Source organism: Hyperolius riggenbachi, chromosome 7 (assembly GCF_040937935.1).
Source record: "Hyperolius riggenbachi isolate aHypRig1 chromosome 7, aHypRig1.pri, whole genome shotgun sequence".
Classification (NCBI taxonomy): Eukaryota; Metazoa; Chordata; class Amphibia; order Anura; family Hyperoliidae; genus Hyperolius; species Hyperolius riggenbachi.
In genome coordinates this window covers 12,879,016-13,119,801 of record NC_090652.1, presented here as the reverse complement: position 1 = coordinate 13,119,801, position 240,786 = coordinate 12,879,016, and the positions used below count along the sequence as shown (strand labels likewise).

General features: G+C 47.7%; 5 protein-coding genes across 7 annotated transcripts; 2 read left to right on the top strand and 3 right to left on the bottom strand.

The window, feature by feature from the left end:
• Positions 1–13,114: 13,114 nt before the first annotated feature.
• On the top strand, positions 13,115–61,084 carry LOC137524096 (elongation factor Tu, mitochondrial-like). Of its 2 annotated transcripts, none has more exons than XM_068243597.1 (11): positions 13,115–13,213; positions 18,576–18,613; positions 21,688–21,847; positions 24,673–24,839; positions 27,817–27,921; positions 38,556–38,720; positions 40,292–40,424; positions 41,901–42,005; positions 56,768–56,919; positions 57,642–57,761; positions 60,607–61,084. In XM_068243597.1, the coding sequence occupies exons 1-11, from the start codon at positions 13,174–13,176 to the stop codon at positions 60,775–60,777; spliced, it is 1,356 nt and encodes a 451-aa protein (XP_068099698.1). In that variant the 5' UTR covers positions 13,115–13,173; the 3' UTR covers positions 60,778–61,084. The 2 variants fall into 2 exon arrangements, with proteins under 2 accessions (XP_068099698.1, XP_068099697.1); XM_068243596.1 differs by having other exon boundaries at positions 13,116–13,213; positions 21,685–21,847.
• A 94-nt stretch (positions 61,085–61,178) lies between these two features.
• Positions 61,179–114,782, top strand: LOC137524097 (elongation factor Tu, mitochondrial-like). The gene is made up of 11 exons (XM_068243598.1): positions 61,179–61,648; positions 83,121–83,285; positions 86,553–86,652; positions 88,348–88,514; positions 88,801–88,905; positions 90,575–90,739; positions 93,710–93,842; positions 95,117–95,221; positions 105,472–105,623; positions 109,670–109,789; positions 114,567–114,782. The coding sequence occupies exons 2-11, from the start codon at positions 83,280–83,282 to the stop codon at positions 114,708–114,710; spliced, it is 1,197 nt and encodes a 398-aa protein (XP_068099699.1). The 5' UTR covers positions 61,179–61,648; positions 83,121–83,279; the 3' UTR covers positions 114,711–114,782.
• On the bottom strand, positions 71,374–73,595 carry LOC137525340 (fibroin heavy chain-like). The gene is made up of 2 exons (XM_068246393.1): positions 73,586–73,595; positions 71,374–73,529 (listed from the first exon to the last, which is right to left on the bottom strand). The coding sequence occupies exons 1-2, from the start codon at positions 73,593–73,595 to the stop codon at positions 71,374–71,376; spliced, it is 2,166 nt and encodes a 721-aa protein (XP_068102494.1).
• A 1,834-nt stretch (positions 114,783–116,616) lies between the features above and the next one.
• On the bottom strand, positions 116,617–180,020 carry CDKL4 (cyclin dependent kinase like 4). The gene is made up of 10 exons (XM_068246462.1): positions 179,716–180,020; positions 151,986–152,177; positions 150,297–150,418; positions 135,852–135,924; positions 135,070–135,160; positions 132,566–132,766; positions 132,356–132,444; positions 129,500–129,556; positions 120,257–120,379; positions 116,617–117,382 (listed from the first exon to the last, which is right to left on the bottom strand). The coding sequence occupies exons 2-10, from the start codon at positions 152,151–152,153 to the stop codon at positions 117,281–117,283; spliced, it is 1,026 nt and encodes a 341-aa protein (XP_068102563.1). The 5' UTR covers positions 152,154–152,177; positions 179,716–180,020; the 3' UTR covers positions 116,617–117,280.
• Positions 180,021–184,027: 4,007 nt separating this feature from the next.
• On the bottom strand, positions 184,028–229,689 carry HMOX2 (heme oxygenase 2). Of its 2 annotated transcripts, none has more exons than XM_068243593.1 (6): positions 229,569–229,689; positions 208,849–208,956; positions 203,153–203,270; positions 199,094–199,585; positions 194,633–194,753; positions 184,028–192,569 (listed from the first exon to the last, which is right to left on the bottom strand). In XM_068243593.1, the coding sequence occupies exons 2-6, from the start codon at positions 208,941–208,943 to the stop codon at positions 192,442–192,444; spliced, it is 954 nt and encodes a 317-aa protein (XP_068099694.1). In that variant the 5' UTR covers positions 208,944–208,956; positions 229,569–229,689; the 3' UTR covers positions 184,028–192,441. The 2 variants fall into 2 exon arrangements, with proteins under 2 accessions (XP_068099694.1, XP_068099696.1); XM_068243595.1 differs by lacking the exon at positions 229,569–229,689 and adding an exon at positions 211,115–211,218.
• Between the last annotated feature and the right edge of the window lie 11,097 nt (positions 229,690–240,786).

The following is a 240,786-nucleotide window of genomic DNA, read 5'->3' as shown; positions in this document are numbered from 1 at the left end:
ACACTACACCACTGTACTGCCCAGTACATGTAAGCCCCATACCTGGAAAGTCTATACACTACACCACTGTACTGCCCTGTACATGTAAGCCCTGTACCTGGAAAGTCTATACACTACACCACTGTATTGCCCTGTACATGTAAGCCCCATACCTGGAAAGTCTATACATACACTACACCACTGTACTGCCCAGTACATGTAAGCCCTGTACCTGGAAAGTCTATACACTACACCACTGTACTGCCCAGTACATGTAAGCCCCATACCTGGAAAGTCTATACACTACACCACTGTACTGCCCAGTACATGTAAGCCCCATACCTGGAAAGTCTATACACTACACCACTGTACCGCCCAGTACATGTAAGCCCCATACCTGGAAAGTCTATACACTACACCACTGTACTGCCCAGTACATGTAAGCCCTGTACCTGGAAAGTCTATACACTACACCACTGTACTGCCCAGTACATGTAAGCCCCATACCTGGAAAGTCTATACACTACACCACTGTACTGCCCAGTACATGTAAGCCCCATACCTGGAAAGTCTATACACTACACCACTGTACTGCCCAGTACATGTAAGCCCTGTACCTGGAAAGTCTATACACTACACCACTGTACTGCCCAGTACATGTAAGCCCCATACCTGGAAAGTCTATACACTACACCACTGTACTGCCCTGTACATGTAAGCCCTGTACCTGGAAAGTCTATACACTACACCACTGTACTGCCCAGTACATGTAAGCCCCATACCTGGAAAGTCTATACACTACACCACTGTACCTGGAAAGTCTATACACTACACCACTGTACTGCCCTGTACATGTAAGACCTGTACCTTGAAAGTCTATACACTACACCACTGTACTGCCCTGTACATGTAAGCCCCATACCTGGAAAGTCTATACACTACACCACTGTACCGCCCAGTACATGTAAGCCCCATACCTGGAAAGTCTATACACTACACCACTGTACCGCCCAGTACATGTAAGCCCTGTACCTGGAAAGTCTATACACTACACCACTGTACTGCCCAGTACATGTAAGCCCCATACCTGGAAAGTCTATACATACACTACACCACTGTGCTGCCCAGTACATGTAAGCCCCATACCTGGAAAGTCTATACACTACACCACTGTACTGCCCTGTACATGTAAGCCCTGTACCTGGAAAGTCTATACACTACACCACTGTACTGCCCTGTACATGTAAGACCTGTACCTGGAAAGTCTATACACTACACCACTGTACTGCCCTGTACATGTAAGCCCCATACCTGGAAAGTCTATACACTACACCACTGTACCGCCCAGTACATGTAAGCCCTGTACCTGGAAAGTCTATACACTACACCACTGTACCGCCCAGTACATGTAAGCCCTGTACCTGGAAAGTCTATACACTACACCACTGTACTGCCCTGTACATGTAAGCCCCATACCTGGAAAGTCTATACATACACTACACCACTGTACTGCCCAGTACATGTAAGCCCTGTACCTGGAAAGTCTATACACTACACCACTGTACTGCCCAGTACATGTAAGCCCCATACCTGGAAAGTCTATACACTACACCACTGTACTGCCCAGTACATGTAAGCCCCATACCTGGAAAGTCTATACACTACACCACTGTACTGCCCAGTACATGTAAGCCCCATACCTGGAAAGTCTATACACTACACCACTGTACTGCCCAGTACATGTAAGCCCTGTACCTGGAAAGTCTATACACTACACCACTGTACTGCCCAGTACATGTAAGCCCCATACCTGGAAAGTCTATACACTACACCACTGTACTGCCCAGTACATGTAAGCCCCATACCTGGAAAGTCTATACACTACACCACTGTACTGCCCAGTACATGTAAGCCCTGTACCTGGAAAGTCTATACACTACACCACTGTACTGCCCTGTACATGTAAGCCCCCATATCTGGAAAGTCTATACACTACACCACTGTACTGCCCTGTACATGTAAGCCCCATACCTGGAAAGTCTATACATACACTACACCACTGTACTGCCCAGTACATGTAAGCCCTGTACCTGGAAAGTCTATACACTACACCACTGTACTGCCCAGTACATGTAAGCCCCATACCTGGAAAGTCTATACACTACACCACTGTACTGCCCAGTACATGTAAGCCCCATACCTGGAAAGTCTATACACTACACCACTGTACTGCCCTGTACATGTAAGCCCTGTACCTGGAAAGTCTATACACTACACCACTGTACCGCCCAGTACATGTAAGCCCCCATATCTGGAAAGTCTATACACTACACCACTGTACTGCCCTGTACGTGTAAGCCCCATACCTGGAAAGTCTATACATACACTACACCACTGTACTGCCCAGTACATGTAAGCCCTGTACCTGGAAAGTCTATACACTACACCACTGTACTGCCCAGTACATGTAAGCCCCATACCTGGAAAGTCTATACACTACACCACTGTACTGCCCAGTACATGTAAGCCCCATACCTGGAAAGTCTATACACTACACCACTGTACCGCCCAGTACATGTAAGCCCCATATCTGGAAAGTCTATACACTACACCACTGTACTGCCCTGTACATGTAAGCCCCATACCTGGAAAGTCTATACATACACTACACCACTGTACTGCCCAGTACATGTAAGCCCTGTACCTGGAAAGTCTATACACTACACCACTGTACTGCCCTGTACATGTAAGCCCCATACCTGGAAAGTCTATACATACACTACACCACTGTACTGCCCAGTACATGTAAGCCCCATACCTGGAAAGTCTATACACTACACCACTGTACTGCCCAGTACATGTAAGCCCCATACCTGGAAAGTCTATACACTACACCACTGTACTGCCCAGTACATGTAAGCCCCATACCTGGAAAGTCTATACACTACACCACTGTACTGCCCTGTACATGTAAGCCCCATACCTGGAAAGTCTATACACTACACCACTATACTGCCCTGTACATGTAAGCCCTGTACCTGGAAAGTCTATACACTACACCACTGTACTGCCCAGTACATGTAAGCCCCATACCTGGAAAGTCTATACACTACACCACTGTACCGCCCTGTACATGTAAGCCCCATACCTGGAAAGTCTATACACTACACCACTGTACTGCCCAGTACATGTAAGCCCCATACCTGGAAAGTCTATACACTACACCACTGTACTGCCCAGTACATGTAAGCCCTGTACCTGGAAAGTCTATACACTACACCACTGTACTGCCCAGTACATGTAAGCCCCATACCTGGAAAGTCTATACACTACACCACTGTACTGCCCAGTACATGTAAGCCCTGTACCTGGAAAGTCTATACACTACACCACTGTACTGCCCTGTACATGTAAGCCCCATACCTGGAAAGTCTATAAACTACACCACTGAACTGCCCTGTACATGTAAGCCCCATACCTGGAAAGTCTATACACTACACCACTGTACTGCCCTGTACATGTAAGCCCTGTACCTGGAAAGTCTATACACTACACCACTGCACTGCCCTGTACATGTAAGCCCCAAACCTGGAAAGTCTATAAACTACACCACTGTACTGCCTTGTACATGTAAGCCCCATACCTGGAAAGTCTATACACTACACCACTGTACTGCCCTGTACATGTAAGCCCTGTACCTGGAAAGTCTATACACTACACCACTGCACTGCCCAGTACATGTAAGCCCCATACCTGGAAAGTCTATACACTACACTGTACTGCCCTGTACATGTAAGCCCCGTACCTGGAAAGTCTATACACTACACCACTGCACTGCCCAGTACATGTAAGCCCCATACCTGGAAAGTCTATACACTACACTGTACTGCCCTGTACATGTAAGCCCCGTACCTGGAAAGTCTATACACTACACCACTGTACTGCCCTGTACATGTAAGTCCCATACCTGGAAAGTCTATACACTACACCACTGTGCTGCCCTGTACATGTAAGCCCTGTACCTGGAAAGTCTATACACTACACCACTGTACCGCCCTGTACATGTAAGCCCTGTACCTGGAAAGTCTATACACTACACCACTGTACTGCCCTGTACATGTAAGTCCCATACCTGGAAAGTCTATACACTACACCACTGTACTGCCCTGTACATGTAAGCCCCATATCTGGAAAGTCTATACATACACTACACCACTGTACTGCCCAGTACATGTAAGCCCTGTACCTGGAAAGTCTATACACTACACCACTGTACTGCCCAGTACATGTAAGCCCCATACCTGGAAAGTCTATACACTACACCACTGTGCTGCCCTGTACATGTAAGCCCTGTACCTGGAAAGTCTATACACTACACCACTGTACTGCCCTGTACATGTAAGCCCTGTACCTGGAAAGTCTATACACTACACCACTGTACTGCCCTGTACATGTAAGTCCCATACCTGGAAAGTCTATACACTACACCACTGTACTGCCCAGTACATGTAAGCCCCATACCTGGAAAGTCTATACACTACACCACTGTACTGCCCTGTACATGTAAGCCCCATACCTGGAAAGTCTATACACTACACCACTGTACTGCCCTGTACATGTAAGACCTGTACCTGGAAAGTCTATACACTACACCACTGTACTGCCCTGTACATGTAAGCCCCATACCTGGAAAGTCTATACACTACACCACTGTACTGCTCAGTACATGTAAGCCCCATACCTGGAAAGTCTATACACTACACCACTGTACCGCCCAGTACATGTAAGCCCTGTACCTGGAAAGTCTATACACTACACCACTGTACTGCCCAGTACATGTAAGCCCCATACCTGGAAAGTCTATACATACACTACACCACTGTGCTGCCCAGTACATGTAAGCCCCATACCTGGAAAGTCTATACACTACACCACTGTACTGCCCTGTACATGTAAGCCCTGTACCTGGAAAGTCTATACACTACACCACTGTACTGCCCTGTACATGTAGACCTGTACCTGGAAAGTCTATACACTACACCACTGTACTGCCCTGTACATGTAAGCCCCATACCTGGAAAGTCTATACACTACACCACTGTACCGCCCAGTACATGTAAGCCCTGTACCTGGAAAGTCTATACACTACACCACTGTACCGCCCAGTACATGTAAGCCCTGTACCTGGAAAGTCTATACACTACACCACTGTACTGCCCTGTACATGTGAGCCCCATACCTGGAAAGTCTATACACTACACCACTGTACTGCCCTGTACATGTAAGCCCCATACCTGGAAAGTCTATACACTACACCACTGTACTGCCCAGTACATGTAAGCCCCATACCTGGAAAGTCTATACACTACACCACTGTACTGCCCTGTACATGTAAGCCCTGTACCTGGAAAGTCTATACACTACACCACTGTATTGCCCTGTACATGTAAGCCCTATACCTGGAAAGTCTATACATACACTACACCACTGTACTGCCCAGTACATGTAAGCCCTGTACCTGGAAAGTCTATACACTACACCACTGTACTGCCCAGTACATGTAAGCCCCATACCTGGAAAGTCTATACACTACACCACTGTACTGCCCAGTACATGTAAGCCCCATACCTGGAAAGTCTATACACTACACCACTGTACCGCCCAGTACATGTAAGCCCCATACCTGGAAAGTCTATACACTACACCACTGTACTGCCCAGTACATGTAAGCCCTGTACCTGGAAAGTCTATACACTACACCACTGTACTGCCCAGTACATGTAAGCCCCATACCTGGAAAGTCTATACACTACACCACTGTACTGCCCAGTACATGTAAGCCCCATACCTGGAAAGTCTATACACTACACCACTGTACTGCCCAGTACATGTAAGCCCTGTACCTGGAAAGTCTATACACTACACCACTGTACTGCCCAGTACATGTAAGCCCCATACCTGGAAAGTCTATACACTACACCACTGTACTGCCCAGTACATGTAAGCCCTGTACCTGGAAAGTCTATACACTACACCACTGTACTGCCCAGTACATGTAAGCCCCATACCTGGAAAGTCTATACACTACACCACTGTACTGCCCTGTACATGTAAGCCCTGTACCTGGAAAGTCTATACACTACACCACTGTACTGCCCAGTACATGTAAGCCCCATACCTGGAAAGTCTATACACTACACCACTGTACCTGGAAAGTCTATACACTACACCACTGTACTGCCCTGTACATGTAAGACCTGTACCTGGAAAGTCTATACACTACACCACTGTACTGCCCTGTACATGTAAGCCCCATACCTGGAATGTCTATACACTACACCACTGTACCGCCCAGTACATGTAAGCCCCATACCTGGAAAGTCTATACACTACACCACTGTACCGCCCAGTACATGTAAGCCCTGTACCTGGAAAGTCTATACACTACACCACTGTACTGCCCAGTACATGTAAGCCCCATACCTGGAAAGTCTATACATACACTACACCACTGTGCTGCCCAGTACATGTAAGCCCCATACCTGGAAAGTCTATACACTACACCACTGTACTGCCCTGTACATGTAAGCCCTGTACCTGGAAAGTCTATACACTACACCACTGTACTGCCCTGTACATGTAAGACCTGTACCTGGAAAGTCTATACACTACACCACTGTACTGCCCTGTACATGTAAGCCCCATACCTGGAAAGTCTATACACTACACCACTGTACCGCCCAGTACATGTAAGCCCTGTACCTGGAAAGTCTATACACTACACCACTGTACCGCCCAGTACATGTAAGCCCTGTACCTGGAAAGTCTATACACTACACCACTGTACTGCCCTGTACATGTAAGCCCTGTACCTGGAAAGTCTATACACTACACCACTGTACTGCCCTGTACATGTAAGACCTGTACCTGGAAAGTCTATACACTACACCACTGTACTGCCCTGTACATGTAAGCCCCATACCTGGAAAGTCTATACACTACACCACTGTACCGCCCAGTACATGTAAGCCCTGTACCTGGAAAGTCTATACACTACACCACTGTACTGCCCAGTACATGTAAGCCCCATACCTGGAAAGTCTATACACTACACCACTGTACTGCCCAGTACATGTAAGCCCCATACCTGGAAAGTCTATACACTACACCACTGTACTGCCCAGTACATGTAAGCCCCATACCTGGAAAGTCTATACACTACACCACTGTACTGCCCAGTACATGTAAGCCCTGTACCTGGAAAGTCTATACACTACACCACTGTACTGCCCAGTACATGTAAGCCCCATACCTGGAAAGTCTATACACTACACCACTGTACTGCCCAGTACATGTAAGCCCCATACCTGGAAAGTCTATACACTACACCACTGTACTGCCCAGTACATGTAAGCCCTGTACCTGGAAAGTCTATACACTACACCACTGTACTGCCCTGTACATGTAAGCCCCCATATCTGGAAAGTCTATACACTACACCACTGTACTGCCCTGTACATGTAAGCCCCATACCTGGAAAGTCTATACATACACTACACCACTGTACTGCCCAGTACATGTAAGCCCTGTACCTGGAAAGTCTATACACTACACCACTGTACTGCCCAGTACATGTAAGCCCCATACCTGGAAAGTCTATACACTACACCACTGTACTGCCCAGTACATGTAAGCCCCATACCTGGAAAGTCTATACACTACACCACTGTACTGCCCTGTACATGTAAGCCCTGTACCTGGAAAGTCTATACACTACACCACTGTACCGCCCAGTACATGTAAGCCCCCATATCTGGAAAGTCTATACACTACACCACTGTACTGCCCTGTACGTGTAAGCCCCATACCTGGAAAGTCTATACATACACTACACCACTGTACTGCCCAGTACATGTAAGCCCTGTACCTGGAAAGTCTATACACTACACCACTGTACTGCCCAGTACATGTAAGCCCCATACCTGGAAAGTCTATACACTACACCACTGTACTGCCCAGTACATGTAAGCCCCATACCTGGAAAGTCTATACACTACACCACTGTACCGCCCAGTACATGTAAGCCCCATATCTGGAAAGTCTATACACTACACCACTGTACTGCCCTGTACATGTAAGCCCCATACCTGGAAAGTCTATACATACACTACACCACTGTACTGCCCAGTACATGTAAGCCCTGTACCTGGAAAGTCTATACACTACACCACTGTACTGCCCTGTACATGTAAGCCCCATACCTGGAAAGTCTATACATACACTACACCACTGTACTGCCCAGTACATGTAAGCCCCATACCTGGAAAGTCTATACACTACACCACTGTACTGCCCAGTACATGTAAGCCCCATACCTGGAAAGTCTATACACTACACCACTGTACTGCCCAGTACATGTAAGCCCCATACCTGGAAAGTCTATACACTACACCACTGTACCGCCCAGTACATGTAAGCCCCATACCTGGAAAGTCTATACACTACACCACTGTACTGCCCAGTACATGTAAGCCCCATACCTGGAAAGTCTATACACTACACCACTGTACTGCCCTGTACATGTAAGCCCCATACCTGGAAAGTCTATACACTACACCACTATACTGCCCTGTACATGTAAGCCCTGTACCTGGAAAGTCTATACACTACACCACTGTACTGCCCAGTACATGTAAGCCCCATACCTGGAAAGTCTATACACTACACCACTGTACCGCCCTGTACATGTAAGCCCCATACCTGGAAAGTCTATACACTACACCACTGTACTGCCCAGTACATGTAAGCCCCATACCTGGAAAGTCTATACACTACACCACTGTACTGCCCAGTACATGTAAGCCCTGTACCTGGAAAGTCTATACACTACACCACTGTACTGCCCAGTACATGTAAGCCCCATACCTGGAAAGTCTATACACTACACCACTGTACTGCCCAGTACATGTAAGCCCTGTACCTGGAAAGTCTATACACTACACCACTGTACTGCCCTGTACATGTAAGCCCCATACCTGGAAAGTCTATAAACTACACCACTGAACTGCCCTGTACATGTAAGCCCCATACCTGGAAAGTCTATACACTACACCACTGTACTGCCCTGTACATGTAAGCCCTGTACCTGGAAAGTCTATACACTACACCACTGCACTGCCCTGTACATGTAAGCCCCAAACCTGGAAAGTCTATAAACTACACCACTGTACTGCCTTGTACATGTAAGCCCCATACCTGGAAAGTCTATACACTACACCACTGTACTGCCCTGTACATGTAAGCCCTGTACCTGGAAAGTCTATACACTACACCACTGCACTGCCCAGTACATGTAAGCCCCATACCTGGAAAGTCTATACACTACACTGTACTGCCCTGTACATGTAAGCCCCGTACCTGGAAAGTCTATACACTACACCACTGCACTGCCCAGTACATGTAAGCCCCATACCTGGAAAGTCTATACACTACACTGTACTGCCCTGTACATGTAAGCCCCGTACCTGGAAAGTCTATACACTACACCACTGTACTGCCCTGTACATGTAAGTCCCATACCTGGAAAGTCTATACACTACACCACTGTGCTGCCCTGTACATGTAAGCCCTGTACCTGGAAAGTCTATACACTACACCACTGTACCGCCCTGTACATGTAAGCCCTGTACCTGGAAAGTCTATACACTACACCACTGTACTGCCCTGTACATGTAAGTCCCATACCTGGAAAGTCTATACACTACACCACTGTACTGCCCTGTACATGTAAGCCCCATATCTGGAAAGTCTATACATACACTACACCACTGTACTGCCCAGTACATGTAAGCCCTGTACCTGGAAAGTCTATACACTACACCACTGTACTGCCCAGTACATGTAAGCCCCATACCTGGAAAGTCTATACACTACACCACTGTGCTGCCCTGTACATGTAAGCCCTGTACCTGGAAAGTCTATACACTACACCACTGTACCGCCCTGTACATGTAAGCCCTGTACCTGGAAAGTCTATACACTACACCACTGTACTGCCCTGTACATGTAAGTCCCATACCTGGAAAGTCTATACACTACACCACTGTACTGCCCTGTACATGTAAGCCCCATATCTGGAAAGTCTATACACTACACCACTGTACTGCCCTGTACATGTAAGCCCCATACCTGGAAAGTCTATACACTACACCACTGTACCGCCCTGTACATGTAAGCCCCATACCTGGAAAGTCTATACACTACACCACTGTACTGCCCTGTACATGTAAGCCCTGTACCTGGAAAGTCTATACACTACACCACTGTACTGCCCAGTACATGTAAGCCCCATACCTGGAAAGTCTATACACTACACCACTGTACTGCCCAGTACATGTGAGCCCCATACCTGAAAAGTCTATACACTGCACCACTGTACTGCCCTGTACATGTAAGCCCCGTACCTGGAAAATCTCCAGAACTCTGAAAAGATGAAAATCCTGAGTGTGTACAGGCTGAGTGATCTTAATCTGGACATTGAGTCTGGGAGACACAAACAGGCATACAAACCCAGGGAGGAGAGATTATGCTAACACTGTGAGCAGGAGCCCCTTCAGGATGAAGACCACTTCGTGCTGCACTACCCCATATATACTGCAACCAGGGACACTTACTTTTAAGTGGTTCTGTTGCCCTTTAAAAAAAAAAAAAAAAAAAAAACAGGTGCAGTACGAAATTTTCCTGTACTGTACCTGCGCAGTAAGATCCCGCTAACGCTCGTGGGACTGAGTGCGCAGCCGCACTTCTATTCGTCTAGTTAGACGAATAATTACACCGGTGCCGGCAGCGAGGAACGGCGCATCAGATGAGGACGGCATGGGACATTCCAGCTGCTGGGGGCTGATAGAAGCCCCAGGTAAGTGGCAGTTTTTTTTGTTTTTTTTAAAGGGAAAAAGAACCCTTTTAAGAAATTGATGGAACAATTCCCAGATTTCCTCTTATTAGAGGGGAGAAAAACATACATCTTACTTGGAGAGAATCCACAGTGACAATCGCACACTGTCATAGCATGCTACTGAGAGAAGGAATACACAGTGACAATTGCTGCACACTGTCACAGCATGCCACAGACCGAGGAAGAATCCACAGTGACAATTGCTGCACACTACATCACTGCATGCCATGGACTGAGAGGAGGAATCCACAGTGACAATTGCTGCACACTATGTCACAGCATGCCACGGACTGAGGGGAGGAATCCATTGACTTGCTGTACATTGTCACAGCATGCCGCAGACCGAGGAAGAATCCACAGTGACAATCACTGCACACATCACCGCATGCCACGGACTGAGAGGCGGAATCCACAGTGACAATCGCTGCACATTGGCTATCATTAATAAACAGGGATGCTCATTCGGATCTCGGGTATCCGAATTAACCCGGGTATCCGACCTTTTTCTATTATCCGGATCGGATCCAGATTCCAGATAGTTTTGCAGATATCCGGATTGCTATCTGCAGATAGTTTAACCACCGATCCGGATATCCGTATTACCCGGACTACCCGAATCACAGATTAAAAATATAGAGAGAGAGAGTTTAACCTTTAAAACGATTGTTTAAGGTTTTCAGTACGGGTATCCGAATCCGGGCGGATAACACAGATAATAGCGTCGGGTATCCAAATTCTGTTCGGGTAGAAAAAAATTTCAAAATCGGATCCGAATAACTGGGTACCCGGATCCGGATTCGGGCGGGTAGTAAAATGTACTACCCGAGCATCCCTGTTCATAAAGCATTTACGCATGCGGAAATGCTGAAAACAGCTCACTTTACCGACCTCTTAGCAAAGTCTCCATTCATAAAGGCTCTTTCCGCATGCGAAGCTGACATTTCCGAGCAGAGCGATAAATCACTGCCTTGTGTGGTGATTATCATAAAAAAAATGTAACAAACTGTCAGTTCATAAAGATTACTGCAAGCGGTATGAGGACGGGAAATACCGCCCCCTCTGATGTGGCGATAACAATGTTAAGTTAATGGAGACACAGACCTCCCAGGCAGCTGCAGTAGAGCGGAACACAGAGAAATTTATCAACTCCGCAGCTTCTCCTGTTTCCGCAAGCCTACCGCCAGCCTAGTTCGGGAAATCTCCGCACTCCTATCGCAACTGTATCCTTTTCTATGAATGCCCACACAGAAGTCTAAAATACCGGCAGCGGTGTTTTTCCGCACTGAGTCTCATTACCGACAACACCTTTATGAATGATACCCATTATGTCACAGCATGCCACAGACTGAGAGGAGGAATCCACAGTGACAATCGCTGCACAACAAGCATGCCACGGACTGAGAGGAGGAATCTACAGTGATAATCGATGCACACTATGCCACAGACTGAGAGGAATCCACAGTGACAATCACACCACACTAAGCCACAGCATGTGAGGAGGAATCCACAGTGACAATAACTGCACACTATGTCACAGCATGCCACAGACAGGAAGAATCCACAGTGACAATAGCTGCACACTACATCACAGCATGCCACAGACTGAGAGAAGGAAGAATCCACAGTGACAATCGCTGCACACTATGTCACAGCATGCCACAGCCTGAGAGGAGGAGGAGGAATCCACAGTGACAATCGCTGCACACTATGTCACAGCATGCCACAGCCTGAGAGGAACATAAATGAACTGGAAACCTAAAAAAGTCCGCAGACTGCTTAGCCATTAAATCCCATCCCCCCTTCCATGCCCCCCTTTCCCCCTTGCATTGGAAATGCCTGTATTAATATTGGTCATACCAATAAAGCTATTTTGGATTTGTAAGCATTCCTCATTGCAACACAGATAGGAAGGAATACCCACATAGTAAAGGGGCACCCAGAACCACCTGGAAGGTACAAAGGCCTAAATAGACCAAAAAGCCCTCTTACCTAACAGCAATGCTAAATTGCTATCCTGGCTGCAGCCAGCAGGGGGCGCAGAGCACAGGCTGAATAGACGGGACTGCACCTGTTGCCCATGACAACCAGCGCAGAGGCCTGACAGCTGAGCACGAGGCTGAGAGGGGGCGTGGCCCGCGGTGCCTCCAGTAAGATGGCAGCTCGCGCGCAGGCGTCGTACTGCTGGCGGTGTCTGCTGCTTACTGCTACTTCCTGTGTCGTCACTTCCGCGGTATAGCAAGATGGCGGGGCTCGTGGTGCTGTCAGCATGCCGCACAGCCGGTGAGGAGATGGCGGGAGGGGAAGCCGGGGAGTGCGGGCATCAGTGTGGGGGTGCAGGCTGGAGGGGGAGGGGCCACACAGAGGGGGCGGGGGGAGCTCGGGGGTGCTGTGAAGGTCATTCTGCGAGGAAGGTCACTTCAAGAACCTCACATGGCAGCCTGGAGTGACCCTGTGCTGACCCCGCCCCGTGACCTGTCACCCCCTGTCATGTCTGTGACCCCCCCCAGTGTGTGACTGCACCCCAATACCCCCTCTCCATCCTCCCTCACACTACATGTCTGCTCCCCTCTGTGACCTGTCCCCCTCCCCCAGTGTGTGACTGCACCCCAATACCCCCTCTATCCTCCCTCACACTACGTCAGCTCCCCTATGTGACCTGTCCCCCTCCCCCCAGTGTGTGACTGCACCCCAATACCCCCTCTCCATCCTCCCTCACACTACATGTCTGCTCCCCTCTGTGACCTGTCCCCCTCCCCCAGTGTGTGACTGCACCCCAATACCCCCTCTATCCTCCCTCACACTACGTCAGCTCCCCTCTGTGACCTGTCCCCCTCCCCCCAGTGTGTGACTGCACCCCAATACCCCCTCTCCATCCTCCCTCACACTACATGTCTGCTCCCCTCTGTGACCTGTCCCCCCTCCCCCAGTGTGTGACTGCACCCCAATACCCCCTCTATCCTCCCTCACACTACGTCAGCACCCCTCTGTGACCTGTCCCCCTCCCCCAGTGTGTGACTGCACCCCATTATACCTCACACTCAATGTCTGCACCCTGGAGCCCCCCTCCCCCGATCTAGCCACCTTCCTTCAGTGTGGTTGCATCCTAATACCTCTAACACTCACACTCCCCTCTGACTGTACCCCCCCACCCCTTGTGTGACTATCCCATCACCCCCACCCTCCCTCACACTACATGTGTGCACTCTGACACCCTTCTGTGACCTAACCCTGCCCCCCCCCCCAGTTTGTGACTGCACCCCAATACCCCACCCCTTATTACTACTCACCCTACGTTTTGTTTTATACTTCATTACTTGTGTTACTGGGCCTACCTAACCAGTCCAAAATAGCATGATTGTGTATCATGTACTGTTGTCTAATATACTGTTGTATAACTGTATAACTTTTGTCCTTTGTTATATAACCTTGTTACATTATATCTGGCATCCTTTGTATCATTGTATGTATTTATTGTCCAGCGCTGTGTACTATGCTGGCACTTTATGGAGACCCAAGCCCGTTTAAAAAAGGGCTCTAGGTCTGTGTTTTCACCCGGCCGCCTGCTCGCTCGCACGCCCGCCTCCTTGGCACCGTCCCTGTGTGAGGCTGGGTCCGTGCTGTGCACATGCGCAGTAGCAAAAAGCACGGACCCAGCTACACAGACAACTGTCCCTGCTGTACGCAGGGACAGTTGCTTATTATTATATAGGATGATATATAATTTTATTTTTTATTCGGCTGTGCGTCCATCACTTGAAGACGCCTTGATAGATTTCAGTGAGACTTGGTATACAGATCTCTTACTACCTGGGATGATATGTTCTGGGGGCTTGGCACCCCCCATTTCACACCTGGACAGAACCACAAACCGCGAATCCTCCAGCCTTCCTCGCGCTACATGTCTGCATCCTCCAGCCTTCCTCGCGCTACATGTCTGCATCCTCCAGCCTTCCTCGCGCTACATGTCTGCATCCTCCAGCCTTCCTCGCGCTACATGTCTGCATCCTCCAGCCTTCCTCGCGCTACATGTCTGCATCCTCCAGCCTTCCTCGCGCTACATGTCTGCATCCTCCAGCCTTCCTCGCGCTACATGTCTGCATCCTCCAGCCTTCCTCGCGCCACATGTCTGCATCCTCCAGCCTTCCTCGCGCCACATGTCTGCATCCTCCAGCCTTCCTCGCGCCACATGTCTGCATCCTCCAGCCTTCCTCGCGCCACATGTCTGCATCCTCCAGCCTTCCTCGCGCCACATGTCTGCATCCTCCAGCCTTCCTCGCGCCACATGTCTGCATCCTCCAGCCTTCCTCGCGCCACATGTCTGCATCCTCCAGCCTTCCTCGCGCCACATGTCTGCATCCTCCAGCCTTCCTCGCGCCACATGTCTGCATCCTCCATCCTTCCTCGCGCCACATGTCTGCATCCTCCAGCCTTCCTCGCGCCACATGTCTGCATCCTCCAGCCTTCCTCGCGCCACATGTCTGCATCCTCCAGCCTTCCTCGCGCCACATGTCTGCATCCTCCAGCCTTCCTCACGCCACATGTCTGCATCCTCCAGCCTTCCTCACGCCACATGTCTGCATCCTCCAGCCTTCCTCACGCCACATGTCTGCATCCTCCAGCCTTCCTCACGCCACATGTCTGCATCCTCCAGCCTTCCTCACGCCACATGTCTGCATCCTCCAGCCTTCCTCACGCCACATGTCTGCATCCTCCAGCCTTCCTCACGCCACGTGTCTGCATCCTCCAGCCTTCCTCACGCCACGTGTCTGCATCCTCCAGCCTTCCTCACGCCACGTGTCTGCATCCTCCAGCCTTCCTCACGCCACGTGTCTGCATCCTCCAGCCTTCCTCACGCCACGTGTCTGCATCCTCCAGCCTTCCTCACGCCACGTGTCTGCATCCTCCAGCCTTCCTCACGCCACGTGTCTGCATCCTCCAGCCTTCCTCACGCCACGTGTCTGCATCCTCCAGCCTTCCTCGCGCCACGTGTCTGCATCCTCCAGCCTTCCTCGCGCCACGTGTCTGCATCCTCCAGCCTTCCTCGCGCCACGTGTCTGCATCCTCCAGCCTTCCTCGCGCCACGTGTCTGCATCCTCCAGCCTTCCTCGCGCCACGTGTCTGCATCCTCCAGCCTTCCTCGCGCCACGTGTCTGCATCCTCCAGCCTTCCTCGCGCCACGTGTCTGCATCCTCCAGCCTTCCTCGCGCCACGTGTCTGCATCCTCCAGCCTTCCTCGCGCCACGTGTCTGCATCCTCCAGCCTTCCTCGCGCCACGTGTCTGCTTCCTCCAGCCTTCCTCGCGCCACGTGTCTGCATCCTCCAGCCTTCCTCGCGCCACGTGTCTGCATCCTCCAGCCTTCCTCGCGCCACGTGTCTGCATCCTCCAGCCTTCCTCGCGCCACGTGTCTGCATCCTCCAGCCTTCCTCGCGCCACGTGTCTGCATCCTCCAGCCTTCCTCGCGCCACGTGTCTGCATCCTCCAGCCTTCCTCGCGCCACGTGTCTGCATCCTCCAGCCTTCCTCGCGCCACGTGTCTGCATCCTCCAGCCTTCCTCGCGCCACGTGTCTGCATCCTCCAGCCTTCCTCGCGCCACGTGTCTGCATCCTCCAGCCTTCCTCGCGCCACGTGTCTGCATCCTCCAGCCTTCCTCGCGCCACGTGTCTGCATCCTCCAGCCTTCCTCGCGCCACGTGTCTGCATCCTCCAGCCTTCCTCGCGCCACGTGCCTGCATCCTCCAGCCTTCCTCGCGCCACGTGCCTGCATCCTCCAGCCTTCCTCGCGCCACGTGCCTGCATCCTCCAGCCTTCCTCGCGCCACGTGCCTGCATCCTCCAGCCTTCCTCGCGCCACGTGCCTGCATCCTCCAGCCTTCCTCGCGCCACGTGCCTGCATCCTCCAGCCTTCCTCGCGCCACGTGCCTGCATCCTCCAGCCTTCCTCGCGCCACGTGCCTGCATCCTCCAGCCTTCCTCGCGCCACGTGCCTGCATCCTCCAGCCTTCCTCGCGCCACGTGCCTGCATCCTCCAGCCTTCCTCGCGCCACGTGCCTGCATCCTCCAGCCTTCCTCGCGCCACGTGCCTGCATCCTCCAGCCTTCCTCGCGCCACGTGCCTGCATCCTCCAGCCTTCCTCGCGCCACGTGCCTGCATCCTCCAGCCTTCCTCGCGCCACGTGCCTGCATCCTCCAATCCCTCCTCGCGCCACGTGCCTGCATCCTCCAGCCTTCCTCGCGCCACGTGCCTGCATCCTCCAGCCTTCCTCGCGCCACGTGCCTGCATCCTCCAGCCTTCCTCGCGCCACGTGCCTGCATCCTCCAGCCTTCCTCGCGCCACGTGCCTGCATCCTCCAGCCTTCCTCGCGCCACGTGCCTGCATCCTCCAATCCCTCCTCGCGCCACGTGCCTGCGTCCTCCAGCCTTCCTCGCGCCACGTGCCTGCGTCCTCCAATCCCTCCTCGCGCCACGTGCCTGCGTCCTCCAATCCCTCCTCGCGCCACGTGCCTGCGTCCTCCAATCCCTCCTCGCGCCACGTGCCTGCGTCCTCCCATCCCTCCTCGCGCCACGTGCCTGCGTCCTCCCATCCCTCCTCGCGCCACGTGCCTGCGTCCTCCCATCCCTCCTCGCGCCACGTGCCTGCGTCCTCCCATCCCTCCTCGCGCCACGTGCCTGCGTCCTCCCATCCCTCCTCGCGCCACGTGCCTGCGTCCTCCCATCCCTCCTCGCGCCACGTGCCTGCGTCCTCCCATCCCTCCTCGCGCCACGTGCCTGCGTCCTCCCATCCCTCCTCGCGCCACGTGCCTGCGTCCTCCCATCCCTCCTCGCGCCACGTGCCTGCGTCCTCCCATCCCTCCTCGCGCCACGTGCCTGCGTCCTCCCATCCCTCCTCGCGCCACGTGCCTGCGTCCTCCCATCCCTCCTCGCGCCACGTGCCTGCGTCCTCCCATCCCTCCTCGCGCCACGTGCCTGCGTCCTCCCATCCCTCCTCGCGCCACGTGCCTGCGTCCTCCCATCCCTCCTCGCGCCACGTGCCTGCGTCCTCCCATCCCTCCTCGCGCCACGTGCCTGCGTCCTCCCATCCCTCCTCGCGCCACGTGCCTGCGTCCTCCCATCCCTCCTCGCGCCACGTGCCTGCGTCCTCCCATCCCTCCTCGCGCCACGTGCCTGCGTCCTCCCATCCCTCCTCGCGCCACGTGCCTGCGTCCTCCCATCCCTCCTCGCGCCACGTGCCTGCGTCCTCCCATCCCTCCTCGCGCCACGTGCCTGCGTCCTCCCATCCCTCCTCACACTACACTGTTACTTGCAGCTGGTACTGGTGGCTGCTCTCTTGCATAAAAATGTTGTATTCAGTTCAGTCTGTAAGCACCGCCCTGATGTTTTTAGACAGCAATGCTGCACACAGTAGCTTTTTTCAAGGTTTGTCTCCAGCATTCAGAGATAAAATAATTTGTTTGACTGACAAGGCCATGGGAGAAAATGAAGCTGAATATGTTAACCCTTTCTGGCATGCAAAACAGGGGGTTTGATTTCAGATTTTAGAATGGCATTTCTATTGTCAGCAGAGCGGATGTTTTGACTGTAATGTCTCTGCATCGGTGTTATATTTCTGTGATGGGGTTCATTTTCTGCTCTTGTTTTTGTATTGCAGTGCTCAGCAGGGTCCCGACTCACAGCCTGCGAGTTGCAGTAAGTATTCTGAGTGTCTTGGGTGCGTTCCCTGTTGTTGTGTCAGTCACTCAACGGACACCTGAAGTGAGAGGTACTGTATATGGACATATAGGGAGGCTGCCATATTTATTTCCTGTTACGTAATACCAGTTGCCTGACAGTCCTGCTGGTCTATTTGGCTACAGTAGTGTCTGAATAACACCAGAAACAAGCATGCAGCTTATCTTGTCAGATCTAATAATAATGTCAAACACCCGATCTGCTGCATACTCATTCAGGGGCTATGGCTAAAAGTATTAGCAGATGACAAGCGGGACAGCCAGGCAACTGGTATTGCTTAAAGGGAACCTAAACTGAGAGGGATATGGATGTTGCCTTTTAAACAATACCAGTTACTTGGCAGTCCTGCTGATCTCTTTGGCTGCAGTAGTGGCTGAATCACACACCTGAAACAAGCATGCAGCTAATCCAGTCTGACCTCAGTCAGAGCACCTGATCTGCATGCTTGTTGAGGGGCTGTGGCTGAAAACATTAGAGACACAGGATCAGCAGGAGAGTCAGGCAACTGGTTTTATTTTAAAAGGAAACATGCATATCCTTCTCAGTTTAGGTTCCCTTTAAAATGAAATAAATATGGCAGCCCCAATATCCCTCTCACTACAGTTGTCATTTAAAGTCCTGCTGATATTCTGCCTCTAAATCAAATAGCTGTAGGCCATGAACAAGCATGCAGATCCGATGTTCCTGAGAAACCTCTTACAAGATTAGCTGCATGCTTGTGTCAGGTGATCCACACAATACTGATGCTGGAATGATCTGCAGAACAGCCTGGTAGCTGGTATAGGACAACTGAAGCTACAGGTATAGGGCCAATGCCATTTCCTTTTAACAATACTAGTTGACTGGCTGCTCTGCTGCTTCTCTGCCTCTAATACTTTTAGCCATAGCCCCTGAACAAGCATGCAGTACATCAGGGGTTTCTGACATTATTGTAAAATCTGACAAGATTAGCTCCATGCTTGTCGCTAGTGCGATTCAGATACTACTGCAGCCAAATAGACCAGCAAGGCTGCCAGGCAACCGGACTTGCTTAAAAGACAACTGTAGCGAGAGAGATTTGGAGGCTGCCATATTGATTTCCTTTTGAGCAATACCAGTTGCCTGGCAGTCCTGCTGATCCTCTGTCTCTAATACTTTCAGCCATAGCCCCTGAACAAGCATGCAGCAGATCTGGTGTTTTTGACATTATTGTCAGATCTGACACGATTAGCTGCATGCCTGTTCCTGGTGTGATTCAGCCATTACTGCAGCCAAATAGATGAGCAGGACTGCCAGGCAACTGGTATTGTTTAACAGGAAATAAATATGGCAGCCTCCACAGTCCTCGTTCTGCAGTTGTCCTTTAAAGCGGACCTGAAGAGTGACTTCCCCTCTGCTCTAAAAGATAAGTAGCAGCATACTAACCTTTACAGAAAAACATTTCTTTGTTACATCTGATACAAATCCTGCAATAAATATGCAGTCTGTCTACTTCCTGCTTTCTTGGAAGCAGACCTATTGTTAACATCCTGTGCTTTCCAATGAGCTTATCTGCCATGGCAGTCAGGTGACACGGGGAGAGAGCAAATTACAACTTCTGATTGGACACAAATAAGGGGGAAGTAGACAGGCTAAACTCTCTACATACATGCAGGGTGTACTTCACATATTTTCCCCTTCTGTCCTGTGCAAGAGTTCAGGTCCACTTTAAAAGGAAATACATATGGCAGCCTCTATGTACTTCTCACAACAGATGTCCTTTAAGACAACACCTGAAGTGAGAGGGATATAGAGGCTGCCATATTTGTTTCCTTTTAAACTATGCCAGTTGCATGGCTTTCTTGCTGATGTTTTGGCTGCAGTAGTGTCTGAATCACACACCTGAAACAAGCATGCAGCTAATCCAGTCTGACTTCAGTCAGAGCACCCTGATCTGCATGCTTGTTCAGGGGCTGTGGCTAAAAGTATTCGAGACAGATGATCAGAAGGACTGCCAGGAAACTGTTGTTGTTTAAAAGGAAACTATTATGGCAGCCTCCATATCCTTCTCACCTGAGGTTCCCTTTAAATTGGCATACAAGCATTAACCACCTAAGTCTATCTGGACGGATATATCCGTACAGATAGACTGTGCAGCTGCCGCTGCCTGAAGCACGCGATCACGCACGCTCCCGCGCGCGCTCCCGCTGCCTGCCGGTACACACCATACCCACCTACTGTTCCCATTCACCGATCTAAGTCCCCCGCAGAAAAACCGACACACTCTAATCAGAGACCGCAGCATTTCTGCAAAAAAAAAAGGTTCACAGCCTCGTAGTTCCTGGTAGCGTGATCGTACGCTCCAGGACTTTTTTGACTGTCGCCATCTTGTTGCCAAATAGTAAACTACACCCACATACATTTTTTTTTTACATTATTTTACATTTAAAATTATCGGTTTCCCTCCCACACCAAAAATTACCTAAATAAATGTTTTAATAAAAAATAAAAATTACAATAAAAAACAACAACAAATAGTTACCTAAGGGTCTAAACTTTTTAAATATGCATGTCAAGAGAGTATCTTATTATATTTAAAATTTATAAGCTTGTAAATAGTGATTGCTGCAAATTGAAAAAATGCACCTTTATTTCTAAATAAAATATCGGCGCCATAAATTGTGATAGGGACATAATTTAAACGTTGTAATAACTGGGACAAATGGGCAAATAAAATACATGAGTTTTTAATTATGGTAGCATGTATTAATTTTAAACTATAATGGCCAAAAACTGAGGAATAATGATTTTTTTTTCCATTTCTTTCTTAATCTTCCTGTTAAAACGGATTTAGAAAAAAATAATTCTTAGCAAAATTTACTACCCAAAGAAAGCCTAAATGGTGGCGGAAAAAACAAGATATAGATCAATTAATTGTGATAAGTAGCGATAAAGTTATTGGTGAATGAATGGGAGGTGAACGTTGCTCGGCTGCATGAGGTGAAACGACACTGTAGGCTAATTTATTTGCATCTCAGTGAGTATAGATTGTATCTTCTCTCCACTTCCAGCAGGCCTGGCCCAGCCACACTGCCCGCTTCTGCCCCCTGCTGTACAGAAATTACGCTGTAGAAGCCAAAAAGACCTACACACGAGAGAAGCCACATGTCAACATTGGCACTATTGGGCATGTAGACCACGGCAAGACTACGCTGACTGCCGCCATTACCAAAAGTGAGTGATGCCAACACTGTTATGTATATAGCACTGCCATCTTCTGCAGCACCTTACAGAGTACATAGTCATGTCACTGACTGTCCTCAGAGGAGCTCACACTCTAATCCTACCATAGTCATAGTCTAATGTCCTACCATATTATTATTATGTATTTATATAGCACTGACATCTTCTGCAGCACATTAGAGTACATAGTCATGTCACTGACTGTCCTCAGAGGAGCTCACACTCTAATCCTACCATAGTCATAGTCTAATGTCCTACCATATTATTATTATGTATTTATATATCACTGACATCTTCTGCAGCACATTACAGAGTACATAGTCATGTCACTGACTGTCCTCAGAGGAGCTCACACTCTAATCCTACCATAGTCATAGTCTAATGTCCTACCATATTATTATTATGTATTTATATATCACTGACATCTTCTGCAGCACATTACAGAGTACATAGTCATGTCACTGACTGTCCTCAGAGGAGCTCACAATCTAATTCTACCATATTATTATTATTTAATTTGTTACTTAAAGGATTATTAGGAACACCTGTTAAATTTCCCATTAATGCTATTATCAAATCAACCAATCACATGGCAGTTGCTTCAATGCATTTAGGGGTGTGGTGCTGGTCAAGACAATCTCCTGAACTCTAAACTGAATGTCAGAATGGGAAAGAAAGGTAATTTAAGCAATTTTGAGCGTGGCATGGTTGTTGGTGCCAGACGGGCCGGTCTGAGTATTTCACAATCCGCTCAGTTACTGGGATTTTCATGCACAACCATTTCTAGGGTTTACAAAGAATGGTGTAAAAAGGGAAAAACATCCAGTATACGGCAGTCCTGTGGGCGAAAATGCCTTGTTGATGCTAGAGGTCAGAGAAGAATGGGCCGACTGATTCAAGCTAATAGAAGAGCAACGTTGACTGAAATAACCACTCGTTACAACCGAGGTATGCAGCAAAAGCATTGGTGAAGCCACAACTCGCACAACCTTGATGCGGATGGGCTACAGCAGCAGAAGACCCCACCGGGTACCACTCATCTCCGCTACAAATAGGAAAAAGAGGATACATTTTGCACGAGCTCACCAAAATTGGACAGTTGAAGACTGCATAAATGTTACCTGGTCTGATGAGTCTCGATAGAGTCAGAATTTGGCGTAAACAGAATGAGAACATGGATCCATAATGCCTTGTTACCACTGTGCAGACTGGTGGTGATGGTGTGCGGGATGTTTTCTTGGCACACTTTAGACCCCTTAGTGCAGGGGTCTCAAACTCGTGGCCCGCGGGCCATTTGCAGCCCTCGATACAATATTTTGTGGCCCTCGCTGGCAAAAGCTTCCTTATAGTTCGCTTCAGTGCTCCCAAGTAATCCGCCGCATCTCTGCTGCTAAACGAAGGCTGCAGAGCCCCCTAATCGCCCGGGGGGCAATCCGCCGGCATTTCCTGGAAGGAGCAGAGCTTTCAGCTTCAGCTCTGCCCCTCCTGACGTCAATCGCCGCACGGATCGCCACCTCTCCCCGCCCCTCTTTGTGAAGGAAGAGTGAGAGGGGCGGGCAGAGGCGGCGATGCTCCGCGATTGTGAAATTCCTTATGCGGCCCAGCCTCATCCTGACTTTGCCTCTTGCGGCCCCCCAGGTAAATTGAGTCTGAGACCCCTGCCTTAGTGCCATTGTGCATCGTTAAAATGCCACGGGCTACCTGAGCATTGTTTCTGACCATCTCCATCCCTTCATGACCACCATGTACCCATCCTCTGATGGCTACTTCCTGCAGGATAATGCACCATGTCACAAAGCTCAAATCATTTCAAATTGGTTTCTTGAACATGACAATGAGTTCACTGTACTAAAATGGCCCCCACAGTCACCAGATCTCACCCCAATAGAGCATCTTTGGGATGTGATGGAATGAGAGCTTCATGCCCTGGATGTGCATCCCACAAATCTCCATCAACTGCAAGATGCTATCCTATCAATATGGGCCAACATTTCTAAAGAATGCTTTCAGCACCTTGTTGAATCAATGCCACGTAGAATTAAGGCAGTTCTGAAGGCGAAAGGGGGTCAAACACTGTGTTAGTATGGTGTTCCTAATAATCCTTTACATGAGTGTATATAGCGCTGACATCTTCTGCAGCACTTTACAGAGTACAATAGTCATGTCACTGACAGTCCTCAGGAGCCACAGTCTAATCCTTACCATAGTCATAGTCTGTCCTACCATATTATTATTTATTTATATAGTACTGACATCTTCTGCAGCACTTCACAGCGTACATAGTCATGTCACTGACTGTCCTCAGAGGAGCTCACACTCTAATCCTCCCATAGTCATAGTCTAATGTCCTACCATATAATTATTATTATGTATTTATATAGCACTGACATCTTCTGCAGCACATTAGAGTACATAGTCATGTCACTGACTGTCCTCAGAGGAGTTTGCAGTGCTAGGGGTCTTTAGCCCATGCACCAGCTGGTGCTTTTCTGGTAATCCACATTACCCAGAGTAGCATGCAAGCTACAGGTGGCTGCCAGCCGACCAGGGCTCATGGCACTATAGCCTAATACAAAATACCGCAGTGGCCGAAAAACAGGTTCACTATAACAGAAGTTCTATTATATCCAAGTTTACTCTATCAGGACTCTATTAGTCCCATATACTTATAATGGTGCTTGGCTGGGACATGGACATTTAGTTTACTACAGTATATCTGAAGTGCTGATCTCTTCCAGTTCACTATAAGGAGATTATACTGTGCTATGCACTGTAAAGAGTACCTGTGAGTTTCTCAAACCTTTCTGTCCTTTCAGTTCTGTCGGAGGCGGGAGGTGCTCAGTTTAAGAAATACGAGGAAATTGACAACGCCCCCGAGGAGAAAGCTCGCGGCATCACCATCAACGCCTCCCATGTGGAATACACCACCTCTAACCGACATTATGCGCACACCGACTGCCCGGGACATGCTGATTACGTGAAGGTGAGTATGCCTATACTATGAATAGCTCCTCCTCCATAACTGGGGAGAGCAGGCTGGCGGGGGAGGTGAAGCACCGCTCGGCGGGGGCGCACGAGACTTCTTGAACAAATAATAGCTGCGCAACGTTTCCTGTGTGCTGCTCTGCAAGCTTGGAATAGGATTTGTCGGTTTCTTTGTCACTCTCCACCTCACCCTTGAGCACCTCTTTAAAGTGGATCCGAGATAAACTTTTACTCATTACATAATTGTGTTCCTTTCATATAGTTTATAGGGCATTCCTCAAGCCAAATACTTTTTTTGTTTTAATAATCTAATTCCCCATAAACTACACAAGCCTCGCCCACAGCTTTTCAGAGAGCCTTGGCACTGTAGCAAGGGCTTATGGGAGCTCGGTCTGGGCAGGAGGAGGAGTAGGTTACTAGCCAGAGATTTCAGAGGCAGAGGGGAGGAGGAGAGGGGAGTGAATTTACACACAGGCAAGCTGATAGCATCTCCAACCCTCAGCCTGTGACAGTGTGACAAACAGAACATGGCTGCCCTCATCGTATCACAGGAATAAATAATCATAAACTTTTGAAGCAGTTGCAGCTAAGCTAGATAACTATCTAAACTGTAGATAAGATGACAAGTTACGTGTTAGTTTTTCATCTCGGATCTGCTTTAATAATATTTGATTTTGTAATAATTTTTACTAGTACCTCCCAGGCAAAAAAGTGTTTAGAATTAGGCCAGGCTTACACGATCTCTATCAATGTTATAACACAAATGTTATTTATAGCAATGTCAGAGGTGTTTTTCAGCTTTTTTTGTGTGTTTTAATTTTAGATTCACTTTTAGTGTGTCTCATTTTTCAATATTTGTAGTATGTTTTCTATGTCCTTAAAGAGAAACTCCAACCTAGAATTGAGCTTTATCCCAATCAGTAGCTGATACCCACTTTTACATGAGAAATATAATGCTTTTCACAAACAGACCATCAGGGGGCGCTGTATGACTGATTTTGTGCTGAAACCCCTCCCACAAGAAGCTCTGAGTACTGCAGTACTCTGGGCAAACTGCCACAATGTAACAATGTTCACAGACAGGAATTAGCTGTTTACAGCTGTCTCTAACAGCCAAAACAGTTAGGAGCAGCTACATAACCTGCCCACAGTAACAATGTCACCATGTGATAAATGTCAGAATGTAAATCGGGGAGAGGAAAGAGTTTACAATGAGCAAACACTGACTAAATCATTTATACATAATTATGGTAAAAAATTAAGCACTTTTTTTAATACATTATTTTCACTGGAGTTCCTCTTTAAGTCTGGCGGTATCAGTAAGTTACATTGTATCTCTTTTTATACCATAAGCCTTTAGTTACCTCCGCAGTTGTTTATTTTGCATGCAGGTGTAATGTCAGAATGGGCAGCCCCGAGAGCAGCCCAGCACGCTGAAGGGAAACGTCATCACGTACTAGGGCTACACGTCATCAGAACGTGACAATGTGGTACGCATGCCCGTGTTTCTGCTGCCTTCGCCCACCAACAGCACTGTCATCAGCATAATGGCCTCCTACTGCCCTCACCGATATCCTCCACATCATTTTCTGCATTGCATTAGAGAGGTGCTGATTGTGTGTTATCCTTGTATTGCCTGATAGACGATGGTGGGAGGGGGGATGTGCTGTTGCTGCGCTCAACCAACTATTTTCATTCGGTGGCGAGGGGCGGAGCAGAGCAGCACTAAAATTATACTCTTTACCTAAGTTCCTTCACGCTGCAGCGAGGGGGGATGACGCAGCATCCGCATACACGGAACCAACAGAGCTGCCCAATCTGCGGGGCTGCCCATTCTGACGTTACACAGGCCTTGTATTTTGTATGTTGTTACAATATAGAGTTATATTTTTTTTATGCTACTATGTTTGGGGAGGCCAGATGCTACTTTACAGAATGTGTAGCTCTCTTTTCGAGTAGACTCCTTAGAGCCGGTTATGTTGCTATGCTTGTATACTAGCTGTAGTTGATGTAACATTGTATAGCTTTGCATATCTTATGTACTAGCTGATGACCCGGCGTTGCCCGGGTATGTATTTGGCTGATGCTGGCTCCGCCCAGTTTTTCTAACCCTAAAGGTCCGTACACACGCCGGACTGGAGGCAACGACGAGTCCGTCGTCACCTCCCGCTGGGTGGGCGTTCCAGCGACAGTCTGGCGTGTGTACAGTCTGTCTGCAGACTGATACGGCTGTTTCCGCTGCGCTGATCGCTCAAACTACCGTATCAGTCCGCCGACCGACTGTACACACGTCGAACTGTCGCTGGAATGCCCACCCAGCGGGAGGTGACGACGGACCCGTCGTTGCCTCCAGTCCGGCGTGTGTACGGACCTTAACACAATTACTCAATAACCAAGTTTGTGAGCTTTGCGGTCTTTGGCATCAATAATTTGCATTGAAATGAAAAAAATCTGATTGGCTGCTTGTGCCTCCACCCCCTTTTCTGAAATTGAACCCCAATCACCTAATGACCAATTGTATCAGGTTTGAGGCTTGTTCCATTAACAGTGCAAGAATAGCAGCAGTTTAAATATTCCATTTGAAAATCAATAGGCGAATTTTGATTAGCTTTTTTGGGCTCCACCCACCTTCCCGAATATGAATCCCAGTCACCCAGTGACCAATTTTGCAAAGTTTGAGAACCCTGCCATTAAAAGTGTAAATGATTTTCCCAGTGAAATTTGTATTTGTCTCCGCCCACTTTTTGTCACCTTGACACACAGTATGTCAATGACCAAGTTTGTAAGCTTTTATGTGTGTGCCAAATTTCGTTCAAATCCGTTCAGCCATTGTTGTGTGATTGAGTAATAAACATCCAAACTTCCAAACTTTTGTATTTATAATGTGTGTGAGATGTTAAGACTTTCAATAAAACATTTTTTGAGTAAAAAATAAAAAATTTGATAAGCATTAATAATTCCCCTTCTTTGTACAGAATATGATCACAGGCACCTCCCAGATGGACGGCTGTATCCTGGTGGTGGCAGGAACCGATGGACAGATGCCACAGACAAGAGAGCACTTGCTTCTGGCCAAACAGGTGAGGAGGTTGTCTGGACTGAGAGCGCTCACCACTTGCTTTCCTCCAGCAGGTGGCGCTGTAGTAGAGACCTCATCCACGTACCAGCAAGGCATCTGTCAGTAGTTGCTCTGTCATTGGTCTGTGGACAGCAGTAAGGGGCAAGTCAGGGAGCTGTGGTGTTGCGAGCAAGGGGAGGCCCTAGACTGGGAGGTAATTGAGTGGACAGAGAAGGATTTGTTATATAGGAAATGTACTCCTCGGCAGCTTGTGCTATCTGCACTGAAGCAGCAATCTCTGGTGTGCATAAAACCCCAGAGGTACTCTTATGCTTTAATGTTAGTGTCCCAGCACATTGTCTAATAAGATTAGCCTGCTCTTTTTCTGCAAGGTGGAGGGACTACACACTGGAACCCGGCGGATATGGGGCTCCGGTGACACTTATTATACAGACAACATGCTGGGGCATTCACTTTGGCAATGACTGGCCTGGATGGCTGACAGGGTAGAGTGTTAGTTTCCTGGCCAGGATATTTTTGTTCCTTAAAGCTACTTACACACCAAGACGTTGCGTTTTAGGGGACGTTATGGTCGCATAACGTGCCCCTAACGCAACGCATGGTGGTGCGGGAGAGGACGGTAGAGTGAGCCGCGTTAGGTGGCTCTATCCGCATAAGGTCTCCCAGGGTGGCGCTGATTGGCCGGCGGCACCACGTGATGCGGAGCGAGACACTCCGCATCACGTGGTCCCGCCGGCCAATCAGCGGCCGCCAGTGCAGTGAATATTAAGTAGCCATGTGCGCGGCTACTGTAGCGGCATCTCCCCGCCTCCTCTCTGCCCTCCACTGAGCATGTGCAAACAGTCTAACGCGGCTAAAGACGCTAGAACGCACAGCATGCTGCACTTTCACTACAACGTGCAGCGTTACATGTAACGCAGCGTGGGCTATGTGAACAGCCCACTTGTGTTACATTGCTGTGCGTTGGGGGAGCGTTACAGGCGCACTAACGTGCGCCTGTAACGTCCCTGTGTGGCAGCCTAAAGCTATATGAAGGTGGCTTCATATAGCTTTAACATTCCTAGCCTTCAGCAGTGATGAGATGCCTTTTATGTTACAAACTTACAATAAAAAAATATTGTTATAAGCAAATTATTCTGAGCTGGTAGATTCCTAAACTGAGTTGGAGTGGGATCATTTTTGTACAGACTCCACAGCCCTGCAATAACCTAAACCTCAGTGACTGATTACAGCCATTAAACTATTTCCTGGGAGAGAACAGCTTCTGCATGCCAGGGGATAGATTTAATAAGAGGTAAATCCTTCATAGATTGGACAGCACGGTGGCGTAGTGGTTAGCGCGCTCGTCTTACAGCGCTGGGCCCCCGGTTCGAATCCCAGCCAGGACACTATCTGTACGGAGTTTGTATGTTCCTCCCTGTGTCTGTGTGGGTTTCCTCTGTGCACTCAGGTTTCCTCCCACATCCCAAAAAACATACAGATGAATTCAATGGCTTCCCCCTAAATTGGCCCTAGACTACAATGAATATGATTATGGTAGAGATTAGATTGTGAGCTCCTCTGAGGGACCGTCGGTGACAAGACTTTATATGTGAAGCGCTGCAGCAGATAATAGTGCTATATAAATACAAAACAAAATGAGAATACAATAAGATTGTGGCTCTTATCGGTTTCAGACTGCAAGAAAGACTGGATCATTCATCTGAGACAATGGCCTCGATTCATAAAGCATTCCAGTGTTCTCCCCAGAATTTTTTTCCAGCCGGGTGGCATGAAATAGTAGCCGGGTGGCAGGAAAAAGTAGCCGGGTGGGGCGAGTTGAAAATGCAGGGCAACTGTGCTTACAGCATAGGAGGAGTTGAGGAGGTGAGCCGATGACAGCCGGGTGGTCACGAAATCCAGCCGGGTGGAGCACCCGGCTAAAAGAGCCTGGGGAGAACCCTGCATTCCCGCATGCGGAAATGCTGAAAACAGCTCACTTTACCGACCACATAGCAAAATCTGTATTCAAAAAGGCTTTTTCGGGGCGCATGCGTGGCGCTGGGCAAGATGGCCGCTTAGCCTGAGAGCTCCGCCGCTCGGCTGACACAAATGGGATCTACAACGGCTACAGATTGGAAAAACCTTCGCCCATATTGCATGAGCGTACTCCCCGTCAATTGCTGACTCTTATGGGACCGAAGAGAAGAGGCAAGGCAGCTTCCAGGCGAAACTTCGAAGCATATTTCTCGCGGCCTACAAAACCGCCACCTCCTTCCAAGATGGCGTCGCCTAAAGAACAACGTGGCGTAGAGCAATCCGATGCTCCGGAATACATCACCAGGCAAGTTTTAGAAGCCTGTCTTGCCGAACTACATCAGAAAATCTCCTGCTCAATCAAGAAAGCTGTTCCCTCGGCATTGGAGGGACTCCGGACGGACATAGAGACTACTCTCTCCCGTACAGCGGCACTCGAGAAGGCGGTAACGGCCCTAGAGCAGCGCTGCACATATCTAGAGGAGGAAAACGATAAGTTGACAGATACTGTGGGGGAACTTCAACGCTCCATTGAGGACCACGAAAACCGTGATCGGAGATCAAATTTGCGGGTAAGAGGGGTGCCGGACGTTGTCAAGCCCCCTGATATAAAGCAATATCTGACTGATTTGTTCTCTGAGATTGCCCCCGGTACATCGCAAGATATGTGGCGGTTCGACAGAGCTCATAGGGCAATAGGGCCGCGCCCTGAAGGAGCACCACTGCTGAGGGACATAATCGTTCGGTTTCACTACTACGAAGCAAAGGAAGTGGTGGCTATGGCGGTAAGAAATGTGAACTCTTACAAATTCCGGGATCATGAAGTGCAAATATTTAATGACATTTCCCCTATTACTTTAGCTAAACGCCGCAAACTCAAACCAGTCACAGCCTTATTGCGAGAGAAGGGCATCCAATACCGGTGGGGTTATCCCTTTAAGCTGATTGCTGTAAAAGATGGGGCCTACCACGCTATCTCCGCACCAGAGGATGCTTCGGATCTGCTTAAAGGTCTGGGACTTAGTATGCCGGGGAAAATACAACATCCTAACACTCCCTCTAAGATCCAGGATCAGAACAGATCACCTCCTTGTCTCTCACCAGAGGTCCCAGTATCTGAAGACAATAAGGATTAAAATGCTTTATTCTACTATACTTCGGGGGGAAAAAATCGTTAAAGTTAAGGTTGATTATGTTATATAGGTTATGTAGTAGTAAAATTATAACAGTAATGGTCAGCTGATCGAGTTGGACGTCGGGCGATTCGGCCTGCTGAGCGTCAGTATGTCTTCCCTCTATGGGTGTGCAGTGGGGCGCACCCACACAGGGGTTCACACCACCCCTGTTATGCTAGGTCATCTACTGAAAACACTGCAGTTAGTGCAGTGCTTATTGTTTGTTACAGGTTTGCAGCTCAGCTCTCCAGGAGCTGAGGTCTCCTTACTTTTTCTTATTTCTTCTCTTATCTTTTCTTTACTGCTGCTAAATCTTCCTCCTATACTTTCTTACCTCTTTATACTTATCCTGCCAGCCATTTTTGTTCGTAGAGTCATATTTAACAAACCCTGGGTCCACTGTGTACCTGATTTACGCAATTTTAACCTTCCATAATGGTGAAATTTGTTACTTTAAATGTTAAAGGGCTTAACTCAGTGAGAAAACGATATCTAGCTTTAAGAGATCTGGAACGAATTGGGGCGGATTTTGTTTTTTTGCAAGAGACACGATTCTCTTCAAAACGACCGGGATATCTAAAAAGTAAATGTTACCCACAATCGTTCTTAGCTAGTGCGCCAGTTAAAAAAGCAGGAGTAGCCTTACTCATACATAATAGATGCCCATTTCAGGTAAAAAAGGAATACAGTGACCCCAGGGGGCGGTACATTATACTGCAGGGTTCTTTGCATGGTCTAGAAATTGTATTGGCGGCTGTATATGTGCCAAATGTCCACCAAATACAATTTTTAGAAAAGGTCTTAAAAAAGATAGAACAGCTCAATTGTTCTAATGTGATATTGGGAGGTGACTTCAACATGATATGTTTTCCTACCAGGGATCGTAAGTCAGTAGAAACCCCATCCAATTTTTCCTCTATCTGCAAACTTTCTAAAAGTTTTAGACAGCTGCAAAAGCAATTTGGGTTGTGGGATTCCTGGAGAGCTCTACATGCAGGGGAAATGGATTACACATTTTACTCTCATTCATCTTCCACCTATACTAGAATCGACCATTTCTTCATATCACCCTCATTATTAAATTCCTTGATTTCCTCAGAAATAGGCCCAATATCATAGTCCGACCATGCCCCCCTGGAATTAACACTCAATTTAGTTAACAATCCTAGGCTGCCTTCAGTTTGGAAACTAAACGACAACTTTATTACTAGATGAGGAGATAAATCAGGATATATTGGAAAATTTAGATACCTTCTTTAAGTTAAATACAGGGTCAGTTACACATTTCTCAACAGTATGGGAAACACATAAAGCCTGTATCAGGGGCAAATTTATAGCAATAGCTAGCAGAAGGAAAAGAGAAGCCATACATAAAGTAAATGGTTTACTCCAGCAGATAGCGGAGCTGGAGGAGTCACATAAAAAGCTACCTTCTAAACATACCTATCATAAGTTGGAAGCACTGCGTAAACAATTGCTTGACCTGCAATATGTCTCCGTAGAAAGATCTTTGTTTTTTACCAGACAGCTATTTTATGAAAGGGGTAATAGAGCCCATACCATGTTAGCTAAGAAACTACGAGATATGAAAACCCGCAATGTGGTCTATGCTTTAAAAGATAAGCAAGGAGTCCTACATCATGACCTACGCCGCATATCCCAACTATTTAGGGAATATTTTTCCGATATTTATAACCTTCAAGAAAGAGAGGGACACTCCAACCCCCCTAGAAAAGAGATGAATGAGTACTTAAGATCATGCGACCTTCCGACCCTGCTTCCCCATCAATTAAACATATTAAATGGCACGATTGAGATAGAGGAGATATCCGAGGTCCTTAAACATGCAAAGCCTCATAAGGCCCCTGGCCCTGACGGATTTACTATGGCCTATTATAAAAAATATCGAGACATGCTGGTCACTTTATTTAACAGCTTCTGGGGACTGGATCCCATACCAACTACAATGCTAAAATCACATATGGTAGTGATCCCAAAACCAGATAGAGACCCATTAGATCCCAAAAATTACAGACCGATCTCGTTGCTTAACACCGATTTAAAAATATTCACTAAGGTACTTGCAAATCGATTATCTATGCTGATGCCCTCTCTGGTGGATTCAGATCAGGTAGGATTCATTTCGGGACGCTATGCGGGAGATAACATCAGGAGGTCAATTAATTTGATAGACCACATTAATGATAATAAACTACCCTCAATACTAATGAGTCTTGATGCAGAAAAAGCTTTCGATAGGCTTAGTTGGCCCTTTCTTTTTCAAACATTACGGGCAATGGGTTTTGAGGGGGCTTTTTTAAATATTTTATTCAAATTATACTCAACCCCCCAGGTAGCATTAAAAATTCCGTTTACCGACCCAAACCAGTTTTTCTCAATTTCAAATGGTACTCGTCAGGGTTGCCCCTTGTCCCCATTACTTTTTGCTTTATCTATTGAGCCTCTGGCTGCAAGGATAAGGGGCAACCCTGACATCTCTGGGATACATATTGGGAGCACAACCTTTAAAATTTCACTTTTTGCTGATGATGTGTTAATATCAGTAACCAATCCATACATATCTCTCCCTAATATGCATGTGGAGCTCTCCAGGTTTGGTTTCTTCTCAAATTATAAAATAAACGATAGCAAAACAGAGGCACTTTCATTCTACCTCCCAACACAAACTGAAAGGGATATGAGGTTGCGGTTTCCGTATAGATGGCAACCAGATACTCTTAAATACCTGGGGGTCTCTCTACCAAGAGACACCGGGAATTTAATACATTATAATGTGTCTCCCCTAATCTCCAGAATCATAAAAGATTTAACTAAGTGGAAGAATTATAGTATATCTTGGTTTGGCCGTATGACGGCCTTCAAGATGAATTCTCTACCCAAACTGGTATATGTATTTTCCACAATCCCTATGTGGATACCGCAGTCTATCTTGATCCCTCTCCAGAAGGCACTGACAAGGTTTATTTGGCAAGGAAAAACACCCAGGATTTCTAGATCTATACTCACTCTTCAAAAGCAATATGGGGGCCTTTCAGCCCCTAATATCTACAATTACTATGTGGCTAGCCAATTTAGGCAGATGGTGGCATGGTTTGAAAAAAAACCACATGCAAAATGGGCAAGGATAGAATTTGAGGCCTATAATCCATACCACCCTAGTGCTTTCCTATGGAAAAATGTTACACCTCCTGTGGAGGCTCTAAGGATCTACTCCTCTCTACGGTCCAACCTAAAATTATGGTCGGTCATGGGGAGACGTATGACCCTACTGCCGCAAACCTCCTCAATGATTCCAATTTTTGGCAATCCTAAATTTATACCAGGTCTTGGGCGCACAACCACTTCAATATGGGCCCAAAAGGATATAAGGTTTATTGGTGATTTACTTAACCCCTTTACAGGTAAAATGTATTCCTATGAAGATCTTAAGGACCGTATTGCACTTACAAATGCTAATTATTTACAGTATATGCAGATCCGTCATTTCATACTTACCATTTCTTCTACTCTGGAATTTGCTCACAAATCTGAATTAGAAGCAATCATGGATGCTGGCCCCACGCAAAAAGGACTCATATCCTCTTTTTACACGTGGCTCAACTCACCTTTACGCTCTGCACCAGATTATAAGCATAAATATATGAGATACTGGGACCAAGAATTGAACTCAGACACCACTTTGGACACATGGTTAAAAATATGGACGAATGCAGCCAAAACGTCTATTTGTGTAACAACGAAAGAAAATATCTACAAGATTATGTTTCTCTGGTACCAAACCCCAGTTAGACTTCATAAATGGAATCCATTAATACCCCCGACATGCTGGAGAAACTGTAAGCTACCAGGAACTATCTACCATCTGTTCTGGTCGTGTTCTGGAATACAGACTTTCTGGACAGAAGTGATACACCTGATAAAACGACTCACTGATATCACAGTACTCTTAGACCCCTGGATCTGCATATTGGCAAAGCCACTACCTAAACTGAAGTCTCATAGACAGCGGTTACTAAACCATTTTTTAACTGCAGCTAGGTGTGTCATATCAAAACACTGGAGAGATCCTCTTCCACCCAATGTTAAAGAGGTACTCAACAGAGTGAAATACATATATAAATTAGAGCACTTGACAGCTGTTATCCAAGATAAAAAGCATTTATTCGACAAAACATGGGGTGAGATTATCCTGTAATTATATATGTAAAGATATGACCATTACAAAAAAAAAAAAAAACAAGTATCTGATGCTGGCAGGACTCTTCTCTTCTTCTTTCCTCTTCTTTTCTTCTCCTTTTCTTTCTTCCTTCTGCTATCTCTGCTCTTCTTTCCACTCTACCAAAGAATCCGTGGATGTCTGGTCTGTGGGGGTACGTGGAGGGCTAAAATAATAGCTGTAACACAATCCGACTCCTTGAGTCTATGGGAGGTCCAGAACGTGCCCACACGGACTAGGGGTTCACTCGGATTAAAACAACCTCATCCGACTATAATTCAATAAGCTAGAGATACACATTATCTTATAGCTAGGATTGTATCTATATCTCCATTGTAATATGCTATTAATAACTGTTATATATGTAAACAAAGCTAAAATGAAAGAGGATTGTTATACCATGTGTTTGAAAAATTTGAAAATAAAAAACTTTAAATACAAAAAAAAAAAAGGCTTTTTCCGCATGAAAAGCCGACATTAGCGAGCAGAGTGATAAATCACCGCCTTGCGCGGTGATTATCTTAACAAAAGTAACAAATGTCAATTCATAAAGATTAGAGGAAGCGGTATGCAGACGGGTATTACCGCTACCTCTGATGTGGCGAGAAGCGTGCGGAATACAGTGCAGTGAATGGGACAGACCTCCCAAGCAGCAGCAGAGAGAACACCGCACGGAGGGACTCGGCCAGCTTCTCCTGTTTCCGCATGCGTACGACAGCCTAACGCCTGCCTACAGCGGGATATCTCCGCACTCCTATCACAACTAGAAACATTTTTATAAATGACGACCCAGAAGGCTGAAATACCAACAGCGGTGTTTCCCTGCTCGAATTTACCTTACCGACAGCACTTTTATGAATCGAGGCCAATAAAACCTTAAAAGTCACATTTTAGGAGTAGGAGAATAGACTCAATTGTTAATCTACTCAGTTTATTTTCAATTCAGGTTTGCTCTAATGCTAGTTACACCCCACCATACAATTTCCTGTTATGCTGGGAATACACGCTCGATAGATAATATCTGACCTGTTCGATCTCCGGCCCGATCCTTTCCCCGCTCGATTTCGCATTGAGGGCAATGGAAAAAGCTAAGAAAAACGAATGGAAGATAAGAAAATCACCCGTAGAATCGAGCGTGGAAAACGATCAGGCGCGGAATTGAGCGGCAAAATCGACCCGTGTATTCCCAGCATTAGATTTTCTGTAAGATTTACCCTGCCAGATAATTTCCAACATGTTGGAAATTATCTATCTAAAGGTGGCCATACATGGTACAATTTATTTTTTTTTTCGCTTAGATAATTTAGTTCGGTTATTCCGTTTAGATCGAATATAAAGATTTTTCCAGCATGACCGATCAGATTTTCCCCCCCAAAAAAACGGGATAGTCATTCGAATTTCTTGATAAAAAATGTTTATATCTCTCTCTCTCTCTCTCTCTCTATCTATCTATCTATCTATCTATCTATCTATCTATCTATATATATATATATATATATATATATATATATATATATATCTATATATTCAACTTTCATTCAATCGCTTAGATCGAATAAACGTTTTTATTGCACAGTGTATGGCCGCCATAACAATCGTTCTGCCGAGCAATTAGGCATTGTTCTACTCAGCAGGAGATAACCTGAAGACAATGCACCAGAGATGATGACCATTCTCCACCAGTACTTTATAGAACATATTCTAATTACAGAAACAGAAAATCTAACAGAAAGTTGTATGGTGTGTATTAGGCATTAGGTGACACTTAGCAGCGCTTACCTGGTGATGATGGATTATTACTACACAGAGCTGAGATGAGGGAGACGTTATGACATTAAACAATGTTACACAGGTGCATTCAGCAATGGTACACAAAATAGTGATGTGAATTAGGGATGGTCATCGAGTTGCAAGTCCTTTTGAGTTGATGCAGCATTGTGCACGTTTTGTATACAATTTTTTTGCAACTTTAAAATAAACTAATCAGATCCTGCTGAGGTAACATTCAATTGGTCCATTTTCAAGCTGAATGAAATGTCATAAAAAATTTGCATAATCCTGCATCAGCTCAAAATCCTTTGTCTCATCTACCATTCCTAATGTAAATCTAGGGATAAATATGGCTGACGAGTCACTGAGTCCATATGGTGACGGAGAGGAGCACAGGGGGAGGAGGGGCCTGTCGCATCTGATGGCAGCAGTGTTTTATTCTCCTTGGCGGTTATCACGAGTCCAGCTCGGGGTGGGAAAAAACATGCCAGGAGCGGTATCCTCGAGCTGAACTCGTGGTAGCTGCCGGGAGGTTTGTGCAGAGCAATGTGAGCAGCGGACGTTTTTACTCACCTCCCGGGGGATCCCGACGTCGGCCGTTATTCTTCTTCCTCTCCTCCGAGGCTCTGCTTCCCCCTGGTGAAATCGCTGTCTTGTCGTCAAGACAGCCGGCAATCTCACTATGGGGTTACAGCGCCACCCGAAGGACGGAGGGAAAAATGCAGTGCTGGATCTCAGGGAGGTGAGTGATTGCTGGGGCTGCTGCAGATCTCTGCGGTATGATATATATTTTTTTTTCCTAGGCTTTCGGGTCTGAAAGCATGCTAATAAAAATGCACTGGAAAGAATCAGACCGCCAAGGGGGGTTAAAGTGAACCTCCGGACTAAACATCGACTCAGCAGCACTGAAAAGGCTTTGTGTTTCTTTAACAGTTTCACACCATCAGAACTTTGTTTCTCTTATACAAGCCTCATTTTTAGCTGCACAGAAGAAAACTGCCCGGGCTTTTTTCCCCTGATGCTGTGCAAAGCATGATGGGATTTCTGATTTTGTTCTCGTTCTGCTGTTTTGGTGCAATTTTCTTTTTTTTTACACTTTGAATTTGACATTTGAAGCCTAGTGTGTGCAGCTGGGAGGGGTAATCAGGACACAGGACAGTTGGAACTGTGTCTCCTGCTCCCTGTCACCTCCTTTCAACCAAAAACATGGCTGCCCCATGACAAAGATGGCAGCCCCCATGAATCACAAACATTTGCCTGTTCTTTTAAAACAGTGTGGGTAAGAGATTATATTACCTATCTATTCTAATTAACATAACTAATGTAACTTGATGACAGTATGTTTAGGCTGAAGTTCCCCTTTAAAGCCAATGTCCTGTGCGTAGGTTTGGCATTTTAGTAGGTCGCCTATAAAATATCCTCTTCTCCCTCCCGCAGATCGGGGTGAAGCATATCGTGGTGTACATCAACAAGGCGGACGCGGTGGATGACAAGGAGATGCTGGATCTGGTGGAGCTGGAGATCAGGGAGCTGCTGACAGAATTCGGCTATGATGGAGACAACACGCCTGTTGTGACGGGATCTGCGCTCTGCGCCCTGGAGGTAAATACAGCACAGGAAAAAAAACATACTTACCTTAACAGCTTTTGTTTTGTTTTTTTCTTTTGGGTTTACTTTAACCTCTTGACGACCAGCTAACGCCGATTGGTGTAAACTGGTCGTCTGCGGGTTACCATGGAAACGGTTGCTCGATCAAGCGGCCTTTCCATGTCAGTTCACGGAGGGTGTCTCCGTGAACAGCCGGAGAGCCGCCGATCGCGGCTCGCCGGCAAAATGTAAACACGCGGGGAAGAAATCCCCGCTGTTTACATCACACGGCGCTGCTGCGCAGCAGCGCCGTGACGTAGATCGGCGATCCCCGGCCTCTGATTAGCCGGGGATCTCCGGCATCTGATAGGCAGAAGCCTATCCTATCAGGCGCAGGACGGAATTCCGTCCTGCGCCGCTCACAGGGGGAGGGAGAGGGAGGGAAGGGGAATGAGGCCAGGAAGCGCTGCGGAGGAGGGGTTTGAAGAGCCCCCCCCCGCAAGCGCAAGCAGCCGGCGGCGATCAGACCCCCCCCCCCCCAGCAGGACATCCCCCTAGTGGGGAAAAAAGGGGGGTAGTCTGATCGCCCTGGCTGCCAGCTGATCGGTGCTGCGGGCTGGAGAGCCCACGCAGCACCGATCACTGAAAATTACCCTGGTCGTCAAGTGGTTAAAATAAAAAAATAAAAAAAAATACATGCATTTAGTAAAATGTTGTTTTAACTTTTCCATGACCAGCTGTAGTTTTAAAAAATTGGAAAATCATCTGCTACATCAGTTCATAGATCCTCATGTCCTGCGAGACCTTCAGCTACCTGCTGTTCCCACTCCCAGTCTGAGACTTGTATGTGGTTGAGTTTGTCTGCATTAGTCTGAAACACACCCTCCTAGTCACATGGGGGGGAGGGAGAAGGATGATTGCTCTGTCTGCCCGAAGCCACACCTCCCTGCGGACTGACAACCTATCACAGATCATTAGTGTCAAGTCGTGAGGTGTGACTTTAAAAGTGGGTGCGGAGTACAGTGTGCAGTCATCTGGAGGTTGCTGAGGTGGAGATAAGACCCTTCCAGGGAAAAGTAACTGAAACCGGTATGATGAGTCAGGCTGAAGCTCTGGAGACCACGTAAAATGGCAAGAAGGGCCACATTCGGCCCACGGGTCTTGTTTGACTCCTGTGCTCTAGAGTGTAAGCTCACAAGGGCAGGGACCTCCTCCTAGTGTTTATTCTGCTGTAATTTATCATATGAACACGTACCAGTATTAGTGATGTTTTATACAACTATGTTTCTATTTGTGTTACTGGATGTCCTGATTGGACAGAGTTCTGAACTTCTCACGTATCTACACTCCTCCACTATGTGTTCTGTACCATGTACAGCGCTATGGAAGATGTTGGCGCTATATAAACAAAAATAATAAAAAGGGGCTGTACTTGTCTTAGAAGCTCCTCCTCTTGTTACCAGTTCTCCATGTTGGCAGTGCTGGGGTGTGTCAGACACCTGCGACACGCTGGCAGGCTGCCGTGGGCGGGCTGCATCTCACTTTTTTTCTTCTATTAAAGCGCCCCCTTGTGTTTTATGTCACAGAACAGGAACCCGGACATTGGCCTGAGCTCTGTGATGAAGCTGCTAGACACGATAGACGCCTACATTCCCGTCCCCGAGCGAGAGCTGGATAAGCCCTTCCTGCTGCCAGTGGAGACTGTCTATTCCATTCCAGGTAAGCGCCCTCTGTTGCCTACAGGATGTAGCTGCAGAAATTGTCAGTGAGGCGCAAACAGTTTGTGGGCTGCGGCATGGGGCATTGTTAGAGCAGGTGTGGCTAGCCTTCATCTTTGCCACTCTGCCATTCTTAAAGAGAACCCGAGGTGGGTTTGAAGAATATTATCTGCATACAGAGGCTGGATCTGCCTATACAGCCCAGCCTCTGTTGCTATCCCAAACCCCCCTAAGGTCCCCCTGCACTCTGCAATCCCTCATAAATCACAGCCACGCTGCTGACAAACAGCTTGTCAGAGCTGGCTGTGTTTATCTCTATAGTGTCAGTCTGCTGCTCTCCCCACCTCCTGCAGAACTCCAGTCCCTGCCTGCATCCCTTCCCTCCCTGCTGATTGGAGGTAAGGGACGGGGGCAGGGCCCGGAGCTATGCAGGAGGCGGGGGAGCAGCTGAGACTGACACTACAGATATAAACACAGCCTCACAGCACGGCTGTGATTTATGAGGGATTGCAGAGGGATTGCAGAGTGCTTAGTGGGGTTTGGGATAGCAACAGAGGCTGGGCTGTATAGGCAGATCCAGCCTCTGTATGCAGATAACATTCTTTAAACACACCTCGGGTTCTCTTTAAAGTGACATTATGAGACGCGTGTATGTACAATGCCAAGCGTACAAATAGCTAAGCTGTGTTCCTTGTCTTCTGCCTGAAAGGGCTAAACATTCAGGGTTGCAAGTGATCGGTTTCTCTCCTAGTCAAACTATAGTGTAGCTCTCACTGATAGAGTTACAGCCATAAAACTCTTTTCTGGCAGAGAACAGCTTCTGAGAGAAGGGGATAGATAAAAAAAGGTCAACCGGTCATATATTTTAGCTTCTGGGACACGGAATACTGTATCAGTGATCTGAAACAGTACATCATTAAACCTTTTTTTAATACTAAAGACTCAGTTCTGACTGTAAGAGGGTAGAACTCCTTAAAGTGGAGTTGAACTCTTGCATAGTACAGAAGGAAACAGAGAAATTCACCCTGTATGTATTTAGAGAGTTTAGCCTGTCTTATCCCCCACACACACACACCATCTGTGACTAATCACAAGTCGTAATTTGCTCTCTCATCTGTGTCAGCTGACTGCCATGGTGAAGCAGCTAGTTTGTAAAAACAGGATGTTAACCCTATGTCTGCTTCCATGAAAGCAGGAAGTAGACACGCTGCAGCTTTATTGCAGGATTTGTAACAGCTGCAACAAAATGTTTTTTCTGTAAAAGTAGTTATGCTGTTGCTTATCTTTTAGAGCAGAGAGGAAGTTCTGAGATCAGATCTGCTGTAAGAGGCGTTTTATACCTAGCAGACCTCGCGGGGGGGGGGGGGGGGGGGGGATGCTGAAGTAGCTGTCGGCTATAGATTGCTCTCCTGTTGATGAGTTGTAGCCCATCTCTCTACTCCCCCCTGTAATCTCTTTACCTGCGTTTCCCTTGCAGGCCGCGGCACCGTGGTGACCGGAACACTGGAGCGGGGGACTATCAAGAAAGGAGACGATTGTGAATTTGTCGGCCGCAGAAGACAGATCAAAACTGTTGTGACAGGTAAGATGCCAGATGACCTCATTTTTCAGCACGTCAGAGGCAGTGTGACGTCAGCGCAGAGAATGGTGGGAGGGGCCTGGCTATCCTTGTGCACCTCTGTATGGGAGAGAATGTTTGTCTCTGACCTCCCCAGCTGACTGTGTTACGTCAGTGCAGTGTGACGTCAGCGCAGAGAATGGTGGGAGGGGCCTGGCTATCCTTGTGCACCTCTATATGGGAGAGAATATTTGTCTCTGACCTCCCCAGTGGACTGTGTTGATCAGGTTTCTGTAGGTGCAATTGTTATGTACAGGTAGTCCCCGGTTAACGAACGAGGTAAGGACTGTAGGTTTGTTCTTAACCTGAATCTGTTCTTAAGTCGGAAAACTATGCCATCTCTGTCCCCTGTACCTCTTCAGTGTCCCCCTCTGTGTCACCTCTGCCCTCTGTACCTGCTTATACAAGTTTAGAAGCCATTTTTTCTTTTTTTTTTTTTTTAAATCGATTTTCTCAAAAACAAGAAGTCCAATTTGAATTTTTTTTTTACTTGTTCCCATGGAAACACAGAATCCATGCCGTTCATATCGGTGGGTTGTTTGTAAGCCGGGGACTACCTGTATAGGAATTTATTGTGCTGTTGTGCAAAACTGCATTACCACACATGGCCACTAGAGGTTATTACAAGACAAATTACATTCTTATAATGTCAGCTAACTGGCAGCTACTCTGTGCTGTGAAATCTGTCCAGCAAAAATCTGTGCAAAGTGGTCCATTGCATAAAGTAAAGAATGAACTCAGCAGCAATAGCATCTGAAAAGCAACAAACACTCCTGTGTGGAACACAGCAATAACCACCAAATGTCCCCGTCTCGCACCACCCGGCTACTTTCATGCCACCCGGATGGAGAAAAATTCTGGGGAGAACACTGGTACAAAATACAGAACTGGTGATTACAATAGCAGATTTAACTGACTAAAATGTATAAATGTCTAACAGAGTGCGAGCAATTAAATGAATAACATTCTATGACACAAAAGGGTGAGAGCCCTGCCCTTGCGAGCTTAAAATCTAAACCAGGGGTCAGGAACCTTAAGCCATAAACGCCACATATTTTAAAATGTATTTTCCTGAAAGCCATACAATATATTTCAAACTGGGACAGTGTGCATGCGCAGCAGAGGGCTTACGTCCCTGTTGCCATGGTGATGTGTATACAGTTGATCCTCCCGGCAGCGGAAGTGTCAGACACGTCTTCAGCTTCTCTTGGGTTTCAGCAACATCAGCATTTCCCAGACAGGAGAAATACAGACTAACAGCTTGTACAATTAGCTTGCTGACTTGGGGGTTGATTCACTTTGTAGGACGAGATCCGCGCAAGTGACAGGCAGCTTATTGAGCCAATCAAAATGTGAGGATCTCGTCCTACAAAGTCACTGGACCTGACGGGTACAGGGTGGGACAATTGGAGCGGCTGTTAGTTTTGGGGCAGCACGGGTAAGTTAGTAGTGCGTGCTACAGCAGTAGTGTGCCTACTTTGTAAATGTTAATTGCGCTGTCATACTACGTGGCGCTGCTTGAGCAGTGTACCTTAGTGAATCAACCTCTAACTGATTTGTCTGTGAGCCAGATGCAGCCATCAAAAGAGCCACATCTGGCTCCAGAGCCATGGGTTCCCTATCGCTGATCTAAAGGAATGGGGTGGAAACAAGAGGTGGGGGAAGTATACAGTACATGTACAGGCAGTGCGTAATTGGGTTATTTAGTAAGGAGTTAATGTAGATGAGAGGTTGAAGGGTGCATGGCCATGCAAATAATCTTTGTTGTCCCTGTAAGCTAGCCACACCTCAAGAACTGCTGGAATGCAGTGATGTGTCAGCTAGTTAATATTACAGAGCCCTAATAACCCAACATGCATGCAGACTGTTTGGGAGGGATTGATCCTCATCAGTGCATAGTAGGCCTGAACGATTTTAGGAAAAAATTGAATTGAGCGATTTCTGTCTGAAATTGCGATTTCGATTCACGATTTCCTTCAAATCAAGCTTTGTTCCCCCTCTTTGCCTGGTTGTTCCCTCATCTGTCTCTCTTTGTGCCCCCTTTGCCTCTTTATGCCTCCTCTGGGTCTCTCTCTTGCCCCCTTTGTGTCTCTGTGCCCGCTGTCTCTCTGTGCCTCCTCTGTCCCCCAAGCTGCATCAGTTCTGGACATAGCTTCTAATGCACGGAATACTTCCTGTATGTCATGTCCATACAGGAACCCGGAGTTTTGCCAAGCACACTTCTTCAAACTTCCCCCATGTGGAAATGACATGATTGCGATAATTGCCGCTTTGACAAATCCAAAATTGTGATCTTGGTGATCGCAATTTCGATTTAAATTCGATTTATCTTTCAGGCCTAGTGCATAGCATGGATTTCAGCAGTTCTGCAGGTACGTTTAGCTATCGGGGACAACAAAGGGATAAATTGCATATTCAGCAGTGATTCATTGTGGGACACCTCATAATTCCATTCTACCAACCTGAATAATCGCAAATACTTTGTTTTAAGAAGGCAAACTCACCGTGAGCTTGCTGTGCCTGTACGGATAGCAGTCTAGCTGCAGTGTGTACTGCCCATGAGTCTGCTGGGCAGTCTGTGCCTGTACTGATAGCAGCCTAGCTGTAGTGTGTGCTGACCATGAGTCTGCTGGGCAGTCTGTGCCTGTACTGATAGCAGCCTAGCTGCAGTGTGTGCTGACCATGAGTCTGCTGGGCAGTCTGTGCCTGTACTGATAGCAGCCTAGCTGCAGTGTGTGCTGACCATGAGTCTGCTGGGCAGTCTGTGCCTGTACGGATAGCAGTCTAGCTGCAGTGTGTACTGCCCATGAGTCTGCTGGGCAGTCTGTGCCTGTACTGATAGCAGCCTAGCTGCAGTGTGTGCTGATCTGTACTTTGAAAACATGTGCTTGTCAAATGTTCCCTGTACTTTTGAAGGTCTTTGCTCCTTTTTACATTGTAAATATTCTTTCTCCTGCATATCATGCCTGTGCAGATTTATTTCTGCACTGGCACACACTGTTTAGAGTATGAGTCATTTTAGGGACTGGTTTTGTTTTTCCTTTTGTAAACCATGACCGTATTTTAGAACCGTAGTAAAATGTCATTTAACCACTTGAGGACCGCAGTGTTAAACCCCTCTAAAGACCAGGCCATTTTTTTCTGTTAATTGGCCACTGCAGCTTTAAGGCCTAGCTGCAGGGCCGTGCAACTCAGCACACAAGTGATCTTCCACCAGAAACACCCCCCCCCCTTTTTCTCCCCACCAACCAGGATGTTTAATTTTTTTTTATATACAATTTTTTTTTTTTTAACCAGTTCACCCCCAAGGGTTTTTACCCTAACGGACCAGAGCAATTTTCACCTTTCAGCGCTCCTCCCTTTCATTCACCAATAACTTTTTCACTACATATCACAGCAAATTGATCAATACCTTGTTTTTATTGCCGCTAAATAGGCTTTTTGGAGGCGATATTTATTTTCAGTAATACCTTTTCTTTTTATGCATTTTAAAGGGAAAAACAAGGTAAAAATGAGAAAATGCACGATTTCTCAATTTTCATCCCCTATAGTTTTAAAATAAACACTGCTAATGTGCATAAAACGCACACATTTTATCTGCCTATTTGTCCTGGTTATCACAATATGTAAATTATGTCCCTAGTGCAAAGTATGGTGACAATATATTATTTGGAAATAAAGGTGTATTTTTCCTATGTTGTGTTTTTTGTTTTCTCATTGCATACTACCAATGAATTCAAGCCCTTATTTGCAAATATAACAGTAGTTCACCCTCATAGCATACATATTTTAAAAGCTGAGTCCCTAAGGTAACTATTTATGCATTCGGTTTTCAATTCTGTCACTTTTGGTGTTTTTTACAAGTGTTTTATTTTGGTACAGAGTATATGGAAATAACAGTTTTATTGCTTCTCATTCAGTTTGCCAAAAAATCAAAATCAAATGACATATGCATAATCTCTCAAACACCCCAAATTATCTTCTCTTGCTTGTCACGGTTAAAATGATACCCTATACACATCATGAGATAATGTTTTGGCCACATAATACACTGTTAATCATGAGCAGCGCCAATGTATTTTTCAAGGCCATTTTTTGCACCAGAAACAATACAGTCATACTTTCCTAGCAAAACCCCTGGTGTCTCAGAACATTGGATATAGGTCATAAATTATACCATTCTGAAAACTAGAGAACCAGACCTACCCAAATATACATATTTTGTAACATTTGCACTTTTGCGGTTTTGCTGAAATTGCACCGTAACTTAGAAAATTGTATTTTTTTACAGTTTTTTTTACTTTGGCACAAAAAAACAATTCAAATGACATATGCATAATCTCTCAAACACCCCAAATTCTCTTCTCTTGCTTGTCACGGTTAAAATGATACCCTATACACATCATCAGATAATGTTTTGGCCACATAATACACTGTTAATCATGAGCAACGCCAATGTATTTTTTAAGGCCCTTTTTTACCAAATGCAGCAATGTAATTCTTTCTTCTCAAAGCCCCAGGAGTGTAAGGCCCCGTTCACACTGCACGCGTTTCCAGCCGCGTTTTGGAAACGCGTGCAGGTAGCCGACACGCACGACATCAGACATTGCATACAGTGCAATGTCTGATGTTCACACTGCATGCGTTCCAGGCCTGTGCGGTCCGGGAACGCATGCTGCACGCATTTTTTGTAAAAACGCATGGCTGTCCCATTCACTTTTCAGTGATGGGATCAGCCACGCAACGCACACAAACGCGGATGGCGTGCGTTCGTACGCGTTGCGGTCCGCACGCGTTCCGCGCGCATGGCCATCCGCGTTTGTGATGTGAACCATTCAATAAAAGACACTTAGACCATTCAATAAAAGACACAAATGTTACCATTCTGAAAACTAGAGACTCAGGCCTACTCAGTTGCAAATTGAATAATTTAAGTGAGGCCTAAATCACTATCCATAACATGAATGACAGATACATTGGAACTCACCATTGCAGGTCTAGCAGGATGGAGAAAGGCCAGAGGTCATACGCCAAGGAAAGCCAGTGGTCAGAAGATGGGGGGGTGGTCTGCAGAGTAAAGTCTTGTGGCGAACACTCTCGCCTTGCAGCAGCAAGTCCAAATGGGAAAAAAACTATTTGCAGGTTGTAGGAGTCTTGGGTTTCCTCTAAGCTTCTGGGTTTCCTCCCACACCCCCAAAAAAGGTGGTAATGTTAACTAGTGGTAATTGTGAGTTCCTTTGAGGGACAGTAAGTGGCAAATAAAAGTAGAGCGGAAAAAGTCCAGTGAAAATTTAGGGTAATGAAGAAGAAAAAAGAAAAAAAAAAGGAAAAGTCTAATAGCTGCTGAGGGTATGGTATGCCTCAAAGCAGCCGGCAAGGCAGAGTCCCGGCTGTGAGGGGCACTTTGGGCAGTGGTATCTGCTGTCACTCCGCCTCTTGTGCTTGGTGCACACCCGGCATCGCTTCTGTGGCTTCGCCTTAATTGGGTCCGGGGGGATCAGGGCAGGAAAATGTTTTCCCCTTAGGCGAACTGCGCCATCCAGTTGCATTGGATTGAATTCCTCCATAAGGTTTACGCTTTCATTGATCAGCGATCTCAAAGCTTGTCGCATAAACGGGAGGTAGCTGTCACTGTGGCATTTCTTTTTATAAAGCACAAATGCGTTGTGCATGGCCATCTGCAGGAGGTTAAAAAAAAACTTTTTTGTACCAGGCCCTCTTTTAAAAAAAAAAAGTAGTAGGAGAGCATTTGGTCCGCAAGATCCACCGCACCTATATTTTTTGTGTAGTCGACCAATGCCATTGGCTTCTCGATCCGCTCTCTGGAGGTTGTGACAGGAACCACTTCTTCATTATGAATTGAAGTCAGGACCATGACGTCTCTCTTGTCCCTGAATTTTATAGCCAGGAGCTCACCACTTCTGAGACTGTGTGTTCCCCTTTGGATAATTTTTTATTAACCACCTGTGGTGGGAGGCCTTTGCGGTTTGGCCTCACTGTCCCACAGGCACCAGTCTCTGCAGAATATAAAAATTTGAAAAGGGGAATGCTGGTGTAGAAGTTATCCACGTACACATGATAGCCTTGGTGGAGGAGTGGGTTGGCTAGTTCCACCACAATTTTCCCACTGGTTGGCATGTATGGTGGGCACCCAGCTGGTTGCAAATGGCTATCTTTGCCCTCATACAGAAAAAAAGAATAGGTGTAGCCAGTGCTGCTCTCACAAAGTTTATAAAATTTTATCCCATACTTGGCAGCCTTACTTGGAATGTATTGTTTTATCCCTAATCTGCCATGGAAGGGTAGGAGGGATTCATCCACTGCAACCTCTCTCTCTGGGGTGTACACCTCGCTAAATTTTGTACTGAGGTGGGTGAGGATGGGCCTCAGCTTAAAAAGCTTGTCATGGGCAGAATCACCTTTGGGGACATTGTCCGAATTGTCGGCAAAGTTCAGGCACTTCATAAGAGCCTCATAGCGCTGCCTGCTCATGGAAGCTGGAAACAGGGGTGTTGCGTGCATAAAGTCCATAGACCAGTACAGTCTTATTTCTGGCTGTTGGAGTATGCCCATGTGTAGTGTTAGGGCCAGAAACACCTTTAGCTCAGGTATGGTGGTGGGCTCCCATTTCTCAGCCAAATAGCAGGTGGGCTTCTGGGCAATATACTGCTGTGCAAACAAATTGGTTTGCTCCACAATGTGCTGCAGCAAATCATCACCCACAAAGAGCTGGAAGAAGTCAGCAGGCCCGAAGTTGTCAGTGGGCACTAATATTTCGCTTGCCCCTGTTGGGTGCTACAAGGTTAGCGGGTGACCAGGTGCCCCGAATTATGTCCTCAGGTACCGGTGGGCGTACCTGCCTTTGCCTGGCTCCCTTTCGGCCTCTGCTGCTAGCTGCAGCTGTGCTACCCACTGAGCCCCCTGCGGTGGCATCTGAAGGGCCCTAGACAGTGGTTCCCCTCTGGCCTGTGCTGCTAGCTGCAGCTGTGCTACCCACCGAGCCCCCTGCGGTGGATTCTGAAGGGCCCTGAACAGTGGAGTCATCATCCCTCCTGAAGCGGCGAGACGGCTGCCCAACGCTCTCTGAACTGTCAGAATCTGACTCAGAGCTGCTGCTCGTTGGGTGCCATTCGCTCCCTGAATCGTCCCCACTGCTGCTGCTCTGCTGGAGGTAGACGGCTGCCTCCTCAACAGAATACAGTCTCCTCGCCATAGTAAGCAAAGGGGATAGATAGATAGATAGAGAGAGATAGATAGATAGATAGATAGATAGATAGATAGATAGATAGATAGGATGGGATAGACAGACAGATCGATCGATCAACCAAGCGATTGATCAGTAACAGAAAGATTTTTTTTTTTTTTTTTTTATGAAGATGAAAAGAAAGAATATAGTTAGAAAGTATAGAAAGAAATATCAGAGTAAGGGTAAAAGAGGGGCGAAAAAGTACAGAAAAGTACTAAGAAGTACTAAAATAAAACAGAAAACCAGTAAATGGCAAAGTAGGGGGAGGATAAGGGGTTAATAAAAAAGTATGGGGATAAAATTGTATTTAAAAATATAAAAATCCTACCACAATCGCAGTCTTTCTCCCTCACAGCTCCTGTCACCTCTGAATGCTGATTGACAGCAGTCTGAGGTGACAGATGAGCTGGGAGGGAGAAAGCAACTTTGTTTACTGACACTACAAGGCAGATCATTGTTACTGGCTTGTAACAATGATCTGCCTTGTTACTGGCACTTGATTGGCCCAGGGACCATGTGATTCCCTGGTCCAATCACCAAGCCGCGGGACCCGACGTGCGCGCGCAGCGGGAGCGCGCCCGCTCGCACACAGCAGCAGAGTTACAATGTAACTCATTAAAACGTCCTGTTGCCATTAATGGCGGCGAACATGACGTTTTAATGCGTTACATTGTCCCTAAATGGTTAAATAAATTTCCTAGCTGTGACATCACTGGGAGGGCGGTGCTACATAGCAATGTACAGCAATATTTAGCTATAGGAAGTTTTTCCTGATGCTTAAACCAGGGAAATTACCGTAAAGAGTGGGGATCCTAAATAATTTACTGTATGCTATTACTTCACTATTCTCTTACTATAGTAGAATCTTGTTATAGTAAACTTTGATATAGTAAACTCTGTCGTCTGGTCCCAGCAAATGCATCTGTATAAATATACAATGAGTACATCAAAACAAGCCGGGCAACTGTCACTTTTTTCCACTTTAATTCGTCTTCATGCAAGGTAAGAAACATACATAATTGCAGCTCTTGGAGGTATCAAACCTGTTCCAGGTGTATGTGCTGAGGTGTGTTGGGGTTCGGTGACCAGGGTGGAGGGACTGCACTACGCCGTTTCGCGCCCGACTGGCGCTTGTTCACGTGCTTGTGTCCGTAGCCATGAGCGCGCTGTGCGGCTTCCTGTATATAGTTTAGAAGCCGCACCCTCGGCGCTCATGGTTGGTGCGTGGAGTGATGTCATAGGGGTCGGGGGTGAGGGGGCGGGGCCACGCCTTTTCATCGGCGAGAGTGATAGTACGCCGCATATGCTAGACACAGCAAGCGTATGCGGCGATTCCGGTTGCTATGGCAACATATTCTTTTGGTGCTGAAAGTGACAAGCAATACAACATGCTGCATTCATCCGTAAAACCATTTCAATTGCGCATACTGTGCCAAAATTCTGAACATTAAAACATTTAAACACGTGTAAAAAGTGACTAGTGCTTAACCCAATCTTTGTGCATAGTTCCGTGTACATTAATACTTAGTGAGTTTTGTATGTACGTCCATAGTGGCATGAAGTGATACTCTTTTTCTATCCTGCTGCCCATTTTATTAAAGGAACCTCTTTTTATTATTATAATAATAAAATCCCCATATAAACCCAATCCCCTACTTAAAAAAGACTGGGGGTAAAACTGCCAATCTTAAAGGGGACCTCGGAGATACATTATCCCCTATATAGTTCCAGCTGCTACCCACCTCTCAAAGTTTCCCAGAGGGGCCATTTAATTTGCCTCTTTTTTAGGGTCTTTGGGTCGTTTACCCTATATTACAGAAGAAGAGGAAGGAAATGCAAAAAGCATAAGCAAAAGGTAAGTATGCAGAAAATAGGTAAATATGCAGAACAGGGTCACCATCTGATACTCAGACATGGTACATTATCTTCAGTTGTAACACTCCTGTTACCCCCTCCATCACATAAGGAAGAAGGGGGGGGGGGGGGGAGGAAGAAAAAAGTAACCAAAAGTGAGAATACGTTGCAGACTGAAGCCCAGATTGATTTGCCGGAAGTGCAGACTGGGCATCTACCATGGGCTCAAAACTCAAGCAGAGGGCAAATCTGCCCTCTCATGGTTCGACCCCAGTGTGTACAGGGGGTGATCCATTTATTAATGGATCACAGTGCATAATGCACTTTAATGCTCTGACACGGTAATTTCCAGGTCCTGTGCACCAGGACCACCTTTAGGTCCCGTGCACCAGGGCCCTATTTCATGGGTGCCCCAAACAAACACCCCAGCATTATCATCTGGAAACATAAGAGGGAAAGGAAAAGGGGAAGGAGACCCAAGCAAACCAATAAAAGTGCAGGCCGCATCCAATGCGGTCAAAGATCTAAAAAGTCCAGGGCCCAAAAGAAGGGGGGAGGAGAAGAAGGGGATAAGAAGGAAGAGCACCAACCACCAAGTTCACACCGAGGATCTCATTGTGCTGGGGTATGGAGAGGGTAAAAGTGCGGACCTCCACATTACATTAGGGGAACCCCTGGTTACGTAAACAAAATCTCTATCTAGCACTTCTGGTGTCCCAGGCCCATCGAGCCCAGGGGAGTTAGGGAGCAAGAAAGCAAGCCAAATCTAGCCTATCATTGAGACCTATTGGTCCCATTGCCTCTGTGCGTAAAATTACCCGTGACTCTCGTCAGGTCAACTCGCGATCGCGGTCGCCCCCTCTCCTGGAGGCACTAACATGCAGGAGGCCTGCGAACTTTAGGCACCTGGCATTGCCTTCATGTACTTCCCTTACGTGCTCGATGAGCCGGGGGCAGCCCCTGCCCGATTTTATGGATTTGAAATGTTCGCCCACTCTTTCCTTTAGGGGTCTGGTGGTTTTGCCGACATAATAAAAGTCGCAAGGACAAAATACCACATAGGACACAAACTCTGTTTGACATGTGATGAAAGCCCGCACCTCCCATTGTACCCCTCCCAGGCGGTAGTTGATACCTTCCCGCATATACGGGCAATATTTGCATTTACCACATTTGTGGTTACCCCTAGGTCGATTGATGCTTAACCAATTCGTGACCGGGCATGAGCGATATTCACTCCGAGTCAAAATGTCACCCAGGGTGGGGGCCCTTCTATAAGCTATTCTGGGGGGGTCCGGGAACACTCTCCGGAGTGCGGGGTCCCTTGCTACCAATGACCAATTTTTCCTAACAATCTGTGTTATTTTCTTAGCCATGGGGGTGTAGTCAAATGTCAAGGTGAATGGACCTTTTTCTTTGCTCTTAGGGGTCCTGGAGAGGAGAGAAGACGTATCTCTATCCCTGGCTCTGTCTCTGGCCTTCGCAAGTAGTTCTCTATCATATTTTCTTGCCTCCAATCGTGCGGTTAACTCCTGCGATTGTGCCTCAAATGTTTCTAAACCTCGGAGATCGGGGATAAATCCATCAGTTTTCTAGATTTAAAGATCAAACCAGATGGAGGCAGATTGGTATGTGAGGGATACAGGAAGGCGACGGCTGTAAACTCTCTGCTGCACAAAAACCGTTTCCATCCAGAACATGTTAAAACCTCCCTGCCATACGGCCAATATTTACGCCTAAGACGAAACAACACCAGTTTAGAAACATTTGAGGCACAATCGCAGGAGTTAACCGCACGATTGGAGGCAAGAAAATATGATAGAGAACTACTTGCGAAGGCCAGAGACAGAGCCAGGGATAGAGATAGGTCTTCTCTCCTCTCCAGGACCCCTAAGAGCAAAGAAAAAGGTCCATTCACCTTGACATTTGACTACACCCCCATGGCTAAGAAAATAACACAGATTGTTAGGAAAAATTGGTCATTGGTAGCAAGGGACCCCGCACTCCGGAGAGTGTTCCCGGACCCCCCCAGAATAGCTTATAGAAGGGCCCCCACCCTGGGTGACATTTTGACTCGGAGTGAATATCGCTCATGCCCGGTCACGAATTGGTTAAGCATCAATCGACCTAGGGGTAACCACAAATGTGGTAAATGCAAATATTGCCCGTATATGCGGGAAGGTATCAACTACCGCCTGGGAGGGGTACAATGGGAGGTGCGGGCTTTCATCACATGTCAAACAGAGTTTGTGTCCTATGTGGTATTTTGTCCTTGCGACTTTTATTATGTCGGCAAAACCACCAGACCCCTAAAGGAAAGAGTGGGCGAACATTTCAAATCCATAAAATCGGGCAGGGGCTGCCCCCGGCTCATCGAGCACGTAAGGGAAGTACATGAAGGCAATGCCAGGTGCCTAAAGTTCGCAGGCCTCCTGCATGTTAGTGCCTCCAGGAGAGGGGGCGACCGCGATCGCGAGTTGACCTGACGAGAGTCACGGGTAATTTTACGCACAGAGGCAATGGGACCAATAGGTCTCAATGATGGGCTAGATTTGGCTTGCTTTCTTGCTCCCTAACTCCCCTGGGCTCGATGGGCCTGGGACACCAGAAGTGCTAGATAGAGATTTTGTTTACGTAACCAGGGGTTCCCCTAATGTAATGTGGAGGTCCGCACTTTTACCCTCTCCATACCCCAGCACAATGAGATCCTCGGTGTGAACTTGGTGGTTGGTGCTCTTCCTTCTTATCCCCTTCTTCTCCTCCCCCCTTCTTTTGGGCCCTGGACTTTTTAGATCTTTGACCGCATTGGATGCGGCCTGCACTTTTATTGGTTTGCTTGGGTCTCCTTCCCCTTTTCCTTTCCCTCTTATGTTTCCAGATGATAATGCTGGGGTGTTTGTTTGGGGCACCCATGAAATAGGGCCCTGGTGCACGGGACCTAAAGGTGGTCCTGGTGCACAGGACCTGGAAATTACCGTGTCAGAGCATTAAAGTGCATTATGCACTGTGATCCATTAATAAATGGATCACCCCCTGTACACACTGGGGTCGAACCATGAGAGGGCAGATTTGCCCTCTGCTTGAGTTTTGAGCCCATGGTAGATGCCCAGTCTGCACTTCCGGCAAATCAATCTGGGCTTCAGTCTGCAACGTATTCTCACTTTTGGTTACTTTTTTCTTCCTCCCCCCCCCCCCCCCCCCCCTTCTTCCTTATGTGATGGAGGGGGTAACAGGAGTGTTACAACTGAAGATAATGTACCATGTCTGAGTATCAGATGGTGACCCTGTTCTGCATATTTACCTATTTTCTGCATACTTACCTTTTGCTTATGCTTTTTGCATTTCCTTCCTCTTCTTCTGTAATATAGGGTAAACGACCCAAAGACCCTAAAAAAGAGGCAAATTAAATGGCCCCTCTGGGAAACTTTGAGAGGTGGGTAGCAGCTGGAACTATATAGGGGATAATGTATCTCCGAGGTCCCCTTTAAGATTGGCAGTTTTACCCCCAGTCTTTTTTAAGTAGGGGATTGGGTTTATATGGGGATTTTATTATTATAATAATAAAAAGAGGTTCCTTTAATAAAATGGGCAGCAGGATAGAAAAAGAGTATCACTTCATGCCACTATGGACGTACATACAAAACTCACTAAGTATTAATGTACACGGAACTATGCACAAAGATTGGGTTAAGCACTAGTCACTTTTTACACGTGTTTAAATGTTTTAATGTTCAGAATTTTGGCACAGTATGCGCAATTGAAATGGTTTTACGGATGAATGCAGCATGTTGTATTGCTTGTCACTTTCAGCACCAAAAGAATATGTTGCCATAGCAACCGGAATCGCCTCATACGCTTGCTGTGTCTAGCATATGCGGCGTACTATCACTCTCGCCGATGAAAAGGCGTGGCCCCGCCCCCTCACCCCCGACCCCTATGACATCACTCCACGCACCAACCATGAGCGCCGAGGGTGCGGCTTCTAAACTATATACAGGAAGCCGCACAGCGCGCTCATGGCTACGGACACAAGCACGTGAACAAGCGCCAGTCGGGCGCGAAACGGCGTAGTGCAGTCCCTCCACCCTGGTCACCGAACCCCAACACACCTCAGCACATACACCTGGAACAGGTTTGATACCTCCAAGAGCTGCAATTATGTATGTTTCTTACCTTGCATGAAGACGAATTAAAGTGGAAAAAAGTGACAGTTGCCCGGCTTGTTTTGATGTACTCGTTATAGGATGACTTTTCTCTAAGTAGCCTGCACCGGTTGCACGTCCTTTGGCTCTGATTCACATGCTACTATACAGGGGGTGCTTTGAGGTGTAGTTTTGACCAGTCAAGAGATACGTGTGCAGACCACTTCCATTATTCCATCCCCCCAAGATATATGTGCTGAGTGCCGAGTGGTGTGATTTTCTATTGTGTACATAAATATACAATGTATGACCAATTCTGATATAGTAAACTACTTTTCCTGGTCCCTTGGAGTTTACTATAAAGGGATGCTACAGTATATGACACTTCAGGGCCTCTTTAACCCTTTAGATGTCAATTTATAGATTTGCTAGTCGGTCAGGCCAATTTAATTTAGCACTTTTTAAACATTTCTTATTTGTTACATTTCCCTGCTTCTAATTAGTCCTGCTGTAATGAGTATTTATGCTCCCTGCCACTAGGGGGCAGTGTGAGACAATAATACTGTATATTCCGGTGTATAAGCCGACCCCCCCCCCCCCCCCCCCAACTTTTCCAGTTAAAATAAAGAATTTGGCATATACTCGCCGTATAAGACTACCCTTTTTCACAACATGCCTCCTCCATCCTCCTGGCCCACCCCTGAATACACCTTTGCAAATTACTGCGTGCCGCAGTCATCCAGGGGAGGGAGAAGAGAGCAGGGAGTCAGTATTGTAATAGGCAGAGCTTACTGGGTGTAGCAGCCTTGGCGGAAAGGTCCACTCATGTCCTCAGTCCTTCTATGTCCTCCACTGTCCCCCTGCATCATTTATGTCCATGTCCCCTGTGTTTGAAAATTCAAAGCTGCAATACCATAGCAACTTGCGTAACACGGCAGCTTCCTGATTCTGGGTCACCTGACTGGTGACGTGCATAGGAAGAGACGCTGAATTGTGGAGCGCACGTCACCAGTCAGATGACCCAGAATCGGGAAGCTGCCATGTTACCCCCGCGAGCGGCTGCTCGCAAGATGCTATGGTGTTGCAGCTTTGAATTTTCAAACAGCGGGGTCGTGGACATAAATGATGCAGGGGGACAGTGGAGGACATAGGACCGAGGACACGAGCGGACCTTTCCACCAAGGCTGATACACCTGGTAAGCTCTGCCTACCATAATACTGACACCCCGCACCTGACACCCGACGTATAAGACGACCCCCCACTTTGCAAAGATTTTCAGGGTTCAAAAAGTCATCTTATACGCCGGAATATACGGACTTCCGCTTTCAGTTTCTATATTTTCTGCTGGTAAAGAGAAGATCGAAGCATTCCAAGAATTTATAGCACCAGTTCTGCTGACTGAGGTCAAAAAGCAGACCACTTATCTCAAACAAGATAACTCTATTGAAGCTGCTGATGGGTAAAGTTGCTGTTGTTTCTGCAGGTATTGAGATGTTTCACAAGAGCCTGGACCGGGCTGAGGCTGGGGACAACCTTGGGGCACTGGTCAGAGGGTTAAAGCGAGAAGATGTCCGCAGAGGAATGGTCATGTGTAAGCCCGGTTCCATTAAACCACATCAGAAGGTCCAGGCCCAGGTATGGTTCAGGATACGCCTCCTGCACAGAAGAGCCTCTCTAAATCACAGCGTTGCCCTGTTTCCCCAAAATTAAGACATCCCCCCCGAAAGTTATCCCCAGCAGGAATGTCGAGCATGCTCAAAATATAAGCCCTAGCGGCAGTAAGAGGAAGGAGTACAGCCACTTGTGTTTATTACTGGAGCCAATGGCTTCACGGGCGGGACTATGGCTGTCATTGGGCCAATCATTGCACTAGCTGATACTTGGCGAGTGCAGTGATTGGCCCTATAACAGAGCCATGGTCCTACCTGCAAGACCATCGCCTCCAGTAGAAACACAAGTTGCCGAACTACTTCCCCATAGGCTGAAGCTTGGGGACACGGCAGCATGGAGCTAGGGGTAAGAGGAAGCAGCAGGGGGGGCTTCAGAGGACACGAGGAACAGCAGAAGACACAGCGATAGACGTGGGGACTTGGAGGAGGTCAGGATAGAGGGGGACAATTGGCACAGGGGGACACAGGAGCACACAAGAGGTGGATCCAACAGAGGTAGAGGCGGCACAGTGAGAAAGGCAGTAGGACACACAGCACAGGAACTTGTATGTTCATAGAAATATGACATCCCCTGGAAACCAGTCCTAGCACAATTTTTGGGGCAAAAATTAATGACCGTCTTACTTTTGGGGAAACTCGGGGCGTAGAAATCTGCTACTGTAACGGAGGCAATTTATGTGTTTACAGGTTTACATCCTCAGCAAGGAAGAAGGAGGCCGCCACACGCCCTTCGTCACCAATTTCTTACCCGTCATGTTCTCACTGACCTGGGACATGGCCGCCCGCGTCACGCTGCCCCAGGGGAAGGTATGTCACACCTTTACTACCGGTCTATAGCGCTAGAGGGGGTCATGTTGTCCCTCCACTCAACTCAAGGATTATACGACAGACAAAGGTACATGATCTGCATATGGAGAGAAATACTTTTTGCCATCCATTTAGAAAGGGGTGCTTCACAGTGAGAGTGGTTAGAATCTGGAATATCTTACCTCAGGAAGTAGTTATGGCAAACTCTACATCTGCATGTAAAAGGGGGCTTGGATGCTTTCCTTGCATTGAAGGGCATCCATGGCTGTAATTACCAGGTAATTCCTGGAAGAGTTGATCCAGGGATTTATCTGACTGCCACCTGGAGTCGAGAAGGAATTTTCCCCTTTTAAAGTGAATGGGAACCGCATTTTTTTAAAAATGAAGCAAATACTTAAGTAGAGGGAAGGCTCTGGGCTGTATAGAGCCTTCCGTCTCCTCTCTCGGTGCTCTCTATCCTGTGCTGGCTCCCAAAGTTTCAATCCCCCACTGAAAGGGTATTTGGAAGTCTTCGGGAGCCGTGTCCTCCCGAAGACTTGCGGCTCCATACTGCACAGGCGTGAGCTTGCAAGAGAGCGTGCTTGCGCAGGCGCAGTACAGGGCCGCCCTTCTTCAGGAGCACTCAGGCTCCCTGAAGACTTCTGAAGCCTCCTTCGGCCGGGTAAAGCAAGATTTGACTAAATTAGTCAAATACTTCTACCGGGCGAGCCAGCACTGGAACGAGGGGACCAGTAGAGGAGCCGGAAGGCTCTATAGGATCCAGAGCCTTCCCTCCCCTTGGGTAAGTATCTATCTCATTTTTTTAAATGTGGTTCCCATTCACTTTAAGGCTAACTGGCTCAGGCCCTGTAAGATTTTTCACCTTCCTCTGGATCAACTAGGATATGTGCAAGCTCAGGATAGTGTTTATTTTTTTTTATTATTTTATTTATTTATCTGTTTGGACGTAACCTCCATGCCGGTTATCCCGAGCTCAGCTCAGGGTAACCCACCGCGGAGGATTGCTCTGGCCCTGCTGGGCCGATTTGCATAATTTATTTTTTGTTACATGCAGCTAGCACTTTGCTAGCTGCGTGTAACATCTGATTGCCGTTGTGCCGCGCCCCCCCCCCCTCCAGACCCCTTGCGCAGCCTGGCCAATTAGTGCCAGGCAGCGCTGAGGGGTGGATCGGGACTCCATCTAACGTCACGACATCGATGACGTCAGTCCGATCGTCGCCATGGCGACGGGAGAAGCCCATACAGGAAATCCCGTTCAGAACGGGATTTCCTGTTGGGATTATGCGCCGGAGAAGATTGGAAGGGCTGGGCGGACACCGCAGGGAGGGGGGAAGCATGTAGCTAGCACTAGGCTAGCTACATGCGGAAAAAAAAACAAAACTCCCACTGCCGTGCACAGGATATAATTAGAACGACAAGGAGGTTAATGGACGAGTGTTTTTTTTGTTTTTGTTTTTTTCAACCAAACTATGCAAGTCAGAGGATTTGTCCAGAGCGTCCAGTCACTTTTCCCATGCTGAATAGGGATGGTCAGTGAGGCATTAATAATTCAGTGTAGATGTAGAGCTTATGCAGCTTCCCTGTATTTGGTTGGTCCTTTTTCAAACTGCCTTCATTTGCGTAAAACCTGCTTCAACTCGGAACTATTTAGCAAGTCCTTGACCGTCCCTGTTGCCAATACAAAGGTTTCTAGTGTCAAGTGACACTGACGCGAGAAAAAACAACCCTTATGATATAATTGTATGTGTAGTACGGATAATGAAGAGAACATTAGTAGCAAAGAAAATAGTCTCATTTTTATTTTCAGTTCTATAGCTTTTTGTTCATAGCATTGCATCATTTTCTAATATTTGCAGTTTAATATAGAGTATAGTTTGTAAACTATGAAACAGAGCAGAGCTAATGACCCTTTGAACTTCTCTGCAGTAAAACCGTAACCTCCCTGGCGGCGGTATAATAATTTCCAGATTTTAGGGTCTTTTCTAAATGTTTCAGACACTAAAATCAGGAAAAATCATGCCACCAGAATGCTTGCATCAGCCCCAGCACTCACTCACTTCCCTGGGCTCCAGTGCTGCAATTTTACCACATCCTCCCGGATGCACTGTAACTCTGGTGAGATCGTGGTGAATTATCTCACTACAGAGTGATTCAGAGCCTCCGGGGAGAGGAAGTAGAATGGCTGCCTGCATCTGGATCCCCCAGAAGGTGAGTAAAAACGCCCGCTGCGCTCCATTGCTCTGCCTTGAGCTCCTGGCAGCTAGGGAGGTCAAACAAACGATGAGACAGGTTGCGATAAGTGCTTCAGAAAACAGCACTATTGCGGACCCAAGTGGGCTCGAGAGTTTAGAGGAGTTCTTTTGCAGAGATAACTGAAGTTTCTTAACTTTCTGCACTGGAAACAAACTCTTTTCTTTGCTACCAATGTTATATTTCTTAGCTGTTCTACACATGCAATTTATTATCTTATAAGTTGATTTTAACTTCAGATTCGCTTTCAGTACTCGAGTGTCGGGATCCTCCCATATTTTTTAGCACAGCTCTAATTAACAAGTGGGAGTGAATTTGGGGGTAGAGCGACCAGATTGCGGATACTATTGCATATAAAGTCCACAAGGCAGTTGGACATTTTCCCCATTTGTTTTTGGAAGGGGGGGGGGGGGGAGCATCATATGGAGCAAAAAATACAGTATTGAGCCTGCTGACTTAGTTGAGAACATTTTCTTTCCGGGTGTCTGTAGACATATGATTTCCAAGGTAACGATGGCCTTTGTGCGCATGCAGCGAGCGCCCAGCCGCCCCATAATTCCCCTCTCTGACCTCCGTGTAACTCCTTTTCTTGCAGGAGATGGTGATGCCCGGAGAAGACACCAGCCTGATAATGACCCTCCGGCAGCCCATGGTCCTGGAAGTGGGTCAGCGCTTCACCCTGAGAGATGGAAACAAGACCATCGGGACAGGCATTGTAACCGGTACCCTGGACATGAAGCCAGAAGACGAGCAAGGGTGGTCCTAAACGTCCCCCAGTATATGAACTCATCCCACCGGGGTCAAAGGGCAACAGAGGGAAAGCCTAACGACAAACACAGCACTGTAAACTCAACCCTCTCCCCCCACTTACCCCGCCTCCTTTGTAATATGTTCCCTGCCCTCCATAAATCATGTGCTGCCCCCAACTCGCCGTCAGAGGATCACTCTTCAGCTGATCATATAGGAGTCTGCTGTACCAGGAGCTCCTTTGCTTACATTGTGCTGACCCTGCAGATATTTTTGTCATTTAGCTGCATCTAGAATAAATGACCACTATTGCAAAACATTGTAAAGTTTGTAAGCAGAAATCCTTTCTGCTGTGGGTCCTGTCCAGTAAAAGGCAACGCCATTGTAAGGAGTCCCGCTATCTGGTTTTCTGCAGGAAGCGAGAGAGTATGAAGTTTCGTTTAAAGGCAGTCTTGAGTGTTTTTTTTGTTTTACTTTTCATAATAAACTTTCTGAATTGTAATTTTTTGTTTTCTGATAATGCATTTGTATGCAGTATAATCTCCTTATAGTTAACTCTTGATATAGTAGAACTTCGGGTATAGTAAACTACATGCCCAGGTCCCAGCGACACCCCATTATACGTATATGGGAGCAACACCTGGTATGGTAAACTCTGCTATAAAACAACTTCAGTTATAGTGAACCTTTTTTTTTTTTTGGCCCCCTGCAGTATTCTGTATCTGGCTTCAGTGGAAAGTGGGCGGGTGCAGACGTGCACATTCTTCATATGTCAAGTCGCAGACCCATGATCTGTGGTCGGTGGGCAGGCTGGCTGGCAGCCACATGTATCTGCTCGCTATCTGCACACTACTCGAGGCCTGTGTGGATGACCTCAAAAGCACCAGCTGGTGAGACTTGTGCTTCCTGTGTGAGCTACTGCTTGATCACAGAGTAAATTGCCTGTCATCTGTGACTTGCTTGTGCATGGCTGCAATGCTACAGCATCCTCCAGACTGCACAGAAATGCAGACACTACAGAAGCAAACTATAGGTACCTTTAGGACAACTGTAAAGAGAGGTATATGGAGGCTGCCATATTTATTTCCTTTTAAACAATACCAGTTGCCTGGCTATCCTGCTGATCCTCTGCCTCTAATAGCCGCATGCTTGTTTCTGGTGTGATTCAGACACTACTGCAGCCAAATAGACCAGCAGGGCTGCCAGGAAACTAGTATTGTTTAAAAGGGAATAAATATGGCAGCCTCCATGTTGTTCTCATTTCAGTTGTCTTTTGACTGGTGAGACCTATACATCCTGTGCTTGTGCATGGCTGCAACGCTGCAGCATCCTCCAGGCTGCACAGAAATGTGATCAGAGGAGCACACTATCAGTACTGTACCTGCATTCACTGGTGAGACCTATACATCCTGTGCTTGTGCATGGCTGCAACGCTGCAGCATCCTCCAGGCTGCACAGAAATGTGATCAGAGGAGCACACTATCAGTACTGTACCTGCATTCACTGGTGAGACCTATGCTTCCTGTGCACTCTGTTGTGTGGTGATTAAGCTTAGACCCCTGTCTGTGCTCGCTTGCTGAAGCACTGCAATGAATAAATTACTCCCAATCATTCACTGAATTAAGATACAGGACTACAGTATAGTTGGTGCATGAGTATGACAATCCCTCGCATAGTAAACTTCTTGGCCAAGTTCCTTGGAGTTTACTATAAAGGCATTCTATTGTACATCCATTATCCTCTGTGGTTCTTGTACTACGGAGCTGGTAGCAGGAGGGGTCGCAGGTCGCAGCATAAGAGAAGAGCGTGGCCGCAGATCGGTGGGGAGGATATTCTCCCCCCTCACCTCGGGCTCTCCTCTCAGCGCTCCCCAATCATTGGTGGCAGCGGCGGCAGGCTGAATACATTACCTGCTCTTCCGTTCTCTAAGAGCAACTTCCTGTTTACACAGGAAGTTGCATGAAGCTCTTAGAGAACGGAAGACCTCCGGTGAGAAGGAGGTCATGTATTCAGCCTGCCGCCGCTGCCACCAATGATTGGGGAGCGCTGAGAGGAGAGCACGAGGGGGGGGGGGAATGTACCCCCTCCCCACCGATCAGCGGCCACTCTCCTCTTATGCTGCGACCCCTCCTGCCCCACAAAAGTCCCTGAGCGGGCCCTAGGGAGGTGGGGGGGCCCGGATTTTTATTTTATTTTTTTTTGCAGGGGGGCCTGGGGATTTCTAGGTATGTCCCTGACAGAATTCATGTCATAGTGACGAATACAGATACAAACAAAACATGCAGCATTAGCATTGCTAGCACCGAAGATCAGTGACCTGTGCCCCGGATCTATTCTGGGGTGCCCCTGATGTCCCTCAGGCAGAGTCAGGCAGCTGTACTTGCCTCCGTCCGCTTGGTCTCCAGATTCTGCAGACATATCCTCTTTCGGGCTTCTTTCCTTTCTCCACCACAACACCCAGCATGACCAATAGAGGCACCACTGCACCCAGCATGGCACCACACGGCATCTATGTGGTGCTGTAGTGCCATGCTGGGTGCTGTGACGCCTTTATGGGGGTATGTAGGGAGCGGTGGTTCTACTATGGGGGCATGCTGGGAGTTGTGGTGCTTCAATGGGAGGCCCGTGGGAGCATGGGAGGGGGTCCACTTGAAGGTCAGGGAATGCTATGGGGGGAACTGGCAGCAGGACAGCCCGCACCAGCAGAAAGCCAGACCAGCCAGCACAGAAGCCAGGTAACTCTGCCTAGTTATGTCTAAGTGACTCTACCTATTTATGTGATGTGCTGCATTTTTTTTTTTTTTTTGTATTAATGGAGAGGAGGCTTCATCCAACATTTTGCTGGGCAGGCCTACTTAGACTGCTGTTAAGTTCATGTAAATTTGGCTTCACCCATGGCCACACCCACATTCTGGTGCGTGGCCACCAGGGCTGTGGAGTTGGAGTCGGGCATTTTTGGGTGCCTGGAGTCGGGGAAAAATTCACCGACTCAGACTCCTAATGAATTTGTAACTGTAATTAAAATAGAAAATATGATAAAATGTTCTATTTCTCAGATAATAGTCATTAAAAATAATGTATATATACAGTAATAGCTGTGCTTAGTCCACAAAAATGAAATAAACCAATCAAAATTAGTTACTTGTGCTGCTTCAATAAAGCAGTCCCCGTATTTTTAAGGTCAGATATACACATCTGATAGTGACTGTATATATGATGTGTACACAGGAATCTCTTATAGATATGAAATAACATCTATGCTGTAAGAATAAAGCCTGATGTGTAGCCGTGTCACTAATAGAGATGGTCAATGAGATGGAAATAATTCTGCATTGATGCTGATTTATGCAAATGTATGAAATCAAATGCTGATCAAATGCTCTTTGCTGATGAAATCAAATAATTTGATATGTTGTTAAAATTTGGTTTGGTGACTACAAATTAAAGGGTACCTGAGACGGATGAAAAGTAAAGTTTTATATATACCTGGGGCTTCCTCCAGCCCCCTTCAGGCTAATCAGTACCTCGCTGTCCTCCACCACCCGGATCTTCTGCTATGAGTCCTGGTAATTCAGCCAGTCAGCGCTGTCCGGCCGCATGCCGCTCCCACAGCCAGGAACATTCTGCACCTGCGCAATAGTGCTGCACAGGTGTAGTATGCTCCTGGCGGCGGAGTGTGTGCATGCGCACTACGCCCGACTGGCTCAAGTACCTGGACTCATAGCAGAAGATCCAGGTGGTGGAGGAGGACAATGAGGGACTGATTATCCTGAAGGCAGCTGGAGGAAGCCCCAGGTATGTATAAAACTTTAATTTCATCTGTCTCAGGTTTACTTTGTTACACAGTAGTACTATACTCTACATATGCACTCCCCACAAAGCTGCAGGGAATCCACTGAGAATGCTGTGTACATTGAACACAGCGGTGTTGTCTGTCACCCATAAACCTTGTTCAGATTGTGCATGAATAATGTGTAATAGAGGAAGAATCGCCTCATTCCCCTGCAGAGTACCTGCACATCATTCTTACATGTACCCACAGTCACATTGCCTAGGGCCTGATAGATGTTCTTTGTTCCGGTCTGTACTTTTTACAAGTACTCTTACCAAGGACTAGTTTTAGTCTAAAGGGAATAAATATAGTAGTCTAAATATCCTTCTCACTTCAGTTGTCTTGTAAAATTCCTAAGCGTTGGCAGTTAAGAGACGAATTTCGTGTTGCATACTTTTAATCAACAAAATTGTAATATGCAAATTAGAGGAGTCGGAGTCGAGGAGTCTGAGTCGGTGGAATCCTAAACTGAGGAGTCTGAGTCGGTGGATTTTTGGACCGACTCCACAGCCCTGGTGGCCACACCCATTTTCCGGCTGAAGTGCCCAGGATCTCTTAGGATCCTAGCAATGGCCCTGTGCAGCAATTCCACAAAACAATGTGGAGGAGTCTTTCCCCCTGCAAGCTAAAAGGTATAAGGAGGCAAGTAAGCTGTACATCCAGATCTTGGACATCACCTGAAAGGAATGGCCTAGAAACCGGCGAGTTGTAAGGGTGTATTTCAAGGGTGGGAGAGTGTACAATGTGTTTTGGGAAGGAATTCTTCCACTCGGGAGAAGTCCTACGTACACAAATGTGAGGTGTGATTCGAGTGGTTTACAGTTTGGGGTGTCTTCTGGAAATTGGTGACGCTTGTAGAGAAGATTGTTCAGTGCTTTGTAAAGCTGGACACACACCATGCAATTTTTATTTCCACGATTCTATGCAAACGATTGATCAGATCAATATTCAGATCTGACATTGATCGGATATAGAAGATCGAAAGGACATGCACACAACTATAGCCACACTTTCCAACTGTTATTTTTTAGTCTGCCTGATTTAGAAAGTCGGTCACGGGCAATTCAGTAGGCTGTACAGGGTCTTTGTGCGCAATCTTTTTTTGTCGATTGGAAATAAAGGTATCCATACATCATGCAACTTGGCGGCCGATCGACCATCCAATTCGATTATTATAATCAAATTGGATGAAAATCTGTACCGCCAAGTGCATGCCCGACCGACAAAGCGACCAATTTTGGGACGCATTCTCGAACGCGCAATGCTGCAAGGTGTTGCACGATTGGGTGCGCGGTGGTTACGGCATGCAATTTCCTGGCGATCAAACACTACGAAACCCCCGGCGCTCTGTCTGCGCTAATGTAAATGATGCATTACCTGTCCGTGGCCTGCGCATTTCCCTCCTCTGTCTCCGGGTGCATTCACCTCTCCATACACACGCTTCATGGTTTCCTAGTAAGGGCGCGCGTGTGGCGCGTGAATGGAGAGGAGATATCCCCGAGGCAGCAAGGGACAAGCGCAGGCTGCGGACAGGTAATGTATCCTTTACACAGGGCACTGGGGGGATAATTTACATTAGGGCGGGCATAGCGTCTGGGCGGCGCACAAGGCCGATTCTAAAGTGATTTTCAGCATGAAATTGATCGGGAATCTGCCTGTGGTGTATGGGAAGCCTACAGATCTCTCATCAGATTGCTTGAGAGATTTTTCTCTTGGTTGAATCTGCCCATACATCGTTAGATGTATGGCTACCTGAAGAGTCTTAAAGAGACTCCGTAACAAAAATTGCATCCTGTTTTTTATCATCCTACAAGTTCCAAAAGCTATTCTAATGTGTTCTGGCTTACTGCAGCGCGTTCTACTATCACAGTCTCTGTAATAAATCAACTTATCTCTCTCTTGTCAGACTTGTCAGCCTGTGTCTGGAAGGCTGCCAAGTTCTTCATTGTTGTGGTTCTGTGATGCATCTCCCCTTTCCTGGCCGCTCTATGCACACTGCCTGTGTATAATGATCTCTTGAGATACAAAAGGAAGGCTGTATACAGCCTGCTTGTGTATGGATGTATTTTCTATGTGTGGACATACTGTACATCAACCTACTTCCTGTTTTGGTGGCCATTTTGTTTGTTTATAAACAAACTTTTTAAAACTGTTTTTAACCACTTTTAATGCGGCGAGGAGCGGCGAAATTGTGACAGAGGGTAATAGGAGATGTCCCCTAACGCACTGGTATGTTTACTTTTGTGCGATTTTAACAATACAGATTCTCTTTAAAGAGGAGCTGTTAGGTATAAGGTCTCAGAGACAAAAAACACATATATCAGTAGCTAAATACTGGCTGTACTTACATTACATATGCATTTCACTGTCCACGTTTGGATTTCACAGAATTTTTATATAGTATATGCAGAGAATGATGCTCCTGACAGCTCATGGCAGGTTCCATGTTTATTGTCTTGTCTGAAGCCAATTGTGATGTCATATCCTCCCTTACCCTGCTTCCTGATTAATTATACATTAGCCCTCCCAAGTCCCAGCCCTCAGACACTCCTACCAGTCTCGGTACACAAGATGCGTTTTCCCGCTCGATCCGCGGGTCAATCGGGATCGATTCGATTATTTCCAACATGTACATTATGCCAAATCGACGGCAGGAACGATCGAAATCTGATTCGAGCATGTTGGAAATAATCTAATCGACCCGCGGATCGAGCGGGAAGATGCATTTTGTGTATTAGGCACTCAGCGGGGAGCGATCAGGTCTGGGTTGCGTGCGATCTCGCTGTCAGTTGGGGTGGGGGGAGCTGTGCGAGCGATTGCGTTGTCAGTTGCGGGGGGCTGCGGATGATTGCGATGTCATTCAATTTGCGGGCGGTTGCGATGTTGGTTGTTTTGCTTGCAATTGCGATGTCGGTCATTTTGCGGCCGATTGCGATGTCAGTCGTTTTGCGGACGATTGCGAAGTCAGTCGTTTTGCGAGCGATTGCGATGTCTGTCGTTTTGCTTGAGATTGCGATGTTGGTGGTTTTGCTTGCGATTGCGATGTCTGTCGTTTTGCTTGCGATTGCGATGTTGGTTGTTTTGCTTGCAATTGCGATGTCAGTCGTTTTGCGAGCGATTGCGATGTCGGTCGTTTTGCTTGCGATTGCGATGTCGGTCGTTTTGCTTGCGATGTCGGTCCTTTGCTTGCCGATTGCGATGTCAGTCGTTTTGCGGACGATTGCGAAGTCAGTCGTTTTGCGAGCGATTGCGATGTCTGTCGTTTTGCTTGAGATTGCGATGTCTGTCGTTTTGCTTGCGATTGCGATGTTGGTTGTTTTGCTTGCGATTGCGATGTCAGTCGTTTTGCGAGCGATTGCGATGTCGGTCGTTTTGCTTGCAATTGCGATGTCGGTCATTTTGCGGCCGATTGCGATGTCAGTCGTTTTGCGGACGATTGCGAAGTCAGTCGTTTTGCGAGCGATTGCGATGTCTGTCGTTTTGTTTGCGATTGCGATGTCGGTCGTTTTGCTTGCGATTGCGAAGTCAGTCGTTTTGCGAGCGATTGCGATATCGATCGTTTTGCTTACGATGTCGATTGTTTTGTTTGCGATTGCGATGTCGGTCGTTTTGCGAGCGATTGCGATGTCGGTCGTTTTGCGAGCGATTGCGATGTCGGTCGTTTTGCTTGCGATTGCGAAGTCGGTCGTTTTGCGGGCGATTGTGATGTCGGTCGTTTTGCGGGGGGTTGCGATGTCGGTCGTTTTGCTTGCGATTGCGAAGTCGGTCGTTTTGCTTGCGATTGCGATGTCAGTCGTTTTGCGGGCGATTGCGATGTCGGTCGTTTTGCTTGCGATTGCGATGTCGGTCGTTTTGCGGGCGATTGCTATGTCGGTCTGTTTGCGGGCGATTGCGATGTCGGTCGGTTTGCGGGCGATTGTTTTGCGGGTGTCACTCGCGGGGGGGGGTGTTTGGGGTGCCGACGATCGCGGGTGTCACTCGCGGGGGGGGGGGCTATTGCGATGTCGGTCGTTTTGCTTGCGATTGCGATGTCGGTCGTTTTGCTTGCGATGTCGGTCGTTTTGCTTGCGATGTCAGTCGTTTTGCTTGCGATTGCGATGTCAGTCGTTTTGCGAGCGATTGCGATGTCTGTCGTTTTGCTTGCGATGTCGGTCGTTTTGCTTGCGATTGCAAAGTCGGTCGTTTTGCGGCCGATTGCGAAGTCAGTCGTTTTGCGTCCGATTGCGAAGTCAGTCGTTTTGCGAGCGATTGCAATGTCTGTCGTTTTGCTTGCGATTGCGATGTCGGTCGTTTTGCTTGCGATTGCGGTCCTTTGCTTGCGATTGCAATGTTGGTCGTTTTGTTTGCGATTGCGATGTCAGTCGTTTTGCGAGCGATTGCGATGTCTGTCGTTTTGCTTGCGATGTCGATCGTTTTGCTTGCGTTTGCGATGTCTGTTGTTTTGTTTGCGATTGCGATGTCGGCTGATTTGCGGGCGATTGCGATGTCGGTCGTTTTGTTTGCGATTGCGATGTCTGTCGTTTTGCGAGCGATTGCGATGTTGGTCGATTTGCTTGCGATTGCAAAGTCGGTCGTTTTGCGGCCGATTGCGAAGTCAGTCGTTTTGCGGCCGATTGCGAAGTCAGTCGTTTTTGCGAGCGATTGCGATATCGATCGTTTTGCTTGCGATTGCGATGTCGGTCGTTTTGTTTGCGATTGCGATGTCGGTCGTTTTGTTTGCGATTGCGATGTCGGTCGTTTTGTTTGCGATTGCGATGTCGGACGTTTTGCGGGCGATTGCGAAGTCGGTCGTTTTGCGGGCGGTTGTGATGTTGGTCGTTTTGCGGGGGGTTGCGATGTCTGTTGGTTTGCAGTTGATGGCGATGTCGGTCGTTTTGCGGGCGATTGCGATGTTGGTCGGTTTGCAGGTGATTGTGATGCCGGTCGTTTTGCGGGCGATTGCGATGTCGGTCGTTTTGCTTGCAATTGCGATGTCGGTCGTTTTGCGGGCGATTGTGATGTCGGTCGTTTTGCGGGCGATTGCGATGTTGGTCGGTTTGCAGGTGATTGTGATGCCGGTCGTTTTGCGGGCGATTGCGATGTCGGTCGTTTTGCTTGCAATTGCGATGTCGGTCGTTTTGCGGGCGATTGTGATGTCGATCGTTTTGCGGGCGATTGCGATGTCGGTCGGTTTGCTTGCGATTGCAATGTCAGTCGTTTTGCGAGCGATTGCGATGTCGGTCGTTTTGCTTGCAATTGCGATGTCGGTCGTTTTGCGTGCGATTGCGATGTCGGTCGTTTTGCGTGCGATTGCGATGTCAGTCGGTTTGCGGGCGATTGCGATGTCGGTCGGTTTGCGGGCGATTGTTTTGCGGGTGTCACTCGCGGGGGGCTATTGCAATGTTGGTCGTTTTGTTTGCGATTGCGATGTCAGTCGTTTTGCGAGCGATTGCGATGTCTGTCGTTTTGCTTGCGATGTCGATCGTTTTGCTTGCGATTGCGATGTCGGTCGTTTTGCGGGCGATTGCGATGTCGGTCGGTTTGCTTGCGATTGCAATGTCAGTCGTTTTGCGAGCGATTGCGATGTCGGTCGTTTTGCTTGCAATTGCGAAGTCGGTCATTTTGCGGGCGATTGCGATGTCGGCCGTTTTGCGGGCGATTGCGATGTCGGCCGTTTTGCGGGCGATTGCGATGTCGGTCGTTTTGCGGGCGATTGCGATGTCGGTCGGTTTGCAGTTGATGGCGATGTTGGTCGTTTTGCGGGCGATTGCGATGTCGGTCGGTTTGCAGGTGATTGCGATGTCGGTCGGTTTGCAGGTGATTGCGATGTCGGTCGTTTTGCGGGCGATTGTTTTGCGGGTGTCACTCGCGGGGGGTGGGGGGGGGGGGGGGGGTTGGGGGGGGGGGTTAGCCTGCTGCTGTCACTCAGGGTTTCTGGATGGGGAGGGAAGGAGTCGAGAGGGACCAGCCAATGAGGCTGCAGCAGGGCTGGATAGGGAAATGAAGGGGTGGTGCAGGGAGGGCAGTAGAGAGAAAGTAAGACGTTCCCATACTGCTTTGCAGGCTGACTGCGGCTTTTGCAGGCTGATGCGGCCTCCTAAACAGCCTGGAGATAAGGAAGGCTGCTATTCAGCCCACAATAAAGTAAGAGAGTTTTTTTACTTCAGTATTGATATTTGGCTTCCTACCACACTGTTTAACACAGGGGAACATAGATAAAAATTGCTTGTTTTTGCCTGACAGTTACACAAGGTGTGTACCCGGCAAAACAAAAATTCTCTCACCAATACTGCTTCATGTGCTTTCAAAAAATATCAAATTACGTGACAGTTTCCACAATACAAAAAAAAAAAGTTGTTGCTCTTGACCTATTTTTGTATTGTGGAAACTGTCACATAATAAAAATTTTATATTTTTTGAAAGCACATGAAGCAGTACTGGTGAGAGAATTTTGGTTTTGCTGGATTGACCAAGCATTACCAGTGCAGCTCCTCATTTTGAGTAGTGCAATAATCAAACAGGGTAGGGCGCTCATACTTTTTTTTCTGTCTGCCAATGGTGTGTACCCACCATAAGTTAATTTAATTGGCAACTGGTGGAGAGTTTGGCAGACTAGAGGAAAGATGGGCAAGTTGCAGTATGGAGTAGAGAGATGCTGGCTTTTTTTTTTAGCTGTTTTGTTACAGAGGAGGATGTGGAAGTAACTAAAGGTTCACACACACACACACACACACACACACAATATTAAACTCGACCACTAAAGACCACCTCACACGAGAGTCTCTAGTGTGTATGAATTCTGGATTATCTCGCCTGATCATAAACCAAAGTTAGTGGTATTGAGTGAGCCACAGAGGCTGAGCCCCGACACCCTAATAAAGTGTCAGTCTCTTGAGCTGTCTCTTGAGCTGCAGCTGATTTCCCATACCCTGATCCATATTGAGCTGCAGATGACTTCCCATACCCTGATCCATCTTGAGCTGCAGATGACTTCCCATACCCTGATCCATCTTGAGTTGCAAATAATTTCCAATACCCTGATCCATCTTGAGCTGCAGATGATTTCCCATACCCTGATCCATCTTGAGCTGCAGATGATTTCCCATACCCTGATCCATCTTGAGCAGCAGATGATTTCCCATGCCCTGATCCATCTTGAGCTGCAGATGGTTTCCCATACCCTGATCCATCTTGAGCTGCAATGATTTTCCCATACCCTGATCCATCTTGAGCTGCAGATGATTTCCCATGCCCTGATCCATCTTGAGCTGCAGATGATTTCCCATGCCCTGATCCATCTTGAGCTGCAGATGATTTCCCGTACCCTGATCCATCTTGAGTTGCAGATAATTTCCCATTACCTGATCCATCTTGAGCTACAGATGGTTTCCCATACCTTGATCCATCTTGAGTTGCAAATAATTTCCAATACCCTGATCCATCTTGAGCTGCAGATGATTTCCCATGCCCTGATCCATCTTGAGCTGCAGATGATTTCCCATGCCCTGATCCATCTTGAGCTGCAGATGATTTCCCGTACCCTGATCCATCTTGAGTTGCAGATAATTTCCCATTACCTGATCCATCTTGAGCTACAGATGGTTTCCCATACCTTGATCCATCTTGAGTTGCAAATAATTTCCAATACCCTGATCCATCTTGAGCTGCAGATGATTTCCCATACCCTGATCCATCTTGAGTTGCAAATAATTTCCAATACCCTGATCCATCTTGAGCTGCAGATGATTTCCCATACCCTGATCCATCTTGAGCTGCAGATGATTTCCCTTTCCCTGATCCATCTTGAGCTGCAGATGATTTCCCATACCCTGATCCATCTTGAGCTGCAGATGATTTCCCATACCCTGATCCATCTTGAGCTGCAGATGGTTTCCCATACCCTGATCCATCTTGAGCTGCAGATGATTTCCCATGCCCTGATCCATCTTGAGCTGCAGATGATTTCCCATGCCCTGATCCATCTTGAGCTGCAGATGATTTCCCATTCTCTGATCCATCTTGAGCTGCAGATGATTTCCCATACCCTGATCCATCTTGAGCTGCAGATGATTTCCCATGCCCTGATCCACCTTGAGCTGCAGATGATTTCCCGTACCCTGATCCATCTTGAGTTGCAGATAATTTCCCATTACCTGATCCATCTTGAGCTACAGATGGTTTCCCATACCTTGATCCATCTTGAGTTGCAAATAATTTCCAATACCCTGATCCATCTTGAGCTGCAGATGATTTCCCATGCCCTGATCCATCTTGAGCTGCAGATGATTTCCCATGCCCTGATCCATCTTGAGCTGCAGATGATTTCCCGTACCCTGATCCATCTTGAGTTGCAGATAATTTCCCATTACCTGATCCATCTTGAGCTACAGATGGTTTCCCATACCTTGATCCATCTTGAGTTGCAAATAATTTCCAATACCCTGATCCATCTTGAGTTGCAGATAATTTCCCGTTCCCTGATCCACCTTGAGCTGCAGATGATTTCCCATACTCCGAGCCATCTTGAGTTGCAGATGATTTCCCATTACCTGATCCATCTTGAGCTGCAGATGGTTTCCCATACCCTGATCCATCTTGAGTTGCAATGGTTTTCCCATACCCTGATCCATCTTGAGCTGCAGATGATTTCCCATGCCCTGATCCATCTTGAGTTGCAGATGATTTCCCATTACCTGATCCATCTTGAGCTGCAGATGGTTTCCCATACCCTGATCCATCTTGAGTTGCAAATAATTTCCAATACCCTGATATATCTTGAGCTGCAGATGATTTCCCATACCCTGATCCATCTTGAGTTGCAAATAATTTCCAATACCCTGATCCATCTTGAGCTGCAGATGATTTCCCTTTCCCTGATCCATCTTGAGCTGCAGATGATTTCCCATACCCTGATCCATCTTGAGCTGCAGATGATTTCCCATACCCTGATCCATCTTGAGCTGCAGATGGTTTCCCATACCCTGATCTATCTTGAGCTGCAGATGATTTCCCATACCCTGATCCATCTTGAGCTGCAGATGATTTCCCATACCCTGATCAATCTTGAGCTGCAGATGGTTTCCCATACCCTGATCTATCTTGAGCTGCAGATGATTTCCCATACCCTGATCCATCTTGAGCTGCAGATGATTTCCCATACCCTGATCCATCTTGAGCTGCAGATGATTTCCCATACCCTGATCCATCTTGAGCTGCAGATGATTTCCCATACCCTGATCCATCTTGAGCTGCAGATGGTTTCCCATACCCTGATCCATCTTGAGCTGCAGATGGTTTCCCATACCCTGATCCATCTTGAGCTGCAGATGGTTTCCCATACCCTGATCCATCTTGAGCTGCAGATGATTTCCCATACCCTGATCGATCTTGAGCTGCAGATGGTTTCCCATACCCTGATCTATCTTGAGCTGCAGATGATTTCCCATACCCTGATCCATCTTGAGCTGCAGATGATTTCCCATACCCTGATCCATCTTGAGCTGCAGATGATTTACCATACCCTGATCCATCTTGAGCTGCAGATGATTTCCCATACCCTGATCCATCTTGAGCTGCAGATGATTTCCCATACCCTGATCCATCTTGAGCTGCAGATGGTTTCCCATACCCTGATCCATCTTGAGCTGCAGATGATTTCCCATACACTGATCCATCTTGAGCTGCAGATGGTTTCCCATACTCTGATCCATCTTGAGCTGCAGATGATTTCCCTTACCCTGATTCATGTTGTAGCAACTTGGAAGGAGGAGGAGGGGGGGTCCTATTTTGAGCACCGGCTATTAGGCTGAATGACCATTTTATTTTTTTTACTCATTTATGCGTCGCCTGGCTTGTTCTTCCTCCTCCAGAGTTGATCTATGGGCCCAAACAGTTCTAATTTTTTTTCATCAGTCCACATAACACTACCACAAAAGTTTTGGGATAGAAGTGTTTGGGCCCATGGATCAACGCTATGTTTGGAGGAGGAAGAACAAGGCTTATGAAGAAAAGAACATCTTGTCTACTGAGAAGCATGGCGGGGGGTCAATCATGCTTTGGGGCTGTTTTGCTTCTGCAGGTACAGGGAAGCTTCAGCGTGTGCAAGGTACCATGAATTCTCTTCAGTACCAGGAGATATTGGATGAAAATGTGATGCAGTCCGTCACAAACCTGAGGCTTGGGAGACGTTGGACCTTTCAATAGGAAAATGATACCAAGCATACCTCCAAGTCCACTAGAGCATGGTTGCAGATTAAAGGCTGGAACATTTTGGAGTGGCCATCACAGTCACCAGACTTAAATCCGATTGAGAACCTCTGGTGGGACTTATAGAAAGCAGTTGCAGCGCGCAAGCCTAAAGGCTCATACACACATCAGACCATAGTCTTTGGAAAATGAAAGATCACAGACCAATTTTACCCCCTTCCATGTAGTATGAGAGCCATACTCTACACAGTCTATTCTATGGAGCTGAACTCCCCATCAGAAAAAAATCTTTGCAAGATGCTGCACACAAAGATGCTGTACAGACGCAAAAGATCAGTATCTGCAAAAGATCTGTTCCTGCCAAAGATCCGTTCCTGCAAATTGCATTCATACTCTATGAGATCTGCAGATCATCATACACACCTTGTTTAACTGACATTCATCTGCAGATCAGAAAATCATCTGCAGATCTGAAAATCCATCCTGGTGGATCTGATCTGCAGATGAATGTCTGTTAAACAAGGTGTGTATGATGATCTGCAGATATCATACCCTATGAATGCATTTTGCAGGAACAGATCTTTTGCAGATACTGATCTTTTGTGTCTGTACAGCATCTTTGTGTGCAGCATCTTGCAAAGATTTCTGTCTGATGGGGAGTTCAGCTCCATAGAATAGACTGTGTAGAGTATGGCTCTCATACTACATGGAAGGGGGAAAAATTGGTCTGTGATCTTTCATTTTCAAAAGACTATGGTCTGATGTGTGTATGTGGCCTCAGAATGTGACTGAACTGGAGACTTTTGCCCATGAAGAATGGGCTACGATACCCGTAGATCGTTGCAAGACACTTGTGTCAAGCTATGCTTCACGTATAAAAGCTGTTATAATTGGAAAAGGAGGTTGTACTAAGAAACATTATTGGACGCCTCAGCCGACATTAGTCAAGCGTGTGTATGGGCCTTAACCCTCCTGGCGGTCTATTAAAAACCGCCAGGGGGCAGAGCTACCGGTTTTTTGCTTTTTTTTTTTAAAATCATGTAGCAAGCCTAGGGCTCGCTACATGATAGCCGCTGCTCAGCGGCATCCCCCCAGCCCCTCCGATCGCCTCCGGCGATCATGAAATCCCATTCAAAGAACGTCGTGACGTATAAGGGAGACCCGATCCACCCCTTAGCGCTGCCTGGCGCTGATAGGCCAGGCAGCGCAGGGGTCTAGGGGGGGGGCTCTGCGGCGGCGTGGGGTGGCAGCGATCGGTGTGCTGACGCAGCTAGCAAAGTGCTAGCTGCGTTCAGCAAAAAAAAAAAAATACGCAGATCGGGCCAGCAGGGCCTGAGAAAACCTCCTGCGCGGATTACCCCGAACTACGTTCGGGGTTACCGCCAGGAAGGTTAAGGTTCTGAGGCATCGACTCATGCTAGGATGCCATAGATAAATCAAGAAAATAGAATTAGGAAATAAAGATGGGGACCTCCGTATCTTATTCGCTGTGGTTTTCCTTTTCTAGTACGGAGACCCCCCTCAGCTGAGACTGCTCGGCGGGGGCGCTCAGTATGGTAACTCCCTGTCTACAGGCCTGAGCAGTGGAATGTGACTGAGCAGGAAAAGGGCCCTCCAGGGGTGACTGTCCCATCATCCTTAGGGGACATCCAGGCAGAGAGGCATTTCCTGTCTAGGCGAAGGACACCTGTCCATCATTTGCCACAGACACAAAAACATATGATTAGCAACCCTATGTGGATGATGTGACATGTCAGCATGGTGGACTGTCACTCACAGAAACGCTGGCTTTGTCAAGTAAATCTATTATTGACTTATTCTATAAGGAGATTAGACTAAAGCAGAGCCTTGACTGTAGTCACTTGTCAGCTCCCCAGATGCATTCTCTGCTAAAGCAAACTTTAACCTCCTTAGCGGTATGATTACTTCCCGGTGGCTACCCCGAGTCAGGCTTGGGATTTCCGTCCCGAGCCTGACTCCGGGGTTATCACTAAAGAGGTTAAAGGATGTCCGAGCTGAAAAAAAAAGAAGTTAAGCTTTACTCACCTGGGGCATCTTCCATCCCCTAGCAGTCTATCTGGTCCAGCGGTGCTTCTCCACTGCCCTCCGGTGTGCTGCTAGTTCCTCCAAAAAAACATGACTTGCAATCGTGCTGTTGTAGTCAGGAGCGTTCTGCTCTTGTGCAGTTCCCAAAGACTTAAAGAGACACTGAAGCGAAAAAAAATATATGATATAATGAATTGGTTGTGTACTATGAATAATTACTAGAAGATTAGCAGCAAAGAAAATATCCGCATATTTTTATTTTCAGGTATATAGTGTTTTTTCTAACATTGCATCACTCTATAATATGTCCAGATTACACAACACTCAGCATTCAAAATGAGTCTTTCAGAGCAGTCTGTGAAGTAATGAACTCTCCTCTAGCAGAGGAAAAGTAAACAGTTCAATTACAGTTGAGATAATAAAAGTCAGATAACAGCCCTCTCCACGACTAAGTTGGTCGGAGAGCTTAATAGCTTTTTTGCATAGAGATAACAACTGGAGTTTCTCAACTCTTTCTGCACTGGAAACAATTAGACTGATGTATCTGATCTTAATGTTTTTTTTCTTAGCTGTACTACACATACAAATCATAATACCATCATTTTTTTTCCGCTTCAGTGTCTCTTTAAGCTGCAATCGCAGAATGCTCCTAGTCACAGGACCTAGATCAAGAGAGGCGCGCTGTGGTGTGGGTGATCTGTCGGAGGGGCTGCATCCCTTGACCAGATAGATTGCTAGGGGCTGGAAGAAACCGCAGGTAAGTATAGGGTAAATTCTATCTTTCAGCTTAGATGTCCTTTCAAGAGAACCTGAGATGGCGAGGGAGAGGAAAATGATACATACCTGGGGCTTCATCGCTCCCTCGCCGTCCTGCGTGGCTGGGATCCTCCACAATTGGCCCCGGAAAGTCATCTGGGACGTCTTGCGCATGCACAGCTGGCCCCTCGTTGCTATCCTGTCGCCGGGAACGCTCTACTGCGTATCCGCAGAGGGAGCGTTACTATAGGATTTTCCACTGTCCGTTGCGTAGGATCCAGGCGGCGCAGTAGCAAAGTGAGGGAGCAATCAGCCTGGAGGGGGCTACAGGAAGCCCCAGGTATGTATATTTTTTTCTCCCTCACCATCTCAGGTACCCTTTAAGGGCTCAGTCACACTAGGGGCGTTCACATGTGGTTAGTTTCCAATCCGCTCAGAAAAGCGCTGCATGGGCCACTTTTGAGGCGATTTTGCCTCAATGGAAGGTATAGGAAAACGCTCACAAAATGGCTGTGTGCAGCGATTGAGTTCACATTTTTTAAGAATAAATGTATTTATTGATTTCTGGTTCAAAGAGTCCACTTCCTGACAGACGTCAGGAAGTGAAAAAATGCAATCGCTCTGCAAAATTGCTTAGAAAAGTGGTTTTACAAAAAAAGCAGCACGCAGGTAATCGCCAGGAATCGAAAAAAAAAAGCGTCAAAAAACGTCCAATGCGAATTGGCCACACCATCGGAAGGCAATGTGAACAAGGCCTGAGTGGGGAAATTAACTTCAGGTTTGATACATAGCTATGCAGAGGAATTGCTCTGGACCTTCCTGGTCCTCGTCGGATCCTGAGTGTGTCTGAACTTTACATGCATGGACCCCTATTCACTTGTGCGCAATATGGATGCGCTCATCTTCAGAACTACCCGGGGACACAAGTAGTTCCAAAAGCTGCCTGAGGAGTCCCAAAGACTTAGCAGGTCGAATAACTTCAAAGAACACAATCGATTAACTTTTTTTAACCTGGGATTGAAAGAGTTCCTGAAGTGCTGGTAAATAATGATAATCCTATATGATAATAGGCAACTGTCCCTGCGTACAGCAGGGACAGTTGTCTCTGTGTAGCTGGGTCCGTGCTTTTTGCTACTGCGCATGTGCGCAGCACTGTTCCAGCCTCACACAGACAGGAGAACAGGGACTGGGCCAGGGAGTCAGGCGGGCATGTGAGCGGGCGGCCGGACGTGCATGCCAGGCGGATGCGTGCGGAGACAGAACTAGCCCGTTTTTAAACGGGCTAAGATCACTAGTAAGTAGTAATAATATAATATAATAAATACATTTCACTTGCTTATCTCTTCTGTTTACTGTATCAAATTCCTTTCATTCTTGCTCAAATCTGATGGCTGAGTGAACCATGAGGGGAGGGGGAATTCCCTCACTGTGCATCTGTTAACCCTGCGTGTGAGAGGAAGCTCTCAGCAGCTGCCTGTGTCCTGTGTCTCTGACTGAACTGTCAGCAGAAGAGCAGAGGAAACGTAGCTTGTTATAAACATTTGTAATTGTCTGTGACACCACAGCTTTTCATATTTTTTTTTTCTTTCAGAGAAAAATACTCTGTAGTCTGATATGCAACACCGGCTGTGCTTTGAGGCAGACACCCCTTCTGCGGATGATTTTTTCCAATAGAGCTAAATCCTACACACCATGAATTACAGCTTTTGCCTCTGATATTTAACATGAAAAGTAGGAAAATGTTTACACAGCTACTTAGCCATTATTTGTACATTGTCATTTTAGAACACTTGGGTATAGATAGGGTTCCTTTAAAAAAAGGGATGGCAAAGGAACCAGGGGACAGGATGTGGACTGGGAAGCCCTTCCCTCTACAATGGAATGTATCAAACCTGGAGTGACAGATTGCCCAACAAGCTCATGGTGAACCTCTAGAGATGGGAAGTTCGGATCTTTTCAATGATCCGGATGATTCGAATCGGATCATTGAAGAGATCCGGATCTTTGATCCGAATCTCGGATCATTTTACTACCGGAAGCAGTCGGGGTGAAATGAACAGCAGGACAGGTCTGTGGACAGGAGAAGGGGAGGGGGGTGGACACACAGAGAAGGGGAGAAGATGGACAGAGGGCAGGGAGTGGACAGAGAAGGGAGGAGGGACGTGCAGAGAGCAGAAATGTTTGCACGTAATACCCACATGCTGAAGTCATATGCTTTACATATATTTCACCTATATCATATATGTTCATCTGTACACTTTGAAAGAAAAGGTCGCACAGTGAAAGAAAGCATTCCCAGAAGATAAGTGCAGCTGTTTAGTGCCGAGTGCAAGAGGATTATATTGCCCTACAATCACAGTGCCTGCAAAGTTACTGAGCTGTGCTGAGCCAAAAGCTTCCAATGTGTTCACTGTGCAGCACTAAGGAACAGCCAGCCTATAATGGGCAGCACATTGCAGCCAGTATGTGTGCTCTACACATATCTGGCAGTGGCACCCATGTCCCCTCTCTCTCATCTACCTGTCTCCCTGCAAGGCTGCCTCCCTTCCAACAGAGAGATCCATCTCTGCTCTGCTTCTAAGACCCCGCTGCCCGCTGAGAGGGGGCGTGCCGCTCCTGGCCCCGCCCCTTTTGCGATCCGAATCACTCATTTTGATGATTCGGATGATCGACTCATAAAATAGATTCGGATCAAAGATCCGAATCGTTCATGATCCGGACAACACTAACTCCCAGGAGTGTGTAGGGCTGACAGAGACCAAAAAAAACCCTTACTAAAATGCTATGGAAAACAAAAGTATGCTTTCTTAACCACTTGAGGACTCAGCCTTTACCCCCCCTTAAGGACCAGAGTGTTATTTTATGATCTGTGCTGGGTGGGCTCTGCAGCCCCCAGCACAGATCAGGTTGCAGGCAGAGCGATCAGATCGCCCCCCTTTTTCCCCCCCCTATGGGGATGATGTGCAGGGGGGGTCTGATCGCTCCTGCCTGCCTGGGTGTTGCGTGGGGGGGCACCTCAAAGCCCCCCTCCGCGGCAAAATTCCCCCCCTCACTCTCCTTCCTCTCACCCCTGGTGATCGGGGCTGCACAGGACGCTATCCGTCCTGTGCAGCCTGTGACAGGCTGTCCTCTGTCACATGGCGGCGATCCCCGGCTGCTGATTGGCCGGGGATCGCCGATCTGCCTTACGGCGCTGCTGTAGCAGCAGCGCCGTTCAATGTAAAGAAAGGAGACATACGTCTCCTGCGTTTACATTTAGACCCGCTCCGTGATCTAACAGGAAACGGACGCTCGCGCGAGCGGCCTTTCCTGATTAATTAGGGAGGCACCTGGCGACGCAGATGTGCGTCACTGGTCCTCCAGCTACCACTTTGCCGCCGCACGGTATGAGTGTGCGGTCGGCAAGTGGTTAAAACAGAAGGTATTTGCGATTATTATTCAGGTTGGAGTGAGCTCCGAGATGTCTCCCACAATGCATTACTTCTGTATAGGCAAATCACCCATTGTCGTCCCTGATCGCTAGCCACACCTCCAGAACCGCTGGAATGCAATGATGTGTCAGCTTTTTAATTGTACAGAGCTACAATAATCCAACATGCATACAGGCTTCAGGTTCCCTCTAACACTGGCTGTATATTTATTGCAAATTGTGTCAGGAAGTAATCTAGCATGGCTACAGCTGTGCCAGTATTATCTAGTGATCTGTTGTGTTGGATTGCCAAACAATAAACAAGCATTGTCTGGCATTGCTCCTCCCACTGAGGAGTACAACTTCCTCATCCAGGATTGTTACCCCTCCTCTCTCCATACAGCAGAGCAGGCAGACTAGAATCAGATAGAGGGCAAATAGAGAGTCGGTCATCTATGTGTTCCCGGAGGTGACAGGATTCCAGTATTTTGGATATGAAGGGGAATGAAACAGAGCGGTAGCTGCAGAGATCTGTGCAATCTAGAGTAGGTTTATAGATGATTTAGTCAGCGTTTGCCCATTGTAAAATGTTTCCTCTCCCTGATTTACATTCTAACATTTATCACATGGTGACATTTTTACTGCTGGCAGGTGATGTCACTGGAAGTAGCTGCTGCTTGCTGTTTTGGCAGTTGGAATAACTGGAGGTGACATCTTTAGTTCTGCCAGGTTATCTGTGTGGAATGTTCGTGTACTGAGAGTTCTATGCACAACAGCTTATATACTGCTTGCGTGGCAGTTGGAAAAAGCTGTTATTTCCCACAATGCAACAAGGTTCCCAGACAGCAAACTGTCAGGACCATGATCATGACATCACACTGTGGGAGGGGTTTCACCACAATATCAGCCACACAGACGTCCCATCTAATGATCTATTCGAAAAAAAGGTAAATGTTTCCTGTGAGAAAGGGGGTATCAGCTACTGATTTGAATGAAGTTCGATCCTGGTGTAAAATAGAAATAGAGGTGAGAATCCCCCATTAGGAGACTAGTTCAAAACCTGTCAGATCTTTCAGCTTTGTACTACCCACTGTGAGTGACAGTAACATAGGAGAAAAAGTACAGTACTTTATAGTGCATTTTACCCTGTACATTTTATATTTTTTGGCGACCCCATAAAGGCCTTTATATTTTAGGCAAAGACCCATAGTCTGATAATAATCCTAACATTTGTATAGCGCATTTCTCCTGCTGGACTCAAAGCGCTCAAGAGCTGCAGCAGCTAAGACGCGCTTTACAGGCAAGGACTTCTTACTGAATCGGTACTGACCCTAGCCAGGATTTGAACCCTGGTCTCCGGCGTCATAGGCAGAGCCCTCATCCAGTACACTATGCAGCCACATTATTATTATTATTATTTTTTTTTTTTTCATTTATTTATATAGCGCCAACATATTCCGCAGCGCTTTACAAAGCACAATAAGATGACAAGGGGAACATAGATACACTAACAAAATGTACAGCAGAGTTCCAAGCAGCACAAATATTGTTACAAAAACAGTAAACATTAGGAGGATGGCCCTGCCCTTGCGAGCTTACAATCTAATGGGTAGTGGGAGACACACTAGGTAAGGGGGTGGAGGATGGATGAGGCAGTGATTCTTTGCCTCTGATTACATTGTGACAGAGAAGTAAATAAGGGCTATAGAATGTTATAAGCTTGTCTGAAAAGGAGTGTTTTAAGAGTGCGTTTGAAGATGTCCAGGTTTGGAGCATGACGTACAGGCTGTGGAAGAGAGTTCCAGATAAGGGGTGATGCTCGTGTAAAGTCTTGGATGCGAGCATGAGAGGAGGTGATCAGCTTAGAGGCCAGGAGAATTTCTTGGGAGGAACGGAGGTTGCGGGAGGGACAATATCTTGAGATTATTATTAGACATTATTGTAAAATTTATGAATACAGTTTGGTGACTATATGGTTGGCTTTATAATGTTCATTTCTGCATACCACTGTCATGTTTATCGGTTAACCCTGCGGCTCAGTCTCCAGGAATCTTCCATGCAGACAGTCGGGGAAATTCCGACATTGTACATTATTTGTGACATCTTGCTGAACCTGTCCTTGGTTTTCCTGTAGGCGGTGCTGTCCACCGCCAGGGGCCATCCACACCTTTCCCCAGGAGACCTGGTTGGCTGAGTCGAAGCTTTTAAACTCACATTACCTCCTGGGCCACAAGCAGTAGGACGAGCGGACCATCTGTAAGGAGCAGCACGTTGTTGTGGAAGACGCCCTCCAATGGCGGTAAGCATAACACTCGGTACACACCATGCAATTTTACTTCAAATTCTATTTCCGATCTGGAGAAAGATCAGATCGGATCGGCCCAAAAAATTGTGCAGTCTACTGCCTGCCAGTGACCGATTTCAGCTAGGAATTGATCTTTTTCTCGATCGGAAGCAGATCGGACAAGCTGGAAAGTATCAATCAAAATACTGGCTACCGTTCAATGTGTGTGTCCTTTCAATCCATTTTCGATCAATATCCAATTGGAAAAATAATCAAGAATCTAATCAGAATTTGGAAAAATCGCATATGTGTGTACGCCACTTCTTCTATAGCCGATTGATGTCAGATCTGAATATCAATCAGTTCAATCGCTCAACTAGAATCTGAAGTAAACTTTGCATGGTGTGTGTACCCTGCTTTACTCTCATTTATTTCTAACTTGTTTATGTGTATTTTTAATTCATATGTGGACTAAACTGTCCTTGAATGTTGCAGTTTTGCTAGAACATGGGATACTCACTGCTTTTTTATGTCTTGGTAAGGAATACTGTGTAATTATATTTTGGGGGTTTACGCTGCCTAATTACATTGTTTAGGGGTGCACACTACCTAATTATGTTGTTTGGGGAGATATGCTGCCTAAAAACAGATACTCATAGATCTGGTTCCTACAGAGCCTCCCCATTCCTCCTACTTGTTCTTGTGCTGTGTCCCCCATTAGCAGTCTCCGACCGATGGGTGCTCTATGCCGCTGTGGGAGGCTTCGGAAGTCTTCCGGAGCCCAATGCTCCTGAAGACGGGCTGCTCCGTACTGCTCATGTGCAAGCACGCAGTCTCACGCGCTTATGCTTGCGCAGCACAAAGCTTGCCATCTTCAGGAGCATTGGGCTCCGGAAGACTTCCGAAGAGTCCCACGGCGGGGGGTTTGAATGGGGGAGCCAGCGCTGAAACGAATGGACCGAGAGGAACGGGAGAGGTGAGAGGAACGGGAAGACTCTATAGGACCCAGAGCCTTCCCTTTGGTGAGTACCGTATATACTCGAGTATAAGTCTAGAAATTTAGGTCAGATTCACTTCATAAAAGTATAGGGGTCGACTTATACATGAGTCACAGGCAACACTGAGCACACTGAGTAATGTGTGCACTAATAGTTACATTGCCATTTGCAGCAATTTACCCAGTGGTAAGTTATACTTTGAGGAAAGTAAATAACAAGAGAAAACACAGGTCTGAAAGTCCTGACCACAACAATTAACAAGGAAAGGGGCATGGGGGAAATACTGGGCTGCATAAAAGGTAGTGAATAATTGCAGCACTTGGGGGTCTGGAGGAGGTATGGGCTGCACTTAAAGAAAACTTGTAACTACAAAAAGTACCCCTGGGGGGTACTCGCTTCGGTAGGGGAAGCCTCCGGATCCGATCGAGGCTTCCCCCGTCCTCCTGTGTCCCACGGCGGTCTCGCTGTGCCCCTCTGAACAGCGGGCTTGTGAATAGTTACCTCCCCGGCTCCAGCGCAGGTGCAGTATCCGCTCTCCGCTCGGAGATAGGCGGAAATAGCCGATCGCTGTCGGCCCACTCTACTGCCGACAGAGATCGGCTTTTTCTGCCTATCTCCGTACGGTTTGCCGCAACAGCGCCCCTGATGGAGCCAGGAAAGGTAAATAAATCAGCGCTTATCAGCGCTTTTCAGGATTCCGGGACACTTCGGGGGAGCCAGCGCTGGATTGCCTGCAGCTACAGGGGAGGGGAAAGCTTCATTGGGACCCTGAGGCTTCCCCTCCCAAGGTGAGTACCCCCCAGGGGAACTTTTTTATATTGTTGCAGAGTCTCTTTAAGGGACAGGAGGGGATAATGGCCACACTACTGTATGCAGTGCAGTCACATTAACCCCTCCTGATCCCCAAGTGCAGCCATTAACTTTGCTGGGTAGACTTGTACTTGAGTCAATATAAAATTCCAGCTTAAAGAGACTCTAACAAAATGTTCAGCATAATTTCTTCTTTCCTATAAGCTCCTATACCTGTTCTAATGTGGTCTGGATTGCTGCAGCCTTTTCTAGTTGCACTGTCTCTGTAATATATCGAATCTTCTTTTCTTTGTTAAGGTTTGTCGACCCAGGGAGGAATGCACTGCCTCTGCTGTGATAGGGACAAGTTATGCACATAGTCGACTTATACACGAGGTCGACTTGTATTCGAGTATACACGGTATCTGTTTTTGTTTTTTTAGCTTCACTTCAGATTCCCTTTAACTATTGTAGTTTTGCTAGTACACATTATCCTTCCACTTTGGTGACCATAGTTGCAGACTCTACCTTATTTCATGGGGGTCATTGAACTCTTTGGAAATACTAGGAGTTTTCTGTGGAGTTAATATCTCCAAATGAGGTCTGGCAAGGACTTCAGACGCTAAAGAGTTATTTCTGCCTCTGCAGCTTCCCTGACAGGCCTATTTACTCCGGAGTTGCAGTTTAAAGCCTGGCACTCGGGGTGAGATGTGATTTTCCTCACCAGGATTCACAGAGATGTTTGGCAATAAAAGAGAGATCAATATCTCATGATAGAAACCGTGCACACAAGAGGTATGTGTGGAAACATCTTTGTGAGACTAGAAAATCCAATTTCTCTCCCAAAAAAAGTTCCCAATTTCAAGTACACTTAAAAGCCCAGTTCTTGGACAAAACATATTTTGTGCATGGTGTGGTAAGAGGTTAAAACCACTCTTGGATTTTCTTTAGGTCATTCGTAGCCATCTGTGAGAAATGCTGTCACTTCCTGTCTAGACAGGAAGTAGGTTAACCATCAACACTAGCATGTTTTTGTGGTGTGGAAGGAAAATTAAAGCGATATCCTCAGTGCATAGACTGTTTCCAAGAGTTTATACACATTGTCTCCTCTGACCACCAAAGATGGGCAAAAGTATTCCAGTTTTGTATGGCGTTTGGAATATTTGCATGTTACATAGTTTGGATAAATAGGTTGTTGCTGACTCTAAATTCTGGTTGTATGGCATGTTAGCTCATTAGGAATATCTTTGAAGACCCCCCCCCCCCCCCCCCCCCCCCCCCCATCTTGTGAGCTGCTCTTTCCAACCAGGTGTTTGGGAATCCCAGGGTAAGTGAGGGTTAGTATAGCCATTCTCAAGGCATTTTTAGTTTAGGAGAGCAGGCCGAGGGAAAGCCATAGAGTCTTATTTGTATCTAATAGCGACATACGGTGTGCTCTCTAAAACTTCTGTCTAATGTCTGTAAGCAAGCTGATTCCTCTATCAATTCCTCATAGGCCAAACAGAGCTACAAGCGGGAAAAGCCACATGTCAACATTGCCACCATTGGGCACTTAGGCCATGGTAAGACTTCTCTGACTGCCGCCATTACCAAAGGTGAGTGTTCACAGCTACCAGGGCAGGTTTGCTGCTCTGAGGGCTCGATCACACTACAGGCATTTTTTAAGCTCTGGCTATTTTACAAACCCCCTCCCTTTAAGTGCTTACACCATTATTCTCTATGAGACAGTTCACATCTGAGCGGTTCATTTCCAATCCACTCAGAAAAGCGCTGCATGGGGCATCCATTTTTGAGGCAATTTTGCCTCAATGAAAGGTATAGGAAAAACGCTAATGCTCACAAAATTATTTTGTGCAACGATTGCGCTCGCGTTTTTAAGAATAAATACATTGTATTTATTCTTTTCCGGATCAAAGAGTTCACTTCCTGACTGACGTAATCGCTTGGCAAAACCGCTTAGAAAAGGTAATCGCCGTGAATCGGAAATTAAAATCGCATCAAAAAACACAAAACGCGGACAGAAACGCGAACGGAACGCAATGTGAACAAGGCCGAAAGCCTCATTCACGATCCCACGAGATTAAGGTTGCATGAACACACGTGAGTTTGTGTTTTTATGGCGGTCCTCCACCTCTAAAATAAATATTTTTCCTGTACTCCACATTACCCATCCCACCAAAAACCTGGCAAGCCACACCCACATGCCTTACCCTCACCCCATGTGGGGCCTTCATAAAGACTGTGTAATTTTTCCGATTGCAATGGCCGTCCATTTTTGCTGCACTTGAGCTCCTATACAATCGCATAGCAATTGCACCGTACATTTGACAGATTCCAGTGCAATCACGGTAGTAGAGAATAGAAAGAAACACAATTGGACATGATTCTACCCCACCCCTCCCCTCTAAATAATTTTTTATATCATTGTCTTTTTACCAGTTAGCCTATCACATTGTTAGGGCGGGGGGGTTATAGATATGGGCAGTTGGTGCTGTCCCTTTTTTTTATTTGTATTCCTGCCAGCTGTTAAGAGAGACTCACAGTGGATCAAACCATATGAACAAATTATATGGTGATTATCAATCATTTCTTGGTCAATCTTCTATTTTTTTACTTTTCACTTTGCAATGTCTCGATTTATTGTTTCCCCTAATACTGTCTTACAGAAAATATTCTCTTTAATAACACCAAGTGTTGGGTTCTCACAATGTGCAGATTTAAAGAGGAACTGTCATGAAAATCTTAAAATTTGAAACACATACAAATAAGAAGTACATTTCTTCCAGAGTAAAATGAGCCATAAATTAAGTTTCTCCTTTGCTGTCACATACAGTAATTATTAAAAATCTGACATTACTGACAGGTTTTGGGCTAGTCCATCTCCCCATAGGTGATTCTCAGCATGGCCTTTATTCTTTATAAAGACATTCCCTGAAAAAGATTTATACAAAGATGCTGGCCGGCCTCCCTGCTCGCTGCACACTTTTTTGGCAGTTGGACGGAGCAACTGCCATTCACTAAGTGCTTTTAATAATAAAGAAAACCCCGAGAACCCCCCTATGAGAAGATTGGCTAATCCAAAATTTGTTGGTAATGTCAGATTTCTACTACTTACTGTAAGTGATTGCAACATAGGAGAAAAGTTATTTATGTCTCATTGTACTCTGGAAGAAAGGTACTTCTTATTTGTATAGGTTTACATGTATTTAACATTTTAAGATGTTGGTGACAGAGGTCCTTTAAGCTTTATTGAATCTCATTGCTTTGGTGAAATATTTGTGTCCGTTCAGTCCTGGCGACGGTGGGAGGAGCTCAGTTCAAGAAGTACGAAGAGTTCATCAAAACGCCGGAAGAGAAGGCTTGCGGTGCCACCATCAAAGGCTGTCTGGTGGAATACAGAACCGCCAATCGTCACTACGCACACGCCGACTGCCCCGGCCATGCCAATTACGTGAAGGTGGGCACATGCATTGCTTTTTTGCACAGCAGGAAACCTCATAGGGAATGGTTCTCCAATCACAGCACCCTCTCCAGCACAAAGGTTTGTGATTGGCCAAATAGTGTGGCCGTAGTTTACTACAACCTATCTGAAACCTAGAAGTTGGAGAGGGCGCACCCAATTCACCCAATCACATTTATGTAATTTCCCTATGAGATTTCCTGTTGGGTCCCCTAAACTAGACTAGGGTCATTCTTTTTGTTATGATTTATTTTATTAGTGACCATTCACCTTCTCTGTGCAGAATATGCTGACGGGCACGGCTCTGGTGGACGGGTGTATCCTGGTGGTGTCGGCCACAGACGGGCCTCAGATGCAGACGCGGGAGCACGTGCTGCTGGCCAGACAGGTGAGAGGAGCTGAATTTGATGTGTTTGCTGTGAATCATTTCCCAGAGTTCACCAGCAGGTGGCACTGCAGTCAACCCCCACAGCTGGTAGCTGGTAGCGGGAGGGGAAGTCAAGGTCCCTTTACTTTATTCAGAGCCCTGATCAGACCTGTTGCACAGATACAGTGTTTCCCTGAAAAAAAAAGACAGTGTCATTAATGTTTATATCAATTGATGTGCTAGGGCTCGTTTTCAGGGGGCTTCTTATATTTTTATGAACACACAAGTTCCTGTGCTGTGTCCTCCTGCCTTCCCCACTGTGCCATCTCTTCCTCTACTGGATCCACCTTTTCTGTGCCCTTGTGCCCCCCCCCCCCCTTGTACCTTTAGTGTCCTCCTGGTGTCCCCCTCTATACTAGTGTCCTCCTGTGTCCCATTTCCCCCTGTGTCTTCCACTGTGTCTTTCACTGTCCCCCATGTCCTCCTGGTGTCCCCCATGTCCTCCTGGTGTCCCCCATGTCCTCCTGGTGTCCCCCATGTCCTCCAATGTTTCTACTGGAGGCGATGGTCTCGCAGGTGGGACCTTGGCTTCATTATTGGGCCAATCACTGCACTTGCTGAGTAGCAGCGAGTGCCGTGATTGGCCCAATGACGGAGCCATGGTCCTGCCTGTGAGACCATTGACTCCAGTAGAGTTACAAGTTGCCATACTTTCTCCCATAAGCTAGGGCTTACTTTCGGGGGTAGGGCTTATATTTCAAGCATGCTCAAAATTCCTCCTAGGACTTACTTTCAGAGGATGTCTTAATTTCGGGGGAAAGAGGGGTAAGTCAGTTATGTTGTTGGCTTTATTGAATTTCATTGCTTTGGTGAAATGTTTGTGTTGTTGGGGGTACAAGGATGCAGTATACGTAGCAGGCAGCAGCTGCAGGTTTATACTGTAAGTTTAAGCATCTATTTGGGGGGGGGGGTCAATTATTCAATAAACTGTATTTCAGTGCCATAAAAAAAATGCCTTTAGTAGAGTACAGAAATATCCCAAGTCCTCATTTCTCAAGCAGTGATGGGAAACATTTCATACAGAGACTGAGAAAACACAAGGGCGACACAAACCAGGAGCCAATAGTGCAATAACTCCAAAATATATATGAAGTAAGAGAGTAATCTACAAATTTCAAGTTGCAGTAATTATGCAACCACCAATAAGGTTTATGGAAGATTTCCCGCCCCCGTACGGGATTGCGAGGTTCCACAGAAGGTAATACTTCCGGTAGACAGGTGGATCCCGACTAAAGAGCTACTCTAAAAAATACAACCTCCCAACCGAGGTGTAGACTATAATTTTGGTGGGTGGAGATGCACCAAAAAAATGTAAATAAAAGGCGAGGTATGGTTGGTACACGTCACATCTCTCTGGCTATTTTTGTGGCGTTACTGTCCCGAGGATGCGGGAAATACCCTTGAAATGCATTGTCTGGCCCTACTGTGTAATACATTTTTGAAAGAATTGTCACGTAAGCTTTTTTGAGACCTTCAACTGAGATATGAACAACTCAACCATACCTCTCCTTTTTATGCAGTTCTTAATTATTTTATTATATCGGCACCTCCACCCACCAATAAAACTATATGATTTAGTCGATCACCTATTTTTTATATCTATCTACTGTATCTGCTTTCCCTTCCACAGAATGGAGTGGCGAATATTGTGGTGTACCTCAACAAGGTAGATGAAATGGGGGACAACGAGATTCTGGAAATGTTTGAGCTGGAGATCCGACAGCTGCTGACAAGTTACTCATATGATGGGGACAGGACGCCAATTATCAGAGGCTCCGCCCTCTGCGCTCTGGAGGTGAGTATCACACCAGGCCGATCTTCTATCTCTCCATCCAAAAGCTCAATCGTTCATAGTCGCTTAGATTAACGCTAACAATGGCTTCTTATGATGGGTGTCCATCCTGGTCACCACGTCACAGGTCTCTTCTCACCTCCCCGGAGTTCTGGGTATTTCTGCTCTATAGATTGCTGTACATTGGTATGTAACTCCGCCCTCCCAGCGATGTTTAGCCTAAGCTATTTAGTGATGCAGCCTTGTGTCCAGGAGAACTCTGGGAGACCAAGGGCTTGATTCACAAAAGTGTGATAACTTCGTTATCACGCCTAAAAGCTTATCACGCGAACGGCGTTACACACGGTACACGCACTAAAACTTAGCACGCGAACAGCAACAACTTTGCACGTGCAAACTACTTAGCACCCTAGTTTGCACGTGCAAAGCCTTGAAATCAATGGAGCTCCGTTCGCACAGTAAAATAGAGCATGTTAATGTAATTAGGAATGGTGGTTACATTAACATGTGCGGTACTGTAAAGCACAAAGTCTTACACGCGCCGCATAAGAAGTATATACAGTAATAATGTTTTACATTGCGCTAGCGTGATCTGCACTGACTTCGCATGCTAACTATCATTATCACATGAAGTCAGTGCAGTTTACGGTACTTTGCACGCGAAGCGTTTGCGCACAAAACTTTGCGCGAAACGTTACGCGTGCAAACTCTGACGCGCATGTTACCACGTGCAAAGCGTGTTAGCATGTGCAAAGCGGCTTTTCACTGGCGTGCTGGCACGCTTTAGTGAATCAAGCCCCAGGTGTTGTTTCTGCTCACTTCAGAACACACAAGAAATAAACATTCCACAGGGATGTGCCTGCCAGCAGTAAAGATTTCACCACCTGTGATACATTGCAGAATGTAAATCAGGGAGAGGAAAGATTTTAAGCAGTTACTTACCTGGGGCTTCCTCCAGCTCCCTGAAGTCCTTCTGGTCCTTTGCCGTCATTCCAAACTGCTCCCTACACCCGGTGTCCCCCTCTTAGGCTGGAAGATTCAGCAAGTCGCTGGTCACTGCGCATGCGCGTCAGTAGTTGCACTCCTGTAGCCGGGAGAATTTTTCACATGTGCAGTAGCAATTTTTACATACTGTGCAAGTGCAGAACTCTCCGGACCGTGGGAGCCTGATGGAGGAGGCCCGGAGCACCAATCCTCGCATGCAGCATTCAGAGGGGGGCAGCGAAGGAATGGTAGCACGGAACAACGGCGAGGAACCAGTAGTAGAAGAAGCCCCAGGTAAGTAACTGCCTACTTTCAATTACACTTAAAGAGGAACTCCAGTGAAAATAATGTAATAAAAAAAGTGCTTAATTTTTACAATAATTATGTATAAATGATTTAGTCAGTGTTTGCCCATTGTAAAATCTTTCCTCTCCCTAATTTACATTCTGACATTTATCACATGGTGACATTTTTACTGCTGGCAGGTGATGTCAGTGGAAGGAGATGCTGCTTGCTTTTTTGGCAGTTGGAGACAGCTGTAAACAGCTATTTCCCACAATGCAACAAGGTTCACAGACAGGAAACTGCCAGGAGTACCACGGTCCTCAGAGCTTCTTGTGGGAGGGGTTTCACCACAATATCAGCCATACAGCGCCCCCTGATGGTCTGTTTGTGAAAAGGAATAGATTTCTCATGGGAAAGGGGGTATCAGCTACTGATTGGGATAAAGTTCAATTCTTGGTCACGGTTTCTCTTTAAAGGACAACTATCGTGAAATAAGTTGGCAGTTAAAATCTGACAGAGCTGACAGGTTTTGGTCCAGTTCATCTCCTCATGGGGATTCTCAGGGTTTTCTTTGTTTTCAACAGCATTTCCTGAACAGCGGTTGCAAAGTCTAACTGACAAAATAGTGTGCAAGTGAGTAGGGAGGCTGGCTGGTATCTTACTATTTTGGCACTTAAACTGTTGTTCAGAAAATGCTCTTAAAAACAAAGAAAAAACCTGAGAATCCCCCATGAGGAGATGGACCGGCCCAAAACCTGTCTGTTCTGTCAGATTTTAACTGCCTACTTTTGTTCGCAATAGAGGTCCTTTAAAATTTCCTTTAAGTTACATTCAGTTCTAATCACATGTGAGTTGATAAGGACCTGATCCAGCGGGCAATCTGTGGCCCGCAATGACGCCTTCACACGTATGATTGTGTGATTTTCATTCCATTTTTCTAATTTCTTTGTATTTGCAATTCTGACTTTTGCTTTTTTTTTGGTTGCTGTTTTTGATGCGAGTTTTCACATTACAATTTTTCAGTGCATAATCATGACGTTAATTTACATGCATTTGTATGCCATTAACTTTACATTTGTATGAGAAATGTTGCATCTCCATTGACTTGCATCGTATGCAATTCGCATGTCCGATCTTGAAAAAAAAAACCCATACATGTAGGCCGTTGTTTTTCTGCAGCAAAATCGGATGTGAAAATTTGCGTTAAAATGCACAAGCGTGATGCCATTGAATTGAATTAGATGTGTGGCGAACTTGGAAAAAGGCAATTTGCATGCAAATTCTGTCAAGTGTGAAAGGGACCTAATGGGTATGGTAGTAGTGACTGATGTACCACCTTGTCTCACTCAATCTCGATTTGAGATCAAAAGATATCAGATCAAGAATGAATTTACCTGCCAGCGACTGAGTGCATTGTGGGTCGGGGAGTACATTGGCCGCTCTACAGTGGAAGAGTGAGCCAGCCTAATGGCCCGGAGAGAAGCCCAGGGCGGGGCACATACACTGAGGCGCATACTGCCAGTATAGCAGCAGCATATGGAGTCCAGGCTAGCCAAGGAGCAGCTTGTACTGTATAATAAAGCAGATGGTATGTTGGCATCATGCCTGCCTTATCTCAGACACAGCTACTCCGAGCGCCACATGCTGGAGGTAAGGGGTAATGATGATATATTTATAAACAAGTCCTCCTTGTTCACATGACAGGATAGAGATCCAGAGCTGGGAGTGAACTCTGTCATGCACCTCCTGGAAGCTGTGGACAAGCACATTACCCTCCCTGCGCGAGACCTGGATAAACCCTTCCTCATGCCGGTGGAGTCTGTCTACAATATCCCAGGTATGTGGCATCATACTAAAGAGGATAGTCTACTTCCCACAACTAGATATATACTGGTTCATGTACAGCAGCCCCTCCTCCATGTAGCCCCTCCTCCACATACAGCCAGCAGCCCCTCCTCCGTGTAGAGAGGCCGCTCCTCCATGTACAACAGTCCCTCCTCCATGTACAACAGCCACTCTTACATGTACAGCAGCCCCTCCTCCATTTACAGCAGGCCCTCCTCCATGTAGAGCTGCCTCTCCAGTCTCCTCCATGTAGAGCAGCTTCCCCTCCATGTAGAGAAGCCCCTCCTCCATGTACAGGTGCCCCTCCTCCATGATGCTCAGCTGATCATGTGATTTTCATTTGAGTTGCAGCAAGTTTTCCTCATTGTATAGGCTGTTGCCGGGGTTGCTTTAACATTCAAGAAAAACTGCCAGAACACCTCCCCCACCCTCCCTTGCCAATCTGCTTACCTGGCCTAGCCCACCAGAAGGGATCATTTTAAAAAGTTCATATAGTTAAAAGTAATTCTGGGTGTAAGTTACTCTAATGAATCAAGCTACTATAAAACTGATTTTGACTGAAGATAAAGTTATATAATTACTGTTAAGGAAAGACGGGCTGAAAAAAAACGGATGGGATAAACAATTGTACCTATCCTCCTACTCCTGAAAATGACTTGTATTTTAGAATCCCACAGTTTTATTTTCATTTTAACGGCTAAACAAGTAGGTTCAACCTTGCATTGTCTCATACGACTGATACAGCATTTCACAGTCTTTCGGTGTCCCAGAGCTAAAATATATGAACTACTGACCTTTTTTTTTATCTATCCCCTGCTCTCAGAAGCTGTTCTCTTCCAGGCAAGAGTTTTATGACTGTAATTCTTTATCAGTGAGGGTTACACTATAGTCAGGCTGGAGAGAATTTGCCACTTACATACCTGAATGTTTAACTCTTTCAGGCAGAAAAAAAGAAAAACAACACATCCTAGTTATTTGTGTGCTTAGCACTGTACATACACATGTCTGACTCATCATGTCACATGTAACCTTAGGTATCCTTTAAAAAGCAGCATTGATGGAGCAGTCCATTACATCTTTTTTTCCGGCCAGAGGAACACAGGAATTTCCAGTTATACAGTCTACCTTTCTGAGCATTGCCTTGCTTCAACAAGCCAGCAGTACCTGCAAGAAATAGAAACCTACTGTATAACCGCATGTATTGTCATACAGCTATATTACTCAATTCCTTCTACTGATTTTCGCCCCCTGATCTCTGTCTTTCAGGCAGAGGCACCGTCGTGACAGGAATTGTGAAACGAGGAACCTTTAAGGTTGGAGATGAGTGTGAATTTCATGGCTTCGACAGTTTTAAGAAATCTGTGGTGACAGGTACCGAGCCCCATCAGCAGAAACCTCTCATATCAACTGTGAAGCACGGTGGTGGGAGGGTGATGATTTGACCTTGGTTTGCAGCTGCAGGACCTGAGCACCTTGCCGTTCAGGAGTCGACCATGAAATCTCCTGTATACCAAAGTATTCCAGAGTTAAAGTGTACCCGAGGCGGGTGGACAAGTTCTATTTTACTTTACTTACTTTCGTTATCCAGCCGGGCTGTGATTCAACCGGGTTGCTGGCCTCTGCGCATGCGCTGCCTGGCCACACACACCCCCAATCACAGTCTCATAGCCAGGAGCGTTCTGCGAAGGCGTTGTTATAGTCTTAACAGACTGCACATGCGCAGAACTCTCCCAGCCATGGGAGCATGATTGGGGGGGGGGTGTGCCATTGGAACCACGCATGCGCAGTAGTAATACATTACCAGGGTTGACAGCAGCGTATCGGAGAGAACTAAGAGGACGGTAAGGGAGTTAATGGACTGCAAGGGGCTGGAGGAAGTCCCAGGTAAGTATAAATCCTTTGGTTACTGCTGTTCCTCTTAAAGTTCACACACAGAATATTTAAACAATTTAAAACAAACGTGAGGTTTTCTTTTAATTGCATATAAAAAACTACCCACAACTGAGGATTTAATGTGAGAATGTGAGCATATAAACATTGATTACAGGTCGGCAGACACGGCAATTTCATCGTTACTTGTGCTGACAAGGTAGCATATGGTGCTAGAATAATGCTTACTGCGCAAGTAGTGGAGTCTGCGTTACCTAGGCAACTACCGCAATCTTACCTTGGAATTCAGAACGCCATCCCCAGATCCGGAACAAGGTCCTCCAGCACCCAAGGCTGAGACACTAAAATGCGCCCCTCCATCCCTCCCCCCCCCCCCCCCAGCCGTCACACACTGATTACTATTAGACTAAGAGGCGCCCCAGGGCCCCCAACACCTTAATCTCTAGTTATCTGGCTTGCACTCACTGCCATGTATCCCCTTTCCTTATTTCTCTCTGCTTCAAACACAATAGGGAAATGATAGCTGTGTGAGTTATGCTCCCCCTCCTACACTGTGCCCTGAGGCTGGAGCCTCTCTCGCCTCTGCCCCGCCCCCTCCTACACTGCGCCCTGAGGCTGGAGCCTCTCTCGCCTCTGCCCCGCCCTGTGTCCCCTCCTACACTGCGCCCTAAAGCTGGAGCCTCTCTCGCCTCTGCCCCGCCCTGTGTCTCCTCCTACACTGTGCCCTGAGACTGGAGCCTCTCTCGCCTCTGCCCCGCCCTGTTTCCCCTCCTACACTGCGCCCTGAGGCTGGAGCCTGTCTTACTTCTGCCTTGGCCCAGCCCTGCACCACCCTGCACCATCTCCTACACTGCGCCCTGAGGCTGGAGCCTCTCTCGCCTCTGCCCCGCCCTGTGTCCCCTCCTACACTGCGCCCTGAGGCTGGAGCCTGTCTTACTTCTGCCTCGGCCCAGCCCTGCACCACCCTGCACCATCTCCTACACTGCGCCCTGAGGCTGGAGCCTGTCTTACTTCTGCCTCGGCCCAGCCCTGCACCACCCTGCACCATCTCCTACACTGCGCCCTGAGGCTGGAGCCTCTCTCGCCTCTGCCCCGCCCTGTGTCCCCTCCTACACTGCGCCCTGAGGCTGGAGCCTGTCTTACTTCTGCCTCGGCCCAGCCCTGCACCACCCTGCACCATCTCCTACACTGCGCCCTGAGGCTGGAGCCTGTCTTACTTCTGCCTCGGCCCAGCCCTGCACCACCCTGCACCATCTCCTACACTGCGCCCTGAGGCTGGAGCCTCTCTCGCCTCTGCCCCGCCCTGTGTCCCCTCCTACACTGCGCCCTGAGGCTGGAGCCTCTCTCGCCTCTGCCTTGGCCCTGGCTAACCCTATTCAACATAAAGAAACATCAATTCAGTACTGACCTGGGTGTTTGATGTTCCCATCAGACATTTTTATGATCTCTGTCACCTCTTTGACCACCTGCACTCTCCAAGGGCATAACTGGGGGGAGGGGGGGGCTGCAGGGTGCCCAGAGGTGTGATACTCCAGATCAGGTGATTTGTGGCTACACCTATTATGGGGGTGAAGATCCTGATTGGCCACACGTGTTGTATGACCCTTGTGAGATGGACCCCCAGGCAGTGAGGGGAGGCAAGAGAAGGGGTGTGAGCATTAGGGGGTCTCATCAAAGTTTTTCAGGGGGCCCTAGGATTTATAGTTACTCCCCTTCCCTCTACCTCAATCCTGAGGACATACCTGAGATCTCATTTATGACCTCTTGTACTTTTTTCTCGTATTGCATGATGGATCGGCCTCAGATTATGGGTTACAATCCAGAACTGATTCTGAGGTCCTGATGAAGGAAATGAAATTTCCGAAAGCTAATCCTATAACAGTGTTATTATTTATTGTATTTATAAAGCGCCATCATATTATACAGTGCTGGACAATAAATAGGGATACACACAATGTAAACATGGGGTGTCAGACAGAGAGGTAGCACACGGTTATACAACATAACACAAGGTTATACATACAATCAAGGTATAGGATGCATGATCATGTGATTTTACAGAGACCCGGCAAATCAAGCCCGAGTTAGCCTATAGGAAGGGTATAATTACTCGGGTTGCAAGATCAAGAAGGACACACTATGTGGGGTGGGGTGGACCCCTGTCACATAGGTTAGGGATTTGGAAAAAGGTGCTCTGCTGAGAGAGTTGAATTGTGGTAGATACGGGGAGACCATTTTACAAAGGTTTGTTTTGAGGGCTTGCTTGAAGGTGTTGAAGGAAGGGGCAAGTCTGAGGGGAGTGGGAGGGAGTTTCATAGGGTGGAGACGGCTCTTGAAAAGTCTTGTAGGCATGCGTGGGAGTGAGAAATGCGTGGGGAGTTCAAGCGGAGATCATTGGAGAATCGGAGGGGGAGGGCAGGTATATATCTGTGGACGAGCTCAGAGATGTAGGTTGGGCAGGTCTTGTGCACAGATTTGTAGGCGGAGATCATTGGAGGACCGGAGGGGGTGGGCAGGTATATATCTGTGGACGAGCTCAGAGATGTAGGTTGGGCAGGTCTTGTGCACAGATTTGTAGGCGGTGATCATTGGAGGACCAGAGGGGGCGGGCAGGTATATATCTGTGGACGAGCTCTGAAATGTAGGTTGGGCAGGTCTTGTGCACAGATTTGTAGGCAGAGATCATTGGAGAATTGGAGGGGGAGGGCAGGTATATATCTGTGGACGAGCTCAGAAATGTAGGTTGGGCAGGTCTTGTGCACAGATTTGTAGGCAGAGATCATTGGAGAATCGGAGGGGGAGGGCAGGTATATATCTGTGGACGAGCTCAGAGATGTAGGTTGGGTAGGTCTTGTGCACAGATTTGTAGGCGGAGATCATTGGAGGACCGGAGGGGGTGGGCAGGTATATATCTGTGGACGAGCTCAGAGATGTAGGTTGGGCAGGTCTTGTGCACAGATTTGTAGGCAGAGATCATTGGAGAATAGGAGGGGGAGGGCAGGTATATATCTGTGGACGAGCTCAGAAATGTAGGTTGGGCAGGTCTTGTGCACAGATTTGTAGGCAGAGATCATTGGAGTGTGTGTCACAAGAGGTAGCGCTCACGGTATGCGATCAACCCACCCTGATAAATTAGGGACTCGACAGAATACCCTTACATGCAAACCAGGATTAAGAACATTACAACCATAAAAAATTACAATCCTCTCAAATGCAAAAAGACCAATTAAGTCCTCTTAGGTCTCAGTAGATATCATTAATGTCCAATATATTCCTTGATATGCTAAAAAACTGGACCATATGAATATGATCCTATGCAGTTGAAAGTCCAAGTTTTCAGGACCTAAAATCTACTAAGCTTATATTAGACATTAAACCAGGCTAGAATCAACATATAGGTCTAGTGAACGACAGTCTTCACATATAAATCCCTCAGGACCATATGGGTGTGCTCCTATGCGATTGAAAGTCCAAGTTTCCAGGACCTAAAATCTACTCAGCTTAAATTAAACATTAAAACAGGCTAGAATCAACATATAAATCGAGTGAAAAACAGTCTTCGCATAAATTCCCTCAGGAGCGGCAGTCATTGGCTTCCAGCAGTATCAAAACAGGTCACCTCCACCAGCACCCTTTGTGTGCCACTCACCCCTGTCCTAGACCAACCAATGGTCTATATGAGCCTTGGGACCGTTCCCGGGTCGTCCCCCACCACTCCAGCAACACAGTGTCCACCAATAGATGATAGATGATGATCTTCATATGATGAGTACCTCAGTAAGAAAAAGCTCCCATAGCATAATACTGTTAAAAACTATTTATTTATAAAAAGCAATTGCACTCACATGGTCTTCAGTTAAAATCAGCGTTTGAGTAATTTATAACACGGGCTCTCCCCCGTATGGTGGCCAGGCTGGCAGGCTTCTATCAGTGTTCCCCCTCCGTTTCCGCCGCGCGCACGGAAAAACGCTGGGATGGATACCACATGTGCCTCCTCGCCTCTGCTCACACTCAGGCTAGTTCCCACTTCCACATCAGGCTCCGCCCGATCGATTTCGTCACTCAGTGACTCATCAGGGGCATGGAGCCTGATGCCTATCGTGGGATTATATAGGCCAAAACCGGCCCCACTATACACACCCCCCTCCTCACATGCAAACTATCCATACTGCATTATTTCCCTTCCTGCTTCCTCACATGCAAACTATCCAAACTCCATTGCTTCCCTTTCTACTGCCATCTAGAGGTTTCAAGTGGCATAAGCTCCCAAAAAAACTCCATACATAGCCGCATTATCCAGCCTGCAAGTCTGCCGCCATCTAGGGGTTACATTTAACATTGCATCCCACAAACATTCAACATTGAGAAAAAAATTATTACTCATCTATTGACCTATTTTTACACATAACCCATTTCCTTCCTCTGCAAGGTTACCAATTGTATGCATATTAACAATACCCATGTGCGTCCATTCATCCCCGCTCCACCTCCCCATAAATCTCCCTAACTTAATTTTCAATCCTCACCTCCCTAAACTAGGTCCCTCAGATCAATTCGACCCATTAGTTTTACCCACTTCCAGATTTAATTTTGTGGAGCAGGAGTAAATGGACACACATTTACAGATAGGTTATAGTTTCCATGCCCTATACACCCCCCACCATCAGAAATTCCCTCCATGGCTTTTGTATATATGTAAATCCCACATTCCTTACCCAAATACATGGGAGTCCATGTTGGCCATACCAGCCTGGTGCTAGTCCAGGTTTCTGTCGGGATGCATGCACACACATCACACCCCTACTCCCCTAGAAAACATACCAGGTCTATGTCTATATTAAGACCGTCCGGTCTCAAGGTGCCCATCCTGTGTATCCATCGGGTCTCCTCCTGTGAGACTCTCTTTACTTTATTACATCCCCTCCAGTTGGGAATAATTTTTTGGAGCCCACAAAAAGATAAATCATTGGGATTACAATCATGGTGGCTCCCAAAATGGGCTGAGACACCATGATTGGGGTATCCCTTTTTGATATTACGCACGTGCTCCCCCATCCTCTCCTTGAGAGTACGGGTAGTCCTACCTACATACTGCCATCCACATTTACACCAGGCAAGGTATATGACAAACCTATCATTGCAGGTGATAAACTCCTGAATTTTGAACCTCCTTCCATTACTGAATGATACCACACTGTTTGTTTTGACACCATTGGCCTCCCTACAAGCTACACATCCTCTACATGGGAAAAAACCTGCTGTCTGCCACCCCTGCATTCGCGGGACCTTTTTAGGTTCCACACAACTGGGTGCCAGAATCTGTTTCAGGTTCTGGGCTTTCCTATAAATGAACTTTGGTTGGGTTGGAATTAGGCTCCTAAGTGTCAAATCCGTTTCCAGGATCCCCCAATGTTGTTTAATTATATTTTGGAGTTGTTTATATTGAGTGTTATATCCCGTGATAAAGGCCAGTTCAAACTCACCCGTGCCATTTTTCACTGGCTTCTCCTCCAGGAGCGTCTGTCTATTCAGAGTCCCTACTCTCGCAATCTCCTCATCCAACTGTTTTTCCCCATAGCCTTTCTCCACAAATCTATTTTTGAGGGTTTCCGCTTGCCTGTAATATTCCCCTATGCTTGAGCAATTCCGCTTCATCCTGAGAAACTGCCCCCTTGGTATCCCTCTAATCCACGCCGGATGGTGGCAGCTATCAGTTGATATATACCCATTCCTGTCTGTATCTTTGAAATAAGTTCTGGTCCCCATCACATTATCCTCTCTCATGATTTCTAGATCTAAAAACTGGATTTTATCAATACCATATTGCATGGTGAGGGAAATTCCCAAATCATTTTGGTTCAGTTTAGTCACATATTGTTCCAAATGTTCCTGTCCACCCCCCCATACAAAAAACAGGTCATCAATGAATCTTCGCCATAGCCTCACCGGGCCCCCCTCCCCTAACACTGTTTGTTCCCACTTTCCCATAAACAAATTTGCGAGGCTCGGAGCATAGCTCGCCCCCATGGCGCATCCTTTCGTCTGGCTATAAAAGTTTCCCCCATGCCAGAAGTAATTCCTTTCCAAAGCAAATTTAAATAACCTCAATAAATACTCTCTCTGATCATCTTTTATTTTTCCTTCCATCCTAAAAAAGAAATCAACTGCCTCCAACCCCAACTCATGTTTGATGTTAGACAGACGCTCCTGGAGGAGAAGCCAGTGAAAAATGGCACGGGTGAGTTTGAACTGGCCTTTATCACGGGATATAACACTCAATATAAACAACTCCAAAATATAATTAAACAACATTGGGGGATCCTGGAAACGGATTTGACACTTAGGAGCCTAATTCCAACCCAACCAAAGTTCATTTATAGGAAAGCCCAGAACCTGAAACAGATTCTGGCACCCAGTTGTGTGGAACCTAAAAAGGTCCCGCGAATGCAGGGGTGGCAGACAGCAGGTTTTTTCCCATGTAGAGGATGTGTAGCTTGTAGGGAGGCCAATGGTGTCAAAACAAACAGTGTGGTATCATTCAGTAATGGAAGGAGGTTCAAAATTCAGGAGTTTATCACCTGCAATGATAGGTTTGTCATATACCTTGCCTGGTGTAAATGTGGATGGCAGTATGTAGGTAGGACTACCCGTACTCTCAAGGAGAGGATGGGGGAGCACGTGCGTAATATCAAAAAGGGATACCCCAATCATGGTGTCTCAGCCCATTTTGGGAGCCACCATGATTGTAATCCCAATGATTTATCTTTTTGTGGGCTCCAAAAAATTATTCCCAACTGGAGGGGATGTAATAAAGTAAAGAGAGTCTCACAGGAGGAGACCCGATGGATACACAGGATGGGCACCTTGAGACCGGACGGTCTTAATATAGACATAGACCTGGTATGTTTTCTAGGGGAGTAGGGGTGTGATGTGTGTGCATGCATCCCGACAGAAACCTGGACTAGCACCAGGCTGGTATGGCCAACATGGACTCCCATGTATTTGGGTAAGGAATGTGGGATTTACATATATACAAAAGCCATGGAGGGAATTTCTGATGGTGGGGGGTGTATAGGGCATGGAAACTATAACCTATCTGTAAATGTGTGTCCATTTACTCCTGCTCCACAAAATTAAATCTGGAAGTGGGTAAAACTAATGGGTCGAATTGATCTGAGGGACCTAGTTTAGGGAGGTGAGGATTGAAAATTAAGTTAGGGAGATTTATGGGGAGGTGGAGCGGGGATGAATGGACGCACATGGGTATTGTTAATATGCATACAATTGGTAACCTTGCAGAGGAAGGAAATGGGTTATGTGTAAAAATAGGTCAATAGATGAGTAATAATTTTTTTCTCAATGTTGAATGTTTGTGGGATGCAATGTTAAATGTAACCCCTAGATGGCGGCAGACTTGCAGGCTGGATAATGCGGCTATGTATGGAGTTTTTTTGGGAGCTTATGCCACTTGAAACCTCTAGATGGCAGTAGAAAGGGAAGCAATGGAGTTTGGATAGTTTGCATGTGAGGAAGCAGGAAGGGAAATAATGCAGTATGGATAGTTTGCATGTGAGGAGGGGGGTGTGTATAGTGGGGCCGGTTTTGGCCTATATAATCCCACGATAGGCATCAGGCTCCATGCCCCTGATGAGTCACTGAGTGACGAAATCGATCGGGCGGAGCCTGATGTGGAAGTGGGAACTAGCCTGAGTGTGAGCAGAGGCGAGGAGGCACATGTGGTATCCATCCCAGCGTTTTTCCGTGCGCGCGGCGGAAACGGAGGGGGAACACTGATAGAAGCCTGCCAGCCTGGCCACCATACGGGGGAGAGCCCGTGTTATAAATTACTCAAACGCTGATTTTAACTGAAGACCATGTGAGTGCAATTGCTTTTTATAAATAAATAGTTTTTAACAGTATTATGCTATGGGAGCTTTTTCTTACTGAGGTACTCATCATATGAAGATCATCATCTATCATCTATTGGTGGACACTGTGTTGCTGGAGTGGTGGGGGACGACCCGGGAACGGTCCCAAGGCTCATATAGACCATTGGTTGGTCTAGGACAGGGGTGAGTGGCACACAAAGGGTGCTGGTGGAGGTGACCTGTTTTGATACTGCTGGAAGCCAATGACTGCCGCTCCTGAGGGAATTTATGCGAAGACTGTTTTTCACTCGATTTATATGTTGATTCTAGCCTGTTTTAATGTTTAATTTAAGCTGAGTAGATTTTAGGTCCTGGAAACTTGGACTTTCAATCGCATAGGAGCACACCCATATGGTCCTGAGGGATTTATATGTGAAGACTGTCGTTCACTAGACCTATATGTTGATTCTAGCCTGGTTTAATGTCTAATATAAGCTTAGTAGATTTTAGGTCCTGAAAACTTGGACTTTCAACTGCATAGGATCATATTCATATGGTCCAGTTTTTTAGCATATCAAGGAATATATTGGACATTAATGATATCTACTGAGACCTAAGAGGACTTAATTGGTCTTTTTGCATTTGAGAGGATTGTAATTTTTTATGGTTGTAATGTTCTTAATCCTGGTTTGCATGTAAGGGTATTCTGTCGAGTCCCTAATTTATCAGGGTGGGTTGATCGCATACCGTGAGCGCTACCTCTTGTGACACACATTTTTTACTCTTAAGAGGAGGCGAACAGGTGATAGAGGGTTGGGGGTTAAACTGTGAGCGCTGACCTCTTGTTTGAAATAGAGATCATTGGAGAATCGGAGGGGGAGGGCAGGTATATATCTGTGGACGAGCTCAGAAATGTAGGTTGGGCAGGTCTTGTGCACAGATTTGTAGGCGGAGATCATTGGAGGACCGGAGGGGGCGGGCAGGTATATATCTGTGGACGAGCTCAGAGATGTAGGTTGGGCAGGTCTTGTGCACAGATTTGTATGCGGAGATCATTGGAGAATCGGAGGGGGAGGGCAGGTATATATCTGTGGACGAGCTCAGAGATGTAGGTTGGGCAGGTCTTGTGCACAGATTTGTAGGCAGAGATCATTGGAGGACCGGAGGGGGACGGGCAGGTATATATCTGTGGACGAGCTCTGAAATGTAGGTTGGGCAGGTCTTGTGCACAGATTTGTAGGCGGAGATCATTGGAGAATCGGAGGGGGAGGGCAGGTATATATCTGTGGACGAGCTCAGAGATGTAGGTTGGGCAGGTCTTGTGCACAGATTTGTAGGCAGAGATCATTGGAGAATCGGAGGGGGAGGGCAGGTATATATCTGTGGACGAGCTCAGAGATGTAGGTTGGGCAGGTCTTGTGCACAGATTTGTAGGCGGAGATCATTGGAGGACCGGAGGGGGAGGGCAGGTATATATCTGTGGACGAGCTCAGAAATGTAGGTTGGGCAGGTCTTGTGCACAGATTTGTAGGTAAGGCACAGACTCTTAAAACTGATCCTGAAGCAGATAGGGAGCCAGTGTCGGGCTTCGCAGAGGGCAGAAGTGGAAGCAGAGCGGTGGGATGAATGGATGAATCTAGCTGCTGCATTCATGATTAACTGAGGGGGTGCAATGTGGTTCAATGGGAGGCCAGACAATAGGGCGGGAGAGGATTATGATGAGATAGTATGACATACAGCTCTTAGTCATTTCCATTGCTATGAGGGCACTGGCACAGTTATAATCATCTTACTCATGGGGGATGGGGGGAGGTGTCTGCCTGGTTGCTGTGTGCTGCTTCTCTCACTCTCTCCTCCCCCCAGGGCTGGAGATGTTCCACCAGACGTTGGACCATGGGGAGGCCGGCGACAACCTCGGAGCTCTCATCAGAGGCTTCACCAGAACTGATGTCCAAAGAGGATTTTTCATGAGCAAACCTGGCTCCATAAAACCAGCCAAGAAGATCCAGACTGAGGTGAGTCTGCCAGGGTTCAAAACCCAACAGGGCCAGGGCTTGTCAATCAGATGCAAATCATTACGAGTTGATGCAGGATTATGCAAATTTTGTATGCAAATTCATGCAGCTTAAAGAGGATCTGCAACGCAAAGTTACTGTAAGTAGCCAGAGTGCTTCCCTCCAAGTTAGTGTTGGTAGCCAGTGACTCCCCCCGCCCCTTTCCAAAGTTAGTGTAGGTGGTCAGGGGGGAGCCGGGGGCCCATAGTGTGTGGTTCCACTGCGGGCCCACTAGTTCTGCGCCTGCACAGTAAGCCGTGTACAACATGGGCTTGACAACGGCGGTTCGCGCAGGTGCAGTGAAGACGACCTCGGGGTCTCCGTGTGCGGAGCCCGGGATGGCGGCAGAGAGCGGAGCGCTCGGCGTGGGACAGTCGACTGCAATGGGCTGGAGAAAGCCCCAGGTGAGTAAAGCTTTTTTTTTTTTATTTGCCTGCCGATTCTTTTATAATCAAGTTATAAAGCAAGCGGCGAGCGGGGAACTTACTTCCTTGCGTTCCACCGCTCGCCACGTCACTTCCTGTAATGCCGCCCTCTGTACTTCATTGGGCAGCATACAGGAAGTGACACGGTGAGCGTTGGAGCACAAGGAAGTGAGTAAGTTCCCCGCTTGCTTTATAACATTGATTTTTAAGGAGGAGGAATGAGGGGCTGAGGGTCAGCAATTTGTTTGTCAGACTCACAGCCAGCCACTGTGCTATTGTGTTACGCTGCAGCATGTCATGTGAGAACATTAAATGAAGCAGTGTAAATTGGTGAGTGAGTGCTGTGGGATCATTCCAAGTCGGGTGGGTGGGGGGAAGGTTTGGGAGGGGGCGCATCATTACAAGTTTAGCAAAAATTCTAGAACCGGCCCTGCTTGGGGCTGCTCATGCGCAGTAGTCTCCGACTGGCCACGACTGGCCAGCTTTTAGGAGGTCGCCACTGGTCAATTGAGGGACTTGGAAGGACGGCGCAGGCACAAGATGACTGCAGGGGGCTGCAAGAAGTCCCAGGTAAATTCAACTGCTTTTTTGTAGGCTTATGTATCCCTTTAAGACGATCCCCAATTTTTAAAGATACAGAGAATTGAAAAATGCTGCTATTTCGGTAAAGAGGACACTATTCTGTGGCAGGTGGATTGTTTGTCCTTTTTTTCACCGACTCTCTAAGGGCTGGGCTGGTGCACACCAACAGCGGTTCTGGAGTGTTTTTAAAAATGCTTGTTCTTTAAAAAGCACTCGGCTAATGTATTTCAACGGGCTGGTGCACACCAGAGCAATTCGTTTTTTCCCCAAACGCAAACTCGGGTCCTGCAGCATTTTTGCAGTTTTCTGAGGCGATTCAGCCTCAAAGTTAAGTATAGGAAAGTGGAAAACCGCTCTGAAAAGCGCTAGAACGGAGCGATTTTATAAACGTTTTTGTTACAGAAGCTGTTCAGTTAAAGCTCAGCTGTAACAAAAAATGAATAACGCTACACCAAACGCTCCAAAAAAGGCTAGGCATGATTAGAAAATCGCTAGACACATGCCTAGAATCACTTTAAAAAAATCACTTCAAAAAGCGCTGAGCGTTTGCGATTACGCTAGTGCTTTTTGGTGTGCACTGGGCCTAAACGTTTGTGGCCGTTTCCATTTTGCAATCTGTGTGTGTGTGTGTACACAGTGTGTGTGTGTAGGTGTGTGTTTGTATGGTATGTGTGTGTGTATATGGTTTGTTTGTGGTGTGTGTATATGGTGTATGTGTGTGTGTATGGTGTGTGTGTGTAGGTGTGTATATGTGTGTGCGTGTATGTGTGGTGTGTAGGTATGTGTGTGTATGGTATATTTGTGTGTGTGTATGGTGTGTGTGTATGGTGTGTGTGTGTAGGTGTGTATATGTGTGTGCGTGTATGTGTGGTGTGTAGGTATGTGTGTGTATGGTATATTTGTGTGTGTGTATGTATGGTGTATGTGTGTATATGTGTGTGCGCGTGTGTGTGGTGTGTGTAGGTGTGTGTGTGGTGTGTGTATGTGTACAGTATGGTGTGTGTATGTGTACAGTATGGTGTGTGTGTGTGTATGGTGTGTGTGTGTAAGTGTGTGTGTGTATGGTGTGGTTGTGTGTAGGTGTGTGTGTGTGTGTATGTGTATGGTGTGTGTGTGTGTGTGTATGGTGTGTGTGTGTATGGTGTGTGTGTGTATGGTGTGAATGTGTGGTGTGTGTAGGTGTGTGTATATGGTGTGTGTGTATGGTGTGTGTGTGTAGGTGTGTATATGTGTGTGCGTGTATGTGTGGTGTGTAGGTATGTGTGTGTATGGTATATTTGTGTGTGTGTATGGTGTGTGTGTGTATGGTGTGTGTGTATGTATGGTGTATGTGTGTGCGCGCGTGTGTGTGGTGTGTGTAGGTGTGTGTGTGTGTGGTGTGTGTATGTGTACAGTATGGTGTGTGTGTGTGTATGGTGTGGTGTGTGTAGGTGTGTGTGTGTGTGTATGTGTATGGTGTGCGTGTGTAGGTGTGTGTGTGTGTATGGTGTGGTGTGTGTAGGTATGTGTGTGTGTATGTGTATGGTGTGTGTGTGTATGGTGTGGTGTGTGTAGGTGTGTGAGTGTGTGTGTATGGTGTGTGTGTGTGTATATGGTTTGTTTGTGGTGTGTGTATGGTGTGTGTGTATGGTGTGTGTGTATGTATGGTGTATGTGTGTGGTGTGTGTAGGTGTGTGTGTGTGTGGTGTGTGTATGTGTACAGTATGGTGTGTGTGTGTGTATGGTGTGTGTGTGTGGTGTGTGTAGGTGTGTGTGTGTGTGTGGTGTGTGTATGTGTACAGTATGGTGTGTGTGTGTGTGTATGGTGTGTGTGTGTAGGTGTGTGTGTGTATGGTGTGGTGTGTGTAGGTGTGTGTGTGTATGTGTATGGTGTGTGTGTGTGTATATGGTTTGTTTGTGGTGTGTGTAGGTGTGTGTTTGTGTGGTGTGTGTATGTGTATGGTGTGTGTGTGTGTGTATATGGTTTGTTTGTGGTGTGTGTAGGTGTGTGTATATGGTGTATGTGTGTGTGTATGGTGTGTGTGTAGGTGTGTATATGTGTGTGCGTGTATGTGTGGTGTGTAGGTATGTGTGTGTATGGTATATTTGTGTGTGTGTATGGTGTGTGTGTATGGTGTGTGTGTATGTATGGTGTATGTGTGTATATGTGTGTGCGCGTGTGTGTGGTGTGTGTAGGTGTACAGTATGGTGTGTGTGTATGGTGTGTGTGTGTAAGTGTGTGTGTGTATGGTGTGGTGTGTGTAGGTGTGTGTGTGTGTGTGTGTGTGTATGGTGTATGTGTGTGTGTATGGTATGGTGTGGTGTGTGTAGGTGTGTGAGTGTGTGTGTATGGTGTGTGTGTATGTATGGTGTATGTGTGTGCGCGCGTGTGTGTGGTGTGTGTAGGTGTGGTGTGTGTAGGTGTGTGTGTGTGTGGTGTGTGTATGTGTACAGTATGGTGTGTGTGTGTGTGTGTGTGTATGGTGTGTGTGTGTAGGTGTGTGTGTGTATGGTGTGGTGTGTGTAGGTGTGTGTGTGTGTGTGTGTGTGTATGGTGTGTGTGTGTGTGTATGGTGTGTGTGTGTATGGTGTGGTGTGTGTAGGTGTGTGTGTGTATGGTGTGGTGTGTGTAGGTGTGTGTGTGTAGGTGTGTGTGTGGTGTGTGTATGTGTACAGTATGGTGTGTGTGTGTGTATGGTGTGTGTGTGTATGGTGTGGTGTGTGTAGGTGTGTGTGTGTGTGTATGTGTATGGTGTGTGTGTATGTATGGTGTGTGTGTGTATGGTGTGGTGTGTGTAGGTGTGTGAGTGTGTGTGTATGGTGTATGTGTGTATATGGGTGTGTGTTGTGTGTGTGTTTTGTGGTGTGTGTGCATGGTGTGAATGTGTGGTGTGTGTAGGTGTGTGAGTGTGTGGTGTATGTGTGTATATGTGTGTGTGTGTGTGGGGGGGGGGGGGGATATCACCCTGTGCTGTGCCGCTGTCATATAACTGTTCATCAATCTGTATGTTTTCTTTTTAGGTGTACATCCTGAAAAAGGAGGAGGGGGGCCGCCACACCCCCTTCCGCACAAACTACTGCCCCACCATGTTCCTCCTGACCTGGAACGTAACTGTGAAAATCACCTTACCGGAGGGGATGGTTAGTACCGCTGACATATCAATATACAACACTAGAGGGAGCCTTAAAGAGAATCTGTATTGTTAAAATCGCACAAAAGTAAGCATACCAGTGCGTTAGGGGACATCTCCTATTACCCTCTGACACAATTTCGCCGCTCCTCGCCGCATTAAAAGTGGTTAAAAACAGTTTTTAAAAGTTTGTTTATAAACAAACAAAATAGCCACCAAAACAGGAAGTAGGTTGATGTACAGTATGTCCACACATAGAAAATACATCCATACACAAGCAGGCTGTATACAGCCTTCCTTTTGAATCTCAAGAGATCATTTGTGTGTTTCTTTCACTCTGTTCTCATGCACTGAAGTGTCAGGCTGCTCGTTTCTTCCTGCGAACAGCTTTGCCCTTGTCTGTAATTCCTCAGTATGTGAAAGCCCAGCCAGCTCAGAGGACGATTTATCCAGCTTGTAAAAGATAAGAGAGAAGAGAGAAGCTGCTCTAATCCTAAATAACACACAGGCAGTGTGCAGAGAGGGGCCTCCAGGGGGGAGATGCATCACAGAACCACAACACTGAAGAACTTGGCAGCCTTCCAGACACAGGCCGACAAGTCTGACAAGAGAGAGATTTATTACAGAGGCAGTGATAGTATAAAGTGCTGCAGTTAGCCAGAACACATTAGAATAACTTTTTGAACTTGTAGGATGATAAAAAACAGGATGCAATTTTTGTTACGGAGTCTCTTTAAAGAACAACTGAAGTGAGAGGGATATGGAGGCTGCCATATTTAATACCAGTTGCCTGGCAACCCTGCTGATCCTCTGCCTCTAATACTTATAGCCATAGACCCTGAACAAGCATGCAGCAAACACTTAACACAGGGGTGGCCATAGCAGGTAAGGCACCTGTTTTTTTCACTGACCTGAGGAAGCGGGCAAGTAACCGCGAAATGCGTTGTAAATTTTATGTGCTTGAATAAAAGACCTTTTTTCAATAAACTGGTCCAAATTCTTTAAGAGAGGTAAGATTCCCTCTCTGTTTATAAGATGAATAGCTTATTAGCCTATCTTTTATGCATTGGGCACCTCCACCCATTTTAAAGAGGATCTGTAACGTCAAAAGATCCCCTGGGGGGTACTCACCTCGGGTGGGTGAAGCCTCCAGATCCTAATGAGGCTTCCCACGCCGTCCTCCATCCGTCAGGGGTCTCGCTGCAGCCCTCCGTACAGCCGTGACGTCAATATTTACCTTCCCGGCTCCTGCGCAGACGCTCTGACGGCTGTCGGCTCCGAACTACACGGAAATACCCGATCGCCGTCGGGTCTGCTCTACTGCGCAGGCGCAAGTTTCCTGCGCCTGCGCAGTAGAGCGCACCCGAATGAGATCGGGTATTTCCGTGTAGTTCGGAGCGGAAAGCAGCCACAGCGCCCCCGCTGGAGCCAGCAAAGGTAAATATTGAACTGACAGTCGGGTCTGTCACCGGCTGTTCGGAGGGCTGCGGCGAGACCCCCGTGGGACAGAGGACGGTGTGGGAATCCTCATTAGGATCCGGAGGCTTCCCCCACCCGAGGTGAGTACCCCCCAGGGGAGGTTTTTGAGGTTACAGAGTCTCTTTAAGTGTCTTGTCAAGTTGTCATACCTCTTTTAGAGGTGATAGTTTTTTAGTTGCCCTAAGGAACTTCCGGACTGCGACCACCCAGTTCCTGCCACAGACCTGGGAAACCGATCGGGGACGGTTAATTTCCCGCCTGCTCTGACGGTGGTTGCAAGGATTTGCAACTGGCCTTTGTGAGTATATACATCCTTAGCAATTTGCTTTCCTGAATCTTACACGATTCTGCACCATGGGGCTCCTGGGCTCCTTTTGCCTCCTGGGGTTGTTATAATCACAGGAACCATCGACATAAGCTAAGCATGCAGCAGATCAGGTGATTCTGACATTATTGTCAGTTCTGACAAGATTAGCTGCATGCTTGTTTCTGGTGTGTTTCAGCCACTACTGCAGCCAAATAGACCAGCGGGGCTGCCAAGCAACTGATATTGCTTAAAAGGAAATAAATATGGCAGCCTCCATATTCTTCTCACTTCAGTTGTCCTGCTTCAATGGAGTTATCGTGTTTGAGATAAGTGCAGTGCTTTTGACCTCAGTCGACAGAACTCCTTGTGCTGTAAATTCTTGGAATGCTTTGATCTCTCTCTACTAGCAGAAAATATAAAAACTGAAAGTTGAAGTCCTCTGTTAATAATCATATGTAAAGGTAGCGCTCAACCTCCCCTACAATTCCCCCACTGTTCACCCCATGAGGGAGAGAACTCACCCGTTAGATGTGACCACTGTTAGATTGGTTATATAAGATATGATAGTTCCCCTCAGTCACTACAGCTGTCAGGGTGTCTCCTCCATCAGGTAGTCACTGATGCAAAGTGGACTCTTCAATGTTAAAACCTCTCTTGATGAAAAAGCCAATTGAATGACGATTTAACCACTTCACAACTGAGGGGTTTTACCCCTTGAGCACCAGAGTAATTTTCAACTTTTAGCGCTCCTTCCATTCATTCACCAATAACTTTATCACTACTTATCACAATGAAATGAACTATATCTTGTTTTTTTCTCCACCAATTAGGCTTTCTTTGGGTGGGACATTATGCTAATAGATATTTTATTCTAAATGTGTTTTAATGGGAAAATAAGAAAAAAAAATATTTTTCAGTTTTCGGCCATTATAATTTTTAAATAATACATGCTACTATAATTAAAATCCACGTATTTTATTTTCCCATTTGTACTGGTTATTACACCATTTAAATTGTGTCCCTATCCCAATGCCTGGCACCAATATTTTATTTGGAAATAAAGGTGCATTTTTTCTGTTTTGCGTCCATCCTAATTACAAGCCCATAGTTTATAAAGTAACAGTGTTATACCCTCTTGATATAAATATTTAAAGAGTTCAGTCCCTAAGGTAACTATTTATGTATGTATTTATTTATTTTTTTTACAAAAAAAAAATTGGTAACAATTGGGGAGTGTGGGAAGTATTGAGTTAATTTAAAATGTAAAAATATGTATTTGTATATAAAAAAAATGCTTTTAAATGTAGTTTTTCTATTTGGCCACAAGATGGCCACAGTCATTTTTTGTGAATGCGTCCTGTAAGCATAGTATGTATGCTTACAGGAAGTGTAGTGAGGATGGGAAATGTTTTTTTTAGAATGATCGCACAGCTTCTCATAGAAGCAGCCGATTATTGCTGCGGGGACTTAGATCAATGAAAGGGAACTGCATTCATTGATCTCCGGGTGAGAGCAAGAGCGCATGCACCAGCAAGCGGGAGCGTGGACAGCGGTAGTGGCGGCGGGTGTACGTATATATACTCCCAAGGCATGGTAATGAAGTTTCAAGGGGCGTATATATACTGTACATGGGCGGGGAAGTGGTTAAGATACTTTTATTGCACAGGAAAAGACAATGTGTTTCGCAGGTTTTTCCTGCATCCTTAGTTCAATAACAAATTGTGCCTGGGGCTTCGGCAGCCATCCTGTGCCCGTGTTGGTCCTCTACTATCCTCCCTACTCCCACCACGGCTAAGTTTTGTTTTTCACCGACTGGGAGTCAGCTCTGGGGCTGTTTGAGCTAAGAGGAGGAGTCTGCTGTGTTGTCCTGAGTCAGAGGGGAAAAAAGGTGACAACATCTTTACTCCTGGCAGCGTAACTATGTGTGGCGAGGGCTGCGCAGGCGCTGTGTCCGGCCGACTCCCAGTCAGTGAAAAAACAAACTTAACCCCGGCAGGAGAACGGAGGATCGTGGAGGATCGGCATGGGCACAGGACGGCTGCGGGGGGCTGGTCGAAGCCCTAGGCTCAATTTGTTATTGAACTGAAGATGCAGAAAAAAACCTGCGAAACACGTTGTCTTTTCTTGTGCAATAAAAGTATCTTAAATCGTCATTCGACTGGCTCTTTCATCAAGAGAGGTTCTTATACTAAAGGGTCCACTTGGCATCAGTGACTACCCGACAGAGAAGACACCCTAACAGCTGTAGTGACCGAGGGGAACTATCATATCTTATATGACTAATCAGTGGTCACACCTAACGGAGTTCTCTCGCTCACGGTGAACGGTGGTGGAATGGTAGGATGGGTTCAGCGCTACCTATACATATGATTTTTGTATAAGCTCGGCTTTTCCCTGAAGCAGCAATAGAGCGCACACCTGGGACACTTGATGGGAATTTTATATGCTTGTTCTCATGAACTGAAAGAGGACTTATACAGTACCGCAATTAAAAGTAAGATTGTAGCGCTCTTAGAAATGTATGTTTAGAAGTCCCGTTATTGTGTCACACTGCCCCCTATGACTAGTGACCATAAATACACATTACAGCAGTACTAATTAGAAGCAAAGAAATATAACAAGTAAATTAAAAAATTGCTAAAATAAATTGGCCTGGAGCACTTGCAAGACTAAATAAATTGGCCGCTAAAGGGTTCAGCCATCTACACACCTGTCCTCGGATATTGAGAATATTACAAATCTTTCCCTTCTTTTTTTTTGGGTGGGGGAGGGAGGGGTTGTCCACAGTGACCACTGTGATGCGGTAAAGAGTAAGGGAGAGGCTGGCCATATCTTCTGATTTTATGAACTTTTATGAAGTCATATTGCAGGTGTACACTCTCTGCAGTCACGTCACTAGGAATTAGTTGTGTGCTTCTATCAAGGTTCCGAGATTTGACAGGATGTAGTGAATTCCGTAGCTCCTCCCACCTCATGGTTATGCCTCTGCCTTCTCTTGCAGGAGATGGTGATGCCCGGTGATAACGTGATTATGACTATGACCCTCCAGAAGCCGATGGTCCTGATGGAGGGTCAGCGGTTCAGCCTGCGGGATTCGAACAAGACCATTGGTGCCGGAGTCATTACTAAGATCCTGGATCATTAGACGAAAGGCTGGAGGGGGTCGGATTGGAAAACTGGAACCCCTAACACCTGCGACAGATGGATTCGTCCCATGGGGAGGTCATGATATTAAATATAGAAACTAAAGCTCATCTCTGGCCTACTTGTTGTCTTTGTATTTTGTTTCTTGTCCTCAACAAGTGCTGCCCCCTGCTGGCTGTAGCAGGGTCAAGGGGGGTGGTCCTGCAGGGTAATTGGAGTCTGTTATATGGAAGGCTCTTCATGTTACAAACAGATGGAATGTTTGATTTGAAGTTACACATTTGCTTGTGTAAGGCTGGCTGGCCATACGAGATGCAATCTTACCAACGTCTGTGTAGCATGAGGGCCAACAGACTGGCTGTAATGTGGAAATGTTGTGTAGGAGAAAAGACAGACAGACACATAGGAATCAATATTCAAGCTTTATTTTACCATCAAAAGGTTAAAGCACAACGCAGACATCAGTGAGGGGAGGCACAAGCAGTGGCCAGACAGCTGTTTCGCTGCAAATACTTCTTCGTCATCAAAGGCCCTATGTCCAGAGGCGTATCTAGAGGGGTGCAAGCATGGCTTGTTCCATGGGCGCCATGGCTGCCCCATTCTCCCTCATGCTCTACCATCATACTGAGAAATGCTGCTCGTTACTTATACTTAGCAACCTATACTGGGGGGGGGGGGGTTACTTATACAGGGGGGAGAGAACTTATCTCATTACTTATGCTGGGAGGGCAACCTGAACTTGTTGACTACCTTTACAGGAGGGACTACTTCTGGCTATCTATCCTAGGGGGCGGTGTCCTGTCCTCACTACCACGTGTACCCCTGGGGCATGTATGGAGCTTAGCAGGCAGTTAAACACCCTCCTACTACTCAATAAATTGAGACCAGGTAATGATCTGTAGTGAGCTGCAGTAAGTTGGTGTGAACAAATAACAGAAAGGATGCAATGAGTACTTGAACTGCAAATATACATATCACATATCAGCATACAATAGATCATACATGTCAAACTCTGGCCCGCAGGCCAAATCATGTGACTGAGTGAGCACATGACCGCTCACTACACTGACTGCGTTCCACGGACCAGGAAGCAGCAGCTCCGAGACAGCGGCTCTGATTTGAGGGGGCAAGAAGTCTATTTGAGGGGGCTCTGCCTCCTCTTGCCACCCCCTAAAGCTGGCCCCGGCGCAAATGGATATGGGGCACAGTTTCAGTGTTTGCCATAGGCGCTATATTATCCAGATATGCCCCTGCAACAAATGCACAGTAGCACCTTGCTGCCTTTTAGCACGTGTGCACGCGCGCACATGTACACACACACCCTCTCTCTCTCCATGAAAGCTGCTGCCAGAGCCGGGACAAGGTCCTCTAGCACCCAAGGCTGAGACACCCAAGGCTGAGACACCAAAGTGCACCCCTCCATCCCTCCCACCCCAACCGCCACACACTGATTGCTATTAGAGTGAGAGGCGCCCCAGGGCTCCCCCAATCCCCCCAACACCTTCATCTCTAGTTATCTGGCTTCCAGTCACTACCATGTATCCCCTTATTTCTCTCTGCTTCAAACACAATAGGGGAATGATAGCTGAGTGAGTTGTGCGCCCCCTCCTACACTGCGCCCTGAGGCTGGAGCCTCTCTCGCCTCTGCCTCGGCCCCGCCCTTGCGCCCCCTCCTACACTGCGCCCTGAGGCTGGAGCCTCTCTGCCTCTGACCCGCCCTGCACCCCCTCCTACACTGCGCCCTAAGGCTGGAGCCTCTCGCCTCTGCCCAGCCCTGAGCCCCCTCCTACACTGCGCCCTAAGGCTGGAGCCTCTCTCGCCTCTACCTCAGCCCGGCTCTGGCTGTTGCACATATCTATTCGAACAAAGCACACTTAAATGAGATATCACATGGGATATAAGCCCATTCCGAAGAAGAATCTCCATATAACAGTTTATTGACAATTGTAATATTTATTGAAAACAAGTTCTATCACTACTAACTTATTGAATTTCACTCAGGACATGTCGAATGCAAAGAAATAATGAACTGAGATACAATCAAAGTAAAATAAGGTAAACAAGAACTTCAGGTAGATGAACATGTGTCTCCTAACAGTCATTTAGAGGGTCACTCCACCCAAAACTAATATAAACATGTTTAGTGGAGGCTGGTGGTTTCGTCTCTTGGGGACTCCGGTGGTGAGGTCTCGGCATTCGCGGTTCCAGGTCAACATACAGTCATTAGGAGGGCCTCAAACTCCCACTGCTGGAATGTTGCAGCGAACAGAGCAGAAGGAGGGGGAGGTGCCAATAAGGAGGGTGGAGCCAGAGAGACATCAACACATTGGCCTCTAAAGAGATAAGAAGCCAGCAGGTGATGTGACTCCGCCCACCATGCTCCACCCACCACTCAGGCTGTTGTATTCTCCATGTGTATTAGCAGTCAATTGATCCTTGGAAATGGACGTTATTGGTGATTGGTCTCACAATGGAATGAGTTCTTCATGTTTACAGTCTTTATAACACTGGCAGATTCTCCCTGAGACAAACGCCCTCTGCTGGCCAGTTGAGAAGAAGCAGGCGGAACGCCTAAATGTTGGGGAAATGGTCAAACTTCTGTGCGCGGGGCCTGTTTTTGCCCTCTGGGGCCGGAGAGACTCCGTTTCCAGGGATCTGAGGCAGCAGCTGGGTCTGTAGAGAGAGAAATCACACACTGAGAGGTCTGGTTCCAAATTCCCTGCAAATTATAAAAATGTGCAAACAGCGGGGCAAGCATGGCCGGATCTGAGGCAAGGCTCAGCGCATCGTTCAGAAACAGCCTTATTATCAGTCTGCCGACAGCGCGCACACACGTGCTGCTGTTGGCTGAACGTCCGTCCAGCCGGAGGGTCTGACGGACCCGTCGTTTGCGGCGGTATGGCATGTGTACGCGCCTTAACTGTCCTGATCAACCTAAAAGAGTCCCTCAGCCACTGTTCACCTCCTTCAGCCCTTCTACAGCTTCTGTTTCTACAGCAAAAAATACTAAACTTTTCTAACTGCATGGAGATTTTGGAGCCATAAGCAGAGCCGTTTCTTGGGCAGTGCGGGCAGGGCGACTGCCCTGGGTGCAGACCAGCAAGTTGAAGAAGGGGGCGCAGGCAGAAGGACATAACCGCTAGGGAGCTGGTGACGCGCGGCACAGCCAAATGGAAGAAGAAAGATAATTACCAGCTCAATCACCTCATCCAATCATAAGCCATTATTTGGGCAACAGAGGTCTTAGTTGGTACAAGGATAACTACCTTTACTCACTTACATACAAGTATTTTTTTCCCTCTAAACTGCATCAAAAAATTTCCCCTTGACATTCCATCTTCCCAGCACAATTTCACCCACCCTGAAGCACCCAGCAGCATCTAGTGTGATTTCTTGCACCATCCACTAGGAGAACCCAGTTTAATTTCTCTCACCAATCCACAAACTTCTCCGTACCATAGAAATCTAATGACACGAGGGGTCCAGGAGGGGAAACACACATAGACTTTGCCCGGGGGTGCTGAAAAACCCCATCTACACATTTGTTCATGAGAGTAAGGAGGTGTGGGCAAGGTTTGCTTCACAGCCAGAAGGCAGGGTGGTATGAGGAAGAGTGGAGTGGTCCACTCGAGAGGGTGACATTAACCTCAGAAATTTCCCTTAGTTTGGAAAAAGGGTTCGGGGGGGACTTATTTCTGGTTAGCGAGCAATTAAAAAAAACATTGGCGTTGGTCATTATCACTTCAAGTACTTTTATACAGGCGATTCAGACAATAAGTAGTAAATGCTGACTTGACTGAACATTTTTTTAAACTTTAGAAAACTCAGCCATTTAAAGGAAACACTAGGTGAAAAAAAACTGATGAGATAAGCAATTGTATCTATCCTCCTCCTCCTAAACTTTTTTTTAGATTTCAACAGTTTTATTTTATACTAGCTGATGGCCCACTTTCTCTAACCCTAACACACAATTACTCAATAACCTAGTTTGTGAGCTTTGTGGTCTTTGGCTTCAATAATTTGCATTACACGGCCATTAACAGTGTAAGAATGGTTGCAGTTTACATTTTCCCAGTGCAATTTGTATTTGTCTCCGCCCACTGATGACCCAGCATTGCCCGGGTATGTATTTGGTTGGTGTTGGCTGCATCCACTTTTTCTAACCCTAACACACAATTACTCAATTACTCAATGACTAAGCTTGTGAGCTTTGTGGTCTTTGGCATCAATAATTTGCATTGAAATGAAACAAATCTGATTGGCTGTTTGTAGGCTCCACCCACTTTTATGAATATGAATCCCAGTCATCCAGTGACCAACTGTGCAAAGTTGGAGAACCCTGCCATTAACAGTGTAAGAATGGCTGCAGTTTACATTTTTCCCAGTGAAATTTGTATTTGTCTCCGCCCACTTTTTGGTTATGGGGATAAAAAGTATCCTATACTTTATTCCAGGTAATGTACTATGTGTGTGCCAAATTTCATTCAAATCCGTTCAGCTATTGTTGTGTGATTGAGTAACAAACATCCGAACTTTCGCATTTATAATATTAGTGAGATTTAAATCTACTTTTTAAGTTTGTATTGTTTCATTGTCTCTGCTCACTGACAAATGCATTGTAGTATGCCAGAGCTAAAATCTATGAACTTTTGACCCTTTTTATCATTTTCCTGCTCTCAGAAGCCATTTTCTGCCAGAAAAGTGTTTTATGGCTGTAATTCCCTCCTCAGTGAGGGTTATGCGATAGTCCAACCAGGTCTCAAACTAGGCAGAAACTGTCAATTGTTTCATTGGCCTCGATTCATAAAAGCAGTGCGATAAAAAATTTTTTGGAGGGAAAATACCGCATTCGGTATTTTCCCGGTCTGTGTGCTAATTCATAAAGATTTTCCCAGCTGCCTTTGAAGATCTGTAAATTACCACTGCCCATTGAGCAGACTTCGACTCCCTGCTCAGACTTTCAGCGGCATCCCCCCGCCCGCTTCGATCGCCTCCAGCGATCTTGATCAGGAAATCCCGTTCAAAGAACGGGATTTCCTGAAGGGCTTCCCCCATCGTCATGGCGACGGGGCGGGATGACGTCACTGACGTCATGGACGTTGTGACGTCTAAGGGAGTCCCAATCCACCCCTCAGCGCTACCTGGCACTGATTGGCCAGGCAGCGCACGGGGGTCTGGGGGGCTGGCTACGGCGCGGCGATTAGCGGCGATCTTGCGCGGAGCGGTGGCGATCGGAATGCACACGCAGCTAGCAAAGTGCTAGCTGCGTGTTGCAAAAAAAAAAAAAATTATGCAAATCGGCCCAGCAGGGCCTGAGAAATCCTCCTGCGCGGCATAGCACGAGCTCAGCTCGGGCTTATCGATAGGAAGGTTAATTAATAGAGATGTTATAGTAAATTATTTTGATGGAGATCGCCTCATTCCACAGCTAACACCCGACCACAATTTATACAGGTATTGTTTACATTTGCCTGGATCTAGGCTCTGATCTAGAGTTAGGGTAGTGTTTGTAGTTTAGCAGAAGAAAGTGTCGCCACCATTCCTTACCTGTTGCCTCCTCCGTCCCCTCCCCTTCCTCCTCTCTGGCTCCTCGCGGGCGGGGTTTAAGTATACGCTCTCCAGGAGCTGCTCACAGCTCAGTCTGTCGTCAGGGTCCATGCGCAGACAGCCCTGCAGAAAGAAGGCATGTGGCGTGAGGTCATTGTGTAACATTACTGGATAGTTACTTCCAGTTATAAAGAAGAACTTTAGCGAAAAGGGGAAAAAAAATCAATACATTGCAAAGTGAGAAGTTATAAAATAGACTAGCTGTTCGCCATGTAATTTGTTCATGTACTTTGATCCACAATTAGCCTGCAGGTCATCATCTTTACTACTGGCAGACATGAAAAAAAATAAGACAGTGCTAACTGCCATTATCTATAGCCCCCCCCCCCCCCCCCTAACAATGCGATAGGCTAAAAGGTTATTTTTATTTTATAGATATTCATATGCACAGAGGGAGATACTGGTTGCTTGGCAGTTGGAAACAGCCGTTATTTCCCACAATGCAACGAGGTTCACAGACAGGAAACTGTCAGGACCATGGTCATGACATCACACTGTGGGAGGGGTTACACCACAATATCAGCCATACAGACCCCCCAGATGATGTATTTAAGAAAAGGTAAATATTTCTTGTGGGAAAAGGGGTATCAGCTACTGATTGGGATGAAGTTCAATCATTGGTTACAGTTCCTCTTTAAAGGGAACCTGAACTGAGTAAAATTATTTAAAATAAACACATGAGGTAACTTCAACTGAACATTACATAGTTACCTTGCCATCAGTTCCTGTGAGAAGCTCACCATTTTCTTCTGACCGTGATCCCTTCCAGTTCTGACAACATTTTGTCAGAACTGAAATATATTAGTTGCTGTCAGTTATAACTGAGAGGACAACAGATGTGCCAGGTAATGTCCATGCTTCCCTATGGCTCAAGTGGGCGATGTTATAGTGTAACAGTGTGCTGACCAGGAAGCTGTTATGAGCTAATGGCCATTTTCAAAATGGAGGATGGAGAATTCCCTTGATCACAGTGGATAAACAGGACACGGGAGAGGAGAAAGAGATTGAGGAGCGGTCTACACAGGAGGCAAGTATGATGTGTGTGTGTTTATTTTGACTTTTAATTATCAGTTCAGGTTCTCTTTAAAGAGAATCTGTATTGTTAAAATCGCACAAAAGTAAACATACCAGTGCGTTAGGGGACATCTCCTATTACCCTCTGACACAATTTCGCCGCTCCTCGCCGCATTAAAAGTGGTTAAAAACAGTTTTAAAAAGTTTGTTTATAAACAAACAAAATGGCCACCAAAACAGGAAGTAGGTTGATGTACAGTATGTCCACACATAGAAAATACATCCATACACAAGCAGGCTGTATACAGCATTCCTTTTGAATCTCAAGAGATCATTTGTGTGTTTCTCTCCCCCTGCAGCTATCTTCCACTGAAGTGTCAGGCTGTTTCTTCCTGCAGAGTGCAGACAGCTCTGCCTGTATGTAATTCCTCAGTATGTGAAAGCCCAGCCAGCTCAGAGGAGGATTTATCCAGCTTGTAAAAGATAAGAGAGAAGCTGCTCTAATCCTAAATAACACACAGGCAGTGTGCATAGAGGGGCCTGGAAGGGGGGAGTTCATAGCAGAACCACAACACTGAAGAACTTGGCAGCCTTCCAGACACAGGCTGACAAGTCTGACAAGAGAGAGATAAGTTGATTTATTACAGAGATGGTGATAGTAGAACGTGCTGCAGTAAGCCAGAACACATTAGAATAGCTTTTGGAACTTGTAGGATGATAAAAAACAGGATGCAATTTTTGTTACAGAGTCTCTTTAAGAAAAAAATCAATACATTTTACTGTGTAACGTCTGTTCACCACTCATAGACTTGATAATTAGTTTTACATTATTGCTTATGTAAGGATTGTAATAACAGAAACCTGATCCAGCTGAATCTACACAAGTTCCAGGTATTCCAGAATATATAAAAAATGCTGCCATGTCCCACTGATATGTGTACACCCAGGCAAAGCAGAGTGTCATGATATAGCAGCTAGTATGATGTTGGGAATTGGGATAATACAGAAGCATATTTTTTCATTTTTCTGTCTGCTGTGTACTACTTTATGTGTATTGCAGCTGGCTTCAGGGTATAATTGGTCACCTGGCTGATGGAAGCTGCTATTTTGAGTTTTTGTATGTCAATGTAAATTACATTTCCATTCTACCATTGTCTGCATTGAATAGACCAGTTACATTGAATAGGCAAAGGAACCTGGACATTTAATTAGGAAATGACTACCTAGCCTCTAACAAGGAAACGCTTAATTAGACAATCACCCGACCACTTTGAAGCCTATATAGGTGATCGGCTACCTGTTAGTCTCAATATTGGGCTGGAAGTGTTTGAATTGCTTTGAAGTCTGTTTGTGTAAACAGGATACTTGTTGTTCTCAAAATACAATCGGGCTGCAAAGTTCAAAGTGGGACAGGAAAGCCTTGGAATTTGCATATCATAGCCAGCAAGGACGTGCTGTCACACCTGAGGAAATTGGATTATTCCTGGATCTGGACATTTGTGTGGCCCCGGGCCACAAATCTTGCTATAAAAGATTAGCTAGGAAGATTTAGAGTTGTAGTTCCCAGGAGATAGCAATGACGCTAGAACTGCCCCGACTACTGTTCGGAAACTGCGTGCTCCTCGCAAACAACGCTCTGATCTTCACGTTGGTAACGTTTATTCCCGTTACCACAAAGTGGGGAGGACTGAGGAGCGCGCAGCGACGAAGACTTTGCGCCGCGCCGAAAAATGGGCGTGGCCAAGAAATTGTATGGGCGGAGCTAACGTAATGATGTAACAGCGAGGCATAAGAAAGCAGTGTTTACGCCATGATGTGGACAAACGAGACTTTGCATCATGGGTGTGCAGAAACTGTGTGATGCTAATAGTTACCATAACCACAAAGCAGCAAACATAGCCATCTATGACCATTAAATAATAAATGCAGTAACAGTTACCCCAGACACCAGAAAATAAACGCAATAGGCAACATGTCAGCACAAAATAACCGCAATGCGGGCAACATGTCAGTATAAAATAAATGCAATGCGGGCAAACAAGTCAGTATAAAATAAATGCAATGCGGGCAAACATGTCAGTACAAAATAAACGCAATGCGGGCAAACATGTCAGTACAAAATAAACGCAATGCGGGCAAACATGTCAGTACAAAATAAACGTGAGGCGGGCAAACATGTCAGTACAAAATAAACGCAATGCGGGCAAACATGTCAGTACAAAATAAACGCAATGCGGGCAACATGTCAGTACAAAATAAACGCAATGCGGGAAGACATTTCACCAGAAAATAAACGCAATGTGGGCAAACATGTCAGTACAAAATAAACGCAATGCGGGCAAACATGTCAGTACAAAATAAACGCAATGCGGGCAACATGTTAGTACAAAATAAACGCAATGAGGCAACATGTCAGTACAAAATAAACGCAATGCGGGCAAACATTTCACCAGAAAATAAACGCAATGTGGGCAAACATTTCACCAGACAATAAACGCAATGCGGGCAAACGTCAGTACAAAATAAACGCAATGGGGCAACATGTCAGTACAAAATAAACGCAATGCGGGCAAACATTTCACCAGAAAATAAACGCAATGTGGGCAAACATTTCACCAGACAATAAACGCAATGCGGGCAAACATGTCAGTACAAAATAAACGCAATGGGGCAACATGTCAGTACAAAATAAACGCAATGCGGGCAAACATTTCACCAGAAAATAAACGCAATGCGGGCAAACATGTCAGTACAAAATAAACGCAATGCGGGCAAACATGTCAGTACAAAAGAAACGCAATGCGGGCAACATGTCAGTACAAAATAAACGCAATGCGGGCAAACATTTCATCAGAAAATAAACGCAATGCGGGCAAACATTTCACCACAAAATTAACGCAATGCAGGCAAACATTTCACCAGAAAAGAAACGCAATGCGGGCAAACATTTCACCAGAAAAGAAACGCAATGCGGGCAAACATTTCACCAGAAAAGAAACGCAATGCGGGCAAACATTTCACCAGAAAAGAAACGCACTGCGGGCAAACATTTCACCAGAAAAGAAACGTAATGTGGGCAAACATTTCACCAGACAAGAAACGCAATGCGGGCAAAGTTCACCTGGAAAAAAAGCATTTACTCACCTGGCAGAAGTCTCCGGCCTCTGGCGCGCTCCTCCCGGGACCACCTTCCCCCTGCATATCTCCCGCGCTGACAGGGCTACGGCAAGATGGCGCCCGAAGCCCTGTACTGGAGACACAAATAGTCTCCAGTACAGGGCTTCGGCAGCCATCTTGCCGTAGCCCTGCTTGCCTGCCGGTGTCGGAACAGACACTGGAAGAGGAGGCTGGAGCGGGGCTTCAGGCAATGAACTGGCACGGCGTCTATAGATGCCGCTGCCAGTTCATGAGGAGAGAGTGGCCAGAGTCCCGAGGCCGGGACGTCCCGCTGCTGAAAGCGGGACTTTTTTCCGGGACCTCATTAAGCCTGGGACAGCGGACCCCGAATCCGGGACGTGTCCCGGGCAATCCGGGACGTCTGGTCACTCTAACTAACGGCTCATAGCCTAGAAAGAGGCTGCAGAGTAATTTGTGTTACAAGTTCAGTGCCTGATTGTGCGTTACTACTGTACGATTGTATTGCGTGTGTGGCGTTCCCGTATTTGGCCTAAGCGCAAAGCTGACCCAAATACGAAAACGCTGGAGTGCAGACCACTCTAAAGCAGAGTGGGAATCGTTGAAGTGTCTAGCGGCAGCTAGTGATGGCAGTGAGAAGTGCTTTGAGGGGGCGACAGCCTTGTGTTAGCTTGAATAAAGCTGCTTCCCCTCTCGATCTGGTCAAACCCGCAGTCGGGAACCGTATCTGCAGGCGTGCCGCGGGGCCGGTTCCTGACACAGAGCTCAGTCAGCATAACCAAACGAGTGGGCCAAAATCTTAACTTATTGAGCTGAAAATGGCTTATCTATTGTAATGATCCGCTCAGCTGGCTGCACAGGCAGACAGCTGTTTGACCATTCCTTATGTCTGAGAGATGCAGGTCTCTGGAAAAGAGACCTGGCTTCATCTTGCAACTTTCAGAGTTGCTTTGCTGAGGGATTTGCATACATGCAAATTGCCCAGCTGTCTCCTTTGAGGGCTGGCAGTATAAAAGCCTTCTGCTCCCAGAAGGCTTGGCTGGTCATAACGGTTTGTTAAATACACTCCTGGAGAGTCAGCCTTCCCTGTTGGATTGTTATAGTTATCTTAGAGTAATTCTGGGGACTGCACTAGGCAGCTCCTCTAGTGCAGTTAGCTTGCTTATCTGTTTTGTCTATGTTGCCTCTCTGCTGTGATTGTCCTGTCGCCAACAGTGGTCGATAGGAAATCGTCCTGTCTGTCTGTGGGTGCTAACCAGAGCAGCGGTTGCTACTGGTAGCCCCTTCTGTTTCATCTGTCTTACTTGGATTGCAATAGCCTCTAGCTGTAGTGGCTGTCGATCCTTTTGATCTGCTTTCTTGAAGTATAGCTGGAGCAGCGGTTGCTACCGGCTAGCTCATCTGTTTGTCTTGTTTGGATCGCACTAGCCCCTAGCGGTAGCGGCTGTGGATCCTTCTGATCTGTGATCCTGTCCCTGAACCCGGATCGCACTTGCTCTGGCGGAGAGAGCAGTGGATCTTTCCTATCCTGTCCCTAAACCCGGATCGCACTCGCTCTGGTGGAAAGAGCAGTGAATCCTGCTAAGCTCTGTTGCTTTACTTGGATCGCACTCGCTCTGGCGGAAAGAGCAGTGGATCTTTCCTATCCTGTTTCCCGTCCGTCTGTCAGTCTTGTCTGATACGAACGCTTGCTGTAGGCTCGGTGAGGTAACCGTTAAGCAAGCGCTCGCGTTCTCTGTTTCGTGTTTGTGTGGCGGTGGTTAGTTAGGCGTGCTTGTCTCTGTTGCGCTTAACGTGCGGAGATCGCGGTGTAAACGTGTTTGCTGTTGCGAATGAGTGCGGTGTTCGCGTTTAGTTAGCGTTTGTTATTTTCCTTATCTTCTTATTATATGATTTGATGTGCCTTTGCTACTCTCGTGCCCTGTCTTGCTTAAGTCTTGTGCCACCTCTGGCAATCGCCCCTCTCGCGATTGCGTTCCTACTTTGTTTCTGCTGTTGTGTGTGCACCGTCGCGGGTTGGCGACTAGATTGGTGCACACACATACATTCTGTCCCTGTACTTATTCTCATTCGCAATCGCTTCTCTTGCGATTGCGTTCTCACTTGGTTTCCTCTGATTGTGTGTCCACCGTCGCAGGTTGGCGACTAGATTGGTGGACATACATACCTTCCTCCTCTGTGCTTATTCGGTCTTGTGTCGCTGTTAGCAATCGCCATCTCTTGCGATTGCCTTCTCACCTGATCTTCATGGTTGTGTGTTCATCGTCGCTGGGTGACGACTAGATTGGTGGACACACATACACTCTGTCGCTTTACCCTCTCTCTTTAAGGGCTATCTTGCCTTGCGTTTCTTCCCTTCGTACAATTCCTATCTGGCATCTGTGGCAGGGCAGAGGATCTGTTCCTCTGCACTCCACAGCTCCATCTGCCGACAGGAATTTCCCTCTACAGGTGCGTTGCACCTTTTGCTGGGTTCCCTCAAATTATACGCTTGTGGAGGATTTCCGCAGTGTCAGCGCGCGTCCTGTGCGCTGACCACGGAGAGAATTCCTCAATCGTTACATCTATGACATAGGAGTACCTCATAGGCAGGGCCGGGCTGAGGCATAGGCTGGAGAGGCTCCAGCCTCAGGGCGCAGTGTAGGAGGGGGCGCAGAATTCATTCAACTGTCATTCCTAATTGTGTTTGAAGCAGAAATAAATAAGAAAAGGGGATACATGGCAGTGACTGCAAGCCAGATAACTAGATATTAAGGTGTATCAAAAAACAGTGAGATAGAGGGGACAAGTGGGTATGACCCGGTTGAGCACAAATCACAGATAATGAGTATTATATCAGAAAAACTTTATTCGTACAAATATATAGATATCATAAAAAAAGACCATAATATTTAAAAATGTGCCCACCCCGCACCCCCAAACATCCTCCCCACCAGGATAGATATTAAGGTGTTGGGGAGGTTGTGGGCCCTGTGGCGCCTCTTAGTCTAACAGCAATCAGTGTGTGACGGCTGGGGTGGGAGGGATGGGGGAGGGGCCTCTTAGTCTAATAGCAATCAGTGTGTGACAGCTGGGGTGGGAGGGATGGAGGGGCCTCTTAGTGTAATAGCAATCAGTGTGTGACGGCTGGGGTGGGAGGGATGGGGGAGGGGCCTATTAGTCTAATAGCAATCAGTGTGTGACAGCTGGGGTGGGAGGGATGGAGGGGCCTCTTAGTGTAATAGCAATCAGTGTGTGACGGCTGGGGTGGGAGGGATGGAGGAGGGGCCTCTTAGTGTACTAGCAATCAGTGTGTGACAGCTGGGGTGAGAGGGATGGAGGAGGAGCCTCTTAGTGTATAAGCAATCAGTGTGTGACGGCTGGGGTGGGAGGGATGGAGGGGCCTCTTAGTGTAATAGCAATCAGTGTGTGACGGCTGGGGTGGGAGGGATGGGGAGGGGCCTCTTAGTGTAATAGCAATCAGTGTGTGACGGCTGGGGTGGGAGGGATGGGGAGGGGCCTCTTAGTCTAATAGCAATCAGTGTGTGACAGCTGGGGTGGGAGGGAGGGATGGAGGGGCCTCTTAGTGTAATAGCATTCAGTGTGTGACGGCTGGGGTGGGAGGGATGGAGGAGGGGCCTCTTAGTGTAATAGCAATCAGTGTGTGACAGCTGGGGTGGGAGGGATGGAGGAGGAGCCTCTTAGTGTAATAGCAATCAGTGTGTGACGGCTGGGGTGGGAGGGATGGAGGGGCCTCTTAGTGTAATAGCAATCAGTGTGTGACGGCTGGGGTGGGAGGGATGGGGAGGGGCCTCTAAGTGTAATAGCAATCAGTGTGTGACGGCTGGGGTGGGAGGGATGGGGAGGGGCCTCTTAGTCTAATAGCAATCAGTGTGTGACAGCTGGGGTGGGAGGGAGGGAAGGAGGGGCCTCTTAGTGTAATAGCAATCAGTGTGTGATGGCTGGGGTGGGAGGGATGGAGGAGAGGCCTCTTAGTGTAATAGCAATCAGTGTGTGACAGCTGGGGTGGGAGGGATGGAGGAGGAGCCTCTTAGTGTAATAGCAATCAGTGTGTGACGGCTGGGGTGGGAGGGATGGGAGGGGCCTCTTAGTGTAATAGCAATCAGTGTGTGACGGCTGGGGTGGGAATGATGGGAGGGGCCTCTTAGTGTAATAGCAATCAGTGTGTGACGGCTGGGGTGGGAGGGATGGAGGAGGGGCCTCTTAGTGTAATAGCAATCAGTGTGTGACGGCTGGGGTGGGAGGGATGGAGGAGGGGCCTCTTAGTGTAATAGCAATCAGGGTGTGACGGCTGGGGTGGGAGGGATGGGGAGGGGCCTCTTAGTCTAATAGCAATCAGTGTGTGACAGCTGGGGTGGGAGGGATGGAGGGGCCTCTTAGTGTAATAGCAATCAGTGTGTGACGGCTGGGGTGGGAGGGATGGGGAGGGGCCTCTTAGTGTAATAGCAATCAGTGTGTGATGGCTGGGGTGGGAGGGATGGAGGAGGGGCCTCTTAGTGTAATAGCAATCAGTATGTGACGGCTGGGGTGGGAGGGATGGGGAGGGGCCTCTTAGTGTAATAGCAATCAGTGTGTGATGGCTGGGGTGGGAGGGATGGAGGAGGGGCCTCTTAGTGTAATAGCAATCAGTGTGTGACAGCTGGGGTGGGAGGGATGGAGGAGGGGCCTCTTAGTGTAATAGCAATCAGTATGTGACGGCTGGGGTGGGAGGGATGGGGAGGGGCCTCTTAGTGTAATAGCAATCAGTGTGTGACGGCTGGGGTGGGAGGGATGGAGGAGGGGCCTCTTAGTGTAATAGCAATCAGTGTGTGACAGCTGGGGTGGCAGGGATGGAGGGGCGCTCTTTGGTGTCTCAGCCTTGGGTGCTGGAGGACCTTGTCCCGGCTCTGCTCATAGGTAGTAGAGGAGTAACAGAGTAGGGCAGAATAAAAGAGAGGTGATTTAAAAGACAGCATAAACTTAGCCTTGCCAGCACAGAAGTGTCCATGCAGTGCTGTCCTAAACCTCTAGGGGTCAGAAGCCTCCTTGTTTTACCTTCATGAAAGCCATGGCGGCCTGCGGTGTATTCGGGAATCTCTCCTCCAAGGTCTCCTATAAAGCATGAGAATAAAGTTTCATAGTTTACAGTTCAATAGTTTATCTAAACATACGCCTTACATAAAGCAAACCTGAAGTGAAAATAAACTTATGATATAATGAACTGTATGTGTAGTACAGCTAAGATATAGAACATTACAGTATATATTTTTCAACCTTAATCTGTGTTGGTATTTAATATAATATCCCGTGCCCAACTCCTGATTTTGGCCCGCCCACCCTCTGGTCACTGTACAAAAGGCCATATGAAGCTGCTCGTTGCATTTGTGGCCACCTTTAAAGGGATACTGTAGGGGGGTCAGGGGAAAATGAGTTGAACTTACCCAGGGCTTCTAACGGTCCCCCGCAGACATCCTGTGTTGGCGCAGCCACTCACCGATGCTCCGGCCCCGCCTCCAGTTCACTTCTGGAATTTCAGACTTTAAAGTCAGAAAACCACTGCGCCTGCGTTGCCGTGTCCTTGATCCCGCTGATGTCACCAGGAGCGTACTGCACAGGCCCAGTATGGTCTGTGTCTACGCAGTACACTCCTGGTGACATCAGCGGGATTGAGGACACGGCAACGCAGGCGCAGTGGTTTGCTGACTTTAAAGTCAGAAATTCCAGAAGTGAACTGGAGGCGGGGCCGGAGCATCGGTGAGTGGCTGCGCCAACACAGGATGTCTGCGGGGGACCGTTAGAAGCCCCGGGTAAGTTCAGCTCATTTTCCCCCGACCCCCCTACAGTATCCCTTTAAAGCACAGCTAAAGTTATAAAAAATTAAAATCCTACTTACCTCAGTAGCTGCCTGGAAGCCTTTGGATAGTCCAGGGGCTTCTTAGAGCTTTTTATAGCCCACCATTCCAGTGCAGGGTCCCTCTTAATCTTCTGGCTACACTCCTGGCTGTGAAAAAGACCATCTGAACTGGGCATGCATGAGTAAGGCCTGCACATGCCCAGTAGAACGAAGCTGCTCATGCATGTTTTTTTTCCTCAGTGCACAAATGCTTTTTTTCTACTGGGCATGTGCAGACCTTACTCACACATGCTCAGTCCAAATGCCCTCATTCATGGCCAAGAGTGTGGCCGGAAGAAACGTTCTACTGGGCATGCTCAGACCTTACTCACATATGCTCAGTCCGGATACCCTAATCCATGGCCAGGAGTGTGGCCGGAAGAAACGTTCTACTGGGCATGTGCAGACCTTACTCACACATGCTCAGTCCGGATGCCCTCTTCCATGGCCACTCGTGGTTAGAAGAAACCTATTTGACTTTCCTATGCTACTGTCGCTTACAATAGTAAAAAATTGACAGACCTGACAGATTTTTTACTATTCCATCTCCTGATGGGAGGTTCTCTGGAACAACTGTATTGTTTACAAAATCGATTCCTGGAGGATCCATAAAAAGATCTCATGTCAGTTATAGTGCATTTTACTCTGGAGAATTGTACATTTTATATGTATGTATTTTAATTTTATAATTTTTTTTGCGATAGATGTCCTTTCTATCTCATAAGAAGTAAATGTTGTTGTTAAAGTGTACCTGAGCCAAAGCTCAGACACAAAATAAGACATTTACCTAAAGAGACTGGGAAGCCTAAGGATCCTATTGAGGCTCCCCTGCCTGCTCTAATGTCCCCCGTCGCTGAGTGCGCCCCCCGAGAAGAATGGTGACAAGGCATTATCGCCATACCTCCCAACTTTTTGAAATGAGAAAGAGGGACACTTAAGCCACACCCCTGTCACACCCCTATTCACGCCCCGATCACACCCCTAGTCATGCATAATATAATGATTTCATATGAAAAATAGGTTGTTTTATAATTCAAAAAGAGGCCCATACACTGGTCGATTTCAGCCATCATTCGATCGATCGATTCTATAGAATCGATCGATCAGAAATTGATTCTTTCAAATCTATCGATCCATCGATTTGTGGCCGATTTCGATCGATTTAGATGGATTTGATCTATCTGACAGGATGGAAGATCTAGGTCGATCTGCTGCTGGTAGCAGATCCATGGCCCATAGAGTTGCATTGGATCTAATGGTCCAATAATGCATTTAAATAGATTTCCAATAGATTTCATTCTGAAATCTATCGGAAATCTGTTCCTAGTGTGTGGCACACATCAGATAGATTCCTGTCAGATTGGACTTGACAGGCACCTGACAGAAATCTATCTGATGGCCGAATCTGCTGCAAATCTATAAGTGTATGGCCACCTTAAGAAATAAAACATTAGCAGTACAGATATTGTTTCCAGTACAGGAAGAGTTAAGAAACTTCAGTTGTTATCTATGCAAAAGAGCTTATCTGAGCTCCACCACCAAAAAAGTTGTGGACAGCACTGTCTTTTGAAGCTCTTATCTCAAATGTCTCTCATTGTTTCTAGTTTGTTTATGTTTTTCCTGCAGAGGAAAGTTGAAAAGGTCATTAGCTCTGCTCTGTGAAATCGTTTAAAATGCTGAGTATAATGTGTAAGCTGCATATATAAGAGAATGATGCAATGTTATACATATATTTACGCAGATCTGTACATCAGTCCTGAAAGAGGAGCAAATGAGGAAGAAAGAGGGACAGGGCTCCCAAAGAGGGACTGTCCCTCCAAAAGAGGGAAAAATTGGTAGCTATGTTGTCGCCAATCATATCAGGGCCACGCACCTCCTCTTTTCGAACCCAGCTCGGGCTCCTTTTAAGTGGACCCTCGCTGTCAGAGCAATTAAACCTTTATAAAAAAATAAACAGAAGATACAGGAGCTTACACCAGAAACCCCTGGCGTCCCAGGCATGTGCCCAAACTACCTACCACATCGTCCGGGTCGGGTTCAGGAATGCTGGCGCCATTGAAGAACTCATTACTGTGGAAGATGTACTGGTGTCTGGGGATCAGTCGACCTGGGAAACAGAGTCCAAACATTACAACTCAAGTACAGGCAAGTTTTCACAGCGCAGGCATGAGGGGGGGGAGAGTAAAGTGGGGACACCCATGGCTTCCCACAATGCATCAGGGCCTCACCGAGCGTTCTGACGATGAGGTAGAGCTGATCCACGTCTGATTTCCCCGGCCACAGAGGTTGTCCAGTCAGCAGCTCAGCAAAAACGCATCCGATGGCCCAAACGTCGACCGCCGCCCCGTACTGCGTGTCCCCAACCAGCAGCTCGGGAGCGCGGTACCACCGGGTAGCCACGTAGTCTGTGTAATCATCCCCAGGACGGGCTGCAGGTAAAACATATATAAAAAAAGGATTTTCTGAACATTTTATTGGGAATTCATTATTTTTGTGTGAAGGGAGGGGGTAAATATATCTGTCAAAATGTATCTTTAACCTGTTTTAAAATAATATATTACTTTTAAAGTCCGAGATAAACTTTTACTCATTGCATAAATGTGTTACTTTCATATAGTTTATAGGGCATTCCTCAAGCCAAATACTTTTTTTGTTTTTGTTTTAATACTCTAATTCCCTATAAACTAAACAAGCCCCACCCACAGTTTTCAGAGAGCCAAGGCAGTAGCAAGGGCTCATGGGAGCTCAGTCTGGGCAGGAGGAGGAGGAGGTTACTAGCTAGAGATTTCAGAGGCAGAGTGGAGGAGGAGGGGGGAGTGACGTTTTCACAGGCTGGGGGCTGGAGATGCAGAGCAGCTGAGGTAATTTTTTTTGAGGGGGTGGTGCACAAGTGCTACCCTCCACGTGACATCTCTGATGGTCTCTGATGCTTGCCTGGAGGTCTAGTGGTACCACACGGGGAGGGGTCCAGCATAATTCCTCACTCCCTCTCCCTACTACTTTCCTCCCTCCGATACAGGAGTTCATCCTTCAGGTCGGGTGTCTCTGTGGCACCACATGTTATGGGCGAGAAGATTATGAGGGGGGGGGGGGGGGGTGTGATTTATAGTTACGCAAGTGGACAGGGGGTATTGAAGTGTCATTAAAGAGACTCTGAAGTCTCATAAAAATCATCTTTTTATTTCAAAATCCTCTGTAACATCCCTGCCCTCACTAAAACGCCGCATCCCCGCAGCTGAAATCTAATGAAATCCCCCAAACTCCCTGGGGCACACTGCGGGGAGCGCTTCCGTGAGAGGCAGAGCTATGAGCCGCTGCTCTGCCTCTCAGTGCGTCTGTCAGCACATATCTCCGCCTCTCCCCCACCCCTCTGTCTTCCTTCACTGAGAGGGGCGGGGGAGAGGCGGAGATACGCACTGATTGACTCGTAAGGAGGCAGAGCTGCGGCTGAAAGCTCTGCCTCCGCCAGCAGCAAAATCCACGACCAAGAAAGTCGTGGACTTTGCGGGGTAGGGGGAGGGGGAGTTAGGGGGGGGATTTAGTTAGATTACAGCCGCGGGGATGCAGCGTTTTAGTTAGGGCAATAATGTTACAGAGGTTTTTGAAATAAAAAGCTGATTTTTAGGACACTTCAGTGTCTCTTTAACAGAGATTGTTACGTCGAGTGGGAGCGCTACATTGTGGGGTGGAAAGATAACCAATTCAGTCTCGTCCATGTTCAGTTTCAGAAAACAGGAGGACATGAAGGAGGAGATAGCACTGAAACAGTCAGGAAGATGAGATGTCAGAGTAGGTAAGTCGGGAGGTGAAAGGTAGATTTAGGTGTTGCCAGCATATAGGTGATATATGGAAACCAAAGGAACTGATGAGGTGTCCAAGACTTTAAAGAGAACCAGATATGATTAAAAAAAAGCTTTTATACATACCTAGGGCTTCCTCCAGCCCCATACGCACGGATCGCCCCCACGCAACCGTCCTCTGCTGCCTGGATCCGCCGGTACCGGGTCCCGTCATTGCCGCGAGTCGGCCGGCAGACGCGGGCGATTGTCCGCATCACACGGGGCTCCCTCCATATACGTACGCGTGAGGCTGCCTACTGCGCAGCCGCATGCGTACGAGTATGGAGGGAGCCCCTGTGATTCGGACAATTGGCCGCGTCCGCCGGAAGTGACGGGCCCGGTACCAGCGGTTCCAGGAAGTGGAGGATGGCGGCGTGGGAACGATCCAGGCTTATGGGGCTGGAAGAAGCCCCAGGTATGTATAACAGCCTTTTTCTATTTTTAGATTGTATTCCTCTCTGGTTCCCTTTAAAGTGCACCAGAGCTGGATTACATTAAACGTTTTATACATACCTGGGGCTTCCTCCAGCCCCATACGCTCCGATCACTCACACGTCGCTGTTTTCAGTCTTCCTGCAGCGCTGGTACCGGGTCCCTGCACTTCTGTCAGTCGGAGCCAGTCTGGCGTAAGAGAAGTGTGCTCTTTGCATATCTCTCTAGCAGCCACTGGAGAGATACGTAGAGGGCGCACTTCTCATGCGTAGCTGGCTATGTCTGACGGACGTTCGTGGACCAGGTACCGGCTTTGCAGGAAGACTGAGGACAGCGGCGTGTGAGCGATGGGGCTGGAGGAAGCCCCAGGTATGTATAAAACGTTTAATGTAATCCAGCTCTGAGTCCCTTTAAGTGTAGCTAGAGAAAAGGAGAGGATCGAGGGAGATAAAAACCCTTACTTAAGATCCGAGCGAAGCCAAAGTCACAGAGTTTGATGACTCCTTGCTTGGTGAGGAGGATATTCTCGGGTTTGACGTCCCGGTGGATGCACTGCCAGGAAAAAGACAATATTTACCACCGAGCAATATCCTGAACCATAACAGATAATTTCACACGTGGATTCCTGTAATGTGAAACAATACACTTCTAAATTGATAGGTGGGTTGCGTTGGTTCACATTACTTTGTGTTTTATTCGGACAGCCTGCAGCATTTTGTGACACGGTGCATGTTCTCTCCTGTTCTCACATTGTGCTTCTGTGGACAAATGTGGACTATTTTCGCATGTGAACGTGCTTGAGGCACAAAAAAGTGAGCGATTTTTGCGCATACAAGTGTGTATCTTCCTATTGACGTGTCTTATTCTTGTTTGACTTCTGAATTAATGGTGGAATATATTTATAGCTGTGTACACATGCTACTATAAAAAAGCCCGATTTATCCTGCAGATAAACTCAGACGACTGTTGGGCCACGTGTGTACAATGCGGTTCAAACGACATTGTTCTACAGTTTGCACGCATGGCATGCGTAAGGTTGCTTCTGCTTGCAGTATTAAATTACTTAGTCATTTGGAATATCGGTGTCATTTGACAGACTCGTCATTTGTCTTTGTCGGGGTATAGTTGTGTGCGCGCCATTGCTCGTTTGTTGGCGGTGACCTTTGTCTAGCGTGTGTATGGACCTTACAAATAGGGATATAGCAGAGGTTTATGGTTGCAGCGTGACATCCGGCTGACTTACGCTGTTCTTATGACAGAAGTTGACAGCCTGTAGAATCTGCAGAACGATATTCTTCGTAATGGCATCTGGGACTCTAAAAAAACCACATAAATTACTATTGGAGGCAGACATGAAGCTGTATGTTGGACTCAAGTGAAAAGAGAACTAAGGGATGTGTGAGATAATAGTAAGTTATGTTAATTAGTGTAATTAATCTTTAAAGTGTACCCAAGGCGACATGTGACATGATGAGATAAACAGGTGTATGTACACAGTGCAAAACATATTAATAATCAGGCTGTTTTTTTTTATTATTTTGCTGCCTGAAATATTTTATTTTCAGGCATGCAAGTGACCGCTTCTGTCTTGGTGGTATTTTGTCGGGAATATAGTCACTGATAAGCAAATTGCAGCCATAAAAGTTTTTCTGGCAGAATACAATTTGTGAGGGCAGGGGAGAGATAGAAAAAGGTCAACAGTTCATGTATTTTAACTCTGGGACACTTAATAGAGTGCCATTGAGTAGAGACAATAAAACATTCAATCTACTTTGTAAATGTTTAAATATAAAATAAAAACATAGGATATCTAAAAAAGTCATTTTTAGGAGTAGGAGGATAAATACTGTTGATGTTTATTTCATCAATTTATTTTCACCTCAGGTTCATTTTAAACATCATTATTTCCACATTATCTGTAATCTGACTGCTTATAAAGATTGCTAAAAACAAGGAAGTGCACAATAGCGTATTGTAAAAATACGCTTCTGCGCAAGCGCGCCTCAACTTCTTTAAAGAAACCTGCGTGGCCATAGACTAACATGACTTCCGGGCCGCCGCAGATCACGGCAGGTCGCCGCAGGAGCCGGGTTGTAACGTAAGTATGCGCAAGCGTTAAATCGGGAACTTCCAGTGCAGCGTATTGCAACGTGGGAAGTATAAACTTCCCCATAGGCTTTCATTAGGCTGCCGTAGCACCACGCCAGTGTGAAAGGGCCCTGAAGGGCAAACCAATTTTAGAAAGAATAAATTACAAATTGTATCGTCCAATCCAATAATACACTGAGTGTCCTTTAAACTGTTTCTCCAGCTATACTAATAGGACAGAGATAAGAATAATGAAAGGTACAGATCAGAGGCTGGCCTGGTCACACAGGGCTCACCCATTGGGTGCTTCTCCAGTATACAGTGATAGGAATAGAGTACAGATCAGAGGCCGGCCTGGTCACACAGGGCTCACCCACTGGGTGCTTCTCCAGTATACAGTGATAGGAATAAAGTACAGATCAGAGACCTGCCTGGTCACACAGGGCTCACCCATTCGGTGCTTCTCCAGAATACAGTGATAGGAATAAAGTACAGATCAGAGACCTGCCTGGTCACACAGGGCTCACCTATTGGGTGCTTCTCCAGTATACAGTGATAGGAATAGAGTACAGATCAGAGACCTGCCTGGTCACACAGGGCTCACCCATTGGGTGCTTCTCCAGTATACAGTGATAGGAATAAAGTACAGATAGAGACCTGCCTGGTCACACAAGGCTCACCCATTGGGTGCTTCTCCAGTATACAGTGATAGGAATAAAGTACAGATCAGAGGCCGGCCTGGTCACACAGGGCTCACCCACTGGGTGCTTCTCCAATATACAGTGATAGGAATAGAGTACAGATCAGAGACCTGACTGACACAGGGCTCACCCATTGGGTGCTTCTCCAGTATACAGTGATAGGAATAAAGTACAGATCAGAGACCTGCCTGGTCACACAGGGCTCACCCATTGGGTGCTTCTCCAGTATACAGTGATAAGAATAGAGTACAGATCAGAGACCTGCCTGGTCACACAGGGCTCACCCATTGGGTGCTTCTCCAGTATACAGTGATAAGAATAGAGTACAGATCAGAGACCTGCCTGGTCACACAGTGCTCACCCACTGGGTGCTTCTGCAGTATACAGTGATAGGAATAGAGTACAGATCAGAGGCCGGCCTGGTCACACAGGGCTCACCCACTGGGTGCTTCTCCAATATACAGTGATAGGAATAGAGTACAGATCAGAGACCTGCCTGGTCACACAGGGCTCACTCATTGGGTGCTTCTCCAGTATACAGTGATAAGAATAGAGTACAGATCAGAGACCTGCCTGGTCACACAGGACTCTCTCATTGGGTGCTTCTCTAGTATACAGTGATAGGAATAGAGTACAGATCAGAGGCCGGCCTGGTCACACAGGGCTCACCCATTGGGTGATTCTCCAGTATACAGTGATAAGAATAGAGTACAGATCAGAGACCTGCCTGGTCACACAGGGCTCACCCATTGGGTGCTTCTCCAGTATACAGTGATAGGAATAGAGTACAGATCAGAGGCCTGCCTGGTCACACAGGGCTCACCCATTGGGTGCTTCTCCAGTATAGAGTGATAGGAATAGAGTACAGATCAGAGACCTGCCTGGTCACACAGGGCTCACCCATTGGGTGCTTCTCCAGTATACAGTGATAGGAATAGAGTACAGATCAGAGGCCTGCCTGGTCACACAGGGGTCTCCCATTGGGTGCTTCTCAAGTATACAGTGATAGGAATAGAGTACAGATCAGAGGCCTGCCTGGTCACACAGGGCTCACCCACTGGGTGCTTCTCCAGTATACAGTGGTAAGAATAGAGTACAGATCAGAGACCTGCCTGATCACACAGGGCTCACCCATTGGGTGCTTCTCCAGTATACAGTGATAGGAATAAAGTACAGATCAGAGGCCGGCCTGGTCACACAGGGCTCACCCACTGGGTGCTTCTCCAATATACAGTGATAGGAATAGAGTACAGATCAGAGACCTGACTGAAACAGGGCTCACCCATTGGGTGCTTCTCCAGTATACAGTGATAGGAATAAAGTACAGATCAGAGACCTGCCTGGTCACACAGGGCTCACCCACTGGGTGCTTCTCCAGTATACAGTGGTAAGAATAGAGTACAGATCAGAGACCTGCCTGATCACACAGGGCTCACCCACTGGGTGCGTCTCCAGTATACAGTGATAGGAATAGAGTACAGATCAGAGGCCTGCCTGGTCACACAGGGCTCACCCATTGGGTGCTTCTCCAGTATAGAGTGATAGGAATAGAGTACAGATCAGAGACCTGCCTGGTCACACAGGGCTCACCCATTGGGTGCTTCTCCAGTATACAGTGATAGGAATAGAGTACAGATCAGAGGCCAGCCTGGTCACACAGGGGTCTCCCATTGGGTGCTTCTCCAGTATACAGTGATAGGAATAGAGTACAGATCAGAGGCCTGCCTGGTCACACAGGGCTCACCCACTGGGTGCTTCTCCAGTATACAGTGGTAAGAATAGAGTACAGATCAGAGACCTGCCTGATCACACAGGGCTCACCCACTGGGTGCTTCTCCAGTATACAGTGATAGGAATAGAGTACAGATCAGAGGCCTGCCTGGTCACACAGGGCTCACCCATTGGGTGCTTCTCCAGTATAGAGTGATAGGAATAGAGTACAGATCAGAGACCTGCCTGGTCACACAGGGCTCACCCATTGGGTGCTTCTCCAGTATACAGTGATAGGAATAGAGTACAGATCAGAGGCCTGCCTGGTCACACAGGGGACTCCCATTGGGTGCTTCTCCAGTATACAGTGATAGGAATAGAGTACAGATCAGAGGCCTGCCTGGTCACACAGGGCTCACCCACTGGGTGCTTCTCCAGTATACAGTGGTAAGAATAGAGTACAGATCAGAGACCTGCCTGATCACACAGGGCTCACCCATTGGGTGCTTCTCCAGTATACAGTGATAGGAATAAAGAACAGATCAGAGGCCGGCCTGGTCACACAGGGCTCACCCACTGGGTGCTTCTCCAATATACAGTGATAGGAATAGAGTACAGATCAGAGACCTGACTGACACAGGGCTCACCCATTGGGTGCTTCTCCAGTATACAGTGATAGGAATAAAGTACAGATCAGAGACCTGCCTGGTCACACAGGGCTCACCCACTGGGTGCTTCTCCAGTATACAGTGGTAAGAATAGAGTACAGATCAGAGACCTGCCTGATCACACAGGGCTCACCCACTGGGTGCTTCTCCAGTATACAGTGATAGGAATAGAGTACAGATCAGAGGCCTGCCTGGTCACACAGGGCTCACCCATTGGGTGCTTCTCCAGTATAGAGTGATAGGAATAGAGTACAGATCAGAGACCTGCCTGGTCACACAGGGCTCACCCATTGGGTGCTTCTCCAGTATAAAGTGATAGGAATAGAGTACAGATCAGAGGCCTGCCTGGTCACACAGGGGTCTCCCATTGGGTGCTTCTCCAGTATACAGTGATAGGAATAGAGTACAGATCAGAGACCTGCCTGATCACACAGGGCTCACCCATTGGGTGCTTCTCCAGTATACAGTGATAGGAATAAAGTACAGATCAGAGGCCGGCCTGGTCACACAGGGCTCACCCACTGGGTGCTTCTCCAATATACAGTGATAGGAATAGAGTACAGATCAGAGACCTGACTGACACAGGGGTCTCCCATTGGGTGCTTCTCCAGTATACAGTGATAGGAATAGAGTACAGATCAGAGGCCTGCCTGGTCACACAGGGCTCACCCATTGGGTGCTTCTCCAGTATAGAGTGATAGGAATAGAGTACAGATCAGAGACCTGCCTGGTCACACAGGGCTCACCCATTGGGTGCTTCTCCAGTATACAGTGATAGGAATAGAGTACAGATCAGAGGCCTGCCTGGTCACACAGGGGTCTCCCATTGGGTGCTTCTCCAGTATACAGTGATAGTAATAGAGTACAGATCAGAGGCCGGCCTGGTCACACAGGGTGCTTCTCCAATATACAGTGATAGGAATAGAGTACAGATCAGAGGCCTACCTGGTCACACAGGGCTCACCCACTGGGTGCTTCTCCAATATACAGTGATAAGAATAGAGTACAGATCAGAGACCTGCCTGATCACACAGGGCTCACCCATTGGGTGCTTCTCCAGTATACAGTGATAGGAATAAAGTACAGATCAGAGGCCGGCCTGGTCACACAGGGCTCACCCACTGGGTGCTTCTCCAATATACAGTGATAGGAATAGAGTACAGATCAGAGACCTGACTGACACAGGGCTCACCCATTGGGTGCTTCTCCAGTATACAGTGATAGGAATAAAGTACAGATCAGAGACCTGCCTGGTCACACAGGGCTCACCCATTGGGTGCTTCTCCAGTATACAGTGATAAGAATAGAGTACAGATTAGAGACCTGCCTGGTCACACAGTGCTCACCCACTGGGTGCTTCTGCAGTATACAGTGATAGGAATAGAGTACAGATCAGAGGCCGGCCTGGTCACACAGGGTGCTTCTCCAATATACAGTGATAGGAATAGAGTACAGATCAGAGGCCGGCCTGGTCACACAGGGCTCACCCACTGGGTGCTTCTCCAATATACAGTGATAAGAATAGAGTACAGATCAGAGACCTGCCTGGTCACACAGGGCTCACCCATTGGGTGCTTCTCCAGTATACAGTGATAGAAATAGAGTACAGATCAGAGGCCGGCCTGGTCACACAGGGCTCACCCACTGGGTGCTTCTCCAATATACAGTGATAGGAATAGAGTACAGATCAGAGACCTGACTGACACAGGGCTCACCCATTGGGTGCTTCTCCAGTATACAGTGATAGGAATAAAGTACAGATCAGAGGCCGGCCTGGTCACACAGGGCTCACCCACTGGGTGCTTCTCCAGTATACAGTGATAGGAATAGAGTACAGATCAGAGACCTGCCTGGTCACACAGGACTCTCTCATTGGGTGCTTCTCCAGTATACAGTGATAAGAATAGAGTACAGATCAGAGGCTGGCCTGGTCACACAGGGCTCACCCATTGGGTGCTTCTCCAGTATACAGTGATAGGAATAGAGTACAGATCAGAGGCCGGCCTGGTCACACAGGGGTCTCCCATTGGGTGCTTCTCCAGTATACAGTGATAGGAATAGAGTACAGATCAGAGGCCTACCTGGTCACACAGGGCTCACCCATTGGGTGCTTCTCCAGTATACAGTGGTAAGAATAGAGTACAGATCAGAGACCTGCCTGATCACACAGGGCTCACCCACTGGGTGCTTCTCCAGTATACAGTGATAGGAATAGAGTACAGATCAGAGGCCTGCCTGGTCACACAGGGCTCACCCATTGGGTGCTTCTCCAGTATACAGTGATAGGAATAGAGTACAGATCAGAGGCCTACCTGGTCACACAGGGCTCACCCATTGGGTGCTTCTCCAGTATACAGTGATAAGAATAGAGTACAGATCAGAGGCCTGCCTGGTCACACAGGGCTCACCCATTGGGTGCTTCTCCAGTATACAGTGATAGGAATAAAGTACAGATCAGAGACCTGCCTGGTCACACAAGGCTCACCCATTGGGTGCTTCTCCAGTATACAGTGATAGGAATAAAGTACAGATCAGAGGCCGGCCTGGTCACACAGGGCTCACCCACTGGGTGCTTCTCCAATATACAGTGATAGGAATAGAGTACAGATCAGAGACCTGCCTGGTCACACAGGGCTCACCCATTGGGTGCTTCTCCAGTATACAGTGATAAGAATAAAGAGTACAGATCAGAGACCTGCCTGGTCACACAGTGCTCACCCACTGGGTGCTTCTGCAGTATACAGTGATAGGAATAGAGTACAGATCAGAGGCCGGCCTTGTCACACAGGGCTCACCCACTGGGTGCTTCTCCAATATACAGTGATAGGAATAGAGTACAGATCAGAGACCTGCCTGGTCACACAGGGCTCACTCATTGGGTGCTTCTCCAGTATACAGTGATAAGAATAGAGTACAGATCAGAGACCTGCCTGGTCACACAGGGCTCACCCATTGGGTGCTTCTCCAGTATACAGTGATAAGAATAGAGTACAGATCAGAGACCTGCCTGGTCACACAGGGCTCACCCATTGGGTGCTTCTCCAGTATACAGTGATAGGAATAGAGTACAGATCAGAGGCCGGCCTGGTCACACAGGGCTCACCCATTGGGTGCTTCTCCAGTATACAGTGATAGGAATAGAGTACAGATCAGAGGCCGGCCTGGTCACACAGGGCTCACCCACTGGGTGCTTCTCCAATATACAGTGATAGGAATAGAGTACAGATCAGAGACCTGACTGACACAGGGCTCACCCATTGGGTGCTTCTCCAGTATACAGTGATAGGAATAAAGTACAGATCAGAGGCTGGCCTGGTCACGCAGGGCTCACCCACTGGGTGCTTCTCCAGTATACAGTGATAGGAATAGAGTACAGATCAGAGACCTGCCTGGTCACACAGGACTCTCTCATTGGGTGCTTCTCCAGTATACAGTGATAAGAATAGAGTACAGATCAGAGACCTGCCTGGTCACACAGGGCTCACCCATTGGGTGCTTCTCCAGTATACAGTGATAGGAATAGAGTACAGATCAGAGGCCGGCCTGGTCACACAGGGGTCTCCCATTGGGTGCTTCTCCAGTATACAGTGATAGGAATGGAGTACAGATCAGAGGCCTGCCTGGTCACACAGGGCTCACCCATTGGGTGCTTCTCCAGTATACAGTGATAAGAATAGAGTACAGAACAGAGACCTGCCTGGTCACACAGTGCTCACCCACTGGGTGCTTCTGCAGTATACAGTGATAGGAATAGAGTACAGATCAGAGGCCGGCCTGGTCACACAGGGTGCTTCTCCAATATACAGTGATAGGAATAGAGTACAGATCAGAGGCCGGCCTGGTCACACAGGGCTCACCCACTGAGTGCTTCTCCAATATACAGTGATAAGAATAGAGTACAGATCAGAGACCTGCCTGGTCACACAGGGCTCACCCATTGGGTGCTTCTCCAGTATACAGTGATAGGAATAGAGTACAGATCAGAGGCCGGCCTGGTCACACAGGGCTCACCCACTGGGTGCTTCTCCAATATACAGTGATAGGAATAGAGTACAGATCAGAGACCTGACTGACACAGGGCTCACCCATTGGGTGCTTCTCCAGTATACAGTGATAGGAATAAAGTACAGATCAGAGGCCGGCCTGGTCACACAGGGCTCACCCATTGGGTGCTTCTCCAGTATACAGTGATAGGAATAGAGTACAGATCAGAGGCCGGCCTGGTCACACAGGGGTCTCCCATTGGGTGCTTCTCCAGTATACAGTGATAGGAATAGAGTACAGATCAGAGGCCTACCTGGTCACACAGGGCTCACCCACTGGGTGCTTCTCCAGTATACAGTGGTAAGAATAGAGTACAGATCAGAGACCTGCCTGATCACACAGGGCTCACCCACTGGGTGCTTCTCCAGTATACAGTGATAGGAATAGGGTACAGATCAGAGACCTGCCTGGTCACACAGGACTCTCTCATTGGGTGCTTCTCCAGTATACAGTGATAAGAATAGAGTACAGATCAGAGGCTGGCCTGGTCACACAGGGCTCACCCATTGGGTGCTTCTCCAGTATACAGTGATAGGAATAGAGTACAGATCAGAGGCCAGCCTGGTCACACAGGGGTCTCCCATTGGGTGCTTCTCCAGTATACAGTGATAGGAATAGAGTACAGATCAGAGGCCTACCTGGTCACACAGGGCTCACCCACTGGGTGCTTCTCCAGTATACAGTGGTAAGAATAGAGTACAGATCAGAGACCTGCCTGATCACACAGGGCTCACCCACTGGGTGCTTCTCCAGTATACAGTGATAGGAATAGAGTACAGATCAGAGGCATGCCTGGTCACACAGGGCTCACCCATTGGGTGCTTCTCCAGTATACAGTGATAGGATCAGAGTACAGATCAGAGGCCTACCTGGTCACACAGGGCTCACCCATTGGGTGCTTCTCCAGTATACAGTGATAAGAATAGAGTACAGATCAGAGGCCTGCCTGGTCACACAGGGCTCACCCATTGGGTGCTTCTCCAGTATACAGTGATAGGAATAAAGTACAGATCAGAGGCCGGCCTGGTCACACAGGGCTCACCCACTGGGTGCTTCTCCAATATACAGTGATAGGAATAGAGTACAGATCAGAGACCTGACTGACACAGGGCTCACCCATTGGGTGCTTCTCCAGTATACAGTGATAGGAATAAAGTACAGATCAGAGACCTGCCTGGTCACACAGGGCTCACCCATTGGGTGCTTCTCCAGTATACAGTGATAAGAATAGAGTACAGATCAGAGACCTGCCTGGTCACACAGTGCTCACCCACTGGGTGCTTCTGCAGTATACAGTGATAGGAATAGAGTACAGATCAGAGGCCGGCCTGGTCACACAGGGCTCACCCACTGGGTGCTTCTCCAATATACAGTGATAGGAATAGAGTACAGATCAGAGACCTGCCTGGTCACACAGGGCTCACTCATTGGGTGCTTCTCCAATATACAGTGATAAGAATAGAGTACAGATCAGAGACCTGCCTGGTCACACAGGGCTCACCCATTGGGTGCTTCTCCAGTATACAGTGATAAGAATAGAGTACAGATCAGAGACCTGCCTGGTCACACAGGGCTCAGCCATTGGGTGCTTCTCCAGTATACAGTGATAGGAATAGAGTACAGATCAGAGGCCGGCCTGGTCACACAGGGCTCACCCACTGGGTGCTTCTCCAATATACAGTGATAGGAATAGAGTACAGATCAGAGACCTGACTGACACAGGGCTCACCCATTGGGTGCTTCTCCAGTATACAGTGATAGGAATAAAGTACAGATCAGAGGCTGGCCTGGTCACACAGGGCTCACCCACTGGGTGCTTCTCCAGTATACAGTGATAGGAATAGAGTACAGATCAGAGACCTGCCTGGTCACACAGGACTCTCTCATTGGGTGCTTCTCCAGTATACAGTGATAAGAATAGAGTACAGATCAGAGACCTGCCTGGTCACACAGGGCTCACCCATTGGGTGCTTCTCCAGTATACAGTGATAGGAATAGAGTACAGATTAGAGGCCGGCCTGGTCACACAGGGGTCTCCCATTGGGTGCTTCTCCAGTATACAGTGATAGGAATGGAGTACAGATCAGAGGCCTGCCTGGTCACACAGGGCTCACCCATTGGGTGCTTCTCCAGTATACAGTGATAAGAATAGAGTACAGAACAGAGACCTGCCTGGTCACACAGTGCTCACCCACTGGGTGCTTCTGCAGTATACAGTGATAGGAATAGAGTACAGATCAGAGGCCGGCCTGGTCACACAGGGCTCACCCACTGGGTGCTTCTCCAATATACAGTGATAAGAATAGAGTACAGATCAGAGACCTGCCTGGTCACACAGGGCTCACCCATTGGGTGCTTCTCCAGTATACAGTGATAGGAATAGAGTACAGATCAGAGGCCGGCCTGGTCACACATGGCTCACCCACTGGGTGCTTCTCCAATATACAGTGATAGGAATAGAGTACAGATCAGAGACCTGACTGACACAGGGCTCACCCATTGGGTGCTTCTCCAGTATACAGTGATAGGAATAAAGTACAGATCAGAGGCCGGCCTGGTCACACAGGGCTAACCCACTGGGTGCTTCTCCAGTATACAGTGATAGGAATAGGGTACAGATCAGAGACCTGCCTGGTCACACAGGACTCTCTCATTGGGTGCTTCTCCAGTATACAGTGATAAGAATAGAGTACAGATCAGAGGCTGGCCTGGTCACACAGGGCTCACCCATTGGGTGCTTCTCCAGTATACAGTGATAGGAATAGAGTACAGATCAGAGGCCGGCCTGGTCACACAGGGGTCTCCCTTTGGGTGCTTCTCCAGTATACAGTGATAGGAATAGAGTACAGATCAGAGGCCTACCTGGTCACACAGGGCTCACCCACTGGGTGCTTCTCCAGTATACAGTGGTAAGAATAGAGTACAGATCAGAGACCTGCCTGATCACACAGGGCTCACCCACTGGGTGCTTCTCCAGTATACAGTGATAGGAATAGAGTACAGATCAGAGGCCTGCCTGGTCACACAGGGCTCACCCATTGGGTGCTTCTCCAGTATACAGTGATAGGAATAGAGTACAGATCAGAGGCCTACCTGGTCACACAGGGCTCACCCATTGGGTGCTTCTCCAGTATACAGTGATAAGAATAGAGTACAGATCAGAGGCCTGCCTGGTCACACAGGGCTCACCCATTGGGTGCTTCTCCAGTATACAGTGATAGGAATAAAGTACAGATCAGAGACCTGCCTGGTCACACAGGGCTCACCCATTGGGTGCTTCTCCAGTATACAGTGATAAGAATAGAGTACAGATCAGAGACCTGCCTGGTCACACAGTGCTCACCCACTGGGTGCTTCTGCAGTATACAGTGATAGGAATAGAGTACAGATCAGAGGCCGGCCTGGTCACACAGGGCTCACCCACTGGGTGCTTCTCCAATATACAGTGATAGGAATAGAGTACAGATCAGAGACCTGCCTGGTCACACAGGGCTCACTCATTGGGTGCTTCTCCAGTATACAGTGATAAGAATAGAGTACAGATCAGAGATCTGCCTGGTCACACAGGGCTCACCCATTGGGTGCTTCTCCAGTATACAGTGATAGGAATAGAGTACAGATCAGAGACCTGCCTGGTCACACAGGGCTCACCCATTGGGTGCTTCTCCAGTATACAGTGATAGGAATAGAGTACAGATCAGAGGCCGGCCTGGTCACACAGGGCTCACCCACTGGGTGCTTCTCCAATATACAGTGATAGGAATAGAGTACAGATCAGAGACCTGACTGACACAGGGCTCACCCATTGGGTGCTTCTCCAGTATACAGTGATAGGAATAAAGTACAGATCAGAGGCTGGCCTGTTAACACAGGGCTCACCCACTGGGTGCTTCTCCAGTATACAGTGATAGGAATAGAGTACAGATCAGAGACCTGCCTGGTCACACAGGACTCTCTCATTGGGTGCTTCTCCAGTATACAGTGATAAGAATAGAGTACAGATCAGAGACCTGCCTGGTCACACAGGGCTCACCCATTGGGTGCTTCTCCAGTATACAGTGATAGGAATAGAGTACAGATCAGAGGCCGGCCTGGTCACACAGGGGTCTCCCATTGGGTGCTTCTCCAGTATACAGTGATAGGAATGGAGTACAGATCAGAGGCCTGCCTGGTCACACAGGGCTCACCCACTGGGTGCTTCTCCAGTATACAGTGGTAAGAATAGAGTACAGATTAGAGACCTGCCTGGTCACACAGGGCTCACCCATTGGGTGCTTCTCCAGTATACAGTGATAGGAATAGAGTACAGATCAGAGGCCTGCCTGGTCACACAGGGCTCACCCATTGGGTGCTTCTCCAGTATAGAGTGATAGGAATAGAGTACAGATCAGAGACCTGCCTGGTCACACAGGGCTCACCCATTGGGTGCTTCTCCAGTATACAGTGATAGGAATAGAGTACAGATCAGAGGCCTGCCTGGTCACACAGGGCTCACCCACTGGGTGCTTCTCCAGTATACAGTGGTAAGAATAGAGTACAGATCAGAGACCTGCCTGATCACACAAGGCTCACCCATTGGGTGCTTCTCCAGTATACAGTGATAGGAATAAAGTACAGATCAGAGGCCGGCCTGGTCACAAAGGGCTCACCCACTGGGTGCTTCTCCAATATACAGTGATAGGAATAGAGTACAGATCAGAGACCTGCCTGGTCACACGGGGCTCACCCATTGGGTGCTTCTCCAGTATACAGTGATAAGAATAGAGTACAGATCAGAGACCTGCCTGGTCACACAGTGCTCACCCATTGGGTGCTTCTGCAGTATACAGTGATAGGAATAGAGTACAGATCAGAGGCCGGCCTGGTCACACAGGGCTCACCCACTGGGTGCTTCTCCAATATACAGTGATAGGAATAGAGTACAGATCAGAGGCCGGCCTGGTCACACAGGGCTCACCCACTGGGTGCTTCTCCAATATACAGTGATAAGAATAGAGTACAGATCAGAGACCTGCCTGGTCACACAGGGCTCACCCATTGGGTGCTTCTCCAGTATACAGTGATAGGAATAGAGTACAGATCAGAGGCCGGCCTGGTCACACAGGGCTCACCCACTGGGTGCTTCTCCAATATACAGTGATAGGAATAGAGTACAGATCAGAGACCTGACTGACACAGGGCTCACCCATTGGGTGCTTCTCCAGTATACAGTGATAGGAATAGAGTACAGATCAGAGGCTGGCCTGTTAACACAGGGCTCACCCACTGGGTGCTTCTCCAGTATACAGTGATAGGAATAGAGTACAGATCAGAGACCTGCCTGGTCACACAGGACTCTCTCATTGGGTGCTTCTCCAGTATACAGTGATAAGAATAGAGTACAGATCAGAGGCTGGCCTGGTCACACAGGGCTCACCCATTGGGTGCTTCTCCAGTATACAGTGATAGGAATAGAGTACAGATCAGAGGCCGGCCTGGTCACACAGGGGTCTCCTATTGGGTGCTTCTCCAGTATACAGTGATAGGAATAGAGTACAGATCAGAGGCCTACCTGGTCACACAGGGCTCACCCACTGGGTGCTTCTCCAGTATACAGTGGTAAGAATAGAGTACAGATCAGAGACCTGCCTGATCACACAGGGCTCACCCACTGGGTGCTTCTCCAGTATACAGTGATAGGAATAGAGTACAGATCAGAGGCCTGCCTGGTCACACAGGGCTCACCCATTGGGTGCTTTTTCAGTATACAGTGATAGGAATAGAGTACAGATCAGAGACCTGCCTGGTCACACAGGGCTCACCCATTGGGTGCTTCTCCAGTATACAGTGATAGGAATAGAGTACAGATGAGAGGCCGGCCTGGTCACACAGGGGTCTCCCATTGGGTGCTTCTCCAGTATACAGTGATAGGAATAGAGTACAGATCAGAGGCCTGCCTGGTCACACAGGGCTCACCCACTGGGTGCTTCTCCAGTATACAGTGGTAAGAATAGAGTACAGATCAGAGACCTGCCTGATCACACAGGGCTCACCCACTGGATGCTTCTCCAGTATACAGTGATAGGAATAGAGTACAGATCAGAGGCCTGCCTGGTCACACAGGGCTCACCCATTGGGTGCTTCTCCAGTATACAGTGATAGGAATAGAGTACAGATGAGAGGCCGGCCTGGTCACACAGGGGTCTCCCATTGGGTGCTTCTCCAGTATACAGTGATAGGAATAGAGTACAGATCAGAGGCCTGCCTGGTCACACAGGGCTCACCCACTGGGTGCTTCTCCAGTATACAGTGGTAAGAATAGAGTACAGATCAGAGACCTGCCTGATCACACAGGGCTCACCCACTGGATGCTTCTCCAGTATACAGTGATAGGAATAGAGTACAGATCAGAGGCCTGCCTGGTCACACAGGGGGTGCTTCTCCAGTATACAGTGATAGGAATAGAGTACAGACCTGCCTGGTCACATTTGGACTTACCCATTGGGATGTTTCTCTAGCTCGTTGAGAACTGTCTGGTCACAATATTCGAACACCAGATGGAGTTTTCTCTTCCTGCGGAAAACCTCCAGCAGATTCACAAGATTGCTGTGCTTTAGTTGCTGCAAAAAATGATAGGGGTACAATGTTGTGCTGTGTTAGCCATTGGCTGAAGCAGGAAAATGGAGAGTTCAGTTAAACATATACTTTATATAGCCATTACAGTGACTATAAAGAAAGTAGACCTACGTTTCCGCCTTTGAACATTGGTCCTCTCTGTTCCATGAATCTCCTCTCTCATTTGCATTGGTGTACCTCCACCCCTCCCACACAGTGGCCTTTGGGTTTGGAGCTCAAAGTTACAATTCACTGAGACCACTGCAGAGGAGATAAGCATCAACTGGGGGTGGAAGGGAGGAGCAGGGCAGTGAACAGGTTATAGAGCCTCAGATCTCATCCAAGTCAACTCAGAGACTCTACTACTGTACCTGCACAGCTCAGGGCCGTTACTCAGCACAGAGACTACAGGCCATTGCCTGGAGCGCCGTCAGTGCTGAGGAGCGCTGCATCTGAATTGATGCAGAATAATGCACATTGAAGATGCAAATGTATGCAGCTTAAAAATAGTCCAATCAAATTTTACCTGGGCTTCATTGGATTGCTCCATGTTCATGCTGCATACATTTTATAGAACATTTGCATAATCTGAATCAACTTGGAATTAATTGCACCTCATTAACCATCCCTAATGAGCACTACTTCCTGGAAGGTTTTACTTTTTCCCGGAGGTATACTAAAGTAAACTGTTAGGTTGTGGGTGGGTTGGGTATTTGGGGGGGGGGGGGGGAGCAGGGGGCAGATACTTTCCTCAGGAGGGGGAAGCCACTGGACGACACAGAGGCTTCCCCCTTCTTCATCCACCATGTCCTTCAGGAACAAGGATCCACTGAAGTCTGAGCAGGTCTGTGCTACTGCGCATTAGTGAACCGTCGACAACAGTCAACAAGCGGTTTTGAGGAGGGGAAAGCCCGGCGGAGAAGGACAGGTAAAGACTCTGGATCATCCCCCTATTGGGCACATTTTTCCCCTACAGACAGGTCTCCTTTGATTAAACATTTCCCAGAAGGTATTCTTGGGAGGAATGTTATTGAAAATTAGGACAAGTTATTACAGGATAGACACGTCACTTTACCAACAAAGATCAGGACAGTTAGAGCCATGGTCTTCCCAGTAGTAACATAGGGCTGCAAAAGTTGGACTATATATGTGTAGAAAATGTGATGCTTTTGAACTGATTAATAGTGTACTGGTTGTCAGGGGCGGTTCTTCCATGAAGCAACGTGAATCACATTCTTCAGGCCGGCAGCTCTCCACCCCAAATGCCCCTCCCCTCCCCTCCCCTTCGTATTCCCCGTCTCCCCTTCCCTAGATGCGCAGCGTCCCTTCACTCCTCTTCTCTCAGCGTTCCAGCGATGGGATCTCCATCCGCCCATCCAGCATCCTGTATCCAGGGCTACAGCGATGCCTCATGTGACCTGTTACATGCTGTTGGGTCACATGAGGTTCCGCTGTAGCCAGATGGGAAGCAGGACTTCACGTGTGGCTGGTGATCCCATTGCTAATCTGCTGAGAGCGCAGAGCGGGCGAGTGATGCGGCGCCACAGATGTATCCTCACACACGGCCCTCACCTTCAGCATACGAATCTCCCGCAAAGCGATCTTCTTTATAACCGGGTCATCCTCGGACTCCACAAACTTCTTGATGGCCACCACTTGTCCAGTCTCCTTATTCCGACACTTGAAGACAACTCCATACGATCCTTCGCCAATCTTGGCCAGCTTCTCGTACTTCTCCATGGCGGGAATGATGTCTCCGCTAGGCTGTTAAAGAGACTGTTAGCTATTATTTCATAGAGACTTTACAGGTCAGCGGGGTTCATCTATAGATACGAAAGGAAGGTAATATAAAGGTGGTGACTGACTACACTGCTCAGATGTGTGAAGAAAGTTGGGTCACGAGGAAAGTATTGGTTGCTACAACAAAGTGTCCTCCAGGTTTAATGAGAAGAACCTTGCAGCAGATTCCTGTGGAACCTGTCTGATGCCCAGACAGTGAAAGAGCAGAGGATTTGTTTACATTCAATAGCTCCAAGGCTAGGTTCATACTAGCAGCCGGGAGTCATGGTGCGAGGAGCTCTGTATCGACATTACTGCTCGTGTCACTGTGATAGTGTCCCACATGGCAATTTCCCCTTTATGCTGCTCATGAGAACGTCACATCTGGGCACTACATTACAGGAAAGATATTGCAGTTTTAGAGCAGGTGCAGAGACGGGCAACACAATTGATTAGAGGCATGGAAGGTCTCACTTACTATGAAAGGTTAGATAAACTGGGTTTATTTAGTCTGATGAAAAGACACCTTAGAGGAGATCTGATTAAAATGTATCTGCATAGTTATTTTCGAGGATCGGGAGAGAACTTTGCTTTAAGGGGCACTATAGCGAAAAACTGTACGTACGTTTTTTCCAGAGTAAAATGAGCCATAAATTACTTTTCTCCTATGTTGCTGTCAGTACAGCAGGTAATAGAAATCTGTCAGAAGCAACAGGATTTGGACTAGTTCATCTCTTCCTAGGGGATTTTCAGCAAGGTTTTTTTTTCTTTATAAAGCTATTTCCTAAAAAGGATATAAACAATGATGCTGGCCAGCTTCCCTGCTCGCTACACAGTTTTGTTGGCATTTGGACAGAGCAAATGCCATTCACTAAGGCCCGGTTCACATTAGCGTTCCCAGTCCGGATTCGCCTGATCGGATCCGGACTGTATACTGTACAAACGGAACGTACGTTCCGCATAGCAATGCAAAGTCTATGCGGACGTTCACATGCGTACGTTCCGTACGGAACTGAGCCGGATCGGATCCGAACTCCGGACACTTTTCCAACATGCGCTATTTTTTGGGTACGGATCATCCGGCCCACGCAACCGGACCGGAGCCTGACTGCACCATCCGGAAATAGAAACCTATGGGGAACGGAAAGCACAGAACACACTGGAGACAAACACCTGACATTCTACCCCACTTCCTATGCGTATTCTAGCGGCCATTTTGGATGGGGACACATGGGCCAAGCATGTCTGGAGTGGAGCAGCAGTGACTTTGTGCTGGAGCTGTTTGGCAGTATGTCGGAGGTGGAGGTGAGGCCTAAACAGCGGAGGACCTGATTCTACAGGTGCAGCAGGTGCACCTTCTGCTGACCCCAACAATTTTATTAGTAATTTCGCTGTTTTTACCACACGGATCCGGATGGCAGCCTGATACATTCCTGATGCAAACGGACCGGATCCGGATCAGATCCTGATCCGATCCGGATTCGGTCCGTTTGCATGCCAAAACGCAAGTGTGAACGGGGCCTAAGTGCTTTTGAAAATAAATCACTGAGAATCCCCCATGAAGAGATGAACTAGTCCAAAACCTGTCGCTTCTGTCAGATTTCTACTACCTACTGTAAGTGACAGCAACATAGGATAAAAGTAATTTATGGCTCATTTTACTCAGGAAGAAATGTACTTCTTATTTGTCTATGTTTACATATATTTTACATTTTACAATTTTTCACCATAGTGAATCTTTAAAAGTAACATCAGAGAAAATGAAAAAAAAAATAGATCTACTTACCTGGGGCTTCCTCCAGCCCCTGGAAACCTAAGCATGCTTTGCCGCAGATCCACAACAAGTCGGTCTCCATAGCAGCTGCCGACCGGGCAGGTCGGTGGTCAGTGCGCATGCGCGAGCACGAGGCTGTGCAAGCACTGACCGGCCCGGCCGCTGCTACACAGTGGACCCGCTTTCTTACTCATTTTTCCCTCTTTCAGGACTGATGTACAGATCTGTGTAAATATGTGTATTTTTCTACTGAAAATGTGTTTAAACTTCATTCCCATCCTTTAAATTGGTATATTTCTTATTTTCAAATGTTATGAAGGACATGAAGAACCAGTGTGGTTTGTATTATAAAAAAAAAACAACATATTTTTTCTTATGAAATCTGTATGGTATGACTAGAGGTATGGCTGGGGGAGTGATTAGGGGTGTGGCAGGGGCGTGGCCAGGGCGTAACAATCGCCCCTGCAAGGGATGCAGCCTCGGGAAGGGAGGGGATGGGCAGAGGGATGTTTTTGGGGGCAGGAGGGGGCGCAGTGCATGAGGGGGGAGCAATGGCTACACACAGTGGTGAGGAGGGGGGGGGGCACTCCCCCCTCCCTCACCTCGGGCTCCCCTGACAGCTCTCCCCCCTCCAGCATTGACGGCAGCAGCAAGCGGGCAGGGAGCAGGGAACGCTTCCAAAGCGGAAGAGGTATGTCCGCATTTACTGTCCCCCGCCCGCTTGCTGCTGCTGTCAATGCTGAAGGGGGGACAGCTGATAGGGGAACATGAGGCGAGGGAGGGGGGTAGTGGCCCCACTTCCCACTGCTGTGTGTGGCCATTGCTCTCCCCTCATGCGCTGCGACCCTGGGCCTCGGGCACCTAACTGGCTACCTATACCTGCCTATACTGGGGGCACCCATGCCTAGCTATACTGTGGGCACCTATTCCTGGCTATACTGGGGGCACCCATGCCTGGTTATACTGGGAGCACCTATACCTGGCTATACTGAGGGCACCTATACCTGGCTGTACTGTGGTCACCTATTCCTGGCTATACTGTGGGCACCTATACCTGGCTATACTGTGGGCACCTATACCTGGCTGTACTGAGGGCACCTATACCTGGCTATACTGGGGGCACCTATACCTGGCTATACTGGGGGCACCTATACCTGGCTATACTGGGGGCACCTATACCTGGCTATACTGAGGGCACCTATACCTGGCTGTACTGTGGTCACCTATACCTGGCTATACTGTGGGCACTTATAATTAGCTATACTGTGGGCACCTATACCTGGCTATACTGGGGGCACCTATACCTGACTGTACTGAGGGCACCTATTCCTGGCTATACTGTGGGCACCTATACCTGGCTATACTGTGGGCACCTATACCTGGCTGTACTGAGGGCACCTATACCTGGCTATACTGGGGGCACCTATACCTGGCTATACTGGGGGCACCTATACCTGGCTATACTGGGGGCACCTATACCTGGCTGTACTGAGGGCACCTATTCCTGGCTATACTGTGGGCACCTATACCTGGCTATACTGTGGGCACCTATACCTGGCTGTACTGAGGGCACCTATACCTGGCTATACTGGGGGCACCTATACCTGGCTATACTGGGGGCACCTATACCTGGCTATACTGGGGGCACCTATACCTGGCTGTACTGAGGGCACCTATTCCTGGCTATACTGTGGGCACCTATACCTGGCTATACTGAGGGCACCTATACCTGGCTATACTGAGGGCACCTATACCTGGCTATACTGATGGCACCTATACCTAGCTATACTGTGGGCACCTATACCTGGCTATACTGATGGCACCTATACCTGGCTATACTGATGGCACCTATACCTAGCTATACTGTGGGCACCTATACCTGGCTATACTGAGGGCACCTATACCTGGCTATACTGAGGGCACCTATACCTGGCTATACTGATGGCACCTATACCTAGCTATACTGTGGGCACCTATACCTGGCTATACTGAGGGCACCTATACCTGGCTATACTGATGGCACCTATACCTAGCTATACTGTGGGCACCTATACCTGGCTATACTGATGGCACCTATACCTAGCTATACTGTGGGCACCTATACCTGGCTGTACTGAGGGCACCTATACCTGGCTATACTGGGGGCACCCATGCCTGGCTGTACTGTGGTCACCTATACCTGGCTATACTGGGGGCACTTATAATTAGCTATACTGGGGGCACCTATACCTGGCTGTACTGAGGGCACCTATTCCTGGCTATACTGATGGCATCTATACCTAGCTGTACTGTGGGCACCTATACCTAGCTATACTGTGGTCACCTATACCTGGCTATACTGAGGGCACCTATCCCTAGCTATACTGAGGGCACCTATACCTGGCTATACTGTGGGCACCTATACCTGGCTATACTGTGGGCACCTATACCTGGCTATACTGAGGGCACCTATACCTGGCTATACTGGGGGCACCCATGCCTGGCTGTACTGAGGGCACCTATACCTGGCTATACTGTGGGCACATATACCTCGCTGTACTGTGGGCACCCATGCCTGGCTATACTGATGGCACCTATACCTGGCTATACTGTGGGCACCTATACCTGGCTGTACTGAGGGCACCTATTCCTGGCTATACTGGGGGCACCCATGCCTGGTTATACTGGGAGCACCTATACCTGGCTATACTGAGGGCACCTATACCTGGCTATACTGAGGGCACCTATACCTGGCTATACTGTGGGCACCTATACCTGGCTATACTGTGGGCACCTATTCCTGGCTATACTGGGGGCACCCATGCCTGGTTATACTGGGAGCACCTATACCTGGCTATACTGAGGGCACCTATACCTGGCTGTACTGTGGTCACCTATATCTGGCTATACTGTGGGCACTTATAATTAGCTATACTGTGGGCATCTATACCTAGCTGTACTGTGGGCACCTATACCTGGCTATACTGGGGGCACCTGTACCTGGCTATACTGTGGGCACCTATACCTAGCTATACTGGGGGCACCTATACCTGGCTATACTGGGGGCACCTATACCTGGCTATACTGTGGGCACCTATACCTAGCTATACTGGGGGCACCTATACCTGGCTATACTGGGGGCACCTATACCTGGCTATACTGGGGGCACCTATACCTGGCTATACTGTGGGCACCTATACCTAGCTATACTGGGGGCACCTATACCTGGCTATACTGGGGGCACCTATTCCTGGCTATACTGAGGGCACCTATACCTGGCTATACTGGGGGCACCTATACCTGGCTATACTGGGGGCACCTATACCTGGCTATACTGTGGGCACCTATACCTGGCTATACTGGGGGCACCTATACCTGGCTATACTGAGGGCACCTATACCTGGCTATACTGTGGGCACCTATACCTGGCTGTACTGTGGTCACCTATATCTGGCTATACTGTGGGCACTTATAATTAGCTATACTGTGGGCATCTATACCTAGCTGTACTGTGGGCACCTATACCTGGCTATACTGGGGGCACCTATACCTGGCTATACTGGGGGCACCTATACCTGGCTGTACTGATGGCACCTATACCTGGCTATACTGTGGGCACCTATACCTGGCTATACTGATGGCACCTATACTTGGCTATACTGGGGGCACCTATACTTGGCTATACTGTGGGCACCTATACCTGGCTATACTGATGGCACCTATTCCTGGCTATACTGTGGGCACCTATACCTGGCTATACTGAGGGCACCTATACCTAGCTATACTGAGGGCACCTATACCTGGCTATACTGGGGGCACCTATACCTGGCTATACTGTGGGCACCTATACCTGGCTGTACTGAGGGCACCTATTCCTGGCTATACTGAGGGCACCTATATCTGGCTATACTGAGGGCACCTATTCCTGGCTATACTGGGGGCACGTATACCTGGCTATACTGGGGGCACCTATACCTGGCTGTACTGAGGGCACCTATTCCTGGCTATACTGGGGGCACCTATACCTGGCTATACTGAGGGCACCTATACCTGGCTATACTGAGGGCACCTATACCTGGCTGTACTGAGGGCACCTATTCCTGGCTATACTGGGGGCACCTATACCTGGCTATACTGAGGGCACCTATTCCTGGCTATACTGATGGCACCTATACCTAGCTATACTGTGGGCACCTATACCTGGCTATACTGAGGGCACCTATACCTGGCTATACTGAGGGCACCTATTCCTGGCTATACTGGGGGCACCCATGCCTGGCTATACTGATGGCACCTATACCTGGCTATACTGTGGGCAACTATACCTGGCTGTACTGAGGGCACCTATTCCTGGCTATACTGGGGGCACCCATGCCTGGTTATACTGGGAGCACCTATACCTGGCTATACTGGGGGCACCCATGCCTGGCTATACTGAGGGCACCTATATCTGGCTATACTGAGGGCACCCAGAGCCGGGACAAGGTCCTCCAGCACCCAAGGCTGAGACACCAAAGTGCGCCCCTCCATCCCTGCCACCCCAGCCGTCATACACTGATTGCTATTAGACTAAGAGGCACCCCAGGGCCCACAACCTCCCCAAGTTATCTGGCTTACAGTCACTGCCATGTATCCCCTTTTCTTATTTCTTTCTGCTTCAAACACAATTAGGAATGACAGCTGAATGAATTCTGCGCCCCCTCCTACACTGCGCCCTGAGGCTGGAGCCTCACCAGCCTATGCCTCGGCCCGGCCCTGAGGGCACCTATACCTGGCTGTACTGAGGGCACCTATACCTGGCTGTACTGAGGGCACCTATACCTGGCTGTACTGAGGGCACCTATACCTGGCTATACTGGGGGCACCTATACCTGGCTGTACTGAGGGCACCTATACCTGGCTGTACTGAGGGCACCTATACCTGGCTGTACTGTGGGCACCTATACCTGGCTGTACTGAGGGCACCTATACCTGGCTATACTGGGGGCACCTATACCTGGCTGTACTGAGGGCACCTATACCTGGCTATACTGTGGGCACCTATTCCTGGCTATACTGGGGGCACCCATGCCTGGCTATACTGGGGGCACCTATACCTGGCTATACTGTGGGCACCTATACCTGGCTATACTGAGGGCACCTATACCTGGCTATACTGAGGGCACCTATACTGTACAAGGGGTAGGGACTGAGGCCCTAAAAGTTTCGCAGGAGAGCACAGTGATTTCTAGTTCAACCCTTTGGGGACTGGCTGCCTAACCAGGCAAATTTGCATGCAGGGGGGGGGGGGGTGTTGGAGGGTCAGGCAGCCGGGTCCCTCTTAGGGCCTTTGGTAGCCAGGTGTCCCCCCTGTAGCCCACAGCCTTTACTCACCTCTCAGGCTCCAGCGATGAGCCGCTGTGGACCCCTCCGCTCTGGCTGGCATCTCCGCTCGTACTGCCGCTCAGTTCCCGGTTGTGGCTTGATGGCATCATCAAGCCGGGACCCGACACTGATGTCAGAGAGAGCAGAGATGATGGCCAGAGTGGTGGGGAGTGCTAATCGTCGGAGGATCAGCAGGGAGGTGGGTGAATCCTCTCCCCCCCCCCCCCCTACCGCCGCAATGGCTTCTGATCACTGAGGGGAGATGTGAGCTGTCATTTAGCTTAATCTCCCCTCTCGGGTGCGCACGATCGCGTCGGGAGCGGAAATGGCGGGTGGCGTGGGTGGCGTAGATCCTTGCATCAGGCTAGAACAGTCACAAGTGCGGCGTAGGATCTAATAGAGGCGGTCCCTAAAAGGTTATATAATTTTTCTCGTTTGAGGTTCATATTAAGAAGTACATTTCTCCCAGAGTAAAAGGAACTATAAATTACTTTTTTCCTTACAGAAGGAGGCAAAAATCTGACAGGTTTTGGAGCAGCCCATCTCCTCACGGGGGATTCTTATTATCTCAGTATCTCCTTTATTCCTCACAAAACCACTCTTTGGTATGGATTTAAATAAAGATGCCAGCCAGCCTCCCTACTTGTTCGCACACTATTCTGGCAGTTTTACTGAGCAATAACCACACTTAACCTCCCTAGCGGTATGGACAGAAATGTCCGTTCAAAAAAACATGCTGTGAACAGTATAAACATGCATACACATCAATACTCTCCTGCACTGCATACTAGACCATTGCTTGACACATTTTGGCAAGTTACAGGAAAAAAAAAAGTTTTAAAAATAAATGTTATCACTGTTTGCACAGAAATCCTGGGGAAATTGAACGCTGGGAAGGTTAAATCAAGTAGTTCAGTTCTAAGGATGCTCATTCGGAATTGAAATTTCTGAATTTTCGATCAGAAATCCAAATTTCCGATCGGAACTCGGAAACAGGTAAACGGAACTCCAAAATTGAATTACTGCAATTTGGTATTTTTAGCCCAATCAGAGAACTCGAAATCAATGGACCAATCAGGGAAAGCAGAGTCAACTCGGAAGTATTTGGCCAATCAGAGAGTGCAAAAAATTACCTAAAAAAACACTACTTGGAAATTGTAAATCCGAACTCGGAAATCGGAAACGGATCGGAAATCCGTGGAATTGGTAATTGGCAATGGCGAAAATCGGAATTTCTGCTGAATCGGAACTTAGAAGAGTTTTACTGAGCAACTATTCGTTCAGTAAGTTCATTTGAAAGTAAAGAAAAACCATGAGAACACCCCATGAGTAGATAGACAAGTCCAAAATCTGTCAAATTTGTCAGCTTTTTACTTCCTATTGTAAGTGACAGTGATGTGGGGAGAAAGGAATTTACAGTGAATTTTAATCTGGAAGAAATGTACATGTTGTACACAATATTGTTAAACACCACTGCGCAATGCATAGGGGAGACATTGCAACATTAAATAATGTTACACAGGAATATTATAGCGTTCAGCAATTGTACACAAAATGGTGATGTAACAATGTAGGGAGAAATACAGCAGTTGAGTCACTGAGTCCATATGGTGGTGGAGAAGAGCACACAGGGAGGAGGGTCCTGCCAAACAGGCTAGGGCCCCGCATACACTTAATCAGTTGGTATGCGTTAGTGTGCGTTAGTACGAGTTTTCTTCATAGCAGTGCATTGGGAAGAAGATTTCTATAAAAACGCCGTAGGAAAACATGGGCATTACTTTGAAAATCAGTTTTCTTTCAGTTATAACTGAGAGCAACTGATTAAGTGTAAAAGGACCCAAGGGCCTGTTTCCACTACACGTAGATTGGATGCAGAATGGATGCAGAAAAACTGACTCCAGTGAATGCTTATGGTAGGCTGACCAGGCGTCCTCTTTTGCCCGGACAGGTCCACTTTTTCAATACTGTCCGGGCCGTCCTGCCGGGATTTTGAATTGTCCGGTGAGAGAGCCGAACAGGAGGTGAACACCAGCGGCAGAAGAGCCGCTTGCAGAGAAAGAGAGCCGAACTGGAGTCAGAAGAGCTGCTTGCAGAGACAGAGAGCCGAACACGAGTCAGAAGAGCCGCTTGCAGAGACACTGTCTCTGCAAGCGGCTCTTCTGACTCATGTTCGGCTCCCCAAACGGCTCTTTGGCAATCAATCCCTGCTGCACTGCTCTGCTCCGCCCAGGGGTGGACTGGAGAATTCGCTGTAGAGATGGGAAGTTCGGATCTTTTCAATGATCCGGATGATTCGAATCGGATCATTGAAGAGATCCGGATCTTTGATTCGAATCTCGGATCATTTTACTACCGGAAGCATTCAGGGGTGAAATGAACAGCAGGACAGGTCTGTGGACAGGAGAAGGGGAGGGGGTGGACACACAGAGAAGGGGAGAAGATGGACAGAGGGCAGGGAGTGGACAGAGAAGGGAGGAGGGACGAGCAGAGAGCAGAAATGTTTGCACACAATACCCACATGCTGCAATCATATGCTTTACATATATTTCACCTATATGTTCATCTGTACACTTTGAAAGAAAAGGTCACACAGTGAAAGAAAGCATTCCCAGAAGATAAGTGCAGCTGTTTAGTGCCGAGTGCAGGAGGATTATATTGCCTTCAGCCTTTCAATCACACTGTCTGCAAAGTTACCGAGCTGTGCTGAGCCAAAAGCTTCCCATGTGTTCACTGTGCAGCACTACGGAACAGCCAGCCTATAATGGGCAGCACGTTATAGCCAGTATGTGTGCTCTACACATATCTGGCAGTGGCACCCATGTCCCCTCTCTCTCATCTACCTGTCTCCCTGCAAGGCTGCCTCCCATCCAACAGAGCGATCCATCTCAGCTCTGTTTCCAGGACCCCGCTGCCGCTGAGAGGGGGCGTGTCGCTCCTGGCCCCGCCCCTTTTGCGATCCGAATCACTCATTTTGATGATTCGGATGATCGACTCATAAAATAGATTCGGATCAAAGATCCGAATCGTTCATGATCCGGACAACACTAATTCGCTGGCCCGGAGGAGGAGAAGGATGGAGGACAGAGGAGGTCGGGTCGGGGCCAGACACAGCCAGCCAGTGAGGAGATGCAGAGATAGCGTGGTGCACCTATCCTCATTTGAAATGGCAGAGACTCCCCGAAGAGTCCAGTCCTGCCTCGTGTCTGCAGCGTGCTCCTAGAGTGCCAAGTGTCCCCCTCAGCTCAGTCCCAGCATCCTGGCTCTTGAAGCTCCGATGGGACAGGGACACTGGCCGTGCAGACACCACAGACACTCTAACTGGTAAGCCGACACCTCTTCTCTCCATTTGTCTTCTGTGCATTAAACAGGCAAGCCCTGCTAGCACAGCCCACATCTGTCTCCTGTAACCCTTTCATTGCTGGTATTAGCTGAATGAATCAGCTTGTTGCAGCACTGGAACATTGCATTTAAAGGAAACATCACGGCTTTTTATAAAAAACAAACAGATCTTATCTGGGGCTTCCTCCTGCCCCTTGCAGCCTATGTGTCCCTCTACTCCCAGACGTTATTCTGGGGTCCCCTCCGTAGCAGTTGGCGACCTGGTGTGGCCGGGAGCATTATGCGCAGGCGGCATGGCTGTGTGCAGTTGCAGAACTGGCCAACCTCACCAGGTCCCCGGCTGCTATGGAGGGGACCCCAGGATAACTCCTGGGAGCAGGGCTGAGGTGAGGGACACATAGGCTGCCAAGAGCAGGAAGAAACCTTAGATAAGATCTGTCACGCTGGTGCTGTGTGGCCTGTGGGAGCAATTCTCATTGCATTAGTGGGGAAATCTGCTGCCAATCTTATAGCATTAGTGGGGAAATCTGCTGCCAATCTTATAGCATTTGTGGGAAAATCTGCTGCCAATATTATTGCATTTGTGGGGAAATCTGTTGCCAATCTTATTGCATTTGTGGGGAAATCTGTTGCCAATCTCATTGCATTTGTAGAGAAATATGCTGCCAATCGGATTCCATTTGTGGGGAAATCTGTTGCCAATCTCATTGCATTTTGTAGGGAATTCTTCTGCGAATCTGATTGCATTTTGTGGTCGGTCGGCCCTCCACCATGTGGTCTGGAAAAAAAAATGGCCTCCATGCCCGCGAAGTTGGACAGCAAACTGCTAAGGTCTTGTATATTTGGCCCCACCCATGACCACGCCCACATGCTGTTGTGATCGTCCTCTTTTTTGGAAATCAAAATATGGTCACCCTAGCTTATGGGCCTGTTTCCACTAAACACGATTTTTCTGATGCAAATTTTCCCATAGGCATTCATTGGAGTCAGTTTTTCTGTATCCGTTCTGCATCCAATCTACGTGTGGTGGAAACGGGAGGAATACAAGAAAGCTAATAGTAATTACATCAAGTATCTCCTGGGCCCCCTCTGCTGCAGGGCGCCTCCAGCTGCTATGGCTATTGCTGCACCCCTGCCAGTGCCTCCTTGCCATTTTATGTGGCTCTAAAGAGCTTCAAATGTGCATCAGTGTAAAGGTGGCCACTAACGGTCAAATTTCTAGCGAAAAATCGTTAGAGCGAAAAAAGTGAAAAAAATGTCGTCCGAATGAATTTTCGTCGAACCAAAATTTGGATTTTCTTGTTGGTTGTGATAGACAGGAAGCAAAGATTGGTTCGTTGATGCAGTGAACGATGTATTACAATATTTCACTTCCGATCAGAATTTCTGATCGCTTGAACAATTTTTCGCTAGAAATTGGACCGTTAGTGGCCAGCTTAAGCAGTAAGAGAATGACAGCACACGGCCTTTACACCCAGAAGATCAACCTCTGAAGACACACTCACATGGGCACCAGCCAGTGTTGCCAACCGCCCGTAAATTTACGGGCAGCCCGTAAATTTTGATACAAATTAAGCTGCCCGTGAATTCCGTAAGGAATTCAGCAGCGTCCATTAGGCCGCCCGCCCTGAGAGCAGGAGGACAGCAGCGCAGTGGAGGGAGAGCTGTGGCATCAGCGGTGGAGAAGGGGGGCAATCCCCCTACCTTCCCTCACCTTAGTGCTCTCCCTCCCTCGCTGTCCCCTCCTGAACTAAGTGCTGAGTGGCGTTTGGCAGCGGGCGGGACTTACCTTCCGTCTCGCTCCAAGCGCCGGAAATTCTGCTGCTCTGGTCTGGACCAGACCAGAGTAGTGGCAAATCATCCCGCGCCTGCGACGAGACGCAGGTAAGTTCCGCTCACTGCCGCCTGCCAGCCACTCAGCACTTATTTCCGAAGGGGACAGCGAGGGAGGGAGAGCACTAAGGTGAGGGAAGGTAGGGGGATTGCCCCCCTTCTCCACTGCTGATGCCACAGCTCTCCCTCCACTGCGCTGCTGTCCTCCTGCTGGGGAGGTGGTCACCTGGCTACCTATTGTGGGCACATATACCTCTGGCTACATATACTGGGCACATATACCCTGCCTACATATACTGGGGACATATACCCGACTACATATACCCCTGCCTACATATACTGGGCACATATACCTCTGGCTACATATACTGGGCACATATACCCCTAACTACATATACTGGGGACATATACCCCTGCCTACATATACTGGGCACATATACCTCTGGCTACATATACTAGGCACATATACCTCTGGCTACATATACTGGGCACATATACCCCTGACTACATATACTGGGGACATATACCCCTGGCTACATATACTGGGCACATATACCCCTGACTACATATACTGGGACATATACCTCTGGCTACATATACTGGGCACATATAACCCTGACTACATATACTGGGCACATATACCCCTGCCTACATATACTGGGACATATACCTCTGGCTACATATACTGGGGACATATACCCCTGCCTACATATACTGGGACATATACCTCTTTCTACATATACTGGGCACATATACCCTGGCTACATATACTGGGCACATATAACCCTGACTACATATACTGGGCACATATACCCCTGCCTACATATACTGGGCACATATAACCCTGACTACATATACTGGGCACATATACCTCTGGCTACATATACTGGGCACATATACCCCTAACTACATATACTGGGGACATATACTCCTGCCTACATATACTGGGCACATATACCTCTGGCTACATATACTGGGCACATATACCCCTGACTACATATACTGGGGACATATACCCCTGGCTACATATACTGGGCACATATACCCCTGACTACATATACTGTGACATATACCTCTGGCTACATATACTGGGCACATATACCCCTACCTACATATACTGGGACATATACCTCTGGCTACATATACTGGGGACATATACCCCTGCCTACATATACTGGGACATATACCTCTTTCTACATATACTGGGCACATATACCTCTGGCTACATATACTGGGCACATATAACCCTGACTACATATACTGGGCACATATACCCCTGCCTACATATACTGGGCACATATAACCCTGACTACATATACTGGGAAATATACCTCTGGCTACATATACTGGGCACATATACCCCTGCCTACATATACTGGGCACATATACCCCCTGACTACATATACTGGGCACATATACTCCCTGACTACATATACTGGGCACCTATACCTGTGGCTACATATACTGGGCACATATACCCTGCCTACATATACTGGGGACATATACCCGACTACATATACTGGGAACATATACCCCTGCCTACATATACTGGGCACATATAACCCTGCATACATATACTGGGGACATATACCTCTGGCTAAATATACTGGGGACATATACCCTTGCCTACATATACTGGGCACATATACCCCTGGCTACATATACTGGGGACATATACCTCTGGCTACATATACTGGGCACATATACCCCTGCCTACATATACTGGGGACATATATCTCTGGCAACATATACTGAGCACATATATCTGCTGGCTACATATACTGAGGACACTGGCTGTTTGCCATTATGTGCATTTACTGGTGAAAAGCTGTCTCTTATTATGTGCATTTACTGGTAAAAAGCAGTATCTTATGTGCATTTACTGGTGAAAAGCTGTCTCTTATTATGTGCATTTACTGGTGAAAAGCTTTCTCTTATGATGTGCATTTACTGGTGAAAAGCTGTCTCTTATGTGCATTTACTGGTGAAAAGCTGTCTCTTATGTGCATTTACTGGTGAAAAGCTGTCTCTTATGTGCATTTACTGGTGAAAAGCTGTCTCTTATTACGTGCATTTACTGGTGAAAGGCTGTCTGTCATTACATGCATTTACTGGTGAAAGGCTGTCTCTTATGTGCATTTAATGGTGAAACAATGTCTCTTATGTGCATTTAGTGGGTAAACGCTGTCTCTCATTATGTGCATTTACTTGCCATGCCCACTGCTTTGCGCGCCGCAAATTTCCTCGAACATGTTTCCCCCTACCCATTTGACTTCCCCCTCATATGTGCCAGTCTAGAACCGGCCCTGTACCCTTGCCTACATATACTGGGCACATATACCCCTGGCTACCTGTTCTGGGGACATCTCTCCCCCTGGCTACCTGTTATGGGGACATCTATACCCCTGGCCACCTATTCTGGGGACACCTATAGACCTGGGGCTACCTATTTTTGAGGAACCACTGCTGTCAGATTAAATGTATTTTGGGGAACTGCTGCCAGATTATGTGTATGTTGGGGGAATCGCTGCTGCCAGATTACATCTATTTTTTGGGAACCACTGCCATATTGTCTGTACTTTGGATGAACCTCTGCCAGATTACGTGGATTTTTGGTGAAATGCTGTAAGATTACATGTATTTTGGGGGAAGGGGGGAAAATACTATGGCAGAGCTCAAACTTCCCTGGCAGACCTTTTACAGCAATACTAAAATCATGTATATTTGGCCCTACCCATGACCATGCCCACATTCTGTTGCGTGACCACGTCCATTTTTCCGGCGCCCCGCGCGCAGGGGATTTTGTCAGTAAAAAAAATCTTTTGTCAGTAAATTTTTAGGTATTTGTCAGTAAAAAATAACGTGAAGGGTTGGCAACACTGGCACCAGCTACTGTTCATGTCCATTTAATGAAGAACTAGTGTTGATACACGTCAGCCTAACAGCTCTGCATAGTTAATACATCACCAATCCAGGTGGCTTCACCCACAGTGACCCCACGGTCAACAATTGCTTTGCATTATTGCTTCCTCACAGTCCGTCACACACTGCGGCAGGGATAAGGCCCAAACACCGCACAGACGGTGTGCACGCCCTGCATTTGGAATTATTGTACAGTCACTCAGCACGTGACAATTTACTTTACTTCATTTAATGTTCTCACATGACATGCTGCAGCTCAACACAATAACACACTGGCTGGCTGTGAGTCTGTGACAAGTCACATGAAACACTGCTGCTCTCCTGCCTCCCCCTCCTCACTCACTGTCAGCAGGGGCGTAGCAATAGGGGTTGCAGAGGTAGCGACCGCATCGGGGCCCTTGGGTCAGAGGGGCCCCAAGGGGCCCTCTCTCAAGCACAATATTAGGTCTCTATTGGCCCTGTGTTGTTAATAATCACTTCTATAGATGCTTTAAATAGTAGTAATCATTAACAAACTGTTTCCATCCCCAACTTGCACCTCTGACTTTGTTGTTGTCCTTTGCAGATCTTGCCGTATCAATTGTAATGTATAGAGTGTTTGGGGGGGCCCCATGCAAAACTTGCATCGGGGCCCACAGCTCCTTCGCTACGCCACTGACTGTCAGACTCCTCACACAGCACAACAAGCTGCGTTTCCCCAATGATGCTCTCCGGCCTCCCCATCCTCACTCAGTGTCAGACTCCTCACACAGCACAACAAGCTGCTTTTCCCCAATGCTGCTCTTCTGCCTCCCCCTCCTCACTCACTGTCACACTCCTCACACAGCACAACCAACTGCTTTTCCCCAATGATGCTCTCCTGCCTCCCCCCTCCTCACTCACTGTCAGACTCCTCACACAGCCCAACAAGCTGCTTTTCCCAATGCTGCTCTCCTGCCTCCCCCCTCCCCACTCACTGTCACACTCCTCACACAGCACAACAAGCTGCTTTTCCCCAATGATGCTCTCCTGCCTCCCCCTCCTCACTCACTGTCAGACTCCTCACACAGCACAACAAGCTGCTTTTCCCCAATGCTGCTCTCCTGCCTCCCCCTCCTCACTCACTGTCACACTCCTCACACAGCACAACCAACTGCTTTTCCCCAATGCTGCTCTCCTGCCTCCCCCCTCCTCACTAACTGTCACACTCCTCACACAGCACAACAAGCTGCTTTTCCCCAATGCCGCTCTCCTGCCTCCCCACTCCTCACTCACTGTCAGACTCCTCACACAGCACAACAAGCTGCTTTTCCTTAATGCTGCTCTCCCCCCTCCTCACTCACTGTCAGACTCCTCCCACAGCACACCAAGCTGCTTTTCCACAATGATGCTCTCCTGCCTCCCCCTCCTCACTCACTGTCAGACTCCTCACACAGCACAACAAGCAGCTTTTCCCCAATGATGCTCTCCTGCCTTCCCCCTCCTCACTCACTGTCACACTCCTCACACAGCACAGCAAGCTGCTTTTCCCCAATGCTGCTCTCCTCCTCCCCCTCCTCACTCACTGTCAGACTCCTCACACAGCACAACAAGCTGCTTTTCCCCAATGATGCTCTCCTGCCTCCCCCCTCCTCACTCACTGTCAGACTCCTCACACAGCCCAACAAGCTGCTTTTCCCCAATGCTGCTCTCCTGCCTCCCCCCTCCCCACTCACTGTCACACTCCTCACACAGCACAACAAGCAGCTTTTCCCCAATGATGCTCTCCTGCCTCCCCCCTCCTCACTCACTGTCAGACTCCTCACACAGCACAACAAGCTGTTTTTCCCCAATGATGCTCTCCTGCCTCCCCCCTCCTCACTCACAGTCAGACTCCTCATACAACACAACAAGCTGCTTTTCCCCAATGATGGTCTCCTGCCTCCCCCCCTCCTCACTCACTGTCAGACTCCTCACACAGCACAACAAGCTGCTTTTCACCAGTGATGACCTCACTTCTCCTCCTACTCTGACTGCATGCTGTAAGTGTAAACACAGTACAAACATGCTGCCCCTGTAATCTCTGCGCCTGATGCAAATGTTTCACCTTGCTTCATGAGAGAACCAGCCCTGCTCCCTTGGACCAATCAGGCTATGTAAATGCAGCTCCCTCCGCGTGCATCATCAAGTGAGCACAGCAAGGGGAGAACGGACCAATGGCTTATCACGCACAGCTGCTCTCATGGTTACCAGACGGAGCATCCTGCAAGGCTTCCCCTACCCGGAAGCTGCCTACTGGCAAACCTCCATTAGTGGAAAGCCACTTTGTGCAGCCAATCAATGCGCAGACAAAACAATCCAGAGGCTGAGCCAAGTGCAGCAATAACTCACAGCCCCCCCCCCTCAGGGACATAACAATAGACCCTGCAAGGGATGCAGCCACAGGAGGGCCCAGAAGTCACAGGGGGGCCTGTCCTGAGAGACTGACAACTAAGGGCAAGGAGAGAGAAAACTTTCTGCTCTTTGCACAATAGTTCTAACGACTGCATCTGCTCAGCCACTGATAAGGAATCATACAAAGTTTCACAGAAAATGTTTTTTGTAGACAGTCCCTATTCAGTGTTCAGCAGGGTCTTGTGTGTAGAGCTGTTCTACCCTCTGCCTATCTACCCCTCCCCAAGTGCTGTTTCCAGTAGTGATGCTTGAGGAGTCGGGGCACGGAGAGAAAAAGCTTTCTATTCTCTGTACAATTGTTCTGCTCAGCCACTGATAACGAATGATACAAAGTTTTGTAGACAGCCCCTATTCAATGTGCAGCAGACTTTTGTGTACAGCGCTCTGCCCCCAGCCTCCCCCTTCCCAAGTGCTGTGTACAGTAGTGATGCTGGAGAAGTCTGCAGAGCCAGTTCTGCTCCATCAGAGATGGACAGAGTGAGTGTAATAAGCTGAGGCTGGGAGCACACCCCTCTGTCGGTTTTATGTAAGCGTTTTCTGCATGCCATGTGTGTCTGTATGTGTGAAAACACTGGTTCTCTGTTTACCTGTGCAGAAAGCAGGGTGGTGGGTGAAGGGTGTTTGGAGGGGGGGGGGGGGTGGAGCTATCCAAATTTTTGCAGGGGGGCCCAGTGATTTCTACTTACACCCCCCTCCCCTTGTGACATTGGCATGATCCAAATCCAACCCATGTGGCTTGTAAAACACTCACCTTTCCCCTGGCACCCTTGACCCACGTAGCAGAATAACATACCTCCCAACTTTTTCAGTTAAGAAAGTCGGCTACACCCATGCCACACCCCTAGCCACGCATACCATAAAGGTCTCATAAGAAAATGATGTTGTTTTGTAATTCAAACCACACTGGTCCTTTCAATCCTGGTTCATTTTTCTTCAAATTAACTTTTTTTTAAATAAATGGTATTATCCTAATTCAAAACGTCTTGCATTTTAAAATGTATTATTTATTTATTTATTGTATTTATAAAGCGCCAACATATTACGCAGCGTTTTGAGGGCCTTTTTGAAAATGTTGAAGGGGGAGGGTGTAACCCTAATGGGGGGAGGTAGGGAGTTCCATAGTTTTGGAGCAGCTCTTGAGAAGTATATCTTTTAAGAAATAAATCAATTTAAAGTATGAGAATAAAGTTTAGAGTCAATTAGACACATTTTTTCAGTAGTAAACTACATACAGTGGGTTGCAAAAGTATTCGGCCCCCTTGAAGTTTTCCACATTTTGTCACATTACTGCCACAAGCCTTCAAGATCCGCACCATCAAAAATCCAATTTTATGAATGTATCAAAGTCATAAAAACATGATAAAATAGCATGGGTACATGGCAGATGACGCACAGGCGTTTCGGACCGTTACAGTCCTTTCTCAAATCATCATAGACCCACACTTGGGTGCTCCAGAGTGGATCCTAGCACATCACATTGTTACCATTGGTGCAGCAACAATTTTGTTCATATTACTGCCACAAACATGATTCAATTTTATTGGAATTCCACATGAAAGACCAATACAAAGTGGTGTACAGGTGAGAAGTGGAACGAAAATCATACATGATTCCAAACATTTTTTACAAATCAATAACTGCAAAGTGGGGTGTGCGTAATTATTCGCCCCCCTTTGATCTGAGTGCAGTCAGTTGCCTATAGACATTGCCTGATGAGTGCTAATGACTAAATAGAGTGCACCTGTGTGTAATCTAATGTCAGTACAAATACAGCTGCTCTGTGAGGGCCTCAGAGGTTGTCTAAGAGAATATTGGGAGCAACAACACCGTGAAGTCCAAAGAACACACAAGACAGGTCAGGGATAAAGTTATTGAGAAATTTAAAGCAGGCTTAGGCTACAAAAAGATTTCCAAAGCCTTGAACATCCCACGGAGCACTGCTCAAGCGATCATTCAGAAATGGAAGGAGTATGGCACAACTGTAAACCTACCAAGACAAGGCCGTCCACCTAAACTCACAGGCCGAACAAGGAGAGCGCTGATCAGAAATGCACTCAAGAGGCCCATGGTGAATCTGGACAAGCTGCAGAGATCTACAGCTCAGGTGGGGGAATCTGTCCATAGGACAACTATTAGTCATGCACTGTACAAAGTTGGCCTTTATGGAAGAGTGGCAAGAAGAAATGCATTGTTAACAGAAAGCATAAGAAGTCCTGTTTGCAGTTTGCCACAAGCCATGTGTGGGACACAGCAGCCATGTGGAAGAAGGTGCTCTGGTCAGATGAGACCAAAATGGAACTTTTTGGCCAAAATGCAAAACGCTATGTGTGGCGGAAAACTAACACTGCACATCACTCTGAACACACCATCCCCACTGTCAAATATGGTGGTGGCAGCATCATACTAGGGGGGTGCATCTCTTCAGCAGGGACAGGGAAGCTGGTCAGAGTTGATGGGAAGATGGATGGAGCCAAATACAGGGCAACCTTGGAAGAAAACCTCTTGGAGACTGCAAAAGACTTGAGACTGGGGCAGAGGTTCACCTTCCAGCAGGACAATGACCCTAAACATAAAGCCAGGGCAACAATGGAATGGTTTAAAACAAAACATATCTATGTGTTAGAATGGCCCAGTCAAAGTCCAGATCTAAATCCAGTCGAGAATCTGTGGCAAGATCTGAAAACTGCTGTTCACAAACGCTGTCCATCTAATCTAACTGAGCTGGAGCTGTTTTGCAAAGAAGAATGGGCAAGGATTTCAGTCTCTAGATGTGCAAAGCTGGTAGAGGCATATCCTAAAAGACTGGCAGCTGTAATTGCAGCAAAAGGTGGTTCTACAAAGTATTGACTCAGGGGGCCGAATAATTACGCACACCCAACTTTGCAGTTATTTATTTGTAAAAAATGTTTGGAATCATGTATGATTTTCGATCCACTTCTCACGTGTACAGCACTTTGGCCTCAATTCACTAAGCTTTATCAAACACTTTATCAAACGTTTGATAATTTACCTCATGGGTAAAAACTAATTTTGAATTCACTAAGGTGTTATATTATGTTATATATTTATTGAATGTTTTATCAATAAAATATTTGATAAGTATTTAACACTTTAGTGAATTCAAAATTAGATTTTACGCATGAGGTAAATTATCAAACGTTTGATAAAGTGTTTGATAAATCTTAGTGAATTGAGGCCTTTGTGTTGGTTTTTCATGTGGAATTCCAATAAAATTGATGCATGTTTGTGGCAGTAATGTGACAAAATGTGGAAAACTTCAAGGGGGCCGAATACTTATGCAACCCACTGTATATATTCACATAGATCTGTACATCAGTCCTGAAAGAGGGGCACATAAGGAGGAAAGAGGGACAGGGCTCCAAAAGAGGGACAGTTGGGTGCTATGGAGTAGTGGAGTGGCGTTATACCTACCTGCTCCAGCGCTGCATCTGATCTCTTCTGTTGTTCCTGGCAGCTGTGCTTCCATACCTCCCGATCACCACATGCCTTCAGGAAGACCAGAGACAGGGGCGTAGCTATAGGGGGTGCAGAGGTAGCGACCGCATCGGGGCCCTTGAACTAGAGGGGCCCCGACGGGCCCTCCCTCAACTACAGTATTTGCTTCCTATTGGTCCTGTGCTCATAATAATCACTTCTATAGATACTTTGAATAGTGGTAATCATTAACAGACTGTTCCCCATCCCTTTCTCGCACCTCTCACACTGTAGTTGCCATTGGCAGGTTTTGGTGCGGCGTATCAATTGCTATATATAGAATGCTTGGGGGGGCCCAATGTAAAACTTGCATCGGGGCCCACAGCTCCTTAGCTACGCCACTGACCTGAGAAGACCCAAAGCAGCACTGGAGCAGGAAAACATTAAACTGCTCCTCTGCGCTACTCTGCAGAAGGGGGGGGGCGGGATCCAGCCCCCCCCCCCACGGTCACCATAGTTACGCCACTTTATTTGAGACTGTTTAATAAATATGAAATCTTAATAAACAACTTGGCACATAACGGAGCCCAGAAGATGCCGGGGGACCTCACCGATAACGGGGGGCTGGAAGAAGCCCCAGGTAAGTTAAGTATGGAATTTTTTTGTTGCGTCAGGGTCACTTTAAGAGATACGCAAGGTGACATGTGACATGATGAGATAGACATGGGTATGTACAGTGCCTAGCACACAAATAACTAGGCTGTGTTCCTTTTTAGCTTTCTCTACCTGAAAGAGTTAAATATCAGGTATGTAAGTGGCAGTTCCTGTCCTGGACTTGGTCAGACTATAGAATGTCCCTCATTGATAATAAATTACAACCACAAAACACTTTCCTAGCGGTAAATGGCTTCTGAGAGCAGGAAAGAGATAACCACAATCAATAGTTCGTAGATTTTAGCTCTGGCGTACTTCAATGAATGTGTCATTGAGCAGAGACAATGAAACAGTACAAACTTAAAAACTTGATTCAAGTATAAAATGAAAATGGGATTTCTAAAAAAATAATTCCTAGATTTATTCTGCCTCGATTTAGTTTGCAGAGTTACTCTGACACTGATTAATCAGCATTCCCACGCCAGACAGGATCTGACCTGTATTTACTAGTGACAGATTAATACAGGGTCAATATTGACTGAGGTTCAGAGCAGACCGCAAACCGCACCTTTGCCATCGGATAGTGAGAATTCACAGTCATCCTACAATCCATCCAGCGGGTGCACTCAGGTCACATTGCTTCAGCAAATGACCAGGAAAATGTTACAAAGGCAGATCCTAATAGTCGTGGGCGGAGCTACAGTGGGGCACTGCCCCCCCCTGGGAATCACTGTGCCCCCCTTAGTGCCCCCCCACCTCGCTCAGTAACATACAGCTCTGTGATCTGTCCATGCAGGAGCAGCTTGCTAGCTAGGAAGGATTAAAGCATGCCAGCCAACTACCCTAGTTCATCTGTAGGTAACATTTCCTCCATAATAGCACCATCATTTGGACAATCTGCTCTGCTCAAAAGCCTCTGAGCTCTGTTTGTGATGTATACACTTGGTTCCTATCATTGTTTAACTAGTTAGCCTTTATTTTATCACCTGAGTTAGGCAAAAAATATCTAAAGCTCGCCATATAAACATCGATTTTGATCACCCAGATGGGCCCCACCAGACAGCCATCGTGCCCCCTTTGTGCCCCCCCAAAATTTGAAGCTGGGGACACCACTGCTAATAGGAGCAGGAGACTCTGCCCAGCCAATCATTCATAACACAATTATTATAAGAAATTGCCTAATCGAGTTGCGCCTGTGCAGTAGAGCAGACCTGATCGGGCTGGGCTATCTTCCCCTGCGGGGTCCGAGGGAAAGGCTGTACTACTGGTAAATATTTCTGCACGATGATCGGGGGAGACATCGCTAGATCCCGGAGGCTGAAGAGGATGGGGGAAGCCTTAGGTAAGTAACCTAGTTTTCTTCCTTACATGATCACTTTAACCCTCCTGGCGGTTTAAAAAAATCTGCCAGGGGGCAGCAAAGTAGTGTTTTTTAATTTTTTTTTTTCATGTAGAGAGACAAAGTCTCGCTACATGATAGCCGCTGCTCAGCGGCATCCCCCCAGCCCCATTTCAAAGAACGGGATCTCCTGGAGGGCTTCCCCCGTCGCCATGGCGACGGGCGGGATGACGTTACCGACGTCATCGACGTCAAAGGGGACTCCGATTCACCCCACGGCGCTGCCTGGCACTGATTGGCCAGGCAGCGCACGGGGTCTGGGGGGGGGGGGGGGCAACTGCGGCGCGACGGATAGCGGCGGATCGGCGGGTAGCGGCGGCGATAGGATGCTACACGCAGCTAGCAAAGTGCTAGCTGCGTGTAGCAAAAAACAAATTATGCAAATCTGCCCAGCGGGGCCTGAGCGGTGCCTCCCGGCGGCATAGCCTGTGCTCAGCACGGGCTTACCGCCAGGGAGGTTAATGGTGCCCATTAACGATCCAATTTCTTTAACAATCGACTGTCGGATCCAATCGTTGCGATCGATTGGCAGCGATCATTAGGGCCTACCATGGAGGGGAAGATGGTAAGCAATCTGATCGTCGTCAAACTGGTACCACTAACGGGACACGATTTCAGTCAATCGCACAGTTAATCATTTGGGAGATTGTGTACTGTTGATGGGCACCTTAAAGGAGAACTGAAGTGAGAGGGAGATGGAGGCTGCCATATTTATTTCTTTTTAAACAATACCAGTTGCCTGGCAGCCCTGCTGATCTATTTGGCTTCAGTAGTGTCTGAATCACACCAGAAACAAGCATGAGGCAATCTTGTCATATTTTTCAAAATTGTCAGAAACACCTGATCTGCTGCATGCTTGTTCAGGGGCTGTGGCTGAAAGTATTAGAGGCAGAGGATCAGCAGGATAGCCAGGTAACTGGTTTTGCTTAAATGGAAATAAATATGGCAGCTTCCATACACCTCTCACTTCAGTTGTCCTTTAAGCTGGCCATGCACTATACAACTGTGATATTACAATTAACATCACTAAGAATGAACATTGCTCTTCTCTTGAAGTTGATGGAAAAGACAATATTTGCCCAACTAGACGTTTTTTGTCAAATCGAATGTTTAATTGGGCAAAAAAATTGCAGCTTACACAGGAAGTATAGGTCTCACCAGTTAATGCAGATACAGTACTGATAGTGTGCTCCCCTGTCCATATTTCTGTGCAGCCTGGATGATGCTGTAGCATTACAGCCATGCACAAGCAAGTCACACATGACAGGCACTTCCCTTAGTAATCAGGCAGCAGCTTGCACAGGAAGCATAGGTCTCACCAGTTAATGCAGGTACAGTACTGATAGTGTGCTCCTCTGTCCATATTTCTGTGCAGTCTGGATGATACTGTAGCATTGCAGCCATGCACAAGCAAGTCACAGATAACAGGCAATTCCCTCAGTGATCAGGCAGCAGCTTACACAGGAAGTAAAGGTCTCACTGGCTGGTGTTTTTGAGGTAATCCACGTAGGCCCAGTATCATGCAGATAGAGAGCAGGCTACAAGTGGCTGCCAGTCCGCGCACTGATCACGGCTCATGGGTCTCTGACTGATGTATGATGCATGCGGCATGCCCCACCCCCTTTCCACTATAGCCGGATACAGAATACCACAGGGGCCAAAAGCTGCTTTACTATAACAGAAGTCATGGTTTACTATACCAGGTGTTATATTTATAATGGGGCTTCGCTGGGACCTGAACATTTAGTTTACGATACCTGAAGTTCTAATATAGCAGAATTTACTATAACAAGATTATTCTGTAATATTAATTAGGGTCACATTAGTAAATGTATAGCAATAGTAATAATAATATCAACAAATGTGTAGTAGTAATAATAATAGTAATAAACCACTCAACCCCCGATTCTCAGAGAATCACAGATCATCCTATATTGCCTAGAATGTAAATGCCACAGCTGGCCAAATCCTGCCTGTGCACACCACAACCACTGCAGTGCATCCGTGCACGATTACATCCTGTGTTTAGTATAAAGGATGTGTAATAGTAGTAATAATAATAGTAATGTGTAGTAGTAGCAATCAGTGGCGTAGCAATAGGGGGTGCAGAGGTAGCCACCGCATCGGGGCCCTTGGGCCAGAGGGGCCCCGAAGGGACCACCCTTTATCACAGTATTAGCTCTCTATTGGTCCTGTGCTCATAATAAACACTTCTATAGATGCTTTGAATAGTAGTAATCCTTAACACACTGTTCCCCATCCCCTTCTTGCACCTCTGACACTGTACTTGTCCTTGGCAGGTTTTGGTGCGCCGTATTAATTGTTAAGTATAGAGTGCTTGGGGGAGGGGGGGCAATGTAAAACTTGCACCAGGCCCAGAGCTCCTTAGCTATGCCATTTGTAGCAATAGCAATAATAATAGTAATTATAGTAGCATGGTGGCGTAGTGGTTAGCACTCTGGCCTTGCAGCACTGGATTCTTGGTTTAAATCCAAGCTAAGGTACCATCTGCATGGAGTTTGTATGTTCTCTCGGTGTCTGCGTGGGTTTCCTCCAGGCACTTTCAGTTTCCTCCCAAAAACATACAGTTAAGTCAATTGGCTTCCCCCTAAATTGGCCCTAGACTACAATACATACACTACACGATACATACATAGACATATGGCTATGGTAGGGACTAGATTGTGAGCCCCTCTGAGGACAGTCAGTGACAAGCCTATATATACTCTGTACAGTGCTGCGGAAGATGTTGGCGCTTTATAAACACAATAAATAATAATAATAATAGTAATAATATATTCGTTCACTACACCATCAACGAACCAATCTTTGCTTCCTATCAATCACAACCAACAAGAAAATCTAAATTTTGGTTTGCCGAAAATCCAATTGAACGACGATTTTTATAATCATTCGTAATCCATTGTGCCCATCAACGGAGATTGTTTACAACCAATCCAATCAGAAATTCTGATCGCTCAAGATTTTTCGCTAGAAATTGGACCGTTAGTGGCCACCTTTAGGGAGTCTTGCCGAATAGATGCTGGCTTACTGAACAGGGAAAGCAGAGATTCGAATAGAGCAGAATCTCATTATAGTAAACTCTGATATAGCAAACCTCTGGATATAGTAAACACAGTCAGGTCTCGACCATACGCCTGTATGAAGAAACAATAAATGACCACCAAGTCTGATATAGTAAATTACTTGGCCCGGTCCCTTGTAGTTTATTATAAAGGCATTCTGTTGTGTATGTGTAGTAGTGATAGTAATCTATAATAAAACCCTTGTGTCCCTACGTCCTCCTGTGCCCATGTGTTTGGGCCAGTGCGCAAGCGCGGCACGTGGGCGGACTTGGGACAGCAGGAGGAAGAGCGCATGGAGAAGGCGGCCGTGCATGCGCGCAGCGGGGATCGCGGCCATTGGAAAGGTGGGAGTTTTTTTAACGGGCGTTTTTTTCCAAGTAACAATAACTCACGAGCAGGGCCGGTTTAAGCAGCAATGGGGCCCCAGGGCAAAATAAACCTGGGGGGCTCCCCCAACAGATACCCCGGGACAAAAATCGGGCATTAGGGGACCTTTTTTGCAGCTGGTATAGTCAGGGTGTGAAGTCCCAATCGGTCGGAGCTCCACATTCTAGCTATCCCAGCCTGCATGGGGGACAAGGGGTTAAAAAGTTTCAGGAGGGGGGACCCCACATAATTTTTTTTAAAAAAATTCCTACACTCTAAACATAAAAAAAAAATTGGGAAATAGGAAAAAATACCAGGGATCTTTATACAGCCATATTGCGGCTGTATAGCGATCCCTGGCCAAAGCGCTGCGGCTGCGTATAGACCCCCTGGAAACCCCGTCAGGAAATGTATTGCTCTTTCTTTTGATACATGTAAAATTACACTACTGTTAGGTTTGCTACTAAAAGTGACATTTACCGCATTTAAAAGTAAACTTTTTTCCTTCTAAACTTTAAAATCGATTTTCTCAAAAACTATAAGGTCTTTTTGAAAAATTGTTTTTTCCTCTTATTCCTAATGATCTCCGTAACATATCCTGCAAATTTAGGGTGTCTAGCATTTAAGGTGGATTTGGTAATAACTATTAAAGTCGGCAGGTTTTTAAATGTGTATTTTTTTTTTCCTTTGAAACTTTAAAATCGATTTTCTCAAAAACTATAAGGCCGATTTGAATTTTTTTTCCCCTCTTGTAGCCACTGGGGGCCCCTACAAGCTCTGGGGCCCTGGGGCAGCTGCCTCCTTTGCCTTAATGGTAGCGCCGGCCCTGCTCACGAGTTCATGCAAACCAACACAACACAATGCAGTCACATGAGAGCGGACAGTAAGGGCGGAGTCCCTCCATGCTGCGGCCGGTATAAGACGCATGCAGTCATATGAGGACAGATATAGATACATCACCTGCAGGCTGCAGCCACCTCAGACGAGATGTGTGTCCTCCGGGGAGCGAGAGGATCCCGGTGTCACCTGTTGCATCTCCACAGGCTGCTGTCTGCAACCGATCCCAACTACCAGCCAGCCTGTAATGGGAGTCTATGGGTTGCCAGGGGCGACAGGCTCCTCCGGCGACACTAGGCCGAAAGGGATCCTCCTCTCCTGTCCTCGACGGCTGTTTGTTTGCAAAGTCAGTCAAGGAGTTTCTATGGCGACCCCAGCAGCGGAGGTGCCTGGGAATTTCCTCAGGGCCTCTCCTCGTCTTACCATATTCACTGCATGACCAGCACTAATTGCTGACAAGAAAGTTCACTTTCAGCCATTGTGTCAGCTGGCTGCGTATAACTCTATCCTATTGTGCCCAGACAGGCCTGGCTGTCACCGCAGCAACCGAGATGCTCCACAGCCCTCATACATAGCTCCCAGCTGTCCCTCTTTGGGAACCAAATGCCTGTGTCCCTTTCTCCCTCATTTGTCCCTCTTTCAGGACTGATGTACAGATCTATGGAAATATATGTATCTTTCTACTGAAAAATGTGTTTAATGACTCTAAACTTTATTGCGACCAATTTAATTGATATATTTCTCATACCTCCAAACTTCTTGAGATAAGAAAAAGGGACTTTTTAACCACTTCAGCCTACAGGGTTGAATTTTTTTTGCATCTGAGCAACTTTCACCTCCCATTCATTTGCTAATAACTTTATCACTACTCATCACAATGAGTGGATCTATATCTTGTTTTTTTCGCCACCAATTAGGCTTTCTGTGGGTGGTACATTTTGCTGAGAATTAATTTATTGTAAGTCCATTTTAACAGGAATTTTAAGAAAGAAATGGAAAAAAAAATATTATTCCTCAACTTTTGGCCATTATAGTTTGAAATTAATACATGCTACCATAATTAAAACCTATGTACTTTATTTACCAATTTGTCCCGCTTATTACACCATTAAAATTATGTCCCTATCACAATGTATGGCGCTGATATTCAATTTGGAAATAAAGGTGCATTTTTTCAATTTGCGTCCATCACTATTTACAAGCCCATAATTTAATAAATCATATTGACATACTCCTTTGACATGCATATTTAAAAAGTTCAGACCCTTAGGTAACTATTTATGTTGTTTTTTTTTATTGTAATTTTTTTATTTTTTTTAAATTAAAACTTGTATGTGGGTATTTTTTGGTGTGGGAGGTAAACAGGGTTTTTTAATGTATTAAAATGTATTTAACACAAAGTGTGTTTTTGGTGTAATTTGCTATTTGGCCACAAGATGGCCACAGTCAAAAAGTCCTGGGAGCGATCGATCTCGCTCCCAGGAAGAAGAAAGGAGACCAGAGCTCAGAAAAGCCGCAGCGTCTGAAGAGAAGACGCTGTCGGCTTTTCTCCGGGGGGGTCCGATCAGCGAAAGGGATTTATAATCCCTTTCACTGATCGGTGGGCTAACAGCCAGCAGCCGGGGCGCGCACGGGGGGCCCCTGGGAGCGCGCGCGACCCGCGGGAGTGCGCGCAGCCTAACTGGACGAAAATTTTCGGCCAGTTAGGCTGAAGTGGTTAAAGGGGCACTACAGCGAAAAACTGTAAAATTTTAAGTATGTGCAAACAGACAAATAAGTACTTTTTTTTTCCAGAGTAAAATGAGCCATACATTACTTTTCTCCTATGTTGCTGTCACTTACAGTAGGCAGTAGAAATCTGACAGAAGCAACAGGTTTTGGACTAGTCCATCTCTTCATAGGGGATTCTCAGCAAGGCTTTTATTCTTTATAAACACATTCCTGAAAAAGGATTTAAACAATGATGCTGCCCAGCTTCCCAGCTCGCTACACAGTTTTTTGGCAGTTGGACAAAGCAACTGCCATTCACTAAGTGCTTTTGAAAATAAATATATCCCTGAGAATCCCCTATAAAGAGATGGACTAGTCCAAAACCTGTCACTTCTGTCAGATTTCTACTACCTACTGTAAGTGGCAGCAACATAGGAGAAAAGTAATTTATGGCTCATTTTACTTTGGAAAAAATGTACTTATCTGTATATGTTTGCACATATTTTACATTTTAGTTTTTTGCTGTAGTGCCCCTTTAAGACACACCCCTGCCACATCTCTAACCATGCCCACACCACACCCCTTGTTACCGATACCAGAAAAAAATTCAGAAGCAAAAGACGCAGTTTAAGGCCTAGTTCACACTACAAAACGCAATTGCAAAACGCTTTTTGGAAATACCAGGAATTACAATTCCAAAGCGCTTTTTGGAAGTACCAGGAAGTACCTTCCAGGTCGCGGCTTAGCTTCCAATTGGAGGAAGCATGCGGAGGCAGGCAGCGGCGGGGACAGAGGCGGGGGAGCTGATATAGAATGACAGGCTGCAGGTATATACAAGGCTAGCGACAAGCAGATTGTCACTAACCTATCGCTTATTTTCAGGGGGGCAGCAGACCCAGAGGGGGACTAGAGATGGCAATACAGAGACACAGAGGCACGTGATTATGCACAGGACGTTTGTTTCACTTTTAAAGTTGTTATTTTGCTTTATTGACCGATTGCTATTTTAACTATTATTGCTTGCTTACTGCGAACTATTGTTGTCATATGTGTGTACGCACCTTTAGGTGTAGGGTTTACAGTAGGGGCAATATTAGGAATTAGTGAGGGGTAGAATTAGTGTAGGTTAAAGCCTAAAGGATCCCATTAACATTACAATTTTCAGGGAACAATCGCCTGAGCGATCACATAAATGCGATTGGATTGGCAAACAATAAACCTTGCTGATGTCCCAAATCGACTGTGAATGATTCTTACGATCGTTCGATGACAATTTAAGTGATTGGAAAAAAACTTTTTTTTATAATCAGTTGTGATGGATAGGAAGTAAAGATGGGTTCACTGATTGTGAAATAATCAATGTGTTAAGGTCACCATCAATGATATGATCTTGATTGTACATTAACGATACAATCCCCCAAAGGTTTTGGCCCACTAACCTTTAACCAATCTGATCAGATGAATGAAATGGATCCGTTTTCAGATCATTAACCACTTCCGGTTCTTGGTCGAGACTCTGATGTCCTGACATGTCTCCCTAAAAAGGGAGGGAGACTCAGAGGCTTACCTCTTCTTCCGCAAGTATCCGTTTACTTTCTGCGTTGGGTTTGCTATAAAATTTGCCTTGTTCAGTTGGGCTAAAAAGCACACCTTAAATGAGAGGGACACGGAGGCTGCCATATCTGTTTCCTTTTAAAGAATGCAGATTGCCTGGCTGTCCAGCTGATCCTCTGCCTTTAATGCCGGGAATACACAGTACACGTTTGTACAGCTCAATCGAGCCATTAGATGGCTCGATTGATAATTTCCGACATGTGCGATCTCCCGCCCGATCGATTCCGCGCTCGATACCGCGGGTGGGACAATGGAAAAAGATAAGGAAACCGAGCAGAAGATAATAAAATCGCCCGCAGGGACGAGCAGGGAATCGATCCGACGGCATAATCGAGCCGCGGAAACGTACCGTGTATTCCCAGCATTAGCCATAGACTGATCTGACACGATTAGCTGCATGCTTGTTTCTGGTGTGAATCAGACACTACTGCAGCCAAATAGATCAGCAGGGCTGCCAGGCAACTGGTATTGTTTAACAGGAAATACATATGACAACATCCATATGCCTCTTACTTCAGGTGTGCAATAAAGAGGCACTATGGCGAAAAATTGTAAAATTTTATATATGTGCAAATATATACAATTAAGAAGTACATTTTTTCCAGAGTAAAATGAGCCATAAATTACTTTTCTCCTATGTTGCTGTCACTTACAGTAGGTAGTAGAAATCTGACAGAAGCGACAGGTTTTGGACTAGTCCATCTCTTCATAGGGGATTCTCAGGGATTTATTTTCAAAAGCACTTAGTGAATGGCAGTTGCTCTGTCTAACTGCCCAAAAACTGTGTAGCGAGCAGGGAGGCTGGCCGGTATCATTGTTTAAATCCTTTTTAGGGAATCTCTTTATAAAGAATCAAAGCCTTGCTGAGAATCCCCTATGAAGAGATGGACTAGTCCAAAACCTGTCACTTCTGTCAGATTTCTACTACCTACTGTAAGTGACAGCATTATAGGAGAAAAGTAATTTATGGCTCATTTTACTCTGTAAAATACGTGCTTCTTTTTTGGCCATGTTTGCACATATTTTAAATTTTACAATTTTTTGCCATAGTGCCCCTTTAAGGTTTCAAAGACTTCAGTAAGTGTAAAAATGAATAAACACAACACAAAACCACAGTGAAGACTTTATTGGATTACACAGAAATAAAATAAAACCACATCAGCAATATCTTAAGAAAAGATGGGTCAGACTGAGATGATGGATCCATTCTTCATAACTGTACCCATAATAATTATACAGATTAATCAGAACCCTGAAAGAAATATGCTTAAGCCTTTTATTAAGAGCCTAGGAGTAAATAAAGTAACCGTTCAACCTGATAACTTCAGGAGGAAAACAACACCTTGCTTCGATAAAGACCAGAAATGCATCTGTGCAAGTCTCTGCAATTTAAAGTGAACCCGAGATGAAAAGAAATGAATTCGATAAACAATTGGATCTGTCCTCCTACTCCTAAAATGACCTTTTTTTTGAGATATCTCACGGTTTTATTTTACGTATAAACATATAAAAAGCAGATTTAATGTTTTATAGGCTGCTTAATTGCAGTGTCTCAAGAGTCCCAGAGTGAAAATACATGAACTATTGACCTTTTTATCTTTCCCTTGCAGTCAGAAGCTCAGTTACCTCCTTAGGAAAGTGTTTTATAGCTGTAATTTGTTATCAAGGTGTCCAACTGGGTCCCCACTGGGGAAAAATCGTTCCATAGCTGAATATTAACTCTTTCAGGCAGGGAAACAAGAAAAGGAGCAAAGCATAAGTGTCTGTATGCTTGCCACTGTATATGCACGTCTATCTCATCCTGTCACATGTCATCTCGGGTACACTTTAGGGTTACAAGAAAAATACAAAAAAAAGCACCTTTTTATTGCAGTCTTGTAGAGAGCTGAGAATTTCCTTTGTCGACCGGAAGCACGAATGTCACGTTCTGTAACCCTGGCAACAGTACTCCATTAGGAGTACATACCATCTAGAAACTCCCACCTGAGCTGTTATTAAAGCAGGAGCCATTGTAACTAATTTTCAACACATGCGGTATTCCACTGGCTGACAGGAAATTCCGACCCTCTAAGGCCTCTTTTCCAGCAGCAGTAAATTCAGCTGCTCCTGGTCACTGTCTAGTCGCTTGCTAGTGCTCGACGCAGGCAGTGTGTTTTTTCGCTGCCCGGTAACACATTGTGTGTCAAACGTGGCACGCTCGGTGTTACCAAACACTGCCATTCAGCCGCATGCAATTCGACCAATAAACCGTTCAGACATCGTTGGAAAAGAGGCCTTATTGGACAGTCTCTATGGAATTTGTGTGTTTTATATAAAATAAAAACAGAGTAAGCTAGCTTGAACAAGGGTCGCCATTATCCTTTCCGCTAATAAATGGACGCGGGTTTAATGGATCGCATCGTTTCCAGCAAAAAGTAGAATTTCTACCTTAAACAGGACCTGTCAAGACACAAGCAATCGGCAGCCATTTTGTCACTGGCACTCATTCTAGAAAATAGGGACCGCTGTGGCAGCTGCAAGGACTTTAGACAAAATGGCTGCCTGCGTCAGTGGGACTCCAGCCATTACTGTAATAGATATGATTTTATACCATTTATAACAAAACTAAAGTTCTAACTTGGGCTCACTTCTGCAGAGAGCACTGAAAGCGTTAAGCCTCCGCGTTTACTGTATGGCAAGCTGCCTCAGCAGACCTCCTGCAGTTTATTCACAGTTGCTGATAAGAACTAATTAGATAGATTGATCTGGCTAAACAAACATTTCACCAGCAACTTTTCATTGTGAGCAGTGCTAGAGTTCGGGTCGGCTTTAAACTACCATGGATAGGAGGCAGTTGTGATGTCATTGGCTGGAGTCCCACTTTAACCAAGTGCTAAGTATATTAATTTAACACTGCACAAAGCAGGGACAGTGTGCAAAGTGTAGGCAATCACCTCAACCAATCAGACGTCACCTCACTAGTGTCAAATCCAATAAGAGATGACTGACTGGTCGCAGCGTGTGACTGCAATGCGCAGGCTCAATGAGTAGGTCATAGTAAGTGCATAAATCGCCGTAACTTATCATGCTAAATCGTCATCTTTCAAGTGCTGCATGCAAGCAATAAAACCGTAAAAGCGAGCCATTGAAAATTACGCTAAAGGTTAAAAGAGGCTTTATGGACGGCCAGCGATCAGCACGCCGCGGCTGTTGGCCGTTTGGTTTCTCTGGGCTAGCGAAACCTTCGGGGCTGAGGAAAGGGCTCCCGGCAGTGAGGTATCCCCATTCCTGCCACAGCGCAATACTTTCATATCACAGAGAACAATCGTCTTTGGGAAAGTTGCATATATTGTAGATATCTATGGCTGCATCCTCAAAATACAAGTGAATAAAAAAAAAAAAAAAAATAACACTAGTCAGGCATGTCGTTACAGTGCAATATAGCTACGTATTACGTAATCTAGGTTAAGAGTCATGAGTAAAAAATTCAGGTCCAGAAATCCCTCTATTAAAGAGAACCCGAGGTGGGTTTGTGAAATCATATTAGGGCACAGAGGCTAGTTCTGTATACAATGCCCAGCCTCTGTGTCCTTATAGTGCGCCCCCAGCCCCTCCCCGGGCTCTGCTGTCCCCCATTATAAAAACCGCCAGGCTAGCGACACTCAGATTGTCACTAGCCTGTTATTTACCTTCAGGCTGCCACTCGCCGCCGCTACCCCCGCCTCCTGCATAGCGCGGCTCCCCGCCTGTGTGCCTTTCCTCCCCGCCTCTCTAAGCTTCTTCCAATCGGCTTACGGAGGCGGGAGGAAGCGGGGGAGCGGCAGCAAGTGGCAGCCTGAAGGTAAACAGCAGACTAGCGACAATCTGCGGGGGGTGGGGGCTGGAGGACAATATAGAAGGACACAGAGGCTGGTCATTGTTTACAGAACGTGCCTCTGTGTCCTAATATGATTTTACAAACCCACCTCAGGTTCTCTTTAAAGTGAACCCGAGCACCATTTTTAGCATCCAGGGCATCTATCTCAATAGCACATTTAATATGCATGCCAAAAACAGGGCTCATTATTAAAAAAACCAAAAACTTTAATTTTATCTCTTTTTACATATAAAAGTTTAGCAGAGGCCTTTATCACCCTACTTTCTCCTACTTGGCTGAATAGTGTACTGGTAGTGTACTGGTTAAGGGCTCTGCCTCTGACACAGGAGACCAGGGTTCAAATCTTGGCTCCTCCTGTTCATAAAGCCAGCAACTAGTCAGTAAGGAGACATTGGGCACGGCATCCTAACACTGCTACTGAGTGTGCTTAAGTGGCTGCCTCTGCAAGTGCTATGAGTCCAACAGGAGAAAAACGTTATACAAATACTGGAATTATTATTTCCAAGTCCTGCCCAACCACAGAAGTTTCAGGCAGATAAGGACTGGTGTAATTATTGTATTGCACACATTATTTCATCAGCCCGTGGGGGAGTGGAGATTGGACACCGTGCTTCAAAGAGTTTAGAGAAATCACAGATGCTATCTTCACACCTTCTCCAGGATAAATAATGGGCAGCTAGAAGGGGAGAGGGAGCACGGCAGCTCCTGTTAGAAACCAGGAAAAAAAAGTGGTGCTTGGTTCCCTTTAACAGTGAAGCAGATATGCTCAGTGGTGTTTCACAGATGAGGGCTCAAGTCACACAGAAAGCTCCCCTCTCCTCGCAGGAGTATAAGGAAGTACAGAGGAGCCAAAAGGATAAAATATGCTAAAAAGTCTAAAACGTTCAGGTGGCGGTGGTGGACCAGCCACACCAAAACAGACACGATGCTGTCGCTTGAGATAATTTATTCACATACTCCTAGATAAAACTGCAACGCATTTCACGGGCACAATCCCGCTTCATCAGGCAACATACAAACGGAGTATCACACGTCTCTGGGTTCAATAGCTGCTTGGCACCTCTGTACGTTTTAGACTTTTTAGCATATTTTATCCTTTTGGCGCCTCTGTACTTCCTTATATCAAGTTTTCCACCCCTGGTGGAAGTGTGGTGCACCCTCTTTTCTCCTATCTACAGAGAGCGACATCTTAGTCCTGAGTGGGGACAGGTCTAATCTCCCCACTTGCTTATACAGTGGTTGCCTAAGTGGTAACCTATGTTTGTAAGTATAATACTTATGTTCCATTATTCCTCCCTGTTCCAATACATACTACACTATACTGTGCTCTCGGTTTTTCTGCTTTAACCTCGCAGGAGGGCTCAGGTCACACAGAGTTCACCTCTCCTCGGAGGAGGGCTCGGGTCACACAGAGTTCACCTCGGAGGAGGGCTCAGGGGTTCGGGCGCAAAGAGTTCACCTCTCGTCGGAGGAGGGCTCGGGTCACACAGAGTTCACCTCTCCTCGGAGGAGGGCTCAGGTCACATAGAGTTCACCTCGGAGGCGGGCTCAGGTCACACAGAGTTCACCTCGGAGGAGGGCTCAGGGGTTCGGTCGCACAGAGTTCACCTCTCCTCGGAGGAGGGCTCGGGTCACACAGAGTTCACCTCTCCTCGGAGGAGGGCTCAGGTCACATAGAGTTCACCTCGGAGGCGGGCTCAGGTCACACAGAGTTCACCTCGGAGGAGGGCTCAGGGGTTCGGTCGCACAGAGTTCACCTCTCCTCGGAGGAGGGCTCGGGTCACACAGAGCTCACCTCTTCTCGGTGGAATATCATCCTCTGAGGATTGTAACTCACAAACAGACCCTCTGTGTGGTGGAACTTACCCTAACCCTACCGAGAGGTCGTCCTGCTGAACATCTCACACTTCCATTTACGATGAACCTTTACTTTCTCACATGTAATGAAGCAAAGACCAATTTGTGGAAAAACTTTTGTTTGGAAAAGAGGCCCTGTAGTGACATAAAGTAGAAAACCGTAAATGATTCAGGATATCCAATTTATTGTAAACATCTTGGTTTCAGCATCAGAAACACTTCCTATTTCTATGTATTGCTATATACTGGTATATAGCCCCGCCCTCCCAGTGATGCTTAGCCTAGGCTTTTTCTAAGAGTTTAGGTGTTATTTGAACTGGCTTCAGAATGCTCAGAAACAAACATTCCGCAGAGATTATCTGACAGGACTAAAGATGTCACCCTCAGTGATAAATGTCAGGATGTAAATCAGGGAGAGGAAAGATTGTACAATGGGCAAACACTGACTAAATCATCTATTTAAAAAAGCAATTTTATGCATTATGGGTTTTTTTTTTTTTTTGCTACAGTTCCTCTTTAAAATAAATCCGACACTTTCTGCTGAAAAATTAAACCAGGGTCTGCAAGTCACAGAAAACCATCACTACACGCTGTAGACGGTTCATTTGAAATGGTACCTGCAGCAACGGGAGCATACAGTACCAATCATGCTCAGAACTTGACTTCTTACTCCTTTTTTACTTATTTTTGGATTGCAAAGCGTTACCCGTATATACTCGAATAAAAGTCAACCTCGTGTATAAGCCGACTCCAACATTTAAAGCTTTTAACCTAGATTTTATATTGACTCGTGTATAAGTCTACCCAGCAAAGCAACGTTAATGGCTGCACTTGGGGACCAGGAAGAATTAACACTGACTGCACTGTGTAAAGTATTGTGGCCATTAAACCTTCCGGGCCCCTACGTACAGCCATTATCCACTACCCCTCCCTAGTAAGCACTGCAGTGCAATATCTTTCCCCCTGTCCCTTACCTTGTTAACTGTTGTGACCAAGACTTTCACACCTGTGTTTCCTTGATCTAGAAAGTGTCACTTACCACTGGAGTAATTGCTGCAAATGGGAGTGTCACTAATAGTACACACATTACTCAGTGTGCTCAGCCATTGGTTGGTAAAAATGTCAATATCTCACAAATAATGCATGCCTCTAAAATCTTCTCATATCAAAAGTAAGCTCTTATAAAGACGTGCTTTTCCAAGCAAAAGGTGATGGAGGGAGGGGGGTTATAAAGCATGCTGGCCACTGCGGCTCTCTCTGCAAGGGTTGAACGAGAGGTGCCCCACCCCAATCCTCCCAGCTAGGAGTCCGATATTTAAGTCTGACTCATGTACAAGTCGACCCCTATACTTTTTATCTAAGGCAGGGGTCAGGAACCTTTTTGGCTGAGAGAGCCATAAACGCCCAATATTTTAAAATGTAATTCTGTGAGAGCCATACAATAGGTTTCAAACTGGCACAGTGCGCATGCGCAGCAGAGGGCTCACATCGCTGTTGCCATGGTGATGTGTATTCAGTTGATCTGTTGGGCAGCGGAACTGTCAGACATGTCTTCAGCTTCTCTTGGGTTTCAGCAACATCAGCAATTTCCCCGAGAGCCAGACAGGAGAAATACTTACTAACAGCAATACTTACTAACATGATCCCGGTGGCAGGAGCGTGATCGAGGACGCATGAGCCCAGGACCGCGCAGGCGCAGTGGCCATCGACTGGCCAGTCAACCTAAGTGGCAGTGGGGACCAGAGACTCAATCTGTGACGGCGCAGGGGGCTGGTAGAAGCCCCAGGTGAGTGAAACTTTTTTTTTCTTGTTTCGGTTTTAGTTCCCTTTAAAACTAAAATTAAGAATCAAGGACTGCAGGAAAGCTCTATTATGGATTCTTTCTACGTGTACAGTTATTAAATCCCACATTTAATTTCACTTCAGGTTTGCTTTACTCTCCGGAGACCGTGTAATCTGCCCATCGTGTTTTCAGGTCTCGGTTGTGTGTCCGACTTTACAGTCCAGTATCTATATAAAGGGTAACATGCCCTCCCCAAAACTACACAAAATCTCTTCCGTCACCGATCTGATCTTACTTCATTACGTGTGAGAAGGTAAAGGAGCGTTTCAGGTTAGTAATGTGCAAAGCATAGTAAGCCAATCGAAATTTAGCTTAAGGTCACGGCGCCAGAGCTGAGCTGTAACTGACAGTAATCACACTTCATAGCGCTTTACATCTTATCAGCACTTTCTCCGCCCACGAGGAGCATATCATATGCAGCTGTTTGCTAATGAGATGTTCACATTATAATTTCTGGCCCTTCCCATTAACTGATAGCTCTTTACATCCTATTTGCACTAACTCTGCCCACGAGGAGCATATCATGTGCAGCTATTTGCTAATGAGATGTCCACAGTATCATTTCAGGCCCTTCCCATTAACTGATAGCTCTTTACATCTTATTAGCACTTCCACCGCCCACGAGGAGCATATCATATACAGCTGTTTGCTAGACCTTTAATGAGATGTCCGCAGTATCATTTCTGGCCCTTCCCATTAACTGATAGCTCTTTACATCTTATTTGCACTAACTCCACCCACGAAGAGCATATCATGTGCAGCTATTTGCTAATGAGATGTCCACAGTATCATTTCAGGCCCTTCCCATTAACGGATAGCATTTTACATTTTATTAGCACTAACTCCGCCCACGAGGAGCATATTGCATGCAGCCATTTGCTAATGAATATGTCCACAGTATAATTTCTGGCCCTTCCCATTAACTGATAGCTCTTTACATCTTATTTGCACTAACTCTGCCCACGAGGAGCATATCATATGCAGCCATTTGCTAACGAGATGTCCACAGTATACTATATGTACCTTCCCATTAATTGATAGCTCTTTACATCTCATTAGCACTTCCTCCGCCCACGAGGAGCATATCATACACAGCTGTTTGCTAGATCTTTAATGAGATGTCCACAGTATAATTTCTGGCCCTTCCCATTAACTGATATTTCCTAGGGGCCCGACTCCCCGTTCTGAACTCTCGTTTATTTTACATAATGCAGCAGTAGTAAAGAGACTCCCTCACTTGGCATCCTATGGGCTATGGCAGTGTGGCGAGAGCGTGCTGCTGGAGGCCATGGATGATCCAAAAGCATTCATGCCTCGTCATAATTTTAACAGTTTTAGGGTGAACTTGTAGTGACCCTATCGAGTCACAAAAATGGAACTAAACTAACAGTGCAGCCATAGTGGGGCAGTCTGCAGTGACAGTACATTTCTGTGCACACAGGATGCATGCCAGGACAGAGGATCTCCACTTCCTAGACTCGGAGCTCACCCTCTCCTCTGCTGGCACAAAGCTTATACCCCTAACAGTTTCACGTCAGAGTCTCTACAGCTCTGACCCATGGTCGCTATGCAGCTGTAGTGAACAGGCCCAGGTGAAAGAGACCGCTTGATCTCTGACCTCTTGATATATTGGCCCTGGACTCTTGGCAACAGTCGCCCTTCCTGGAGTAGAAGCATTACTTATACATGAATATTAGAGCCCTTTGGCTGCTGCAGTCCAGCAATGGGAAGTGTAGCTATGAAGCAGGATAAAGCTTGTTTTACAGCTGTGATTGGTGAAGTGTCTGGCAGGATATGAGGTCACACCCAGCTCTGCTGGATGGAGGCTTATTACAAAGGATTATGGGAATGTTAGGGTTAGCGGTGGACATCACATTCTGAGTGTACACCACCTGTGCAGAGGCCTCGATCAGCGAGTTTATTAGAAGCCTGTCATGGCGCTTAATGTCCTGGTGGCATCTGGCTGGCATCACATCAAATACCAGGCGATGGTGGCGGCGAGGGCTGCGGCAACGGCAACTAATATGGCTTTGACTTCAGGGCGGCTTGCCAGGGCCAGTGCGGTATGATACGGGCACCCTGAGGCTCCGGCGGACGCTGTGGAAGAGACGGAGACTCAGCAGTTTGCTTTATGCATATTAAAGGAGAAAACAGGTCTGTAGTAAACATCCAAAAATTGCAAAAACAGTGCCCCAAAAATATATGCAAATTCCCTTTTTTCCCCAAAACTGTTCCCTAAATATCCCACAAATGTTTTTTCTTTTTACCTGTACTGGTTGCCTTTGCCTAACTGCAGGAACTGTGCAGTGGCCAGCGGGATTGCAGGAAGTTTTTTTTTTTTTAAGCTACAGTAACAAGCTTATCTCAGCATGCAAATAACAGAAAGCTTCCTATTTTGGATAAAATAAGGACATTATGACCAGAAGTGGAGGGAAAAAGTCAGTGGGCTCTATGCAATTAACTTTTTCCCCTGAGTTTTCTCCCAGGAGATAATTTTTCATCTTTCCATTTCAAATAACCTTTCAACTGAAAAAGTACCAAAAAGTTGGTGAAAAAGTATTGTCAAAATTATTTCGAGTATTTTCTTGCCTGCTGGTGGTTTAAACTCAGGAGAAAAAATTAATTGCATATGGGTCTTATGGTCAGAAGGTGTTCCCCGCAAGCCATGACCTATTAGAACACAAGAAGAGAGTCACTTTGATACAGTCCCTTCTATCATTCTGCCAGTTCCATGTATGACTGAGGAACACTTCCGCTTTACCAATAAACTCCTTTCTCCAAAAAGGCCTTCCTCTAATACCCCCGATAATCTCCCAGTAAGTTACGGCTACTTGCATAACAAAACATCCTGGGCTGGCATCCCAACAGTATCCAGTATTACCGTACATTCGGGACAATGAAGACGAGAGCAACTGCCCCCTATTATTGATTGGATCTGATGGCTTCTCGGGCGGGACTTAAACACAGTGCACCCACACCAACCACCATTCTGTGCCAGCCACAGGGGGGAGTTTCCTAAAGCCACGCCTGCTGTGTCAGTTCACCAAGCTCCACTGTAAGTAGTGCCCATCGCTCTGCGGGTGGAACATCTGGGTGTGCGTGCAGCCAATCACCTTGCTTCTATTATGTTTCCAGTGACACGTGAAAAAAGCAAGAGGATTGACTGCACACACACAAACACACACACCGTTGATGTGGAGCTTGGCGGAATGGCACGGTGGGCGTGGCTTTGGGTAACACCCCCCCCCCCCTTTCTGCAGGATTGGCTGAACGCTCCAATCAGAATGGTGATTGGTGTGGGTCGCACTGTTTATGTCCCGCCCGAGAAGCCATCAGATCCAATCAATAATAGGGGAGGTTGCTCTCTTCTTCTTTGCCCTTAAAGTGAACCTCCAGACTAAAAATCGACTCGGCAGCACTGAAAAGGACTGGTGTTTCTTTAACAGTTTCACAGCATCAGAACTTTGTTTCTCTTATACAAGTCTCATTTTTAGCTGCACAGAAGAAAACTGCCCGGGCAGTTTTCCCCTGATGCTGTGCAAAGCATGATGGGATTTCTGATGTTGTTGTTCTCGTTCTGCTGTTTTGGTGCAATTTTTTTTTTTTACATTTTGATTTTGACATTTGAAGCCTAGGGTGTGCAGCTGGGAGGGGTGATCAGGACACTGGACATTTGGAACTGTGTCTCCTGCTCCTTGTCACCTCCTTTCAACCAAAAAGATGGCTGCCCCCATGACAAAGATGGCAGCCCCCAAGAATCACAAACATTTGCCTGTTCTTTTAAAACAGGGTGGGTAAAAAATTATATTACCTATCTATTCTAATTAACATAACTAATGTAACTTAATGACAGTATGTTTGTTTAGGCTGAAGTTCCCCTTTAATGTACGGTAATGCTGGATACTGTGTGGATGTCCGCCCGGGATGTTTTATTATGCAAGTAGCTGGAACTTGCCGGGAGATTAATGGGGATATTCTATATCCTTCAGGTACTCCTGTTTCCTCCCACATCCAAAAAACAAAGATTGGCTAGTTAACTGGCTCCTCTAAAATTAGCCGTCAACTGCAATAGAAACGTAAGACAATGCCTGACTATGGCATTATTACCATATACACTATATATACACCCCCTTATGTAGCTGTAATGTGGATATACTCACCTTCTTTAGCAGCATAGTATGGGCACTTGCGAAGATCTCCTTTCCCATCATGCGGCGGGAGATTGGCACCCTGAGGTTCATCTGGAATTGAAGCGCCTATTTTATCCAGCTCCTCAAACACCTACAAGACAGAAGGAAAATCACTGAGGACGGGAGCCTAACATTACACCACTGCAGCCATTTCTAGGGCCGCAGTCCTGAGGTGGTTGTGGGTGGCTCATGTGTGGAGCAGCAGCCAGCAGCTGGTAGATTTGATTGTGTTGCAAAACAGAAGTTTGCCTTCCTAAAACAGAAGGTATTTGCGATTATTCAGGTTGGGGTGAGCATATGATGTTTCCCACGATGCATCACTGCTGAATATGCAAATCCTCCCATTGTTGTCCCTGTAAGCTAGCCACACCTCCAGAACCGCTGGAATGCAATGATGTGTCAGCTTGTTAATATTACAGAGCCACAATAATCCAACATGCATACAGACCTCATCAGTGCATGGCATGGATTAATGTGGCTCTACTGACAGGTGAGTGTAAGCTCCGCAGGCATCACTGCAAGTCGGTCGTCCCAAAATCGACGTCGCTACTGTTGTGCCCCCAACTCGCCGTTAATCGAGTGATATCATCCGTCCGGTACAATCGACCTATTCAATAGACTTCGAACTGTGTATGGCCACCTTAAAGGACAACTGAAGTTAGAAGAATATGGAGGCTGCCATATTTACTTCCTTTAAAACAATACCAGTTGCCTGGCAGCCCTGCTGGTTTAGCTCAGTAGTGAATCACACCAGAAACAAGCATGCAGCTAATGTTGCCAGATCTGACAATAATGTTAGAAACACCTGATCTGCTGCATGCTTGTTCAGGGGCTATGGCTGGAAGTATTAGAGGCAGAGGTTCAGCAGAACAGCCAGGCAACTTGTATTGCTTAAATGGAAATAAATATGGCAGCCTCCATATCCGTCTTGCTTCAGTTGTCCTTTAAAGGGGCACTATGGCAAAAAAATGTAAAATATGTGCAAAAAGACAAATAAGAAGTACGTTTTTTCCAGAGTAAAATGAGACATGAATTACTTTTCTCTTATGTTGCTGTCACTTACAGTAGGTAGTAGAAATCTGACATTACCGACAGGTTTTGGACTAGTCCATCTCTTCATAGGAGATTCTCAGCAAGGTCTTTGTTCTTTATAAAGACATTCCCTGAAAAGGATTTATACAAATATACTGGCCAGCCTCCCTGCTCACTGCACACTATTTTTGGTAGTTGGACGAAGCAACTGCCATTCACTAAGTGCTTTTGGAAATAAATAAATCCCTGAGAATCCCCCCATGAAGAGATGGACTAGTCCAAAACCTGTCGCTTATGTCAGATTTCTACTACCTACTGTAAGTGACAGCAAGATAGGAAAAAAGTAATTTATGGCTCATTTTACTCTGGCAAAAACGTACTTCTTATTTGTCTATGTTAGCACATATTTTAAAATTTTATAATTTTTTGCCATAGTGCCCCTTTAAGAGAAAACATCTGTAATTATTATGGGCTGTTGAATCTCCGCCGGATCACATGGAAAGCCATATGTTCTATATCAGTAACCGGAGAGGCACTTTAGCTGATGAAATGAAGCTAGCAGGGAGAGGGGGGTGGTAAGGCTGGATTTAGGCCTCGTGCAGAGCAGTCTATTGAAGCTCCTGCGTTTCCCTTCAGCCCGGTCTGTAATGCCAATGTTAATAAACATGAAGCGGCCCTGCTTATATTACCGGTAATTAGGTTAATTCTCGGTTAATGCGAGATAACACGCACCTGTCAGGGAGATTGAGCAGAGAGTGGCGAGGCCAAGTCCCCTGGCTGCTGAGATGTGGGGAGATAGGAGGGGGTCAGGCAATCAGGAATATTGCCTCGCTCCTCGGCCTGCGCAGAGCTGGGATTACAGGACACTATTACAGCTCACTCACGCTTTCCTCCCCCAGACCAGTCAGCGTGCAGGTAAACGCTGAGGAAAGGTCGCCATACACTTAAAAGACACCCGAGGCGAAAATAAACAAATTAAATAAACAATTGTATCTATCCTCCTTCTCCTAAAAATGACTTTTTAAGTTATTCCACAGTTTTATTTTAAGTTTAAATCTACTTTTTAAGTTTTAACTGTTTTATTGTTTTTGCTTAACGACATTCATTGAAGTATGCCAGAGCTAAAATCTATGAACTAATCACCCTTTACATCACTTTCCTGCTCTCAGAAGCCATTTTCTGCTAGGAAAGTGTTTTATAGTTGGAGTTTCTTATCAGTGAGGGTCACACTGTAGTCACTTCCTGTCTGAGTCAGCCCCATACATACCTGATATTTAACTCTTTCAGGCAGAGAAAGAAAAAAAGGAACACCGCCTAGTTGTTTGTGTGCTAGGCACTGTACATACACATGTCTATCTCATCATGTCACATGTCACTTCGGGTGTCATTTAAGGTGCCCGTACATCAGACGATGTATGGGCAGATCCACCAAGAGTCAGAGCTCTCTCTGATCGGAGGGATATCTGTCGGCTGCCCATCTACCACAGGCAGATTCCCAATCAATTTCAGCATGAAATCTATCAGGAATCGGCCTGTGACGCCACATCCGTGCACACACGCCCACGTTACTCCGGCAACCACGTGGGGCGCCTGTGTGCGGGCGGAGCCAGTGATGGATAGGTGTAAAGTATACAGCACTGGGAGGGGCACAAACATTTTACATTTGGGGGACACGTCCGGGGGGTTGCGTTGCGTTTGTCGATGGTCTCGATATCACAGCCCATTACCGAAACACACACCCGATCGAGAAAGTCGGCCGTACATCTTGCAGCATTGTCCATTCGATACATGAGGCCGATTTCGGCCCAAAACTGGTCGCATTGTCGATCGGGCGTGCTCTAGGCGGCACAGATTTTCATCAGGTCTGATTAAAATAATCGAATTGGATGGTCAATCAGCCGTAAACTCACCTGATGTACTGCCACCTTTATAGATCCCTATCAGATCGAATCTCACAGGGATCCATCTGATCTGTGCCTCATGCTAGGAACAGATTTTTTAACATGAAATCTATTCAAAATCTATCAAGCCGCAATGCTGCCATCAATTCAATTGATTCCTCGTATTTCGGCCACAAATCATCTGAACGAACGATAAGCAAATGTACCAAGCTGGGAAATGTAGCAGCTGCAGCGCGTACGCCGCTGGCGAGTTGGGCACAGGGTGACCCGAATGACGGCTCATCCTGCTGCCACTCAAATTCCCGGCAACGTTGAAGGGAATGTCCAGGAAGAAAAAAACAAACATCTACTTACCTGGGGCTTCCTCCAGCCGTCCTGTGCCCTCGCAGCAGCTCCGGTGGCTCCCGGTCCCCTCCGGTGCAGATGCCGGCCTTGCCAGGTCTGCATCTGCTTGCGTTTTACTATGCAGCTCACTAAGTCTCACTGGCGTCATCCGGACTGTACTGCGCAGGCGCAGAACTACTACACCTGCACTGTACAGTCCGGATGACGCCAGTGAGACTACCTGAGCCGCACGCTGGAACGCAAGTAGGCCTCTTGTACCGGAGGGGACCCCTGGCCAGTGGCAAGGAGCGGAGCTGCGGCGAGGGCGCAGGACGGCTGCCATGGGCTGGAGGAAGCCCCAGGTCAGTAGATTATTTTTTTTTCCATCCTGGACATTCCCTTTAAAGAGACACTGAAGCGAAAAAAATATTCTCTGATAAAATGAATTAGTTGTGTAGTACCAGCAAAGAAAATATTCTCATATTTTTTTATTTTCAGTTAAATGCTTTATTTATTTATTTATTTTTTTAACATTGCATCATTCTCTAATATTTGCAGTTTACACTCTACTCAGCATTCTGAATTATTTTACAGAGCAGGCCAATGAACTTTTGAACTGTCCTCTGCAGGAAAAAAACAACACAGTGACTGACACTTGATATATTAAGCTTCAGAAGACAGAGCTCTCTGCGACTTCGAAAGTCGTGGAGCTCAATGGCTCTTTTGTATAGATAACAACTGGAGTTTAACTTCCTGTACTGGAAACAATATTAGACTCATGTCTCTGCTCTTAATGTTTTATTTCTTAGCTGTACTACACATACCAATCATTATATCATCATTTTGTTTTCGCTTCAGAGTCTCTTTAAGTACAATTCGCCCTTTGAGTTGTAGCAGGTAGCAGGGAAAAGTAATTCGGGGTCCGGCAATTGACAGAACCCGGAATTACCTGTGCGTGGGCGGTGGACTATAGCTTTGCTGCTAGGGCAGCACCCAAATCTGGCACTATGCGGCCGGCACCGAAACCACCTGTTTTGACTGTAGCATCTGATTGTTCTGATTTCAAGCCCCATGATTTTGCATCAGCTGAGCTGTAAAAGGTGGAATGCGGGGAACGGTGGAGCCTCTCCCCTCTCAGCGTCGTTTATTGAACTGGCACATGCGCAGCACTCACCGCCATGTTGAACTGGAAGGCCCGGTTGGCCTCGTCCACAATCCTGTCCTTGGTTTCCGAGTCTAGGTCCAGCGTATTCATCCGGGCCCTGTACAGCTGCTTGAACTGCTGGGCATTGGTGACGTTATCGAAGATGAAGAACTGGACCCCTTCCCCGGTGGTGGGGAGATGCAGGGCTCTCTGGGCCACCTTCTTCAGGATCTGGCCTCCGGAGAGGTCCCCCAAGTAGCGGGTGTAGGCGTGAGCCACCAGAAGTTCGGGCTGGTGCTGGCCCAGGTGGTGGATGCGATCCACGTAAGCTCTGGTGGCCTCCGAGCACTGGATGGTGTCCTCCCAGCCTTCTCCGTAGAAATACTGGAGGTCTCTCTTCAGAGCTTCTGTCCTGTGCAGTTCCTGGGGAAAGTAGAGCGGGGTGATGGCCGGGTGCTCCTTGTTCTGGTCCAGCTCCTCCTCCATGGCAGAGTAGGTGTAGTAGAGGGCAGTGGTGACCAGCTGTGCGATACAAACACAACACAAACTATATAACATGCATACATGGGGAAGAAAAAAGGGCGCATGGGAGAAAGGGCGCAGGGAATTCCCACTAGTAGAGAATCCCTATCATTAGTGATATTCAACAGTAAAATATCGGTAATATTTACCCCCTGGTGGTGCGTAACCCTAAGACCCCAAACCCTCCCCCCCCCCCCCTCACCACCACCACAGCCCGAGGCCAAAATTTACTTTCACTGGCACTAATCAGGCACCTCCGAGTGCCGAAATCTACCTTGCTTGCCGCATATAAGGGCCATTATCAAAAGCAGCGATTTGTGGCAAAGAAGGGAAATTTCGGCCCGGGAAAGCATTCGATAGCATGAGCCACCATGCGCCCAAATTTCCGTCCTTTGCCGCAAATCCTGCCTTTTATAATGGGTGCCTATGGCGGCACAGTTTTTTCCGTAAGGCCTTCTGTGCCCTTTCGGAGGGAGTGTCTTTGTTTTGGGCTAGTCCATAAAGTCCATAAAGGCCATGCCGAGAATTCCCCATGAAGAGATGGACTAGCCCAAAACCTGTCGGTAATGTCTGATTTTTGCTACCTACCGTAAGTGACAGCAACATAGGAGAAAAATAATTTATGGTTCATTTTACTCTGGGAGAAACATACTTCTTATTTCTATGCGTTATACATTTTAAGATTTTCGCGGTAGTTCCTCTTTAAATCTACTACCACAACAAAATTGTAGCAGAACAGCATGCAGTTAAACACAGCACTTTGTTCTTTAGTAGACAGCTCCTTGCTTCAGTGGGCAGCTTCTGGCTGCATCCAAGAGGTGATAACATTATCTTTTGTTTACATTCCTTTGTAATGCTGAATACACACCATGAGTTTCCGCGTCGCACGCGTCCGTCGATACGCGTCGATTCGATTATTTCCGAGCATTTCCGAGCGCATTTCGATTATTTTTAGGTCGAATGCCATGTAAAGTATGGCAAATCGACCTAACGATCCATCGAACATGTTGGAAATAATCGAATCGACGCGTATCGACGGACGCATCGAACGCGGAAACGCACGGTGTGTATCCAGCATAAGATACATTAGCAAAGTGCCGAAACTGAGCTCTCTCTGCTTCTATTATGTGTGCAGCTGAGAAGTGATCACTAGATAGATTTTAATATACAAATACAGCAGCTATGCGATACAATGCAATAGCAGCTTTCAGAGCAGATAAATTGTACTTTGGAAACCTGTAATTTGTAGACAAGACAATATTACTTGTACATAAAAGCAAATATGATAAATGTATGGGAAATAAAAAGAGCAAAACACATTTTTATTGACTGTCATATCAGAGTTTTATCCCACTGTAAGGTAAACCGAGGTGGTTTAGAAACAAAACGTGACATACTCACCTAAGAGGGAAGCCTCTGGATCCGCTGGGTTTGGTCTATCCCGCAGACGCAGTGCCGCCAAGCTCCTATACGGCGGGGAGCGCGGCCACGAAAACATATCTGACAAACTCATCAGATATATTCCAAGGGTCCGTGGGCAGCAATGGTGGGGGCGAGGACAACACAAGAAGCTTCCGGACTATCCAGGGCTTTCCCTATACCTAGGTAAGTATCATTTTTCTTTTGTAAACTGCCTCGGGTTTACCTTTAAAGCATACCTGAACTCAGAAGTCCTCTCTGCTCTAAAAGATAGGCAACAGCATAATAGCCTTTAAACAAAAACATTTCTTACAGCTGATACACATCCTGCAATACATCTGCATAAATCTACTTCCTGCTTTCACGGAAGCAGACATATAACATCTACTTCCTGCTTTCAAGGAAGCAGACATAGGGTAACATCCTATCCTTTCAAATGAGCTTATCTGCCATCTCTGCCATGGCAGTCATGTGACACAGGGGAGAGATCAGATTACAACTTGTGAATAGTCACAGGTGAGGGGGAATTAGACAGGCTCAACTCTCTAAATACAAACAGGGTGCATTTCTGTACGTTTTCTTTCTGTCCTGTGCAAGAGTTCAGCTCCACTTTAAAAAAAATATAGCTGTTCTCCTTTCCGGCACATTGAAAAGTAAAAACAAACACTTTAAGCAGCATGAGACAGATGGGGAGTGCAGCATTCTGGAGCGGCGATGTCAGTCCGCTAATAACTGTACTGAGTGATAAGGAAAGGACACAACCTGACTGACAAGTGTGATTACCATACCTCTCTAACAGGTCCGCCTCCGTTCACAACAACACTATTTATACACTATGCTGTGACTCCCAGGACCTCAACCAAATGCACACACTGCAATTATTATACCGGGTACCTCTATGCAACGCTATAATGGGGTGGGGTAATTACCTCTTCCCTTCGCGTCCTGGCGCTGCTCAGAGACCACACCTATTTCCTCAGAGACCTCCTCAGGTGTCCCATGATGGGATAGGAGGTGGGGTCTTTAGTGGTAGGAGTATGTGTGTGTGTGAGTGTGTGGAAGGTATTAAGGTTATGCTGGGGATACACGGTACGTTTCTGTACTGTGTATTGACCAGCTGATCCGGCCAGCTGATAATATTCAGCTGGTCCAATCACGCTGCTCGACCACCGCCCGCTCGATCCCCGCCGGCGGACAATGGCTGGGAATCAGGCGCCGATAAGGAAGCGCCGGCGGGGACGAGCGGGGATGCGCCGGCATCGAGCCGCTGGCTCGATCTGGCGCATAAACGCATAAAACGAGCCGTGTATGACCGGCATTATGTGTTCATGTGTGCAACATGTGTTCCCTGAGCCAATCGTGCTGCCTGGCTCCAATCAGGAGCCATGTTCATTCATGAATATGGAGAGAAAGTGTAAAAAAAACCCAAAAAACAAACACTTCCTGGTAACCAAGGACAGCGTATAGCGCCATCTAGTGGCCAAAAACCAAATGCATATGCTGTAATTATTATACCGGGTACCTCTATGTAATGCTACAATAGGGTGGGGTAATTACTTCTTCCCTTAGTGTCCTGGGGCTGCTCGTGTTCCTGGGGGTCCCTCGTCCATCAACGTATTCTACAGGATCCTCCAATCGAATGCTGTTCCAGGAAGTTTCCCCCATCGGTGATGCGCGATTATGAACTGCGCAGGATCAGTACGGAGCTGCTCTTTCAGTTTTTCAACTTGCGCCTGCGCATCCCAGAATCACGCACCGCCACTCTGAGCAACTTCCAGGAGGCGGGACCCCCTGAGACGATAAGCAGCATCAAGACACTAAGATAGAGAAAATACAGTCCACCGCGTCTTTTCTCCGTTCAGGGATACTTCAAAAAAATAAAAATAAGGCAGGAGGCCAGCGGACAAAAGGACACGTGGACAGATTCAACGCTATTAATAGAACTCCACTCACAAAAGTTCGTTTGCAATACCGTTTTTGGAGTTGAGCCAACGGATACATTTTAAAGCCACAAGCTGCCCGATTTTGGCAGACAGTGGACAGAACTCCCCCCCCCCCCCCCCCCCCCCCTGTCTGGTTACACAGCGACTGAACTGTTGTTTAGGTTCATGTGTGGCATTGTACAGCGACCGCACTACATGTACTTACCTTAAACAGCTCCCGCTTGATACGCCCTTTCAGAAACTCCTTCACAAACTTGGTATTTTCAGCCTTGTCGTGGGATTCCTTTGTCCCCTCTTTGAGGAGCTCCGATAGGTCGGTGGGCCTAGGAGAAGGCAACAAAGCATGTGAAGGATCCTAAGACATTCGCTACACAACTATACGTGCTGTATAATGGCGATGGTCACCAGATGATCACACAGGAAAACAGGACGTTGGCCAGATCAACTGCTGAGAACTCATGGACATCTTCTAAAGCAAAAAAAGGGATGTCTGGACCTCTAGAGCCTCTCAGCCTAAGATCACTAAATAAACCATGCGGAGTAAACAATGAATGCCACAATAGCAGCAAGACGCTCTGATCCGAACCGCCGCCCCCAGGCCTAACACGTGTCACGGGACACCTGCTTTCTCAGAGACCACCACCACACCCATTTCCTCAGAGACCACCTCAGGTGTCCTGTGATGGGATAGAAGGTGGGGTCTTTAGTGGTAGGAGTATGTGTGTGAAGAGTATTAAGGTTAGACACCAGGGGAGGGGGTTAAGGTTTCGTATCGGGGGGGGGGATAGGGGGCGATTACCAAAATTTTTCTATCGTGATTAAGTAGTAGAATATGAGTAATTTTGCCGATTTTATACTAGTGGCTATCTCCACCACCCTTTTTGATTGAGCCCCAGTAATTCAAACAGGATGTATTGGTGCATCCTGTCAATTATCGGCGGGTGCGTGCCCTAGTGTGTTCCCGGCGCTCACTCGCGGTGGTTCTTGTCCGGGATTGGTGAAAAGGAACATGTGTTCCATGAGCCAATCGTAGTACCTGGGAATGAATGAACATGACTCCAATCAGGGGCCATGTTCATTCACGAATATGAAAAGAAAAAAAATGTGTAAAAAAAAAAAAAAAAAAAAAGGTTACCACACGCCTTGATGAAGGGGGATCCGAAACAATTGTCAGCTAAGTTATCTTTGTGGACATACATGACCTATGGAGAGATGGACTAGCCCCAAATCTGTCAGTTATGTCAGATATCTACTTCCTACTGTAAGTGACAACATACCAGAAAAGTCATTTATGGCTCATTTTACTAAGGAAGAAACATACTTCTTATTTGTACATGTTTTAAATTTTAAGATTTTCGCCACAGTTCCTCTTTAAGGACAACTGAAGTTGGAGGGTGCCATATTTTATTTCCGTTTACACAATACCAGTTGCCTGGCTGTCCTGCTGATTTTCTGCCTCTAATACTTTTAGCCATAACCCCTGAACATGCATGCAGCAGATCAGGTGTTTCTGACATTATTGTCAGATCTGACAAGATTAGCTGCATGCTTGTTTCTGGTGTGAATCAGACACTACTGCAGCCACATAGACCAGCAGGACTGCCAGGCACCTGGTATTGTTTAACAGGAAATAAAGAGGGCAGCCTCCATATCCCTCTCACTTCAGTTGCCCTTTACTCACCTGTGGCTTCTTCCAGCCTCTAGCAGTCTGTGTTCCTTTGCTGTAGTTCCCGGCCTCTCTGTACTATCATTGGTCACAGCTGTGGTCACAGCCTTGGGGTATGTGCAGCCAGGCACTTCCATGCACCTCTCTAGATCGCACTCCCTTAGCCTGGAACATTGTGTGCTACTACTTACAGTAGTGAACTTCACCCGTGGAGAATGGAGCGATCAAAAGAGGCGCGCAGACGTTCCCGTGCATGCCCTGATCAAGAGAGGCGTGCAAACGTGCCCCCGCATGCTCAGAAGCCTGCGACTACGGCTGTGGCCGGAGATGTTAACCTATTTTAGTTCCTGGACGTAGAAACTACGTCCAGGAACCATGCGCGCTCCCGCGGCCGATCGCGCGGGTGCACGCACGCTCCCGGCCCGCGGTTCGTTAGCCAGGCAATCAGTGAATTGGGCTATGGTGCCCGATCACTGATTCCTCTTCCCCGCTGAAAAGCGATAGCTTCTCTCGGAAGCTGCGCTTTTTCTGGCTGTAGCGTCCCCCATGCGTCTCTCTAAGCATATGTTACGCTTAGGGTGACGTCATGTAAACAAACTCATGGCCGCCATCTTGTGGCCAAAAAGTAAAACTACAACTAAAAGTAAAAAAAATAAAACTCAAACACACATTTACATTATAAATCTACTGTTTACATCCCACCCTCCCAAAATTACCCAAATAAAATGTTTAATATAAAAAAACCATTACAATAAAAAAACAAACAAACATGTAAATATTTACCTAAGGGTCTAAACTTTTTAAATATCAATGTAAAGATGAAATATTTCTATATTTTTTTTATTTTAAACTTGTAAATAGTGATAGATGCAAAACGGAAAAAATGCACCTTTATTTCCAAATAAAATATTGTCGTCATACATTGTGATAGGGACATAATTTTAATTGTGTAATAACCGGGACATATGGGCAAATACAATACGTGAGTTTTAATTATGGAGGCATGTATTATTTTAAAACTGCTACAGTATACCCTCACAGAGAGCCAGGGCAGGCTTCTGCTACAGTACACCCTCACAGAGAGCCAGGGCAGGCTTCTGCTACAGTATGAAATAGTACAATATGAAAAGAAAAAAAATGTGTAAAAAAAAAAAAAAAAAAAAAGGTTACCACACGCCTTGATGAAGGGGGATCCGAAACAATTGTCAGCTAAGTTATCTTTGTGGACATACATGACCTATGGAGAGATGGACTAGCCCCAAATCTGTCAGTTATGTCAGATATCTACTTCCTACTGTAAGTGACAACATACCAGAAAAGTCATTTATGGCTCATTTTACTAAGGAAGAAACATACTTCTTATTTGTACATGTTTTAAATTTTAAGATTTTCGCCACAGTTCCTCTTTAAGGACAACTGAAGTTGGAGGGTGCCATATTTTATTTCCGTTTACACAATACCAGTTGCCTGGCTGTCCTGCTGATTTTCTGCCTCTAATACTTTTAGCCATAACCCCTGAACATGCATGCAGCAGATCAGGTGTTTCTGACATTATTGTCAGATCTGACAAGATTAGCTGCATGCTTGTTTCTGGTGTGAATCAGACACTACTGCAGCCACATAGACCAGCAGGACTGCCAGGCACCTGGTATTGTTTAACAGGAAATAAAGAGGGCAGCCTCCATATCCCTCTCACTTCAGTTGCCCTTTACTCACCTGTGGCTTCTTCCAGCCTCTAGCAGTCTGTGTTCCTTTGCTGTAGTTCCCGGCCTCTCTGTACTATCATTGGTCACAGCTGTGGTCACAGCCTTGGGGTATGTGCAGCCAGGCACTTCCATGCACCTCTCTAGATCGCACTCCCTTAGCCTGGAACATTGTGTGCTACTACTTACAGTAGTGAACTTCACCCGTGGAGAATGGAGCGATCAAAAGAGGCGCGCAGACGTTCCCGTGCATGCCCTGATCAAGAGAGGCGTGCAAACGTGCCCCCGCATGCTCAGAAGCCTGCGACTACGGCTGTGGCCGGAGATGTTAACCTATTTTAGTTCCTGGACGTAGAAACTACGTCCAGGAACCATGCGCGCTCCCGCGGCCGATCGCGCGGGTGCACGCACGCTCCCGGCCCGCGGTTCGTTAGCCAGGCAATCAGTGAATTGGGCTATGGTGCCCGATCACTGATTCCTCTTCCCCGCTGAAAAGCGATAGCTTCTCTCGGAAGCTGCGCTTTTTCTGGCTGTAGCGTCCCCCATGCGTCTCTCTAAGCATATGTTACGCTTAGGGTGACGTCATGTAAACAAACTCATGGCCGCCATCTTGTGGCCAAAAAGTAAAACTACAACTAAAAGTAAAAAAAATAAAACTCAAACACACATTTACATTATAAATCTACTGTTTACATCCCACCCTCCCAAAATTACCCAAATAAAATGTTTAATATAAAAAAACCATTACAATAAAAAAACAAACAAACATGTAAATATTTACCTAAGGGTCTAAACTTTTTAAATATCAATGTAAAGATGAAATATTTCTATATTTTTTTTATTTTAAACTTGTAAATAGTGATAGATGCAAAACGGAAAAAATGCACCTTTATTTCCAAATAAAATATTGTCGTCATACATTGTGATAGGGACATAATTTTAATTGTGTAATAACCGGGACATATGGGCAAATACAATACGTGAGTTTTAATTATGGAGGCATGTATTATTTTAAAACTATAATGGCTGAAATAATTTTTTCCGTTTTTTTCTTATTCTTCCTGTTAAAATGCATTTACAGCAAAGTGGCTCTTAGCAAAATGTACCCCCCAAAGAAAGCCTAATTGGTGGCGGAAAAAAACAAGATATAGATCAGTTAATTGTGATAAGTAGTGATAAAGTTATAGGCTAATGAATGGGAGGTGAACATTTCTCAAGTGAAACCGACGGAACGCGAATGGGTTAAGGACGGGCCTGCGACACACTGGACAGCATTGGAACTGCAGCGAGGGACCACAGAGAATCCTAGGGGATAGAAGAATCCACAGGTAGGTGAGAATTAACGTTCACATTTCAGCTCGGATGTCCTTAAAGGGAATCTGAAGTGAAAATAAACGTATGATATATTGATTTGTATGTGTAGTACTGCTAAGGAATAAAACATTATTAGCACAGATATGAGTCTCATATTGTTTCCAGTACAGGAAGAGTTAAAAAACTTCAGTTGTTATCTATGAAAAAGAGCTTCTCTGAGCTCTGCGACTTTAAGTCATGGACAGCACTGTCTTTTGAAACACTTATCTCAACCATCTCTCATCGTTTCTTCTTTGTTTATGGCTTTTCTGCAGAGAAACGCTCAACGGCTCATTAGCCTGCTCTGGTAAATCAGTTAAAATGCTGAGTGTATTGTGGAAACTGCAATTATTAGAGAATGATGCAATATTATAAAAAAAAGCCATATACCTGAAAATAAAAATAAGACACTATTTTCTTTGCTACTAAAGTTCTATTAATTATCCGTATTACACAACCAATTCATTATATACCGGTAAGTATTTTTCTGCTTCACTGTCACTTTAAAGCGGACCTGAACTCAGAACTTCCTCTCTGCTCTAAAAGATTAGCAATAGCATAATAACCTTTAAAGAGCTGATACAAATCCTGCAGTAAATCTGCAGTATGTCTACTTCCTGCTTTCATGGAAGCAGACATAAGGTTAACATTCTCTGTTTACAAATTAGCTGCTCTGCCATGGCGGAAGGGATTCCTGAGCGGACAGAGCTGAGAGATCAAATTACAGTGGTGATTAGTCCCAGATGAGGGGGAATTGGGCAGGCTAAACTCTCTAAATACATACAGGGTGCATTTCTCTGTTTCCTTTCTGACCTGTGCAAGAGTTCAGCTCCACTTTAATGTTTCACGTCAACCAAATGTAAAAACAAACAACATTCCAGCAAGTCTAGCAGCCTGGAGAGTAATTACAGAGACCATACACACGTCGGATTTTTGCGAACGACCCGTCGTTTGACCGTTCCGTCGTTCGCACGTCAAATCCGGCGTGTGTACAGACTATCGTTCGGGTGATAAGACTGGTTTTCAGCGCTGAAAACCAGTCTTATCACCCGAACGATAGTCTGTACACACGCCGGATTTGACGTGCGAACGACGGAACGGTCAAACGACGGGTCGTTCGCAAAAATCCGACGTGTGTATGGGCCTTAAGGCTGGGGAGTGTTATAATGAGCTGCTCACCTGAGTCCTGAATCTTCCTCCTCTTCCCTGGGATCAGCTCTGTACAGACTGTCCTCTCCATACTGCTGCTGGTCATCTTCCTTGTCAGGGGACATGGCTGTCACTGAGCTGCAACACAGAACATACAGTCACTGCAAGAGACAAAGGAGCACGCTGCTGCCTCTGTCACAGATGGGGCAAGCGGGAAACTAAACACACAGGGACAAAGTCATCCAGGAGGCCCTAATGAGGAGGAGAGCCAGCAAGCCTGGCAGTCTCTTCTACTGACCGTCCACCACCTAAACCACTGTCCCCAAACACAGGAACAATGTCATCCAGGAGGTTCTAATGAGGAGGAGAGCCAACATGCCTGGCCTTCTCCTCTACTGACCCTCCACCCCCAAACACACAGGAACAATGTCATCCAGGAGGCCCTAATGAGGAGGAGAGCCAGCATGCCTGACAGTCTCTTCTACTGACCCTGCACTATCTAGACCGATGTCCCCAAACAACACAGGAACAAAGTCATCCAGGAGGCTCTAATGAGGAGGAGAGCCAGCAAGCCTGGCAGTCTCTTCTACTGACCCTGCACTATCTAGACCGATGTCCTCAAACACACAGGAACAATGTCATCCAGGAGGCCCTAATGAGGAGGAGACCCAGCAAGCCTGGCAGTCTCTTCTACTGACCCTCCACCACCTAAACTACTGTCCCCAAACAACACAGTAACAATGTCATCCAGGAGGTCCTAATGAGGAGGAGAGCCAGCAAGCCTGGCCCATTCTACTCTGCTGACCCTCCACCATCTAGACCAGGGATGTCAAACCGGTCCTACGAGGGCCGAGATCCTCACACATTTTTGATACAGCTCAAATGAATTGATGGGTCTGAATCAGGAAAGGTGCGGTCCATCAGGTAGAACACATTCCTTTCTTTCTCAGTCCATCCTAAACACTGGCATGGATCTGGCCCTCCGGGCCTGGAGTTCGACACATGTGATCTAGACCGATGTCCCCAAACAAACAACACAGGAACAATGTCATCCAGGAGGCCCTAATGAGGAGGAGAGCCAGCATACCAGGCCTTCTCCTCTACTGACCACCCTCCACCACCTAAACTACTGTCCCCAAACAACACAGGAACAATGTTATCCAGGAGACCCTAATGAGTAGGAGACTCAGCATGCCTGGCCTTCTCCTCTACTGTCCACCCTCCACCACCTAAACCACTATCCCCAAACACAGGAACAATGCCATCCAGGTGGCTCTAATGAGGAGGAGAGCCAGCATGCCTGGCTGTCTCCTCTACTGACCTTCCATCATGTAATCTACTGTCCTCAAACAACACAGGAACAATGACATCCAGGAGGTCCTAATGAGGAGGAGACTCAGCATGCCTGGCCATCTCCTCTACTGACCCTCCACCACCTAAACTACTGTCCCCAAGCAACACAGGAACAATGTCATCCAGGAGGACCTAATGAGGAGGAGAGCCAGCATGCCTGACCACCCTCCATCACCCAAGTCGCTGTCCCCAAACAACACAGGAACAATGTCATCTAGGAGGCCCTAATGAGGAGGAGACCCAGCATGCCTGACCACCCTCCACCACCTAAGTCGCTGTCCCCAAACAACACAGGAACAATGTCATCCAGGAGGCCCTAATGAGGAGGACAGCCAGCATACCAGGCCATCTCCTCTACTGACCCTCCACCACCTAAACTACTGTCCCCAAACAACACAGGAACAATGACATCCAGGAGGTCCTAATGAGGAGGAAACTCAGCATGCCTGGCCATCTCCTCTACTGACCCTCCACCACCTAAACTACTGTCCCCAAACAACACAGGAACAATGCCACCCAGAAGGCTCTAATGAGGAGGAGTGCAAGCATGCCTGGCCGCCTTCTCTACTGACCCACCACCTAAACTACTGTCCCCAAACACAGGAACAATGAGATCCAGGTGGCTCTAATGAGGAGGAGAGCCAGCATACTTGGCTGTCTCTTCTACTGACCCTCCGTCACCTAAACCACTGTCCCCAAACAACACAGGGACAATGTCATCCAGGAGGCCCTAATGAGGAGGAGACCCAGCATGCCTGACCGTCTCCACTACTGACCATCCACCACATAAACTACTGTCCCCAAACACAGGAACAATGTCATCCAGGAGGTCCTAATGAGGAGACCCAGCATGCCTGGTCATCTCCTCTACTGACCCTCCACCTCTTTAACTGCTATCCCAACTTCCCTCGGAAACCAACAAAGCCAGACTATAGTGTCTCACCAGCAGTGCAGTGTGCTGCACACAGCTCTCTTCCTTCCCTTTCACCCACAGCCGCTGTTCTGGACGCCTCTGGGCTTTTGTCACGTAGGCGGCAAAACAGGTGACCAACAGCTGAACGCACCTGCTGATAAACAACTCCTGGTGCGGGACTCACATTGCTGTGTTATTGTTGCTTTGCTGGATCCAGGAAAAGATGTGACTCAGCTAATTATGCAAAGTGCTGACTCACCATCCAATAAACTGGAGGCCAGAATCTGACTGAAGGAACAAGAGCAGGGCAGGCTTCTGCTACAGTATACCCTCACAGAGAGCCAGGGCAGGCTTCTGCTACAATACACCATCACAGACAGCCAGGGCAGGATTCTGCTACAGTACACCCTCACAGAGAGCCAGGGCATGATTCTGCTACAGTAAACCCTCACAGAGAGCCAGGGCAGGATTCTGCTACAGCACACCTTCACAGAGAGCCAGGGCAGGATTCTGCTACAGTACACCCTCACAGAGAGCCAGGGCAGGATTCTGCTACAGTATACCCTCACAGAGAGCCAGGGCAGGCTTCTGCTACAGTACATCCTCACAGTGAGCCAGGGCAGGCTTCTGCTACAGCACACCTTCCCAGAGAGCCAGGGCAGGCTTCTGCTACAGTACACCCTCACAGAGAGCCAGGGCAGGCTTCTGCTACAGTACACCCTCACAGAGAGCCAGGGCAGGATTCTGCTACAGTACACCCTCACAGAGAGCCAGGGCAGGATTCTGCTACAGTATACCCTCACAGAGAGCCAGGGCAGGCTTCTGCTACAGTACACCCTCACAGAGAGCCAGGGCAGGCTTCTGCTACAGTACACCCTCACAGAGAGCCAGGGCAGGCTTCTGCTACAGTACACCCTCACAGAGAGCCAGGGCAGGCTTCTGCTACAGTACACCCTCAAAGAGAGCCAGGGCAGGCTTCTGCTACAGTACACCCTCACAGAGAGCCAGGGAAGGCTTCTGCTACAGTACACCCTCACAGAGAGCCAGGGCAGGCTTTTGCTACAGTACACCCTCACAGAGAGCCAGGGCAGGATTCGGCTACAGTACACCCTCACAGAGAGCCAGGGCAGGCTTCTGCTACAGTACACCCTCACAGAGAGCCAGGGCAGGATTCTGCTACAGTACACCCTCACAGAGAGCCAGGGCAGGCTTCTTCTACAGTACACCCTCAAAGAGAGCCAGGGCAGGACTCTGCTACAGTACACCCTCACAGAGAGCCAGGGCAGGCTTCTGCTACAGTACACCCTCACAGAGAGCCAGGGCAGGATTCTGCTACAGTACACCATCACAGAGAGCCAGGGCAGGATTCTGCTACAGTACACCCTCACAGAGAGCCAGGGCAGGATTCTGCTACAGTACACCATCACAGAGAGCCAGGGCAGGCTTCTGCTACAGTCCACCCTCACAGAGAGCCAGGGCAGGCTTCTGCTACAGTACACCCACACAGAGAGCCAGGGCAGGCTTCTGCTACAGTACACCCTCACAGAGAGCCAGGGCAGGCTTCTGCTACAGTACACCCTCACAGAGAGCCAGGGCAGGCTTCTGCTACAGTACACCCTCACAGAGAGCCAGGGCAGGCTTCTGCTACAGTACACCCTCACAGAGAGCCAGGGCAGGCTTCTGCTACAGTACACCCTCACAGAGAGCCAGGGCAGGCTTCTGCTAAAGTACACCCTCACAGAGAACCAGGGCAGGATTCTGCTACAGTACACCCTCACAGAGGGCCAGGGCAGGATTCTGCTACAGTACACCCTCACAGAGAGCCAGGGCAGGCTTCTGCTAAAGTACACCCTCACAGAGAACCAGGGCAGGATTCTGCTACAGTACACCCTCACAGAGAGCCAGGGCAGGCTTCTGCTACAGTACACCCTCACAGAGAGCCAGGGCATGATTCTGCTACAGTACACCCTCACAGAGAGCCAGTGCAGGCTTCTGCTACAGAACACCCTCACAGAGAGCCAGGGCAGGCTTCTGCTACAGTACACCCTCACAGAGAGCCAGAGCAGGATTCTACTACAGTACACCCTCACAGAGAGCCAGGGCAGGATTCTGCTACAGTACATCCTCACAGAGAGCCAGGGTAGGCTTCTGCTACAGTACACCCTCACAGAGAGCCAGGGCAGGCTTCTGCTACAGTACACCCTCACAGAGGGCCAGGGCAGGATTCTGCTACAGTACACCCTCACAGAAAGCCAGGGCAGGTTTCTGCTACAGTACATCCTCACAGAGAGCCAGGGCAGGCTTCTGCTACAGTACACCCTCACAGAGAGCCAGGGCAGGCTTCTGCTACAGTACACCCTCACAGAGAGCCAGGGCAGGATTCTGCTACAGTACACCCTCACAGAGAGCCAGGGCAGGATTCTGCTACAGTACACCCTCACAAAGAACCAGGGCAGGATTGTGCTACAGTACACCCTCACAGAGGGCCAGGGCAGGCTTCTGCTACAGTACACCCTCACAGAGAGCCAGGGCAGGCTTCTGCTACAGTACACCCTCACAGAGAGCCAGGGCAGGCTTCTGCTACAGTACACCCTCACAGAGAGCCAGGGCAGGCTTCTGCTACAGTACACCCTCACAGAGAGCCAGGGCAGGCTTCTGCTACAGTACACCCTCACAGAGAGCCAGGGCAGGCTTCTGCTACAATACACCATCACAGACAGCCAGGGCAGGCTTCTGCTACAGTACACCCTCACAGAGAGCCAGGGCAGGATTCTGCTACAGTACACCCTCACAGAGAGCCAGGGTAGGCTTCTGCTACAGTACACCCTCACAGAGAGCCAGGGCAGGCTTCTGCTACAGTACATCCTCACAGAGAGCCAGGGCAGGCTTCTGCTACAATACACCATCACAGAGAGCCAGGGCAGGATTCTGCTACAGTACACCCTCACAGAGAGCCAGGGCAGGCTTCTGCTACAGTACACTGTCACAGAGAGCCAGGGCAGGCTTCTGCTACAGCACACCTTCCCAGAGAGCCAGGGCAGGCTTCTGCTACAGTACACCCTCACAGAGAGCCAGGGCAGGCTTCTGCTACAATACAACATCACAGAGAGCCAGGGCAGGATTCTGCTACAGTACACCCTCACAGAGAGCCAGGGCAGGCTTCTGCTACAGCACACCCTCACAGAGAGCCAGGGCAGGCTTCTGCTACAGTACACCCTCACAGAGAGCCAGGGCAGGCTTCTGCTACAGTACACCCTCACAGAGAGCCCGGGCAGGCTTCTGCTACAGTACACCCTCACAGAGAGCCAGGGCAGGCTTCTGCTACAGTACAACCTCACAGAGAGCCAGGGCAGGCTTCTGCTACAGTACAACCTCACAGAGAGCCAGGGCAGGCATCTGCTACAGTACACCCTCACAGAGAGCCAGGGCATGATTCTGCTACAGTACACCCTCACAGAGCCCCAGGGCAGGCTTCTGCTACAATACACCATCACAGAGAGCCAGGGCAGGCTTCTGCTAAAGTACACCCTCACAGAGAGCCAGGGCAGGCTTCTGCTAAAGTACACCCTCACAGAGAGCCAGGGCAGGCTTCTGCTAAAGTACACCCTCACAGAGAGCCAGGACAGGATTCTGCTACAGTACACCCTCACAGAGAGCCAGGGCAGGCTTCTGCTACAGTACACCCTCACAGAGGGCCAGGGCAGGATTCTGCTACAGAACACCCTCACAGAGAGCCAGGGCAGGCTTCTGCTAAAGTACACCCTCACACAGAGCCAGGGCAGGATTCTGCTACAGTACACCCTCACAGAGAGCCAGGGCAGGCTTCTGCTAAAGTACACCCTCACACAGAGCCAGGGCAGGATTCTGCTACAGTACACCCTCACAGAGAGCCAGGGAAGGCTTCTGCTACAGTACACCCTCACAGAGAGCCAGGGCAGGATTCTGTTACAGTACACCCTCACAGAGAGCCAGGGCAGACTTCTGCTACAGAACACCCTCACAAAGAGCCAGGGCAGGCTTCTGCTACAGTACACCCTCACAGAGAGCCAGGGCAGGCTTCTGCTACAGTACACCCTCACAGAGAGCCAGGGCAGGCTTCTGCTACAGTACACCCTCACAGAGAGCCAGGGCAGGCTTCTGCTACAGTACACCCTCACAGAGAGCCAGGGCAGGCTTCTGCTACAGTACACCCTCACAGAGAGCCAGGGCAGGATTCTGCTACAGTACACCCTCACAGAGAGCCAGGGCAGGCGTCTGCTACAGTACACTCTCACAGAGAGCCAGGGCAGGATTCTGCTACAGTACACCCTCACAGAGGGCCAGGGCAGGATTCTGCTACAGTACACCCTCACAGAGAGCCAGGGCAGGCTTCTGCTACAATACACCATCACAGACAGCCAGGGCAGGATTCTGCTACAGTACACCCTCACAGAGAGCCAGGGCAGGCTTCTGCTACAGTACACACTCACAGAGAGCCAGGGCATGATTCTGCTACAGTACACCCTCGCAGAGAGCCAGGGCAGGATTCTGCTACAGTACACCCTCACAGAGAGCCAAGGCAGGCTTCTGCTACAGTACACCCTCACAGAGAGCCAGGGCAGGCTTCTGCTACAGTACATCCTCACAGAGAGCCAGGGCAGGATTCTGCTACAGTACATCCTCACAGAGAGCCAGGGTAGGCTTCTGCTACAGTACACCCTCACAGAGAGCCAGGGTAGGCTTCTGCTACAGTATACCTCAGAGAGAGCCAGGGCAGGCTTCTGCTACAGTACACCCTCACAGAGAGCCAGGGCAGGATTCTGCTACAGTACACCCTCACAGAGAACCAGGGCAGGATTCTGCTACAGTACACCCTCACAGAGGGCCAGGGCAGGATTCTGCTACAGTACACCCTCACAGAGAGCCAGGGCAGGCTTCTGCTACAATACACCATCACAGACAGCCAGGGCAGGATTCTGCTACAGTACACCCTCACAGAGAGCCAGGGCAGGCTTCTGCTACAGCACACCTTCACAGAGAGCCAGGGCAGGCTTCTGCTACAGTACACCCTCACAGAGAGCCAGGGCAGGATTCTGCTACAGTACACCCTCACAGAGAGCCAGGGCAGGATTCTGCTACAGTACACCCTCACAGAGAGCCAGGGCAGGCTTCTGCTACAGTACACCCTCACAGAGAGCCAGGGCAGGCTTCTTCTACAGTACACCCTCACAGAGAGCCAGGGCAGGCTTCTGCTACAGTACACCTTCACAGAAAGCCAGGGCAGGCTTCTGCTACAGTACACCCTCACAGAGAGCCAGGGCATGATTCTGCTACAGTAAACCCTCACAGAGAGCCAGGGCAGGCTTCTGCTACAGTACACCCTCACAGAGAGCCAGGGCAGGCTTCTGCTACAGTACACCCTCACAGAGAGCCAGGGCAGGATTCTGCTACAGTACACCCTCACAGAGACCCCGGGAAGGATTCTGCTACAGGACATCCTCACAGAGAGCCAGGGCAGGCTTCTGCTACAGTACACCCTCACAGAGAGCCAGGGCAGGCTTCTGCTACAGTACACCCTCACAGAGAGTCAGGGCAGGATTCTGCTACAGTACACCCTCACAGAGAGCCAGAGCAGGATTCTGCTACAGTACACCCTCACAGAGAGCCAGGGCAGGCTTCTGCTACAGTACACCCTCACAGAGAGCCCGGGCAGGCTTCTGCTACAGTACACCCTCACAGAGAGCCCGGGCAGGCTTCTGCTACAGTACACCCTCACAGAGAGCCAGGGCAGGCTTCTGCTACAGTACACCCTCACAGAGAGCCAGGGCAGGATTCTGCTACAGTACACCCTCACAGAGAGCCCGGGCAGGATTCTGCTACAGTACACCCTCACAGAGAGCCCGGGCAGGATTCTGCTACAGTACACCCTCACAGAGAGCCAGGGCAGGCTTCTGCTACAGTACACCCTCACAGAGAGCCAGGGCAGGCTTCTGCTACAGGACACCCTCACAGAGAGCCAGGGCAGGATTCTGCTACAGGACACCCTCACAGAGAGCCAGGGCAGGCTTCTGCTACAGTACACCCTCACAGAGAGCCAGGGCAGGCTTCTGCTACAGTACACCCTCACAGAGAGCCAGGGCAGGATTCTGCTACAGTACACCCTCACAGAGAGCCAGAGCAGGATTCTGCTACAGTACACCCTCACAGAGAGCCAGGGCAGGCTTCTGCTACAGTACACCCTCACAGAGAGCCCGGGCAGGCTTCTGCTACAGTACACCCTCACAGGGAGCCCGGGCAGGCTTCTGCTACAGTACACCCTCACAGAGAGCCAGGGCAGGCTTCTGCTACAGTACACCCTCACAGAGAGCCAGGGCAGGATTCTGCTACAGTACACCCTCACAGAGAGCCAGGGCAGGCTTCTGCTACAGTACACCCTCACACAGAGCCCGGGCAGGCTTCTGCTACAGTACACCCTCACAGAGAGCCAGGGCAGGCTTCTGCTACAGTACACCCTCACAGAGAGCCAGGGCAGGATTCTGCTACAGTCCAACCTCACAGAGAGCCAGGGCAGGCTTCTGCTACAGTACACCCTCACAGAGAGCCAGAGCAGGATTCTGCTACAGTCCAACCTCACAGAGAGCCAAGGCATGATTCTGCTACAGTACACCCTCACAGAGAGCCAGGGCAGGCTTCTGCTACAGTACACCCTCACAGAGAGCCAGGGCAGGATTCTGCTACAGTACACCCTCACAGAGAGCCAGGGCAGGATTCTGCTACAGTAAACCCTCACAGAGAGCCAGGGCAGGATTCTGCTACAGTACACCCTCACAGAGAGCCAGGGCAGGCTTCTGATACAGTACACCCTCACAGAGAGCCAGTACACCCTCAAAGAGAGCCAGGGCAGGATTCTGCTACAGTACACCCTCACAGAGAGCCAGGGAAGGCTTCTGCTACAGGACACCCTCACAGAGAGCCAGGGCAGGCTTCTGCTACAGTACACCTACACAGAGAGCCAGGGCAGGCTTCTGCTACAGTACACCCTCACAGAGAGCCAGGGCAGGCTTCTGCTACAGTACACCCTCACAGAGAGCCAGGGCAGGATTCTGCTACAGTACACCCTCACAGAGAGCCCGGGCAGGCTTCTGCTACAGTACACCCTCACAGGGAGCCCGGGCAGGCTTCTGCTACAGTACACCCTCACAGAGAGCCAGGGCAGGCTTCTGCTACAGTACACCCTCACAGAGAGCCAGGGCAGGATTCTGCTACAGTACACCCTCACAGAGAGCCAGGGCAGGCTTCTGCTACAGTACACCCTCACACAGAGCCCGGGCAGGCTTCTGCTACAGTACACCCTCACAGAGAGCCAGGGCAGGCTTCTGCTACAGTACACCCTCACAGAGAGCCAGGGCAGGATTCTGCTACAGTCCAACCTCACAGAGAGCCAGGGCAGGCTTCTGCTACAGTACACCCTCACAGAGAGCCAGGGCAGGCTTCTGCTACAGTACACCCTCACAGAGAGCCAGGGCAGGATTCTGCTACAGTACACCCTCACAGAGAGCCAGGGCAGGATTCTGCTACAGTAAACCCTCACAGAGAGCCAGGGCAGGCTTCTGCTACAGTACACCCTCACAGAGAGCCAGGGCAGGCTTCTGCTAAAGTACACCCTCACAGAGAGCCAGGGCAGGCTTCTGCTAAAGTACACCCTCACAGAGAGCCAGGACAGGATTCTGCTACAGTACACCCTCACAGAGAGCCAGGGCAGGCTTCTGCTACAGTACACCCTCACAGAGGGCCAGGGCAGGATTCTGCTACAGAACACCCTCACAGAGAGCCAGGGCAGGCTTCTGCTAAAGTACACCCTCACACAGAGCCAGGGCAGGATTCTGCTACAGTACACCCTCACAGAGAGCCAGGGCAGGCTTCTGCTAAAGTACACCCTCACACAGAGCCAGGGCAGGATTCTGCTACAGTACACCCTCACAGAGAGCCAGGGAAGGCTTCTGCTACAGTACACCCTCACAGAGAGCCAGGGCAGGATTCTGTTACAGTACACCCTCACAGAGAGCCAGGGCAGACTTCTGCTACAGAACACCCTCACAAAGAGCCAGGGCAGGCTTCTGCTACAGTACACCCTCACAGAGAGCCAGGGCAGGCTTCTGCTACAGTACACCCTCACAGAGAGCCAGGGCAGGCTTCTGCTACAGTACACCCTCACAGAGAGCCAGGGCAGGCTTCTGCTACAGTACACCCTCACAGAGAGCCAGGGCAGGCTTCTGCTACAGTACACCCTCACAGAGAGCCAGGGCAGGATTCTGCTACAGTACACCCTCACAGAGAGCCAGGGCAGGCGTCTGCTACAGTACACTCTCACAGAGAGCCAGGGCAGGATTCTGCTACAGTACACCCTCACAGAGGGCCAGGGCAGGATTCTGCTACAGTACACCCTCACAGAGAGCCAGGGCAGGCTTCTGCTACAATACACCATCACAGACAGCCAGGGCAGGATTCTGCTACAGTACACCCTCACAGAGAGCCAGGGCAGGCTTCTGCTACAGTACACACTCACAGAGAGCCAGGGCATGATTCTGCTACAGTACACCCTCGCAGAGAGCCAGGGCAGGATTCTGCTACAGTACACCCTCACAGAGAGCCAAGGCAGGCTTCTGCTACAGTACACCCTCACAGAGAGCCAGGGCAGGCTTCTGCTACAGTACATCCTCACAGAGAGCCAGGGCAGGATTCTGCTACAGTACATCCTCACAGAGAGCCAGGGTAGGCTTCTGCTACAGTACACCCTCACAGAGAGCCAGGGTAGGCTTCTGCTACAGTATACCTCAGAGAGAGCCAGGGCAGGCTTCTGCTACAGTACACCCTCACAGAGAGCCAGGGCAGGATTCTGCTACAGTACACCCTCACAGAGAACCAGGGCAGGATTCTGCTACAGTACACCCTCACAGAGGGCCAGGGCAGGATTCTGCTACAGTACACCCTCACAGAGAGCCAGGGCAGGCTTCTGCTACAATACACCATCACAGACAGCCAGGGCAGGATTCTGCTACAGTACACCCTCACAGAGAGCCAGGGCAGGCTTCTGCTACAGCACACCTTCACAGAGAGCCAGGGCAGGCTTCTGCTACAGTACACCCTCACAGAGAGCCAGGGCAGGATTCTGCTACAGTACACCCTCACAGAGAGCCAGGGCAGGATTCTGCTACAGTACACCCTCACAGAGAGCCAGGGCAGGCTTCTGCTACAGTACACCCTCACAGAGAGCCAGGGCAGGCTTCTTCTACAGTACACCCTCACAGAGAGCCAGGGCAGGCTTCTGCTACAGTACACCTTCACAGAAAGCCAGGGCAGGCTTCTGCTACAGTACACCCTCACAGAGAGCCAGGGCATGATTCTGCTACAGTAAACCCTCACAGAGAGCCAGGGCAGGCTTCTGCTACAGTACACCCTCACAGAGAGCCAGGGCAGGCTTCTGCTACAGTACACCCTCACAGAGAGCCAGGGCAGGATTCTGCTACAGTACACCCTCACAGAGACCCCGGGAAGGATTCTGCTACAGGACATCCTCACAGAGAGCCAGGGCAGGCTTCTGCTACAGTACACCCTCACAGAGAGCCAGGGCAGGCTTCTGCTACAGTACACCCTCACAGAGAGTCAGGGCAGGATTCTGCTACAGTACACCCTCACAGAGAGCCAGAGCAGGATTCTGCTACAGTACACCCTCACAGAGAGCCAGGGCAGGCTTCTGCTACAGTACACCCTCACAGAGAGCCCGGGCAGGCTTCTGCTACAGTACACCCTCACAGAGAGCCCGGGCAGGCTTCTGCTACAGTACACCCTCACAGAGAGCCAGGGCAGGCTTCTGCTACAGTACACCCTCACAGAGAGCCAGGGCAGGATTCTGCTACAGTACACCCTCACAGAGAGCCCGGGCAGGATTCTGCTACAGTAAACCCTCACAGAGAGCCAGGGCAGGCTTCTGCTACAGTACACCCTCACAGAGAGCCAGGGCAGGCTTCTGCTACAGTACACCCTCACAGAGAGCCAGGGCAGGATTCTGCTACAGGACACCCTCACAGAGAGCCAGGGCAGGCTTCTGCTACAGTACACCCTCACAGAGAGCCAGGGCAGGCTTCTGCTACAGTACACCCTCACAGAGAGCCAGGGCAGGATTCTGCTACAGTACACCCTCACAGAGAGCCAGAGCAGGATTCTGCTACAGTACACCCTCACAGAGAGCCAGGGCAGGCTTCTGCTACAGTACACCCTCACAGAGAGCCCGGGCAGGCTTCTGCTACAGTACACCCTCACAGGGAGCCCGGGCAGGCTTCTGCTACAGTACACCCTCACAGAGAGCCAGGGCAGGCTTCTGCTACAGTACACCCTCACAGAGAGCCAGGGCAGGATTCTGCTACAGTACACCCTCACAGAGAGCCAGGGCAGGCTTCTGCTACAGTACACCCTCACACAGAGCCCGGGCAGGCTTCTGCTACAGTACACCCTCACAGAGAGCCAGGGCAGGCTTCTGCTACAGTACACCCTCACAGAGAGCCAGGGCAGGATTCTGCTACAGTCCAACCTCACAGAGAGCCAGGGCAGGCTTCTGCTACAGTACACCCTCACAGAGAGCCAGAGCAGGATTCTGCTACAGTCCAACCTCACAGAGAGCCAAGGCATGATTCTGCTACAGTACACCCTCACAGAGAGCCAGGGCAGGCTTCTGCTACAGTACACCCTCACAGAGAGCCAGGGCAGGATTCTGCTACAGTACACCCTCACAGAGAGCCAGGGCAGGATTCTGCTACAGTAAACCCTCACAGAGAGCCAGGGCAGGATTCTGCTACAGTACACCCTCACAGAGAGCCAGGGCAGGCTTCTGATACAGTACACCCTCACAGAGAGCCAGTACACCCTCAAAGAGAGCCAGGGCAGGATTCTGCTACAGTACACCCTCACAGAGAGCCAGGGAAGGCTTCTGCTACAGGACACCCTCACAGAGAGCCAGGGCAGGCTTCTGCTACAGTACACCTACACAGAGAGCCAGGGCAGGCTTCTGCTACAGTACACCCTCACAGAGAGCCAGGGCAGGCTTCTGCTACAGTACACCCTCACAGAGAGCCAGGGCAGGATTCTGCTACAGTACACCCTCACAGAGAGCCCGGGCAGGCTTCTGCTACAGTACACCCTCACAGGGAGCCCGGGCAGGCTTCTGCTACAGTACACCCTCACAGAGAGCCAGGGCAGGCTTCTGCTACAGTACACCCTCACAGAGAGCCAGGGCAGGATTCTGCTACAGTACACCCTCACAGAGAGCCAGGGCAGGCTTCTGCTACAGTACACCCTCACACAGAGCCCGGGCAGGCTTCTGCTACAGTACACCCTCACAGAGAGCCAGGGCAGGCTTCTGCTACAGTACACCCTCACAGAGAGCCAGGGCAGGATTCTGCTACAGTCCAACCTCACAGAGAGCCAGGGCAGGCTTCTGCTACAGTACACCCTCACAGAGAGCCAGGGCAGGCTTCTGCTACAGTACACCCTCACAGAGAGCCAGGGCAGGATTCTGCTACAGTACACCCTCACAGAGAGCCAGGGCAGGATTCTGCTACAGTAAACCCTCACAGAGAGCCAGGGCAGGCTTCTGCTACAGTACACCCTCACAGAGAGCCAGGGCAGGATTCTGCTACAGTACACCCTCACAGAGAGCCAGAGCAGGATTCTGCTACAGTCCAACCTCACAGAGAGCCAAGGCATGATTCTGCTACAGTACACCCTCACAGAGAGCCAGGGCAGGCTTCTGCTACAGTACACCCTCACAGAGAGCCAGGGCAGGATTCTGCTACAGTACACCCTCACAGAGAGCCAGGGCAGGATTCTGCTACAGTAAACCCTCACAGAGAGCCAGGGCAGGATTCTGCTACAGTACACCCTCACAGAGAGCCAGGGCAGGCTTCTGCTACAGTACACCCTCACAGAGAGCCAGTACACCCTCAAAGAGAGCCAGGGCAGGATTCTGCTACAGTACACCCTCACAGAGAGCCAGGGAAGGCTTCTGCTACAGGACACCCTCACAGAGAGCCAGGGCAGGCTTCTGCTACAGTACACCTACACAGAGAGCCAGGGCAGGCTTCTGCTACAGTACACCCTCACAGAGAGCCAGGGCATGATTCTGCTACAGTACACCCTCACAGAGAGTCAGGGCAGGATTCTGCTACAATACACCATCACAGACAGCCAGGGCAGGCTTCTGCTACAGTACACCCTCACAGAGAGCCAGGGCAGGCTTCTGCTACAGTACACCCTCACAGAGAGCCAGGGCAGGCTTCTGCTACAGTACACCCTCACAGAGAGCCAGGGCAGGATTCTGCTACAGTACACCCTCACAGAGAGGCAGGGCAGGATTCTGCTACAATACACCCTCACAGAGAGCCAGGGCAGGCTTCTGCTACAGTACACCCTCACAGAGAGCCAGGGCAGGCTTCTGCTACAATACACCATCACAGAGAGCCAGGGAAGGCTTCTGCTACAGTACACCCTCACAGAGAGCCAGGGCAGGCTTCTGCTACAGTACACCCTCACAGAGAGCCAGGGCAGGATTCTGCTACAGTACACCCTCACAGAGAGCCAGGGCAGGCTTCTGCTACAGTACACCCTCACAGAGAGCCCGGGCAGGCTTCTGCTACAGTACACCCTCACAGAGAGCCAGGGCAGGCTTCTGCTACAGTACACCCTCACAGAGAGCCAGGGCAGGATTCTGCTACAGTACACCCTCACAGAGAGCCAGAGCAGGATTCTGCTACAGTACACCCTCACAGAGAGCCAGGGCAGGCTTCTGCTACAGTACACCCTCACAGAGAGCCAGGGCAGGCTTCTGCTACAATACACCATCACAGAGAGCCAGGGAAGGCTTCTGCTACAGTACACCCTCACAGAGAGCCAGGGCAGGATTCTGCTACAGTACACCCTCACAGAGAGCCAGGGCAGGATTCTGCTACAATACACCCTCACAGGGAGAGAGAAGGCTTTGTGCCGATTAACCCCCCTGGCAGTAAGCCCGAGATCGCAACGCCCCGGGAGGATTTTTTAAAAATAAAATGTGTTACATTTTGTTAAGCTAGCACGTTGCTAGCTAACTATGCTGCCCCAGTTGCTCCGGTCCCCTCCGGCGCAGCCTCCCAATCAGCACCAGGCTTCACTATGGGGAGGATCGGAACTGTGCATGACGTCATGCCCGATCGTCGCCATAGTGACGAGTGATGCTAATTGGGAAGCTGCGGTCCTCGCGGCATTGCGGATGGGTGAGTGATGCCGGCGGCGATTGGGGGGGGGGGGGGGGGGGGGAGTCGTAATCGGAGAGGTGCCGAGGCACTTGAGCAGCATAGTTAGCTAGTCTAGTGCTAGCTAACATTTAAAAAAACCATTTCATTAAAAAAAAATCCCTCTCGCGGACGCAGCCACCGCATCTGCATACCGTCACGATTTTATAAACCAAAGTCGCATTCCCCTTGGAGGGCCCATTCACACTTGCAATTGTAAAATGTGATCGCGATTTTGTCGATTGCAATTTACAATTCTCCAAAAATTCTGCATGCAACACAATTTCCACAAATGGCGAGCGCTGCATTGTGAATGATCCCCTGGGGATGTACTGGAAACTGCCTGCCAAGCTCCTCCGTGTAAACAGGCCCTGACGTGTTTTATAACGAGTTTAGAAGCCTCTATTATAAACATTACACATATATTTACATACTGGCATTCCACTGTCATTATTTAGATGAAGAAATTAAGCTAGTCATACACTGGGCAAAACTCTTAAGGAACTTAAAGTGAGTGTCATATGAAGGCTGACATATTTATTGAATTCTAAACCATGCCAGTTGCCTGGCTGACCTGCTGACCCTCTGCCTCTAATACTTTTAAAGTTAGTCTGAAGTGTAATTAAAAACAAAAAAGCAGACATCTAGTCACTCCACACGTGAAAGGCATGCAGGTCCATATAGCCGGGCCCCTCAGCTGACTGACATACAGAGACCTGCTGAGCCACATACAGCTGAATGGCAAGCTGAGATCTGTAGCTTCTCCATAGCTGGATCGCATGCCAAGGCTTGCATTATCTCCATAGCCAGCTGGCAAATTACCACAGCTGCATGGCATGCTGGGGCTTGTAGTCCCCTCACAGCTGTCAGTGCATGCTGGCCCTTGTAGTCCCCTCACAGCTGTCAGTGCATGCTGGGAAATTCAGTCCTCTGGGATTACATGCTGGGCATTGTAGTTACCCCACATCTGTCAGTGCATGCTGGGCCCTGCAGTTCCCCCACAGCTGTCAGTGCATGCTGGGATCTGTAGGTCTTGTGCATGCTGGGCATTGTAGTTCCCCCACAGCTGTCAGTGCATGCTGGGATCTGTAGGTCTTGTGCATGCTGGGTATTGTAGTTCCCCCACAGCTGTCAGTGCATGCTGGGATCTATAATCCCCTGGCAGCACATGCTGGACATTGTAGTTCCCAGACAGCTGTCAGTGCACGCTGGGATCTGTAGTCTCACTGGCAGTGCATGCTGGGCAATATAGTTACTCCACAGCTGTCAGTGCACACTGGGATCTGTAGTCTCCCTGACAGTGCATGCTGGGACTTGTAGTTCCCCCACAGCTGTCAGTGCATGCTGGGATCTATAATCCCCTGGCAGCACATGCTGGACATTGTAGTTACCCCACAGCTGTCAGTGCACGCTGGGATCTGTAGTCTGCCTGGCAGTGCATGCTGGGTCTTGTAGTTACTCCACAGCTGTCAGTGCACGCTGGGATCTGTAGTCTCCCTGGCAGTGCATGCTGGGTCTTGTAGTTACTCCACCGCTGTCAGTGCACGCTGGGATCTGTAGTCTCCCTGGCAGTGCATGCTGGGACTTGTAGTTACTCCACAGCTGTCAGTGCACGCTGGGATCTGTAGGTCTTGTGCATGCTGGGCATTGTAGTTCCCCCACAGCTGTCAGTGCACGCTGGGATCTGTAGTCCCCCTGGCAGTGCATGCTGGGACTTGTAGTTCCCCCACAGCTGTCAGTGCACGCTGGGATCTGTAGTCCCCCTGGCAGGGCATGCTGGGCAATATAGTTACTCCACAGCTGTCAGTGCACGCTGGGATCTGTAGTCTCCCTGACAGTGCATGCTGGGACATGTAGTTACCCCACAGCTGTCAGTGCACGCTGGGATCTGTAGTCTCCCTGGCAGTGCATGCTGGGCAATATAGTTACTCCACAGCTGTCAGTGCACGTTGGGATCTGTAGTCCCCCTGGCAGTGCATGCTGGGACATGTAGTTACCCCACAGCTGTCAGTGCACGCTGGGATCTGTCGTCCCCCTGGCAGTGCATGCTGGGACATGTAGTTACCCCACAGCTGTCAGTGCACGCTGGGATCTGTAGTCTCCCTGGCAGTGCATGCTGGGCAATATAGTTACTCCACAGCTGTCAGTGCACGTTGGGATCTGTAGTCCCCCTGGCAGTGCATGCTGGGACATGTAGTTACCCCACAGCTGTCAGTGCACGCTGGGATCTGTAGTCCCCCTGGCAGCGCATGCTGGGACATGTAGTTACCCCACAGCTGTCAGTGCACGCTGGGATCTGTAGTCCCCCTGGCAGTGCATGCTGGACATTGTAGTTACTCCACCGCTGTCAGTGCACGCTGGGATCTGTAGTCCCCCTGGCAGTGCATGCTGGGTCTTGTAGTTACCCCACAGCTGTCAGTGCACGCTGGGATCTGTAGTCTCCCTGGTAGTGCATGCTGGGACTTGTAGTTACCCCACAGCTGTCAGTGCACGCTGGGATCTGTAGTCTCCCTGGCAGTGCATGCTGGGTCTTGTAGTTACCCCACAGCTGTCAGTGCACGCTGGGATCTGTAGTCTCCCTGGCAGTGCATGCTGGGTCTTGTAGTTACCCCACAGCTGTCAGTGCACGCTGGGATCTGTAGTCTTCCTGGCAGCACATGCTGGACATTGTAGTTACTCCACTGCTGTCAGTGCACGCTGGGATCTGTAGTCCCCCTGGCAGTGCATGCTGGGTCTTGTAGTTACTCCACCGCTGTCAGTGCACGCTGGGATCTGTAGTCTCCCTGGCAGTGCATGCTGGGTCTTGTAGTTACCCCACAGCTGTCAGTGCACGCTGGGATCTGTAGTCCCCCTGGCAGTGCATGCTGGGACTTGTAGTTACCCCACAGCTGTCAGTGCACGCTGGGATCTGTAGTCTCCCTGGCAGTGCATGCTGGGTCTTGTAGTTACCCCACAGCTGTCAGTGCACGCTGGGATCTGTAGTCCCCCTGACAGTGCATGCTGGGTCTTGTAGTTACCCCACAGCTGTCAGTGCACGCTGGGATCTGTAGTCTCCCTGTCAGTGCATGCTGGGTCTTGTAGTTACCCCACAGCTGTCAGTGCACGCTGGGATCTGTAGTCTCCCTGTCAGTGCATGCTGGGTCTTGTAGTTACCCCACAGCTGTCAGTGCACGCTGGGATCTGTAGTCTCCCTGGCAGTGCATGCTGGGACTTGTAGTTACCCCACAGCTGTCAGTGCACGCTGGGATCTGTAGTCCCCCTGGCAGTGCATGCTGGGCAATATAGTTACTCCACAGCTGTCAGTGCACGCTGGGATCTGTAGTCTCCCTGACAGTGCATGCTGGGACTTGTAGTTCCCCCACAGCTGTCAGTGCACGCTGGGATCTGTAGTCCCCCTGGCAGGGCATGCTGGGCAATATAGTTACTCCACAGCTGTCAGTGCACGCTGGGATCTGTAGTCTCCCTGGCAGTGCATGCTGGGACTTGTAGTTCCCCCACAGCTGTCAGTGCACGCTGGGATCTGTAGTCCCCCTGGCAGGGCATGCTGGGCAATATAGTTACTCCACAGCTGTCAGTGCACGCTGGGATCTGTAGTCTCCCTGGCAGTGCATGCTGGGACTTGTAGTTCCCCCACAGCTGTCAGTGCACGCTGGGATCTGTAGTCTCCCTGGCAGTGCATGCTGGGTCTTGTAGTTACCCCACAGCTGTCAGTGCATGCTGGGATCTGTAGGTCTTGTGCATGCTGGGACTTGTAGTTCCCCCACAGCTGTCAGTGCACGCTGGGATCTGTAGTCTCCCTGTCAGTGCATGCTGGGTCTTGTAGTTACCCCACAGCTGTCAGTGCATGCTGGGATCTGTAGTCCCCCTGACAGTGCATGCTGGGACTTGTAGTTACTCCACAGCTGTCAGTGCACGCTGGGATCTGTAGTCCCCCTGGCACTGCATGCTGGGACTTGTAGTTACCCCACAGCTGTCAGTGCACGCTGGGATCTGTAGTCCCCCTGGCAGTGCATGCTGGGTCTTGTAGTTACCCCACAGCTGTCAGTGCACGCTGGGATCTGTAGTCCCCCTGGCAGTGCATGCTGGGTCTTGTAGTTACCCCACAGCTGTCAGTGCACGCTGGGATCTGTAGTCCCCCCTGGCACTGCATGCTGGGACTTGTAGTTACCCCACAGCTGTCAGTGCACGCTGGAATCTGTAGTCCCCCTGGTAGTGCATGCTGGGTCTTGTAGTTACTCCACAGCTGTCAGTGCACGCTGGGATCTGTAGTCCCCCTGGCAGTGCATGCTGAGTCTTGTAGTTACCCCACAGCTGTCAGTGCCCGCTGGAATCTGTAGTCCCCCTGGTAGTGCATGCTGGGACTTGTAGTTACTCCACAGCTGTCAGTGCACGCTGGGATCTGTAGTCCCCCTGGCAGTGCATGCTGGGACTTGTAGTTACTCCACAGCTGTCAGTGCACGCTGGGATCTGTAGTCCCCCTGGTAGTGCATGCTGGGACTTGTAGTTACCCCACAGCTGTCAGTGCCCGCTGGAATCTGTAGTCCCCCTGGTAGTGCATGCTGGGACTTGTAGTTACCCCACAGCTGTCAGTGCATGTTGGGAGCTAGGAGCTATAATCCCCTGTCAGTGCATGCTGGGACTTGTAGTTACCCCACAGCTGTCAGTGCCCGCTGGAATCTGTAGTCCCCCTGGCAGTGCATGCTGGGTCTTGTAGTTACCCCACAGCTGTCAGTGCCCGCTGGAATCTGTAGTCCCCCTGGTAGTGCATGCTGGGACTTGTAGTTACCCCACAGCTGTCAGTGCATGTTGGGAGCTAGGAGCTATAATCCCCTGTCAGTGCATGCTGGGACTTGTAGTTACCCCACAGCTGTCAGTGCCCGCTGGAATCTGTAGTCCCCCTGGCAGTGCATGCTGGGTCTTGTAGTTACCCCACAGCTGTCAGTGCCCGCTGGAATCTGTAGTCCCCCTGGTAGTGCATGCTGGGACTTGTAGTTACCCCACAGCTGTCAGTGCATGTTGGGAGCTAGGAGCTATAATCCCCTGTCAGTGCATGCTGGGACTTGTAGTTACTCCACAGCTGTCAGTGCACGCTGGGATCTGTAGTCTCCCTGGCAGTGCATGCTGGGTCTTCTAGTCCCCCTGTACACATAGCAGTAATAAGAGCGCTTAGCTCCTCCCCTCACCAGATAAACCTTCAGCGTCGCTCCGCCCTCTACCGGGTGTCCTGAGCTCGTGACCCTCTTCTGGTAAACAGGACGCTAACCAGTGACAGGCCACACACACCGGAAATGCCGGTATCCTAGCAACAGACCGCAGCGGGTAGGCGGGGCAGACACTTCATGGCGCTCTGTGCTGTGCTGGGGCTGCGCGGCTTTTTTTTTTCAATCTAGCTTTATTGACAAATGAACAATAAACAAGAGGCAGCTGTAGATAGAAGCAGCTACAAGTGGCCAGAGAGGGAGATAATATATTATTATTATTATTATTATTACCATCATCATCGTTATTATTATTATGCTTTTATACTGACTGAAGTTTATTTTTGAGGATGCTGAACCAGAATGTGTGGAGAAAAGTCACCCCAATACTTGGAAAACATGGAAATCAAAACGGCAGACAAGATTTGCTTTCGTAGAAGCATTGGCGAATGGTCCGCCTAAACACTGGCTGAGGGCATTGTGCTTTCCATTCATCTGGCCCGCTGTATGACACACACTGCTCTGACACGCCTACTTCCCCTTGCCTAGCAACAGAATGTGTTGCTAGCCTGGAGGCTAGTGTTGCATGTGTACAGCTTCTGCCTGAGGAATCCAGTCCCGCGCCCTCCCTGGGGCGCTGGACTTGGTTGGGTTGAGATCTGGTGACTGTGGGGGCCATTTTAGTACAGTAAACTCATTGTCATGTTCAAGAAACCAATTTGAAATGATTCATGCTTTTATCCTGCTGGAAGTAGCCATCAGAGAATGGTGGTCATGAAGGTATGGACATGGTCAGAAACAATGCTCAGGTAGCCCGTGGCATTTGAATGCTGCCCAATTGGCACTAAGGGGCCTAAAGTAGAGTGACCAGATTTTTGTGGGTCCAACCTGGGACAGGGAGGGGGGGGGGGGGGCGCGAAAAGTGGGGAGGACTGAGGAGCGCACAGTGATTAAGACCGGGGGGGAACTGCCGCGACGAAAATGGGCGTGGCCATGACATTGTATGGGCGGAGCTAACGTAATGATGTAACAGCGAGGCATGAGAAAGCAGTGTTTATGCCATGATGTGGGCAAACAAGACTTTGCATCATGGGTGTGCAGAAACTGTGTGATGCTAATAGTATACCGTAACCACAAAGCAGCAAACATAGCCATCTATGACCATTAAATAATAAATGCAGTAACAGTTACCCCGGACACCAGAAACTAAATGCAATGGGCAACATGTCAGCACAAAATAAATGCAATGCGGGCAACATGTCAGTATAAAATAAATGCAATGTGGGCAACATGTCAGCACAAAATAAACGCAATGCGGGCAACATGTCAGTACAAAATAAACGCAATGCGGCCAAACATGTCAGTACAAAATAAACGCAATGCGGGCAAACATGTCAGTACAAAATAAAAATGCAATGCGGGCAAACATGTCAGTACAAAATAAACGCAATGCGGGCAAACATGTCAGTACAAAATAAACGCAATGCGGGCAAACATGTCAGTACAAAATAAAAACGCAATGCGGGCAAACATGTCAGTACAAAATAAACGCAATGCGGGCAAACATTTCACCAGAAAATTACTGCAATGCGGGCAAACATTTCACCAGAAAATTACTGCAATGCAGGCAAACATTTCACCAGAAAATTACTGCAATGCAGGCAAACATTTCACCAGAAAATTACTGCAATGCAGGCAAACATTTCACCAGAAAATTACTGCAATGCGGGCAAACATTTCACCAGAAAATTAACGCAATGCGGGCAAACATTTCACCAGAAAATTACTGCAATGCGGGCAAACATTTCACCAGAAAATTACTGCAATGCGGGCAAACATTTCACCAGAAAAGAAACGCAATGCGGGCAAACATTTCCCCAGAAAAGAAACGCAATGCGGGCAAACATTTCACTAGAAAGTAAACGCAATGCGGGCAAACATTTCACCAGAAAAGAAACGCAATGCGGGCAAACATTTCACCAGAAAAGAAACGCAATGCGGGCAAACATTTCACCAGAAAAGAAATGCAATGCGGGCAAACATTTCACTAGAAAGTAAACGCAATGCGGGCAAACATTTCACCAGAAAAGAAACGCAATGCGGGCAAACATTTCACCAGAAAAGAAACGCAATGCGGGCAAACATTTCACCTGAAAAAGAAACGCAATGCGGGCAAACATTTCACCTGGAAAAGAAACGCAATGCGGGCAAACATTTCATTAGAAAGTAAACGCAATGCGGGCAAACATTTCACCTGGTAAAGAAAGCATTTACTCACCTGGCAGAAGTCTCCGGCCTCTGGCGCGCTGCTCCCGGGACCACCTTCCTCCTCCTGCTCGTCTCCCGCGCTGACAGGGCTACGGCAAGATGGCGCCCGAAGCCCTGTACTGGAGACACAAATAGTCTCCAGTACAGGGCTTCGGCAGCCATCTTGCCATAGCCCTGCTCGCCTGCCGGTGTCGGAACAGACACCGGAAGAGGAGGCTGGAGCGGGGCTGCAGGCAATGAACTAGCACGGCGTCTATAGACGCTGCTGCCAGTTCATGAGGATAGAGTGGCTAGAGTCCCGAGACCGGGACGTTCCGCTGCTGAAAGCGGGACGTTTCCCGGGACCTCATGCTGCCTGGGACAGCGGACCCTGAATCCGGGACGTGTCCCGGGCAATCCGGGACGTCTGGTCACTCTACCTAAAGTGTGCCAAGAAAACATCCTCCACACCATTACACCACCAGCCTACATAGTGGTAACAAGCAGGGCCGGTTTAAGCAACAATGGGGCCCCAGGGCAAAATAAACCTGGGGTGCTCCCCCAACAGATACCCCAGAGCAAAAATTGGCATTAAGGGACCTTTTTTTGCAGCTGGTATAGTCAGGGTTTGAAGCCCCAATCGGTCGGAGCTCCACATTCTGGCTATCCCAGCCTGCATGGGGGACAAGGGGTTAAAAAGTTTCAGTGATTAGCATTAATAAACCGGGGAAAGTTATGGCAAGTCTAACCGAAAAAAAAAAGAACCGCAATTATATAGAGAAAATCCGTGATGGTAAAGGGGATATCTGCTTCGATAGTAGCATCATGGGAAATATTTTTGCCGAATATTACAGAGAGTTATTTAATCAAAATATAGACGTGACCCCGGATCAATTAGCGAATTATTTTCGTCCACTGCAGCTTCCCCAGTTAGGGATTGAGGAAAAAGAGGAACTTGAGGCCCCAATTACCGAAAAAGAAATTAAAGATGTAATTCATACTTTGCAGAGTCAAAAAAGCCCGGGACCGGACGGCTTTGGAGCCGATTTTTATAGGCTCTTTGAGGATAAAATAACTCCGAGTCTATGTAAAATGATGAATGAAGATAATGGTAAAGAACCCTTTTCGTGTATCGGAAACTTGGCGACAATCACAGTAATCCCTAAAGAGGGAAAAAATTTAGAAAATTGCTCAAGTTATAGGCCGATTTCAGTGATTAATACTGATGTGAAGATCTATGCGAAAATACTTACATTAAGAGTAGAAAAAATATTGGATAATATACTAGGTAAAGAGCAGGCCGGTTTTAGGAAAGGTCATCATATGCGTGATAACATCTTCGCAGCAATTAATTTTCAATTTAGAGCTAAATATAATGATGACCGAGCAGTTTTATTAGCAATCGATGCCGAAAAGGCATTCGATCGAATAGCCAGGCCTTTCATCTATACATCACTGAGGTTTTATGGTTTCGGGGAAATTGTCATCGATAGAATTATGGGACTATATCGAAATCAAGAAGCTAGGGTTAAGATTAATGGGTTGATGTCAAGGCCTTTCACAATGAATAATGGGGTCAGACAGGGTTGTCCCCTTTCTCCTCTACTATTTAATCTGTGTATGGAGGTTTTAATTTCGTCTATACAGAATGATACAGAGGTATTGGGATGGAAAATAGGGGATTATGAAAATAAGATTCTGGCTTACGCAGACGACTTGTTGCTAACTCTAAGCAACCCCCAACTCTCATTAGACAAGGTCTACAATATTCTAGTGGATTTTTGTAAGGTCTCAAACTTCAAAATAAATAATGAGAAATCAATTTTGTTAAACCTGGGTTGTGACCAGGGTTTGTTAGAAGAGATTAAAAATAAGTACAGTTTTAACTACACAAATCAGAAAATTAAATACCTAGGGATAAACATCTGCAAAAATAGCGACGATCTTTTCAAAGAAAATTATGTGTCTATTCAGAATGAAGGTATACATCTTTTAAATGCAATGGAAGGAGCACCCCTGAATGCCATTGGCAGAATCAATTTTATAAAAATGAAAATTCTTCCCAAAATTAATTTCATTATGCAGAATCTTCCGATAGCAGTCCCTAAATGTTGGTTTGCAAGATGGCATAGAGCTTTCGGGGACTTTATTTGGCGAAAGAACAAACATAGAATTGCTTTTAGAACAATATGTCGCTCCAAGGATATGGGTGGTATGGGGGTTCCAAATGTTCAATATTACTATAAGAGCATACAACTCGATAGACTTCTGGACATTAGGATAGCTTCTCATCAAAAATTCTGGTCGAGAAGTGAGAGGGAAATCATAGATTTCACCCAGATAGAATCCTGGCACCCTAAAACGGTCAGGAAGGTTGTACAAGGAACATCACACCCTCTTTTAACTCCCACTCTTCAGTCCTTTGTGGAATTACTGGAAGGCGACTACCAAAAAGAAATCTCCCCTCTGATGACTCTGGGAAATAATCCAGATTTCGGACCTGGATTGGATGAATGTTGGTTTAAGGACTCCTTGTTTATGCCGACAACAACGCTATCAGAGATTATCGATTCCAAAATATGGGATTTAGATAAAGGCAAAAAGAAAGAAAAATACTTTAAATACTGTCAATTAACAAGTTTTCTTGATAAAGTCGGGGGCATGATTAGAAAACAACAAAACTTTTTTGAGAAGTGTTTCTCCAATGCTATAAAGAGGGAAAAATCTATTTCCCATCTATATACATTTATAAGCCAGCATTTGGATCCACCTCTCCCTCCCTTCTGTAGCAGGTGGGTTAAAGAGCTGGACTCCACACATGCTCTGGATTGGGACAAAATATTTCATAACATTTGGTTAGCACAAAACCCTGGGTATCAGTTGGTCAACTATAAACTGGTAGCAAGATGGTACATCTCCCCGGCTCGAAAAGCGAAGATTAAATCAAATCAAGATGATTTATGCTGGCGATGTAACACTGATAGGGGTGATTTGAAGCATATGTGGTGGACATGCCCTAAGTTACATAAATTTTGGTTGGATATAGAATCCTTCTGTAGTAGAAAGTCAAACAAAGTTGTAAATTCACAGAATTGGCAACCATTTTTGGATTAGGAGACAGCAGTAGTTGGGTTCTCCCCGCAGCAACGGTGGCTAAAAAAATAATAGCTTGTAACTGGAAAAACCCAAATGTCCCGGATCTAGGGGAGTGGATTACGGAAATGGGAAGGTTCCTGGAATTAGAGGGGTGGGAGAATGACGAAGGAACCAATAGTAAAATTCTGGATAGGTGGAGATCGATATGGTGGGAGATTATTGAATAGGATAAGTCGAGAGGCGGGCGGGTGCACAGGGTTGGATGATTGGAGAATGGATGAAGGATATATGGTTGTAGGTATGGAATTTTGTGGGCGAGTGGATGTGCAGGAGTGAAAGTTACTTTTGTATGCCTCAGAAAGGAGTACTATTAAACAGTATTAATTTTGTATTAAAAAATGCCAACCTATGATGAAAGTTCAGCTCAACTCGGGAGCATGGCAATGAAGTGATGTATTCATTAGTTGAGCATGTGAACGATCTGAGGCAAAAAAAAAAAAAAAAAAAAAAAAAAGTTTCAGGAGGGGGGACCCCACATAATTTAAAAAAAAATAAAAATTCCCACACTCTAAACATAAGAAAAAAAAGCGCTGCGGCTGCGTATAGACCCCCTGGAAACCCCGTCAGGAAATGTATTGCTCTTTCTTTTGATGTATGTAAAATTACACTACCGTTAGGTACTAAAAGTGACATTTACCGCATTTAAAAGTATACTTTTTTCCTTCGAAACTTTAAAATCGATTTTCTCAAAAACTATAAGGTCTTTTTGAAAAATTGTTTTTTCCTCTTATTCCCAATGATCTCCTTAACATACCCTGCAAATTTAGGGTTTCTAGAATTTAAGGTGGATTTGCTATTAACTATTAAAGTCGTCTGGTTTTTAAATGTGTATTTTTTTTCCTTTGAAACTTTAAAATCAATTTTCTCAAAAACTATAAGGTCGATTTGATTTTTTTCCCTCTTGTAGCCACTGGGGGCCCCTACAAGCTCTGGGGCCCTGGGGCAGCTGCCTCCTTTGCCTCTATGGTAGTGCTGGCCCTGGTAACAAGGCATGATGGATCCATGTTCTCATTCTGTTTACGCCAAATTCTGACTCTATTGAGACTCATGAGACCAGGCAACATTTTTCCATTCTTCAACTGTCCAAATTTAGTGAGCTTGTGCAAATTGTATCCTCTTTTTCCTATTTGTAGTGGAGATGAGTGGTACCCGGTGGGATCTTTTGCTGTTGTAGCCCATCCGCCTCAAGGTTGTGCATGTTGTGGCTTCACAAATGCTTTGCTGCATACCTTGGTTGTAACGAGTGGGTATTTCAGTCAACGTTGCTCTTCTATCAGCTTGAATCAGTCGGCCCATTCTCCTCTGACCTCTAGCATCAACAAGGCATTTTCACCCACAGGACTGCCGCATACTGCATGTTTTTCTCTTTTCACGCCATTCTTTGTAAACCCTAGAAATGGTTGTGCGTGAAAATCCCAGTAACTGAGCAGATTGTGAAATACTCAGACCGGCCCGTCTGGCACCAACAACCATGCCACGCTCAAAATTGCTTAAATCACCTTTATTTCCCATTCTGACATTCAGTTTGGCATTCAGGAGATTGGGCTCTATTCTCAAAGACCAAACTTTTCCGCAAAATTTTACCGCTATATTTCCGCCAGCGGTAAACTCCGCATTTTTTCAGCATTCTCTAACATTTTCCGCATGTTTGCCGCATGCGCAAAAAAAGATGCGGAAACAGCCATTATTCATGCAGGAATCATGCGGTAAAAAGGTCGCATGAAAAAGTGTTTTAAAAAAAAAAAAATTCAAGTCCAGCAAGCACAGCCCTTAAGCCTCCAGACTTCATTAAAGTCAATGGGATGCGGAATATATCACCTACTACTTGTAGGTGATAAAAAAATCGGTAATTAACGACGAAATGATGCGCCTGAACATTTTTGAGAATTGATCTTTTATTGCGGAAAATACCGACTTTTGCGAAAATTTTTCCGCATGAATCCCGCACTTTTACCACACCTTTTCCGCATGCGGAAAAAACATGCGGAACATTTTGAGAATTTCAATGTGGCGGTGTTTTGGTCGGTAACTTCTCGCATACACTTTACCGCATGCGTGAAGTCTTTGAGAATAGAGTCCATTGTCTTGACCAAGACCACACCCCTAAATGCATTGAAGCAACTGCCATGTGATTGGTTGATTAGATAATTGCATTAATGAGAAATTGAACGGGTGTTCCTAATAATCCTTTAAGTGAGTGTATATTTTCCTGGCCACTTAATCTCCTTGCCGGTTATCCCGAGCTCAGCTCGGGGTAACCTGCGCAGGAGGAATTCTCAGGCCCCGCTGGGCCGATTTGCATATTTTTTTTTTTATTGCACTTTGCTAGCTGCATGCATATTTTGATCGCCGCTGATTCGCCGCTACCCGCCGCCCCCCGTCCCCTCCAGACCCCTTGCGCAGCCTGGGCAATCAGTGCCAGGCAGCGCTAAGGGGTGGATCGGGATTCCCTCTGACGTCCCGACGTCCATGACGTTGGTGACGTCATCCCGCCCCGTCGCCAAGGCGACGGGGGAAGCCCAGCAGGAAATCACGTTCTGAACGGGATTTCCTGCTTTTAGAGAGCGCCGGTGGCAATCGGCTTAGGAAGGGGGATGCCGCTTGTCAGCGGCTATCATGTAGTGAGCCCTGGGCTCGCTACATGATTTAAATTTTTTTTTTTTTATTAGTGCTGCGCCGCCCCCTTGCCGACACAATTGGAACGGCAAGGGGGTTAATTAGGTACGTCTTGCTAGTACTGAGTTTGAACTGTTTTTGCCTTCCTAACTGTATTCATGGCCAGGGCCGGGCTGAGGCATAGGCTGGAGAGGCTCCAGCCTCAGGGCGCAGTGTAGGAGGGGGCACAGAATTCATACAGCTGTCATTCCTAATTGTGTTTGATGCAGAAATAAATAAGAAAAGGGGATACATGGCAGTGACTGGAAGCCAGATAACTAGATATTAAGGTGTTGGGGAGGTTGTGGGCCCTGTGGCGCCTCTTAGTCTAATAGTAATTAGCGTGTGACAGCTGGGGTGGGAGGGATGGGGGGAGCACTTTGGTGTCTCAGCCTTGGGTGTTGGAGGACCTTGTCCCGGCTCTGTTCATGGCATTCCTCTGAAATGCTTTGGATCACGTTGACATGATAGCATCATGCAGTTTCTGCAGATTTATTGTCTGCACATCCATGATTCCAATCTCCTGTTTTGAACCCACAAGCGGGGAATGCTGCTTTCTTATATGTTGGGGAATGTTGTCTAATTACCTTAATGCTAGGGACACACGATGAGATTTTCTGGCAGATTTACTGTCATACCGTATATTCCGGCGTATAAGACGACTGGGCGTATAAGACGACCCCTCAACTTTTCCAGTTAGAATATAGAGTTTGGGATATACTCGCCGTATAAGACTACCCCTCTTCCAACGCACATCAAATTAAAAGAAAAAAATCATGTACTGGTGCTGTGTATGAACAGATACTGGTGCTGTACTGCATGTGTTACCCAGTATATAACAGTATATAGTCAGTTGACCCTTGTCTACCTGTTTATCAGAGCGGTATGGAAGAATAGATTGCGCTCCCTCAGCAGCGACATCTCAGAGGCGGTAACAGGATACGGTGTATCACCCGGCATCAATGACACCCGGCGTATAAGACGACCCCCAACTTTTCAGAAGATTTTCAAGGGTTAAAAAGTAGTCTTATACGCCAGAATATACAGTATTTCCAGCATGTCCGATCTGATTTCTAAACGATTTTCCGATTGATTTTTCATAGAAGTGAAGGGAAAATCTATTGGAAATCAGATTGGACACGTTGGAAATAATGGATCTGACAGTAAATCTGCCAGAAAATCTCATTGTGTGTACCTAGCATTAGGGTCACGGCTGGATTTACCATAAGGCACTGTAGGCTCGTGCCTACAGGCGCCTGATGATGGAGGTGTGGCTCTCTCCCCTCCGAGCGCCTCCCTCTCTCCTTCCCTATGCAGAATCCTGATAAGAGTGTATATGAGAGGTTACACACCCAGCTCTCTGCATTCCACTAACAAGATTTCCCATCAGTCAGGGGAACCTCTAGCTACTTAATAATGAGGTTCCTCTAGCTACGTTATACTTGGGGGCACCGGTCTGATGGGGGGATTCCGGTCAGCTGTAATCCCCCCCTGCGTTTGCCTATGTCTAGCTACTTGATATTGAGGGTACTTGTGGCTACCTAATACTAAGGAGCACTTGTAGCTACCTATAATAGGCAAGGGAAGTAAGGGAGAAGTGACAGCTGGGCCAGCCAGCACACTTGTGAGGCGGAGGTTTGTAGGTTCATGGAGGGCGGAGTCTAGGGTGCCAGGACATCTGTGCCTATAGGCTTCTGTGATGTAAATCCGGGCCTGATTAGGGTCACTTTGCCTGTGTTTTGGGAGGTAACTCTGGCCCACTGCCTTAGCGCTACACCACCATTACATTACAGTCAGCTCTGCCCGCGTCATGTCACGGCCAAACCCACATCATGGCCACCCAGCACTGGTGTGCAAAAAAAAAAATGGGTCACTGTATTTTATACTTATGCATAAGAGAGTAACCAAGCAGCTCAAGGTGACCCAAACTACTAGGAATGTATAGGGGGATAAAAGGGACCAAAAAGCCCTCCTACTAAAAAAAGCAAAGCTTAGTGTAGTTTGCCTTCTAAAACAGAAGGAAATATGCAATAATTCAGCTATAAGTGAACATTTGTGGTTACCCACAATGCACTGCTACTGAATATGCAAATTATCCCTTTTGCATATACATGCATTTTATTTTACAATTTTTCACAATCTTGATCCTTTAAAGAGTTAAGAAAGGTGTGAGAAAACGCGGAAAAGCCGCCGCGTGTGTCAAGAGCAAGGCGGCTGATTCCACGTCCAACGCGGCGGTTTGCACGCATAGACACGCGTCTGATAGTATGGTGGAATGCAGAAAGGCCGCCACATGTCCTGACAGCAGCGATAAGAAGAGAAAAGACAGGCACTAAATACATGTCCTGACAGCAAAGCGGCCGTTTCCGCGTCCAACGCGGCGGTTTGCATGCAGCGGCGTGCGCTTGGTGTGGCTGGGTCTGTTACTGCACATAGGCAGATGGAGAGCTACGCGCCCGCGGGCCTGAACTCAGGACCTTTATACCAGCAGGGGAAGTGTCAGCTGATCAGGACGATCAGCTGATTCCTGCAGGACTCATGATTGGCTGAGTGGCTCGGGCGGGGCGGCAGAGTCCAGCTACTATATATTCTGCTGCTTGTCAGTTGCTGGTTGTCTGTCATTGCAAACACTTTGTGGAAGCATTCAGACCATAGTCAGATCCTTACAGTGTGTTTGAACCAAGAGGACTTGGGAATTCACACTGAGCCAGATTATGTTGTACTGTTTATTTGTTAGACTAGTTCCAGGGTGTTGATGATCACGGAACTCACACCCAAGACTAGGGAATTATATTATCATTTATGTTATGCTCCAGACTAGTTCCAGGGTGTTGATGATCACGGAACTCACACCCAAGACTAGGGAATTGTATTATCATTTATGTTATGCTCCAGACTAGTTCCAGGGTGTTGATGATCACGGAACTCACACCCAAGACTAGGGAATTGTATTATCATTTATGTTATGCTCCAGACTAGTTCCAGGGTCATGGCCGTTTCTACGGCCGTGCGGGGCGTGCCGCCGCCCGGGGCGCTGCTGGGAGGGGGGCGCTGTGATGGAGGGGGGAGCCGCAGCCGCGGGGAGGGCAGCCCGACCTCTCCCTCCCTCTCCCCGGGCCGCCCTCCATGCGATCCCCCCTCGGAC

What these genes read in the sequence shown, in the direction of transcription:
- LOC137524096 (XM_068243596.1), top strand. Translation starts at nt 13,174, where the DNA reads ATGGCGGGGCTCGTGGTGCTGTCAGCATGCCGCACAGCCG. An exon ending in GACATGCTGATTACGTGAAG is followed by an intron (nt 24,840 to 27,816) that starts GTGAGTATGCCT and finishes TTCTTTGTACAG; the next exon opens with AATATGATCACAGGCACCTC. An exon ending in CTGCGCTCTGCGCCCTGGAG is followed by an intron (nt 38,721 to 40,291) that starts GTAAATACAGCA and finishes TTTATGTCACAG; the next exon opens with AACAGGAACCCGGACATTGG.
- LOC137524097 (XM_068243598.1), top strand. An exon ending in ACGTGCTGCTGGCCAGACAG is followed by an intron (nt 88,906 to 90,574) that starts GTGAGAGGAGCT and finishes TCCCTTCCACAG; the next exon opens with AATGGAGTGGCGAATATTGT. An exon ending in TAAGAAATCTGTGGTGACAG is followed by an intron (nt 95,222 to 105,471) that starts GTACCGAGCCCC and finishes TCCTCCCCCCAG; the next exon opens with GGCTGGAGATGTTCCACCAG.
- CDKL4 (XM_068246462.1), bottom strand. Translation starts at nt 152,153, where the DNA reads ATGGAGAAGTACGAGAAGCTGGCCAAGATTGGCGAAGGATCGTATGGA. An exon ending in CTAGAGAAACATCCCAATGG is followed by an intron (nt 135,925 to 150,296) that starts GTAAGTCCAAAT and finishes TGGTTTTTTTAG; the next exon opens with AGTCCCAGATGCCATTACGA. An exon ending in TGGCTTCGCTCGGATCTTAA is followed by an intron (nt 132,767 to 135,069) that starts GTAAGGGTTTTT and finishes TTTTACCTGCAG; the next exon opens with CCCGTCCTGGGGATGATTAC.
- HMOX2 (XM_068243593.1), bottom strand. Translation starts at nt 208,943, where the DNA reads ATGTCCCCTGACAAGGAAGATGACCAGCAGCAGTATGGAGAGGACAGT. An exon ending in CCTTCCAGTTCAACATGGCG is followed by an intron (nt 194,754 to 199,093) that starts GTGAGTGCTGCG and finishes TCTGTCTTGTAG; the next exon opens with GTGTTTGAGGAGCTGGATAA. An exon ending in ATACTATGCTGCTAAAGAAG is followed by an intron (nt 192,570 to 194,632) that starts GTGAGTATATCC and finishes TCTCTTCCACAG; the next exon opens with CGTCCGCCGGAGCCTCAGGG.